General features: G+C 57.1%; 11 protein-coding genes across 21 annotated transcripts; 6 read left to right on the plus strand and 5 right to left on the minus strand.

Annotated features, from left to right (window-relative positions):
• The first annotated feature begins 47,042 nt into the window (after nucleotides 1-47,042).
• DNAJC11 (DnaJ heat shock protein family (Hsp40) member C11) lies at nucleotides 47,043-98,133 on the plus strand. The gene is made up of 16 exons (XM_054583807.1): nucleotides 47,043-47,145; nucleotides 66,253-66,382; nucleotides 68,640-68,713; nucleotides 74,111-74,212; nucleotides 85,481-85,609; nucleotides 86,251-86,373; nucleotides 87,269-87,342; nucleotides 89,919-90,108; nucleotides 90,604-90,689; nucleotides 91,060-91,176; nucleotides 93,194-93,349; nucleotides 94,684-94,753; nucleotides 95,365-95,422; nucleotides 95,559-95,701; nucleotides 96,350-96,479; nucleotides 96,789-98,133. The coding sequence occupies exons 1-16, from the start codon at nucleotides 47,074-47,076 to the stop codon at nucleotides 96,812-96,814; spliced, it is 1,680 nt and encodes a 559-aa protein (XP_054439782.1). The 5' UTR covers nucleotides 47,043-47,073; the 3' UTR covers nucleotides 96,815-98,133.
• Nucleotides 98,134-98,433: 300 nt separating this feature from the next.
• On the minus strand, nucleotides 98,434-106,083 carry THAP3 (THAP domain containing 3). Of its 2 annotated transcripts, XM_054583808.1 has the most exons (5): nucleotides 105,468-106,083; nucleotides 102,215-102,407; nucleotides 99,695-99,757; nucleotides 99,444-99,548; nucleotides 98,434-99,177 (listed from the first exon to the last, which is right to left on the minus strand). In XM_054583808.1, exons 1-5 carry the CDS (start codon nucleotides 105,539-105,541, stop codon nucleotides 98,917-98,919), a joined length of 696 nt encoding a protein of 231 aa, XP_054439783.1. In that variant the 5' UTR covers nucleotides 105,542-106,083; the 3' UTR covers nucleotides 98,434-98,916. The 2 variants fall into 2 exon arrangements, with proteins under 2 accessions (XP_054439783.1, XP_054439789.1); XM_054583814.1 differs by lacking the exon at nucleotides 99,444-99,548.
• Nucleotides 106,084-106,729: 646 nt separating this feature from the next.
• On the minus strand, nucleotides 106,730-114,103 carry PHF13 (PHD finger protein 13). The gene is made up of 4 exons (XM_054583819.1): nucleotides 113,740-114,103; nucleotides 111,342-111,443; nucleotides 109,344-109,878; nucleotides 106,730-108,917 (listed from the first exon to the last, which is right to left on the minus strand). Exons 1-4 carry the CDS (start codon nucleotides 113,776-113,778, stop codon nucleotides 108,691-108,693), a joined length of 903 nt encoding a protein of 300 aa, XP_054439794.1. The 5' UTR covers nucleotides 113,779-114,103; the 3' UTR covers nucleotides 106,730-108,690.
• A 6,946-nt stretch (nucleotides 114,104-121,049) lies between these two features.
• KLHL21 (kelch like family member 21) lies at nucleotides 121,050-131,936 on the plus strand. The gene is made up of 4 exons (XM_054583826.1): nucleotides 121,050-122,140; nucleotides 124,639-125,044; nucleotides 127,943-128,015; nucleotides 128,924-131,936. The coding sequence occupies exons 1-4, from the start codon at nucleotides 121,120-121,122 to the stop codon at nucleotides 129,215-129,217; spliced, it is 1,794 nt and encodes a 597-aa protein (XP_054439801.1). The 5' UTR covers nucleotides 121,050-121,119; the 3' UTR covers nucleotides 129,218-131,936.
• A 1,722-nt stretch (nucleotides 131,937-133,658) lies between these two features.
• On the minus strand, nucleotides 133,659-140,448 carry ZBTB48 (zinc finger and BTB domain containing 48). Of its 4 annotated transcripts, none has more exons than XM_054583234.1 (11): nucleotides 140,333-140,448; nucleotides 139,132-139,824; nucleotides 138,406-138,647; nucleotides 136,787-136,898; nucleotides 136,076-136,168; nucleotides 135,646-135,732; nucleotides 135,311-135,465; nucleotides 134,756-134,892; nucleotides 134,515-134,679; nucleotides 134,059-134,147; nucleotides 133,659-133,985 (listed from the first exon to the last, which is right to left on the minus strand). In XM_054583234.1, exons 2-11 carry the CDS (start codon nucleotides 139,819-139,821, stop codon nucleotides 133,689-133,691), a joined length of 2,067 nt encoding a protein of 688 aa, XP_054439209.1. In that variant the 5' UTR covers nucleotides 139,822-139,824; nucleotides 140,333-140,448; the 3' UTR covers nucleotides 133,659-133,688. The 4 variants fall into 4 exon arrangements, with proteins under 4 accessions (XP_054439209.1, XP_054439224.1, XP_054439221.1 ...); XM_054583249.1 differs by having other exon boundaries at nucleotides 139,132-139,828; nucleotides 140,333-140,422; XM_054583246.1 differs by having other exon boundaries at nucleotides 135,646-135,711; nucleotides 139,132-139,828; nucleotides 140,333-140,390.
• Nucleotides 140,449-141,396: 948 nt separating this feature from the next.
• TAS1R1 (taste 1 receptor member 1) lies at nucleotides 141,397-147,465 on the minus strand. Its single transcript, XM_054583222.1, is given in 11 exon segments — nucleotides 141,397-141,690; nucleotides 142,018-142,098; nucleotides 142,101-142,232; nucleotides 142,698-142,949; nucleotides 143,056-143,344; nucleotides 144,295-144,609; nucleotides 144,730-144,799; nucleotides 146,065-146,092; nucleotides 146,407-146,437; nucleotides 146,439-146,644; nucleotides 147,349-147,465. Coding segments are annotated over 11 exon segments (1,815 nt in total).
• On the plus strand, nucleotides 147,464-161,632 carry NOL9 (nucleolar protein 9). The gene is made up of 12 exons (XM_054583831.1): nucleotides 147,464-147,847; nucleotides 148,627-148,846; nucleotides 149,230-149,357; nucleotides 150,830-150,965; nucleotides 151,084-151,180; nucleotides 151,664-151,761; nucleotides 155,536-155,697; nucleotides 155,892-156,189; nucleotides 156,556-156,667; nucleotides 158,912-159,089; nucleotides 160,386-160,519; nucleotides 161,090-161,632. Exons 1-12 carry the CDS (start codon nucleotides 147,464-147,466, stop codon nucleotides 161,237-161,239), a joined length of 2,097 nt encoding a protein of 698 aa, XP_054439806.1. The 3' UTR covers nucleotides 161,240-161,632.
• Nucleotides 161,633-185,079: 23,447 nt separating this feature from the next.
• Nucleotides 185,080-212,094, plus strand: PLEKHG5 (pleckstrin homology and RhoGEF domain containing G5). Of its 2 annotated transcripts, XM_054583267.1 has the most exons (21): nucleotides 185,080-185,131; nucleotides 185,992-186,068; nucleotides 201,488-201,617; nucleotides 202,541-202,643; nucleotides 202,999-203,059; nucleotides 203,329-203,420; nucleotides 203,876-204,012; nucleotides 204,294-204,433; nucleotides 204,833-205,021; nucleotides 205,105-205,293; nucleotides 205,598-205,693; nucleotides 206,311-206,361; nucleotides 206,647-206,796; nucleotides 207,142-207,252; nucleotides 207,378-207,527; nucleotides 207,604-207,741; nucleotides 207,899-208,018; nucleotides 210,292-210,424; nucleotides 210,517-210,632; nucleotides 210,738-210,937; nucleotides 211,314-212,094. In XM_054583267.1, exons 1-21 carry the CDS (start codon nucleotides 185,128-185,130, stop codon nucleotides 212,092-212,094), a joined length of 3,168 nt encoding a protein of 1,055 aa, XP_054439242.1. In that variant the 5' UTR covers nucleotides 185,080-185,127. The 2 variants fall into 2 exon arrangements, with proteins under 2 accessions (XP_054439242.1, XP_054439235.1); XM_054583260.1 differs by lacking the exons at nucleotides 185,080-185,131; nucleotides 185,992-186,068 and adding an exon at nucleotides 195,457-195,586.
• A 1,476-nt stretch (nucleotides 212,095-213,570) lies between these two features.
• TNFRSF25 (TNF receptor superfamily member 25) lies at nucleotides 213,571-217,567 on the plus strand. 4 transcript variants are annotated; one of them, XM_054583277.1, is made up of 10 exons: nucleotides 213,571-213,606; nucleotides 214,157-214,280; nucleotides 214,464-214,598; nucleotides 214,920-215,087; nucleotides 215,177-215,249; nucleotides 215,920-216,002; nucleotides 216,092-216,199; nucleotides 216,404-216,441; nucleotides 216,875-217,055; nucleotides 217,233-217,567. In XM_054583277.1, the coding sequence occupies exons 1-10, from the start codon at nucleotides 213,571-213,573 to the stop codon at nucleotides 217,565-217,567; spliced, it is 1,281 nt and encodes a 426-aa protein (XP_054439252.1). The 4 variants fall into 4 exon arrangements, with proteins under 4 accessions (XP_054439252.1, XP_054439255.1, XP_054439259.1 ...); XM_054583280.1 differs by having other exon boundaries at nucleotides 215,940-215,995; XM_054583284.1 differs by lacking the exon at nucleotides 216,092-216,199 and having other exon boundaries at nucleotides 215,940-215,995; nucleotides 216,407-216,441.
• A 604-nt stretch (nucleotides 217,568-218,171) lies between these two features.
• Nucleotides 218,172-248,524, minus strand: ESPN (espin). 3 transcript variants are annotated; one of them, XM_054583294.1, is made up of 15 exons: nucleotides 248,231-248,524; nucleotides 245,240-245,433; nucleotides 235,817-236,003; nucleotides 235,514-235,696; nucleotides 235,235-235,366; nucleotides 232,421-232,622; nucleotides 231,190-231,461; nucleotides 228,502-228,663; nucleotides 228,204-228,411; nucleotides 226,946-226,972; nucleotides 225,640-225,785; nucleotides 225,300-225,563; nucleotides 220,700-220,779; nucleotides 220,588-220,599; nucleotides 218,172-219,033 (listed from the first exon to the last, which is right to left on the minus strand). In XM_054583294.1, exons 1-15 carry the CDS (start codon nucleotides 248,522-248,524, stop codon nucleotides 218,886-218,888), a joined length of 2,511 nt encoding a protein of 836 aa, XP_054439269.1. In that variant the 3' UTR covers nucleotides 218,172-218,885. The 3 variants fall into 3 exon arrangements, with proteins under 3 accessions (XP_054439269.1, XP_054439275.1, XP_054439268.1); XM_054583300.1 differs by lacking the exon at nucleotides 226,946-226,972; XM_054583293.1 differs by lacking the exon at nucleotides 226,946-226,972 and having other exon boundaries at nucleotides 228,204-228,663.
• A 4,175-nt stretch (nucleotides 248,525-252,699) lies between these two features.
• On the plus strand, nucleotides 252,700-253,704 carry HES2 (hes family bHLH transcription factor 2). The gene is made up of 4 exons (XM_054583303.1): nucleotides 252,700-252,811; nucleotides 252,905-253,000; nucleotides 253,264-253,363; nucleotides 253,448-253,704. The coding sequence occupies exons 1-4, from the start codon at nucleotides 252,767-252,769 to the stop codon at nucleotides 253,702-253,704; spliced, it is 498 nt and encodes a 165-aa protein (XP_054439278.1). The 5' UTR covers nucleotides 252,700-252,766.
• Nucleotides 253,705-266,674: the final 12,970 nt, after the last annotated feature.

The following is a 266,674-nucleotide window of genomic DNA, read 5'->3' on the forward strand; positions in this document are numbered from 1 at the left end:
ACAGCGGGCAGCCTCGCCCCTGGGCCAAGCATGTACCTGCCGTGGGAAGACGCCTGTGAAACCTAAGCGGTTTCATTCGGATATCGACATTTGGGCAAAGACGGCAAGGTGAGGGAGTCGGCCCTGTGGCTATTTGATTGTTTAAAATATAAAAAGAGTTCAGAATTTTTTACAGGAAGGTTAATTTTCTGTTTAATTAGTGAAGGGGGAAAAAAAGAAGGCAGTAAAAGCTGAACCACAGATTGAGTCAAAACAGTTTGCTTTCCTGCTGCGATGTATTCCTTCCAACGCTAAGCAGACGTGATGCAGGGGGCACAAGATTAATGTGATGCTGGACGAGAAGTTGTATCTGACCCCATCGTTCCCCCTCTCGGAAGGAGCGTGGGCTCTCCTTTCCTTTCTTACTGGGAGACAGCTCCGTCTGCCTGGCTCACGGGGCCACAGGGAATTAGACGGCTCGTGCGACCAACCTTAAAGGCAGAAGTAAACTTTAGCAGTCAGTAGCACTTCAAAAATAGGTTCCTTGAGGGAGAGTTTACTAGCTAATGAAAGTGCTGCTCTGGAGTAGACCTGGCGCTCGCAATCTGATTTCTGAAACTCCGCCATAGTAAACATGGGCAAGCAGGGTCCTCTCCTCTGCTCTTGATCTCTGGGGGTTGGAGGGCTGGAACGATTTTCAGTTTAATTTGAACCATGTAAGGCAGAGCCTGAAGACTCGTCCAACAATTTCTCAAAGCACAATTTTCTTCGGTGACAAAAGATTTCCTTCTTTTTCATCTTGTCGAATATAATCACTCACAGATAAGCCCGTTTGCTCTTTCTGCCATTGTGTTGTGCTACTGCGTCTGGCCAGCTGGCTAACGTTTTCTCTAGGGCAGGTTGGAATTCATCACTCGGCACCCCGGGGGTTTTCAGGCTTAGGATTAGGAAAAAAAACAAACCTCAGCTCACCCCTGCCCCTCCCCCGGACATAACCCCTCCCACCTGACGAGGAGTGGACCAGCGACTTCAAAAGAGCAGTTGGGGAAATGTACCAAATTGTCAAACCTTGATTCTCCAGATCTGGAGGACTGTGTTCATTTGTCACCCTAACGAGAAGTCACTTGTGCTAATTATTCTAGAACTAAGAGATGCAGAACTGCTTCCTGTTTCCCAAGGGGCGGGATCATCAAGTGCACACACGTGGCACATCATCGTTGTTACCCGCTGAACCCCCTTGGGCCTCCTAGAGACTTCAACTGAGCAACGTCAAGCCCCTCTTGCACTTTCTGCTCTAAGGCCCTAGTGACCCACCAGTTAACATCTTCAAGTGACCTGAAACACCATGTTCTTTCCACCAGAGTGGGGCCCTAATGGGCCCCTTCTGCATAACCGACCTCGGTCTGCCTGTGCTCCCAAAAAGAATGCACCACTTGCCCTTCTCACATCTGGAGCTTCGAGACCAAGGGGCAGAATGTGGTCCCGCACGCAGGAGCAGCAGGCTGGGAGCAGCCAAGCACTCTTAGGCCGGCCAGCCAGGGTACTAGAACAAATGTCAAGGGATATTTGCTGCAAAGAAGCTCCAGAAATAATGTAAAATTGTTCTGTCCTTTTAAAAATGGAAAATGCCTTGGCAGGATGATATATTATTTGCCTGGCTGCATTTTCTCTCTGTCTCCGTCAAGGCTTGAAAAGTACTGGCACTTCTGCCTTTTCAAGCGGAGCTCGGTGTAACTGGACCACATCTAATGCCTGTACAATGCAAATGAAGATTGAAACTGTTGTTTCCTTTGATGTGTGTGACTAAATGCTCAAAGGTGATATTTTCTTTCCGATCCTCCAGTGGAAAGAGCCTCTTTAAAAATACCTGTTGGCTCCCTCTTCCCATTGGCAATTGAAGTCGTTCCCGCACGGGAGACGAAGGTTGGTTGGGGTGCAGTTGTGATGAATGACTTTCTCTGGAAAGAATCCCCCGCCTGTGTTTGCCATGATTGTTAAACTTCTGGAGGGAATTAAGAAGCGTGAAAGGCACGTTAATGATGGGTATCTGCAATGAGCCGCTCAGGCTTGCCTGGAAGAGGCTGGAGAACACATTTCGGGAGCGAGGCTGGGGAGGCGGACCAGTCGTGGCCGGGGTTCGCCGGGGCTCCAGCTCTTCCTGGAACTGGCAGCATAAAGGGCCTGGGAAGCGGGTAGGGCTGCCGGATGGGAGGGAAGCAGGCCCACACGTTGGCCATTTGGTCTCACCCCTCGAAAGCCTTCCGTGCCAAGAGGGGAACTGATTCCAAATGGCGCTGGTAGAAACCAAGCCCTTCTCTGATCTGGGCTGCTGCTGGAGTCACAGACACATGCAAGGAAATCAATAGCTCTGAGCACTGTCAGAGCCGCCAGCCTCCAAATTGGCTGGGCCAGGCTCCCTGACCCGCCTTCATAACGAGAAGCAGAATTATAATCCACCTCAGCCACTTTTTCTCACATGTCCCTGTCCAGCAAGGCAATCTACAAAAGAAGCTTCTATTGAAAAGCAAAACAAAGAAACAAACAACAAAACACGCAAACACTTGGAACCATCTGTAAATCATGATTTGGGTCATTTTGCTTTTAATGTCTCTTCATTCCCCCTTTGTCCTCGTAAATTTCTGCCAGGTCTCACTCGGGTCCTGTTGGAAGGGGTATCAGATGGTGGTTCCAGGACAACGGGCCTTCGTCACATTTACTGCTGCGTGCCTGGCACATCGAATGGACCAGGCACAGGACCGTGTGCAATAAACACTGGTTGAATGAATGGATGGATGAATGCTCAGTGGGTAATTTACACAGAGGAGAATTAAAGGTAGCCTTTGGAAGGGTACTGCGGTACTTTGCTCCGGCTGCCATAACAAAGCACCACAGACAGGGCGGCTTACACAGCAGACATGTATTTTCTCCCAGTGCTGGCGGCTGGAAGTCCAAGATCAAGGTGTCAGCAGGCTGGTTTCTCCTGAGGCCTCTCTCCTTGGCTTGTAGACGGCCGTCCTTACATGGGCTTTCCTCTGAACACAAGTATTCATGGTGTCTCACTCTGTATCCAAATGTCCTCTTCTTATAACGACACCAGTCACATGGGATTAAGGCCCACCCTAGTGATCTCATTTTAACACAATCACCTCTTTCAAGGCCCCACCTCCAAATACAGTCACATCATAAGGTACCCAGGGTTAAGGCTTCAGCATACGAATGTGAGGGGAACACAATTCAGCTCATGACTTACATGGAATAAAGCTCAGTACTCCAATTCTTCTTAAAACAAAAGCATGGGGCCCTGGCCAGGTAGCTCAGTGGTTAGAGTGTCATCCTGATGCGCCAAGGTTGCGGGTTCAATCGTGGGTCAGGGCACATACAAGAGTCAACCAATGAATGCATGAAATAAGTGGAACAACAAATCGATGTGTCTCTCTCCATCCCTCACTCCCTTCTTCTTTCTCTTTCTCTAAAATCAATAATTTTTTTAATGTAAAAATAAAAACCATGGGTCCCATTTCCTGCCACATAACCAAAGCTATATCTCCCGGTCTTTCACCCCACCCTCAGCAAAACATGTTAGGCAAGTATCCCCAGAGCGTAAAGCCTGCTGCACTTGGCCTGTGCAGACTCTGGTTTACAATCTCTTTCCATCTGTATCGGAGAGGCAGCGCAACGTGATACAGGTGCTGGTGCCCTCCTGGGTGTGCGCCCCCCGAGGCTGGGTCACCAGGGGCAAGTCACTCGACGTTGCTGTGCACTAGTCACCTCATTCTCAAAAAGGGCTTATGACCCCTGCCCTGCCTGCCCCACACTGTCACCATGACGGCCCCCGGGGTCCAGTGTCTCTCAAACTGGGTGCTGGGCCTTCAGAGGCTCATCTGTCGCAGGGTGAGCAAAGTCTACCCTTCCACAGCATCCGCCCCCAAATCTGATCTTTCTATCCACATAAGCACAGGCACATTAGGAAGCAGGATGAAAAATTGGCATGAAATGCAAACACGACTGAAAAAGTCACTAAGGGGCGTCCCCGCTGCAGCCCACGCGCTCCTGTGTCCCAGGTAGAAAGTTGGCTCGGGAAACGCAGGCAGCTCTGCGCGCGCCCTGAAGGTGCTCTCTCTGCGCTGGTGTGGGACAAGTGCTGAGACGTAATACAAAGTTTTACACATTTGTTTTTTAACGAGGGGAGGCATTTAGAAATGCTTTTGGGGTGATACACAGGAAACCCGTAATGGGGCAGGGGGTTGCCTCTCCCTTAAAGACCCTGGGGCCTGGGAGAGAGGGGTAAGAAGGAGACCTCCGTGAACCCTTCCATCCCACCCGATGTTTTTAGCACATATTTTTAAAATGCACTGTTTTTATTGTTTTTATTTTTTCCATGACCATTTATCCCCTTTTACATTCTTTCACCTCCCTCCACGCCGCCTGCCCCCACAATCATCACACTGATGTCCGTGAGTCCTTTTTCTTTTTTGCTCTATCCATCCATCCCTAACCACCCCCCAGCCCAGAGCTGTCAACCTGCTCTCGCTCTCTCTCTCTCTGAGTCTCTATTTTGCTAGTTCAGTTTGTTCATTAGACTCCGCGCATGAGTGAAATCCTGTGGTACTTGTCTTTCTCTGACGGGCTTACTTCACTTAGCATAACATTTTCCATGTCCTTCCATGCTGCAAAATTTTCATCTTTTTTATGACCAAGTAGTCTTCCATCATGTAAATGTACCATAAAATTGTTTTTAAAAGCAACGGTCCTGATTTTAAACATTATTCATTGTCATTATTCAAACAATAGTGATCTGCTGAAGAAAGGCACAAAATACTGGAGAATAATGACTAAATATGAGTTACTTAACAGTGAAATTAAAAGTTTAAGTCCCCTCTCTTATTGACAAATAATGTGAGCAAATTATTTCTCTACCCTTTCTGCCTTGTCCAGAAAAAAAAATGCATCTGATCTAACACCCTGTGAGATTCTCTCTACAATCACATTTAATCATAAAATTTTAATTTGAAGCCAACAAAAGTAAAATGACATGAATTTCTTTAGTAGAAGCCCACGTGTGTGTGTAGCAGGAACATGGGCACCAGGTGATCACGAATAAACACGGTACGAGGCATGGGCTGCCCGCTCGCTTGTTCACATATTAAACAAGCACTAGCGGGGCAGGTACTCCGACACCTTGCACATATGTGGACCTGTGAGCACAGAACCAAATAAAAATGTAAACTAAAAAGTGTGTCCTTGTCCTCAGACATTCCAGTCTAGTGAGAGAGAGAGAGAGGGAGAGAGAGAGAGAGAGAGAGAGAGAGAGAGACAAAAACACATTATTTTAACTCAAGGTAAGAAATGTTTAATCTAAGGAGCCTGGAATAGCAGGAACTGGTCACGTAGGGCACAGTGAGGATGAAGACTTGGAAATAAAGTGATCTTGAGCAAGTTTCTTGCCTAAGCCTCAGTTTTCTCAGTGGCAATATGGGATGAATGATAAGAGTGGTAAGAGTGTCAAATGGTTAAAAACAAAGTGTTTGCAAGCCACTCCTCCTAGGGTCTGACATAAACATTAGATTTTTCAAATGTTCTTAAACTTCTATTTTTAGTAGATAGTTGAATGTACAAATCCAGAGCTCGGGAAAATGGCCTGGTTTGGGATATACACTTGAGAATCCATACCATTCAAGCAGGAGGTGAAGTCAGGATATCAATGAAGTTAGAGCAGAATATGTGAGTATGTGGAGTATACGAGTATGTGGAGAAGAGGATATTTGAGTATACAAGCATAGAGAACATAAGAGCTTATGAGGTACTTGAGTCCATATAGTACTTGAGTCCATGGAACCCATGAGTGCACGGAGTACAAGAGCACATGAAGCACATAAGTGCATAAAGTACATAAGCATGCGGAGTATATGACTATATGGAGTACATGAGTACGTGGAACATATAAGTACATGGAGTGCATGCGCATATGGAGTATTTGAGTATATACAGAGTGTACAGTATGTGGAGTGAGATCCCTTGGATGCAACCCTGTGCGTCGCTAACGTTGATGAGGTGCTGGGACACTGAGGGGGGTTAAAGGACCAGAAAAGTGAAAAAAGAGAGGGAGCGAGAATGTGGAATGTAGAGGAAAGGGGACTTTGAGAAGCAAGTGTCCACAGAGCCAAATGCCACAGAAAAGTTAAGTTAGAACCAGTTCACAGCCACTGGAATAAAAAGAGAAAAAAAAGTAGAATAGTAAGTGTCAGCAAGCGTGGAGGAGAACCGATCCCTTGCGCATCGCTGGTGGGGGTGTCACACGGTGCCGTGGTCGTGCCCCAAAATTAAACATAAATTTACCATATGATCCAGCAATTCTGCTCCCAGATACACACTCAAAAGACTTAAAGACAAGGACCCAAACAGGTGCATCCATGTTCATAGCAGCATTGTTCCCAAACATTGCAGCCAAAAGGTAAAGGTGACCCAGGAGTCCATCGATGGATGAATGGACAAAACGCGGTCTGCCCGTGCGATGGAATGCTACCCATCTGTATAAAAGAATGGAATTCTGACAGAGCTACAAGGTCTGCAACCTTGAAGACATTATGCTAAGATCCAGATACGCCAGTCACAGAAGGAAAAACGCGATACGATTCCGCTCATGAACCCAGAGGAGTCAAATTCATAGAGACAGAAAGTAGAATGGCGGGTGTCAGGGGTTTGGGGGAGGGAAACGTGGGGAGTTAGTGTTTAATGGAGACAGAGTCTCCATTAGAGAGATGGCCATCAGGGACGGTGGCACAACAACGTGAATGTACTGAATGATGGCTGTGAATCCAACCGGCGGTTACTAGGGATTCGATGAGCACAGTTCCTGTGACGGCGAAAGGGCGGAAGCCAGACTCCAGGCACTTCAGGAACGATGGGGGGGGGGGGCGGGGGGGCGGAAAGAAGGGAAGATGGACACAGGCGGCCACAGAAGATAGAAGAAAGATGGGCTGGCAGCTGACGGGTAGGGAGCCCCACGTCGGCCACCCCTTAGTCGTGCCTGGGTCCCAGGATCAGTGCCACCGCCAAGACATGAAGCGGAGGCGCCCCAGGCCACTCCCAGGGGCTCCTTCCAAGCCTCTCTGCTCCTGCCTCTCACCTCCATGGTGAACGTTCTTCGGTTTCCTATGGCTCTAGGCTTTCGAACATGAGACCCAGGAGGGCCTTGCAGCTGCCCCTACCGTCTGCCTGCCCCAGGCCTGTCGGAAACAAAGACGCACAGAGCCAGCTACCTACCTGGAGACGGGGAGAGAAAAGGAGAAGGTACGGGCATCACCCAGAGTGTGCGCGCCATGGGTGCTCCGGGCTGCGACACTTATGCTGGCGGGCCTCTTGCCACCCAAGCCCAACAAGTTCAGTGTTTTCCATCAGCTCCAATGCGCAGGCCTTACCTCCCATCCCCTCCACCCCTCCCGTGGGGCCCTCCCAACGCTCTCCTTCCTTGGCCCACCCTTGACATTGCACTTGACATTGACCCTTGCACTTGACATTGGGGTTCACTTAACGAACATTCATTAGCACCTACCAGGGGGCAAGCCCTGTTAGCAAAAGAGACAGGAATTCCTATCCTTGTGGATTTTAACATTCTCAAAGTAGTGGGAGATAGATAATACAGTTTAAGAGCTAAGCACATGTATCCGACAGCAGTGAATACTCCTAGGGAAAAAATAAGGCAGGGCTTGGGGGTGAGGGGAGCAAGGATGAGGGATGGAGTTACTCTTTCAGAAGGAACAGCCCGGGAAGGCAGCCCTCCAGGGATACTTGAGCAAAGACTGAAGCCAGGACGGGGCTTCTGGGGGCAGAGCTGGGGGGAAGCGCCAGTGCAAAGGCCCTGAGGCCGGCGCGTCCTTGCTGACCAGAGGAAAAGCAGAGGCTGAACCGCTGAGGCTGAGTGAGCCCGGAGAGCATGCGGGGAGGGGGGCGGGGCGCGTGCTGGGTCCAAGGAGGAGCCGCAGGCCTGACCCGCCTGCCACTCTCATCCTGGGCTGCAGGAAGCCAGCGGAGAGGAGAGCGGTGGCGCCCACGGGCTGGAATCACCAGTCCGACCACGGCCTGGAGAGCAGACAGCGCAGGGGGTGGCGAGGGGAAACGCAGGGAGCCCGTTGCAAAGCCATTGCCCAATCACGGCAAGAGATGGTGGCGGGTTGTGCCAGAGTGGGAGTAGTGGGCGGGGGTGGCGAGGAGCCAGGCTCTGGATCGATTCTGAAGGCGGAGCAGTCAGGACCTGCACATGGAGGGGCAGGAAAAAGGGGAGAGCGAGGAAAGATGCCAGGAAGGGACGCTGTGGCCGTGTGGCGGGGGAGGGCGAAGCTCACCCCTGGAGGCGGCACCGCCCTCTGGGCCGGGTCCCTCCCTGGCCTCGCGGACTCCTTCTCAGCCGCGGCGTCCAGCCCCACTCAGGAGGTGTGGGCTCGGAGGCGCCCTGCCATGCCACAAAGCTCAAAATTAAGAATTTACTTCCCTGGTATTCCATCCCTGGCACACAGAGAATAAACCCAGTGAATATTAATAATTTTGTAGCCAGTGCCTTTTATTACAGAACGAACCATAGCGCCAATGTTTCTTGATTATCAAAGTCAGTGCCTGTGTGGTTTAGAAGCCAGGAAAGAGTGAAGGGTTGACCACAGCTGTTCTTTGTTAAATGGGGCCAGTTCTGTAAATACCTGTCTGCGTCCAGAATATTGAGGAGTCAGCTGTGTCGGTGGGGGAATCCCTGAGCAAGTGACACACGCCCTTTTCCGGTGGAATATGCCTCTAGGTCAGTGGTTCTCAAACTGGGGTCCCCGAGTCAGCTGCATGAACGTTTCTGGGAAGCTGCTACCCGGGCAGATCCAGGGGTACCACTGCAGACCCACTGCATCGGAAACCCCTGGAGAAGAGATCAGCAATCTGTGTTTGAAGTAACCCTCCGGGTGATTCCCCCGCGCCTTCCTGGTGGTTGCTCCAGGTCCTCAGCGCCCACACCCACAGGGAGGGACAAACGCGAGGAGGTCGGAGGGCTGGGCTCAAAGGCAGCATTCAGATGCCCTTACCTTCCAGGCACCCTGTCTGGAGATTTCTTAATTTATAGACTGGCTCTGCTGTTTTTCAGTCCTCACCTAAGGATGTATTTATTCGTTTTTTAGAGAGAGAGGAAGAGGGGAGAGAGAAAGAGAGAGAAACATCAATGTGAAAGAAACATCAATAGGCTGCCTCCAAACGCACCCCGACTGGGGATCAAACCTGCAACCTAGGTGTGTGCCCTCATGGGCCATCAAACCCACAGCCCTTCGGTGCACGGGGTGACGCTCCAATCAACTGAGCCACCCGGCCAGGGCGGCTCTGCTTATTTAATATGCACACATGTAATCTGTGCGGACTGCGTTCAAGCACCCTGTCGCGGGCTCTCAACTGGTCACGGGCAGACGTGGCCAGTGGCCCTGGCAAGCATAGCGCAATTAAATGACTCACAGTTTCTAACGGTAAGAATGGCGACGTGGAAGCCCTTGTCCTCTTGTGCCAATTACAGTTTCTCAGCAAACCGCGGCAAAAACGCCGAGTGGTGTTGTTTGTCAAACACTCATCCAACCCGAGGCTCACTTTCTCAGTGTTGGTGTGATCCAGATGAAACCAACTGTTCTTCTGGCGTGGCGTCTTCTCATGGATCCCTGTCTAAACGGGGATGGGGAGCCTCTCCTGCGCTGGCCTGCCTTCCAGACCAAAAGCCTAAGAACTCCTTTTTCTTTCTTGTTGTAAGAGTTTGAGTCCTTACAGCACTCCAGCGGTGTGCCTAATGAGACAGGCTGACCTCACAGGCATGCCAAGCCACGTGGAATTATTCCTTCTTATCGTCCCACAGGCCGGTGGCCCATCCATCCAGGGCGACCATCTTGCCGTTCGTGACTATGTCCTTGGGGTTTGCAGAAAAAAGGCTATGCCAGAGATTTCACATGAGCAAGTGGGTGCTGAGTCAGTGTTGAGGGGCGTATATTTTCTTACCAAGGAGACAGGTCAGCAGGCTCTTCCCCACCTCGGGAGCTAGAAGCCCGGGACCGCAAAGGAAGCCGCATGTTCCAGGGAACACGGGGTCTGTGTCATGCGCGGGGAGAATGCCCGCTTTTACACCGCTCCTCAGGGGCCACTTTCTCTTGGGGAAAACAGTCCCGCGCTATCATGACAAGCTCTGGGAAGGGGAAGTGGATGTTTCTGTCCGCGCTGCCCCTCCCTGGGGGACAAGCTGAGTCCACCCCCGGACACAGGGCGGGAAGGGGACTTGAGCATAAGTAGAAAAGAGACGCTGCCGCATGGAGAGGCAACGTCAAGGAGCCACCAGGGTCCAACGTGATGACGCTCAGCCGCATACAACCCCCTCCCTCCCAGCACGCCCGCCCCCAAGCACAGGCTTTGTGGACACCCAGTGCCAGAGCCAGGGGGAGGGGGAGGCAAGAGAGATGCCCGGGGCACAGCATTTCCAGAGGCGCCCACGCTCAGGTGCCCACGCTCAGCTGCCCACCCTGCACATGCGCAGCCCTCGGAGCAGCACCTTTCAGCTGGGGTAGGAGAAGCTGGACCCGTGGCCTGGATCCTTGTCCTCCTCGGCTGAGGTCACACAGCAGTACTGGGCACGGCACATGGCTTCCGTGAGCTTCGATTTCCTCTTCTGAAAATGTGCACGGTACCTACCGTGGCACGTCACAAGTTGCTATGAACATCAGAGAATACCTGTAAAAGTCTTCATGAAAATGCAAGGTGCCCTGGAACGGAAGGCACAGCAGTTGCCACTGGCTCTCTATCCTGTCCCGACCCGCACTGCTCCCTGGCTAGCCCGTCATCTTCATCGGAAAGCATCCCTGCCCGGCCCTTGTTTGAGGTTGTCGGAATGAAACAGGCATGCCCTGCAGGCTTCAAGGGAGACTTCCAAAAAACATTCTGTTTGTTTACTTTTTTCTATGCTACATCCTGGTTTACAAAGCCTATTTAACCCATCATGCTAAACTAATAGAACGAGGCTGCCCTTATTCTGGCATCAGAAAGCAAGAAGGCAACGCGCGCCTCACATATATTACCTTTTGAGTAAAGGGAAGGTCAAGCTAGAGCCACCAACGATATGCTCATGATTTGTGAGGAGAAATGCTTTATACAAATTCCAAAGACTCGGCTCCATCCATTCAGCTACTTTTGTGTATTCACTGACCCCCGAGAAGCGCGCTCTCTCGCCAGAGCCTCAGGAAAGCCGGCAATGTGATTCAGCCTAAGCCCAAAGGCCTGAGAAGCAGAGCGGGGCGGCTGGGCTTAATCCCAGGCCGAGGGCTCAAGGGCTGGAGGAGATGAGATGAGATGGCCCCGCTGAAGCAGACAGGCCAGAAGCAAAAGGAGGCGAATTCTTCCTTTCCCCGCTGCCTTTTGTCCGTTCAGGTCCTTGGTGGATTGGACAACGCTTGCCCACACATCAATTTTACTGAGCCCACCGATTCCAATGCTACCTTCACTCACACACAGGTCCCAGAAATAATGTTTAATCTGGGCGCCCCGTGGCCCAGTCAGGTTGACACATACAATTAACCACTGTCAGTAACCAAATAGTTGCATGGTGAGTACTCCAAGAAAGGTCATACAAGGGCAATGGACGACACAGGAGAGAGAGACTCCCGTGGAAGGACACTGGGCAGCCTCACGGGGAGGGCTGACCCGATGGGCCTCGACGGCCTGAGGGGCAGAGCCGTCCCATAGCCTTGTGGTGGCCTGTTCATTCATCCGCTGATCCCAGGCACGGTGTGGCCCTGAGGACGTGGTGGGGCAGCACAGAGACAGGACCTGTCCTTCGTGAGCGGATGAGATGGACAACGAGGGAGAAAACACAGGAACGGTGCGCTGCCATCAACCAAGCAGGGAATGGGGTGGAGAATACCTTTCTGGGTGCATGGGCCGGCAGGTACGGGTGCTGTTTCAGCGGGCACGGGGGGTTATCTGGGGGAAATGCACATCAGGCTCTGGGAGCAGCCTCTACGATGGCCCAGAGGGCGGAATGGGCTTGGTTTAAGGAGCTGATAGGACCAGCAGACAGGGAAGGAAGGAGCCAGAACTCAATGGCACTGGTTGGCCCCAATGAGGAGCTTTATTATAAATGTAGTTGGCCCTGGCCAGGTGGCTCGGTTGGTTGGAGCATCATCTCGTGCACCAAAAGGTTGTGGTTGATTCCTAGTTAGGACACATACCTAGGTTACGCATTCCATTCCCAGTCGGGGTGCATACCGCAGGCAACTGATCAATGTTTCTCTCTCTCTCTCTCTCTCTCTCTCTCCTCCCTACTTTCCTCTCTCTCTAAAATCAATAAACATACCCTCAGGTACAGATTAAACATATATATAATATATCTATACATGAAATATACATACATATATAAATGTAGTCGAAGTCCATTTGTAGGATTTGCATCAGGGGAAATCATGTGATCTAAACTTTCTGAGAGTCAAGACTCTGTTTCTCAAGGGTGTCCACAACCGTTTATTAAATTGAATTGAATTTCATCCACTCCGCCAATGTTAGCCAGTTGACCTTGGCCCAAGCCCATCACCACGACTCCTCCGCAGGGTCTTCTCCGCATTTGGCAGGCAAGAGTCCGGTGTCTGCTGCGTGGAGACTTTCAGTTGCCTCGCTGCAGGGGAAGGCGGGGGACGGCTGCCGGGTGTGTTCCAGCACCAGCATTTGCATGAGTCTGTGACCTCAAACTGCTGAAATGGTCGTAGAGTTACCCAGGCTTCTCCTAGTGCTCGGTTCCAATTGGATTATTACAGCCAATTTCTCTCCAGAATGACCCAAACCCCTCCCTCCACTCCCAACCACAGAGGGGAAATTAACAGTCACATAAAAAGTTAAGAAGGTGAGAGAACATTATCACTCTTGTCAACAATAAAATCAGCTGCTGATCTTCAGTTGCGAAGATGGGCACATCTATTATTTATAGATACAGATTGTTAAATATTAAATACTCAGGCCTGGGACAGTCTGAGGGTAAAACCAGGAGGGTGAACTGGTCCAAATCATAAAAACAGTAACTCTTTGCAGGGGTGCAGTGCACCTGCATTTATTACTGCTTTTATTGCCCTATAAATTAAGAGGGGAAACCTGTGGTGTGTCAATTTCAAGTTCTAAGAGATATGCATTATCTTCTGGATGGCGTCTGTTTAACTCTGCTTCACAAATAGCTGCTAGCCCACTTGCTTAAAACGATTAACTATTTCGGCTGGGAAGGTGCTAAAAGACAAGGTTTTTCTCCTTATTTACTACCTGAGGGAACAGCAGGTAAGTGAAACATTTTTTATGAGCTGGCAATTTTTCTCATACTTACTTGCACGTCTGACCTCACATTGGTCCAAATGTTTGTGTTGATGAAGGCAAAAAAGACCTCTTAACAATCCTACACATCACATGTGATGCTGAACATCTTAGTTTTTATATGATTTTGGCATCCTTCAATTTACCCTAATACATGTCTGGCCTAAACTTTTTAGGCAAATTTACAAACTTGAACCACAGGTATTTGCTTCAAAATATGAAGTGAGGTGCCACGAGATCTGTCAGAATCTAAGCATCTGCCCAGCCTGGCCCTAAAGCTCGTAGCTGTAAAAGCTTGATTTCTTGATTTACTGCTTATAATAAAATGATTTTTCCCTCTTCTTGCAAAGATGATTTGCACATCCAATTTATTTTCCCCTTTTAAAAAAATATGTTGAAGTTAACCAAAAAATTTCCAATGAAGCACTTGACTCAAATACAAATTCTACCCATTCACACAGGCAGCCCTTATGCTTCATAAGTGCTCGGCATAGATTGTGCATTAAATTATCTTCCTAAACAACTTGCTGATAGACTTATCAATATTTGGATTAATTTTAATGTTAAAGAAGTAAACTCTTAACATCTCCCTTTGAAGAAGAAAGGAAGCCTATGACTTAATTCTATAACAATTTTAACCTTGATTATCCCTTTTCCTGATTGAATGCTATACAATGATATTAAATTCAAAAGTTAATCTAGCCTGCAGGATGGATAATTAGTCAAAACCAGGGGAAAGTCACAAGAAATTAACAATGAAATCAATTCCTTGATTTTGTGTCACACCTCTTCCTCCTGGGCATTGGGAGGCGGATTTTCAATAGATGCTTACTGCCTTCTTTTAAATTCTGCTGAAGTTATATTCTAGAAGGCTCTAGACATTTCATTTTAGAGACGGGGAAACTGCGGTAAAGTGAAGTTCCATGATAGCAGGAAGGAAAACCTGAAGGAGAAATGATTCAGAAGGAGACCTACGAGGGAGGGGGGAAACCAGAGCTCGGAGGAGCTGAGGTGACCTCCCCGAGGAGTGGTGGTGAGCTCAATGGTTAGTGGTGGCGCAGGGAGACGCACTTTCCAAAGCTGCTGGAATCCAGCAGGAAACCATTCGGTTTGGAGCAGGAAAGCAGAGAACTCCAGGAGGAAGCTCACTGGTGAAAACGGATAGCGAAATGGAGAGCTTGAAAAAGAACTGAGAATAGGATTAAGGCAAACCACACACATGAAAAAGGAGAAGGAGGAGGAGAAAAGAAAGCCAATCAGGCCCTTTAGGCAAAATAATGAAAATTATATAAGAAATAATGGTCCAAATACAAAGCAAACAAAATGTGTGCCATTTTAAGCAATCAGTGTAATATAATTTTTTTTTTTTTTGCATTTGGAAAAATAACAGCTTGCTCTTGGATCAGCTGTGAGACACTTCTGAGGATGTCATTATAATCTAAGGCCATTTATTGGTTTTTAACGTTTCAATTTAAACTGCAGATATAGCACCCAAGACTTGGCTGTGTTGTCAGGACAGAATACAAATGTTACCAACCATGAAGTCATGAAACTGTGAGCAATAGATATTATCACAAGAAGAGCAGGAGGGAAAGCTAGAGTGTGTATTGTCTTATCTGGGGCAAAGTGAAGAATCAAATGAAATTATGGATAATTGTTGTACAAAAAAGAAAATCAAGAGATAAGCCCATTTTTTAAAGTTAGAAAACTGGCTGATAGAAGAATTTAAAATAATGTCAATATCAAAAAGTTAAAAGAAAAAGAAAAACTCAAAAAAAGAGACTCAAAAAGAAAGAGAAAATATGAATAGACCTATAACAAGTAAAGAGATTGAATTAGTAATCAAAAACTCCCCTTCCCCAATACACATACAAAAGCCCAGGCTTAGATGGCTTTGCTGGTGAATTCTACCAAATGTTTAAAGAAGAATTAAATCAATCCTTCGCAAACTTCCAAAAAATAAAGCAGGAGGCAACACTTCCCAACTTACTCTATAAGGCCAGCATTCCCTGATACTAAAACTAATTTAAAACATGACTGAAAAAAAAAAAATCACAGACCACTATCCCTTTTGAATAGAGAAGGAAAAAATCCTAAACAAAATATTAGCAAATCAAATCCAGCAACATATCGAAAGGATCGTATGGCCTTCTGGTCAAGATGGCGGAGTAGGTAAACACTGTGCTCACCTCCTCCTACAAACACATCAAAATCACCACTCAACTATAGAACAACCCCCCTGAGAACCACCTGAAGACTAGCTGAACAGAACTCTTCTAACTAAGGATGGGAAGAAGCAGCCACGTTGAGAATGACTAACATAATCAAAAAGGAGCATATGACTAAATGGGATTTATTCCAGGAATGCAATGTTGGTTTAATATATGAAAAATGAGTGTAATAGATCATATTAATAGGATAAAAGACAAAAACTACATATCATCACAATACACACAGGAAAAGCACTTGACAAAATTCAATACTCTTTTACATTAATAGTACCTAACAAACAAGGAATACAAGCGAACTTCCTCAACCTGGTAAAGGCCGTGTATGTAAAGCCTACAGTTAACATCGTATATAATAGTGAAAGACTGAATACTCTCCACCTAAGGTCAGGAGTAAGACAAGGATATCCACTCTCACCACTTCTATTCCACATTGTACTGGAAGTTCTAGCCAAGGCGATTAGGCAAGAAAAAAAATGGTATCTAAATTGGGAAAGAAAAAGTAAAACTATTTTTTATATTCACAGATGACATCATCTTAGGAAATCCCAAAGAATACACATAGACATCATTAGAACTAATAAATGGGTTCAACAAGGCTGAAGGATATAAAATCAATATATAAAAATCAATTATATTTTATACACTAGCAATGAACAATCTAAAAATGCAATTGAGAAAACAATTCCATTTACATCAATATCAAAAACTGAAAACTACAAAATATTATTGGAAAAAGTTTAAAAAGAAACAAATGGAATCCATGTTCATTGACTGGAAGACTTAATATTATTAAGATGGCAACTCCCCAACTTCATTCGCAGATTCAATATAATCTCTATTAGAGACCTAAATGTAAGAGCAAAAAGTATACAGATCTATAAAAAAAGAAAACATAGAAATAAATCTTCATGACCTTGGATTAGGCAATGGTTTCTTAGGTATAATACCAAAAGCATAAGCAACAAGAGAAAAAAATAGACTTCGCCAAAATCCAAAACTCATGATTCAAAGGACACCATCAAGAAAGTGAAATGACAACCCACAGAAAGGGAGAAAATATTTATAAATTGTACATCTGATAAGAATCTAGTATCTAGAATATATAAAGAACTATTATATCTCAATAATTAACAAGCAATTCAATCGAAAAAGACAAAGGACTCATACAGACATTTCTCCAAAGAAGATCTATAAACGACCAATAAGCTCAGGAAAAGATGCTCAAAATCATTAGTAACTAGGGAAATGCAAGTCAAAACCACAAGCAGGAATCACTTACATTCCCTAGAATGACTATTTGAAAAAACAGGCAAATAACAAGTGCTGGTGAAAATGTAAAGAAATTAGCAGTTGCCAGAGACCAGGAGGGAGGACGGAAGAAGGAGGACCGACTGCTCACGGGTGTGGGGTTCTCCGGGGGCAGGCGCTCAGGAAACGCTCTGAATTTAGAGAGTGGTGCTCCCTGGACGTAGACATCGCTGCTACACAGCTCTGTGAGTGTGCTGAACAAGTGACCGGATGTACCATTGACAGGGTGCATTCACAGTATGTGAATTCTAGCTCAATAAAGCAGTGATAAACATGAAAAGAGAAAACGCAGTATTGACCTTTAAAAAAAAGTCAGGTGTTTTTTTTTACCAGAAAAATTGATTTATTTGGGAATAACAGAGGAATTGCGATTTGGGACAAGCTAAGCTATGGGGAACCATAAGCAAGTCTGAGGAACACAGGGAGAGGGGCCAGCTTTTACAGGCAAAAAGAAGTTGAGACTTTCTTTTTTTTTTAAGTAATGTCATTGATTCTGCTGTTACAGTGGCCCTAATGCTTTTCCCTTTGCCCTCTCCACCCTCACGTCCCCCAGCATCCGCGCCCCCGCTCCCGTCCACAGGTCGTGTGTATAACTTCTTCGGCTTCTCCCTTTCCTATACTATTCTTAACATCGCCCTGTTTTGTTCCTACCAGTTAGGCTTCCTGATCACTACACACTTCAGGAGGGGCTGTTTCAGACAGACAGTTCGGGATGGTACGGGCTCCTCTTTGGCTGAGTGGCAGTTTCTCGTTGGCTGGGCTGTCACCGGGAGCCCAAACCTGAAGGCAACAGGCTGAAGAGGTTGGGGTGGTGACTGGGGGGCGCGGGGGTGGGGGGCGCGTTGCTGAGCAAGGAGATCTTCCTTCCTGCTGCTGCTCTCTGCCCTCTGGGGTCTGCGGAGCAGTGGGTGAGAGCGCCCCCTTCAGGGCTTCCTCCCTCCATTTTAAAGGTTTCCTTTATTTGAACACGGGCACAGTGGGAGTGTTGGGTGAGCTCAATCCTTACCTTTCTTCTCAGCAGTCAACAGACAGTGCCCAAAATTGATAAACCAAACTATAGGGGTATAACCATAGCCCCTCAGAGGACATTCCAGAGGAAGTCAAGCCAGGAACAGCCCGAGTCACTTTTAGGAGAGGCCTGGAGTAGGAATGCCCCTTTGTAGCGCTCCCTCTCTTCTTCTTTCTTGTTGCTGCGTGTGTGTTACTTTGACATAAAGGGTTTTTTTTTTTTAATTATCTATTTTAAAAATGCAAGCATTTTCTTCAAAGCTCCTAGAGATCAAGGCCAGAGAAAGGAAAGCTTTAAAAGGGATCCGTGGGACCCGGGGCTGCGGCTTCTTGGACTGAGCTTCTTCCAGGAAACTGTCCTCGTGCTGCAGTCTTGCCTCAGCCCCACGCTGCCCCCCCCCCCCGCCCCGCCCGCTGCAGCCCGATGACCCCGCCTGGGCAGGAACTACGGAATGACTGATGCAGAGTTTTTGCCAACCAGCTGAGAGATCAGACAATGACACGGTCAGAGAAGGCACAGTGAAAAGAATTAACTGTAAAATTAATTAAATGTCAGACACTCAAAATCTCAGCAAGATTAGAACAAGAGTGTGGGCCGGCTTTATGGAGGCAGAAGGGGAGCGGTGGGCTACAGCGTGAACAGTCAGCGCTCGACTTTCGCGGGCCCCTCTAATGTCCCTGCGAGTGGGCCAGGGAAGCGGGGCTCCCACGGTCAGCAGCGGTCTCTGCCGCTTGAATTCCACATCTCTCTCCTTCTGGGTTGAATCTGTTGTTTAGCTGACACGCAGCTCGGAGGGCTCCCCTTTTGATCCGAGGCTCAGGAAAAACCTTTCAGAAAACAGTGGGCAAGGTAATTTTGTCCCAGATCTTTCCCTCCAAGTCGTGAACATAATAGATTTGACTTTTTACACTGGATGCCCCCCTAAGAAGCATAAAAGAAAGGTTACACTGGCAGGCAGCTAGAAAAGAGTTTAATTAATCCCAAAGTGTGCGCTTCATTTGGAAAGTGCATCACAAAAGAATCCTGTGTTTACTGAACTAGATCCTTAGGGCCATTATCCCCACCCCCCCTCCACCCCGCCAATGGCGAGGTTTTGTCAGAGGGCACCTCTGTCCCTTGTGGTCCGGAAGGTACTGCCATTAAAAATAAGATCCACACTGGGAACCAAAATGGGAGATGCTGAGGATGCAGCCACGCCACTCTCCCCTTGGAAGAGGGAATTGGCACGTTGGCATTTGTGGGAAGAGGGCTGAGCCCGAATCCCGTGGACTTCGCTTCCCTGGGCTCCCGCCTGAGGGGGCGGGGGGCGCTCTGGCCCTGGCCGCTCCTCAGTGGCCAGCTGGCCTCTCAGAGCCGCCACTGCTCTGCCGTGGCAGGTCTGTGCCGCGGCAAATCGGAAGCAACTTGCCTGAAACGAAAAATGGACTTGTGCTTGACTCTATCTTTACTTTTATTAATTAGTGGAGTGGTAAAAAAAAAAAAAAAGCTTAGGTCACTACAGCCAGGGTGAAACCTTGAACACACTAGGCTAAGTGAGAGGTGCCAGACGCAAAGGACAGCTGCCAGGTGAGTCCACGCACGAGACAGACCTAGGGGAGTCAAATTTATAAGACAGAAGCGGAGCGGTGGTGCCAGGACCTGGGGGCCGGGGGTGCGGGTTAGCATTTAATGGGATGGAGCTCCAGCTTGGGGAGGTGGACGAGTTCTGAAAAAGGACAGTGGCGACGGCCACACAACAACGTGATGCCCCTGAAGTGTGCACTTAAAAACAGTTAAAATGGGAAAGTTTATGTTATATATATTTTACTACAATTTTAAAATTTTATTTTCTAAAAAAGCCTAAGGCTCAGTCTATAAAACGAGCACACAGTGTTGCGCTGCGTCGTAGGTGTCGCCACCGTGCCGAGCTCAGAGACGGCATCGAGGGCCAGGGCAGCGGCCCCTCTGGGGGCACCCCGGGCGAACCGGGACTCTTCTGGAGCCTGGGAGGGGGAGATTTGCCCTGCTCATGAGTCATGACTGTGGTTTTCTGGCAAACATTAAGGAGGAAGGAACTAAAAATACTTATTGGCCACTCTGCCAGAACTCCACAGTGCTCAGAACGTACGAGGCCAACATGTTGAGGCACTTTCCGAGTGAGAGCGATCGGACTGAACTCCAAGGTCAAAGTCATTTCACACCTTCCCCTTGCCTCTGGCTGGTGCACAGGAGGAGGGACAGGCGCCCCTCACTGCCCCAAACAGCTGCCCAGCCGCTGGCAGGGAGGGAGGCGGCAGCAGGAGGAACTGGCGGGGCCCCCCCCAACCCGGGTATGCCGGCCACAGAGTCGCCGCCCCCACCCAGCTGCAGGGCTCAAGGAGCACAGCCAGGCGGTGCCTTTTCTGCTGCCAACTCATGGAAGCTAAGAGAGAAAAAGCAACATAGACATTTCCCTCCTGCTTCTCCCAGGCTGCTGGCGCCAAAGCCCCAGGCACCTACGGAGGAGCTGAGAGAGGCAAGTAGGTGCAGTGAGAAGACCCGCGCTTCTCAAACTTTAACGTACATGTGTATCTCCAGGGGAGCTGGCCGAAATGCAGGTGCTGATTCAGTGGGCCTGGGCGCGGGCGGGGCGCGGGGAGGGGAGGGCAGAGAGACGGTATTTCTAACAGGGTTCCAAGTATGCAGGAGTGAATGGCGGCGGCTATTCAGGTGTGGGGAGGTTTGGAGGATGGAGAATGGTTTCTGAGTCCTGACCTTGCCGTGCATGTCAGCATTGGAGTTGGCCACCCACGAGTTTGTATCTGATACGTGGAAGAATTTTACTCACTGCGGGCACCGCCCAGGACCCACTGTGGTCTTGGGGGTTCAGGCACATATTAACTACTAGGGAGAAGTGTTTCATTGCAGAAAGGGTACACATGCACTGAACCAAATGGGTAAGCCAGGAAGTCTGACACCCTGGCGTTCAAGGACCAGGTGTTCCACAGCAGCCCTGTGACCTTGGGCAAGTTCTTCAGAGCCACAGTTCCTTATTTGTAAAGTGGGACTCATAAGAGCACCTTTCTATGGCGGACGGAGTAATGGCCCTTGAAGAGGTACATCTCCAGGAGCTGAGCCTATGTGAACTTACGGGGCTTAGGGGTCTTTGCAGGTGACTAAATTAAAGACCTTGACTTAGGAAGATGAGCTGGACTATCTGGGCAACCCAATGCCATCACAAGAGTCTTTATAAGAGGAAGACAGGAGGACCAGAGTCAGACAAGGAGATGTGATGAGGAAAGCAGAAGTCAGACAGAGAGAGAGATTTGAAGATGCCGTGCCACTGGCTTGGCAGATGGAAGACAGGCCCACAAGCCAAGGGGTACGGGACCTCTAGAAGCCAATGGATCCTCCCCTGGAGCCTCCAGGAGGAATGCAAGTCTGCACATGCCTTGATTTTAACCCCATCTGACCCATTTCTGCCAGAACTACAAGATAATAAATGTATGTCATTTTAAGCCACTAAATATATGGCAACTTATTATAGCCATTATAATAAACAAGTGTCCTTTCCCACAGGATGATTCCAAAGATTGATAAAACAATGTATAGATGTGGCTGCCAGCACAGCACCCAGCACTTTGTAAGCTGCCACTGTTAGAAGCGTGCACAGTAAGGACATGCATGTTTTTTTTGCTGTCATTAGCATGGGTACAGCCCTATAAGGTAGCAACGTCATGCCCACCCTGCCCCCAGAGCTCGTCACTAAATGATGACCAGGGTCTTCCTGCTTCCAAGCACCTCTGATGACTCTGACGTTAGACAAGCACGGGGCGGTAGGGGTTCCCTGAGAATGAAAAGGGCTATGTGATAAACCTAACAGGGTCAGAGAGGCTACATGGCGGGCTTGACAAGCCTAGTGACCAAAGGTAAATGAACACATAGGATGGTCCGATCACAAATTCCAGCAGGTATGGCTGGGAGTCACGTCCCAGGCCTATAACGTTCTTAGCAAAGGTCAGTCTTTACCTGAAGGGAGCCCTGGCTATGGTCTTTGAACGTCTAGGATAACATACCTTTGAAATGTCAGAGTAATTTGCTTTTCTAGACCCTCAGAGACACAACCACCAGCACCAGAGCACAAGACCACCCGAGCGCGAGACCACTGAACAATTCATTGTTACCTTGTTACCCGCAAAGCATCTCTAAGTGCTATAATCGTTGAATGTTAACTATCCTGCGGCCACCGATGTAAAAGAAGTTACATGTTTCTCCATTTTGCTTTTTATCCAGTCCTGGAGATCTCCCCACCTTGCTTCCTCCCGCCTCCTTAATCTACCATCAGTGGATTTCACATACCCTCCTTAAGTCTTCTCCTTTGATTCTAAATGTATAAAAGGAACCTCTCCCTTCCCCTCTCTCTAAAAGTAAATAAATAAAATCTTTAAAAAGAAAAAAAGAAAGAAAGGAAGAAAGCCTTGGCTGGTGTGGGTCAGTGGATTGAGTGCCGGCCCGTGAACCGAAAAGTTGCTGGTTCAATTCCTGGTCAGGGCACAGGCCTGGGTTGTGGGCCAGGTCCCTGGTTGGGGACGTGCAAGAGACAACCAATCTGTGGATCTCTCGCATCTTGCTGTTTCTCTCTTTCTCCCTCCCTCCCCTTCTCTCCAAAAGTTAATAAATACAATCTTTACAAAAAGAAAAAGGAGCTACAAAACCACCATTCTCTGGGAATTTTCTTAATCCATTAAGATCTTGCTTCCAGGTATGTCCTCAGAATTTTGGATCAAATAAAATCTAATAAAATGTTCGTATAGGTTGGCCATTCTATCATCGATATCCCCAAAGGGAAGATTTGGAATCACTGATGCTGCACAAAGGGGACCTTGGTCCCGAGGACTCTAGCAAGCATCATGCACTTTCCTGTGTCCAATAAAGTCCACTTTTTAAAAATCCCTGTAACTTCACAAAGAAATGCCATTTTAGGGGCGGGAAGACATGTAAAAAAGAAGTGTAAAATGGACGATCTGCAGCCTGGGTGACAGGCTGACGCAAGATGGACCAGACACAGAGCTGAGCTCCTTGAAGTGACGCGTTAATGGAGACGGTGCCTGCAGGGTCCTGGCCGGCTGAGGTCTCGCTGGGCTGCGGGATAACCGCGCCTGGACCCGCGCCAGGGCGTAATGCGCTGCAACTGGAGAGTAAGTTATTCAAATTATGATCATTTCAGGAACCATTTTTTATGAGAAAATAAATTTTTAAATAATAGCATTTTAAACTTTTTATGGTTACAGGTGTCATGTGACCTGGGACAAGGTATATGTTCGCACTAAAATGGGATGCATTAATTATCTCCCAAGTAACACTCACTCAGTGACAACATCTGCAAGGTGAAATGACAGGCTGAGTCAGACAGCCGTTCTCTCCACCTGAGACACATCGACACACTCACACACACACACAGGTAGGTGAAAGGGAGGGCAATTTGGCCTGGGGGCCGAACGCAGGTCCCTGAAGGGCACAGGAAGATTGCAAACGGGCAGTGCATGTAATTCAGGCCGAGCAACCGTAGCATGCGTGTGTCTGTGAGCGCCTACGTCAGCCTGGCTCGTTTGTTTGATATTTAAACAATCCAACAGTTAAACTTCTCCTTGGGCCATATGCTTCCCCAAAGTCCTGGAAATGGAAAAGAAACTTCTATCAGCAGCGATTCCCCACCCCTCTCTCCATGTTCCCATGGGAGCCCAGGGGGTCCGGGCAGGTTATTGGGGGGCCAGGCAGCAGACAGTGGGATTGAAACCTCCTGGCAGGAAGGCTAGTGACAGTAGACATAGGAGGTCCCCACAGTATCTTTTGTCCCTGTGGGGAGGGAAAAAAGGCTTATAAATAATAACAAACAATGCTTTGTATAATGCTTTGCAGTTCACAGTTCCTTTTCCACCCATTATATCACCTGCCCGGGACCAGCTACTGCGAGGCCAGTGCAAGATAAAAATGCAGGCTGTCATTGTTAAATGCTGAGGAGTTTCAAGACGGCAGCCACTGAGCATTGAGCCAAGCACAGGGCCCAGCGTGAAGCGGGCCCTGCCCCCGCAGGTACTCAGGATTAACCAAGCGAAACACGCACACCACACATTGTCCCCCAGGCCCGAAGACTCCCCCGCCTTCCCTCCCACCCCCTACCCTACTCACTCAGCGCTTTCGGCAGCAGGTTACAAACACCCGCCACAACCTGACTTAGACAATAAGGAAATGTGTCGGATCACATGACTGGAGGTCAAGAGAAAGGGGGGCCTCCAGACCTACCTAGTGCATGGGCTCTGGCTCAGGTTCCGCCCTCTCGGGCAGTGACATCACCTTCAAGGTGGAGGGTGCAGAAAGGACTCAGCAGCTCTGAACCCAACTGCTGTGCACAACAGCGTCCACAGAAAAGAGGCTACCTTCCTCCACGGCTCTGCCCCGAGAGCAAGGGCACCTCAGCGCCCCGAACGTCTCCCGCGGTGCAGCGCGGCACTGATTTGTAAACCACCCCAGGCTAGTCCCAGCACAGAGGAGTGCTGGGGATCTCCAAGCCCAGCACGAGTGGCAGCCACCTCACACTGCTTTATAGCTCGAGCAGGGTGGCGCCAGGCAAAACACAGGTGGAGGCTGACCTTGGCCTGCATCACCCAGGAAACCCCAGGGCCAGCGCACCCGGTGGACAGCTACAGACCGTGTCAGAGCGCCACCACCCCGCCCCCGCACAGCTGGTCCTCCACGGAGGACGGAGGTTAATGGTCAGTGGTCACGGCCAATATTTGCAGCTGACTGGCCTGGGTAAATCCCTCCCATTGAGCTACCAAAAGCAACCAAGTCTCAACTACAAGAGGAGGGTATACTCAGCCCCCAAAAGGGGTGCACCTTGAGTACCCAGCTTGGGTGATAGCGGAGGCTGTGCCACTGGACCCTACAGGACATCTATTACATTAGGCCACGCTGCCAAGACAGGGAGTCAAAGCAGCTCTACCTAATACATAGAAACAAACACAGAGAGGCTGCCAAATTGAAGAGACAAAGAAACATGGCCCAAATGAGAGAACAAATCAAAACTCCAGAAAAAGAGCTAAACGAAATGGAGATAAGCAATCTATCAGATGCAGAGTTCAAAATACAGGTTATAAGGATGCTCAAGGAACTTAATAAGGGCCTTAACAGCATAAAAAAAAAAAATCCAGTCAGAAACAAAGAATACGCTAATTGAAATAAAGAACAATTTGCAGGGAAACAACAGTAGAATGGATGAAGCCAAGAAACAAATCAATGATTTGGAACATAAGGAAGTGAAAAACAACCAGTCAGAACAACAAGAAGAAAAAAGAATCCAAAAAATGAGGATAGTATAAGCAGCCTCTGGGACAACTTCAAAATCCACATCATAAGGGTGCCAGAAGGAGAAGAGAAAGAGCAAGAAACTGGAAATTTATTTGAAAAAATAATGAAAGAAAACTTCCCTAATTTGATGAAGGAAATAGACAAGCAAGTGCAGGAAGCAAAGAGAGTCCCAAACATGATGGATGCAAAGAGGCCCCCTCCAAGACACATCACAATTAAAAGGCCAAAGGGTAAAGATAAAAAGAGAATCTTAAAAGCAGCAAGAGAAAAGAAGTTAGTTACCTACAGGGGAGCTCCCATAAGACTGTCAGCTGATTTCTGAAAAGAAACTTTGCAGGCTAGAAGGGATTGGCAAGAAATATTCAAAGTCATGAAAAGCAGTGACCTAAGCCAAGATTGTTCTACCCAGCAAAGCTATCGTTTAGAATCGAAGGGCAGATAAAAAGCTTTCCCGACAAGAAAACACTAAAGGAGTTCCTCGTCACCAAATGGTTATTATATAAAATGTTAAAGGGACTTACTTAAGAAAAATAAGGAGATCAAAACTCTGAACAATAAAATGGCAAAAAATACATATCTATCAACAATTGAATCTAAAAAACAAACTAAAACAACAAGGAGAACAGAGAGAGAATCATGGATACGGAGAGAGTTTTGATGGTTGCCAGATGGGAGGAGGGTGTGGGGAAACGGGTGAAGAGGTGAGGGGATTAAGGAAGTACAAACAGGTAGTCACAGAATTGCCGAGGGGATGTAAAGTGCAGCATAGGAAATGGAGCAGCCAAAGAACTTACATGCATGACCCATGGACGTGAACAATGGTGGGGGGAATGGCCTGAGGGGGTGGGGGGCTGGGGGGAGGAGGGCAAAGGGCAGGTGTAATATATCAGGACAACTGTAATAGCATAACCAATAAAATATAATTTTTAAAAAACCATATTAAAAATTTATGCTTGGCATGAGGATGAGATGGAAATGTTTGGTGATAAACAAGCATATGGCAAATTTGTTTCAGTTCCCCTCCCCACCGTTTGCCCTGGACCTGCGGTTCTTTCACTCCCGTGAAAAAGAATTAAAAACAAACAAAGTTTATCCTGAGAGCTTCATACAGATTAGTTCTGACAGTGGGTGAAGCCCACAAAAGTACAGCTTGTAGTTAGTGAGAACTGTGATAACCAAAGCCATATCCATGGTAACTGATCAGAAACATAGGAAATCTATGACATGGGAATCTCTGATGAAATAGAGTAATCGGAGTAGGTGATACTGACTTATGAATCTGGTTATGGAATTTTATGAGAAAAAGAATTACACCTTCAGAGGTAAGGAAAGGGTTCACATCTCAACATAACATCCATCTGCGTCAGAATAAATAACCTTACCTGGCTCGAAGGGAATTGCCTTTCTCTGAAAACATCCAGGAATCTGAGACTCAAAAGCTGTGTGTATCTTGGCAGGTTGGCGGAGAGCTGGGAAAGAGGAAAAACACGCGTATTTCTGTGGGGAAGATTTGGCCACACTTTCCCGATTTGCTTCCCTCAGGGGTATTCAATAATCTGTAGGTTTGCAGATTGACATTTGATGCTGACAGGCTAGTATAAGAAAGCATTAAGTCCTTTACGTGGGAGAGCTGACCAAACCTCTGAAGCAAAAAGATCCAAGGAAATTTGCTCCAAACTTTGAAGAAAGACCTTAGCTGGATTCTCAGAGGACATGATTGCAGACCGACCCCTCCTTGCCTCACCGGGTCCTCGCTCACACAGGAGACACGCTGTTACCTTCTCAAGGAAATAACACTGCATAAATCATAAAGACTGAAATGTAATTTTATGTTACAATAGAGAAAAGCGAGCCCGAGAAGGTGGCCCTCAGGTCAGCTGAAGGGAGCCGGAATTGATTTCTTCACGAAGCCGTCCTTCGGCAAACCCCTGGCCAGATGTGACCTGGCAAACATCCACGTCGGCGTGAGAGACTCCAAACCGCCGTCCTTCCAAACTTCGAAAATAGATTACTCACGCGGCAGGCCGTGATTGCATTAGCAGCGTAGCAGCTGCTGTCTGATAGATTGGGACGGGCAGGAGTATATGGAACTTACATTTTCGGAGTCAATGAGTTTTGATAATTGAGTTTATCCCTCGCAATGAGTACAGTTCTAGGAAATCTAGATAAAAGCGTTACGGGCTTTGTTTGCTTAAGTGTTTCCTGAGCAAGGACCATTAGCTTCCTATGACTTTTTTGGACATTTTGTTGTCATTACATCCGGCGTGCTCTCCAGCACGGCTTTCACCCCCCCGCCCAACCCTTTTTAAAGTAATATGGCGAAAAACAAACAAATCCCCCAGGAAAAAAAAGTCAGGCAGCTCTGCTCGGTGGGTGGCCAGGAGGCTTGCCACCCCCGTCATACGCAGTGACTCCCAAGGGAGGGTTCTGAGAGCACAGTTTGAAAGCCACTGCACAACCCACGGTGAACCCCAGCATCTCTTTCTGAACTAGTAGAATATCATGAAGCTCAGGCAAGAGCTGACCCCCGGTCGGCCTTGGTTTGGGGGCACCGGGGTGGAGGAGAAGGTGAGAGCCGTCCAGGACGAGACTGTACCAGGGGCAGAGGGGATGGGAGGGTATCTGGGATGGGGGGAGCCGGGAGCCGGCCAGGGGCGGGGCGCGGGGCGCTCCAGTTCAGAAGGAAGAAGAGAACAGACAGATTGGGCCTGTGGAATGGGACAAGGTCATAGAGGGTCTCGAATACCAAGCTGAAAAATTTGGCCTTTGTCTTTCATCACTGGGCTCTGGGACTAGTGGCTTTATTAGTTTACTAGGGCCACCATAACAAAGCACCACAGGCTGCGTGGCTTAAACAACAGACATTTATTTCCCCACAGCTCGGGAAGCTAGAAGTCCAAGAGCAAGGTGTTGGCAGGTTGATTTCTCCTGAGGCCTCTCTTCTTGGAGGGTAGACGGCCGTCTTCTCACCGTGTCCTCACGTGGTTGCCCCCTCCGTGTGTGTGTGCCTGTGTCCTCCTCTCCTCTCCTTCTGAGGACACCAGTCATTTGGATTAGGGCCCACCCTAATGGCCTCATTTTACCTTAATCCCCTCTTTAAAGATCCTGTCTCCAAATACAATCACAGTCTTAGACTCTGGGGGTTAGTGCTTCAACATACAAATTTGGGGAGGGGGACACAGTTTGGCACTTAATGTTAAGATTTCCATTTATTGTGTACATACGTTTTTTTCAAACATCTGGCAATAGTACAAAATAAATTGGCTGGTTCCAGGCAGAGGGCAGAAGTGGCAAGAGAAAATGGAGCGGAGCGTGAAGACGCGGGTTGGCGGAGGCGCCCTGAACGAGCACATGCAACAGCAGAGAGGAGAGCAGGGCTGTGAGGCAGCGCTGGCTGGCATGGCGCGAGCCAGCCGCGGGCACGCAGGGACCACGGAGAAAGCCTTGGAGAGCGGCAGGCGGCTGGCGCAGCGGCTGCCCTGGAAGGGCGGGGCGGTTTGGGGTAGGAGCATCCAGGGAGGGTCTGCGGGAGCAAGAGGTGGAGACCGAAGCACAGCCAGAGGTTCGCAGCCCTCCTGGGCCAGGTCTGGGCAATGCCACCTTGTCGGCCACATCCTGAGCTTAGGGCGCCACTGCTCAGAGTGCGATGTTTAAAGAGGAAGGACTTCGCCCTTGGATCTTAACTGATCCTAACGAAACGCCCGGAGGTAATGCCAAGAGCCCCTCCCTTCTTTCCGTGGTTTGGTTTTCTGCACTTCCGTCCCCTTGCCCACCGGACGACCTCGGTGGCCTCAGCGCCCTGCTGGGCACTCCCACCCAGCGGAGGACGAAGGAGGCGGGCGTCCTCTGAGCAAGTCCACCACCGTGGGCGTGTTTCAGCAGCACTGATTTACAAGGAATTTTCAGACAAGCTCAAATAACAATCTAGAAAAGCCAGACTCCAGAGAACAACGGGAATGTACAGAAGCCAAACATAAAAATACTGCACATGCAAAAAAGAAAATCAATTCACTTCCACAGATTACAACGAGAAATTCCCAGAAGGACGGGCAGATTTTGGAAGAGAAAAGGAGATTATATTTTATGGGAAGAGATACAATAACCATTCTCTTCCCATAAAGCAAGTGATGGAAGATTGTCTCTCCTCCATAGATACACACTGCACATTTTCAGGATAATACTAACAGGAAATCAATAGCATCTTTTATATGTGAAAAGACATTATCTCTCTGGAATCCCTGCACAGCTAATCGGGCTACAGATCTTCACAAAAACTTGCCACTCACCGTTAATCTTGGTCCTGGGACAGTAAGTGGCCTTTAAATCCAGATCTTTGTTTATTCTTAAATTATCCTCATTATTAACTTCTTTTTTGGAATAAGCACATTGAAGACTTCGCCCTTCACTGCGGCCTGAGCGCCGTCAGATAACACTCCGTGGCAAGCGCCTCCAACCGTCGGCCGGTGCTCCCCATCCACAGTCCCCCGCATCCACGCTGGGGGAACGGCCACATCATCAGCCCCCGAGAGCTTTATCAGGATGTCGTCTGGCAGCCAGGACAGGCGCAGCGGGATTTATGGCATCTCCTGGTTTCTGCCTCCATTGATCTGAAATAGAACCAAAGTTAATATTAGCAAAAAACACTTTGTGCTGGGGTTGTTTTCCCATGAAAGGCTTGGGCGACGGGTGGCTTTGAACATCTATTATAGAAGTGGTCTTGGCGGACTCCAGGTCATGAGTTTCATAAGACCCAAAAGCCTAAATACCCTGGTCTCTCCTCCCACGTGAGCATCTAAGCACCCTCCTGGCAAAACCTCTCATTTCTCCGAGAAACTAATTTAATTGTCTCGGGGCATAGACCCCACCAGCATAAATCCGGATTGAACACGGGCCCCACCTTGTGTCAGCTTCCTAGGGCTGCCCCGCAAAGCGCCCAAAGCAGGGTCGTTTCAAACGACGGGAACTTGGCCTCTCGCGGTCCGAAGGCCAGAGCTTCCAGTCGAGGTGTCCGCAGGGCCAGACGCCTGTGGGCGCTGCGGGGGGGCCCTCCCTGCCCCGCCCAGCTCTGGTGGCTGCCGGCAGCCCTCAGCGTCCCTTGCCTGGTGGCTGCATCGCTCCCGTCACAGGGCTGTCTCTTCCCTGCATCTTCACGTGGCTTTTGTCTGTGCATTTCTGTGTCCACATTTTCCCTGTTTATAAGAACACCAGTCACATTGGATTAGGGTCCCCCCAGGGACTCCATTTTCACTTGATTACCTTGGCAAACACACTATTTCCATATAAGGTCACATGGTGAGGTAGTGAGGCTGAGGAATTCAACATACCTTTGTTTTGGAAGACACAGTTCAACCTAGAACAGCCCTCATGGGGCGCTAAGGACTAGGTCACCCCTGGTATGGTGCAGGACTATTCACATTTTGTCAGGAAAATTCTTTGCTGCGGGGAGCAACGTAGGGCATTTAGCAAGCTCTCTGGCCTCTGCCAACCACAGATGCCAGTACACACCTCCTCCCTCTTGTCACAACCGAAACTGTCTCCAGATATTGCTCAACGCCCCCTGAGGGGGAGATATTGCCCCTGATTGAGAGCCTACACTTCATGTAGGCCAGATTTGCAAAGGGGCTTAAAGTGGACTGCACACATGCAGAGGGGTTACGGTGGTTAGACATCCATCAGAGTTTTCCTAAAGGTGTGGGTCCCAAGCAGTTCGGTCCCTGAACGTCATGGGACTCCCTCATGAATTGAGCAAATATTGATTGAGTGCCAACTATACATGGGGAGCTGATCTGGGCACTGTGGGAAAAGCAGGGAACAAAAGAGATTTTAAAACCCATCCTTAGGACTTCTGGCCAAGATGGAGGCATAGGTAGATACACATTGCCTCCTCACACAACCGAAAGAAGGACAACAACCAATTTAAAAACAAAACACAACCAGAACTGCCAGAAAAATCGAACTGTATGGAAGTCTGGCAACCAAGGAGCTAAAGAAGAAACATTCACCCAGACCAGTAGGAGGGGCGGAGATGGGCAGCTGGGATGGAGAGGCCACATGGCAAGGTGGCGGCTGATGGACCCGGTGGTCCCACATCTGCATGCAGATAAACCAGGAGGAACAGCCGGGGAGCGAGACAGACCTCGCAACCCAGGGTACCAGAGCAGCAAAAGGAAGCCTCAAAACCTCTGGCTGTAAAAATCTGTGGGGTTGCAGCAGCAGGAGAAACTCCCAGACTCACAGAAGAGTCTGTTGGAGGGACCCATGGGGTCCTAGAATGTACACAAACCCACCCACTCGGTAATCAGCATCAGAAGGGCCTAACTTGCTTGTGGGTGGCAGGGGAAGTGACTGAAAGCCTACTGAGAGCCGAGCAAGCGGCCTTGTTCCCTCTCAGATCCTTCCTCCCATACAGTGTCACAACTGTATCAAAACACTGGTAATCAAGGTGCTCACAGAAATGGTTGAATATGGTCACAAAATAGAGGGAAAAATGAAAATTAGGCAAAGTGAAATAAAGAAAAATATACAGGAAACCAACAGTGAAGGGAAAGAAACTGGGGCTTAAATCAATGATTTGGATCAGAAAGAAGCAATAAACACTCAACCAGAACAGAATGAAGAAAAAAGAATTTTAAAAAATGAGGAGAGGCTTAGGAACCTCTGGGACAACTTTAAACGTTCCAACATCTGAATCATAAGGGTGCCAGGAGGAGAAGAGGAAGAGCAAGAAATTGAAAACTTATTTGAAAAAATAATGAAGGAGAACTTCTCCAAACTGGCAAAGGGAATAGACTTCCAGCAGATCCAGGAAACTCAGAGAGTCCCAAAGAAGTCGGACCCAAGGAAGCACACACGAAGGCACGTCATGATTACATTAAGCAAGATTAAAGAGAAGGAGAGAATCTTTAAAAGTAGCAAGAGAAAAGGAGACAGTTATCTACAAAGGAGTTCCCATAAGACTGTCAGCTGATTTCTCAAAAGAAACCTGGTAGGCAAGAAGGAGCTGGAAAGAAGTATTCAAAGTCATGAAAGGCAAGGACCTACACCCTAGATTGCTCCATCCAGCAAAGCTCTCATTTAGAAAGGAAGGGCAGATAAAGTGCTGCCCAGGTAAGGTCAAGTTAAAGGAGTTCATCATCACCAAGCCCTTATTATGTGAAATGTTTAAGGGACTTAGCTAAGAAAAAGAAGATCAAAACTATGAACAGTAAAATGACAACCAACTTACAACTATCAACAACTGAACCTAAAAACAAAAACAAATACAAACTAAGCAAACAACTAGAACAGGAACAGAATCACAGAAATGGAGATCACATGGAGGGTTATCAGCGGGGAGGGGGAAAGGGGAGAATGAGGAAAAAGGCACAGGGAATCAGAAGCATAATTGATAGGCACAAAATAGACAGGGGGAGGTTAAGAACAGTATAGGAAATGGAGAAGCAAAAAAACTTGTATGTACGACCCATGCACATGAACTAAGGCTGGGGGCGGGCGGGCAGGGGGGTGGGGGCGGTGTACAGGGTAGGGGGAATAAAGGGGAGGAAAAAATAAGGACAACTCTAATGGCATAATCAATAAAATATACTTAAAATAAAACCTGGCCTTAAACATCATACCTTTTAGTGGGGAAGATTAGAAACCAACAAACATGATAGTGTTATGTGTGAGTGCGGAAAATCTAAAGCAAACCAGGATAGGAAGTGCTGGGGGTGCTGAAATTTTCCACAGAGTGATCAGCAAAGGGCTCACTGAGCGGTGGGTGCACATCTGAGGGGTAGGAGGAGCCACGCAGATTTGGGGGGAAGAGCACTGCAGGCAGAGGGAACAGCAAGAACAATGGCGCGGAGGCAGGAACATCCCAGCGGCGTCTGAGCACAGAGGAGCCTTGTACGGCTGGAGCAGGTGGGCGGTGGGGGCGGGTCAGGGGGGCGATGAGGACGGCAAGGTGATGGGGGGGAGCGGGCTCGCAGGTCACAGGCAGGACAGGCTGCCACCCTGAAGGGGGAGAGAAGCCAGCGGAGGTGTGTGCGGGGCGGGGGGGGGGGTGATCCGAGGGCCCCGTGTTGGGTGGCGTGAGGCGCGGAGAGATCCTAACTGCAGGCATTTGAAGGAAGAGCTGAGATTTACTCGTGTGCCAACATGACCCAGCAGAGGAAGCAGGGGGTCTTTGGCTTCACCAAATGGAAAACTAGCATTGACATTCATTGAGTTGTTTAGTGGGCGGAAGGAGCAGATTTGGGGTAATAGCAGAAGAGTTTTTCAATTATAATTATTCTGCCAAAATACACATAACAAAATTTACCATTTTAATGTGTACAGTTCTGTGGCATTTGATATATTCACATTGCTGTGCCACCGCCACCACCATCTATTTCTAGAGCTTTCACATCTTCCCAGCTGATACTCTGTCTTCATTAAACACCCCCCAGCCCCTGGCAACTGTTACTCTGCTCTGTCTCCATGAATTGTCCTCCTCTGGGAACCTTGCAGAAGAGAGACCATACAGTGTTTGTCCTTTGTGGCCGGCTTATCGCGCTAAGCATAGTGTCCTCAAGCTCATCCACGTGGAAGATGTCAAAATCACCTTCCTTTTCAAGGCTGAATAGTATTCCATTATGCGAGTATCCACATTTTGGTTGACCATCCATCCGTTGATGGGCACTTGGGTTGCTTCCACCTTTTGGTTACTGTGAATAATGCTGCCGGGAACGTGAGTGTGCAAATGTCTGCGTCAGTCCCTGTTTCCCTTTCTTTTGAGTGTGCACCTAGGAATGGAGGAGTGGTGCTTCTGTTCGAGTGTTTGAAAAAACTGCCCCGCCATTGTCCACAGCGGCTGCACCATTTTACATTCCCCTCGGCAGTGCACAAGGGGTCCGATTTCTCCACATCCTCACCAACACTTGTTATTTTCTGTTTATTTTATAATGGCCGTGATAATGCATTCGAAGTGGAATCTTATTGTGATCAGAGGGTTAGTTTTGAATGTGTTAAGTCTGAAGTGCCTATTAGACATTTGAGTTAAGTTATCAAATGGAAAGTCAGATATATGGGCCTCGATTTCTAAGGGACAGACTGGGAAGTCTAGACAAGTTTAGGAGTGAGGGCTGATAGATGGTATTTGAAGCCAGCAGACTGGCTGGAATCATCTAGGTCTGTGCTGTCCGATGCGGCCACTGGTCACATGTGGCCATTGAAATTTGTATTAATTGACATGACACAAAACTGACATTTGACCCCCTTGGCCACACTAGCCACAGTTCAAGTACTCAGCAGCCACACTTAACACGTGGACGGCACAGACGTAGGGCTTACCCATCGTCACAGACTCTTCCATTGGACAGCGCTGGTCTGGGGGCACGTGAGACGGAACAAAGGGGGCCAGCGCTGGGTGGCAGGCGCCTCAACACGGCGATCTGGGGCAGAGCCGGGTACGAGCTGGTCTAGGGCTGCGGTTACCAGATGTCCCCCTCTCCCAGGGCTGGCCCAGGCAGTGCCTGTGTGCCTGGTATGATTAATCGTGGTTCCTTTTACTCCGAAGAGCACTCCAGTTGGGCGATAATAGGGTCACAGCCCCTGCCCTAAAAGAAGAATGGCCAGGTGGCATCTCCTGTAAACGAGGGTGCAGATTCGGTGATGCAGCATCCCCACCCGGGCTTCCGTAGGTGCGTGTCTCAGTGCCTGGGAGCCAGTCTGCTTCTCCCAACGGCCAAAGCATCTCGGAGAGGCCCCTGTGTGCAGGGGGCTGTGCCTTTGGCAGGAAGCAGGAGCAAACTCCCAGCCCCGGCCCCCAGGGCCACAAGGCCAAGCACAGGGCCTTGGGCCCGAGTTCATTCACCGGCTCTGATGCGCTACACAAAGGACAAGTACCAGGTGGCATCTCCTGTTAGAATGTTCATCTCAACCGCAGCCGCCCTGGGAGGGGCCGTCCACTTATTCACAACAAACCCCACTTCACCTGTAGACACTGACACGCACGTGCCGAAACCAAGAGGAAGCTGGGAGAGCAAGGGACTGAAGGCCTGAGGGGTCCCTGTGTCTCCCCATGTTCATTGGCAGGGGGGCTGCGGCGTGGGGGTAGGCCAGGAAGTTACAGGTGTCCATTCCGCCTCCCTCTGCCCCCTCAGAATGAATGAAACTCCCCGGCAAAACAATAGCCCTTGTTTAACTCTGAAGTTGACATGCACGTTGGCACTATTTTATTGCCACCTTTCATTGCCATGGAAACCATTTATGATACCACAAAAGAGGATTCTGACCAGAGCGAGAAAGGAGTAGTGGCAATGAAACTAGCTTTCCCATGAGCTTCTGGGAGCGGGAAGGACAGGGACACCAAGGAGCTGTGCCAGGAGCTGTGCCTAGAGCTGTTGTTAGGAAGAGTGGCGCTCTCGAGGGACCCGGGTGAGTTCCCGGGGCCGGAGCAGAGACAGCAGCGCTGCCGACACTCCAGCTGGCTGGGCGACCCAATCAAAAGCTGCTCTACTTTTTTGTTTTGTTCTCCTAAGAGAAAAAGTATGTGTTCTTCAGTCCACGGTAAGGGCTACAACTCTGCTGCTACTCAAGGATAGGAAGGCATGGGAGCAGAGGTGGCCGACGGTTTCAGTTTCCCGCTGCCACCAAACAAAGTATCAAAAGCTGCGCAGTTCATAAGACAGAAATTTATGAGGCCAGAGGTCGGAAATCTGGGTGTTGGTGGGGCCATACTGCCTCCTAAGACTCAAGGGAAACACCCTCTCTTGCCTCTGCCGGCGTCTGGGGGCGCCAGGCACTCTTGGCTTGTGGCTGCATCACTCCGGTCCCTGCCTCCGCCATCCCATGGCCTCCTTCCCTGTGTGCCTGTGTCTCAAATCTCCCTCTGCCTTTTTTTTTATAAGGATACCTGTCATTGGACACAGGGCCCACCATTCATTGAGGATGATGTTATCATGAGAGATTTTCCATCTACAAAGATCTTTTTCCTAAATAAGGTCACATTCACAGGATCCCAGAGTTGGACTTGGATTAGGACTTGGACATAAGTTTGGTGGGGAGACACTATTCTACCCGTTACAGCCACAGAACAGGAGACCTTGCTGTGGAAGCTGCAGAATTTCACACGCTGAGCACCGAATGGGCAGCCGTGTGGGTCTTGAGGCTTTGGCCAGTTTTAGAGATGGCATGTCCAGCTCCTGTCATTCTGAGACAGGGGCCTGGCAGAGCACCTGAGACGTTGCCATGGTGATTCCATACCTGACACCTTTGTCCCTTTGTATTGTTTGCAAGAAACTAATTACTTTAACATCACATGAAACACACAAATCCAATAGGAGGGCTGTTTCTGGAGCAAACTCATTGCTCAGAACTTTCCTCTTCTTTTGTGAAATGAATGGAGTCTGTGACATTCTTAAGATTTGTCCCAAAGGACCATTGTCCTAGGCTTAACAACAGCCTTAAATCAGACACATTTGGGAGGCGTACAGGAGAGTTCGAAGAGAAAAGAAACACTTCTAACGCTCACCGCTCTCTACCACCCCAACTCAGAAGAGGTTCTGAGAATGCTTGGCTTGGCAGAAATGCAGGCGGCCTCGTGGCCAGGACAGCGCCAGCCGCTGCAGGAATGGCTCCTCGGGAATAATGCCTCTCTGTCCGGCGCAGGTGCCTCAGGGCTTGGTGGGAGGGCCCGGTAGCAGGTGAGAATCTGCCCCTCTAGGAGACACACCAACTTGGAGAAGTTTTTTGTTTTTCCTTCCCGGGATTTTCATGAAGGTAAGCATGTGAAAGTGAATATTTGGGTAAATTTGTCAGCGTTTCAGCCTGGACAGAATTTTGGCTGAAAGCGCTGAGGGTAATTCTCTTCTTCGTGACATAAAGGCAGGCCTGACTGTCCTGTTTTCATACATCCACCACTTGTGGATTCGGCATCCTGCCTTCGGGAGCAGGACGAGGCCGGAGCACGCGGTCTCCGTGCTGCAGGCGGCGCGCAGAGCCCGAGACCTGCCGCAAAGGAGGGGGCAGAGGGAAACCTCTCCTTCTTAAGCGTGGTTCACCATTAAGGTTTTTTGTTCCTGCAAAACTTGCAGACCAAGATCAGCGTAAATGATGACAAGTCAGGACGAGGAGAGCAAAGCTTAGGTGGCCTTTCAACTCCCTATTACCTTTATGGGAAGAGGTTATGCACTTTGCAAGAAGAGGACAATTAAATACATCCTCCACAAAAACATAAAAACCTCCCCCCGTCTGGACAAGCAAGTGAAACAGCTGCCGTTGTCCCGAAACCGTCCCCCTCTCTGTTCCCAACCTTCAAGAGCAATTGTCATTGCCCACTTCTGTCGATTGGGACCCAGGTCTGCCCTCTGCTGGTTAAGGGACACGTGAGCATGTGGCAGCCGGGAAGGGGATGGATGCGGGGCCCCTGAACCAGCTGCCTTCCCATGGAGGCAGACACAACTTGCCTCCCAATTCAGACACTCTCACACTCCGAGCTGGTGAGTGGGCAACAGCACATTGCCCGCCTTTGCGGTCCCCGATGGCATCTTTCCACACCGCACACCCGAGAGAATTCTAAAATGAAGCTGGCGCTACCACATAGATGGCTGAAAGTTTTCTGAAACATCATTCCATAAATTAATCTGAAAGAGAACAAGCAAGTAAACGTAAACGTAAAGGCAGCCGTGGAAGGAGACGGACGTGCATCGAAATTCAGGTTTCACTGTTTACTAGCTTGTCCCAGGAGCTGAAACAGGCAAGCGTTTCACTTCTCCAAACCCAGTTTCTTATCTGCGAAGTGAGGCTCCTGGTAATTGCATCAGAGAATTGTTGGAAAGATTAAAGGAGATAGTGAGTCAGTTAGCACAGTATCTGGCACAGAGTAAACATTCCGTGAATGGTGGCTGAAATCGTTTTCTTCTTCAGTTCATTTTATTCCAGAAGCTAGAAAATTCCACTCAGAGTGCCCACAGTGCAAGCCAACGCTGAAGAAGAAAAGTGACCATCGAGGTCCTTGTGGTCTCGGAGAGGTGTCATCACCTCTAGCCCAGCAGTTCAATTTGGTCCCCCAGGGGATTTTTGGCAATGTCTGCAGGCGCTTTTGGCTGTCACAGTCTAGTGGTAGAAGCCAGATCAACAGGGCCCAGGACAGCGCTACCCAAGGATTACCCAGCACCAAATGGCAACAGCACTGAGGTTGGAAACCCTGTTCTGGCCTTTCTGGAAGCATCTTCAGCTCTAGCACTGAGGTTCTAAAGCCTCGGCCAGCCGCTGTCTACAACAGAAGCAGAAGCTGTGCTCCCCTCAAGCTGAAAACACAATCGCAAGCGCAGGCGACCAGCCCGCACCCTGTGTCCGCCGGGCGTGGCTAAACAGTGGTCACCTTGTGCCAAGTTCTGGACATTTCGACCCTTGACCGACAGGCAGCCTTTCTGCCTACTGCACGGCTTCCCGGATGACAGGAGATCAGGAACAAGGCTTCTGGGGTCAAAAGCCACCCAAGGTCGCGAGGTCCAGAATAAAAAAAAATTTTTTTAATAAAAAAATTATGCCCAACATAATCTTTTTTATTTTTTAAATTGTGGTAAAATACACGTAAAAATTACCATCTTGGCTATTTTGCGTGTGCTGTTCAGGAGTGTGAAGTACACTGTTGTGCAACCAACTGCAGAATCCCTTCCATCCTGCAAAACTGAAACTCCATACCTATCAGACGACTCCTCCATTCCCCTCCTTCCAAGGACCCCCTATACTTTTTTTCTTTTTTCTTCCCTATAAAATACTCATGTATTTTTTAATGGCCCACCACAGCCACCTAGGCACCAAAACAGGGTCCAGTCCAAGCAGATGCAACTCCCCAAAATGGAAGGAGGCAACATGGAAATGGCCTCCGCCTGGATGATGCCGGGGAGCAGCTGACCGATCCACTCCCACAACTGCCTGGCTCCGGGCCTCTTCTTACGTTAGACGATAAACATCTTACTGTTTTGGGGGCTGGGGGGGAATGATGTAAAAACAAATTAAAACAAAACAAGCGAAACAAAAAGCCCAGAGGTTTTCTTTTGAGTCGGCACTTAAGTCAAAGGGAGCCATTTCTTCCAGCCTGGCCTGACTCTGTGGCCGAGGCACGTCCGCGCTCCACCTGCCTCGGGGACAGCCGCTTTGACTTGTCTCTTCCCCAGACTCCCACTGGATGGGGAAGGCAAATGGACGGTTTACCAAACTGCAGTGCCATGTGCTGTGTAAGACCAGGGAGGCGGGGCTGACCCAACCCGATGCAGGAGACCCAGGCGTTTCCGGGCAACATGCTGCTCCTGGGCGTCCAGTGTGAACTCTGTTCCTCTGTACACCGGCGGGCAAGAGCGCCTCTCTGCTCCTCCACCGCCAGCATCTCTCTCCCCCCACCAACCACCTTGCTTTTAGCAAACATTAAATACATGCATGGCCTTAAGTACTTATGTGCCAGCACCCAATGCTGTTGGCAGTAAAAACACAAAATACTTCGGACACTTGCCTCAAGGAGCTTCCAGTCTAATAGAGGAACCAAATGTGTAAATGATGAAAATTTGTCAGTGGGTATAATAAATAGTTCGAATGACTAAGTGCCATCACATTGCGTTGCGCAAGGGGACTTACATCGAGCCTGCTGAAATACATGTAAGAGCTGGCCTTTGCCCCCTCCGAAAGCCTAGGAAAATAATACAGGAGTAAACAGGTATAAATGCATGTGGACAGAATGAATGGGAGAGGACATGGCATCAGACAAAATATGCCAAAATTTTGGAAAGTATAACATAGAGGGGCCCTGGGAAATAGACTCAGGGTATAGCTTTCTCACTCTGCTAAGTGCCTGTGGGGTGAGGGAAAGCAACGGAAAATGGGACCAGTTTGTGCTCCGGGGTCCAGAAGCGGTTCAGGAACTGGAAGTAGGACGGGGTGCTGATCGTCTACGTAAAGAATAGTTAGGAACCCCGTATCACTTCCCCCCACCAGCCGGGCAGCTGCAGCGCACCTCCCAGACAGGAGGCGTGTTGTCAGGTGAAGCTCAGCAGAAAAGGCCCTGGCGTGTAGACATCGGAGCACAGATAGGCACCAAAGGTCGTATTAAAAATGGGAATTTTGTCAATGTCTAGGTACGAAAATGTTACCCCCAGCCCCTTCCCCTGCAAGGCTTTTACCTACCGCAAGCAGGAGAAAGGAGGACTATTCTCGGGAAACGGGTCCACCCAAAAGCAAAGAACCGCAGATCTGAAATCCAGGGGGCCTTCCCTGACAACTGGCCCAGAGGCCCCCCGGGAGACTGGCCTCGGACGCGTGCGTGGGATACCCACGGGTGGACAGCCAGGACCACCAGAGCATGAGGGGACTCCCTCACAAAAGCAGGCTGAGCACACAGGAAACGAACAACGAGGAGGGGACAGAGATGGCGAGGGAGTGGAATACAACTCAAGCACGTGCGCAGAGTATGAGAGAACACAGTGCATCCATGGAACTAAAGGAAAAAATCAGAGAACAGGAAAGAGATCTGGAAAATTTTAAATATGACAGATTTTTTAAAAATCTAAAGGCATGGTGGATATACTTGAGATCTCCAACAAAAACTAAGAAGGCAAAAGAACAGAAATAGAAAAGGAAACATTAGAATCAGTCCAGGAAATCAAGCATCACAATAAATAGTTCCAGGAAGAACAAACCAAGAATATTAACTTATTAACCTTAAACAAACAAATTTCTCCAGAAGTGATGGATAGAAGTTTCTTGCTTAAAAGATGGGGGGATGGGGAGTGCAGGTAGAAGAGGTTATAAAGGGGATAAATGGTAATGGAAAAAATAAAATAAAAATACATTTTTTTAAAAAGAGCCCACTGAGTGTAAAGCACAATAAATTTTAAAAGCCATACAAGACATGTCATAAAGGAATTTCAGGACACTGGGAATGAAAACAATATTTCCAAAGAAAGAACAAAACAAGACAGTTTCATAGCCTCAGAAATTAGAATATAATCATTCGTAGGGCCAGAAAGACTGGAAACTAAAGATGATACAACAGTGCCTTCAAAATTCTGAGGAAACATGGGGTACAACCTAGACTTTTATACCCAAACAAACTACATATCAAACTAGCTATCAAATATAAAGGTAAGATCCAGGCATCCAAGTTCTCAAAAAGCCATGGGAAGGCTTGCTGCATCAAAACAATGGGATAAAACAACAACAACAGGAACACAGGGCATTCGGGGAACTGGGGCGCCCACACTGGAGACAGGGGAAGGGTCTGCCTACAGTGGTAGCACAGGGAAGATGCAAGGTGACAGCTGTGAAGCGGGCTGTATGGCCCCCTATAAAATTCTAGAAAATGCCAACTAATCTATAATGATAGATAGTGGATTGGTGGTTGCCCTGAGAGAGGAGTGAAAAGAGGGATAGATTATAAAAGGGCATGAGGAAACTTTGGGGGAAACAGGAATGTTCATTATTTTAACCAGACTAATGGATTCATGGGTGCATTCGGTGTCCAAACTCATAGATTTGTTCACTTTAAATATGTCTATTAGATCGCACATAAACTATACCTTAGTAAAGCAGTAAAAAATTAGCAAAGGAGAGAATTAGTGAAGTGGAAGATGAGTCAAGGGGAACTACCCACAAAGAAGCCATAGAGATAGAAAGAAGATAGCCCTGGCTGGTGTGGTTCAGTGGATTGAGCACCAGCCTGCAAACCAAAGGGTCACAGGTTCAATTCCCAGTCAGGGCACATGCCAGGGTGGCAGGCTGAGTCCCCAGCAGGGGCTGCCCAAAGGCAACCACACATTGAACTTTCTCTCCCTTTCTCCCGTCCCCTCCCTCTAAAAATAAATAATTTTTTTTATTTTTAAAAAGGAGAAAGATAAAAAAGAGAGAGAAGCATACAAGAGGCACTGAGAAGGTCTAAAGTGTGCAACTGGGGTCCCCAGAAGAGAAAAAAGAACCACTTCCCAGCCACAACGACAGAAGTCTGAAGGAAGGGAAATGATGTCGCCAAAGTGCTGGAAAACAAAAATAACTCACTAAGTTTTTCTACCTTGAGAAAATGTTCCTGAATATCAATGAAGACAGAGACATTTTCAGATAAACAAAATCTGAGAGTTCTTCAACAGCAGGCCCACACTCCGAGAAAGTCCGCAGCGTGTTTTTTAGGCTGACGGTCAATGGCCCTACATGGAGGCTCAGAGGGGCAGCAAAGAATGAAAAGCAAAGGAGTTCAAGGAATGTTTGGAGAAGGAGGCTTTTTCCCTCTGGCTTGACCAAAAGATCCATGCAGGAAAGTCAAAGGGTGTGAGCCTGAAAGATATGTGAACCCCGGTCACCAAAGGAAGAAGAAAGGGGAACCCGTACGGAGAAATAGGACCATGAGGGGAGAGAAAGGGAAATGGCCAAGGACAGAGAGGTGACAGCGAAAAAGGCAGGTGGCGTTGAAATAGTTCCGAGAGTCCAGGCAGACAGCAGCTAAACAAATGCCACTGGAGTCGAGGTGTAAGAAGTCACTGGAAACCTTGGGAAGGGAATTTTAAGGAAACGATGAGGACGAGCCCCGGTCGGCAAGAAATGAGAGACTGAGTGGTAAAAAGGCCGCAGAGGCCGCAGGCGCCGTGTCCACCTGGAGGTTGATGGAGGACATCACTCCGCTTCTCCAAAGCAGAATTCAGGGCTGCCCGCCTCCGGAGCCTGCCTGCCCCCGCGCCAGCATGCTCAGCTCCGCCAGGGGCCTTACCTCCTCGCGCTTCGAGCCCCCCGGGCCAGAGTAACCACCGGTCCTGCTGTCCCCGTGCCTCAGACCCGACCTACCGGCGGTTCCTGCTGACTCTGTCCTAGCCTGCGTTCTAGGTCTTACCACCCGCATTGTTTCGCCCACATCCCAGGCACCGTCCTCTCTTCCCTGCCTCATGGCAGGAACCTCTGGTGGTGTGGGGGTGAGGGGAAGCTTTCGTTTCTGCTCCCGCCACCCAGCCTCCCTAGAGTGATCCTTTGGGGGAAAAGATAGTCAAACCGTGTCCCTTCCTGCTGAGAATCCCTCAGTGTCCCCCAGGCCGGACCGCTCGCTGCCCTTCAGGCCCAGCAGGGGACCACCTGGCCGAGGTTTCCAACCTCTCTCCCTGCGCTCTCCCCTCCGGTGCCGCCCTCCCGCTCACCGCCCTTCTCCCCATTCCTGGAGCGCACCAAGCTTGCTCCTGTCTCCCAGCCCTTGCACAAGGAGCTTCCTCCTCCAGGTCTTGCAAAGCTGCATCCTTCCCATCATTCAGTTCAAAATTACCTCCTCAGCTAGATCTTCACAAGCAGCCAATTTAAGGCGCCCTCCCCCGACCTGAGGCGTCCCCCTCTCACGTCCCTGGGCTTTGCTTTACTTACAGCATGTAGCATCTGAAAGTGTGGTGTTTACTGACAAATGGGTTTATTGTGGGTCCCCTCCTTCCCCAATGGAATGTGAGTTCCATGAGACAGGAAGCCATCTCCCTTCTGTGAACAGCTGAAATGCCAATGACCGTGCTCAAACCTAAAGAGAGGCTGATGGCCCCGGGGCAGGAGGTGGATTTCACAGGGTGTTTGTAAGGGGTGACTATGATAGGACTGCCAGGTAACACTGGGCGCCAGTTGAAATCAGATAGTATCGACTTTGAATTTCCCAAGCCTTCCCCCGCCCCCCCCCCCCCAGGGTTGCAGAAAGGAAGATAAGGGAGGCCAACCAAACCAGGAAGGGAATGGATGGAGCCAGAGGTCAAAGGATTACGCTATCGCCAAGTGGCGGAGAAAGCAGACTGGAACGGGCCCCCAGCAGGGAGCTGACGGATTAGGATGGATTAACATGTACAGACCAAGGACCTAAAGTCGCAAACAGCAGGGGGAACCAGCACCTCGGGCACCACAGGTGGATGGCATTACAGGTCAAATACTGACTCCCAAAGGCGGAAGCTCTGAATAGGAGATTTGCGGGATGAACGCTTTACGGGGGTGGCAGGTTGTAAAACTGGGGAGCCCGGAGGCCACTAGCCTATCCCTGCATTACTGCCCTGTCTCCTCCTCCCCCAAGGCTGCCTCTGGGGTTGGCTCTTCAGCCCCTCCGGCAGCCAGCTCACCGGGAGCAGGTGTGGCCCCTCTAGGTGACTCAGTCCTTCTGCAATTATCATCTTGGCTAGACGACAGTGACAAGTTACTGAAATGCTAAGGGAGGAGAGAACACCAAGAAAATCTAATTCCTGAGTGTCTGCAAATTCTTTCTTCAGCTGTGAGGTTTTTTCCTAACTCCTCTTAACAGCATTTTCAGAGCTACCGAGGGTAAGGGAGATCAGGCTGCGGATGAACCCCCAGTCTGGGCTCAGCGGCAAGGAGAATACTAGAGAGAATGCAGGTGATTTCTCCTCCTGAATTACAGAGACAGGGCGTGGGTTGAGCCCGGCTGCAGAAGGACCTTGGGTCAGACGGCCCGCCTGGGCCCTCGGGAGTGTTCCTGCTGAAAAGAGGGAGGACTGAGGGGTCGCCAGGCAGAGTTAGCAGGTGCAGCAGGTAAAAACACAGGACACCCAGTTAAATTTGAATTTCGGATAAACAATGAATTTTAGTATATGTATATGCCCCATGCAATATTAGTACTCTTATACTAATGATTATTCATTATTTGAAATTCACATTGAACAGGACATCTGGCAACCCGAATTCTACCTGTCAGAGGAAGGGCCCCGGCCCTGGGTCCAGCCATTAGACAGAGGAAACTTCCGGAGGGGCTGCCCGAGAGGCCACGTGTTCTGGGGCCATTCTGAGTATAAATGATGGTAGATGTACATGTCCTCATATCTACTATTAAAGACAAGAGGGTTAATAAGTTGTATATACATATATAAAAGATATGTACATGTGTCTATGGAGTTATAGAAATGTTTTACGTAAGTATGTTAGGCTTTGTCTTATAGCTGAGTATCAAAATGCTTTCTGGCTCCGCCCAATAAGAAGAAAATGGAAGGGCAAGGCTGCGTGTGAATGCGGTGAGTTTTGTCAGTTGCTCTGGTGTGAGTAGCCTGTCAGATGCATGGGTCAACTGACTCACTTGTACCGCTCCTGATTTTCATTATTTTTCCCATCCTAGATTAAGATATTGGAGGAAAGAAACCAAATGAGCCAACCTCCAAAGCAACTCTCTTCTCAGGCCTGTAGTGAATCTAAGTTTATTTTCCATTTGTCACAACCAGTCTCTAAGTAACCACAGGACAGAATACCGTGGGCCCGAGAGAGGACAGATGCAGAGCATCCCTGAGTCACTGTTTACTCTTTCGGAGTGGTGATAAAAACCAGGTCCTTCTCCATCAGAGAACCCGGACCTGGGCGTGCTGAAACATATGTTCTGTTCCGTTTATGGAATTCCTAGAGGCAGTGTTTTCCAAAGCAGAGAAAGGATGGCAAAGAACTTCTCTACCCAACTGAGCGTTATGGCCCAATTACTGTCTACAAACCTAAGAGAAAAAGGAATGTCTCCACATCGTCGTTTTTTCCCCCAGCCTCTCTGTAAGAAATTCTTAAAGACCAGCAAATGTCACCATGCAGTTGCGCCCTAATCACTGCTCTTCAAAGGAAATAAAAAGGAAAGACTGTAAAAAAAAAAAAAAATGCTAGAATAGCTGATGGAACGTGAATATCTGTGAAAACCATTATGGGGAAGCCTCACGCAGCTAAAGAAATAGTTCTTAATTTACAGCCTGAGCTGGCAGTCTGCTCCACACTGACTCAACACTCCTGAATACTCCATTTCAGCACACCTGAGCATCTCCAGCCAGAAGAGCCAAAGAGACGGGCAACCGGGAAGGGAGGACACAGAGGCCCAGATGGCACACATCTGGCCAAAAATTAGAAGACAAAGAAATGAACTTCTCAAATCCACAGGCAGGTGTTGGGGGCTTCCCAGGAGGCCTGTTTAGGAAGGGCAACCGGGATGGTTCTAAACCGGTGACTAGTTAAGGAACAGCAAACGTTCCCGAGAAAGAATGGAGAATTGGTCCAGGTCAGCAGGAACCAAACAGGTGGCGATAGCACGGGAGCCCCGTGGTCTACCCTCTCTTGATAACTGCATCATTTCGAAGACATTTAAATTATTTAGGTGATTGTAACCGAGACATCTTTAATAATGCACCAAACAGCAGGCACCAGGTTGAAATCAATTAGGCTCCACCGCTAAATTATAAGGTAGAAATTGACAAGAGAACAGCTCTGGGATGGGGGTTGTAGGTACACGCGCCTGCCAGAGACAATTATATTAGGAACCAAATGGGCACTGCCTCTTCACTTAAGCAGCAGAAAAACGGCCTGATGTTCCTAAAATATAGGACAATAATAAAAAAGGAAACAAGGAGGCCCACACTCTCACAACGTTCTGCGTGGTCAAAACACATGGCGAAGAACAATGGCAGCAGAACAAACCCCATTCTGGAGGTGTCCTGTGCAAGTGGAGCCTGGAGGAGCCTCCAGCCGCGGTGGGCTCGTGGGTGCGGCCCAGGTGGGGCTAGCTGGGAACAGGGTACACCCCACACCGGGGGCCCGCAGGGGAGACAGGGAGGTGTTGCAGAGGCCTGTCTCTGCGATGCCCTGGGGGTGACGACCACCGACCGTGGCTGCAAAGTCTCCCTTCTCGCCCTGACACGGCCCTGGCGCGGCCCGCTGGGCTGGAGGTGCGCAGGCAGCACGCGGTGGAGGTCCCCGGCGCCGCGTCCCGCCCTCGGCCGCGCGGGGGCGCAGGGCGCAGGCGCGTAGCTACGGGGCGCGCGCGGCGGCGGCGGGACTCCGGGCCGCCAGGGGCCGCTGTGGCGCCTCCGGGCCGGCCCACGCCATGCGCGCCGCCGATCGCCAGTCCCTCTTGAGTACAGCCTTGTCGGTTTAGTGGGGTGAAAGGTTGCGAAGATGGCGACGGCCTTGAGCGAAGAGGAGCTGGACAATGAAGACTATTACTCGTTGCTGAACGTGCGCAGGGAGGTGAGGCCTGCGGCGCGATGCCGTCGGGGCTGAGACCGGGCCCGGTCGTTCGGGAGGGCCTGGCTGGCGGCGACTGCCCCGTTCCCGCCATAGGAGACCGGGGCCGGCGGGGGGGCCGCGTGACCCTGCCAGACGTGCGCGACGGCCGGCCGAGCAAGCGGCTCCGACCGCCCAGACCCTCTTGCCGGAGGTGTCCCGGCCAGCCTCTGCCCCTGCTCTCGGTGGCCAGTGCGTCACAGGCCCCGCGTCCAGGCAAGGCCGAGTCCCCGCACACACGGGAGGGCACAGGGTTCCCGTGGTGGAGACGGCAGTGGGGTTCCCAGGTCCCCAGGACCTGGTGCCACGCTAGGCTCACACACCTGCCCCTTGGCTGAGGGGCTGTGTCATCGCCCCCGGCCCGCAGGATGGGAAACTGAGAATCCGGTATCAAGGTCAAAGCCATCAGGCGACCTCGTCAGGGGTCTCTCCAGCCCCTGAAGTGAGTCCAGGCTCAGAGGCACGTGTCTTGTGCCTTTCTTTCCCCGGGCGGCTTCCCGGAAGTGAAAGGAAGAGCCTCCCGGACTCACAGCGCTTATTCGGAGGCTGCAAATTAGAACAAAGCTCTGAAGCCAGGAGCGAAGTGGCGCCCCAAGCACGGCCTCGGCGTGGGCGTCCGTGTCCACACAAGTGCTCACACCGTATTCCCTCTCCGGATAAAAGATAGTAAGAGAGTCTCACGCTGTGTCTGGCATTTAGTAGGGGCCCAGTAAGTTTCCTTGTTGACCAGCCCAGTCGTGATCATCGTGAAGGGCAGGAAGGCTTCCAAGGTCAGGGCAAAAAGTGGAATATTTAAGCTGCTGGGCCCGGGCTTCCCCGCCATGCCAGAGAGCCCCTAATTCCAGCTCAGGATTTCCAGTGATGAGAACTATCCAGGTTTGGCCGCCCGAGGCAAAGTTGGTCAAACGCGGATTCCAGTCATAGCTGGTCTGCCTGGTTGTTTAATAGCTAACGTTTTTTTTAGTGCTGAGTGCAGGGCCACCGTGCGGAATGAACAATTCATGTTACATTATCTCATTTAATTCTCAGGTCAGCCCTTAAAGTAGGTCTCGTGATTTATGGCTGAGAAAACTGAGGCAGCCACTAAGGAAGTGGAAGAGCCTGAATTCAGCCCTGGTCTGTCTGATTGGGAGCCCCAGCTCTTGACTTCTCCGCTGTCACCCCAGCTCACCAGTCCTGAGATTACAGAGCTGCTGGTTCCCGTGCTGTGTTCTCCTGCACACCACATAAAAACCCTCGGACATGTTAGCTACTATTTGCTGTGAAAATATCCAATTTTTTTAGGGAATTGGAATTCATGTTAGGCCTGCCATAGGGCACCTGGAGATTTTTGTAACTAATCAACAGTAAGGTTTTGGGTAAAATCACTTTGGCCTTCAGTTTCTTTTCTTCTCAGTGAAGCTACAGGGTCTGGCAAAAGTAAGGGCTGCTTGAGTGTGGTTGGTAGGGTAATAATATGGGTGTAATAATGTATAGTTTTAATTTGAACATTTCACCTAAAATGTCGTATGGTGTGCTTGAGTGTGATATTATGATGTTGCAGAATTACATGCTTATGACTTTGTAATAAAAAAGGTGCATTATTTGTGCCGGACCCTGTACTTGGCTAGTTATTCTTTAAACATTCTTCATTTCTTAGGAACGAACCAGTAAATGAAACCAGCTTCTCTGAAGCCAGCCTTTCTTATCACTTCTTTATAGTTAGTTTATCAGTAACTGAGCAGACACCGACCTATTTACCAGACTTACTGAATCTTAGCCACAAAGTATCAAAAGAATCTATAATAAAGAGGCTTAGCCAGGCTCGTAGGTAGACATTTGTCAAACGTGTATCTTGAAGCTGCTGGAATTTGGGGACCTGTCATTATTACTGGACTGATTGATGAGAGCCAAAGAAATATTTCTGTAAAAAAATTTTTTACTGCCAATGAGTGAAGGCACTTCCCATACTTATGGCTATAAAAGTGAAATCCCTATGAAACATATTCTCTTGCAAAATGTTGACTTTACCAAAAAACCAGTGTAAAAAGATGAAAAAAGATTTCATCTCCTGATTCCATAAGAGAAGCTCTGAAGGTGATCTCTAGACTTGATATTTTGACTAGGGGAGAAAGAGAGAGAGAGAGAAATCAGAAAGTAACCTGAAGTTAAAACAACATTTAGTTAAAGAGTAAAAGTAGAAGTAATCTTACATGTGTGGTCAAAAGAGGATAATACTGCCTGTTTGTACGTTTGCTGTCAGTTCTGCAGCTTGATGCCATTTAAAGTGTAACCGTAGGGGGTCAGATCCCCTTCCCACCAATACATCAGATTACCTTGAAAAGATTTATCTTCAAAACTCAAAAACTCAGTGTTCAGGAGGTTCCAAGACTTTTCCCTAGAAATCTCAGATGGAAGCAACCTGACACAAAACGAAGGAATTGTATATAAAAATTAGAATCAGAATACATCGTTACAATTGGAGTAATTAGGAATGTCAGAAATCAGCTTAAGAATCTCCCCAGCCCTGGCCAATGTGGCTCGGTTGGAGAGTCATCCCATGAGCCAAAGGGTCATGGGTTCGATTCCCGGCTGCAGCACGTGCCTGGGTTGCAGGTTTGGTAGGCAACCAGTGCTTCTTGCTCATATCGATGTTTCTCTCCCTCCCTTCCCCCCTCTCTGAAACCAATAGGTATGTCCTCAGGTGAGAAGTAAAAGAAAAAAATTCCCTTCCCAGGTTTTAAACTTTAATATAGCCCCTTAAATTGTGTTCCAGGTCGTGAAAGAGGCAGCTAGACAGGACCACCTAATTCTGCTATAAAGACGACTCATGCAGTCTTTAATGATTCCCTTTCCCTAGAGTTCTGGATTTCTTGTTTGCAGAGTCGAGCCCCTGGCTGCCCCATATGGACGGGGAGTTGTTTGTCATCACCTGGCTTTGTGTGGCCAGGTGCACCACACGTGCCTAAGACAGAACTGATCTGAGGTTTCCGAGACTAGTTTCTGAAATTTATTTGGAAAAAGTGAATAGTAAATCAGAGTAAAATTTTCTTGATCTTTATGGTTTTTTAGACATTTTAATCAATACTTTTTAAACCTAATTTACTTCTAAATAATCGATGATTCCTGCTTTATCAGTGTTGAATTACCTTTGAAAGAGTTGTTTTTGCAGCTGTCATTCAGCAGGGTTGATACCTAGTTTTAAGATCTCTGGTCCCAGTCAATTTAGTCTTAAAAGGAGCCAATCCCCTTCTGAAGTTGTAAACAAGCAAAAAACACAGTTAAGTAAAAATTACACTCCAGTAAAGAGTTTTTCTTCCTGTGAAGATCCATGTTCCAGGATCTTCATCCTTCCTAAAGGAACAGCCATGAAACCGTAACCATCACCTTACCGACAGGAAGTTTTCCCAGGGTCCCTGCATTTTCATTCCTTCCCAGGCATAGGGTGCGTTGTTCTTTCCGCAATTTTCAGTTGTCTGAGTTTCTCTAGCTTCAGCCCACACCAGGGAGTGGGGCCAAATGCTCTCCAATGGGCAGAGAGGGCCATTTCTCACAAAGTGCCCCCCCACCCCAGCCGGCATGGGTGGTCTTCGGCAGAGATGGCGTCAGAGGGCCAGCTGAGCCCCGTGCACCCTCAGGCCCTGTGCTGCCGTGTCTGTGTTCCTCCACTGCAAGTCTAACCTCGTGATGGGTCTTCAGGAGCAATATAAAGATGGGTCTGAGAAGGCCGTTGGATTTCCCCTCTACAATGTTAGGTTCAAAGTTTCACATTTAAACGGTGACTGGTTAAACCACATGGGGCATGTAGTGTTGAGTCTTGGTGTTCAAATACCTAACTTACCAGATGATCGATCCCATTCACATGGGTAAAGAGGCCAAGGGCTACGGTCAGTAGGAGCAGGAGTTTCAGCCCACCCTGGCACTTGGGTGGCCTTGAACATGACCTTGCAGTCTCCATAGAATGATGCGCCACAGTCCTTCGCAGAGCTGTTGTGAGCGCAAGGAAGCTGCCTAGAGCACCGCCGCCAGGCCTGTGTGTGACTCAGCTTCACCCACCTGGGAGTCCATGCCTCCGGGCGGCTGTAGTTCAACCGCTTTTCCTTCCCTTCAGTATCAAAATGTCGGCTAACGCGTAAGAAAGTTTTAGGCACCTTCTGTGGCCAGGATTTTGTACGCTGGAGTATTGCAGTGGAGAGAGGGGACGCACAAAATGCCTGGCAGAAGCAGATACTCAGATAATATTTATTGTTATTCCTTGACTTTTGATAAGGCTGAGGTTTTGCTGATTTTAAAAAGATGTACGTGCCCATAGAAAGCAGCGGTATGCTTCATCCTGGCCAAATCTGCTATCTATCTTGTGTACTAATAAAAAAATGTAGCACCAGAACTTGGGGTTAATGTTAGGTTATGACTTCCCAAAGCTTTCTTTGCCCTTTCTGTTCAAAATCCCAAGTTTGGTTTGTAGGTTTTTGGGGGGTTTTCCCCCCTATCTCTCTCTCTTCAAAAGACAGTTACCTGGCTGGCTGGTGTGGCTCTGGACTGAGCGCCAGCCTACAAATCAAAAGATTGCGGGTTTGATTCCCAGTCAGGGCACATGCCTTGGGGAGTGGGTCAGGTCTCCAGTTGTGGGTACACGAGAGGCAAACAGTTGATGTCTCTTTCCCTCTCTCCCCACCTTTCCTCTTTCTCTAAAAATAAATAAACAAAAAAAAATTTTTTTTAATATCTTTCTGAATTGTGCTTCCTTCAAGGTCAAGAGTTGGAGGGCAGGGGCGGGGGGTCCCAGAAGCTGGGGCTGACTGAGCGTGGGAGCGGGGTGTAGGCATAGTCCCTAAAGGGTCTGGGGTAAAGGCAGAGTGGGACCCAGAGGTACAGCTGTGGGCTGTCAGCTCTGATGGGGCGGGCAGACAGGGGAGGACCTTTCAGCGGCCGGCGTCCTGCTAGCCGTGACAACCAGGCTGAGCGCTGCTGGTCAGGAGCGTGCCCAGGCCCAGTCCAGAGAGGAGTCTGGGGGCCTTGGCTCGGGGTGGGAAGGGGCTGTCAGGGAACTCAGCTAGTTGCACCGACATCTCATTGTGATCAGCAAGCACCATGAGGTTAAATTTTAGAATGTGCTTTCTTTAATGAACCATAAGCTAGTTATTACCCTTCTGCTTTGGGCATTTCAATCAATTGCTTCCTGAAAATTTAATGCTCTAGTTCTGCATTAGCTACCAAAATACCTTTCTTTTCTTTTTGCTTCCTTACAGAGAAGTCAATTGAAAGCTTTTATATTTGCTGTGAGTTCAGTGATAAAATGATGGAGGAGAAAATACAGGGCATGCAAGCAGCACGTTTTGCTGTCTGTTGAATTTTAGTTTACTTTTTACTAAATGTTCTTGTTTTTGTTTTTTTTTTAATCCCCACCTGGGGACATTTTTTCATTGCTTTTATAGAGAGGGGAAGGGAGAAAGAGAGGGAGAGAAACATGGGTCACTTGCTTTTTTGTACCCGCCAAAACACACACTGACTGGGGACCAAACCCACAACCCAGGCGCATGCCCTGACTGGGAATCAAACCCAAGACTTTCCGTTTGCAGGACAGTGCCCCGCCAACTGAGCCACACTGGCCAGGGCTTCAATTTTTATTTTAATTTTACTTGTATAGTTTATTTATATCCTGCCTTGTTCAAGAAAGGATTTAAGACAACAAATGAAAAAATAAAATAGCCAATGCGTTTAAAAGGGTCACATATACACACAAAAATTAAAAGACCTTTGGGAGTCTTGCTGCTCTGTTACCAGTGTCCTGGCGTGCTCATCGGCCAGACCCTGCCCCCCTGAAGAAGCTCAGAGCTTCAAGTGGAGCCGCCTCCGGGGCGAGCGCCCTGCCGGCTGGATCCTGTTGGATCCCGGCCTGCAGGCGATGAGTGCACAGTGTTCCCTCCTTGATTTGCAGAAGCCAGAACATTTCCTCAGCAGTAAAATGCCAACAGACATCAGCCGCAAGAAGCCTGCACGAGTGGGCAGGATATAACAGATGGACACGGACAAGAGAAAGTATAAGGTCAGGCTTTTAGGGAAAAAGAAGCCGAGCTCGGGATGTGAAGATAGGATCCGAACCATTAACTTTGACCCAGAAAGGAACTTGAGCTCATTCCTCTAAGATGTTGGCCTTTTTTTAAACTGTTGTGACTCAAGAGCACCAGATAAACATATGTGTGACCAGGAAGAGAAATGAGAACAAAATCCTACTATGGTAGGAAAATATTTCCTACACCCTTGAAATGACCTCTGATCAGGAATGAGAGTTTCTGCGCGGCTCTGGCCCAACCACACCCTGTGATGAGCAGGGAAGGTGCCGGAGGGCTGGCGCCACCCTCTGCCCCATAAACCTTGAAGGTCCTGTGGGCCCAGCCTTTTTTCTTTTTAGTGTTTAGAGTTCTGTTGGTACTGGTTGCCTAATACTTCTTTGAACTTATAGTCCCTTGTGGGGGTTAATGCATTCCATAAATTTTTGTAATTTTTTTCCTTAAGGTTCAAAGATTATTCCTAGTTGTAGAAACTTGGAAATGTTTGATCTCCTGTTTTGCTTTTCTGACTCATCGATGATGCGATGGTCTCTCCCTTCAGCCCACCTCTCCAAAGCGAAGGGCCTGAAAGTGGCTGTAGGAAGCCAGCTTCCAAAATGCTGCGGAGCATAGTGTGTCCGCCCAGTGACATGGTGTTGCTCAGGAGTGTCGGAGAGGGACAGCTGGAAGCCCCTAGCCCATTGCCTTGCATGTTAGGTGCCTATGAGCATTCACTGGTGATGTTTGGAAAGGCCAAAGATGGCCCTGGAGCTTGGAAACTCGCCCTCGGCAAGGCCCTTGGAGTTGGGTGGAGTTCGACTTTCTAGCAGCCTGGCCTGGGGCGAGTTACTTAACCTCTCTGGGCCTGTTTGGCCTGTTTCTTTATCTATGAAACCTAGACAATAATTTTACTGTCATAGGGCTTTTGGGAGAATTAAGCAAAAATGCATATAAGTGCTCAACACAGAAATGGGCACATTGTTATGAAAAGTAAATGCCAGTAGATTTTTATTACTATCATGAGCATAAAAGTCAATGAGGGGCGCTCTTGTTGACTTGTTGGAGCCCCTTGTCCGATCCATACTCTGTGACTATCTGGCTCCTCTCTGCAGGGTGCCTTTCTCTCTCCTACAGCCATCTGTCTCCTGAACCGAAGTTTGATTAGAGCCAGGCGACCCACAGTATTCACTTCTAGCCAGGTTTTGGGTCAGGGGTTCGTCAACAGGTAAACTCCCCCGTCTTAGACAAGCCAGTTAACCTTTTTGATCGCCACTATTTTTATCTGTGACATGGGGGCCGTGGTACCAGCCTCAGGACGCTGCGTGGCTGTCGCAGCGCTTAAGGAGGACCTCCCTGCGGCTGAGTCTCGTCGGCACTCGTGCCCCTGCCGCCCCGTTTGGCTCCCGTGCTGCCCTGTGCTCCTCTGTCACCCCCTGGCCAGGCGCTTCTTCTCTGGCCCCCGCGGACTCCCCCAGGTTCAGGCCTCACCAGCGCGGCCGCCCTGTCCGGCCTCGGCCCAGCACCCCTCTTTGCTGCCTGGGCGTTGTGCTGAGGTGCTGGGCTCCACCTCTCCAAGCCTGACCGCCCCCACCTGCCCCTAACCCAGGCGCCTGAGCAGGGAGCTGAAGGCCCTTTGCTTTCCCTTCCCTGTGTCCTGGGGAGCCCCTTGCTGTCGACTGTCCCACGGGGCACCCAGCCAGGAGCCCTGTCGCTCCAGCCCGCTCCTCCCTTGGCCTTTTTGACCTCTAGGCTGCCACCCTGCCTGCATACCCTCCACCCTGCACCCTGAGGTAGTTTTCTTCTGGTCCCTCGGATTTTGATTTTAGGGGGGTTTTTTGGGTTTTTTTTAGAGCAGGAAAGGAGAAAGAGGGAACCATCCATGTGTGGTTGCCTCTCGTGCACCCCCTCCTGGGGGCCTGGCCTGCAACCCAGGCTGGTGCCCTGGCTGGAAATCAAAGCGGCGACCTTGTGGCTTGCAGGCTGAGCCACACCAGCTGTGGGCTGATTTTTGTCAGTTTTAGTCAAGCTGTACCAGGTAATATTAGCAAACCATCCTGGTCCTATGATTTCCCTACCCGAAACCTTTTGTGCCTCCCTGTTGTTTATTGGGTAAGAGTCAAACTCTTAGCTCCTTCTTTAAAAGCCCCTTATACATTAGATGTTTTACATAGTTTCTGCCTGCTCCGAAGTGACGTCCTCACTTCTTCCATATCAGCCCATGTGGTCAGACAGTGGCTGTCTGGTCGGCTGTTATGCCCCCAGCACAGCATAGTACTTCCTGATGTTTACTGAGTGAATGAGCAGGTGGGTTAATTTCTTGCCTACTTCCTGTCTACCTCCACTGCTTTCCTTAGGGCTTTTGCCTCCCCCTGAAATGCCCCAGCCTGTCTTGAATACCATGACAAATCAGAATCCACGTTTTGCATTCCCATTTAGACCCACCACCTCCATGATGTTTTCTTTGCATTCTGACTACCCTGAACTAACTTCCACACCAGTAGCATTTCTTTTCTATTGTTCAGTTAAACTAGTGTGTGGGTGTTTAAGGGAAACACACACACACACACACACACACACACACACACACACCCACCCACCCACCCACCCAGCTTATAAATCTCCCTGAGGGCGAGGGGCTTCCTCTTGTCCCTCCCGTCACACTTAGACTAAGTGGACATTCCCCACGCGCTTTGCCATTCTCACCTTGTCTGGGTGCATCTTACCTTGTGGCCACAGAATCCACGTACTCTTGAGGATCACATTGCAATTCTGAAGAATTCTAGAAGGCAACATCCTTCTAGAGGAGCTCATTGGAAGGAGTTAATTATCAGTTTGGAAAAGTCTGAATTTTCCCTTGTAAAAATTGTTGAAAGTCAGGTACAAGAGGAAGACAGCAAATCAGACACACGCCTTTACGCCGGAGCCCAGGTAAGCCGAGGCCCACGGGGCCTCCGTGCAAGACCGCACCGTGCCGCGGAAGGGAAGCGTGGCCTCCCTGCGGACCGTGCTGCTGTCAGCCAGGTAGCGGCTGTCCTCCCTCTAGTTCCAGCGCTAGGAATACTTGTAGGACCAAGTAAGTTTCAGATGCACCAGATTTAGTTTTGTACAGTTTTTGCTTTTGTCAGTTGAGTAGCGCTGAATTTTTACCATAGTCCTGGACTCACCTCACCTGAAATCCCCTTCTGCTGGAGAAGCTCCTTACACAGGCGGGCCAGGCAAGCTGGTTCCGCCTGCACCGTGCCCAGCGCGGAGAGTGAGTCCTCCTCCGTCCTTGGGGTCCGTCGCAGTTCATGGGTGAGGCCCACGTGTGGGAACTTAGTATTTGCAGGCCATCCGAAGGGACTCTGCATGTCAGTGAAGAGGGTGAAGGCCGCGTCGATCAAGGACAGTGGCATCGGAGGCTGGCAGGGCGGTTTTGTTGGGGAAAGTTCCGGACCGTGTGGCGGGAACCTTTACAAAGTGGAGGAGGAAATTTGTCCGAGTCCCGCTCAGTGGCTGCGTTTCGGGCCAAGTGGGCGGCCTCGTCTCTTCGTAGAATCAGGAGCTGCCCGGTGGTGCCAGATGATCTGGGACCCCCTTTCTCTTCGTGAATAGCTCTTACTCAGCACAAAGCACTGTGCTCTCTGGGTGGTGATTAGCTCTGAAATCTGGCTTTTTCCTTTAAATTCTGTGAGTGCCAAGTATCATAAAAAATTACAGGTTTTTATTAGCCAGTACAGTCTATTTCAATCAGATTTTCATGGAACATATGGATGGTAATGAATCTTCAATTGTGGTAATTAGGCAAACAGCCCAAATCCAATTGAATATAGTTTGTGGAGACTTAGTTGGTGAAACGGAGCAATACAGATACAGCCTGGAAGTTTGAGCTTTTGAAAGTGCAGGCTTCAGCCACAAAAATCCTGGGGGCTTTCCCTTCCTGAAGTGAGCGTCAGGAGGGTGTCACTTACGTGCTCTGTTAGGCCTTCAAAGTGTTGATTAAGTAGTGTCGCTGTGGTGGTGGCTGTCCGTGCTGTGCTCCAAGCGTCCTGGTTCTTCGCTGGCCCAGCACACGGTAGGACTGCACTTCCGGGTCCCGTGGTAGTCACGTGAGGCCGTGACTAGCTCTAGCCGCTGACGTGAGCGGAAGTGATGTGTGTCACGCTCAGGCTGAGGCGTGTCAGGGCCCGTGTGAGCCCAAGGGTCGCTGCTCTTCCGTCTGCCGTGGTGACGACAGCGGTCGCGACGGCGCCTGCTGTGGTGGCCAGGGCCGAGGGCCCAGCCAGGCAGGCGACCGGCTGACCCGAGACGGGCGAGCACCGCGAGGGGGCGATGAGCCTTTGGGGTACGTGGAGGGCCTGTTCCCGCCGCACCCTGTAAGGCAGCAGTCCCCAGGCTTTCTGATGTCCCGGCCCCGTCACAGTCTTAAGCTGCTCGGGGCCCCAAAGAGCTTTTGTTCATGTGGGTTGAAGTTAACAGTATTTAATTAGAAATTGAACTGGGTAATTGATAAAATATTGTAAAACAAGACAAAGTGTACTTCTTGTGTGTCAGTGTAATAAGCACAAGGACTTCAAAATAGGTCTATTGAAAAATAGTATGTACAGGTATAGATTACATACAGGTGTCACAGCAGATATAATGATAGCTGGTAAGTACACACAGTGAAATAACTGAGAGCTCATTGAATTAATCTCTGAAAACTTCATTTTTACCTTAAAACTAACACCTTAGAATTTTCTAGGAAACATTAAGAATGCACCAGTATGCATTCCATTACCCATCACAACAGTGATGTCATCACACATCACCTGGCCTCGTAAGAAAATGAGGAAAGGGCAAAACCAGCTGAGTCTTCCTACTACCGTAGTTTTGACTGTGGACCCCGTAAAAGGATCGCAGGGACTCCCGGGGGCCCGCGTGTCCACCGGCCCAGCCCTGGTGCTGTCACGTGCTCCCCCCACTGGCCGTGTGATCGGGTGGGGGCGGGGCAGAGCAGGGCCCGCCCAGGACGCCTGCCGCCCCGTTGGCTCTAGAGAGGGCCTCCCGCTCCAGAATTCAAATCCGAGGAAATGGAACGACTTCCTCAGTTGCTTCATTATTTAAGGGAAGCAAATACAGTGAGATTGGAGTCAGGAGACACTTCTAAGCATGATGCACCAGTCAGAAAAGACACAATTGATAGCTGTGATTTTGTAAAAATGAGAAACGTGAGTTTGTGACAGGGAAAAAACTAAAACCTAAAAAAAAAAAAAAAAAAAAGCAAGGGAATCTGTATTTATTTGATAAAAGATTCATGTTTCTAATATATATAAAAAACTCTTGGAAATCAGAAAGTTGAATACCCTAATAGGAAAACGATACAAAGGAAACAAATCAGTTATTTTGGAAGAAGAAATCTAATATATGGAAAAGGCTCACCCTCACTAGTAAATAAAACAAATGCAATTTAAAGCAAGGTAACCGTGTATGTGTGTGTGTGTGTGTGTGTGTGCGCGCGCGCCAAGTTGACCAAGGTTTTTCCTTTTTCTTTTTCCTTTATTATTATTTTTTTAAATCCTCACCTAAGGACATTTTTTCATTGCTTGGGCGGGGCATGGGGAGGGGGAACGGGACATCCGTCAGGTTGCCTCTCACAGGCACCCCGGCCAGGGACTGAACCCACAACCCTTAGGTTACCAGACGACACTCCAAACAGCGATCCACACCAGCCAGAGCGGGTCTTCCTTTTTCGTGACAGTTCTCTGTGCTGGCAAAGTGCGGTGCGTTAGCCGCCTGCGCAGGAATCGGGGGTTTATTCCCTAGAGAAATGAACCGGAGTCTTCAGGGCCTAGACATCGACGCAGTGTAGGGCGAGAGGGGTACCCCAACCGAAGCGGGACTTCCTCTCCTCCATGTGTTCTGTGGGCGCTTCCCTGGGAAAACTATCACAGGGAAGAGACTGCCCGGGGAAGCTTCCAGAGCCCCTCCTCGGCCTCCCCCAGAGAAGCTCATCACCCAACCTACTGCTGTGCACACAGAGCCTCCAGGCGGGGCATTGGGTCTTACCGTCGCATGTAAATCACGAGAGCATCAGGTGTTGAGGAAGGAAGGCTCCCGGGATCCTGAGATCACACGCACGCACGGGGCGGGGCCAAGGATGAGCGCAGGGAAGGACGCACAGGTCGCAGGCGGGTGGTGCGCGGAGCTAGCGCATCCTGGGAGAGGTGGTGCGTGTGAGAATGAAGCACGGTGACACTTCCAGGAGAAACGTATTTAAAAGAAGCCCTTGGAAGGTAAGATAGCAAAAAATTCTACAGAAGGGCTGGAAGATAAAGATGAGGAAATCGCAAAAATAAAAATTTTAAATTAGAAGATCAATTCTTAGACAAAGTAAAACGAAGGGAGAAGACATTTACTCAAACAACTGATACGAGAAAATTACTCAATTTAACGACAGGAGACTATGAAAAGGGCCCATCCAGAGACTAGCACAGCGAACGGGGGAGAGACCTGCGCGGAGGGAACCATAGGTTAGGAGAGTCCTCCGAATTTCCAGGCAGCTGCCAGGGGATGGGGTGCCGGCGGTGTGCGAGCCAGGGGACAGTGGAGCGGCGCAGTAAAAACCCTGAGGGAACGACGTTTCCAAGCCGGATTCTGCGCTCAGCCTGCTGTGAAGGATGGGGGGCCGTTTCGAGATGAGCAAAATCTAAATAATGTCTGATCCCAGCCAGCCTCTGCAAAGGAAGCCACGGGAGGTGGAGCTCCACCAAAGTAAAGAGGACAGCTGAGAAAGAGAGGCCTCTGATAAGGTAAGGGGGCCCCCAGGAGAGACACCCCGGAAGGAGTGGCGGGAATCCGAGGACGGAGCTCCACGGGCGGGCCTGACAGCCGAGCGGCGCAGAACCCCGGGAGGCGCGCCGCGCAGGAAGCGAACCATGGAACTGGTGACCAACGCGGCCCTTCCGTACTGGGCGTGTTAGTCTGTATTAGGAGGAATTTACTCTGAGGATTTGGAGAGGTACCAGTAATACACAGAAAACCAAAGCAAATGGGAAAAAATGAGGCAGTTAGCTGCAGGAACAAAAAAAGGTCGTTCAGGAAAATGAAATGCAGTGTATTACTTGCTTCCGCTTTGGACTGTACGTAGTCTCTCTCTCTCTCTCTTTTATTTTTTGCGGTGGGTTGAGCCTGCAAACGCAAAACCCACAAACCCCGAAGGCCGACTGTCCGAGCACGTTGTTTCAAGTGCTTGCGTCTGAGGGTTCGGGGGATGAATGTCATTTAGGGTAGTGAGTCCAGTAGTTCTATTATAATACTTTTGTGTTCCTGTGGAATCACTAGTAACATATTCACTTTCATCTCTGAGTTAAGTCATTTGAATCTTTTTTCCTTTGGTCAGTCCACGAAGGTTTTGTCAGATTTTGAAGAATCTTGCTGAAGAACCAACTTTTAGTTTCATTATTTTTTTCATTAATTTTTTCTGGTTTTTTTCCTGGTCTTGATTTCATTTATATTTCCTATTACTAGCTTTGAGGGTTTTTTCCTAGTTTTTTTTAACTTGTAAGGTTGGAGTATTGGTATGAGATCCTTCTTGATCTTTCCTGTAAACATTTGCAGCTGTCAGTTTACCCCTTAGCACGGCTGTCTCTGCATCCAGTAAGTTTTGGTCTGTTGTGTTTATTTTCATTCGTCTCTATGTATTTTCTAATTGTCCTTGTGATTTCTCTTCTGATCCATTGGTTGTTTTAAAATGTGTTTAATTTCCACAAATTCGTGGATTGTCCAGTTTTCTTTCCGTTGCTGGTTTCCGACTTCATCCCACTATAGTTAGAGAAGACATTTTGTATATCTGTATTTTTAAACCTATTGAGACTTAATTTGTGGCTTAGCATATAGCCTATCCTGGAGAGTGTTCCCTGCGCACTTGAGAAGACTGTGTTCTCTTGTTGGGTAGAATATTTTATCTACATAATACCTGTTAGATCCAGTTGATATGTTGTTCAAGTGCCTGACTGTGTCATCATCACTGACAGTGGGACACTGATGCCTTCGACTGCATGTCTCTCCCTTCGCATCTGTCAGTTTGTGCTTCCTACGTTTTGATGCTCTGTCATTGGATGTGTTATATCTTCTTGCTATATTGAACCTTGTATTGATATATCATGTCTTCTGTGTCTTGTTACCTTTTTTGATGTAATGTCTCTTGTCTGATACTAGTATAGCCACCCCTGCTTTTTTCTGGTTACTATTTGCAAGCAATGTCTTTTTTTCATCCTTTCCCTTTTAACCTGTGCGTGTTTTTGGATCTAAAGCAGACCTCTGTAGACAGCATATAGTTGGTCACTTTTTTTTTATCCATTCTTCCAGGTCTGCCTTTTGATTGAAGAATCTAATCCATTGACATTTAAAATATTTACCAGTGAGATGTTCTCATTTCTGCCCTGGCTATTGTGGCTCAGTGAATTGAGTGCCAGCCTGCAAACCAAAGGGTTATTGGTTCAATTCCCTGTCAGGGTACATGTATGGGTTGCAGGCCAGGTGCCCAGTAGGGGGTTCATGAGAGGCAACCACACATTGATCTTTCCCTCTTTTTCTCCCTCCCTTCTCCTCTCTAAAAATAAATAAAAATTTTTTTTAAAAAATGTTCTTATTTCTGCCCTTTTGCTATTTGTCTTCTGTGTACTTTATAGCTTTTTGTCCTCCTTTCCCACATCATTGTCCTTTGTGTGTAGCTGATGAAACGTTTTAATTCCCTTCTCATTTCCTTTCATATATGTTTGATAACCATTTTCTTTGTGGTTACATTTAACATCCTAAAGTTACAGCACTCCTCTTTGAGTTTATCCCAGCCTAACTTCAGTAACGTGCAAACTCTGCTCTGACCCTCTCTTTCTGTTGTTGATGCTGGGATTTGTATTGGATTGCGCTGAATCAGTTCATCACTTAACAAAAATTTGACATCTTAAAAATACTGGATCTTCTGGTGCATGAAGAAGGTTTCTCTCTCCATTCTTTCCAGTCTTTTTAAATTTCTGTCCATGGTGTAGTTTGCCGTGCGCAGGCTCTGCACGTACTTGTTAAATTTGTCCCTGAGTAGTTTGTGTGTGTTGATGATACTCTGGATGGTATTGTCTTTTTAAATTTTCATTTTTTGCATATAGAAATAAGTTGATGTTCACATATTAGCCCTGTATCCCACAACCTTGCTAAAATTACTTAGTAGCTTTTTTGTAGATTTTTTATGCTTTTCTAAATACATGATGTCTGTAAATACAATTCTACTTTCCTTTCCGGTCTGTATGCCTTTTACTTCTTTTTTGTGCCTTATTGCAGGAATTTCTTCTTTACATGGCACAGCAAATTATCCAACAGTGTTAACAGATCACTAAGCTCAGCAGTCAGCTCACTGAGAACCTTTTCATTATGAATTTGTGATCTGTGTACATTGAATTTATATTTACTTTTTATTGAAAATATAACCAGATATGATTGAGACAAAACATTCATACTTAAAATATGATACATCTCTTAATTTTATTACAGAATTTTAGAAATGTGAAACTTTAGATATAATTTTTAATGATAGCGCATTTTGAAATGATATAGGTATTTTTATGGTAATGATAGAGTTTATCATTTAGGAAATACTGAACCAGTGACCTTGGCTATTCAGTTATGATGAAAGGCCCAATCTAACCTTTTATTGAATGTGATATTTATTAAAAATGAAACTTCTCATTTCTAGCACTTAATCAATAGCACATTAAGCCATTTATTACTGTGATTAAAGAAGGCCTTGCAGACTGGATATTCTACTTCCCCATCATCTAGTTTAATTTTATTTTTCTATTTTATTGAATTTGGGGGGTGACATTGGTTAATAAAATTTAAAAGGTTTCAGGGGTACAGTTCTGTAGCACATCATCTGTATGTTGTAGTGTGTGTTTCCCGCCCCAGGTCCTCTCCTTCCCTCGCCGTTTATCTCCCCTTTATCTAGTTTAATTTTTTAACGATCTGGAACTAGCAGATTAACCCAGGTCCATCAAATCCATCTAATCCTGTGCTTGTAACTTGTATGAGGTTCTGGAAGGAACCATTAAAATTTCCAGAAAGAAAATGGTTTGTAATGGTTCTTCAGGAAAAAACAAACACCCTTTACATCTCTCATAGCTAAACCTACCTTGAGAAGGTGAATTTTATTTGTCATTAGTTAACTATTATGTATTTGCTTAAAACAGTGGGGTTTGGTACCGGTGGTATGTTGTTAAGTGTGGCAAATAACGCGTTGTATAATTGGCGTCGGCTAGGAAAGAAAACTATGGTAGGAAAAGGAAAAGGAGCCACAGGCTGGGATTCTGCAGCCGTCTCTTCTGCGGAGCTGAGTCTTTACTGAAGCGTAGAAAGCACCTAGGCACCAATGCTCATGCCTTAACAATGCAGCCCAGCACATTGTCACCGACAGGGGCTGTGACATGGATGGATGGTCCTGCTGCCCTTGCACGAGGGCGGCGCCCCCTCCAAACGGTTCCAGGTTCGGGCACGCGCTGCCAAAGGAACCTTGGAATTGGATTTGAGGAGCACGGCAGCCAGAGCGGTTAAACCCCTGCCACGTGCGAGGCATGGGGAAGCACTTGGACGCGTGTCCTCTCATTCACCCCTCACAAAAGGGCTACAGTCAGTGAGTCTCTGTGAACGCTGGGCACGGTGTGAGGCGGCCTGTGGTCATTGCCTCCTGTTCTCACACCACCCAGCCCGTTGGTCGCTACAGTAGGTCGTTACTGTCCCCTTTTGCACGTGCGAGAGCTAAGGGTCAGGAAGCTCATTTGCCTAAAGCCACACAGCTTTGAAGTGACCGATCCAGTCTCCATCCACAGGCCACTTGACTCCAAAGTCTGTGTTCCTGACCCCTAAACACAGAGCGAACCACACAGGGGACCACGTGGGCAGGTAGGCAACTGAGAATTAGTCCGTAATGTGACTCCCAGAGGCCGCACCATGGAGAGGCCTGGAGAGCGGTCAGTGCCTGAGTGGGCAGGCGTCCACCCCGCTCCTGGAGGCGGTGGCGCTCAGCCAGGTCCTCCACCCATTTCCAGTGAAGAATGGGAACCTGCAAGGAGCTGCTGGTCTAAAACACCAGTACGAGCGGACACGCCTGTCTCAAAAAGCGGCAGCAGCCTCCGTGTCTGGCTGAAAGGACAGGCTGAGTGGCTCAGGCCAGATGTTTCTTCTCTGAATAACAGAATCATGTAGAGTTAGGCTCTTAGAGGTCATCCCCCCAACCACCTACCCCACGGGCTGGGAGAAACCAGCCCGAGACGCCGGGCCTCCCCACAGCCGCTCCTTGGCGCCGTCGCGACGTGCCTCTCCGCTCCCACCCACTGCCTTCCTCCTGGGGCCCTTCACAATGCCTTGCTGAAAGCCTCTGGTACAGCTGCGCAAGTTGCCCAGTCTTCTCACATCTGAATATGTTAGTCCATTATAAAATATTTTAATGATATGCTAAAAAAATTCCTAAAAAGTACAGTAAAGGTTCGCCTATTTTAAAAAATTTTTTAAATTTGTTTATTTTTAGAGAGAGGGAAAGGGAGGGGAGAAGGGGAGGGGAGAAGGGGAGGGAGAGAAACCTCAATGTGTGGTTGCCCCTCGCACACCCCCAACTGGGGACCTGCCGGTAACCCAGGCCTGCGCCCTGACTGGGAAATGAACCAGCGACCCTTTGGCTCACAGGCCGGCGCTCAGTCTGCTGAGCCCCACCAGCCAGGGCAGTTTTGCCTTTCTTCACTGATGAAAAAACTCATTAGTCCTGGAATTGAAAGATGCTGAAAAATTGTAGAAATTATAGAAAAATATAGTTTATCATTTTCCCTTATAACCTTGATCCCTTGCTTGACTGTGCCCCTGTCACTGCCCCCTTGTGGACATGTGTCCCAGGTCATGGTCCCTGAGCATCGCCCCCCCCCCACACCCACCGTCCCCTCCCCCCTCGGTCCTGCTCTGATCCCTCTGCCCAGGGAGCAGGTCTTTCAGGTCCCTTCGGCATCTTGTCTGTGACTCAGAAAGGCGCTTCTCTTGTCGAAAGGGTGGGGTTGCCTCCCAAAATAAGATCTTTTCTACTTGACAGATCACCCGGATGGAGGCGACCTTTTGGCACCACGCCTAATACACCAAAATGGCCCCTGAGACTGATATAAATCAGACACAATCTTCCCAAAAACAGACAAGAGGGGCCAGCCGGAGGGATGGGCAGTGTTCCTGGCCTGTGGGGGGCCTTTCTGAGAAGGTCTCGGTGGCCGTGAGGCAGGCCCAGTGGAACGTGGACCTCTGCCGTCATTCTTCCCTCCCTCCCATGTGGCTGAAACAGTGTCCTCTTGGTCACCTGGGCTCTTGGTGTGACGCATCTTCCCCCTCCATGCGGACCGCTGGGAGAGCTGGAGGGCTGTGCGTGCTGGGGCGGGGGCTTTGTTTTCACTACCAGATAACGAAGCCGCTTTATCCGCTTCGCGTAATACCCCCCAGAGTTTGAGGTTGAATTAGACGTGTGTTGGCGTTAACAGTTTGTCTGACTTTTAAGGATGAATGCTCCTTGCGTTTCCTTTGACGGGAAACTGACGGAACGCGTGGCGTTTCTGTCTCCCGGTGTGTGGTTTTTCTGTGCGAACAGACTCCTGTGGAGGGCACGTTGGCAGGACTGACTGCTAATCACTTAGGTTCCGGGGGAAGCGGCCTCTGCAAGCTTTCCCGTGTCAGCCCGGCCCCCACCGGACCAGGGGAGAGAGACACAGCTTTCATTCCTTCTCATAGCAGCACGTCCCAGCAAAACACACCCGCCACTGATGTAGGTAACTGATCACTTTATTAACCATGGGAAAGGTGGCTTATTGGCGTAATAAAGCATAACTTCATTGTGTCCTGTGTAGAGAGAACAGACACGTTGGAGAGCGGCTGACAGGTCCTGTCCACACCCCCCCTCCCCCAATCTCAGGGCTGCGTGTGATGGTGATGAGGATGATGATGATGATGTTGGGGGTGGGGGTATGTCAGGAGCACTGATCGCTCTCTAACTGGGTTTCTCCCTCTGCAGGCCTCTTCGGAAGAGCTGAAAGCTGCCTACCGGAGGCTCTGCATGCTGTACCACCCCGACAAGCACAGAGACCCGGAGCTCAAGTCCCAAGCGGAGCGACTGTTTAACCTCGTTCACCAGGCTTATGAAGGTCAGTTGGCAGCCTGGGCTTTGTAGAAATACCCCGGTAGCAGGCATTCGATTTTTAAGAGACTTGATTTGTAGAGAATAGCAAAAGAGAGCCCTTAGAGGTATATAAAAGAGGTGGTTAGTTTAGTCCTTTTTACTGACAGGGTCCTTTGAAAGAGAAGTATTTTCTTTGGAAATCAATATGTGTCTGGTCAGTAGAAAGTGAGAGCTCAGGTGAGGTCACGGAGCAGGAGCTGAACTGCGGGGGATACTCAAATTTTAAATCATCGGCTGGTTTCCTTCTAAAGGGAACTCTTAGAGGTAAAAGGCCGATCGTTACAGACAAGCTTGCTTTGTTCTGTTTTTTTGTGAGAGGATAGAAGAACATTTTTTTATTTGCAAGTGATTTTATTGGCTCTGTAGTATTCAGTTAAGGAAAGGTTCTAACAAAAGAAAGAAAAAGATGTTAAGAAGGTTAACAGGAAATAGAATCAAGTAATTCAGGTTTTTATACTTGTATGTATTTCAGAAACGCTGTTTTGTTAAGATTTAGATTTTATTTATTTATTTTTAGAGAGAGGGGAAGGGAGCGAGAGGAGCATCAGTGTGTGAGACAAACATCCATCCGTTGGCTCTCGCACGCCCCCAACCAGTTACCTGGCCTGCGGCCCAGGCATGTGCCCTGACTGGGAATCGAACCGGCAACTTTTTGGTTCGTAGGCTGGCGCTCAATCCACTGAGCCACATCAGCCAGGGCTCAGAAAGATTATATTGTGATATATTTGTTTATAAAATATTAAAGTCACTAATAGCTAGAGTTTCCGATTGTGATGATGAAAAAGTTCTAGAAATGTTGGTGTTTACACAACATTGTTAATGTACTTAATGCCACTGAACTGTGTGTTTAAAAATGATTAAAAGGGTCAATTCTATTTATGTATATATTACCACAACTTTAAAGAAACAAATTTTTAAAATAGTACATCACTCTTAGGATGTGTACCCAGTAAAATAAGTTATTTATCCTGGAACCATTTGGTTATTTGCTACCTAATTAGAGAGACCAAACATTAGATGATGTGTTTACATAATAAAGACTTCTCACTGCTAATAGAAAACATATGCTGTACTTCACTATGTAGCTTCACCAAAAAGGTAGATGTTAATGACCAGCGACACACAGGCCGTGGCTTATGGTATCGGTGCAGTCAGTGTTGTGTCTTTACCAAATTTAACTCTGTTCAGGCCACTTCTGTGGTGGCCCTGGCCACAGCCTGGTTGTTCACGGGACGCTGCCGTCCGAATGGCTGCACCCACTTTCCTGTTGCCTGACGTTCCCGCGTCACTGGCGTGTGCTGTCCTGGAGACTTGGGGGCGGTGAGCAGGAAAACCCTCCCGGTGCTTGTGAAAGCGCCACAGCAGCGGTCCCGGCCCGGCGCTCAGCCTGGGGGAGACGCATCGAACCCTGAAGCGCCCCTCAGTTAGACCCAGGGATTAACTGCGGCAGTTCGGCGCCCCTGTTTCCACGTGGTCAGCATTCCTCTCTTCCTCACGAGATAGACTCGTGTACATCGTTTTTTAATTAGGCCTAAAAATGTATGGGGCAGCTCGGAGGAGCAAAGATTCAAAGGCCTCAGACCGGAATTGGCAGCGCGGATGAGGAAGTTAATGAGTCTTAGCCTCACTGGTGTTTAAATTTGGTTTGGCTCTCCTTTGAATAGCTCTCAGCCTCACTGAAAAATCTTTTTCTGATGTTCTTTGGTGATGTGCCAACATCAGAGTGACAGGTCTTTGTGTCTTTTTAAATGATTTACAAATAAAGAGGAGAGGCGTGAAGAAAAATCCAGACCGTCTCAGGAGTTAGTGAGACTCTACGGAGCGAGGAATAAAGCATGTCTTTCCAGCATCAGAACCTGTCCCTAGTGTTACATTACGCTGCTTTGGAAACTAGAGTTAACACTTTCAGACCAAGGTACTCTATAGACTGCTGTAGAAACTTACTAAATTCTTTTAAAATCATCCGTCCTTTAGCGATACAAGGCGCACTTCCCAGTTCAGGGTGGCTCAGACACGACACTCTGACATTTCTCCTCCGTGGCCACCTTTAAACAGGCCCCAGATTGGACCTGACGAGCAGCGAGGAGGAAAGACGCACAGGGAGTGAAGTGGGCTCCCTGCGAGAGGGTCGCGGTGCACCGGGTGGGGCCTGCCGGGGACCCCGCCGCCAGGGCTGGGAGGCGGGTTTGTGCTTTGTCAACATGTCTGATGTTTGTTGGCAGTGCTCAGCGACCCGCAGACCCGGGCCATCTATGACATTTATGGGAAGAGAGGACTGGAAATGGAAGGATGGGAGGTAAGAGAGTGTGTGTCCGCTGTCCCAGAAAGGTCACTCAGCACCGGCAAACGGCCACCCCAAACCCCCGCCGCAACGGCACCTGTGAGAGCATGCAAAGATAGCGGCGTCCCCCCTCACCCTGTATTTTGGTTTAAGAGGTTGAGTTCTGGGCCCGGGCAGGTCACATGCCCACCTTGTCCTCTGCATCCTAACCTGCCGAGGGAAGAGGAAGGGGGAGGGCAGACTCGGCCAGGAAGCCCTGGCACGGTCCTGGCTCCCGCCCTCCTCGCCTCTGCACCTCTGCCCCGCTGTTGTAACTGCGTCCCGCAGGTGTTGCTGCTGGTGAAGCGATGTGCTCGTGAATAAAACGGAAGCGGAGGGAAGCGGAGAACTGCTGGGTTAAATTGTCTCTAATGATCCTTCCAGCTATAATGTACTGTAGATACTAGAGCGTTCTCGAATGTGGTGAGGACAACAAAGCAGCGAGTAGCAAGTGTGCATGAAACAGGTTACCCTGGGCAGCCACGCTCAGTGAGAACAGTCCCTGAAATTCAGGAGCTTCCTTTTCTTGTATTCTGCCACTGATGGCCTTAGAGCTGTGGGCGAGTCACTGGATGCACTACCAAGGTACTATCTGGAAAATGGAGGGGAACATTAGTTGTCAAACTCCAAGTTGCTGTAATAACATATAGGTGCCATTTCTTAATTTCATTAAAGAAACTTGGTTCTGATGCCTAAGAAATTTTGCGCAACTGTTAACATTAAATTGACTACTGTTGAGTTATTTTTTCATCATTGTGTAAGACTTCCCTTGAAGTTCTTTGGGCATTTCATCTCATACCTGTGTGCCTGTCTCTTCTAATTCTAGCATGAAAACCTCCTAAAGGCCTTCAGATAAGATAAGCAAAACAGGGTTCTAGTCCCCTTTCCACTGCTGCTTAATGTTGGTGGCTTGTGGGCCACATTTGATCTGTATCCCTGTTTTGGTTACCTACTTGATGAATTGTTGTTGCTAACATTTAAAATTTGAGAGGTTTTGCATAAAAATGCAGTCTTCTGTCTTCTTAAAAATCACAAGACCTGGTAACACGGTATCTGAAGGCCCCTCACCCCGCAGCGCCTCGGCCAACTCCTGCCGTCCAGCTGGTCCCGTCCCCACCGCCCCCTGTGGTCCTGTCTCCAGCCCGTCACTCATCCACATGCCCCACCCGGCTCCAGCAGGCACTTGGGCTGTGGCCTTGGGCTTGATGGAAGTAGCGGTGCTTCGTGTCACATGAGTGCATCATAGCTCAGTGGTCATTTAATAGCTTAGCATTTTCATCCAAAATAGAAAATAAAATCCTGTTGTACATGCTGAATCGCTGCTCGCGTGCTATACCCCGCCTCACAGCGCACAGTGGTTATACTGCGTGTAGGCGGTCACAGGTGGGGCTCGGACAGGTTTCTGTAGTCAAAGTGAACTGCTACGAGGAAGTCAAGTTCTTGTCGATCCGAGTTGGCTTTTTTGCAAGGACACTAAACCTTCACTGAAGATAAAAGTGCTTTCCAGGAAGACTGTGAAGACACTTCCCTAGATGTTTTGCAAAGAGGCGTCGGGCCTGACAACCGGCAGGGAAGCGGAGCCCGTCGTGCGCACTGTGCAGGGCGAGAGGCACTGAGCGCGAGTGCAGTTTCTGGAGCTGGCAGTCCCCTCGCTCCTTCAAGGACCCCCTCCTGCTTCCTTTCACAGGACTCCACCTCACCGCGGCTCCCGCCCCAGTTAGCACAGGCTGTTGTCCCAGCGCAGGTGGCCCGGGCAGGCGGGCGGCGCTGTGAACCGCCTAGCGTTGGAGGTGCTGGAGCACCGCGTCCGCCGCCACCGCCACCCCCACCCCGTCCCGGCACTGGGCTCGCCCCTCCCTGTCAGGGGATGCTGGCGATGAAGTGGAGCTTTTTGAGACTGCGTGAAATACTGGCCCTATTTTTTGTTGGGGTTTTTTTGTTGTTGTTTTTTCTTTAACCTTCAGGAGATTGTCACTGTCTGGCAGGATTCCAAGGGAACAAGAGGCAACCATTTCCTAGCTTGTAAAACCAGCCACGTTAGTGCTGGAAGTCGGCTCACCGTGTTTGTGCAGATACCCACATTGAAAACGCAACTGCCTCTTCCTCAGAGCGGCAGGAATCCAGCTTTGGGCTGCACGTGCTCTGACGGGGCACAACCTGGTGAGGGTTGGCAGGTGGCATGGAAGCCCCGGGAGTCGCACGGCTGAGGTCGGGGCGGCAGCTGCAGGCGCAGCCTGGCCCGCTCCCCCGCAGCTGCTGTCCGCAGCCCTTTACCCAGAGTCCGTGTTCCCTGTGACTCGGCCATCGGCCTTACGGAGTCTAAGGAAGCCGGCCGGCTGGTGTGTTAAAGGTCATGGAAACAAAGACACTCGTGGGTTGGGGGAGACGATGGGGGAGACAAGATGACTGAACGCAGCCTGGATCCTAGGCTGGATTCTGGAACTTAAAAGGAAAGTTGGTGGGAAAACTAGCGAGATCCAGAAAGTCCGCATGTAGTCCCTGGTAACGCGCTAGTGGTGGTTTCTCGGATCTGAGAGCTCGTCCACAGGTACGTGAGAGGACAACGGGGAGCTGGGTGAGGGACGCACATGGTCTTTCCGCCCTCTCTCTGCAGCTATTCCGAGTTCTAAATTTTTGTAAGTTTTGTAAATTTTATAAATGTATTCAAAAGTTGACTGGCAAGAACCGGCGACACCTTGGCATTGTGGTGTAATCCCCTTCGTTGCCAGCAGGGGCGAGGGCGGTGGCGGGGCTGACCTGGGGTCGCCCGGTGTCAGGGAGCCTGTTTCCCATCCGCCCTCCAGCACGCCGCCTCGCCTTCAGAAACCTGCTCTGCTCTTCCGCGAGGCCGGCCGGTCTTCCCGGCCAGCGCAGGGGTCGCTGGTGCCTGGGCAGGCAAGCGGCACAGGCGTGTGGACTCACGGGGCTGCATTTGACACACCGCTGATGGAAAGCGTGGAACGTGCCCGGCAGTTACCACCTGAGATGCGGAGTTAGGGTGCCGTGGTAGGTGCTTAGTTCCGAGGGCGACCAGGATGGCGCACAAACAACTTGCCGCTGGCCTGGCCGCCTCCCGCGCCCCGTCAGAATGCTCTGGGTGGAGGATGAAGCAAGTTGTAAAGGGTGGTGGGCCCGCCCTGCGAGTTCTCTGGAGGGGCCAGACCAGAAATGGAATAACTTAATGCTTTTACAACACTTGCCTCCTTAGCTTATCACAGAGTGTGGCAGAGAGCAATTTGCAGCTATTAATTCACTTGGCCAAGGTCAGGCAGTTAGAGTTCCTGCAAAGAAATCTCATTCTGCTCTGGCCTCTGTGAGACCTGACACTTACCAGTCTTTTAATTCCTGAGGGTCTCACAAATCTGTTTTGTTTTGGTTTGGTTTTTTCCTTAATCGGTATGGGGCCTATTCATGGAGTCTGTGTCACTGGGGAATCAGACTTGTCTAAATCTGCACCCTCAACACTGATGCTGCTGCCCAGACTCTCCCGTGTGGCGCCTGGCACCAGGCAGGGCAGCCCGGTGACAGTGGGCCCGTGGGGGACGCGCTTCCCGTCCAGTCCCTCCTAGTCCTTAGTAATGAGTCACGAGTCACCATCGGCAGGCGTCCGAGTGCACTGTGCTTCCTCGGTCACAGCTCCCCCGAACTGGGGGAAAGAGACATGAACTAATTTTCAAGGATTTTACGTCGTTGCCTTTTTTTTTTTTTCTTGGACTTTCTTGATCTTCAAGGTAAAGTGGAACGGTTGATTACATTTCCCCGAAACTTTTATTTTTATTTTCTTTTGATGAAGGGTGAGGCTGACAGACTGAGAAGATAATGCAAAGTTTGCCAAACTGTCCCTCGCCTTCTGCCCAAGAAGGGGTAACGCGGGGAAGTGAAAGTGGCGTGGGTGGGCGCACGCGCCTCGCCCCTGCAGGACCGACAGCGGGCGTGCCGGCCCGGCCGCACAGGCTGAGTGCGGCTCCGCGGGGCCACAGAGCCATCGCCACCCGGACGCTGAGGCCGTTCGTTTGTTCCTGGGGGCTGCAACAGTGTTCTTATTTTAAAACTTCCTTTAAAAGAACCGCCTTCCCCTTTTTATTAATGGGTGATTATTTATGTAGAATTACTGGAGAAAATGTTGTTCTTGGTATTCTTTTCTGTGCACTTCCTGAAAGCAGTAGTGAACAAATTTCTCAAAAATGATTTTGGTTAAGCCAGTGTTTATTTTTCTGTATTGTGAATAGTAAAATCAAGTTGCACAAAGCCTGTAATGTGACCCCATTGTTGTTAAAATATATGTACAGTTACATACAAACATACGTATATTTCGGTGTCTGTGAGAAGAGAGAGGGTGGTATGGGGGGGACTTTTACTTTGAGTCCTTCTGTACTGTTTTGATTTTTTGCTATTAGCATGTACTTTTTAAAAGAATTCTCAAACTTGTGATTTCCAAGATCGCCTTTTCTCACGTCACTCACCTTGTTAGACGTCCTTTGGACGGCCCCTTGGGCTTCCCTGCGTGTCCCCCACTGTTTCTCCCACGGCTACAGGAACAGGCTGTGTGGTCTTCCCCCCCCACCCCCCGAACGCCCTCAGCCCTGTGTGGTCCCTCCTCCCCGTGCATCGCGCAGGCCGTGGAGGTTGGGGCCCTTAGAAAGACCACGGTGCAGTTTCCTCTCACAGATGGGGCTCCTGAGGTCCCTCCCTGCCCCTTCAAGATCTCGGCTCGATTGCCCTCCTTTCGTGGTGAACTGAGAATGGCCAGGATGAGACACTTTGCCCTTGCGTGGACTTGATGTCCTCATGCGTCCCTGGGGGTCAGTGCTAACGTGGCCTGCTCCTTGCCGCCGGAGTGATGCTCACACTCAGATGTGGCCGAGGTTGTGATCTGAAGCTCTTACCATATTGGAGCAGGAAGGGTCCATCATTGGAAAGCCACCCAGACCTGAGGGTCTAAGGCCCCTGGGTCTAAGAAGCCCGGAGGGCCTTCCCAGTGGTGGCCCCGCACTCCAGGTCGCGGCGGACGGCTTTGCCTTCATCCTCCTATTGAGCACTAGTTATCTGGAACTTGTTAGGAAATTTAAACTGTGAGGCTTCAGGTGATGTTTTCTCTGTAAGCCTCAGCCTCAGAGGCAGGTTACTAAAATGAAGGGAATAATGCTTATGGCTCTCTGGAGACCATGACCTCAGGAACGGCCAGGGCGTAGAGCTAGGTGGCTCTGCCACGGGGCCTCGCCTCGCCTGGCCAGCGCCCGGGCCCTCTGGTGAGACGCTCACCCGAGCGCTCCAGCACCTCAGGCCCTGGGCTGCGTGCACTGTGACAGCCGCCGGCTCTGGCGTGCACCCTCGCTTCCCATCCTAACTGCTCTCCCCCGGCCCTGCCCCCAGGTTGTGGAACGGAGGAGGACGCCAGCCGAGATCAGAGAAGAGTTTGAGCGGCTGCAGAGGGAGCGGGAAGAGAGGAGGCTGCAGCAGCGAACCAACCCCAAGGTGAGCAGCCGGCCTGCTCCACGGCGGCCGGGCTTCCGGGCTTCCGTGTACCGGGCGGCGGGTCAGAATCACCAGGTGTGGCCGGTGTCACCGAGCAGTCACATGCAAAGCTGAACCCATCCCCTGGTTTTCCCAGAAGCCAGGGAGACTCAGCGCAGGCTCGCCGTCAGATGATTTCTTCTGGTCATCCTGCCCGAAGCCGTGCCGTGTGCAAACCCGTTAGAGGACAGTGTCCGGAAGGGACAGCCCCCCGAGCACACACTGAGGCAACAGGATTCCTTGCACCAGTCAGGATGGGGAGAGGTGGGTAGTGCAGAGGGTTTGGGACATCTCCAGACTTCGTTAAGCAGAGGCCCAGGCTCACCATCCCAGGACAGCGGGGCCACACACACAAGCCACCAGGCTGTTTGGGCAGTGCTGAGCGGACCCTCTTTAACTCAGTCCAGTCCCTGATGGGGTTTAGGTCTGTAGTCAGGGACGCTCCTGAGTCTGGGAGTTACTTTTCAGTCCAAAGGATATCTTTTTTCCTTCAATGTGTCGGGGAAGGAAATTGTTCTAAGCGCGTGCCCAGCCCTGGAGCAGACAGGCTGCCTCGGTCGGTCTGAGGGGCCAGTGGTACTGAATGACTGAACGGGGCCCAGTGTTTAACCAGCCTCAGCAGCCCGGCTCCGTCAAGTGTGGCCAGGCTGGCCTGGCAGGCAGCCTGGAAATCTTCTAAAAGGCTTTTTTTTTTTTTTTTTAATAAATTTTCAGAGAGAGGGCAAGGGAGGGTGAAAGAGAGGGAGAGAAACAGTGGTCGGTTGCCCCCAGCGGGGGACCTGACCCGCAGTCCAGGCATGTGCCCTGACTGAGAATCGAACCTGTGACCTTTCATTTAGCAGGCTTCTGAGCCACACCAGCTAGGGCCTGAAAATCTGAAGAAAAGAGCAAGTGCTACCTAACAGCTGAGAAACACAATAATAGGAACTTCTGGTCAAAAACACCCTAGAAAGTGGAAGACCCTCACAGCATTCAGAGGACTGGGTATTTAGAAACCCCTGTCTGTTTGGATCTCACATTTCAGAGTCTGTGTGTGTGCGCCAGCCCCTCCCCTTTCCACCCACCCTCCCCTTCGACAGATGATGGATTCAGGAGTGCGCAGTTGTCTTTTGGTCAGGCCGAGGTAGAGGACTGAACCTCTGGCTGAACCAACTCAGGGAGTCGGCGATGATTAGGGTTGAAAATCCCCAAGGTGCCATGAACGCTAGCGGGTTCCCTCCTCGGCTTCCCCGCTGGTGCTGAGGCAGGTCTGGCTTGAAAGGTCAGCACTGGCAGGTGGAGGTGAGGGTGGAGGCGGTGGGCGTGAGCCTGCCCGGGGCCGGCTGGGGCTCTGGCGTCTTCGCTGTTCTGGCTGGAGCATTGCTGCATTTGGAGCAGCAAAGGGGAGGGGGGACGTCACAGTAGGCAGAGCCCGTGATGAAGCCAGCCATCTGGGTGCACAGAGCGAGTGTGCGTTGGGATTGAGGGAAATGTGCCTCCGGGCCGTGTTCTGGGGAATGAGGGGCGCAGCTGTACCCACTCTGCACATGCCCGCAAGGCACGGCCCGGTCCCACTGCTTTGTCCTCCCTAAACTGCTTCCAAACAAGTGAGGCACTCTGCAGCCAGAAATGCAGAGGGACACCCAGATGCTGGCTCGCAGCATCTTGAGGAGAGGTTTTGGACTGGACCTTTCATTCCATTTCTGAGTGTTTTGCTTTTCAAGATGAGTGGGAGCATTGAGAACGTTCTTCTCCTCTAAAGAAAGGGGTGATCTCCTCTTTTAAGAAGGCCACAGGGAGAAGGACCCTGTTGATGGCCATCAGGCTCAGCACTGGCCTGTCCCCCAGACCCCCAGAAAGCATCACAGCTCACGGGGGGTCGGCAGACGAGATGACATCTGTGACACTGCCATCTGAAACCGGGATGGACATTTCCATTTTATCAACACGAGACTGTTGGCAGGGATTTTTGGTGGGGTGTACGTGCCAGGAACAGGCGGAAAGGCCAAGTGGGGAGGTCGTGGGGTAGAAATTCTGGCTCCGGCACAGGGGTGCAGGACACAGAGCAGGCCGCTTGACTGACATACAGTTTTCTCGTTTGTAAAAGGAGCATATTGCCCTGGCTGGTGTGGCTCAGTAGACTGAGCGTTGACCTGCGAACCATAGGGTCACTGGTTCGATTCCCAGTCAGGGCACATGCCTGGGTTGCAGGCCGGGTCCCCGGTGGGGGACACACAAGAGGCATTGATGTTTCTTTCCTTCTCTTTCTCCTCCCTTCCTCTCTATCTAAAAATAAATAAATAAAATATTTTATAAATAAATATATTTATTTATAAATAAATAAATAAAATGAGGGTATCTGTCCTACCTACCACACCACATTGTTAAATGGTTAGAAAAAAATAGGAAGTAGATACTAAATTACTAGAGAAAGGCAAGCCTGCTAAATAAATGCGAAGTGGGACTAGACCCAGGTGAGGGTCAAGAACTAGGGTTTGTTTAGTGCTCCGTCCCACACGGCAGGGGACGTGCTGGGCTTGGCCAGGCAGTTCCTTGGCCTGTGGTGGCTGGGCGTAGGAAGGACCCGTCAGCCGGGGTGCCCAGTAGCCCTCTGACAGCACCATCAGCCTCCCCCGTGGCTGAGGCCCAGTGCTGTGTCGCGTGGCCTGCCACCTGCAAGCCCTGGTGGTGGGAACCGAGCTTTGGCCAGCACTGTGGGGCGCAGAAGGGAGGGGCACAGAACACACACACGTGTGCTGGAGGTAACAAGGCAGAGCTTCCCACATGGAGTCCAGGGCCCTGCCCTCCAGCTCTGTGCCCTGGGTCCGTCTCTTCTCCAGCCTTCACTCAGCTTCTCCTTTTGTGAAATGGGAGATTTGCCATGAGGCCCACACCTTGGGATCAGAAGACCCCAGGTCCCCAAAGTCCTTAGTTTGATTGCCTCTGATTTCTGCCTCTGCTGTGTGGGAATAGATTCCTGTGTATTTCCTGCTGGAAGGGGTCCTAGGGTCTCCGGGGCCGTCCACACGGAGCTGTTGGGGAGGCAGTAATCGCGGCTGGAAAGACGCACGGTTCCTCCGCACCCTTCAGGGCTGCGTGCCCAGGATCCAATCAGACCGCGCTGGCCTTCCTCCCTGTCTCCAAGATCTCTGTTTTATTGGCGTAATCCATCTACATTTCTTCCTTTAGAGACAAAGATCATACAGTAGGGTTGCTTGGTGGGGTCTTCATTCACCCTGATTATTTCAGTCCCTCCTCTGGTAATATCCATAAATACTAACTCGCGGTGGACGGCAGCCACTTTGAGAGTCTTGGAAGACCAGGTGGTTCCAGGCAGACCTGTGGGACTGCGTTGCTGCCTTTTCAGTGAATTCATCCAGAGCCTTTCGTTGGTGATTATTTGGAGGGGCTGGATCGTCTGTCCCTGGGGGTATAGGCTGCTTTCTTTTTTGAGCCTGTTATGTAATAGTTTCATGGCAATTGTCACAGTATTTCCTGGACCATCCTGTCATCCTCTGCTATGAAAGAGGCTGACATAAACTCCCTGGCGGGACTGCCCTTCTGATTTTAAAAGCCCATCTGATCAGGTTGGTTCCTGTAATAGCTTAAAAATACAATTCAGCGTTATCAAAAAAAAATTAAATAATGTATCACGGAAGCCATGCAACCATAAAAACATTTTTAAATCCCAAAATGTCTCCATAAAGATGTCTGAGCACATTACTCAGTTATTTTTAAAGGATTCGCTTTGGTTGCCATGGCCAATGATTAGGGCCATCTGAACGAGCCTGTGTTGTGACCTCGGTCTGCCCTGTGGAAATGGTGCCGATGTCAGAGCCCGACCCGATGTGGCTGATGGGGTTGTCATGCAAGGAGCAGCCTTTTGAGCCCATGTGCTCCTTGTGCTCGATGGCAGGTAGTGTCATGCACTGCATGCAGTGACGGGCTGCTATTGAAATGGAAGAAATTGGGAAGTTGTCATATGAGGACAAGGGATCCAGTCTGAGCAAGCGCTGTTACCTAAGTGGAGGGAGTCTCTGGAGGGGACACGAGGCGGCTGGAGAAGGCACGGAGAAGGGGGACTGTCCACCCCTTCCTGTCCGCACCGTTACCCGTGAACGAGGTGTTGGGAGACGCGGGGGCCATCGGAGGGCGAGTGGCTGGGGCTGAGTTGTTCTCAGAAACCCCGCTAAGTTGGAGTGGGGTCTCCAGAGCGCCGGGAGTGCGGGTTCCCCCGCTGACCTCAGGATGAGTCTGCGGGGGCGGCCTCACAGGCGCCTCCGCCACCGAGATGAAGTGAGTGAGTTCCCTCTCGCAGCTCAGTGCCGCCACCTCTCGGCAGAATTTTCAGTGCGCAAGTAGCTGCTATTGAGATCGCATTCATCAGAAATGTCTCCCATTATCCTTGTGGCCGCCCAACGAAACATAAACGTGGAGATGCTTCAGAATCGAATGTTCCTCGCTGAAGAACGACTGACTCTACTCAGGCGATGACCGCGTTACCCCCACCTGGTGCGAGCCTCTCGTCCAGGGAGGGGGCTCGAACGGGGAGTGCTCAGAATTTCTGAGGGATGTCAGCAAAGATGTGTTTGTCACACTGACGGGTGACCCGAGGTGGAAGGCAAAACCAAGATTCTAAGATCTCGGTGGACTAGGACGGAGGGGATAAACAAGCGCGCAGAGGGCAGCGGGGGAAGCGGCAGCACCACCAGCAACGGGAGGAAACTGGCCGGGAGAGGGCTCGGGCCCAAGCGCACAGGCGGGCTCTTGGGGCTTCGTGGAGACCACGCTTTTGTTTACGCCTCCCCGGCAGGCCTCCAGCAGCGACCTCATGGCACGTGAAGGACTGTGTCCAGAACCCAGATCGCCTGTTTTTGCCCAGCCCGTGACCTAAGATTGGTTCTTACTATATTTTTAGCGGTCATTAAGAAATCAAAAGAAGAATAATATTTTCTGACTCCCCAAAATGATATGAAACTCAATTTTCCACGTCCATAAATAAAGTCTTATGAGAGCCCAGCCAAGCTGGCCCATTTATATCTTGATTAGCTGTGGCATTCTGCAGAGTTGAATAGTTTCAACGGGAGTTGCCTGCCAAGCCTAAAATCCTGCTGGGCCCTTTGCAGTGAAGGTCCAACAACCCTGCTCTAGAAAAGTAAGGCGCAATGTGCTCCTGGCACGGAAACATAAAGTGCTCTAAAAGTTCCGTGATTGGGACTTGATAGCAGGGATTACTTAAAAGTATTTTCCTCTGTAAACTCTTTTTATTTGGAAAATGTGATTTAATAACAACAATAAAAGGACATGAACGTGTTTATTAGAGGTTGTTAAACAAAATCTAACCCATTAATGTATCCAGTGTTAGAGTTCAGTTTATCTTTTTTTTTTCCCCTTATTCTTTTTGCTCCTCTATGGAAATTCAAATCTGGCTTTCATTCCCCTCAAAGGTGTGACTTCTCGTCATGTAGAAGTATGTTATCTTGAAAGACAAAATGAATTGTAAGTTGCCTCCAGACCCCTCTGGTATGTAGAGAAGAACTGCTTTGTTCCTGGTTCTGTGACCAGTCCGTTTTCAAAGGGCGTTTGCTTGAAATGGAAGAAGAGCAGAAGGCAGCTGTCCAGGCCGCTCTCGGAAGCATTAGAAGACGTGTCCTCGCGCACTCAGAGCGCCTGGACCAGCCCTTCTCTGGGACAGCCAGTCCCAGAAGCCAGCGGCTCATTGCAGTGTTCAGTTATTTTGGGCGTGTTTAACAAGAAACGACAGCGTGGTGGAAAAGTGATGGCTTGAGCACTGTTTTTAGACTTCTAGAGACTACTCTACCCTGTGGTAAAAATCCGTTGCATTCAGTACAGAGTTAACATAAATATTTATCATTTTCAAATTTTTTTTCAATGAGAATAGGAAAGGAAATAAAACCCTATTTTACATTCTCTAAGTTTCGGTCAGTGCAGTTCGACAAATAACAAACGACGCAACTGTCGGAAACCGTCACTGCGTGTGGCACGACTGCCTGTCTCTGAACGACCGACTGGAAACGAACGGCGGCCGGGGCGAGGTGCATCCCCGTGGCTCCCCCGCCCCGCGCTCGGCGCCCTGCCCTTGCGGGCGCGTGGGGCCTCTCCGACTGCTCCCCGCTCCACCCCACGCGCCACAGCAGCCAGCGCGAGCCTGCAGCGCTCGGGTCGCAGCGGCCACGCCACTCAGGAAGCTCCCATGGCTTCGCCGTTGCTCATTGTGAACAGCGTCCTCAGGGCAGCCTGTGGACAAAGTGACTGTGTCATTCCTCCTCCGAACCAGGGCATTTTGAGAGCAGAAAGGGGGTGCTTGAAATCATTTAAGTTATGTTTTTTTGGAATATTTATTGGCCAACACTGGTCGTCTTGTATTGCAGAACCTATAAAAAGTTTTATTCAAAACTGTTGTCGGACCCTGGCTGGGCAGCTCAGTTGACGAGAGCGTGTCCCGACACACCAAGGCTCGGGTTCGAGCTCCCGTCGCAGCACATGCAGGAACCAACCAGCGAGTGCGTCAGGAAGGGGAACACAAGTCAGTGTTCCTCTCTCTCTGTTCCTCTCCCCCTTCCTCTCTCTCTCTCTCAAATCAATAAGTAAATCAATACTATTTTCAAAAACAAAATTTACTTGGAGCATTTCCTTAATTATCTGAGATCTTGCTTTGGGCTCGTTCTCAGTTTGTCTCAGATAAACTCTAATAATTAAACTCTTATACAATAAAAAAATATTTCTCTAAAATGTACCTATGCACACGAAAACAATTTTTTAATTATATTGATTATGCGAACATTAAAAGCAAAAAAGAAAAATCGGAAGAGTGGCAAAAGCAGCCCATTCTTTCTGACGTGCATGTCCACACGCTAAGCCGCTGGCGGGCGGTGTGCTACCGGCACGAGTGGCCTGCTGACCGGGGGCTTCGCGGCAGCCGACGCCAAGGCTGGGCGGCCCTGCTCGCACGGTCCTGTGAGTTGGCCAGACGCCGTTGCTGGGTTCTCTCCTGGAGCCTCCTCATGTGGCTGCAGCCGGTGGCAGCTGGCTCTCTTATCCACGATGATGACAGCATCTGTCCCCATGTCCCCCAACTGGGCAGCTGGTACGCTGAGGGTGGTTGGCATCGCCCCTCGGCTAGCCAGGGCTTCCTCACACCTTAACAGCCTCAGGGTCCTTGGGGTGTCACATGTGGGCAGGCTCCCCCAGGGAGCGCGTTTCCAAGGCCCCCGTGAAGCCTGCACCACCACATCCCCTGAAACCCTGGGGACAAGAGCAAGTCCCCAAGCTGGCGCAGAGTTAAAGAGACACCCTGCCAGCAGGGGCGCCAGCCCACGGGACCCATGGGAGGCCACCTGTGGATTCTGCCTTCACACTGTCGCTGCTGGTTTTCGGAAGATTTTTTTTTTAAGATTTCATTTATTTATTTTTAGAGAGGGGAAGGGAGGAAGAAAGAGAGGGAGAGAAACATCCATGTGCAAGAGAAACGATCAGTTGCCTCGTGCACACCCTCAAGAGGGGACCTAGCCTGCATCCCAGGTGTGTGTCCTACTGGGAATTAATTGGACCAGCGACCCTTAGGTTTCTGGGAGGCTGCCTGACCCACTGAGCCACACCAGCCAGGGCTGGGGACTGTATATTGAAAGCTTTTTTTCCTTTCATAACATTGCCTACCATCTTCATAAAAGTTACATTTATATTTAGTAAATTTAACATTTCTGGCATTTAATTGATTCTTCTCCATGTATCATACTATTCTTAATTGAGAAAATGTCTCAATTCTAAATTTGCCCATTTTAGAACATATAGTTTGGCCCAGGCCTTGTCTTTTTGCCTCTACTCGGAGTATTTTTCTCTGACAAGTCTCTTATAAATTGTCTTTATGATCTTTTGAATGCCTCATCAAATTCAGATGCCACAAAACTGGAGGCATTTTCAATTTCGTTCCATTCTAGGACAGAATATAAATTTAACTAATTAAAAATGACAACTCCACCAAAAGATTCTTACCAGAAATTGGAATGTTCCCTCACGCCATTGTGGAATTTCGAAATGAAATACACTGAGCACCAGTCATCTTATTTGTTTAGGTTTTCCGTCAGGAGAAGAATTTCAGGGCTTTCTCAGTCACGTGCTTTATGGTGGGTGATTGCAACTTCTTACACATTTTTAAAGCCGCGGGGTCATTGCGCTTGATTTTAAAAGGTCCTGGCAAGGGCTCAATGTCCCTACCACAGTTTGTAGCGGCCGCGGGCTGCACGTCTCTTCGTAGTCAGAGTCGGCTTCACAAAAATTATTCTGTTACTCCGAACATACAGACATATGCGTTCAGACTGAGAGCCACAGCGTTGTTTTCCATAGGTGGGCTGTCGCGGCCTGTGCCGACATAACCCTGCGTTACCGCCCTGCCGCTAATTCTGAGCATGTCCTGATCCCTGGGTTCTTGGTTTAGTGAAAGCATATTCCCCGTGACACTATATGTCACCAAAATCGGTGTTTGAGTATCACTACAGAAACAGTTTCACATTCAGTGTGGAGCTTTCTGACCGAGTTGATCGCAGCCTGTCACCCTTGGTACACCAGTCGGCGTCAAGGCCCACGGAGCGCGTGCTCCGTGGGGAGCCTTTGGCTGGTGCTGGAGCCGCCCCGGCATCGTCGCCAGCGGTCAGGAGGGTCTGCTGCTCACAGAACCCGCACCGACTGACTCTCGCCTTGTCTCTCCTTGAGCGTCACAGACCTCAGAATGGAAACGTGAGTGACGTTAACAGAGAGGAACTACCATTTGATCTAAATGAAGTTGTTTTACAGTTATGTGTGAAGACATCGCAGTGCTACTTACCTTCGATGTGTGCTCTTAAAAGAACTGACTATTGGAGAAGATGCTAGAGCTTCTTCAGCAAATCTAAGACTTGATTTTCAGGCCTGGCCAGGTAGCTCAGTTGGTTAGAGCGTCGTCGAGATGCACCAATGTTGTGGGTTCAATCCCCAGGCAGGGGATGTAAAAGAAGCAGCCAGTGCGTGTGTAAATAAGTGGAACAACACCTGGTTGTTTCTTTCTCCCTCCCTTTTTCTCTCTAAAAAGACTTGATTTTTTCATATTTGCAGTTAGCACTACAGATGGTCAGTGTTGAAAAACATTCAAGTGACTAAAGTTCATTAACTTTCTGGGAAATGAAAACTTAGTACCTTTTTTTTTTAAATCTACAGTATGTTTAATCTCATTATGGCCTAAAGAGTTCATCGAAAAAGAAAGCATTGATTGGGTCCCCTCACCCCCAAAAAAGAGGCCCTGGAGATTTCTGTCAGGAGTTGCCAGATCTGGCCCACTGTTTGTTTTTGTGTGACCTGTGAGCCAAGAATGTTTCACACATTTTAAATGCTCGCAAACAACAAAAAGAAGAGGAATGTTTTGAGAAGCGACAATTGTATGAAAATCAGGTTCCGGGATCAGTGAATGAAGCGTCAGGACCCGGCCCCAGCCGTTTACTGGGTGTGTGGCTGCTTTCCCTGCGACAGCAGCCGAGCTGCGACGGAAGCTGTATGGTTCACAACACCTAAAAACTTTTTTAATTTTTATTTATTGATTTGAGAGAGAGAGAGAGAGAGAGAGAGAGAGACATGGATGTGTTGTCGCACTCACTGACGCCCTCGTCGGGTGATTCTTGTGTGCGCCCTGAACGGAGGTTGAGCCTGCACCCTTGGCGTGTCGTGTCGGGACAACACCCTAACCCGCTGAGCCAGGGCTGAGGTGCTTATTCACAGCCCTTCGCATTCAGTGACAAAACACGGTGAGAGCGTTGGGACTGCTCTCGTGCGTCCTGCAGGCCTGGCCCGCCTCTTTCCCCTGCGTGTTCTCATACAGCTAGAGCTTCTCACGGATGCGGCTGACCGCTTCACACACATCGCAGGCCAAGGTGCTGGCCACCCGCCTGATGCGCCAAGTGGGCAGCAGCATCTGATACCTCCCCCACCACCAGCAGACTGGAAGGGGTTCGCTGTGCTGAGCCCCCAGGCCAGCGAGCACCTGCGTGCAGGTCCTAAAACGGGAGGGGCTGCAGGTTTCACCAGGAAGGAGATGGGAGAAGAATGATGGGGAGTCCCTGTCATCTCCTAAAGTCACTGTGCATCGCACACAGCCTCAGATGAGATGGTGGCAGCTGCTGCAGGTACAAGGTGAAGGCCTATCCACCAAAGCCACTCTGGCTTCTTAGTCTGAGGCACCTGTTGACGGTATCTTTGATGATAATAATACTACTTTGTTTAAAAACAGAAGTCTGGTGTTATTGCTCTACCAGCCTAAACAAGAGAGTTAAACTGGTATTATCCCCCAAGCCCACCCCGTGCGCAACACCCCCTGTAAGTGCTGCCCTGGCCGTCTCCCTCTGCTCCAGCCCTGCTGGCTGGCTCACCCGCCTTCCCCTCACACATCTGTTCACGCGCCCCTTCTCGGGGAGATCGCCCTCCCCGGCCACTCGTGGGGCGGTAGAAATGTTCTGTGTCGAGAGTTCAGAGGTGGTTTCACAAGGGTAGACAAACCTGTGAAAATTCATTGAGTTGTACACCTCAAATAGGTGCAGTTTATATTATATGTAAATTAAATCTTGTTTTTAAAAATGGGCTGCAGAGAATGTAATAAAAATATGTATGGTCACAGTTTCACATGTTAGACTAAGATATATGCCCATTTGAAAAAAGAAAATAATAAACATTGATTTTCTGAGTAAGGAGTATTTTTATCAGTCAGCAGAATTTTAACTTAGTAATTCTTAAGAACATTGGGTTCTGTTTCTCAAAACTTGATTCTCAAGTTAATTTTAGCAGGCAGAACAATCTTTCAATCTCCCAATTGTTCATAATTTATTTTGCTTGCACTTCTTTGCCATGGAAGGCATTTTGATGTTTTAAACAGTTTTAGGGTCACTTTGTGATGTAAGAGTATTTACAGGAAAACGTGTAACCTCTGCAGCTGGTTTCGAGGTGGTTTTATGTGCTCAGGAGCTAACCCTGGAGACCATGTGTGTGGAGCCATGGAATGGTCCTGCTTGGCCGGCCCTGCGCCACCAGCATGCCGGGCTTTCTCACTCGTGGTCGGTGGCGCGCTGCGGTGGCGTGGCCTGAGCCGTGACCTCCGTGCTCAGCGGGCTCGTACAGGCCCGCCCAGTGCCCACTGCCGACGTGCAGTGTGTTGTCTCATTGCACCGACACCCCCTTACCGCCCAGTGCTGATGGCTTGTTTCTCCGCCCCAGGGGACCATCAGCGTTGGAATCGATGCCACAGACCTCTTTGATCGCTATGAGGAGGAGTACGAAGACGTGTCCGGAAGTGGCTTTCCGCAGATTGAAATTAACAAGATGCACATATCGCAGTCCATCGAGGTACCTACAGCCGTGCAGGTGCCCTAAGGGCGGCGGGCAGGGGAGCAAGGCACCGCGCCCCGCGCTGCTGGGACAGGGGCGTGTGCTCAGGGTCGTCCCCAGTGCAGTGAGCCACGGAGAAAAGAGTTCCCGCCACAGCCTGTCGGTTGCTGCCTCACCAAGATGCTAGCAGCCGAGGGCCGGGGCGGGGGGATTAGCTCCCGAAATCCGCATGTGGCAGTGCCGGGCCATTCTACTGAGCGTTACAGTGGGTCTCGGCCCTCCCCGCTACTCGCTTATTCTCCGGTGCAGCCACCCCGAGCCTGAAGTCCCAGCTCAGTCAGCGTGGGCGTGGGAAGGTCCCCAGTGAGGTCGCTGTGCAGGCTGACGCTGTTGGCACATTGAGAACCTCGGCCCTGTTTCCCCTGGTTTTTTTGAAATGTTCCCATTAAGTCCCTTAGAAACACGACCTTCGTGGCCACCTGCTGTTCAAATGGCGAAGCAGGGGAGAGGGGAAGCACTGAGGTAGCCACTTCCCAGCCCCCGTAACTGTGGAGTCGCCTGCACCCTGGGCCTTGCCCTTTCCGTTTGCTCGTTAGGCTGCCGTTCTTGGCACCCCCGTTGCTTTGACTCATCCGTCACCACCAAATGTCATTTCCTAGGCACCCTTGACAGCCACAGACACGGCCATCCTGTCGGGAAGCCTCTCGACCCAGAATGGGAACGGAGGGGGTTCCATCAACTTCGCCCTCAGACGAGTCACCTCCGCGAAGGGGTGGGGAGAGGTGAGAACACGGGCTGCCGCTGTGCTTCCCGTCACTGAGCCTTACGCCGGCGGCTGGCCCTCAGAATGCGAGCCGGGGCCCCGGTGTGTCAGATGCCCAGGCCGGCCCCCCGGGAGAAAAGGCCTCACACCCGAGAACTCCCCTCAGCCTGCCCGGCAGCTCGGAGTCCGGCTGGAGCAACAGAGCGTCCCTGCAGGTGCCACCTTCCGGAATCCTAACTAACCTCGGGAAGCTCAGCCACGACCTAGAAGGCCATCCGTTTCCCTACACAGTTCAGAAGGCAGGGCCTCGGCCGCAGTGCCCTGGTCCACCTAACAGCCGGCTCCGCCGAGCACATCCAGCCGCATCAAATTAACGTTGAGGCGTTGCCCTGAGAGTCACCCGGACTAGTCAGTGCGGGGGCCCGGGCTGGCGGGGCCCCCAGGGCTGAGTGCGGAGCTGTGATGGGTTTCACACTGGGCCCCAAGAGCCATCTCCAGTCTCCTCGGGGACTGCGGATGGTGAAGCATGAGGGCCCTGCGAGGGAGGGCGGGATCGGGGGGTTGTCCCCACACCTGGCTGCAAGCAGGCGCTCCGCAGACGCAGGGAGGGGTGCCGGGAGCTGGGCTCCCCGAGGGGCCTGAGCGGGCAGGTGAGGAGTGTCTCCTCGGAGGGAGGGGCCCCCAGGAGAGAGAGGCCCCTTGGGAGCTGCCTTCTCCGGGTCAGTGCACCCAGGCCCGCCTCCGGCAGGGGTGAAGACGAGCCAGCAGCTTCTGCCAGCCCCTGCCTCAGAGCCCTGGCGAAGGCCTGGGGCCCGGAAGCCAGTGAAGGGGTCCTGACCGCTGCTGACCTCAGACCAGGCTGCCTCTGCGAGATAACCCACCTTTAATGCTTTTCCTTTTCCTTTTTTGAACAGTTAGAGTTTGGAGCTGGGGACCTGCAGGGGCCTCTCTTTGGTCTAAAGCTGTTCCGTAATCTCACACCAAGATGGTAAATATAAAGAGATAAACCCTCTCTGGCGGTCTTTGTGGATTTAGGAGCCCGGAAGCTGTGCGTTCTCTTTGTCAGGGTCGTCTGGAGCTGCCCTGCTGCCACTCGGGGCCCCGCAGTGTCCCCAGGGCCTTGCCCAGTCACCTCGGCCTATGAGAAGCCCAGGGACTGGGGGGAGGCACCTTCAAAACAGGGGCTTTGCTCAGCATTCTGACACAGGCATGAGCCCGTGCACCATTTCTTTGTCCCTGAGAATGTGTGTAAAGCTCTGAAAAGGGACTCTGTGAGTAGTGGGCAGCTCGTGAGACCGCCTGGCCTCAGGGAGCAGCCGGGCCGGAGCGCTGATCCCCGCGGCAGAGATGTCCGGCTCCTGTCCCTTCTGGAGCAGCAGGGGTGGCCGTGCTCCCATGTGGGGGTGCCTGTGTGAGCTCAGATGCCTGGGAGGGGGTGGCTCACGCCCCGTTGGAGGTGTGTGCATGCCTGCCAAGGTCTGCAGATAAGACCAGTCCCTGCCCTTTGGTCTAGTAGTAAAAGCAAGTCCACAAGTCCCTCTGACACATGGAGGGTAAAGGAAGTGTTAGAGAGAGAACGTGTTGCCTGGAACAGGAGGAGACACAACTTGTAAAGATGAGCGTGGCCTGGGCAGAGAATGCGGGGGTGGGGGGGCGGGTGCACTCGGGGCTCCCGGTGTTGGGTAGAGCCCGACCTCTCCGCCCTGCCGGGGACATGGATCGGTGGTTCTGGGAAGGGGACAAGGACTCATGCTTGTTACCAGCACATCGGATGACCAGAATTCTCTGCATGTCGGCCTTGCCCTGACCGTGGCTGCTTAGGGTCGTCACCTCTGAGGCTGGCGAAGAGCACAGGCCCCTGCCCCACGCCCGGCGCGGGCCTCTGGGGAGGGCCCTGCGACTCCCTAGTTTGAGCGAGCCGAGCAGGTCGTTCCGAAGATTGGGCACGTGAGGAAACACGTCTTTGAGGAAAATCCATTGGCCATTTCGTTCTGGTTGAGCCTCAGAGTGTCTGTCCACAGAGTGGTCACCTGGGTCTAGGGCTGGCTGGTCATCAGCTTTTGCAGGTGTGGAACTTTCATCAGTGTCTCTGGTTTATCACAGGTGAACGAAGGTTTATAAACAAGGACGCCGGTTTATTCATTAATGTGCAGTGTCTGCTCTTAGGGTGCCCTAAATCCCAGGTCAGGTTCCTCACGAGTCCAAACGAGTGATCGGAGGGTTGGTGGATGTGGAGTCGGCCTGGTGAAAGGCAGAAGGTTCTGAGGCAGGTCCTCCGTCTCCCTGCGCAGGGCCTGGCTGGCCGGTCTCGCCCCAAAGGCTGCCTGCCTCTCCAGGACACACTGGACAGAAACACGCAGGGATCTTGCTCCTTATATACTGGTTAAGTGCCCCTGTGTCGCTCTGTCTTACAGTCCTAGGGGTGGCTTCTCTCTCCGGCGTGCTCCCCTGCCCCGGGAAAGCAGGAGACGTAGCCGACGAGCCGCGCCGCAGGCAGGGTTGGGGCCGCGGAGGGTGAGAGCCAGCACGTTCACGGGGGGAGCTGTTGGAGCCTGTGAGTCAGGGGCAGATGTGATCAGTGTCCCGTCTGGTACCATTTTAATGGCAAAGGCAACACCTCCAGAGCTTAGAAGGGGAAACTAAATGTGGGCCCGTCTCGTGCCTGCTGGGCTGTTGACTGAAGGCTCACGTTGCTCAGCTTTAACACCTTGAGTCAAATGGCGGGAGTTCCTTTGTGAGGGAATTGAAATGCCCCTTTTAACCAGAAGATGGGGCTGCCTCCCTGGAAACCAACTTCAGAGGCTGTTCCCAGGAATGGTTAGCTATGTGGCAGGAGGCGGCTTGAGGTCCTGGCCTGGACCCTGGTTTCACTGCTGGGTCACTGAGGCGTCATGGGAACGTCTCTCCTGTTGACATCAGTCAGTCTGTGGGAAAGTTGGTTTTGTCATATGTCGTGTGGCTTAAAGTGACAGGACCTATCGAGGACATGGAGGACTTCCTGTACCAGCTTTTTAAGTGGCTTCAGTCCGTGGGTGTCCATCAGAGTCACATGAGCAGCCTTTTCACGCCTGGGCTGCACCTGGGAGCTCGGGCCACACGGGTCTGGGCTGGGCTCCCGGGGGCAGTTCTCAAGCTCGGCCGCGCCTCTCCTCCCCTGGCAAGCTGTGAACGCCCGGCCCGAGTGCCACCCGCAGCGTTTTCCAGGACAGCAGGTGGCTCCAGTGTGTGTCCAATTTAGGGCACCTCCACCGCAGGTGGCTGTGATTTGCAGGAGCGTTGGCCCCCTGGCTGGGGAACACGGGCGTTCAGGTGCCTCCCGTGCCCCCGCTGAAGGGGGAATGGGTGGGGAGGGGAGTGCAGGCGAGCAGGGCGGTTCTGGGAATAATTCCACCGAGTCACGCTCATCGCCCTCTGGTGATAGAGGCTTGGTCTCCTGCTGTCCTTGCCAGGAGCTGGCCCGGGGGTGGGGGAAGGGCCGTGAGCCGGGCTTCAGCAGAGAGGACCGGCCCGGAACAGCTGAGAGCCGGGCGTCATCCAGAGCCCTTTCTGTCTGTGTCCCCCCAGCTTTGTGACGACCAACTGTGCTCTGCAGTTTTCGTCCCGCGGGATCCGGCCCGGACTCACCACTGTCCTGGCTCGGAACCTGGACAAGGACACCGTGGGCTACCTGCAGTGGCGCTGGGGCATCCAGTCGGCCATGAACACGAGCATCGTCCGGGACACCAAAACCAGCCACTTCACTGTGGCCCTGCAGGTGGGGCGCGCACCCCCCTCCGCGTGCAGCCTGCGCCTGCTCGCCCGGCCTGTGGGGCAGGTGCCGCTTGCTCACTCTGGTGTGCAGATGCCGCTGTTCTCAGGCTCCCCAGGTGGCAGTGTTCAGTCACCCTAAAGCCACGTGCCTTTTTCAGTCTTCTGGTGGGGGGAGCCCACAGAGTCGGGGGGAGGGGGAGCTGTGCGCTCAGCGCCCTCCGCCCAGCTGGGCACGGGGAGCTGCTGCCACGTAAGGGTGCTGGCTCGGTGGTGCGGGCTTTTTTTTATTGTTCATGAGAAGGCTCAAGATTGGGTTTTCGTGTGCAATCTCCCAGTGTGTGAATGTTGGCCACGGATAGGTTTGCACACACTCTGCGGGCTGCCAGATTGTGACCCTGCCCTAGAGGCTGCTGCCGTGTGTGCTCCCTGCCGGTCGCAGCGGGGCAGTGAGGGGCGGGGCCTCCGCCTCCAGCCACGGTTCCTTGCCCTGTCTTCTCAGCTGGGAATCCCTCACTCCTTCGCACTGATCAGCTACCAGTACAAGTTCCAGGATGATGACCAGACCCGCTTGAAAGGGTCCCTTAAGTAAGTCCTGGCTGGGCTGACCAGGGAGAGCTGACGGGGGGCTTCTGGTGGTGGAGCCAGTTGGTGGATAATGCCCGCCCATGTCCATCTGCCGTGCGTGACGCCTCAAGCGCCTCCTACTGAAGGGCAGCGGGGGTCACTGCTGTGCGGTCCCAGGGGTTGAGGGACTGGAGGTTGAGTGGATGAAGTGGGCCATTGGGGTCCTGGCTTTGTTCTGTTCACGGGCTCACAGTGGCCGTCGCAGCTGCTCCCAGCGGGTAGTGGGGAGGGCCGGGCGGAAGGCGGTGGGGGACCCGCTCTGTCCTGAGTGCCCACGCCCACACCCTGGGTGCCGAGGGCCCCGCTTGCTCACTGGCACCCGCTCCTGCAGGGCAGGCTTCTTCGGGACAGTGGTGGAGTATGGGGCCGAGAGGCGGATCTCCAGGCACAGCGTTCTCGGGGCAGCAGTCAGCATCGGGGTTCCCCAGGGCGTTTCTCTCAAAGTCAAGTAAGTTGAACTCAGAGACCTGTGGCCACAGGTTTCCTGGCTTCTTGTGCCCCCTGGGCTTCCCTGGCATTAGGGACTAGGCGGGTCTCACTCTGATGTTCTCAGACGGGTGTTGAAACAAGTGTCAGGGAGCCACTGGCCCCTCTGCTGTCAGTGAGGTCTGCGTCCACGTCCGGAGGCCTTCCACCCGGCATGTGTCCCCTACTGCCCTCTGCCGCCCCTGGTGGTCCGGCCCCGGCCCAGGCCTGGCTCCGTGTGCCCGCTCACCGACGCGGCTCACCGCACTGCATGCACACCCAGCGGCCTCAGCAGCACAGGCCGGGCCAGGTCACCCTCTGCCCCGGGTCAGCCCGGCACTGTGGGACCAGTCCTTGCCGGTCCAGGCTACTCTCCAGGGGTCGCACCGAGCCTCAGCCACGTGGCTTTAGGTGCCTTCCTGCACTGGTAACTCATTTGTAGCCCCAGTTGGCCCTCTCCTGCCTGACCTCCAGCTCAGATGTCCGACTTCCTCCCCTCCTGTGGACACACCTTGCACAGCACACTGTGCCTCAGGCCTGCCTCTTGGTGAGGAAGGCCCTGCCTCACCAGTGCTCTGCCCGAGCCCTTGGCGTTAGCCCCTGGCCACCCCATGCCCCTGCCAGGCCAGCCTCCACGCTGCCTCTGGAGCCCACAGCGGCTCTGGAATCCGAGCCTGCTGTTCTCAGTCCCCAGGTAACCACACAGTCGGTCTCTTTGATCCTCTCTGGTCTCTGCTCAGATGCCGCCTAACCGCAGAGACCATCCCTCACCTTGCCACAGGCAGTCCCTGTCCTGGTCCCCTGTGCACTCACCTCTGCCTTGCCCCTGGGTCTAGAGCGCAGCCTGGCACTGGTGGCTGTGCCGAGGACCCGGGAGGGGAAGCAGAGCAGGCCTCCGCTCTGGAAGTGAGGGTCAGGGCAGGCGCCGGGGTCCATAAGATTGGAGAGCAGAGTGCGCTCCTACTTCCACTCTTAGCTTGTCGGGCACAGTCACTGGGACCTGCTGTCCACTCCCGTGGCCAGCGCCTGCAGACCTATAGCCACACGTGTGGTCACCTCCTTCCTTGCTGGCCAGGCTGTGTCCAGATCAGCGGTGCCTGCTGGGAGCTCCGCCACGGTGACAGGCGCCGGGCGGCAAGACTGCTGGGGGTGGAGGGCGGTGGCTCCTTCACCTCCGCCCTCAGTGAGGCAGGTGCTGGCAAGCACATGCCCAGGCAGCGTCGGCAGACCCGGACCCCAGTCACGGATGAAGGTCACGCTGGTCCCGGCCACCAGCCCTTCCACCCTGAGCAGCTGGTCACAGGCAGGGAGATGCTGCCAAGGGCTGTGTTTGCAGGCTCCCTGCCGTCGGCGCAGAGACCATTCTGGGGACAGGAATGCCATTCAGGTCGTGCCACGTGACATCCATCCAAGAGAAGTGTTTAAAACACTGAGTCGCATGGTGCGGTGCCTCATTAGTGGCCCCAGTTTTGGGGGGTGGGGGGGATTAGAACGCAGAAAGTCTGGCAGCTCTCTCTGCCTTTTATTAAACCTCAGCTGTTCTCAGATCGGAGACAGACAGGATCGCAGGGAGAGGGGAAGATGGCAGGCTACCCAGAAAGCTGTAGCGCCTGTCCGCTGTCGAACCTGCAACTCTGAGTGTGATGTCCTCACACGCTTCCTGCGACCAGGTCGGCCGAGGACTGAGGTGTGACTCTGTCTGCCGGACCCCTGGAGGGGGGTCCCCTCCTGTCTGCGAGGGCCGCACTGGCTCTGGCCGAGCACTAGTCTGTTGCTTTGCCCTTGAGGTCAGCAGGTACTGGGGCCTGTCTCCTGTCACGCACATCAAACGCAGCAGCTAAACTTGGGAACTTGAGTAGCACAGGCTATGGGCAGGCCGGTGCCAGGGCCCCTCTGGGCTGGCGTCGCATGTGCCCGAGAGGCCCTTCCTGGGCGGAGACCCGTCCCCCCTCCCTGGAAACCTGCCTCATCTTGGATGCTTTTTGTCGTGTTATTTTCAGGTTAAACAGAGCCAGTCAGACGTACTTCTTCCCTATTCACCTGACAGACCAGCTACTCCCCAGCGCCGTGTTCTATGCCACCGTGGGGCCCCTCGTGGTCTACTTCGCCATGCACCGTCTTGTCATCAAGCCATACCTCAGGGCTCAGAAGGAGAAGTGAGTTCAAGACGCGTCATGGGACGTCACTGAGCACTCCTGTGCCTCAGTGTCCTGTCTTTCGCAAGGAGAGAGCAGACCCCGCCCCGAGGGATTGCTGGGGAAGTTAGATTAACTAACGCACGTACCGTGCTAGCAAGGGGTCTGGGCCCCGATGCGCTCGCGGCGAACGTCGGCCGTTACAGTGGAGGTGCTGCGCTTGCCTCCGATTGTCATCCGCTCCCGCTGTCGGGAAGGATGAGGTCGGTTTACAGGACCGTTGAGACTTTAAACCGGGACCACAACAGATAAGAAGTTCGTTCTGTTTTGTTTTGTTATTTTCCTCATACTAACCATTTATTTTCCTGGCACTGCGTTTAGGAGAAATGGGTTCTGTGTTCCTGTGTCAGGGCATGCGTTAACTATGTCTTAGACGTCATAGAAATGTAATTCCTTCGTAGTTTTTGCAGGTGATCCATCACAGCATAATGATCGAATTTCATAAATCACGGAGTTTAGACAGCCATTTTCACCCATTGTGCCACGAGGATTTTTAAAACATGCAACACTGACTATTTAGTCAGGGGCACTGACCTCTTCTCCCTTAAATTGTCAAATAAAGCCAAACAATGATAGCAGCCAGCACAAAAATGGCCGCCCAGTGTGAATGAATCAAAATTATACCTATTTTCTTTGTTCGATTGGCAAAAAAAAATTTTTTTTTTTTTTGGTGTGCCACAGAACGTTAGTAATTATGTGTGTGCCATGAGGTGAAAAAAAGGTTGGACATCGTGAGTGTAGAGAATCTGAGAGAAGGAAGGAATCTCCTCTTTGGGGCCCCTCCGGCCTTTGAATCCGTAGAGCTCAGGGTTCCAATTGCCCAGGAGTCGTGAGGCTTGAGGCTTGAAACAAAAGATGTGCTATGTCAAGTCTTCCCCTGGCCGGCGCGTGCTGCCCAGGGTCCCCTGTGCTTTGCTGAGGGGAAAGTATATTTATGTACCTCCAGTCTCAACGGCGTGGCCTTCCCGGGAGAGTTCCGTAATAACCCAGGAGGCGGCTGGCGGCTCCGGGAGCCTCACCTCCCCCTCTGACCTCCCACCTCCCTGGGCGTCCCGTCAGCGGGGACTTCTCTCCCAAGGGACCGGCAGTGGCTTACCGTCCGCTATGCCAAGGACTCTAGGGACAAAGGGAAAGCTGCATAGGCCTGTGACAAACATATTTGCTTGAGAGTATCTGGGAAATATTTATTAAAGGTTTAGAACTAGGAATGCAGTCGGATCCACAGACTGACTGCTGGGCGCAGGTCCGAGGAGTGGGGAGGCCGTGCTAACATGCAGCTGTGTTTCCAACATAAGGGAACTGGAAAAGCAAAGGGAAAACACAGCCACCGACATCCTGCAGAAGAAGCAGGAGGCAGAAGCTGCGGTGAGTGCTGCGTCAGGCCGCCTGGCCATCCCCTTGCTCTGCGTGGCTCTCCGAGCGCCGAGCGCACGCTGCTCCCCTTCCCTCCGGGACGCGCGTCCCACTGCAAGCCCCGGTCTCGCTCAGGCGTCCTGCCCAGCAGCGGCACTGGTCACCGGGGCCTTTCCGTTGCCATTGGCTATACCGGGAACAGCAGTCCCGGTGCTGGAGCCTCCGTGAGCCTCACAAGGCTTAGCAGGGCTGCTTCGAAACTGGCGCGGCCCTGGGACACGCTGCTCAGCGGGTTGGGCATCGTCCTGCGACCCGAGCGTTGGGGTTTGGTACCCGTCAGGGCGCGCGAAGGCAGCCTCTCAGTGTTTCCCATCGATGCTTCTCTCCCTCTTTCCTCCTCCCTTTCCTCTCTCTAGAAAAAAAGCAGTGGGTATTGTCCTCTTTTCCTCTCCCTTACGTGAGTTGTTTTTACGTGACCTAAGGGAGAGACGCAGGATGAGTGGCAGGCACGGCTGGGTCCTGAGTGGAGGGAGGGCTGCGGGGACCCAGGCGCGGCGGGGGCTCCGCACAGCGAGGCAGAGCCCAGCGAGGGCCCTGATGGCCGCTGGCCTCATTCTCCGCAGGTTCGGCTGATGCAGGAATCTGTCCGCAGGATCATTGAATCAGAAGAATCCAGAATGGGTGAGAAGGCGCGGCCTCTCCTGGGGTGGGGTGGGCGTGGGGGTCTCCGCAGAGCACACCGTCCTGCAGCCCCATGGCAGGGCCGGGGGAAGAGGGTGCCGGCCGAGGCCCGCCCCGCTGACGGAGCCGTCCCCAGGCCTCATCATCGTCAACGCCTGGTACGGGAAGTTTGTCAACGACAAGAGCAAGAAGAGTGAGAAGGTGAAGGTGATCGACGTGACGGTGCCCCTGCAGTGCCTGGTGAAGGACTCGAAGCTCATCCTCACGGAGGCCTCCAAGGTACAGTGCCCTGTCCCCATGGGGTCGGACGGACGAGGCTCCTGGGCTCAGCGGGCCCCTCGGAAAGGCTGTGTCCTCGCAGCGAAGTCCCCCGCGTCGCCAGCATTTGCCGTGCAGTATGCTGCCCAGCACCCTGGCCATGTCCACACGGGAGCAATTGACTTCATGTGTCATCTGCTCAGTCACTTAACAAGTATTTATGAAGCACCTACTATGAGCCAGGCACAGCAGAAAACACACACACACCCTGCCTCCATGGAGCACACCTGCTGCTTGTTTCTCGCCTTGTGCCAGGTGTGCGTGGTGGCCTGGCGCCGCTGAGGCTCGCGCTGGAGCCTGGGGCGTGGGTGACAAAATCAGACCAAAGTGCAGATTTGCTCAGGGCCACAGCCCCTAGCTCCGCGAGAAGCCTCCCAGCATCTCCGTCCTGGCGGGGCTGCTGTGAGATGGAGGTGCATTTAGAAGGGGGAGAGGGAAGTCTAGGACTAAATAGGCCACTTGTTCGCATTCTCGTTTCTTTCTCCTCAAGTGGCGAAGTGTGGCCTCCTCAAAGGCCCTGCAGAGGGCGCCGCACCAGCGTGTGGCAGCCGACAGTGGTCGGAAAACGGCCGCCCGGAGCCCTCTTTCGAATCGGACTCTGTGTTGCAGGCTGGGCTGCCTGGGTTCTACGACCCCTGTGTGGGTGAAGAGAAGAGCCTGAAGGTGCTCTACCAGTTCCGGGGCGTCCTGCACCAGGTGATGGCGCAGGACAGCGAGGCGCTCAGGATACCAAAGCAGTGTGAGTAGCTGCCTCTGCAGTCTCCTGCCTGGTGCAGGGCCAGGGACACGGGTGTGGGGACAGCCACCTTCCGCCTGTTACCCGCTGGGAGCAGTCGTGTTTGAGACTCACGCAGAGCCCATGGCATGCTGCCCTGGGGTGTCGGCCTTTCCCCGGTGGCATCACAGTGGGCTCTCGGCTTGGAACGCAGCTCGGGTGGCCGGGCACGAAGCCAACTCCACTGCTCCGAAACACTCCAGAGCCCCCCGTTGGCCAGGCAGCTTCTGGTCCCCTAACGGCTGACCCCACCGAGCCTCTTTTCTTTTACAGCTCACAGGATTGATACAGATGGATAAACTGCTTAAGAAACCAGATTAAAAGAGGCTGCAAAAAATCTTTTCCTGGGAGTCTACAAATTTGGAAGCAGGGAAAAAACCCAGATATAAGATATGTTTATTTTATATTATTCCTATAGAAGGTGGTACCGTATCAATTATGTGAAGGGACAGAAACGGCCGGCTTCCCTGGGTGCTGTAGGCCGGACTGAGGCAGCCCCACCAGGACCACAACCGCAGCACAGCGTGTCTTTGTTCCCAAGGATCATGTCCCCGAGGGAAGGGCCCGGGCCCCGGCCGCCTCGGGGTCCCTCCTCGGGGTCTTCAGCACTTCCGACCGCAGTCACCCCGCAGCCCTCGGCCTGTCCTGAGGCCGCTGCGCAACATCCCGCCCTCACACATAGGACCGGGAACTGCTGCTCCTGAAACCTACACTGAACACAGAAATGGAAGAACAGCGGTCTCCGGCCCAGTGAGCATGTGTGGCCAACCTCCCGAAAGCCACCTTTTCCCGCTGAAACATGGAGAGGAGTGTGGGTTTATAAATCTGCTTTTTATCTGAGAACAAATGATTTTGGAAATTAGTCCTTTTTTCCCCCTCCCAGAACTTCTCAAATCATTCCACTGGCACCTGGCTTGGGACAGGAGTGTAACTGTGGTTCCCAGGGCCATCCCTGTCATGGGTCACCTGCCTCCCAGGGCGTCCCTCTCACCACAGCCCACACGGCTCGGCCTGACCTGCCGGTGCCGCCCACCACAGTGCAGGGCTGGGCTGCAGGGGGTCGGGAGGAGGGGAAGCACGGGCAGGGCCGCGCGGCGCCAGCCTCACACTGCCAAGCGCCTGTGCTAGCACTGCCGGGGTCCGGTGCCGCGCTCGCTCGCGGCCAGCAGGTGGCACTGCGGCTCCCCGCACCTGGCCGGGCCCAGCTCCTTCCTCACCGGGGACTAAGACCGCCCTTCACTGGCGTCTGGGGGACGCAGGATGCTTTGGGAGCCGGGACACTCCCGATCAGCGGCGGCTGCCGGCTGCGACGCGCAGAGACCTGGCCGGCTTCGCCCTGACGCTGGTGCCAGTGGAATCACCGATAACCCCCTTCCTCCAGTCTTTAAAAGCAGTTCCGGTCATCCAGTCCTGTCCTATTTATCTCCGGTGTAAAATGTCCTCTGAGCTGCGGCCCTGCACGCACACCGTGCAGTAGGCACGGCGTTTACTGAGTCTGACTGCGGGCAGCCCTGCCCCCTCCCCGGTCCTCCCCTCGCCTCAAATGGGCGCCGGTTCTCTATTCCGCCTGAAATGGACTGTACAGGAGGCCGTCTTTCCACAATAAACCTTTCCTGAAAGCCGGGGACGGTGTTGCAGTGCGTCTGTCCATTTTTAGGAGCAAAGTGAGGCAAGTGCCCCACCCAAGGCCAGGTCGGCCCCTTACCGTCGCTGTTAAACTACAGGAAACCTCGAGGTTTCATGGGAAGCTGTCGCTCCGGAGGGTGCCTGAGGGAGAGCCCCCAGTCAGGACAGCACTTAGGCTAGGCCTCTTTTTTACCTGAAGTCGGCTTTTCTTTGTAGTCGCAGGTGGTCATACCCTCGAATTAGTGCTCAAAATAAAGGAGGGACGGCTGCAGGGCAGGAAGACACTTTATTGCGCAGCTGCATCAAACCAGGCCAGGAAGGGGCCCTCCTAGAACACAGGCCTGTCGCGGCCAGAGCGCCTGCTGTCCAGGCAATGGAGGTGCCACTGCTGCTGCCCAGGAGTCAGCGGTCACCCCCTCTGCTGTGGGTGGCAGTGACCCACCCACCAAGCCCCTCCCAGGACCCAGCGGCCCCACCGGGGGAGTGTCCGCCGCTCTGGCTCGGCCCTCTGAGGCTCCCAGGATGCTGGCTGGTGCTGAGTGGACAGCTGGGGCTGTCTCCTCCTGGATGACCGAGTCTCACATTTGTGGCCCCAGCCCTTCACGGCCTGATGCCACGAAGCTTATCCTGAAGCCACAGAGGCCTCTGTGCCAGGGTCCCGGCCTGGTGTGCCTCTCCGCCACTGTCGGCCGCAGGATGGAAGGGCTCGTGGCCACAGCCCCAGAGCTGCCACCCCATCTCCAGGGCCACGGACGAGAAGGCCCAGCAACCTGGCTCAGCTCTGCTGCTCTGGCCGTGGTGAGGCCCGGGGGCCCGCACGCCCCGCCCGGAGGGCTCGCAGGCGGCTGCACATCCTCCGCATCACCAGCCGCTGGGCCTTCAAGCGCTTCCGCAGCTTTTCATTTTCCTTCAGCGCCACAAAGAGTTTCTTTTTCAAGGTATCTAAGTCCAAAAGGGCGTAGCTGTGGTCAGATGGCTGTGGGGGTCCGGCCTGCTGCAGGGGGGCCTCGGCCACTTCTGGCCTTGGAGGCGGGACCTGAGGAAGGGGAAGGAAGGTAGCAGTGCCGAGACCAAAGCTCTTCTGCAGGAAGGACAGGTGGCAGGGCCCTGGGGTCCCTTCTCACAGCTCACATGACCCATGTCTGCCCAAATGGTGGCTCTTGCTGTTATTGGAAAGACCTGAAATTGGGGCCACACCCTGAGGTGCTCAGCATTTGGGGACCGGTTTTCCTTATTTTGTTTGAAGCAAATCCCCACCTGCTAAGACCGTCCTGCCACATGCCAGCTGGGTGCTGGGCTTACCTGTCCCACAGGGGCTCCAGCGCTGAGGGGCGGCTGCAGTGCTTCGAGGGCAGGGTCCGTCCTCCTCTCTGGGCTGTGCTCCCTGGCCCCCGCCCCAGGGGGCGCCTGGACACGCAGGGCAGGGCTGCAGTGCGGACTGACCGCAGCGCGGACTGACCCCGAGCGCGGACTGGCCCCCAGGGACTGACCCCCAGCGTGGACTGACCCTGAGCGCGGACTGGCCCCAGCGACTGACCGCAGCGCAGACTCACCTTCTCCTTCTCAGAGTCGGCATCTCCACCCTCGCCGGCCGTGCCTGTGTCCTCCCTCGCCAGCTGCAAGAAATGCGGAGCCCCTATGGACGCCCGGCCCGAGGTGCGGCCCCGCTGGGGTGCAAGTGAGAGGCTGCGCCCCAAGCACTTTGCGCCAGGCGCCGGGCCTCCCGCTCATCCCCGTGCTCAGCCCCAGGGGCATCCGGCGAAACCGGGCCTTGAAGCCCAGCCCAGCTCAACCTCCGCCCACTGCTCTCTCTTCCCCAAAGATGTCCCCCAGTCTTTGGCCGTAATTTGTGTCGCCCCAGGTCCTGGTATCCTCCTAGACAAATAGTGGTGCCTCACGTTTTGCTCAAACAGCGGCAGCCACGTGGTGGAAAACGCCCGACTCAGCCTGCAGTCGCCAGGCGCCCACAAGCAGGCCAGGGGCCGTGGGCCGGAGCCAGCCCCCAGCACTAAGCAGCAGACCACAGGTGTCTCCCTGCCACCAGGAGTCATCTGTAATCTTACTTCCGGAACAAACACCACCACAAAGCATCAAAGTGACCAAACTGTTAATAGACATGCCCTGCAGGGGTTGGGATGAAGTCCCTACCAGTGGGCAGGCAGTTTCAAGTAAGCAAAACGGTGACCCCTGAGAGCCCCATGGTACATCACGCCTACAGCTCACAGCACCATATCATCCGTTTAAAGCTTGAAGGTAGCCGGCTGGTGTGGCTCACTGGATTGAGCGCCAGCCTGCAAACCACAGGGGTCACCAGTTCAGTTCCCAGGCAGGACCCATACCTGGGTTGCAGGCCAGGTCCCCAGTAAGGGACACACAAGAGGCAAACACACTGATGTTTCTCTTTCTCCCTCCCTTTCCCCTCTAAAAATAAAATCTTAAAAAAAAAAAAAAAAAGTTTGAAGATAGGTTTCATGTTAGTGTTTTACCCACAATAAAATTTTAAGTATATATAAAATAAAAATAAACAGCCTTCCATATTGCAAAAAGCAGCGCAGCAAACACGTGCCGTGCGGAGCCGCGTTCTGCGTGCTGGGACTGCGGCAGTGGAAGGGGCCCCTGCCTTCGCCGTCGCTGACGGGGAGGCCAAGAGCAGGAGCCACACCGTACGGCAGGTGCAGCAGGTGCTAGAAAGCCCAGCGGGCAGGAGAGGGAGGAACGGGCCCTCCTGCAGAATCATGAACGTGAACGTGGCCTTGGAAGGAAGAGCAGCCGCCTGCGTGCGGACCTCGGGGAGAGGTTGTCAGGCGGAGGAGCGATGGCAAGCAGAGGCCGCGCGGGTTTGCTCACAGCTGGCGCCTGTTCGCCCACAGCCTGCGACTCCTGGGCCTACTGGGCCCTCTTCTCTCATTCCCAATAAAATCAAACTCGCAACAGCTGCCCATCTGCCTCCTGTTTGTCCCACCATTTCTTTGCCTTCCAGGTTCAAGCGGGTGCCCCCAGGGGACCACATGCCGGGACTCTGTTCGCCTCTAGAATTTAGGGAATTCGATACAACCTCCCTCACGGCTTCAGCGCCCAGCAGTCCGTGAACTCCCCGCTGAGCCAGCCTGCACACCCCGCCCCGCCGACGCACGTCCACTCCACGCCCAGCCCATCGGAAAGTCAGGTTCAATGCGCACAGGGCCAAGCGCCTGGTAATCGGGGAGCCCTGTCCCCCAGGGGCTTGCAAGCTCCCTCCCCGGCCTCCTCTGCTGCAGCCGCCACCCCTGTAAAGTCCCGCGCGGTCCTCTCATTGCCACCCCACCTGCAGCCCAGGGCGCCACAGCTGCACTTGCCTGTGGCACGGCAGGGCCTCAGAACAGCTTCCCACCAGACGGAGGCTTCCGGAGCCACGTCCCTCCCCACTGAGCTCACCTGGAAACAGCTGCCACTCCAAGCCAGCCACTGTCTGCAACCCTCCAAGCAGCCTGAGCCCATGCTGCTCCTGGCCGCACCCAAAGCCCTTCCCCTGCCGGCTGGCCACGCTGTCCCCAACCTCCCGCCAGCGCTCCACCCGCATCGTCCCTCCGGGCCCTGGACAGCTCTTGGCCAGCGCGTGTGGCACACAGCAGGACCTTAACAGAGGCATGCTGAATCTGGCAGTGGCCCAGCCTCTGGCTTTTGATCACAGGTGTCGGAGCCCCGGCTGACCACCCAGAGGAGGACGAGGTCTGAGCGCAGTTCGGCAGCCGCCTCCCGCTGGGAAGCCATCACTGCGGGGCCTGGAGCCCGCCTGAGACCCGGCAAAAGTGAGCCGCAGGAAGGACCGGCTCCAGCCACACTCGCCAGGCGCTGCTTCAACAGCAGCCGGCTGTGAAGTGTGACTCACTTGAAATTGGCTTTATGTTGAAGAGCCCCTGAAACGAAGGTCATGGCCAGCAGGGTCGGCCGGTCTCCGACTGGGGCTGGACAGCACTGCCCTCACCTCAGCCTCGGTCTCCGCCTGTGCAGCCCCTGCCAGCGCCACCCCTGCCCCGCCTGCTGGGAGGATCCAAGCCTCAGGCTCAGCAGAGAAAAGACAGAAGTGCGTTCACCTGCGGGGCATCCTGGAAGGCGAACACCGTGGGCACAGCATTGTGCTTCAGGTTCTTGCGGTTTCCAAAGGCACTGAAGCACTCGGGGCGGAAGTGCTCTGAGCAGATGACCGTGTGCTGCTTGGGCTCAAAGTTGCCGCGACCAATGTTCAGCACCCATTCCTTCAGGAGCTCCGGCCGGCTGAACGGGAACCTGAGGGCGAAGAGGGCGAAGAGGCTGGATTTAGCACTTCGGAGCTTCCGGGCATTTCACACCGTCACACGGTATCCTGGACAGCTTGGAAAACCCAGGAACCTCTCTCTGTTAAACCACATCCAATTTCTGGAAGGCATGACATCCTTGGTAGGAAACGAGACCACGAACGTGGCCAAAGAGCTGTTTCCAAAGCCACATGTACCAGGTAAGCCTTCACCCATCCCCTCGGGAGCCAGCCAAGTGCAGGGCCTGCTCAGGGCGCTGGGGCTGGGAGTAAGACAGCCCCGCCCTTGTGAAGGCCACGTTCTAGACCAGGCAGGCCAATGGCAAGCCAGACAGATGAAGACTGCGTAGGAATGAAGAGTAGGATGTGGTCAGGGAAGGCCACCTGAGAGGTGTCATTGAGTGAGAGCGTGAGCCTGCAGGTATCAGAAGAGCAGCCCTGGCTGGGTATCTCAGTCAGTTAAAGTGTCATCCCAATACGCCAAGGTTGCAAGTTCGATCCCAGTCAGGGCACCTACAGGAATCCATCAGTGAATGCGTGGATGGATGGACAACAAATTGATGTTTGTCTCTCTCCCTCTCCCTCCCCACTTTTCTCCCTCTCTAAAAAAAAATCAATAAATTTTTTAAAAAATCGAACCGCTAAGGTTAAAAAAAGAAGGGAGATTTAGTGACAGGCATGTGCCTGACATGTTCGAGAAGCAGTCAAGGCAGGTTTGGCTGAGACAGAGCAAGAGGAGGAGTGGGGACCCAAGGACAGAGTCTCAGGCAGATGGCGGGGTCCCTGGGGGCTCTGGCCAGGGGGGTGGGAGGGAACGACTGAGCCCGCCCTGGCTGCTGCAGGGAGGTCCTGGGTGGCTGGGGTGTCGTCAGAAGGAGGTAAGGAGCAGGCAGATCTGGGATGTATTTCAGAAGCTGTGCAATAAGGTTTGCCTGTGGGCCATGAAATAGAGGAGTGTCCCGTATTAAGGTGGGACGAGGTGGGGGGAGGGGCAGGTCTGGGACCTGGGAACTTTGGTTTTACGTGTCAGATGTTAAATATGAGGCGCCGTTTAGACATCCAAGTGCTGAAGCGGATGGCAGGTGGACACACATGTCTGGAGAGAGCCATGCTGTGGGGTGGGGGGGGGCTCTCCCCCCATGAAGGGCGGTCAAGTCCTGGGTGCAGTCGGTGTCTTGGGAAGCAGGTGTGGGCAGGGGTGATGCACGCCACGGCCCCCGCCCCAACGTGCTCCAACGTCGAGTGCTGGAGACGAGGAGGAGCCACCAAAGGAGACTGAGAAGGGATACTTTGACCAAGGAAGAGACTGGGAGGTGTCCTAGAAGCCAAGCGAGTGTCTCAAAGGGTCAATGTCAGCTGTGTCAAATGCAGCAGAGAGATCACTTCAGTTGACAATGGGACCCTGCATTTGGCATCATAAGGGCCACCATGGACTTGGCAGAGATCGTTTGTGGAAGTGGTGAGGGCAAGTTTGATTGCATTGAGCTTGAGCATGAACTGAAGGCAACTCCACCCCCCAGGTATTTACTTGGCTGAAACATACAGATGGATACATGCACCAGAAGACTTAAGGCCAGCAAAAATGTTGAGCCATGTGCTTGTTATGGCCAAAACACTGAGGCACCCAAATGCCCTTCAAATCTATAGCAACAAACTAATTCTGGTTTGTGCGTTCAATAGAATACTATGCAGCAATGAAAAGGAATGAACTGCCACTGAGTGAAACAGAGACTCACAATTGTGGACAAAAACAAAGGGGGTTCTGTGGAAAGCGGCCCCCCAGGGTGATCTGATCATAAATTCCTAACTGGGCATGTCACACTGGGTAGTCACGCCCCAGGTCTCTAACTTCTTGAGTCAAAGGTCTGTCTTTGTCTTGTCCATTGTCTTACGTGTCTATGTTAACTATCCCATAACCTGATCCCTGCCTTGCTGTCTCCCAACCTCACATCATCTTTGCGTTCCCACCTTAATTTCACATGCAAAAGAGAAACCTGGAAACCTATCAAATTCTCTACAGGTTTGGAGGTTTCTTTTGACAACACAAACGATAATGGTGAGAAAAAACAAACAAAAAAGCACACCAAGTGCGTCCATTCCTGTAAAGTCCAACACAGGCCAGCGCAATCCCTGGTGAAAGGCAGGGCGGGTATGGGTTACCCCGGCGTTCATGGGGAACAAGGGACAGAACGGGGTGCCGTTGGGGGTCTCCTGGGGGCTGGTGATGGGCTACTTCTCCGCAGTCACTCAGGGTGTTCGTTCACTTTGTTAAGTGGGTTGAGCTGTGTACTTGTGATTTGTGCACTTTTCTGTATGTTATATTTCAAGAAAACCGTTTACTCTGAAATAGAAAATGTTAATAGGAGAAGTGGAAACGAGTGCGGCAGCCGTTTGGAGCCCAGCTCTAAAGGGACAGAAACGGACACCTGAGGACGGGCTCTCCAGCAGGGACCTACCCGTTCCTGGGCTAGGCCCCGCCCAGGGCTGTGCCAAACTCCCCCACCCGCTTCCGCCAAGTCAGCGTCCGACTCCCCCCAGCAACACCAACGACACCGGGACGTTCTCATTCCCGCCCTCCAGCCTTCCTTCTTCCGGATCACGGCCCGCAATGGCTCCGCATCGGCTCCGCATCGGCCCCGCGCCCCGCAAACCAAAGCGGCACCAGCCTCGTTCATTGAGCGAAGGCCCTCGGCGCACCGTGAACGCCGACTACGTTCCGGGCCGCGGCTGTGAGCGACATCAAGTCCCCGGGGCAGGGAGAGGACGACCGCCCAAATGACTGCAGAGGGGCCGCGCAGACACCACCTGGGAAGAAGCCCTGAGCTCGCATCAGGCCCGTCCCCGGCCGTCCCCGACAGGCTGGCACGAGGCGGAGCAGGTGCCCGGGCCGCATGCCCTCCGGCCTCTGCGGCGGCGGCAGCGGGGCCGCGACCCTGGCGTCCCGTGTCCACCGGCGCGCCAGGCCTCAAGCTCAGCGGGGGCCGCGGCCGGCGGGCCCGGGCGAGGCGGCCCGGCTGCCAGGCCTCCACACCCCCGGCGCCCCCGCCCCTCACCGGTGGAAGGTGAGCTGCTTCCTGCGGTTGCTGTAGCGGTTGCAGCACTGCCGGGCCGCGCATGACTTCGGCATCTCCAGACCCCAGGCCCGGCTGCCCCTAACAAAGATGGCGGCGGCGGGGCCTTCGGGCGCCTCGAGGCCAGAGGCAGGATGGGTACCAGGCTGGTGGGCGGGGGCCTAGCCGGTGGGCGGGGCCTAGCCGGTGGGCAAGGCCTGCAAGAGGGGAGGGGCCTTTGGGAGGCGCTGGAATGCCAGGGCTCCTCGGTCAGCTCCCGCGCTGCGCCCTCCACCCGTGTCGCCCCCAGTCGGCACCCGGAGTCGGAGGGGCTCTGGGGTTTTCCATCCCAGTTCGCTGAAGCCCGGCGTCCTCACTTCCTTTTGGGGCCCCCCAAACTTACACCCACAAATAGCCTTGGACAACTGGAGAGCAGAGAAAGGCCCAGTGCCCAACTTGGCCAGTATTTTAAGTCCTAGGAGGTGCGGAGACGTGGAAACCTAGGCGGCCCCAGATCAGGTGGAGGCAGACGCAGATGGCAGGACAGCCTCTGACACTGCGGACGCCAGGTGTGAGGGGCTGCATGTGCACCCCGGGAGACCCCCCACCCCCCACCCCCCGCCGGCAGAGCCTCGGAGGCTAAAGCTCTCACAGGGCAGGGTAACCACTCACTGGGGTGTAAGCTCGGCTTGATGAAGAAATTGCGAGAGCTGTTCCTGTCTATTCATTACTGTGGTTTGTTCCGGGAGAATTTACTAGAAAAGTAGATTAAGGGCTGTGGGCATTTTTCATCCTGCTAAGCCAAACTCGGACTTGGACTGCCCAAAGTCGTTTTGTAATCATGGTTTGGGGAGGTGGTGAAGGGAGAAGAAACCCAACTGTCCTTGGGTACAGAACATGAACACCAGAAGCTGGACATGAACCTCAAAGTAGCAATATCTTTATTTACAAAATATACAGTTTCACAGAAACAGCTTCGTTTTTACACATAAACTTTGTAATTACACAGAACCACGTAAACGATGTTAAGTGTCTGGCCTGGCCAAAGCCAATGAGAGGGGCTGGCTTTTGGGGTGGCATCTTTCCCTCCCCTCACTGCATCAGCCACCAACCAGGAGCCCCTAGATAGGCCATGCCTCTTTGCATAAAGCTGACTGCTGCTGCCAGCTCAATCAACACAAAACCGGGGTGTCTTGACTTCTTAGACACCACCCACAGGGATACACCTGTTAAAAGAACAAAAAGGAAATGAAGAAACAAATTGAGATGACTATCAAAGCCTTCCAGAAGTCACCAGGCATTGAGCCTTCTAAGAGCAAGTAGTAATCGCCAAGAGTTGGCCGTTCCACCATAAAATCACACATACTCTTAAATGCACTTTTAAAACCGGAGTTAAAAAAAAAAAAAAAAAACCCACAAGAAAAACACTTTGGAACTTTGGCTATTCTCATGGTGAAGACACTGGACAGGCGATGATGTCCTGGGGCAGATCTTTGGCAAATTCCTCTCCCAGCTTCTGCATGGTCGCCCTAGTCAGAGCCTCAGACAGCTGTCTGAGGACAAGCTTGTTTCTGATCCAGCTTCTTACTATTCCTTTCTACAGTACTTCTCCTTTGGGGATCTTTACAATAAACTGGGTTTCAGAAACTATGTCTATTTTTGTGTTAATAAAAGCAACAGAATTTAAAAAAAAAAAAAAAAGGGCAGACGGCTGGTCAGGCGTAAATGATACTAGGACAAAATACGGGCTCCCGTTAGCCAGCCACAGCTCAGTCCCCAGCGCTTCGATGGGAGGTGGGGGCCCACCCGCTAGCCCGCCCAGGGCGCCCCAGGAGAGGCCCGGCAGGGGCTGGGCTCCGTCTGGCTGCAAACACACACGGCCACAACTTGAGCATTCTTCCCTTTTCATGCTTTTACAAGAAACAATGTTTATGAAAACACACCCATCAACTTACAAAAAAAAAATTTTTTGAGAACACGTATTTGAACTGCTAAAACACTATGTCCGTCCGGGACAAAGCTGGAGCCCTCCCCTCGGAGCCCCAGAACTGCCAGCGTCCCAGGGCTCAGTGGCGAGCAGAGCCCCGCAGGCCCTCGGGGTCTCCTCAGTCCAGGTGTGAGCAACTCTGCAGTGGGTGGACCTGGATGCCCATGTCACCCTATCAACTCACACGCCAACTCACACCAAAAAGGCTTCAAGTCCTAACCTTGGCCTGTGGAACCAGCAGGCCAACCTGTACCAGGGGACACTAGGAATCACCCCGGGCCGGGAGGGGAGGCCCACCTCCCCTTTTCCTTCATCCTCAGACACAGGAACGCCATTCCCTAGTGAGGCCTAACCTTTATGCTGCTACTGGAGTAAGGGGAGGGGAAGCGAGGAGGAGGGACCCTAAGTGTCCTTGCTTGAAAACACCTTGCCTAGGCACCCAGAGGCTCCCATTGGCCAATGGAAAGGGTGCCCAGGAAAAATCTGCCAATACTTTTGGCTGTATCGTGCAAAAAGACAGGTTTTTTACATCGTGCAAAACAGGAAACCGAGTTATCAACACAGGCCACCTTGATCCCCCAACCAACCTTCTTTCTACAGAGCGGTGGCCACACACTACCCTTTATAACTAACAGAAGGAAACCTAGGGGTCACTAGCTCACTCACGCCCCTGCTCCTCTCAGGGGGTGACAAGGAGCCCAGCAGGCAGCCCCGGAACAGAGGCGGCACGAGGGGCCGGGAGAGCGGGCCGCTGAGGGAGGGGCAGCTCCCATGGCTGCTGTACAGACATCTATGGTAAAAGACTTACACTGGAGAAAAACTTTGCACGTATGGCTGTTCATTACCAGGCTGGGGAAACACTTGTTCCCCAGCACAGCGGAAGCAGGAATAACAGTTAGCACTTGTTCCAGTCGGCGGGAGTTTGTTAATGACAGCAAGAACTCAAAACTACCGCGGACCCTTATTTTCAGCTGAACCAAACCCACTGTGCTGGGGTGTCCAGCCCACCGCCAGCGCAGAGAACACAGCTCCAGCAGCAGCTGTGGCCTACGAGGACTTTATTCAGTCACCGGCTATGTACAGTTTATACCTTGGACAGCCTGTCCTTTTGCTTAGGCACCTGAATGGCAGGGGTCTGCCTGCACCAGAGCTGAGAGTTCTGTGCTCAACTAAGAAAGGGGCCACAAAGCCCACCGTCCCTTCCGACTCTTCACCCACAGTCTCCTCCCTCGCCAGCAGTCAGTCCAGAAACAGCTTCCGGGAGCCCATTCGGGAACGGTTGGAACGGCGGATGTCGAACTTGGAGTCCCGGCACTTTTGGCAGACAAACACTTCCGGAACATTGGATTTCCGGATTTTGGCACAGGACAGGTGAATCCAAGTATGGCACTCGTTACACTCTATCATCGGGCGGCCGGCGAATGGCTTCATGCAGAAGCAGGTGACGAGGTCCCACGAGTCATCGTCTGAAAGGAGAGAAACAAGTAAGGGGAAGGGAAAGCCACCTCACAACCCCTCTGCGACAGGAGCCCCACTCCATCAGCAAAGCGCTCTCCTGTGGGACAGAGCAGCTGATCCTCAGTAACTGAACTGGGTTTCAACTTTCCCTTAAGGGAGCTACTTCGCTCCCTGAAAACAGTACGTGCTCAGCAAAGGACACGGAAATGTGTGGCCCCAGAGCTCGCCGTGGTACGTGTACTTAGGAGCTACGTCATTTGACACCCCAAGGTCTGTCTGGGAAGCTCAGCTGTCTCTCACTGCAGTCGCCCCCTTCCCGAAACGTGGCAGTGCCCACCCTCCTGTGCCTCTCTCCCTAGAGGCGGTGGGCACACTCTGAGGAAGGGACCACCCTGAGACCCCTGCTTACCATCTCTCCCCTCCAGCCCACTCACCAGAATCCACCATTATGTCCTCGTCATTGCCGGTGCTGTCCTCGTCGCGGAACACCACCTGCTTTCCCTGCCGGACGATAGTCCGTTTGCCTTCAGTTTTTATTTCTTTGACCTGATCGGGTGACACGGCGGCACAAGACCCACTGGAAGGAGTATCGGAATCCCAGCCCGAGCAGGGATCGCTGGGGGCCTGGGGAATATCCTGCAGGGCGGGACTCGTGGGGGTCTCCACGTATGGATCGGTGGCTTCCAGCTTCAGCAAGCTGCCCATGTACCCCTCCTTCACGGGCACGTCGCTGTCCCTTCGCTTCCTCTTCTTCTTTTTCTTCAGCTTGTCGGTCTTCTTTCTGTCCAGCAAGAAGTTACTGGGCTTGGCTCGCTGCAGGAGGGTGGGCTGCAGGTGGCCAAAGCAGCGGTCTGAGACGGGCAAGGGCACCGTGGACGAGATGTCGGCGAAACCAGCATCCCAGCCATCGCTGTCAATGGTGCCTGCGGTGCTGTTGGCAGGGCTGGGGCTGCTCCTCAAAGGGAGCTCCTGAAAGGACAGAGGCAAAGGTGGCAGGTTCCAATTATCTCGAACAGCCCCCAGCAACAAGCTCTGACCTCGGGCAGAGAGAGCTTCCCCAGCCGGGTCAGGCCTGGACATGCGCGCTCACTACCCAACCTCCCGGGTCCCATCAGCATCACCCTTTAGGGACAGTGGCACGTGTACTTCAGTGCAACCTTCTAGACAGAACATGAACCCATGAGAGGGGACCTCCTGCCCTGGCTGAACCCTCTGGAACTCGCCTGACGCTCGGTCCATCTCTGCGAAAGGAGTGAAGATGCACTCTCCCACCCACTTATCTTCCGACTATAACATCTCCCTCCGTTTGTCTTCCCACGGGACGGATTTTTTAATTAAGTGAATTTAAATTAGCTTTGAGAATTTCCCAATACTTTTTTAAAAACTGGAGCTATCCCAAAACATTGCAAAAATCAAAGTAGGTAATCATCGCCCGGAAGCAGTGAGCGAGCTACACTCTGGCTCTTTCAGACCGTCAGAGCATTTTATTGACAAACAGCGACAACAGCCTGCGCGGCACAAGGCACGCATGAGCAGCCTGGCCGCAGTGCAAAGGCTGGGCCAGTGCTGGGGCGGGGCCCCCGGAAACGGCAGGTCCTCTCTTTTTAGCCTCAGTCAGTGCAGATGAGGCCTCTGAAGCTTGAGGGCCGTGGCGGAGCTGGTCTACAGTTCCGCCCATCTGTTAGCAGGGGCGAAACCCCGGCAGCGCAGTGCGATTCTGGCCACGGTCCCTGCAGACCCGGTTAGCGCGCTGCGCACAGGAGCCAGGAGGTCGCCCACCAGACAAGTGGCCGTCTGGCTGAACCCAGGCTCCACCCCTCATTAGCCTGTGACCCAGGGCAAGGAGTTCCCTATCTGTGCCCCTGTCCTCTGCAATGGGGACAAACAGTATCACCGACCTCATCTCATTAAAAGGCTAAAAACAGTGCCTGGCCAGTCAGCCCTCAATGCTCACTGGCCACTAAGAGCAGGTAGCACAGGGAATAGAATCACTAATGTCCTGGGAACTCTGCATGGCATGGCAGGGACCGTAAATACCCCGCGGCGGGCGGGGGGGGGGGGGAACGGCATGCTTTATAAATAGCATAGGATCGTCTAACCATTATGCTGCACACTAAAACTAACACAAAATAATACTGAATGTAAACTGAAATTGAAAAAGAGAAATTGTTAAAGAGCAGGTGGATAGCAGAGAGTTATTTTCAAGCAAACTTTGAAAGTTCACTAAGTCATTTCTAGACAAGCTTTCGTTTTATTTTCTACTAGAATTTGAGGAACCATTTGGTCTTTCTTGGTCTAACTTTCCAAGAAAGATTTTTGCCCGACTATAGTCTGAAGTCCTCCCGCGCAACCCCTTTCATTCTGACACCCTGCCGGACGCTCTGGTTTCCCTGACAGCAAGAAAGGGCTCAAAAGTGCTTAAGATTCATTACCTCCTTCGGATAAGGGATGTAGCCAGCATAGGCCAAAACAAAGGTGCAGAATTTGTTGAAATCCTCCACGGTCCTGCGCCTCTTGTAACCGGGGGAGTACTCCTGTCAGCAGACAAGAAAGGGGTGTGTTTGAAAGTAGACTGCAGGTGGAACCACATAAACAAAACCAAACAAGCTGGAGGTTATATTACCCGACAGCCACTCAAAAACACGCTGCGAAATTTACACACACTTAGAAACAAGATAAGGTAAGCTCAGGTCAAGAAATAACACTGTGTTCAGAAGGCTGAAAATGGGGGTGTCTGATGTTATGCCAAGAATACTGGGAAACTGGTTAGGAGATAAAGCCTGTGCAGGAGCCTACTTCTCAGCACTCACCGGCATCTGCTGGCATATCTATTTGCCTCTACAGGCCTATCAGTTCTAATAACTACTTTTTTTGCTACAGATTTTTCATTTTGAAAATAAAGTGCTACTGCAGCTGTAACTAAACCACTTAGTGATTTCAAAAGTCAAAGGCTGCTTATCCTTTCCAGCTCGCTCAGGCCTGACCCCTCCCCAGCCAGGCTGCCTGGGACTGCCCCCTGGCCCCCCTCCGGGTCTCCAGGGAGGAGGCGCTTCCTGCTGGTCCTTCTACCCCCCACGACATGCAGGGGCGCTAGGCACCCAGATGTTTCTCAACTCAGAGGATAAACCAGAAACATTCCTGCGAGCCTTATTTGCACGTTGAAGATAAAATACTAGAGACTCTGACTTGCGAGTTGCATCCCAATTCAACCTAGAAATGCCCGCAACAAAAATGGACTTTCTCCTGAAAAGAACAGCTCAAGGAGAAAGAGCCTGTATTTGTACTTTATTTTGGTTTATCCGATTAGCATATATACTGAGGTTTTACTTGAGCATCTCATCACCGACCCCAACCCCATCCTTAGGTGCTGAGCTGACACAGAGCCTAGGGGCCCACTGCCCTGCTATGGTGAAGGGGGGCGAATTGGGGCAAACGCCGGAGCCCACCCCACCCCAAGACAGGGCCGAGAAAGCGGCGCTGCCCAAGCGCGTTGCCTGCAAGCTGCCTTCCAAGGGCGCCACTTTGTATTTTTTCAACTTGGCTCCAGAGAACCACCTTCTCCCCCCCACCTCTGGGCCGCCGGACCCCGAGAGGCGCGCAGGTTAGCGGAGCACAGGCTCCGCGCGAGATCCGGAGCAGGAAGCCCGGAGATCTTGCCTCCCGCCTCCCACTCCCCCACCCCCCACCCCCGCCCCGGGAGCCACTGGCTGCCCTCCCTCCGGCCAGGGTGGGAGGGCCGCAGCCCTCGGCCTTCAAACTCTCGGGAAGAACTTCTGTTTCGGCGGGGAACGTGCCGAAGTGGGTCAGGGGCCGGGACGCCCAGTGGCAGGCGGCGGCGCCCTCCGGCGCGGGGCGGGGGACCTGCGCCGCCCCCACCCCGCCCGCCCCGCCCGCCCCTCCGACGTTAGGAAAAGCAGATGGCGGTGCGGCCCCCTCCCACCCTCCCGCGGAAGCCGCCCCCCGCCGACACTCGGCCCCGGAAGGTGCGGGGCCCATCCCGCTGGGGAGGGGGCGCGAGAACCCGGCAGGATCGGGGTCCGGGGCTGCTAGGGCCCGAGAACCCCTGAGGCGTCAGCTTGGCGGGAGATACCAGTCGCCGCCTCCCGCGGCCCGACCCGCACCCCGAGGGCCTCGGGAGGAGAGAGGGGACCGCGTCAGGGGCGCCAACCGGGAGAACCGAGGGCCGATCCCCGGAAGGAGGAATGGGAGGCGGGGCGAGCAAAGCCCGCGGGCGGGGGGCGGGGGCCCCGGAGGGGGATGCGAGCGCTCGGGGCCGCGGGGGGGGAGACTCGGCTCTTGTCCCTGCTGGGGTGAGAACCCCAAAAGACGAGGATCCCCCGAGCCGGAGGGGGCGGGGGCCGCGCGGGAGTCAGGGGGCGGGGCGCGGGCCACTGGGCCCGGGGATTAGGGAAGCAGGCGGGGGGCACCGAGCCGAGTCCACGTCCGAGGGGGGCCGCGAGCCCCTCCAGGAGGGGGCGGGGGTTCCTCCGAGAAGCGAGAGCGCGGGGCGGCGGCCCTCGGACCGAGTCCCCGGGGGCGGGGAAGGGGTGAGCGAGGCAGGCGGGGCGGAGCCGGGAGCGCGGACAGGTCCCGAGGCTACCGAGGCCCGGGAGGGGTCGGCGCTTACGCCCGTGGTAGAGACGCCGAAGCAGGGGCCGGCAGGGAGGACCGGGCGCGGGCCCCAGTGGGGGGCGGGGTTGGGCACGGGGGGGGGGGCGACGACGAAAGGCTGGGGGAGGGGAGGGCGGCGCTCGGGTAGCGGGGGTCCGGCACCACGGAACGAAGGAGCGGGGTGGGGGTGGTCGGTGGCGATCCGAGAGCAGCTCTCACCTCAGGGTGGAAGGCGGCGGCGCAGGAGTCGGAGTCCATGTTCGGGGTTGGGGGCGGCGGCTGCGGGAGTGCAGGGGCCGGAATGCGGGCACCGGACCGTGGGGTCTCTCGGGGTTGGGGGCTCCGGCGGCCGCGTAGGACCGGGGCGGACCGGGGAGGGGTCGCCCCGGCTAGAGGTGATGGGGGGCTCGGCGTGTCGCGTCCCGAACTCTGTGCTCCCGGACCAGCGACTCCGCGGCCGAGCAGAGTTAGCGATGCAGCTCCCGCGGCGGGAGAGGCGGGAGAGTCACTGCGGGGGGCGGTGGCGGCGGCGGCGGCGGCGAGCGGGAACCCGACCGGCTCCCCGACCTGACGCCCAGTTCGGCTCGTGTCTCAGGAGGGAGGGCGGGAGATCCGCGAGGCCTGTCGGGAAATGTAGTCTGAGGGGGACGGAAAGCCGAGAGGGAGGGGGCGTGGCGCGGGGGCGGGCCCTGGGCACTATGGGAGTTGTAGTTCTACGCTGCGCCGCCGAGACACACAAAGGCCGTCTCGAGGACTCCAACCCCCATAGAGCGCCGCGGCGGCTGCGGAGGCGGTGTCTCGGGACTGGAGACCGCTGGAGCGGGGGCTGTGCGGGGCTCGCGCCGGCTATGCGGTGGGGGAGGGGCGGTGCGAGCGGTAGCCCCTCGGTCCCTACGGGGGCGGGGTGGGCCTGGGTCCCGCGGGCGTGGGTGGGGGCGGGGCTGACGGCCTTGGTCGCAGAGCGCGGTGGCGGTCAGCGCTTCTTTATCCTAGCGGACTGAGGGTTCGTTTCCTTTTGTGGGGTCGGGGTCCCCTCAAAATACTGGCGCTGACGTCGGGGCCACCCCCGGGCTCGGCTTCCGGCGCGAGGAGCGAACTTGCCTTCGCGGCTGTGGGTTTTCTGGACGGGTCGTCCTTGCCCGGGGGACCCGAGACCGGGGACCGAGACCCGGTTTCTGCACTCTGAGGTTGTCGCATCTGAGTATCTCTCCCAGCGTTATCAAGGTTTTTAGAAGGTGTTTGCTTAAATTCGCTTTTCTTTCCCTCTTCGCCTAACCTTGGGACAGCCCCTGTTTTCTCACTTTAATTGAGTTATTTCCTGAGTGTGTTCCCCACAGGATTTTTTAACAGTGAGGCCAGAGAGTGATCGAGGTATTGGGAATTGCCATTGATTTTGTGTATTGATATTTAATTGAGGAGTTTGCAGTGTTTTAAGTGCTGCTCTGCAGCGTATTTTACAATTTTATGTTGAAGGTGGATTGATTGTGAACACCTAGTTGAAAATTAACCGCTTTGGTCGAACCATCAAGAGGAGGCCTGACATTCTTTAACACTTTGGAAAGAAAAACCTACATGCAAAAACTGCAGATGACAAAATAGCATATTCTCTGTACTCCGAAGACAAAAACTGTTGAAGAGGAATAACATAACATTTTGAATTTAAATGAGAAAACAAACTCTTCGGTACACCGAATCGAAGCGTGCTGAGAACCCCTGAAAGATAAGATTGCGTCTGGGCGGGGCGGTGGGGGGTGCTGCCCTGGTTAGCCACTGCTCCTCCGGCGGCTCAGCGACTGGGTTTCTCTTGCAAAGACAAGGTTGGGCAGAAGTGATGCCTCTTCGGTAGATTGGTGGTTGGCAGGCTGATACTACGGGTGTAATAACTTATCATTTTAATTTCAACATTTCACCCACAATGTCCAATGGTGTGCTTGAGCATGATACTGTTCTGTTACAGATTTACATGCTTATGATTCGGTAATAAAAGATTTTGTAATTAAAAAAGGGGCATCCTGGGAGCTGGACCCCTGCACTTTTCTGAGCCGCAGTGTCCTGAGCTGCAAAGAGCTGTCGCGCCGGATGGGCCTCAATAAATGGTAGCTTACTGCTGTTATTTTTTAATGTCACTTCAGCAATATCTTCGCGGACTGGAAGACTCCCCAGATGTGATAACAGACTGAGGTGCTTTCGGGAGCCAGGAAGGTAAAAATAGACATTGGACCCGGTCTGTGGAAACATCATTAGCAACTTCTTAGAGTTGTCGTACTCTGGTGATTTAGCCAAATTTGAATGTTCTCTGGCCCCTGCGGCCTGGGCAGGTGCCGTCAGTGCAGCCAGTGTTGCCCAGGGCCAGGGCCAGGAGGGGTGACTTGGTCTCCCTGAGTGAGAAAGGCACCAGAAGAATGTTATCCTGTTGGTAGTTTAAAAGTATAAATATCAAAGAAAATTATCAGAGGTGGAATCCGAAGGAAAATGAAATTTTTTAACTGATCATCATTATTCCCTATGGTATGATTTTTCACAATATACACACTAACACCCACCCGCCCTTAAGAAACCAAAGTACTGGCCCCAGCCTGGTAGCTCAGTTGGTTAGAGTGTTGCCCCTACACGCCCAGGTTGAGGGTTCGATCCCTGGTCAGAGCACATACAAGGATCAACCAATGAATGCATAAATAAGTGGAATGACAAACACCTCTCCCCATCCCCATCACGCTGTCTCTAAAATCAATGTTACAAAATTACAAAAAAAAAAAAAATCCTGAAATAATGAACTTGTTCGTAATAATAATAGAGCAGATGATAGGCATAACAGCCTAGAAGTCAGGATCCCAAACTCGGATTGTGTCCAAGGGACCCCTCTTGCTCCGTAGGTATCCGGTAGATTTCCCTTTATTTACTGATTTGAGAGAGCAACACTCATCCTTTGCCCCGCTTGTCGATGCACTCACTGGTTGATCCCTGTACGTGCCCGACCGGAGCTGGAACCCGCAACCCTGGCACATCCGGACAACACTCCAACCGCCTGAGCCACCCGCCAGGGCTAATAGGTATTTTTGAAGTTCTTAGTAAACTGTGGCTCGTAGTGCCCAGATGCGACCAGGACTACCTGCCTGGCACTCTAGAGCAGGGGTTCTCAGCCTTTTTCATCGACTGACTTACGCATTCATTGGTTGGTCCTTGTATGTGCTCTGACCCGGGATCGGACCCTCAACCTGGGCGTGTAGGGGCAACCTTTTTCATCTCACACAAACTAAGCACTAAAACTCTGTGGCACACCAAACCAAAATTTTTTTCCGATCTGCAAAAAGAAAAAAAGTATAACTTTGGTTCATTCACACTGGGCAGCTATGGCTGTTCTGGCTGCTGTCATTTTTTTATTCAACAATCTAAGGGAAAACAGGTCAGTGCCCCGGCTAAATAGTCAGGTGTCACATGTTTTAAAAATTCTTGCTGCGTATCACCTGGAAATCGCTGCTCTAGTGAAATAGAAAACTTCACGGAAAAGGACCTTCTTTATCTCTCCTTCCTTTGATTTCCCTTAGAAATTTCGCCCTTTGGAGGAAGTGTAGAATTAATACTTAACCATCCATTCCCTAGACTCAGAAAAGGACTATCACACCAGTGCTTGACTCAGACTCAATCGCAATGTGTAGCTGCGGGGTAACGAAGCTGGTTTCCTCGTAGGATAGGCTTAGGTGTCTTCCATACGCTGTTTCTTTCGCAGGTGTGCTGCCGTGCTCTGGGCTCCGGAGAGCACATTTAGAACTTCATGATTAATGCAAGACATTACCCACAGCAGCCAGGTTACTGGAATTTATGATTTCTTGTTTTCTGCTCTAAAAAATAAATTATACCTGCTGCTGAATGCTAATTCTCAGATGATTTATAATGATTACAGTTACTTAGGAAAGAGGAAGAAAAAAAGCCAACATTAGCACAGGTTGTGACAAGTTTAAAAATACTAAGAATACCATGGTTTCCCAGTAAGTAACTTGAGAATGTAGTTATTTTAATTGGGTTACCAAATATAGCTTCACCTTCCTCAATCTCACTGGCGTCGCTGCATTCGTGGGGGAACATTCAGGAAGGTTTTTGCCTCCCACTTTAATTCTGTGCTTGAGTGTGGGTGCGAACATAAGCAAGAGTTTATTTTTTTTCCGAAATGACTTCCTAGTGTTTCAACCTTTTGTTCAGTACATTTGTACGGGTTTTTCCTACCCTTAGTTTTCTGTCCTTCTCGCTCCCATTTTAGTCAGAAGGGGAAAAAAATGAAAACTCAAAATATAATTTCAACTTTTAGTACCTTGACTACTGTATTATATGTGTGGGTAATTTATTAATAAATAATTTCTAAATGACGTACTTCCAACATTGCCTGTAGTGAGGAAAGTAACCTGTGCCTAGAAGAATGGAATGTGTTCCCTGTGTCATGGTTCCCACAGGAAAACCGTAAGGATTCATAGCAACACCTTGCGCCAAACACTTTAAATACTGCTCCTTACTCTACCTCATTTACATACAGCATTCTCTCTCCACCAGTGCATTATAATAACATTCCTTAAAGAAAAAAGCTTATACACAATAGGTGCATTACAATTCACACCTTAGGCAGCCCAGAATTAGAAAAATCGTGTCTAACAGGAAAAAAAGGCACAATCTCTTTTTGACTAAATGCTAAAGTATGTGGTCCCAAGTGTTCTCAAAGGGAAAGAAAAAAAAAGATAGCAGCTTTTAAAATTACTTCAGTCACCTCTTGTCTTATCTGCCTAACAGCATTTAAATATCAAAATCAAGGTTTGAATTTTTTAAATAGTACCATTTCTTTGTTAAATTACACCATCATAAGGAAGTCACGCAGATACGATTTTCATCATTTTAGAAAAGATTTTAAAACTTAAATGGCTGAAATGTAACCTTTAAATACATTTTCCCACCAACTACTGTTTGTGTCCATTATTTTTCAATAAAACTGCAAAAAACAAAACTATTGCTTGTTTGGCGAGAGTTTACATCTTCCTCACCAAAAACTAGTGTTTCCTGCAGGCCAGAGTGCTGGGTGGTATCCGAGAAGTTTAAGGCCAGGTAATTAATACAGTTTTGTACCTGTGACACTGTCCTCATGCAGTGAATGGATTTCTCACATTCCCATTTTGAACTCAGGAGCCTGATAAAAAAAAAAAAAAACCCTCAATAGCATGCTGGGGCTCGGAGGTTATTCACAGTTCCAAACAGCTGACAGATCTAAATCTGTTCTTTCTTTTCTAACCACGCTCATTTTTTGACTTAAACACACATGGTTTCAAATGCTTGCCTCTTAGGTCCCAGATAGTAATAATGGGGTTTTTTTCCCCAATAACTGAATTTTTAAATTTTATTTTGAACTTGTATTATTTGCTTAAAACACAGTCCATATGTGTTAGTACATTCAGAGAAAATGCAGGCGAGCAGAAGCAAGCCTGAACACCACGAGGAAATGTTACCGCCACAATTTTCCTGTACGCACATGAACACATTCATTGGGTCATATTATGCGTGATGAGAGTTTTCACTCGATACCACAGCATGAACATCTTTCCATTTCTATAATAATCTACATTATTCTTCATGGCCTCCCAGGAAGATTCAAACATGATTTGCTGAAATAAGCCCTCGTTAGGAATACACAAAACTGGAATTAGTTCTTAACCATCGAAACAGTGTTGACTTCCGGAAGACTTCCGAATGTAAGGGGTGAGTTCTGATGCGAGGGACTAGCACTTTTCCCTGCAAACATCCCACTTCCTGGCTGCTCAGACTTTTCTTGTCACAAAGCCTGTGCAACTGAGCTATTGGCTAGGCTCCTGGGCCCAGGAATGCTGCCGCCGCTGCAAAGAGCTGTGTGAACAGTCCATCTATGGGCAACAGGCAGCCCGCCTGGTACCTGACTGGTTTCTTTCTCAGGCCTGTGCTCCCCACGCCGAAATTCAGACCAGATACACTCTCATGGCAGGCGGGCTGATGGGAGATGCAGGAGAGGAGAAAGCCTCCAGTTCTCATCTCAGATATGCAATGAAAACAAGATGTCTCCTGCAAAGGCCGCGCCGGCTCGGCTGGAGCTGGCTCCCCAGTGCGGACCTAGGCTGGGCACTCCGGGCCCCGAGGGTTCATCAGGAACGCCTGCCGAGCCCACGGGGCGTGGGGGTGGGAAGCTCTTAAACAGCAACAAAAACAAAAGAGGATTTCATCTGCAAAGCAAGAGGGCTGGAGCCTAAATAGGGGTCTTTTCTAAAACTCAACAAAGCTAAAATTAAAGGGGAAAAAATGGCTTCCAAGTGAGGGTGTTTTTTCATATGCTTATGTTGAAAATGCAGTCCTGCCTGGTATTGTGTCCTTTGGAGCCAAAATAAGACAGAGTCCTTTCTTAAACAGATTTCTCTTTCTGGCACCCCACAAGAGACTGGGACACTTCTGAACGGCCACATTCTCTGGTTTTTAAAGCAGTTCCTTGTCTGACCTTGAGCTGAATGTCCCTGGGACCCTAGCGTCCCCTCTAAGAATACGGAAAACTGCTCCCCCCTCCACCCGCCCCCGGAATTGTTTCCTGGTGCTTAGCTTTCTGTCCAGCTTAAGAGTATATTCTTAGGAATTCCTCCTACCCTCCGTTTTCTGTCTTTCCCACGTCCATCGCCAGGACAGAAGGCAGAGAGGCTCTGGTGACCAGTGTGACCGAACCCAGAGCAGGCCTGCCCGCTTTGGAGGGCAGCTCGGGAGCCTGAAAGAGTCTATGCATCGGAAACTGAAACTGCGCCTTGGATACTGACGGAAGTTAAAGACCGAGTTAGTCAAGTTTGAAACGCCTGCAGGAACACAGAGGAGCGGATTCCTGGCCCCTGGCCCCTATCGCTTATAAACGAGCCAAGAAAAAAAAAAGTCACCTAAAAACCTTGTACGTGCTCATACATTGGTCCTGAATTGTAAAGATCCTGTTGTTTGAAAATTTGCCAGTGTTACGGTTAATTAGCAACCCTTATCAAAATCTTAAAAAATCAAAATTAAAATACAAAAGCCAATGTACCGAGCAGCCCCCGAGGCTGGTGGGGGGCGGAGGGACGTACGCAGTTAGGAAATCTGGCGCGAAAGGGGTGACTACGGTTGCGGGCGCCGCGCTCGCCCCCACCGCGTTTTGTTCAGGAGCTGGGCCCGGGTGGCTGGCGGGCAGGCCCCGAAGGTCTCCGATCCAGGCGCGCGGTAGGGCCGCCCCTCCAGAGAACACTTGTCACCCGGCGTCCCAGCCCGGGAATCTGCGGGAGGCCGCAGGAAGCCCCGGAAGGACGGCGAGAAGGAGCGGGCGCGGGCGGCAGTGACTCAGCCGGGAGCACGGGGGTGGACGCACGATGGGAGACGGACTGGCGCGCTCCACCGGGAGGCGGCGCCGGGCCTGGAGGGGTTAAGTGGGCGGTACCGGCGGCGCCCCGCCCTCCCGGCCTCCGAGAGGCCGCAGCGCTTGGCCGTATTTATAGCGGCTGCTCCGGGCGCGCCGCGTCTCTCCCGCTGGCCCCGGCCGCGGCCTCACTCGGTCGTACATTTCCCTACCCCGCGCTCCGCAGCGAAGGCGCCATGGAGCGACCGGCGCCCCTGGCTGTGCTGCCCTTCTCAGACCCTGCGCACGCGCTGAGCTTGCTGCGCGGCCTGAGCCAGCTCCGCGCCGAGCGCAAGTTCCTGGACGTGACCCTGGAGGCGGCGGGCGGGCGCGACTTCCCGGCGCACCGAGCTGTGCTGGCGGCCGCCAGCCCCTACTTCCGCGCCATGTTCGCCGGGCAGCTGCGCGAGAGCCGCGCCGAGCGGGTGCGCCTGCATGGCGTGCCGCCAGACATGCTGCAGCTACTGCTGGACTTCAGCTACACTGGCCGCGTGGCCGTGAGCGGCGACAACGCCGAGCCGCTTCTGCGCGCCGCCGACCTGCTACAGTTCCCGGCGGTGAAGGAGGCGTGCGGCGCCTTTCTGCAGCAGCAGCTAGACCTGGCCAACTGCCTGGACATGCAGGACTTCGCCGAGGCCTTCAGCTGCGCGGGGCTGGCGAACGCGGCGCAGCGCTTCATTCTGCGCCACGTGGGCGAGTTGGGCGCCGAGCAGCTGGAGCGGCTGCCGCTGGCGCGCCTGCTGCGCTACCTGCGCGACGACGGGTTGTGCGTGCCCAAGGAGGAGGCCGCTTACCAGCTGGCGCTGCGCTGGGTGCGCGCCGACCCGCCGCGCCGCGCAGTACACTGGCCGCAGCTGCTCGAGGCCGTGCGTCTCCCCTTCGTGCGCCGCTTCTATCTGCTGGCGCACGTCGAGGCTGAGCCGCTGGTGGCGCGCTGCCCTCCCTGTCTGCGCCTCTTGCGCGAGGCGCGCGACTTTCAGGCGGCGCGCTACGACCGCCACGACCGCGGGCCCTGCCCCCGCATGCGCCCACGCCCTTCCACCGGCCTCGCTGAGATCCTCGTTCTCGTGGGAGGCTGCGACCAGGACTGCGACGAGTTGGTCACCGTCGACTGCTACAACCCACAGACGGGCCAGTGGCGGTACCTGGCCGAGTTCCCTGACCACCTGGGCGGAGGCTACAGCATCGTAGCGCTTGGCAACGACATCTACGTGACGGGTGAGTGGACTGGTCGGGAGGACCCTAGGCCGGCCGACCGCACCCCCACTCCCAGGGAGGGGTCTCTGGGGTTGGCTTCCTGCGCCCCTGACGGAGGGAGCATGTCTCCCTTACCAAGAAACCCACAGAACCTGGAGTCCGGGACCGCACCTGAGTACAAACGGTCACTTCCCCTCAAGCTGGTTAGTGGGTACGGTTCTATAGAGTCGATACTTTGGACCTAGAAGAAGAGCCTCTGGTGTGAGTGGGGACAAACAGCTGCCTGTGGGTTTCTTTCCCGCGCTGCGGGGCATACCTGGGTAGCCCACTCTTCAGGGAGGCGCCACTCCCCCCCGCCCTTTGGTTGGAAGATCCTGGGGCATTCACCCTGCACAATGGGTGCTTTCTTTTTATGCGTGTGGGATCCAGCGACATGCTTGGGGCTTGCGCCCTGTGATACATCCGTTCTCCCTTCCCAGGGATTTCTCCCAGCTGAGCCACTCGAGTCTCCAGATGCTCACATTTTGTCACCGGTGACCAGGTTCCCTTGGGTTTGCACTTGGGAAGTGAGCTGTGAGTCACATGGTGTTTAGGCTGCTCCTTGCCCGGCGACTGTAAACACAGTCACATGCTAAGAGGTTTTCTTCCAGTTACTTGGCTCAAACCCCAAAACACTGCCGAGTCATGCTGGGCGGGCCCCAGCCCGCCCCAGTTCTGGGCTTCTCCCACATTTTTGATTAAGGATAAGTCTGGGCGCAAACAGGAGGCTGCCTGCCTTGGTGGGGTGAGGAGGGCGGTCCCTGTGGCGGCTGTATAAGGAAAGGCGCTGGCCAAGTGTGCGCTGGCCCCCTTGGGAGGGCTGTCCCAGGCAGGGCACCTTGGGGCTGGGCCCTGCCTGGCGCATCCCGGAGACAGCCAGGTCTGAGACCTGCTCCCGGGTTCCCAAGGGACTCAGCGCTGACAGAGGGAGTCATCCTGGCGTAGGGACATGTTCCACTCTGTGGCCACAGCTTCCTGGGCCTACAGCTCCAGGTCCAGCCTCTGCTGGCATCTCCCAGACCAGCCCCTTTGCACTCTGAGGTTAACCCTGTGTTGTAGGGGAGCCATGCCCCTGCCCCCAAGTCTGGCCAGGGAATTCCCTTCCCAAACTGGTCCTACTGGCCCCAGCTTTGCACACGCTTCCATAAATGTCTCAGCGGAGCCGCTAATGGGTTTAGACAGGTGGCTGGGTTGGTCCAAACAGCTGCCTGTGGGGAATGTTGCTGGGGAGAGAGCGGCCTCAGCTGCCTCGGACACGGTGCTCCCGTAGAAGGAAGAAGGCCTGCACGGCGGACTTCACTCAGCCTGTGTCCTCCCTTTAAAAAGCTCAGGGCCGGGCGCCGGATAGAATGTCCTGTCTGCTTTGCGGGCGGCGCCACCCTCGGGGTGGGGAATGCACCCCTGGGGTCCTGGGGTCCCTTCCCATGTGGGAGTTTGGACTCCTGGGTGGATGGGTTCAATTCACATTTGCAGTCAGTGCTGTTGGGCTTTGACCTTTTTTTTTTTGAAATATAGATAGAAGAGTATACGTATACAGGGGTGGGCCAAAGTAGGTTTAGAGTTACGAATACACAAAACAGTTCTATTCTTGTATTATTATTTATTCCTTATTGTACTCCTAAGTGGACTACTACTTTCGCTCCACACTATATTTGTACAACCTGATGAGTTTTTCCCAAAAAGACATGTTGCTCACCTGCACCTAAATCAGGCAGCAGAGCCCGGAAGTCCATTCGGGGCGTCACTGTCTGTGTGGGGTCTCTTGTTGCAATGCAAAGTAGATTTCTTCCCAGCTGCTCCGGGCACAGCCTTGCGGGGGCGGGGGGGCGGTGTCATGGCCAGGAGGCCTGGGATTTGGTGAACAAGCCCCTGTGCATCCCACTCACACGCTTGGTGCGCCCAGGAAAACTGACTCTGGGGCCTGAGGTCCTGGTCTGGTTCAGGCGCCTGATGGAGATTGTGGGGTCCAGGCCAAGGTTGCTGTTTACTTAGAATTGCGGCCCCAGGGCCTTTGCCTGGCCTGCAGAGATCAGGCGATTTATTTTTATCCTTACTCTTGGTAATGCTCACTGATTTTAGAGAGAGGGGAAGGGAAGGAGAGAAACATTGACGTGAGAGAAACACAAATCCATTGCCTCTGGCACGCACGTAGACTGGGAATCAAACTCACAACCATTTGGTTAGTGGGGCGACGCTCCAACCCACCAAGCCTGGACTGATGTGCCAGTGTTTTTATGGCCTGACGCTTGGCTGTCCCCGTGGGCGGGGAGCAGTGTTTAGCGTCTGCATTGCCTTAGCCCCAGCTCGGAGCCCCAGGCCTGGGTGTCGGTGAGAGGGGACGCGTGTTTCCGTCCAAGCCCAGGGAGGTCCATCCCTCCCCTGGAGGTGTCCTCTTGGAAGTTCGGGGAAGGCGTGGGCGGGTGACTCATCCCAAGCCAGCGTGGACTGACGTGTCTGCTGGGCCGTGCGTGTCCCGGCAGGTGGGTCCGATGGCTCCAGGCTGTACGACTGCGTGTGGAGGTACAACTCGAGCGTGAACGAGTGGACAGAGGTGGCGCCCATGCTGAAGGCCCGCGAGTACCACAGCTCCTCTGTGCTGGACGGGCTGCTGTATGTGGTGGCTGCGGACAGCACGGAGCGCTACGACCACACCACCGACTCCTGGGAGGCCCTGCAACCCATGACCTACCCCATGGACAACTGCTCCACCACCGCCTGCCGCGGCCGGCTCTACGCCATCGGCTCCCTGGCCGGCAAGGAGACAATGGTGATGCAGTGCTACCACCCAGACACGGATCTGTGGTCGCTGGTGGACTGCGGCCAGCTCCCGCCCTGGTCCTTTGCCCCCAAAACAGTGACTCTGAACGGACTCATGTATTTCATCAGGTGAGTCTCTGGAGCCAAGGCCGCCGCGTGACCTTTCTGCCCAGGCCCCCCGTGCTCAGCGCACGCCCCTGGTCTCCCCTTCACACGGACGAGGGGCCTGAGGCCCGGCTGTGTGTTTCTGACCTGCGGCCTCCCTTCTGCTGGTTCTCAGAGCGGTTTCTGTGAGTGTCTAGGTTTTCTTAATGAAGGGACCCCAACGGTGGTGAAGTTGGGTCCTTTCTCAGAACCATCCTAGGTGCTAAATACAATGCGTCCCTTTGGCTGGACTCCCGCCTGGAGCGCTGTTTGCATGTGGCCTTTGTTGTTGAACAGGACCTGGTCCTCTCAGAGGGGTTCTGAACCTTGAAAAGACTGGAGGAGACCTTTTTGGGCACTTGAGTCTTCGGGGGAGATGTGGCTTTGTCAGAGGGACCCTTTGCTCACCTCGCAGAGTGTCCACCACACTCAGGCAGGGGCGGGGGGCACCTCTCTGTTTAAAGCAGCGCTTGTGTATCCATTCCCTCCCCGCCTGGCCTGGTACCCGGAGGTCCCATGGCTCTTGATGAATGGGTGCTGCTGTCCAAGAATCCCGCCCCCACTCTGGGCTGGGGCGGGGGGGCGTGGGCTGGTGGGGAGCAGACCCCGGAGCCACCTGTGGGGGTGACGGCAGTAGCCGGTGCACGTTGGGGCCCTGGATGTGGGGAGCACTGTGCTGCCTGCCTCCTGGGCGTTTGCATTGTTGATCTCCATGACCATCGTCCCTGTCTCAAGGATGGCAGAACAGGCCTCTGGGTAGGGGTAGGGGGCTTCCAGCCTTGGGCTTCAAGGGGCGGTACAGGGTTTGAGCTGAGGACATCTGCCCAGGTCCCTGGGTGGTGTCACTGCATCGTGGCCTCCCGGGCAGGCTGTGGCCCTGGCAGCGTAGAGCAGAGGTGGGCGACCGGGCATCCGCGTGTGTTGACTAGTCACAGCCAAAAGCTGCCTCCTGCTGGGCCCGGGGACATCCAGGGAGCCAGGAGCCCCCGCCTGCTGCACCCACCTGCTGCTTCCCGCCCCGGCCCGTAGCCTGCCCAAGGTACGGACCAGGGTGAAGGAGAAGGGACAGGCGGCGCTCCCCTCTGTCCCCTATCAGTGTGGGACTTTGAATTGGGAGCCTCAGAAAATGGGTGTGCTTTGCTGCTCGGTCCCCCCCACCCCCACCCCTAGCTTTCCCTCCCCACTCCTTCCCAGACTTTGGTGAGCATGTTCAGACAGGGCATCACTTGCAAGTGGGCCAAAAGGCCCGGCATTGCCATAGGCCAGGCATCACCATAGGCCAGGAACCTGGTGTCTGCTCCCAGAAAGCCCTGGCATGTCAGGCAGCCCCTGGTCCTGTAAAAAACATCACCTGACCCTTCCCCCAGTTCCGCCTCCATAGATCCCGGTAGATGTCTCCACGGGGGTGGAGACAGCTATAAATACAGCTTATCAGAGTGCCGGCCCCTCGGCTGGCTTCCAGTGCCTCCTGGTCTCAGCTACTTGTCATTACTACACCGGCCCACATGGAAGCGTCGGGGTGTCCCCCGCACCCATCCTTAGCTTAGGAAGGGTTTAATTAGGCTCGGGAGGCCAGGGGAGGCAGGCTCAAATCTGCCCCCCCCCCCACACCTGGCTGAGAGCCAGCAGTCAGGACAGACAGCCACCCCCCCCCCCCCCCCCCCCGCCCCACACACACTTGTCCTCTGGTGACCGGTGGGTCTGACGCGCTTGTGTCCAAGCCACCCTGCCCAGTTCGTGCTCTTTGGTTCCTGATGAACCACAGAACCCCCTGCCTGGACCCCCACCTACAGGGCAACTGCTGTTGGGAAGCTGTCTTCCCCGGAGGCCGCACCTTGTCACCGCTCCTGTCCTGGGCTGTGAGAAGCCACCACTTGCTCCTTCCTCCACCAGCCAGGGCCACCTCGGTCCCCATTTAGGGTGGCTCCCTGTGGGGGCGGGGATGGGGGCTGGTGTCTGCAGAGGGAGGGGCTGGCAGCTCTGTCCAGCCTGGCCCGTCTGGCTGCGGCTTGTACTGCCTCTGCTTGGGGCGGACAGCCCACTGGGGTCCGGTCTTGATTATCGTCGTATGGGCCACGAAGTAAGAATGGCTTTCACATTTTGACATATTTTGAGGAAAAAAGTCAAAGTAACAGTACTGTCTCCTAGGCTGTGTGAGTGTGTGAGGTTCAGGTTTCTGCAGCCCTTACCCCAGGTTTGTTGGCGGACGCCTGTGGCTGCACTTCCCGCTCGTGAGGGCCCGAAACATTTACTCTCTGGGCCTCTTGCTGACCCCAGGTCTGTGATCATTGCTTCTGTTTTGGGGGAGCACCTTTGCTTTTTGAGGCTGTGCCTTGGAGCCTCTTATTGCAGGGGTGGGGACACTGGCAGACAGGGTGGGCCCCGGGGGGAGAGCATAGCAGCGCCTTTCCTCTGCAGCCGCGGTCACCCTGCTGGGCGCTGAGGGCACAGCAGAGAACCGGGTGGGGCTGATGGCAGTGGTGTGGGCAGTGGCTGAGGGCCGGCCTGAGCACATAGGAGCTCGCAAAGGGGCTGGGGGGAGGGGCGGCCTGGCCCAGAGCGGGGGGCTGTGGGAGGCTGTCCCTGAAGCGGTGGCCAAGTCCAAGTCGGAAGGGTAAGGAGGAGATGGGCGGGAAGGACCCTGGTAAGTTCCAGCGCCGAAGCCAATGTGGCCACCGCGAGGGGTCTGGGTGGTGGGAAAAGGGTTAAGCACCTTGAGGGTGTGATCCTTGGGCTCAGAGAGCAAGGCCAGAGGTAGGTGTGGGGCCTAAAATCGGGGATGGGGGCCCACTGGCCACTGCGCTGTCAGGTGGCACCAATGACAGGTCCTTCACACCGGGGAGCCCTCCCTCCGCACTCAGCTCTGTCTCCCCACCCCCGCAGGGACGACTCTGCCGAGGTGGACGTGTATAACCCCACGAAGAACGAGTGGGACAAGATCCCATCTATGAATCAGGTAAGTGGGCGCTGGAAACACGGGCTGCTGGGGGGTGGGGGGCACGAGCAAAGGCCCTGGGGCGAGGTGTGCGAGCTGTGGTCCTAGAACAAGCGCTCAGCCCAGTGTGGCTGGTGCAGCGTGAACAAGCCCAACAAACGGGGGTGGGGAGGGCAAGGTCAGACAGGAGGTCTCCGGGGGCTGCCCTGGGAAATGATGCATTTATTGAGCGCCTGCTGTGTGCCCTGAACAGGGCGCCCCCGCTGCCGCAGCTGCCAGGTCAGGGCTCGCCTTCTCCCCGCTTGTCGAGGAGAGCGCGGCTGAGCCCGGGTGTCCTGGAACCAGGAAGCCAGGGCAGCGCCCGGCCGCATGGGCAATCCCTGAGCCCCGGATCCACCTACATCCACCTGCATCTCTTTCTCTTCTGTCTTCCTTTCTAAAATCTACGAACCTGCTCTCACACTGCCTCTGCATGGCTGATGTCCCCACTCACAGCATCACAGTTTGGCATCTTTACACTTAAGAAATGTGATGTCAGGTTTTTCCTCCCAAATGAGCCGCACACACTCATTATAGCAAATCTGAGATAGTCCAGCCTTCCAGCTCGGAGCCCAGGCTTTCGGTCAAGTCCCAGCTCTGTGACCGTCAGCCACACACAGCTCTGCTTTCCCGTCTGGAAGGTGGGGCAGACAGTGGTGCCAGTCCTAGGGGGCCGGTGGCTCTCACAGGGAGACTCTGCCCGTCGCCCCCTGGCCGCCATAGGGACTGGGCGTGGGGCCCGTGTTCAGCGGTGGGGCATAGGGAGGGCGTCGGCCTGCCCTGGGGAGCGTGCGGACCAGGGCTCCCGACGCCACGGCCAGAAGTGCTGAGGCGCCCCTGCCATGGAGGGGCCTGCCAGCCACCACTCACCTGTCCCTCTTGGCCCACAGGTGCACGTGGGGGGCAGCCTGGCCGTCCTCGGAGGGAAGCTGTACGTCTCAGGGGGTTATGACAATACGTTTGAACTGTCGGACGTGGTGGAGGCCTATGACCCTGAGACTCGGGCGTGGAGCGTGGTGGGCCGGCTCCCAGAGCCCACCTTCTGGCACGGCAGTGTCAGCATCTTCCGCCAGTTCATGCCGCAGACGCCCTCAGGTGGGCGTGGCTTTGAGCTAGACAGCAGCACCGGCGACATGGACGTGGGCCGGCCCCGGCCGCCCCAGAACCCCCAGGAGCTGCACTAGCCCCGGCCTGGCCCAGGGAGGGCCTCGGTGCAGGTGACCGGCACCTCAAGGGGCGACGACCCCCTCCTTTGTGCTCCAGGACAGGTTGGGTGCACCAGGTGGTACGGGCACTCTTGGGCTGCTGAGCGAGCCTCAGGGCCTGATGCCGGGGTGGTTCTGTTCACTGGGAACCCAAGTCACAGCTGCTGGAGCCGGGGCCAGTTGCGAACGCCCCTCTCTTCGACCAGGAAGGGCTGCCTCCCTGCTGGCTGCAAAAGGTCAAACTCCCCTCCTCCCCCAGAGTTGCCCCTCTCCCAGCACCGACTGACTTGCTCCCACCATGGGAGAGGAGGGCCACTTCTGGGGCATGAGTGGAGGGGGACAGGTCCCCCCACGAGCATCAGAACGACCTTCCTGCAGGCCCTGCCACCCTGGGTGTTGGGAACCAGGCCGACGATGGCTGCAGCAGGGTCCCAAGTTCTCCGCCCAGTGCCAGCCATCTCCCCAGATGAAGGGGGTCGCACACCAAAGCACCCTCGCAGGGTGGACCTCCAGCTGGGGAGCTCAGATGCAGGGGCGCAGGACGATGGGACCTGGGTAGCCACGCAGGGGGCCCAGAGGGACGTGCCCGGGGTCTGCTGTCTCCGGTGGCCTGGGCTGAGGCAGACACTGGCCGCTCCCACCTACCCCACTCCAGCCAGCCCGTCTCCATGCTCCTCTTGCCCCTGTGGGACCCCTCCGGGTCCGTTGGGGTGCGACGGGGCGAAAGCCTGCAAGTACAAGGTCGCCGCTCCTGCCTGGGCGGCCCAGGGAGCCTGCCTTCGGGGCCTGGCCAGGCAGGCGGCTGCGGGCGCCCTTGCCAGCCTGTGGCCCGGAACCCCGCCGCTCCTGAAGCAGGCCCTGGGCGGATTGGCCTTGTGGGGGAGCTGCAGGGTCTGAAACGCGGTTTGGCCTTTGCTTTAAAGAAGGAGGCAGCCGGGAGCGGGGTCTGCCGCGATTTGCGCTCCGTCGCAGGGCCTCTGCGGGCGCTTTCGGCAGGGGGCCTGGGGTGGGGCTCCGGGGGCCCCGCAGTGCAGGGGTCTTTTCCCCTGGGACCTGGAGCCGTTTCCTGGGTTGGGTGGCCATGTCCCCCCAAGGTACCGAGCATAGCTTTGCTTTAGTTCATTTTCCTTCCAGAGGCGGGGGTGTTTGCATTTTCCTCATTAGAGGAGTTGAAAGTAAGTGCTCCCTGAGCAGCCTTTCCCAGTGAACTGACGAGAAGCATCCTCACCAGGAGGAGCAGGGGCCAGGCGGCCATGGTTCTGGGGAGGAAGCCTTGTGATCTTCAGGGCCCCCGCGTGGGTCCTCCCGTGGGTGGTGTCGTCACTCCAGGTTAGACAGGGTCCAGACAGCCTGCCGGAGTGGCCTCTGCTCACCGCCATCCCTCCCCGTCCCCTCGGGCTCCTCACTCACCTGGTCACTCGTCGGCACCCTCCCGCGGGCTCCTGCCTTCAGCCCTCCAGGCCTGAGTGTTCTCCTGGGCGAGTCGGGTCCGGTCTGGCCCCTCCACAGCCCTCACTCCACTTCCTGGGGCGGCCGTGGCCTGCGGCCCAGCTGCCTGCCTGGCGGGCCCTCCCGTGCTGTGGGGTGGCTGCTCCCTGTTCCCGTGCAGGCAGGACAGCCTGTGACCTGTCAGTGGCAGGGGACAGCGGGCAGGGCCAGCCTGCTGGGGATTGATCGAGCCCTGCTCATACACCAGGCACTGAGCTCGGTGCCAGAGGCCGCCCTGCTAGGTTAGTGTTGGGACTTGCCACCCGGGTGGCGGTGGCTGGTGTGACAGGTCATCTCAGGGCCTCCAGGGGAAGGTTGTGTGGAGGCCTTGGACTCGGGCGCTGCGGGCCCCCTTCCTCAGGGCTGCCTCCACGGAGAGCCCTTGGCCAACCCGAGAGACTGACATTTTGCGGAGGGTGGACGTGCGCTGTGGCCGCTGGGGCGCTGCTCCTCTCCGTCCAGGCGGGCGTGGCTGTGGCCCAGTCATGGTCAAGTTTTCCCTGGGCAGTGAGGCATTATGTGAAGCTTTGTGGTTGAGACGGGGCTGCCAATGCTCGTTTCTTGCAAAACCAGCCTTTTCCGGGCCCTCCCTGTAGACGCTCTCATGGCGGGGGACCAGCATCCTGGGTTCTTCCTCGGTTCTTCACTGTGACTGCCCTCGCAGGGCCGACCACCCCACCGCCTCATGGTGGCCTGGGTGGCGGCTGCCGTGGAGAGAGGGCTGGGTGTGCTGCCTCCTCTGGGTCCCCACCACCCAGGTCCCGTCTTTGGTTTAAAAGACTAAGGGTGGGAAGGGGAAGCAGCAGCCTCCCACTGGAGGAGGACTAGGGGCGGCCCCCCAGAAAGGTCGGCACCCCCAGGCACAGATCCCGGCTGCGGGGCCCCGCCACTTGCCGACGTCTACACTGACCTGGGGGCAGAGGGTGGGGCCGGCTGGGGGTGCGACTGCGTCTGTGTGTTGGACGCACACACCTTGATGTGTCTACAAGACAATTAAGTTATGAGAGTTCAGTGATAGTATTTAATGCTGATCTACGACGTACTGTGTATTTATGACTCAGACACCCTCCGGTGTCCTGCACCCAGGGGTCAACCCGAGGGTGGGCAGGTTTGCGTATTTATTTGTCTGTTCTGTAGGCCTGTGTCCAGAATCCTGTCAGGTTTTAGGATGCCTTCAATGTGTACTTTTTGAAATAAAAACGTTTCCTATACACTTGGTGTCGTTGCTTTTATCCTGCTATGTCTTAGAGACTTGGTTGAGGCCAAACTTATGGGGCTGTCTGTGCCAGCAGGGATGGGGCTGCGTGGAATGCCCAGGACTCCTGCTAATGGCCCTGGGGACAGCCTGGCTGGCCCTTCCTTGAGTCATGACAGGGTACAAAATAGACGAAGCAGCCAAGGCCGAGACGCGAGGAGCACAGGTGCCTGGGTCACAGCCTCACTTGCTGCTCCAAAGCCGGTCAGCCTCCCGGACCCCACCTGTGGGCACCCCACCCCTCCCGCAGGTGTCTGTGCTCCCGATCCTGTCTCTGCACTGGGCGCCCCTGGGATTTGGCGGGGTGGGGGTGTTGACCTTCATCTGGAGGAGCCGGTAAAGCTCAAAAAGGCTGCTCACCGCTGCAGAAAAGGAGGCAGGGGAACCCAAGGAGCACGGCTCGCCTGCGCCAGGGAGGGAGCTTTTTGAGACGGGAGTTGACTCCTTTTTAACACTTTGGCCACGCAGCTCCAAAGCGGCTCCTAACCTGTCAGTCATTGCACTCTCGTTACCTCTGGGCTCAGCGGTCAAGTAGTAAAAGGAAAGGGGTCCTTCCTCGAAACCCACGAGGGACTGAGCACGGCGTGGGGCTGCCGTTTCAGGACGCCTGTGATGGGACTGGAGTCTGGCCCGACGCAGGCTCCCAGGGTCACGACCTCCACTGTCCAGTCTCGGGGCTGAGCAGCAGCACCCTCTTCTAGGGGGTGAGCTGTCAGTCTGTGCAGCGAGTGCTGGGGCCTGCGGCAGGCGCAGCACTGAGTGTTGGGGCGGGATCCCAGGCCCGCAGGTTTGGCCCGCAGGGGCTTTTGCCCTGGCACCCGGCTGCCGTCCTAGCGGGGGGCTGTCCTGAGAGCAGCCCCCAGCCCATGGGAGGGCCGGGGGGTTGCCGTCCAGCGATAGGTAACTGGACGGCGGGCTCTCATTTGATCCCGTCTATGAGGCGTCTCCTGTCACTGGTTCCATTGAGAGAGGAAACGCAGCAGTTCGGACTTGCCCCAGCCAGAGCTAAAACTGAGTTCAGGAGGGATTTGGATGCAACCTGCCTCCAGCACCCCTGACAAACGGCACCCTGAGCACCGCTCCTGCCGCAAGCGGGGGAACTGCTGGCTCTCTAGGCCTGGCCTTGCCTGGGCCCCAGGCCTCCTGGACGAGCTGCCCAAGCTCAGCCCCTCCCAAGGGAAGGGCCTCACTTGCGGGCCTGCGGCCAGCCAGGGCCTAGAGCTTGCTGACACACAAGCCCAGCCCTCCTCAGGCACCCCCCCACCCCAGCTGTGCCCACCCATACCCTGACTGGTGTGGGGGTCTTGAGCCATTGAGGCCATTGGGGGTGCAAGCTGACTCCAGGGGCTCAGCCTTGCATTCCACCCACGCACTGGCAGCACGCACCCTGGAAACAGGAGTGTCGCTGCGGGATCTGGCCCCCGCTCCCAGTCCTAAAACTCTGATGGAGGGCAGGCTGGGAGACAGGTGACAGCCTCCCGGGCCAGAGGCTTGGCCCCCAAAACTATCTGCCCAGGTGTTGCTCTGCTGAGGGCTTCCAACAAGGAGAGGGAGGTGGCTGAGCTCAGAGCAGCCGGGCACACTTTCGGTGGGGCAGGGGGGCGGGGAAGCAGCACACCTGGGAGTCACCTGGGGAAGGAGACAAGCCAGTCTGGAGCCACGCAGTTTATTGGGGGCTGGGGCGAGGTGGGCACAGTGGGCGCAGGGCTACGTGTCACAGTCCTCAGGAATAGCAGCTGTGATGAGCAGCGAGGGCTCCATGCCGCCCGGGCCTGTGAAGCTCTCCTCGGCGCACAGGCTCTGGGCCGGGAGCCGGGGGCCCAGGCTGCCCTGGGCCAGGGCCTCCACGACAACCTCGGCCGAGCCCACCTCCAGCTCCGCAGGTGGCTGCAGCGCCACCACCACCGTCTTCTCATCCTCGATGACCAGGTTCCGGAGCTTTCGCTGCCTCGGGTTGTAGTTCTCCACGCGGTCGTGGATCTCCATGTGCCTCCGCAGGTGGGCCTAGGGAGCAGGGGGACTCAGGGCTGGGCTGCAAGGGGCCCGAGCGGGCAGGAGGCGGTGGCCCCAGGCCTACCTGCCGGGTGAACTTGTAGCCGCACTCAGTGCACTCGAACTTCCTCACGCCCTTGTGCCTCCGAACGTGCACACGCAGCTGCTCCACCGCTGCAGGGGGGAAGCGCCCCACAGGAGACATTGGGAAGGGTCCTGCCCTGAGCCAAGGCTCCTCTGGGTTTCCACTGCTGCTCAGGCCCCCCTGAGACTACAGTGCCACCTCAAGGTCACTACTGCACAGGACCCTGGGGAGCCCCCACCCCCTCCACTGGACTCAAAGCAGGCAACCCAGGGGGAAGGGAGACATTGCTGGGGTGCCCCACCGAGGAGGAGCACATGGGGGCCACAGCTGCAGGCAACCTTGCCTCGTGGAGACCCTCCAACCCCGGGGGCAGGAAGTGTCGGTGGCCCAGACCTCCCCTGTGCCCAGGGCTCAGAGGGAAGACCGAGGGCTGAGGACCTGGGAAAGCCCGGGTACCTTTGAAGGTCTTCCCGCAGATCTGGCAGAAGTGGGGCCGGCCCTCCTGGTGGCGGCTGGCCACGTGCCGCAGCAGGGGCCCCTTCTCGGTGAAGCGCTGCTCGCAGAACTCACAGCTGAAGGGCCTCTCGCCGGTGTGGGTGCGGTTGTGCTTGTCCAGGCTGGCTGTGGGGACAAGGCGCGGGCTCAGTCCCCGGGCCTCACCCCTGGGCCAGGGTCGGGGGTGACGGGCCTGCCTCACCTTGGGTGCGGAAGGTCTTGCCACAGAGGTGGCACTGAAAAGGCTTCTCGCCCGTGTGCGTGCGCAGGTGCATGTTGAGGTTGGCCTTCTGGGTGAAGGCGTGGCTGCAGAACTCACAGACAAAAGGCCTCTCGTTTCTGTCCAGGTGGGGACACAAGCAGAGGCTGTTACTGAGGGAAGAGGTCCCCCTCGCTCTGCTGCAGCTGGGAGCCCTCCTGGCCTGAGCAAAGGACACAGCAAGGCTGAGGCAAGCCTGCCTGAGCCCCGGGGCGGGGCCTAGGCTTTGATGAGCTGCCAGAAAGGGACACCAACTCCAGCTCGGAGCCACCGGGACCGAGAATCTACCCTGGGAAGCAGAGAGCCTCCTCTCAGCCTGGACCCCCTCCCCCAGCCTCTGCCTGGCCAACGCCCATCGCTCCGACGCCCCTGCCGACGCCCCGCTCAGCGCACGGTAAACTCTGCTCCGGGTGAGTGCCAACGAACTACTTCTGGGCCCGCTCGCTGGCCTGGAGCCGGCCCAGGGCCAGGTCCCGGGGGGAGGCGGGCCAACCCCACCTGTGCTTGGCCTTGATGTGCATCTGCAGGCCATTTCGGCTCGAAGCCCGGTGCCCACACTCCTCGCAGACAAACAGCTTCTCCCCGCGGTGCTTGAAAGCCTCGTGCAGCTGCAGTTCCGTTCGGGACAGGAAGCACTTGGCACAGGTGGGACACTGCAGGGCAGAGGGAGCAGGGCCAGGGTGAGGGCAGGGCAGGGCTGCCTTGGAGCCCCACTCACCCCTGGACACCACGCACAGCAGACACCGCACGGCCGCCCTTCTGCAGCAGCTCCAGTCCCAGCACCAGAGCGTGTGGGCCCCGGGCCCTAGGCCTCAGCTCGGCCTAGCACTTACAGCGTGGGGCTTAGGGGCGCCGTGCAGCTTGATCATGTGGCTCTGCAAGTCCTTCTTCTGCATGAACTGCTGGGAGCAGGAGGAGCACTGGAAAACAGGCCCCCGGGCAGCTGAGGCAACCTGCCCCCAAACCCTGCCCCCCGCCACCTATGCGGGGACCAGAGGGCCAGGCCCAGCCTGAGTTGCTGGGAGGCCCGACTCGGGCGAACGGCGCACTGGGAAGGCGCACGTGCTATGCCCGCAGGGACACCAAGCCTGCCCTCCACGGAAATGAACGAAGGCCCCAAAAGGACCGAGGCCCAGCCTGAAGGTGCGGGGTGCTGGACAGGCAGGGAAGGCTGGGTTCCTTGAAGCTGGCGAGGGGAGGGGCGCCTGACACCATGCCACGTGAAGGGCCAGCGGGAGGCATCCTGGGGCTGCAGAGCCTGACCTTGTAGGGCATCTCCCCCGTGTGGGACACCATGTGCACCCGCAGCTCCATCCTCCGGCGGAAGGTCTCCTCACACACAGAGCACGTGAAGACCTGGCAGTGTGAGGGGCAAGCGGGGCCGGCATCAGGGGGGGCCTCTGCCCGCGACGGCGGCCTCTGCCCGGGCTTCCACTCGCTGCTGGGAGGAGCCTGCCCGAGGAGGGGGCCGCTAGGGTGGGAGAGGGCAACACGTAACCTGCCTGCCCTGACCTGACTGTTGCAAACCCACCACACCAGGCCCTTCGCGGGCCCGGCAGGCTGGTGGCAGGGGCTGGCGGCCCTCCCTGCAGCCCCCGCCCCAGGCACACGGCCTCCGGGACTACAAGGGCGGGGTCTGGCCGGCCCCATTCAGCAGGCCAGCCAGCGGGGTGAAGGGAGCGTCCAGGGGCCTTTCCCAGCAATCCCCACCCCCCGCATCCCGAGGGCCCCTTCTCCAAAGCCCACAGGCCCACCCGGCAGGCAAGCCCAAAATGCCTCCTGGGCTGTCCCTTCCACTCTTGGGACCTCTGTCCCCACCTGTGACACCAGGGAATCAACTTGATGGCGTCCAAGGACTCTGCAGCTCTCTTGAGATTACCGTCCCACCTAAGTCTCCTGGGGACCCTCCCGATGGCAGAAGCGCAGAGGCTAACATGCCCCCACCCGCAAGGACCTAGGCCAGCCCATAAGTACCTGTTCCGAGCGGTTCATACAATTCCGGGCTTCGTGCTCCAGGAGGTTCTCCTTCCGAAAGTAGCACTTCCCACATTTGGGGCACTCGAAGGGCTTCTCGCCAGTATGCTTCCTGCCCGGAGAAGCCACGGGGGCGGGGAGGGGGGGTGGGGCCTGAGCCACTTCCAGCCTCGCCCTCACGCGGTGCCCCCTCTGGCTCCCAGGGGCTCACCGCATGGCTGGTGAGCCGGTAGGAGACGGCAGCCCAGCTCCAGACCTGGGGGGCCACCCCGGAGCCCTGCCCAGCTCTTTGAAGGCAAAAATGATCTCTGGGTCCAGACTCACTGGGGAAACCACTCTATCTGCCTGGAACTTCTGTGGACTCCACCTTCCAACTGGCCGGAGCCAACCGCTCCGCCTCGCCTCCAGCCACCCCCCGTGCAGCCCCGCCAGCCCGAGCCGCTGCCTGAGCCTCCTGCCTGTCCACTCCCCACCTGCCTCCCGACAGCTTTAAACGTCAGCAGTCAGAGGAACCCGTGAACAGCAGGCTCCTGTCACTGCTTTGCTCAGAACCCTCCCGCGCCTCCCATGCGCACCGAGGAAAGGCCGGGGGCCCGAGAGGGCACAGCGGGCATGCCCCCCCGCCTGGCCTCACTCCCAGGTCTCCCCATCTCACCGCTCGCTCATCCCCACCCCAGCCCAGCAGCCTGCAGCCCAACACAACCTTACTCTGGGGAGTGACCGGTGTGGAGCGCCCCAGGGCACCCCCCCACGAGGACTTCCCCAAGGACTGCAGCTGCCCCAGAGCAGGGAGCGGGAACAGGTTCCGTTCCTCCCAGCTCCAACGCCCGTCGGCCGCCTGTGGCCTCCCAGTGTCGTACTGAGAAAACACACGTGGCCCAGCTTGGCAAGACATCGTGCATGGCGGGCCAGCCACGTCTGGGGCTCGGGAGTGGCAGGGCTGGAAGGCGCGTCCCCCAGCTGCTGTCCCTGGGGGCCCTGCAGGAACTCTGGAGCAGCAGCCTCCAGGGGAGCGACGGACACGCTCGGGTCCAATTTGGCAGCTGGGGACGTGTGCCTGCTGAGCACTTGCAATGTGGCCAGTATGTCCAAGGGACTGAATTTATTTCATGGTACTTTTACTTCGCTACAGTAGCTTCATGTGGCACTTGGTTTCCTTATCAGATGCTGTGGTGTTAGACAAATGAATGGTCTTCTCAGCTCCACCAACACCCCGAGGCTAACACTCCCCCGGAAACGCAGGCAGCACCTCTTGGCCCCAAGCCCACTGTGAGGCCTCAGAAATTCCCAGGCCGGGCCTCGGCTGTGCATGGGGCCTCAGGCCCCTCTCACTCCCCGGCCAGAGCCACCTGGAGCCAAGGTCCACAGTGGGCGGAGCCCATCAACAAGATGTCCACAAGTCCACTCCGACCAAAGGCCCAAAGGGAAAAAGAGGGCAAAGGAACCAGACCCACAGCTGGGTTCTCACTCCCCAATGACCAGGGGTGTGCCCACACCAGGCACTCTGCGGGCCTGAAGGGGGCCCCTGGCTTTACATGGCCCAAAATTGGGGTGAGAGGCCCCCTCCCCAACATGGGAATGGCAGACGGGTAAAGCAAATAGAAAAACAGAATGGTTACCTGTTGTGCACTTTTAGATAATACTTGCTGAGGAACTTCTTGTGACATGTGGGGCACTCAACCGGCGCCGCTGCACCTCTCCTGTGCTCAGGGGGCTCGGCTGCCGGGGCACCTGCGCCCAGGGCTGGCTCGGCTGCACAGGGCGTTCGGAGGGCGTTCGGTTTCCTCCTGGTCAGCAGAGCCTCCGTGGCAGAAGTGCAGTCGCCGTCCCTGTCATCCTCAACTTGAACGACCACCTCCCACTAGAGAAGAGGCAGCAGGAGGGGCGGAGTCAGCAAATTAATCAGCAAGGCCTGGGGGGGGGGGGCGTCTACAGGGCAGCCAGCTCCACCCAGGCCCATCCCCCGGCCCAGCCCACGCGAGTCCCTGTCCCTGCCGGGGCAGACAGCACTGGAATCCTGCATGCAGACGGCAGTGCCTTGATTTGTGGAGAACTGGAAGTGTGGCTGGATCTCAGGGCCCTGGGGAACGCTGTAAACCTGACCCCACCCACTCCACCCCACCCCACCCCCCGCCCCCCGGAGAAGCTGGCAACCACCGACGGCTGAGATGCGCAAAACAGTCAGCCTGAGGCTGCAGGACAGAGCCCGTTTCGTGTGATTAGTGAAGACCTATTTCAAACACACACAACAGAGATTCTACCTTGGGGTCTGGCTCATGCCAGAAAGATGTCAGTCTCTTCCCCCTCCGCCCACCTCCCCATTCCCAGCACCCTGGGCACAGTACCTCACTGCTCCTCCCCTGCAGCTGGGCACCTTCGGCCTCGAAGGGCCTTGGGGGTACTTTGCAATCCTCAGGTTCCTTGTCCTCTGGGGCACAAAGCTTCAGGGCCTGCTTGAGTTTCCCACGCAGGAAGGAGGGGCTCTCCATCTGAGCAGGGAGACCAAGCTGGGGCCTCTGAGGGCTGTGACTGCCCCTGAGCTCCTGCTCTCTGGGCACTTCACCCACAGTCCTTGAAGCTTCCTCCCCCTCCATGCCTGTCAGCTCCTTGAGGTGGCTGTTCACGTCCCGGGGGGCAGGCTTCCCCAGCCCACTCTGGCCACTGGGTGCCTGTCCCACCGGGGTTTTGGGCTTGAAGCTCTGGCACAGCTCCACAGCCTCTGGCACTCGGAGCTCCCTGGCTGCCAGGAGCACCTGATCCCGGTTCCCTGATGTGAGGGCGAGGTGACCAGTGTAGAAAAAGTCCAACAAGAGGCCAAAAATCTCGGCGAAGCCAGCAGGGAGGACCACGCTGCCCCCGGAGCCATCCCCATAGAGGCTCTGGAAGAAGTGGCTGCAGCAGGCAAGGACACTCCAGTGCGCCTTGAACACCAGGCCACCCACGTCCAGGGTGGCATCGCAATACTGGCCCTTCTCCCGCTGCTTGTTGAGCTCCTGCAGAACCCTCACACTGTGCTGGATGAAAGAGCCGTCCATGGTCTGTCTGGAGGGAAGGAAGGCACAAGTGATGCGCAGGCCAGCCCAGGGAAAGGGGAGGTGGCCTCTACTTAGTCACGTTGACCACAGCGAAAGCTCAGATCGAGATCAGAGTGTGCATGCTGAGACAGGAACAGGCTGAAAGCCTCCCTGGGGGCGGGGGTCACGTGAGCAGGCCACATTAGGGCTGGCCAGCGAGTGGGTGACAGGGGCTCAAGGGGACTAAGTAGGAGGAGGCGGCATGGCTTGGCGGGAGATAGGACAGGTTCATCAAGGGGAGCTGATGGAAGGAACCAAAGTTTGGGGAGAGAGGCAAAGGATCAGCATGAACTGATCGACCTGGCAGAAGAGGGAGGAAGCGTGGCAGGAAAGGGCGGCGGCTGCGGACAGGTGAGCGGAGTCCACGCCGCGCCCACGCGTCCCGAGCGGCCGGGCGAAAAGCGGCCGCGGTCAAACTCCGTCAGCGCTCACAGCGGCCGTAGCCCTTCCCTCTTTCGCCCGCCCTTCTCACCCGGGCCGGTCCTGCCCGCGCCGGACCCACTGGTTCCGGACCGAGTCCACTCCGCGGCCCCACCGACCAACTGCTCGGACTGTACGTGCCCAGGCGACCGTACGGAGACCCCGCCGTCGCCGTCGCCGGACGTAACGTCAGGGCGCGTCCTCCATGACGTCAGAGCGCGCACGCGGGGTGGAACCCCCCGAAGGCGCAGGGCTTCTAGCGACAGTTTTGGGGGCGAGGCACAAGGGAAATGGCCAATGGAACGGGAAAGGGGCGGGGCCAACCCGGACCCGCCTCCCGGAGTTGCCTAGCAACGCCAAGCTGGGAGCCTGGTCCGTATTTATCTCCCGCCCAGGTTCCGGCTGCGGTTTGTCCGCGGCCGCGCTTTCACCCTTGAAGAGGCAGCGCTCCAACCTCGCCCAGTCGGGAAGCGCAACCAAGACGTACATATCACCTCTTTATTAGTAGCCGGGAGTCTGGACTGGACCCTCCTCTGTGCTTACATTTCCCAAGCCAAGAATGATAAGCCGAGAGGTCCCTAGGGAGGCCTTACCCTGGTAGCTATGCCCACATGCCAGTGAAGCTATGATGCTATGATGCTATGATGAATGGGAGCAGCCAGCCCCAAAGAAAAGGCATAAGCATCTCTCTCCCCAGCATTTGCAATAAGCAAATCCACCTTTCCAAACTCCTGCTCGGTGTTTTCTCTGAGTTGACTTTCTTGAGGACAGAGGAGATGCATCCCCGCAGGGGTAGTAAAAGGAAAGCCCGTGGCCCCTGGAACCCAGCTCTGAGCTGAGCCCTAGCTACCTCAATTTGCTTTCTGATCTTGACTTTACATCTCTGGGTGGCTTAAGCTCTTCTGCTGCTGCTGCAGACATATTAGTATCTGCATTTGGGCCAAGCTGTTCAAGGTACTAGCTGTCTTTGGCGCGGGCAATAGAGGGATAGCATGGGACAGTACAATGAGAACATAGCTACATCCATTTGGATAAAGAGGTTAAATTTAGGATAAGATTGCATCTGTAGGAGTTGGTTAGGAACTGTCTAATAAAGGCAAGGTCGGCCTCAGACTTTCAACTGGTTTCTTTCTGCTTGATCAGAATTGTCAGGTGGCAGATATCCTCCAACTGGTACCAACCTGGCAGCAAAGTGACTGGGACCCTGGTTCTGGGGTCAGGTGTGCACATGTCTAGCCCCGGGGAGGTCCCTTCACCTGCTGTACAGTCATTCGCCCACTCGCTTGGTCTCTCGCCACTCTTGTTGAGGAAGACCCCAGCTTCACAGGGCATAAACTCGAAGCAACAGTGGTGGAAGCCCACAATCGCTCACTGGTGCCCTTCAAGACTGGAGCACAAAGGCATAGTCACCTGCAAGAAGCCGCAGGTGTTCTGTCACTGCATGGAGGGTCCCAAGTCAAGGGATGCTCACACATGGAATGGAAAACAGAACCTGCGCATCTGCTGCCCTGGCTCACTCGCAGGGCGGAGCCAGGTTCCGTTGCTGTTTGTGTGAACCAACAGCAACGGGGCGTCTGTCCTATCTTGTAGCCTGTGGAGTTGCCCTGGCTGGGCTGGGTACAGCCATGGCGGCCTGGGACCTGAGAGCCCCTCCTGCTCGGTAAGCTGCATCAGCCTCGCCCCTAAGCTCTGGGCCGCCCCTCTAGCAATCACGGGTGAGTGGCACATCCGCGTTACCTGGCTGTCCTCGCCCTGCCACTGGGTTCTGGTCTTATTTATGTCCGGCCAGACCCGAGACCACGTGGGCGAGTCAGTGACATTGTGAAGGTCCGCTTGGGGCCACTCCAGCCCCAGGTAATTATGTGGTAGCGGCTGAGGGGGTGCCCATCGTCATGAAACGTCACAGTGTCCTTGTGCAGAGGGAAATTGACCTTGCGGGTATGCTCCAGAAGCTGAAGGAGAAAGGGACGGTGGAGCAGCCACGATGACACAGACTGCTCCCCCTTGACCCTCCTTGACCCTCCCAGCTCAGGAAGCAAGTGCCTGGGGTCTTTCGGGGCTTGTCTCTGGTGGTTTCAGCCTGTCTGGAAGTTCCAATCCCTTCCTGAGAGTCCCTTCCCTTCCTAGAATGCCCAGCGACCCTTCCAACCAGCCTCCTGACTGAGAGAGGGCCTCTAACAAAAGACACTTTTACCGGGATTTTTAGCCCTGGAATCAGTGATAGTGTCGGGGGTAGGGCCAAGGTTCAGAGAAGAAATGCCTCAGAGAAGGGATCAGCCCTCTGCTCGGTGGCCTTGGCCCCCTTCCCCAGCACTAGGCTGGCCAAGGAATGGCCCTCCTGCTTCCCTCAGGAAAGCACCTGCACCCCCAGCTGCCCATAGTTACTGATATGGGGTGCCAGAGGCTGGCAGCCTTACTTGCCAGGGGGCAACTCAGTCTCTAGAACAGGCTTTGGAGGCCCAGCCCAGGAGCTGGGGGAGGCCATGGGCCACCGTGACAGCCCCGTATAAGTTGTAGGCAGAGCTCACAGAAAATACTCAGAGCTCGGGCATCTTCTGTGCCATGAAAGGCCAGCACTCTCTGCAGCACTGGTCACCGCTGCCCCTGGGGCCCCTGGAGCATGGCCTCTGGGCCCCCTTGTCTGTCCCGACATTGGCCTTTTTGAAGTCCTGCAGGCCAGGGACAGGTCCCGCAGGGCGGCCACGCCCCTGGCCCCAGGCACACTGACGTGTGTGGAGATGCGACCCACCCCTTGGCAGTCAGGGCAGCCAGCACCGCGGACTCGGAGAACAGTCCGGCCAGCTACCCACTGGAGAAGATGCCCACGACAGTGGTCCTCACTCAGGCCAGGCAGAGGGGCGTGCTCTGCATCCTCTGGTCGCCTGGCTGGGCAGAGAAGGGCACCACGTCTTGGCAGGCAAGACAGATGCCCCGCTGGGCGTCCCGGTCCTCCGGCACCTGACCCCGCGGCTGCCTGTAGTTACTGTCGCTGCCCACCAGGGAGACCCAGACCCGCCCAAACCTCTGGAGCAGCAGCACCATGACCTCCACCTGGCATGTGTGACTGAGAGCGATGTGCAGGAAAGAGGGGCACTGCCGCCTCCCGTGCTCACCACACTGCAGGTCTCATACCTGAGCTGCAGGGGCGCAGCTCAGCGAGTTCTGTGGCCCCACACTTGATTGGGCCCCCCCAATGCCCTGTGCTTGGTGTGGAGACACAGGATGGAGACGGGTCCCGGCCCTGTTTCCCAAAGACGGCACCGCTTGACGTCGGAGGCTGACGGGTTATAAATGGAGAAGGGGCAAGCCTCAGGGGAGGCTCTGGGGAGAGGAAGGGGACTCGGCCTGGTGGACACGGTGGGGTGGGGGGTGGAGCAGTGGCTCGCGCTTGCCGGGCAGCGGGAATGAAACCTGCGAAATGAGGCAGTGCCCTCGGGGCCCTGGAGGAGCTCCCGCCAGGAGGTCGCCAGGCGGGAGGTCAGGTCCTGGAGGAAGGACGGCATGAGCAGGCATGTCTCGTCGGGCCGGGGCCTCCGCTGTCCTCATGGCGAGCCTCTAGGGTTTACGCAGAGACGTCACATGTTCAGACTTGTGTCTCAAGGATGTATCTCTGATTTCAGTGAGGAACGTGTTAGAAAAGGCTCAAGACCGAGTCAGAGAGACCCCCTAGGGGGGCAATGGAAACGTTCAGCAAAGGGAGGGTGGCGGTCTAAGCTGCAGTTGTGACCCCGGGAGCATTTAGAAGGTACAAGCAGGGGCCGTGGTGACAGCTGACCACGGGGCGGAAGTTTCGAGGGAGGGTGGGTTTTCCCAGGCACGGTGAGGCAGGAAGATGGGGAAGCAGCCCTTACAGAGGAGGAACCCTGGGCCAGGGGTCCCTGGGGACAGGGACTTCGGCGATGTGACTCAGGAGCTATGACCACTCAGGAGATCAGAGGCCAGACTATGTATCTGCCCCAGCCCATGGTGGACTTCAGAAGGGGAGACAGACAAACCACCGGGGCCCCTGCTCACCAGGGACACTGGGAAGGGGCCGGGCGGGGCTGCAGCACTGGCAGCGTGGCGGGGGCGGGGGGGGGGTCAGGCCCAATCGCCACCACAGCTGTCGGGCAATGGAGGGAAGAGTTTCCTGGGATCCCTCTGTGGCGTGCCCCCCGCAGGGAGAGCTTGCTCAGAGTGGCACTCACGGTGGCTGACTCTGAGCACAAAGTCGCATTGCGTGCACCCAGAGCGACACTGGGCAGCAGAGCCGTGGAGTTGTTCATCTCCTCCACACCAAAGCTCGTGGCCTGGGAAAGGTGGCAGCCCCGGCTGCCGGAGCTGTTGGGTCTGTAAGGAAAACCAAGCCAAGGGCTGAGAAGAATCCCAGGCTTGGGAGATAGAAAGGGGTCTCTGAGGTTCTCTCTCCGGCCCCCCACGCCCATGACCACATTGGGCTTTGCAGCATACCCACAGTTCTGATAACAGGCCTTCGGAGAGGCGGAGAAGAACTCGGAGAAATGCACATACCACGCCCCACCTGGAAAAGCATGTTGGCATCGAAAGGCTCACAGGCCCGGCCGGTGGCTCCGTTGGTTGGAGCCTTGTCCCGATACACCGAGGTTTTGGGTTCCATCCCTGGTCAGGGCCCATACGAGAATCAACTAATGAATGCATAAATAAGTGGGACAACAAACCCATGTTTCTCTCTCCCTTCCTCTCACTCTCTAAAATTAATAAATGTAAAAAGGGGGGAGGGGGATATAAGAGGACTAAATGGTAATGGAAAAAATCAATTAAAAATAAGGCTCATAAAGTCTTGTATCAGAGAAATTTGCTGTATGCATCAGGCTTCTCCAGAGAAACAGAACCAACAGGATGGGGCGGGGGCTCCCTTATGGAATTGGCTCGCGCGACTGTGGAAGGCTGGCAAGTCTAACGTTTGCAGGGAAGCCTGGACATTCCCACAAAGTTGATGTTGTGACCGTGAGTCCGAAGGCTGAATACCTTCCTTTTCCAGGGATTTCAATCTTTTCTCTTAAGGTCTTTGAATTTACTCAGTCTACTGATTTAAATGTTAACCACGTCTAGAAATACCTTCCCAGCAACATCTAGGGCTGTTGGATCAAACAACTGGGCACCACACCCTCGCCCAGCTGACACATAAAAGTAACCATCGCACCTGCTTAACATTGTTTAACGTGCTTCTCACCAGGACACCTGCAGGTGCGACAAAAGCCCTGTTCCCCATTGCCTATCTGGCTGGACCCCCACAGGGGTGCGCCGGGGGCGTGACTCAGCCCTGCTTGAAGGGTGCGCTAGCCTGGTCTGCTTCGCAGTCTCTGATTTTCAGAAGGATCTTCCATCATTTCTGTCACTTCTGCCCTTACATCATTTGGCTCAGTGCCTCCTGCCCAGGACAGCACTTCAGTCGTCTGGAGCCCGTTTCTGTTCCCCTCCCTTCCTGGGGTGAGTCTTCTCACCCCAGGCTCCACCTGCAGAAATTTGGACCAGTAATCATGAGCCAGAACCTTCCAGAACCTTCCTCCTGGGCCGGCTGTCAGGCGTGCTTCAGGTTTAGGGCATTCTGCTGCCGAGCCCTGATAGCACCCTCTAGCCCCCCAAATCTGTGATTTGCACAGAGTATAAACAACTTTTTTTTTTTTAACCGGAAAAGCAACTGTTTTTCTTTGCCTGGGCTGTGGACTCCATGAAGGCATCAACCTAGCTCACGTTTGCTAAGCTCCTGAAACACCTCCTGCCATGCGTCCCATTTCCCATTTCCCTCCCCGTGGAGAACCTCACTTGTCATCTGGGCCAGCAAGGAGTCTGGCTGTGGGGAGAGGTAGGGAGGCGGTGGAAAAGCGGAAAGAGCACACTTGCTTTAGTGCTGTCTAGTTATGTCACGAAGCCGGGAAGTAACTGGAAGAGAATTATAACACAAAGCACTTTAATAGCTGGGACAAAAGTATGTATCACAAAGTGGAAACTGGGCCACGGTGCCTGGGAAGGCCCAGGTGGGCAGGACTGGAGGGAGTTTCAGAGGCCACCCTGGAGGCAGAACTGGCAAGATCCTGGCTGAGGAGGGCAGGCAGAGGACCTTGGAGGCACAAGTTCCACTAAGTGACAGTTCTGCTGAGCCTGCACCCCCCTATCACAGAGGGTCACTGTGGGTCTGTCTCCCCTGGGGACTGTCAATGTGGAGAGGGAACAGGCCTGCACCAAGGTAATCCCCAGGGAGGCTGAAGTCAGGGGCAGCTGAGTCCAGCAGCAGGAAAGGGGAAGCCCAGTGATATGCTGGCCAGCTCTGCCGCGATAGAAGGGCATGGGACCGGAACCCAGGTGTCGGCACCAGGCTGTTGGCCCCGGCTTCCCGCCGGCAGTCCTACTCAGGAACGCGGCTGGGTGAAGGCACGGATGCAGCCAGGCGGCACTCACTGGCTCCTCTGGACCCTGTGGTTTCCGTCCTTGCCCTTGTGCCTCACCTGGCTCAGGAAGGGAGCCCTCGCATTTTGGGGGGCAGGGGGTTGCAGAGCCAGGCAGGGATACAGCTTCTGGGGCGGGTGGGCGGGGGGGCTGAGGGACAGGGTGTGGAGGGTTCTTACCAAGAGCTGCCTGTTTTAGAATCTTTCACATGGGCCCCAGTTTATAGAATGAGACATTTGTAAACTTTGAGTTGACCTCCCTTCCCCATAGCCCCCTGATTTCTGACACGGAACTTCTGGTACTCAGGAGTGAACTAGAACCATAGTGGTTTTTGCCTTGTTATCCAGGGTTGCTCCTTTCAGCTCAAAGACAAATGCATGTAAACAGAGGGTATGCAAATAGCCGGGTTTTGTTTAAACCGCCGGCCCTGGAGCTTTTTTTGCAGGAAAAAAAATAATTATCCCAGGTGGATGGATATCCGGAAAGGCGGCCCGACACTCAGGCCTGTGGATCTGGCTTTCACTCAGCAGGCAGCAGGGGCGGGCTATTGCGTAAGGTACGTGGAGCTCTCGGTCGGTGGTCGCCGAAACGCAGTCCTCAGAGCCTCCGCTGGCCCACGGGAGGCTTCTAAGGGCGGCCGAAGCTCCAGTGCGCCGCCGGGACAGTCGGCAGCGGGCGCCCGAGGCTCCCAGGCCGCATCTTCCGGCCGCTCGACTGGCCGCGGGGCGGAGCGACGAGATCTCGCGACATTCCTGCACCGCCCCCGCTGGCGGCCAGCATGGCGGACTCCTCGCAGCTGCAGAAGAGGGGGCCTTTTCGCTCCACGTGGGCGCGAGCCCGCAAGACCCGGCCCCAGCTCATCCTCAGCCGCCGGCCCCGCCGCCGGCTCCGGATCCTGCGCTGGTGCGGCCGGAGGCGCCTACGGCGGCGGCTGCTGCAGGCCCAGGAGGCCGGCGCGGACTGGCGGGAGGGCACCTGCCCGGTGTCGCGCGCGGCAGCGGCCCCGAGGCCCAAGACCGCGGCCCCCAGCCCGGCCCCCAGCCCGGCCCCCAGCCCGGCCTCGGACGAGGAATCTGCCCCGAGTGCCCCCGCGCCCCTCCCCATCCCCCCGCTGCGGCCGGCCGGTCCGGGCCGCGCGTTGCTGCTGCTGCCGCGGGATCAGGTGAGTCGCGCCGAGAGGGAGCCTGGCGGGCATACAGGGAGGGCGGGGATGCTGTCCCGGGGGTCGCAGGCCGGGAGAAGACCTTGTCCCCTATGCGGGCTCTCCGGCCTCGATTCCTCCTGGCGGCGGTGCTGAGCAGAGGGGTAAGAAGAGTTCTGCCAAGACTGATCGAGACCTTTCAGACCTGAAAGGGACTTTAAAAGTAATAATTATTAATAAGAGGGTGCTTAGTAATGCCAGTCTCTGCGCGTTCTAAGTGTTGGGGTGTATGAACCCATTTAATGCTCTCAGCTCACATGGAGTCATTATCGCTGTTACTGCGAATGGTTGCAGAGGAAGGAACTGAGGTTTATTTTAGGTGACTTGCCAAAAGGAACACAGTACAGGCAGAGCCAGGATCCGAACCCACAGCCTGGTTGCAGGGTCCCCGCTCTTCCCCTTGGACTCTGGTCTGGGAGGTCCTACACGGAGACTTGGGAGGCAGTGTGCCTAGTTAAGGGCAAGGGCCATGAGGGGAGCAGAGCTGGGTTCATGGAACCCCTTTTTTTCTGTGTGTTCACATTCAGCAGCTGTATCCGTGGCTGCCATGAGATACGATCTTAGGTCAAAAAACGTTTTGTGCCTGATAGTCACCTACGACAATGTATTCTGTTACTTAGAAATTTGCCACCTTTTTACATGTGAATAACAAAGTTTCAGAAAATTTCCAACATTGGTAACAGAATCCTAACAGAACCTGTAATGTTATTTCTTCCTTTCTTTCTTCCTTTCCCTGCTAGGGTTTCACCTTCAGTGGGATCTGCCGAGTGACTTGCCTTTATGGCCAGGTGCAGGTGTTGGGTTTTACCATGGGCCAAGGCCAGCCTTCCCAAGATGTCTTCTCCACCTACACCCACTCGCGCCTCACCATCAACGCAGCTCATCACTCAGCACCGGAGAAAAGCAAGAAGGAGATGAAGAGGGAAGCCCGAACCTTGCTCAGGGCTCACCTTAACCGGGGTAATGGAAAGAACTGGGTAATTTACTGAGGATGTACTATAAACATAAGGCTAATAACTTTCAGACATGTATTATGGCCTAGACATTGCACACTTTACTGTATCTGTAAACCTCACCAGGGCCCTGAGAGGAAAACTCTTGTTTTCACCATTTTACAGATGAGAAGAGTTGCCCAAGGCCACACAGCTAGTAGATGGCAAACCTGTATTGACTTCTCAGTCCAGGCGTGTTCCTGTTAAGCAGTGTGGCCTCCTGAAAAAGACTCAAACCTAGTCCCTGCTCTCAGAGGGTTTGCAGTTTAGCCGAGGAAATGGCGGTCCGAAAGGGCACAGTGTTCAGCGGAGTTACCGTCTGTAAGGTGGCTGAATTTTCCTTATTTACAGATGACAGATGTTGGCTGATGAAGAATTTCTCTCCTTTGTGTTCCATCGTGATGCTGGAACGGCTGAAAACCTCCACCGTAAATTTCATAACCAGCCATCCAGGGTTATCTTACGTTTTCCTACAAGAGGTAAACCAGTTTTCATTCACAGTTTTACTAATTGCTTTCACCAAAACAGCCGTATTAAATGACCGTGTAGAGTGTTGGCTTTCGACGATGAGCCTGTCTTGTGCTGTAGGTCGTGCAGATTGTAATACATGTGTGCAGTAAAAATAACCAATATAGAGAGTTATGTCATGTAAAATCTCCCCTCCCTTGGTTTCATTCCCCAACAGAAGCCATCATTTCGTATTGTAGTTGAAATACCTTTTGGCATTTTTTTAAATGGTTATATTTGTATCTTGATTTAGTAACTTGAGACAGTGTACGCTTTCTCTAAACTGTGAGTAAACTCAGTGCACTTCTGCCCTCTCTTACCTCACCCGTCCGTTTTTCTGGCCACTTTACTCATTTCCTAAAGTTAAGTTGTTACTATAATTGCCTCCCATGAGCCACTAAATTGGCCCTGATCCATAGGATTATTGGACAGACTGGATGGTGAGGTATGAAGAAGAATCAAGGACTCACCAGGCTTTTTGGGCCAAACCCGTGGGTGCTCGGAGTTGCCATTAACTGAGATGGGGCAACTATGGGGGGGGTGTAGATGTGTTGACCTTGAGAGATGCCTGTTAGAAGTGGAGCCTGCAGTTAGAGAAGAGATGGGAAATGTGTGGAGCTTTAAGCAGAAGAGGGTTCCAGAGCCCTCTAGATGAGACAGTAACAGCAAGGGAGTGGATGCAGTTAGAATGGGAAGCTTCCGGGTGTGAGCCCCAGGCGCTCCCAAGTCCTGGGCTCCAGGAGTCGGAGAAAGCGCGGTCATCGACGTCAAAACCGAAGGCCTGCTCTGCTGTGCTCTAGGCTCCCGAGTTGCTGATAGGAAGACTTAACGCCAGGGAGATGGCACTGCTTTCATGACACCCTGTCCTTGGGATTGATGAGCTGTGATCCTGGAGGGATCTCTTCCTGGATCCTCTTCCATGCAGCGGCCTTATCCTGTCCAAGCCCCACCTCCCTCTGCTGGACCCGGCTCTTCCGTTCCTCAGGCCGCTTCCCCAGGTTTCCTGGCACCTGCGCTAGAACGCCGCTGGGCTTCGAGGACCTGCCTTCCACATCCTTTCGACTCTGTCTGCATCATTGCCTGTCTCTTTGCTTTGTTTTGAGGAATCGCCCCAACTTTATTCCATATAACCAGCCTGCTCTACAAGTGGCCTTCTTTTGCATTTTTCTTCTGGCACTTGTTTTTAAATTTCCACGCATTTTCTTTTTCTTGGGAGCATCCTACACAGGAAGTGAGCATTGGCCATGAAAACAGGCGTCGGGTGGCTTTAGGAAGAGCGGGGACAGGCCTTACCAAAGGCTTGGATTTGGGGGGTGAGGAAAAGAGGGGGGATCCAGTGTACCTTTTGTGGCTCACAATCGTATGAGGCATATTAATTCATAACTGAAGAAAAAAGGGTGCATTTCTTTCCATCTTTTCTAAAAGTTTGCATTGTTAATTTCAGAGTGCCACTTTCCAGATTAATGCTGAGTATTTCGCCTTGAGATCTGTTGGCATTAAAAAAGAGAAGAAAAAAAACGGCCTTCGTTTAACCGAGAGTGTCCTTTCAGCCCTGGAAGAGTTAGTTACCGTCTCCTGTGGTGAGTGACACATTGGTGAATTCGAGTATTTTCTACTAGAGCCTCACACGATTCCTGTGCGCGATGAGAGTCCTAAAGCAGGTGGCTCACTCTTGGTCAATGTCTGTTTCACCTCCAGAGGAAGTAGATGGCTGCCCTGTCATTCTGGTGTGTGGGGCGCAGGACATTGGAAAGTCAACATTTAATAGATACCTGATTAACCAGCTGTTAAATAGGTAAGAGTGTGTTTCTTGTTTTGACGTGTTGCTAGATTTGGGGCACGGAGGAGTTTTGATTGAAGAAACTGGGTGGGGATTATTCACAGCTCGGGACCAGGCCGCTCGGCTGGGGGCGGGCAGCGGCTGCTTCCCTGGGTCCTGGAGGGGGCTGACGACGTCTCGGGGCGCACTGGCCTTGCCTGTCACTGAGCGGGTCACTCGGTCTCAGAATCTGTATTTGTCCGTGTCCAGAGATGCAGAGTAGGGATACGTTCTGCTGTCATTTAAAGGTCAAGGTTTAGGAAAGATGAAGTTGAACCATGTCATGAATGGCCACTGTGACCTGTCACATGTTCTCTTTATGCTTTTTCTTTTTTTAACGTGGACCGAGCATTCCACCGAAGAGCCTGCCTGGGGTGGCTTATGGCTGTGCGGTCTTCAAGGTCTGATGTGTACCTCTGACACAGTAAAGCTAGCTGAGGTTTTTCTTTTACGTTTTAGTATTCCCTGCGTCGACTATTTGGAATGTGACCTGGGACAGACAGAATTTACTCCTCCGGGTTGCATTTCTTTACTTAATATTACGGAACCCGTTCTAGGTACGTATTAAATGTTTCTTAAATGACTTGGTATTATAAAATGCGAGAGTAATGAGACTTAACAAAAAACTCAAAAAGTGTAAGAAATAAGTATAAAAAATAATTTTCATCCTGCCAAACTCACAGTCTTCCCGTAACTGTTTCTCCAGCCTCCAAAAATTGAAAACAAACTAAGACACTTTCTAAGGTCTGCCTTAGTAACTGGACCCATTGTCCATGTTGTACATAAACGGGGAACACACCTTCCTTTAGTAGTAACATCTGACTTAGCCTTATACTGCGATCCTAACCGGGAAATTAACATTGATACAATACTATTAAGTAAGCTAGAGATTTTATTCTAAATTAACCAGTTATCCTACTAATATCCTTTTTCTGGTTCAGAATCCAAATCAGAATCCCTCGATGCTTTTTTTTCCCAATGGGAAAATACACATAACATATTTTAACCATCCATATGTGTGCAATTTAAAATTTAATAGCATTAAGTACAGTCATAACGTCGTATACCATTGTTTATTGAAATATATCCAAAACTTTTTCACCTCCCCAAACGGAAATCCCGCGCAGCATTCCTGCCGGCCGGGGCGGCGTCCCCTCTCGCAGTGGGTGCCTGAGACTGAGGGCGGTGCTGGCACCTGGCGACACGTGGTTTTTTCCTGTGCGCACTCACACATCATAAAGTTTCCAGCTTCTCTTTGGTGTCCTCAGATTGCCCGCATCATTACTCTTGTTCTTTGGGGTCATTACTGAGGAAAATAGGGTTGGATGGACACAAACACTGCGATACGGTGACAGCCAACTTGATAACTAAGTGACTGTATAGCGTGGACGTGCTGGACACAAAGGGACGATTTGTAGGATGGAACGAGATTTCATCACACGACTCAGAACAGTGCGCCTTTTAAACTTATGACTTGTTCATTTCTGGAATCTTTCATTAAATATTTGCAGACCATGGTTAACCGCAGATACTGAAACCGCAGATAAGCGGGGGGTGGGTCTGTATCAATAAGCAGTAACTCCCTGCTCCCGCTCTCCCTCCAGCCCCTAGGAACCTCTGTTCTACCTTCTGTCCCTAGGACGTTGCCTGTACCAGGTGCCTCACATAAATGAAATCACACAATACGTGTCCTAAGCCTAATGTAGCATGTATCAAAGGTTAATGGCTAAATATTATTCCATTATATGTACACATACCACGTTTTGTTTTTGTTTGTCCATTCAGCTGCTGGGTAGGCCCTTGACGTGTTTCTGCTTTGTGGCTATTTTGAGTAATATTGCTCTGAACGTTGGTGTATAGAGTCTGTTCAAGTCCCTGCTTTCAGTTCTTCTGGAGTGGATTTGCTGGGCCATTTGATTGTTCCACGTTTAACCTTTTGAGAAACTGCCAATTGCTTTTCATAATGACTACACTAGTTTACATTTGCATCAACAATACACAAGGGTTCCAGTCTTCAACAATACTCATTATTTTGATGATAGCCACTTGATCAGATGTGAAGTATTATCTCATTATGGTTTTGATTTGCTTTTTTCTAATGACTAATGAGGTTGAACAACTTCTCGCTTGCTTATTGTCCATTTGTAGGTGTGCTTTGGAGAAATGTCTTTTCAAGTCCTTTGCCCTTTTTTGAATTGGGTTGTTTTTTATTGAGTTTTGGGAGTTCTTTATATATTCTGGATATTACTCCCTTATCAGATATGATTTGCAAATATTTTCTCCCATTCCATAGGTGGTCTTTTCATTTTCTGGATGTCCTTCAATGCACAAACACTTAATTTTCATGAAGTCAGTTTATCTATTTTTTCTTTTATTGCTTATGCTATTGGTGACATATCTTCGAAGTTGTTGCCAAATCCATTATCATAAAGATTTTCTGTAATATTTTCTTCTAAGAGTTTTGTAAGTTTTAGCTCTAACATTTAGGACTTTGATCCCCAACTCCCACCCCCCAGCGGAGGAAAGGTTCATTTGTCAGGTGGCCAGACAGGACCAGAGACGAAATCAGCCTCCCTGATCCAGGCCTCTAGGCGGTTTATGGGGAACAAGTATGTGGATGCACTGGTAGGGCGAGTTTTAATCTAATTAGAAGAACTTGGCCATTTATGGTAAGAAGCTTCAGCCTCCTGGACAGGGGACCCTTTGCCTTTGAAAGAGTTCCGGTGTCAGGTTCTGGTCACGGGTTAGCCCCTTGGTTCTGTGGAAGGGTCCGGGGGGACTTCGGTTCCGGATACAGATGGAGGGCAAAGGCCGCCTCTGCGTGCTTCAGCCATGTGACTTGTGGTTTTGGTCTGTTGTCTCTGATTTGATCCATTTTTGAGTAAATTTTTAAAAAAGATTTCATTTGTTTTTAGAGAGAAAGGAAGGGAGGGAGAAAAAGAGGGAGAGAAACATCAATGTGCGAGAGCTACATTGATCCATTGCCTCTCACACGCCCCAGCTCGCTTGACAAGATGGTGTTTGTCGGGGTGTTCCACTCCACCTGTAACCAGGTGTGCTCTCTTCTTCTGGGCGCCATGGCTTCTCACTCTCCTCAGTGGGCAGACCCCTGGGGCAATCGGAGGCAGGAAATGTATGTGCGTTTAGAGCTGTGTGCACACGTACACATCTGTGTCCTTTCTGTTTATTAGGAGCTGTGAGTTTGCACCATCGTTCCAATTCCATTTTGACACCCAAGGTTCACCCTGGTCAGCTCTCCCACTTCTGCATTGTCAAGTTTCTTCTCTCATGAAAAGAGCCCAGGCTACGGTTATTCTCAGAGTATTTATGTACATAGTCGCTCAGTCTCTTTGTATTTGTTCCCCGCCCGTGGTCATGCAGGCCGCGCTTCAGCCGTGGGCTGCAACCCGAGGGGCGTCTCACTAGCTCTGTCTCAGGTGGCCTTGCACCGACCGTGTTGACCAAGACTCTGCTCGCCCTGCCAACCATGCTGTCACATGGTCCTGGTCACCTGCCTGCTGAGCGGTCTGGCCTGGCTCCAGCCAGAGGAGACGGGGCGTGGCCCGGGCTGAACCAACCTGAGGGAGTGTGAGCTCCAGCAGAGACGCCAAGCCCGCTGATACCTGCCAGCGGTGGGGCCTTGGCCAAGTTAGTCTCCCTCGGTTTTCCTCACCTGTGCAAGTGAGGGTAGTAAATGATACTATGTACCTCATAGGGTTTTTATGAAAATTAAAGGCTATGTATAACATACCTGGAACGTTAGTACTGAATTCCAACAAGTGATTGCTGCTATTACTAGTGACCCCTTTGTTAGAACGTAAGCCTTATGGCCCGGCTGGTGTGGCTCAGTGGATGGAGCACCGGCCTGCGAACCAAAGGGTGGCTGGTTCAGTTCCCAGTCAGGGCACGTGCCTGGGTTGCAGGCCAGGTCCCCAGTTGGGGGCATGTGAGAGGCACCCACACATTGATGTTTCCCTCTCCTTCTCCCTTCCCCATCTAAAAACAAACAAATAAATAAATAAAAGTACGTAAACCCTAAAAGGATGGAAACATTTGTTGTGTTCACAGATGTGTCCAGGATGTGATAGGTGCTCAGTAAATGTTTGTTGAATGAATGGCCTTATTAGGACATAACTGGAGTTAACTGTGTAGGTAAAATGGGCCCGTCTTTATATTAAGTTGGAAGCTTAAGAGTTCCGCCAACGGGACTACACCTGTTCACAGCAGTGGGGTGGTCGCAGCTCACCCAGGACTCTTTGTCCAGGGGGATGGCCGACCTCGCCACTTTGTGAGTCGTCGCGGTTTCATTACTCTTACCTCTGCCTTCTTAGGACCACCTTTCACCCACCAGAGGACACCGCAGAAGATGGTGTACTTTGGGAAATCTGCGTGTAAAAACAGCTGTGAGAATTACATTGAGACAATAAAGTACGTGTTCAGCTCCTACAAGAGGGAGTGCCCGCTCATCGTCAACACCATGGGCTGGGTGACAGGTGAGCCCGGAGGGCGCACCCGGCGGGGCGGGCGTGGGAGTCGGCCTGTGGCTCCCAGGCCTTCGGGCTGGAGCCGAGTTTTGAGGGACTCCTCGGGTCAGTCAGCTCTGTGCCTCAGTGAGCGTCCCCATCCCCCGTGGGCACATGGCGTCGCTCCGGCGCGCTGACCGCTCGTGTCGTCCACCGCCTCACAGACGAAGGGCTTCTGCTGCTCGTGGACCTGATCCGACTGCTGTCCCCCAGCCACGTCGTCCAGTTCAGCTCCGTCCGCTGCAGACCCATGCCCAGCCTCACCGCCGACTACGTGGACAGCCTGGACGGCTTGTACACGAAAAGCAAGTCCAAAGGCAGAAACAGAGGTTTCTTCCTGGCAGAGTTTGCAGAGAATTTGGAATTTGGTGACGAGGAAAAGGAGAGTCCAGTTGTATTTACTGGACATAAGCTGATGTGCGTCCAGTCGGACTTTGTGTTTAGAAAAACTCCAAGAAACAGGTAAATAAACCACCGTGACTGGAGCAGTCCATTGCCTTCTGTTTAGCGGGGCCTTCTGCCCTCCGTTCTGTAAAAGCAGCACGTCCCCTAACGCAGGGTCTCCAGCACAGGCACCTGGGCGCGAGGCAACGGCTGCTGTTTTCCCAGCAGAAATGGCCTGCCTGGTCTCCAGCTCTGGTCACCGAGAGCTTTGACTAGGAGGGTATTTGCGCTTCGTGTTTGGCCATCGGGTTTATAGGAAGGCGGGGTGTGCAGATACTAAGGTGTAAATGTCATCTATGTAATGACAAGTGTCCTCTGTTTCTGATTGGGGGGCAGATCTCGGAGGTGAAATCTCCACTTACCTCCTTCTGATTCACTTTGCAGAGACTTGCATAACCGAATTCTCCGGGACTTGGCCGTGTTAGGCTACCTTGGCCAGCTGCAGCCCCCGGTGCCGAAACCGCTTCACCCCCTCCATGGCCTGACACCCTATCAGGTATGACCTGGCCTCGGGCAGGGGTCAGCTTTATTTTAGCCAACGCCTCTGTAGCTTCCTGTGTGCCTAGTGCTCCTCTAACCACCTTATAACCCTTGGAACCAGCCTGCAATGTGGGGTCAGTGACTGTCCCCGTTTGTCAGCTGGGACGTGGGAGAACTGGAGTCAGGCCACAGTCGGCTCCAGAGTCCGTGCGCTTAGCTGGGCTGTGCTGGGTACGGTTCTGGTTCCGTGCTGGCTCCGAGTGGCCCGGCGGCTCTGGGATTAAACCCAGGCAGTCTGGTTCCAGCACCCCTGTTTCCGAGCTGTGTGTGACTCGGCTGTCATCTGTAGAACGGAGGCAGTGCTGACCCGGTAGAAAGGTCGTGTGGGTGCAGCGGGTGCTCGCAGTGGCACCTGGCCCCTGAGCACACTCATAAACCTTCGTGCTGCGTTGCTGTCAGCAGTGGATTCTAGCACCGCAGTGTCTGTGTCTTGGGGTCCAAGCTCTTAACTGTTTTGAGCCCTGGCTGGTGTGGGTCAGTGGATTGAGCGCCAGCCTGCAAACCAGAGGATCTCTAGTTCAATTCCCAGTCAGGGCACATGCCTAGGTGGCGGGCCAGATCCCCAGTAGGGAGCATATGAGAGGCAACCACACATGGATGTTTCTCTCCTTCTTTCTCCCTCCCTTTGCCTCTGTCTAAAAATAAATAAATCTAAAAATTAAAAGAAAAATTGTTTTGGGAAGAAACCACCTTAACATTAGGCTTCTGAATGATGGTAGAATAAAATAGTAACAGGTAGCATTTCTTAAGTGCTTACTCTGTGCTGTGCTCTGTTCTAAACCTGTGTTTGCTCCTTTTTTTTTTTTTTTTTAAGATTTTATTTATTTATTTTTAGAGAGGGGAAGGGAGGAAGAGGAGAGAAACATTGATGTGTGAGAGAAACATTGGTTGCCTCTCACGGCCCCCACTGGGCGTCTAGCCCACAACGCAGGCACGTGCCCTGACTGGGCGTTGAACCAGCGACCTTTCAGCTTTCAGGCCAGCGTTCAATCCGCTGAGCCACACCAGCCAGGGCCTGTGTTGACTCCTTCACTCACCTGGCCCTAGTATACTCCCCATTTTACAGATAATAGGACCAAGGCCAGGGACATCGGGTCAGCTGGCCCAGAGGGGCACAGTGAGCGTTTGGGCTGGGACTGCGGAGCCCAGAGCGCACCCCATGCCCTACAGCCTGTCCGGCATGGAGCCCTCCCGGGGGCCAGGCACTCTGCTCAGCTCCTGACAGGCGTGGCTTGGTGACTTTGTGGCGCCCCTGAGGGCGATGCTAGTGTGTCTCTGGCTTCCGGCTTGGAGCACTGGGTTCTGTCAGGTGGAGGAGACTGGCTTGAAGCCCCGCAGGCCAGAGCAGTGGGCCTGGACCTGTCCCTGTCACAGAGCCTGAGGCAGCTTGTTCGCTGGAGTTTTGCTCACTCAGAGCTGCTGTAGAACTGGATGGGGAACTCACAGGCCAGTAATTTAAACCGCCTTTTGTTATTTCAAATTCGTTTTTGAAGTCTAAATAACACATGTAACAAAATACTTCCCTTCCTTCAGAATTTGAAATTACCCAGAGAGTTATAGAAGAAAGGTGGTTGTTTACCTTGTGCTCCCTTCCCTGTGTTGCTGAGGGGATGAAGGGCAGCTTTTCTTCACGGACAGACTTGGACTTTCTCATTTTGGAGACCTGAGGGGGGGGCAGCGTCTTCTGCCCCCCTCCACCTCTACCAGCAGGACTCCTCTGGGGCCTCTACAAACTTGTGTCTTATGTGTCTCTTTCAAAAAGAAAATTCCAGGCATTCAGTTTAGATTTCTAGCAAGTAGATGGTACCCAAGAACTTGGTGTAAGTTTCTCAGGCTCTTTGCATTAAAGCAGTAAAGCTCAAAGCAGATGCTGGTTGGTGTTTCCATTCTGTTTATGTACTTTTCAGTAGGCAGTTTGGCAGACATGCCTTCGATAGCTGGCTAGTCAGCTGATGAAATTAAAAGCAGTTTCTCAATTAGAACTAATGGCGGTGGGGGGATAGTGAAGGGTAAAGGGCGTCATATATACGGTGATGGGAGAGTTGACTTCAGGTTGGGGACACACCGTGCAATATACAGATGATGTATCATAGAACTGTACACTGGAGACCTGTATAATTTTATTAACCAATGCCACCCCAATAGATTTAATTTAAAAAAATAAAGCCTTAATAGAGGGAGACGCACGCTTGTTTTCCAGGTCCCTTTCAGCGCGGTCGCGCTCCGGGTTATTCACTCCGACGTCGCGCCCACCCACGTGCTGTACGCTGTAAACGCCAGCTGGGTTGCCCTTTGCAAGATCCTGGATGATGTGAGAGGATATGCAAATGGGCCCATCCTGCTCGCTCAGACGCCGGTCTGCGACTGCGTGGGGTTCGGTGAGTGCGAGGGAAATGTGCCTACGAACCTACTGAAACTGATTCACTTCTCCGGCGGTGGCAGCCGGTCTGGGTCTCCGAGCTGTGTCGGCTCGAGGGGTCCGAGGGCTTCTGTCCTGCAGGGCAGCAGGCCTCAGGCGGGAGGGCAGGAAGGCGGGAAGGAAGCGGTTCTTTCTCCGCTGCTCCTGCCAGCTTCTCTGAATCTAGGGTTCTTGAGGGCCTGGCGACAGCCTCCTCACCCAATGTCCCTGCCCCAGGCCGCCTCCCCCACTGCGGGGGCGCAGAGTCCAGCTTCGCGCTGGCTTCCCGGAGGATTGCTCCGGCCCAGCCGCACGTCGGAGCCCAAGCCCGTGTGCCCCGTGCACCTCTCCACTTGGACAGCTCACTGGCATTTAGGACTTGGGTCCAAAACTGAGGTCCTGATGGGTCCATACACCTGATGTTCTCCCCGGCTCTTCTCCCACCCATTGCACGTCCTGCCCCATGTACTTCCTCTTCCCTTGGGGTCCTTCAAGGGGTCCTTCAGAGGTCCACGCTGGTGTTCGGGCCAGAGCACTGGGTCCTTCTGGGCAGCCCCTTCTTTGTTCTCCGCATCCGCCCCACTAGCAGGTCAGGTAGCTTCTCTGTCCAAAATGTGTCAGGCTCCTCCCTCTTGTGCCTTCACTGTGCCAGGGGAGCATCATCGGTTCTGCGCTGGCCACGGAAACGCTTCCTGACTGGACGCCACGCTCGGGGGTGGTCCAAGCGCCAATGATGACATCACGTCCTGGCGTCCCGGCGTTTCCGCAGCGCAGGTCCACACCTGGCCTGCGTCTCGCGGTGCCCGGCCCACCTCAGGGGACCGTCCCTTGGCTCATGAGGTCAATAAGTGTCAGTGAATGTGTCTGGAAGGGCAACCCAAAAGTAGCAAAGTCTTTAAGTAATTACACGTTTCTGATTTATGCAATGCTGGACTTCTCAAGGGCATGCGCACGAAGATTGTGTCCCTTTGTACAGACCACAAAGAAGGAACTGGTGATGGGAGGGACCGAGTCACCTCTGCCTCTCCCGTGCGGGCCGGAGGTGAGACAGCCTAGGGCTTGGGCACAAAGACCAGTTCGGTGCCTCGTGGCTGCACAAGGCGACGCGCACCAAGTCTCCCGATACTCACATACTCCATCTCTTACAGCTTTGTATTTTCAAAGTAAAACCCAGCTGAAATCGAAACTCTTCTCTAAGAGCCGCCCTCTGGTGGGGAGTGGGGGGAGGCTTGCTGCCTCGCGGGAAGGGTGATGTCTGTGTCCGTGCATCCTCCAGGGATTTGTAGAGGTGTTGACATGGAGAAGAGGCTGTACCACATCCTCACGCCTGTGCCCCCGGCAGAGCTCCGGAACGTGAACTGTCTGCTGGTCGGAGCCATTTCCGTGCCTCAGTGTGTCCTCAAGAGCCAGGTGGGTGTGGCCCCAGGGACGGCCCCGGGAAAGCTGGCCATGGACGGAGCAGGGACAGCACGGGCAAGAGTCTTGGACCAGGCCACTGCCGGGGAGACGCAGACTGTGTCGTAGAGGCTGAAGGGGGTGGCGGGAGGGGACCGAGGGAGCTGGTCTCCCAGGAGGAGCTGGGGAGAGGAGGGTGGCGGCGGCTCCCGGGGAGAGTCCCCCAAGACAGTATGTGCCTCGGGTGCACCCATGGGGAGGTCATGGGAAGGTCATGTTGGCCAAGGGCACCGGCATGGCCCCAAAGCCGGACTGCAGGGCCTGTGAGTGGCCTGGTCTAACTGCTTTTTTGAGAGGGAAATGCCACGCCTACCTATTCGGGCTGTTTGACATGTTTGTGGAGCTGATCTGCATGGAAAGGGGCAGTCACCTTTGCACCGGGGCCAGGCCCCTGGCCCTTCGAGGGCGGGGCACGGGTTTCGAGGGGGCGGCCCGCGCTCAGTCTCGCTTGTAACCCGTGCCCTGGGGAGGAGGGTGGGAGTGTGGGTTGGTGGTGTTCCCACACCGTCTCTGTTTCCATTTCAGCGTGGGCTCGAGGGGACCGTGCCTTACATCACGACGGATTATAATCTTAGACTTCCTGGAGCATCAGGAGAAATTGGAGCAAGAGAGACGGAGGAAACGGGTAAAGACAGACAGCACCCCAAAACTAAATTCTATCGAAAATCGAAGTGATGTTTTGAATCAGGGAAGAAAAGCTTGACTCTGTCTCCAGCCTGCCGTCGGCAGACGGACGGCTCGTGTGGCTGTGGGCAGTGCCTTTCCGTGGCAGTGTCTCCTGCAAAGCTCGTGGAAGTTTATGGTCATTAAAGCCCCTTCTTAAAGCGACGTGACCCGGCTTTGCCCTGGGCTGCTGTGCGGTTCATCAGACATGATGTTTTATCTTCCAAAGGGACGAAGCAGTGGGGGAAAGACTGTACGCCATTGAAACAAAGAATACAGTCGATTCCTCAGAAAGTTCTTCAGGGACCTGGTTGGTGGCATCTGGATAAAAATAGGGACACTGGGGCCACGGGAGTGCACCCAGGAGGAAGGCAGGCTGGCCAGCGGGGTCCAGGTGCAGCAGGATGCGGGGACCACCGGCGGGGTCCGCCCGGGCCTGGCCGCAGCCCCTGCGGTCATTCCCATCCCTGATCATGTGAAGCCGTCCGGCCCCTCCCCCACCCCTGTGTGTCAGTGTAGAACATGGCGTCTCGTCTTTAATCAAGGGCTAGCCGATGAAAGCTTGGACTCCAGAACCTTTCACCCTCTTGGTTGATCCAATGGTTTTATGCCGAAAAGATTGCTCTCAAAGCCGGGAAGCCTGTCCTTGGGTTTCTGAAACTACATTTGTCCTCACTGACTCCTCACCTGAGACAGAGGATACGGCCTGGGCAGAGCCGGGCACCAGGCTCTTTGGAAGGGGCCTGGCGGGGCAGCGCTGGGGGAAGGGCGGGCGGCGGGACCTGAACTTGCACGTGCTCACAGCTCTGCCGTTGAACGCTTTGTCCTGGGTGTGGGAGGCTGGCGACAGTGCCGCTCTCCCCGGGGGCGGCCCGTCCCCCCTCTTCCCCCACCGGGGCTCACGGCCCCTGTGCCCCGAGGCTGGAGCGCTGTGGGTGAGCGAGGAGGGGCGGCCTGGGCTGCGCCGGTTCCACGTGGGGGGTGCTGAGATACCCCTGAAGCAGCGGTTCCGCCTGGCATCTGAACCCCGCCTCTCAGCAGACCTCGTTGAGGGAGGCTATTAGGACATGCAGGTTTTTAACACCTGGATTCGTGTAAGTCATTGGTCCTCATTGTCTAAGTGCCGAGCACCCGCTAGGCCCACAGCCGTGCACATCCTCCCAGAACCCTGGGCACTCGAGGCTGAATTTCAACATTGTAGAGACCGTTTCCGGTCTAACTTCTTAGTCGCCTCTTATTTATATTTAAATTTACTTTGTACATGTGTTCTATCTTGGCCTTGCGAAGACCTTTGAGACAATCCGCCACCGTCCGCTTTCTGCCTCCTTCCCCAGTTCCTTGTGTCTGTGTCACAATCGTCACTGTGGGCCGTCAGCAGCCGTCCGAGAACGGAAGTGCTGCCCTGTCTTTTGCCGCTTCACTGAATCCAGCCTTGCCTTCAGAGTCACCCCTGGCGGGGGCTAAGGATGCGGCCTTACTTCGGCCCCATCTGGAAAGAGCACATCGCCGCTAGAGGGAGCTGTCAGCCGCAGTCGGGGCCAGGCCCTCCGGCGTGGGCGGCAGGCCTGTGCGGGCCTCGGGATTCGGAGGGCCTGGCGTCGGGCCTCCGCGCCGGCTCCCGGGGTGCTGCTCCGACCGGCCGCGACCGGCCGCGGCACCGGGGACCTTGGATGTCCCTCTGATGGTCCGTGTCGATGGTCGGGGCTTGTTCTTGCTGTAGTCTGTTGTGGTTCAGGATGAGTAGGGATGAGTCTGCCCTGGAGTTACTCTGAGTCTTGTATGTGTGTCATTTCCAACGCGGCACATGCTTATTTTAAGGAAATTAAAGAGCTATGTGACTTAGAATGTGAAAATCCTGAGTCGCTGATTGTGGATTCTTTAAAGTCATTTCTTTTAAAGAGATCCTTTTATAGAAAAGGGAGATATGAAAATAAATGACTAGATTCTCAAATTCTAGGATTCATTTTATTTTATAAACAAAAACAGCTCAGTTGCTTGTGCCTGTCCCCGTTAGCTCTGGGGGTGGGTACCCTCTGCAACCCCTACCTGGAAACAAGGGTAGCGATGAGGGGCGGGGCAGTGAGCTGGCCCTCCAGGTGCTTTGGATTATGATTTTGGGGAAATCCGAATCTGGGAGTGGCTCATGGGAGGGGAGAGTAGGGGTCGGAAGGCCCAGGGCTGAGCAGAGGGCCCCGCCTCCCCCGCTGGGGTCCTTTGGCAGGTGGTTACCCTGCTGGACACTCAGCTCTCTGCCTGGCAGACTGCGGGGACCAAGAGACGTGGGTATAGGGTACCTTTTTTACCAAATGGCAAATTTTTAAAACATTGTTTCATTAGCAGACTTCTTTAAGGATTCAGCAGTGGCGTGTGTTAGACAGCAGGCCCTGGAGTCTGAGCTCTGAGGCCCCGCCCGGCTGGGACGCTGGCTGGCAGGGCGGCTGGGAGAGAGCCCTCCCTTGGCCTGTTCCGCCGAGGCTGGGGAGCAGGCTGCCCCCTGTGGCCCCTGCCCACGCGGTGCCTGAGGCCTGGCTGTAAGTGGGGCGTGACTTGGTGGGCGGCCCGCCTCCGGTCCGGCCGCAGACTCCCAGAAGGCAGTGACCGAGATCGTACTGTCCACGGTCATGTTGGGACAAAGCAGAAACTCAGTGTTGGAATCAGAAACCATTCGACCTGTCCCGCCTCTGGGCAAGTTCACCTTAAAACCGGTCTCCTGGCTAAAGAGCTCCAGAGAAGTGGGTTCTGTGGCCCCCGGTAATGACCCATTCCTGGGAGTTTGTCCTAAACCCCCATTTAGTGCTTTTGAACTGGCATGATAAGTTCGCACATGTAGAGAATGATCGCTAAGCCCACCCGCCACGTGGATAATCACTTCATGCTCTGGTGCTGTCTCATCTGGTATTTTTCTAAATCGCGTGTGTTTTTTACATCGGTGTTCTGCTGTACATGTGGTTTTCTATCCAGCTCTTTTCACTTAACATTATTTTGTATCATTAAATATTTTTGAGAACACGAACTGGTGTGATTTCATTACACATGTAGACCATTCTGTTCCAGATTATCTTGGTGCATCGCAGCTGTGGCGGCAGAACCGCTGGGTGAAATAAGACCCCGGAAGGGCTGTGCACGCTCGGGGCACGGCGTGCGGACAGGAAGCCCCGGCAGGTGCCTGCGCCTCTTTCCACTTCAGTGTTGGACGCAGTGGCAATTCAGTTTAGTTTTTCTTTTTGGGCCCAAGAATGTGAGCTGACAGAGGATGCTCTGTCCTTGCTGGTCTGTCTGTGAGAGTGTAGTAGAAGGAAAAAAAAAAATTTGCTTCCAGAAAGGTTCAAATTAAGAAAGAAAGAAAAAGGGCCTGGGGTCTACGCCTGTAACCGCCCCGGTCCCAACTCCCCGGGTTGGACCTGGCATGGGAAGTGAGACTTGGCTGACAGGCCAGACCTGAACAGTGGCTAAAATAAATATGGGGGCCATCTGTGCTGTGAAGGGGAAAAAGCCACGTGATTTTGGGGCCTCTGCCGAAAGGCTTTGCTAAGCTAAAGATTTCCAGGGTTTTGCCAGGAAAAGAACGGGGTGGGGGTGGGGGGCAATCTGAAAGGAGCCGCCCCCCCCAGGGGCAGCAGGTCCAATCTGGAAGTGCTGGGAGCTGAGTAAGCAACAGCTGAGCCGGCACACAATGTGTTGAGCTGGGAAGCCAGGGGTTGCCATGGCAACTGGCCCTGTTGCCGCCGTGGCTCACTAGACTGTGGCTTAGGTTTTGCTAAGGCTTTGGAACTGGCGTGATCTCCAGGCTGTGAACGTCTGCCCGGCAGGGAGAAGCCACCACACGCAGGCTTTCCTCCTTGCTGGGACGGCTGACGGGGCTGCTGCTGGGACCGCGCAGCCCTGGGTCCCTGTGGCGTTGCTTTCTGGGAATAGAAGGCGCGCCAAGACAGCCAGCAGTGGGAGAAGACGGTTCCAGGGAGCGAATGGGTACTTGGGAATGGAAAATCCAAGGGGAGAAAACCACCCGCAGGGAAGCACAGTGCAAACTGTGGCCACGAAGTTCTTTTGTTAAAGTATACGGCACCCCGGGGGCCTGCGGCGGAGGGAAGCAAACGGGCCCAGCGGAGAGCTCCGCGGGTGTCTGTGCACACGGGGTCAGCCGGAGCAACTAAGATTGGGGCACGTCCGGGAGGAGCCCCTGGCGTTGGGACTGCAGCTGGGCAGAGAGGGACGCAGACCCGTGGGCCTGGCACGTGGCTCGAGGGCCACCGCCCCAGAGGTCAAGCATGAATTCAGTCCTGACAAAGTCCGGGTCCCCACCCCACAGCTGGCTGAGCCTCCGTCCTGGAACCAGTGAGTATCTTTCCTTCCCCTTTTGTCCAGAACAGAGGGCTGACGACAGTGGGCCAGGAGAGGGGACTTTGGGGGTCTCGGAGGGGCCACTGAGAGCCCGTGCTTGCTGAATCAGTCTAGATGCTTTAAGAACCTCTCCTGGCCCCAGCTGGGGTGGCTCAGCAGATTGAGTGTGGGCCTGCAAACTGAAAGGTCTCTGCTTCGAGACCCAGTCCGGGCACATGCCTGGGTTCTGGACCAGGACCCCAGTAGGGGGTGAGCTAGAGGCAACTGGTCAGCATACCTCTCACACGTCGACTTTTTCTCCTCTTTCTCCCTCCCTTCCCCTCTCTCTAAAAGTAAATAAGTAAAACCTTTAAAAAAAAAAAAAAAAAAAAAAGAGCCCCTCCTGCCACCTGAGCCCGTTTTGTCCTCACTGACCCGTGAGTTGACGAGAGTGTGGAAGGCCAGGGTCGCCCAGCCCAGCGGTTTAGCCCTCAGCCCTGACTCAGGGGTGCGGGTAGTTGCCCCGTCTCCTGAGCAGGCTGAGCAGGGAGGCCTTCTGTTGCAGCCACCTGCTCCGGAAAGGAGTGAGGGCAAGATCTAGGCTTAAGAATTGCCCTTCTGGCAGACGAAGGGGGCATGATGGGAAGGTGCCCAAGACCCTTCAAAGTGTCACACAGTTGTGTTCCCATTGCTAGGATGGTCTGGAACAGGTTCTCGGCCTTTGTAGCTACTTTAAAAAGGGACACGAACCCTGGTCAGTGTGGCTCAGTCAGTTGGAATGTTGTCCTATAAACCAAAAGGTTGCAGGTTGGATTCCCAGTCAGGGCACCTAGGAAAGGCAACCGATCGATGATGCTTCTCACATCAATGTTTCTCTCCCTCCCTCCCTCCCTTCCCTTCTCTCTAAGATCAAAAATCATGTCCTTGGGTGAGGATAAAAGAAGGGGGGGCATGAGATTCCTCCTAAACCGTCGATATTTAAGTTCACGTTGCCGTACGCCGTGACGCATTTAGGGGATGTGGACTCAGCGGGAGTGTTCATGGGCTCAGAGAGCCCTCCTGCACCCCAGAACCAGAGGCCTGCCTCAGAACACCTCATCCCGACCCCCAGAGCAATGACCCGGAGCACGCTGGCTCCAATCAGGGCCTCCACCCTCGTCTTCATCCACACCCACCCGCGGCTGGCCCAGGACAGACCTGTGAAGCAGGCAAGGAGCCGTGGAGAACCCCTCTCGCGCCCACACAGGCCCCTCATTGCAGGTTCCCCCCTCCCAGGAAGGGGCCTGCGCTGCTGACTGCCTTCCTCACCCCGCAAGCTGCCCTTACCTGGCTGCTGGGCTGTCCGCTGGGAGTGACCAGACAATAAAGGAAACGGCTGTTCCCCTTTGCCAGTCTGGCAGTAACTCACGAGCCCCCGTGGCTGACGTCCAGTTAACTCAAGGCCCAGCACGGCTCACTCGCTGAAGGGGGTGGGGTGTCAGGCATGGGGAAATGGGGGTTATGGGCCTTTTGGAGTGTCCCCAAATCATTCCTGCCACATGGATGGCGGAGAACGGCCACCTATTCCGCCTCAGCCTGATTGCATCTTTAAACCGTTTGTTTCTTCGACAAACGTGAATGTGTCAGAGTCCGTCATTTATCACTTAACAAATATTTATGGAGCACTTCTTGCCGGGCAGTACACCAGCGCTCGGCAGAGGCTGGTGAGCGAGGCACACGCCCGTCCTAGATGCTTCCAGACTGAGGAGCGGTGCTGGCTGCTAACAGACATCGGACAGCTGGTGTGTTAAGACGGTGATGGTGGGCCGATGGGTTCATACCTGAGAGCTACTCTTAGGACACCAATCTGAGGGGTTTCCTGAGGTAGACTGCCCTCGGGGGAGGCCAGGAGCGGAAGAAGCCGGGGGGAGGAGCCAGAGGCCACTGCAGGAAGAGAGGGGGCAGGCGGGAGCGGGAAAGAGCCGTGCGTGCAGCAGGACGGGCTGTCCCAGGGCCGGCTGGGGCGGCGTGGGGCGCTGCGGCCCGGGGCTGTGCCGACGGGCAGAGGTCAGCCATGGGAGGGCTGGCAGGGCCACGCAGACTTCGGGCCAGTGAGCACCGAGGCGTGTTTAGCTGGGTGGGTGGCATGACCCGGCTTGCATTTGGGGAAAATCCTTTTTGAAAGCCGTTTGGAAAGTGGATGCGGGAAGTTTGAGGAGGAGAGTCTGGCACAGGAAGAGCTGAAGAGCCAGGAGGCTAGTGCGGTAACGCGGATGGAAGGTGGTCGCATGAGCCCTTTCTTACCACACAAATAAATAAGCACCTGCACATACACAGGTACGTGCACTCTCGGCTCTGCTCTTACAAGAAATACGGTTTCATTATGAAACGTTCAAAGAGCCCAGCCGGGTAGCTCAGTTGGTTAGAGTGTTGTCCTGAGAGGCCAGGGTTGTGGGTTCAATGCCTGGTCAGGGCACCTATAAGAATGAATGCACCAATAAGCGGAACACCAAATCAATTCTTTTCTTTCTCTCTGAAATCAATAAATGAAATAAAATGTTTAAAGAGTACATATAATGAAGATGTAAGTCCTTCTTTTTTCTGTTCCAGTTGTATTTCAGATTTTTTCCCATGACTCCACCACTCACGTACTACGTATGTATGAATACGTAAAAGATTTGTAATAGGAGAAAATGCACAGTTTTGCCATTGCTTTTCTTCTCAATTAGTACTATACTTTGGACATTTAAAAATGCCAGTGCACGAAGACTGCCCTCACTTCTGAATCGGCTTTCCGGCCTGTGTGGATGCACCTTCGTGTTGCCGCCAGCTCTGTGGGGCTGGACAGGACAGGCGGCGTTTCCGGCTTCTCACCCTTGTGAACGGTGCCGCAGTGAATGTTCTTCCACCGAAACCTCTCTTGCCCTCGTGCAAGAGACCGAATCCCCGCAAGGGGAGCTGCTGGATGGGGAGGTGCGAGCGCCTCACACTGTAATAGCTGTGTCCAGGCCGTCACCCAGAAAGCCTCTTACTTCCCCCCTGTATTTTGGCCCTCCATGTGCTCTGTCTGTCTGTCCGCCATCTCCCATGAGCCTGTCCCTGACCTCCGAGGGTGGGGGGCTGGGCAGGCGGGCCCTGACAGGGTCCCCGGCTCTTCTCTTCTTTGTCCGCTCCCATTCCCGGAATGCTGTGGCTCCCGGCCAAGCCACAAGGCAGCTGCAGGCTCTGACATCCTGCCTCTGGGACTTCCGAGGGTGGTGGGTGCCCAGCGCATGCCTCGCGTAGACCGCAGAAGCCACCAGCCTGTGCTGCATCCCAGCTGTCCTACCCACTGGTGGTGGGACCTCAGGCAAAGCCCAGCTTTCTCAGCTTCAACTTCGTTATCTTTACAGTGGAGGTAACAGGAGTGTCTGCCACTCAGGATCGTTGTAGAGATTGGATGAGGTGGCATTTGCCCTAGTGAGCAACTGTCCCAGTATGTCAGGTTGTTGTGCATGTGTGTCGGTCGGCTTTCAGTCATGGGGCCTGATTTACTTGTGTGCCTAGTTATCTTCGACGGTGTGTTGGACATTGTATTTTATAAATTATTTGCAAGACAAGTTTGAGGACTGGGAGGACCGAGGATTTTCATGGGCTTCTGCCATGTGCCTGGAGACCCCGCCGGGCTGGGAAGACCTCACTCCAGATGCAAGTCTGCGGTTCCTGGGACTTACAGCCTGTGTCCCCAGATCTGCAGGGCTGGGAAGGAGAAGCTCGGTCTCCCGGCTCCTCCTACGGAACATGTAAATGCCGCCCTGACTGGTGTGGCTCAGTGGACTGAGCACCAGCCTGCAAACCAAGGGGTCGCTGGTATGATTCCTAGTCAGGGCACAGGCCTGGGTTGCAGGCCAGGTCCCCAACTGGGGGTGCGCAAGAAGCAACCGCACATTGATGTATCTCTCCCTCTCTTTCTCCCTCCCTTCCCCTCTCTAAAAAAATAAATATATAAAATCTTAAAAAAAAAAAAAGAATACATAAATACCTCAAGGGCAAAACTGTCTGTGTGTACCTCCCAACATCCTCCTCTTTTGCATTTTGGCTGGTTTGAAGGTTTTAGGATGAAAAAAATTTTTTTAATTCCGCTTTTTTGGCTCTCCTAAGTGGGAAGCTTAGTCCCATTTACCTAATCCAGCACTGCGGCGGGGGAGAGTCCGTACCGAAAGCTCCAAGTGTTCAAAGCCTTTAGTGCATTGCCTTTATGTAGCTGTTGTTGGATCCAAAACTATCATGTATGTATGTGTGTGTTTTAAAAGAATTTATTTATTTATTTTTAGAGAGAGGAAGGGAGGGAAAAAGAGAGAGAAACATCAATGTGAGAAAGAAACATCGATTAGTTAGTTGCCTCTTGTACATGCCCCAACTGGGGACGAAACCCGCAACCCAGGCGTGTGCCCTGACTGGGAATTGAACCCATGAACTTTTGGTTTATGGGACAATGCTCCAACCAGCTGAGCCACACTGGCCAGGGCTCGTCCTGGCCTGAGAGTGAAAGCCCAGAGTCCTGGGAATCCTCTCAGTCTGGGGCAAACCGGGCCAGGTGGTCGCCATGGCTGGAACACAGGCCAGGCCTCGGGGCCTTTGCACTGGCCACTCTCTGGCTGGAGACGCTGTTCTTCCCCCGATACTGCACCCTGCAGTCACTCCAGCCTCCGCTCATATTGCCTTCCTCAGAGAGGGAACGTCCAAATGCTCACGAGCACACGCGGACACACACAGAGCCACCCGCTCTGTCCTTCCCGGCTTTGTTTTTCTTGAGATACAACCGAATAGGACTCGGTCAGTCCCTTTCCATGACCTCCAGGGCCAGCATTCGCTGCAAAGCCAAGAGAGGCGAAGACCCAGCAGCTGCCCCGCCCTGCCTGGGCCTGCATCCTGGGCTCGGGGACAGGGGATCAGTCCCCTGCGGGCCAGGAGGGAGACAAGGCCTGTTCTGGGCAGCCTGAGTCTCTGCTGGGGGTGTCCAAGGGGACCATAAAGATAATTGCCAAACCTCAGGGCCAGTGTTCCAACAATGAGCTAGATGCTTTGAAATCCCAGCTGTCCTGGAAGTCTGGCCTGCCTTTTCTGTGGTCAGGAGCCCGGCCCAGAAGCCTTTGTCCCTTGGACAGACTTGGCCCTCGAGGAGGAGGCCCAGCCTCTCCGTCTGTCTGGCCAGGTTTACAAGTCTGCGGCGGCCGGCGGCCGGCGGCCGGCAGCGAGCCTGGAGCGTGGCCACTGAGCCGTGGCTGCAGGCGGCACTGGGGAACAGGCCCTCGTTTCCTCCTCTGCTCCCAACCAGGCTGGAAGACCCTGGAAGCCTGCAGACAGGGCACCTGGGTCCAGAGAGTGGGGTCTCATCTCCCCCCGGGGGTTGCCAGATCTGACCCCGAGCCAAGCATCCAGGCCTGTGGGCTGCCCCTTGGGCCGGTCCTTCCTGGCGGCCACCTTTACCTTTGAGGTGGAGGTGGGCCCAGCTGGTCCAGGCCGTGCGGTATTTGGAAGACAGCCCTGGCGAGAAGCAGTCCTCGAGAGCGGACCCAAGTTGAAGTCCACAAGCGTCCTCTGGCACCTACTCAGGCCTGGCTGGGCCTGGGCCTGCCTCCGGGGAGAACGAAGCCAGCAGCTGCCCTCAAGGGGCCCCCAGTCTAGATGGAGCCGAGACCCCACTGTTCCAGTTTGTCACAGCAGAGCGAGGGTCCAAGGGTGGGGCCCTAAACCATCGATCCCCAGGAGCTGTGGCTGCGGCTGGTCCCAGAGGGTCTGTGCGGCCGTGCAGGGAGGGCAGCAGGTGTGTAGTCAAAGCTGGACGCTTCCAGGTTTGCACTGCGTTCTCACTGTGATTGTAAGACATCGGCTCTGGTGCCCCCACCGGCGGCGACCCTGAGTGTGCCGCTGCTCTTCCGGATCAACTCATTTGATCCCCCCAGCACCCCTGGGAGGCGGCCGCTGCAGAGGTGAGGGAACTGAGACCCAGAGAGTCCAGGCAGCGTGGCCGAGGTGGCATAGCAGGCCAGAATGGAACGGGAGCTGGGTCTGCGCCAGGCTGCACCTCGGAGGCCAGCCTGGCAGGGGCAAGAGTGAGCCGAGGCGGGGGCCCGGCAGGACAGGGGCGGCCCGAGCTGAGGCCGGGCCACCCTCGAGGCAGAGCTTAGAATGGCGTGGGCAGTAGGTCTGTGGCCAGTCCTGCCCAGGCTGCACTTGTCCCCAGCTGTGGTGGCTAGATGGGTGGGTGACAATGGTCAGGCCAGATGCTGGACAGTGACCGGGCCTCCCACCCCCTCGCGTCTGGGAAGCCGCCTGGGTCTGAAGGGCCTGTTGTCTGGCGGTCCCCCCCACATTCAGAGAGGCCCAGGGAGGGACCCGCTTCCCTGAGACCCGGGGCCAGTGGGCTTAAAGGTCTGGGAGGCTTGTCCAGGCCTGATGGGCTCCCAGAGTCCCAGGGTAGGAGGGCATCTGGAGGAGGGAGGAGCTCAGGACTCAAGTCGCGTGGGACAGGCCACCTGGGCCCCGGTGTGCAGCTCGGGGGGGCCGCGCGGCGGGGGCAGGAAGGGCTGCCGGCGGGACGTGGAGGGAGCAGCGGTGACCCTGGGTGTGGTGGGGGACCTCTGGTGCAACCCCGCCCTTCCCCGGCGGGCGCGGCCCCGCCTCTGGCCCCTCAGCTGCCTGCGCTGTGCGACAGGGGTGATCTAACACGTAACAGGGTCCTTAGGCTCTGGGTCCAGGGCCTGGCCCACGTCGGAGCCCCGACCGTGCGCCCCACCAGGAGCTGGAGGACGAGCCCGGGGACGGGGCGCCTGGCCGAGCAGGAGCCTCTGCTTCTGAGGTGCGAGAAAGTCAGGCGCCCCTGGGCCTGGCTGTGGGGGCCCAGCCCCTCCGTGCCCAGCACGCTCCCCACACGCAGCCACGCTGCTGGGCCACACAACTCACACCCTGGAGCGCTGGGGCCGCCCGGCTGTGGGGGGCGCCTCGGCCCAGGAGCCTGCAGTGCCCACTCTGGGGGCAGAGCAGAAACCCCTGTACTGTCCCCACTGTGCCTGGACATCTCAGTCCCAGCTCCGAGGGCCCCCCAGGATTGATAAAAAAGGGCCACGTGGGCAGCGCAGACATGTGGGGTCACCTTCAGACCCTCCCTGCATGGCAAGCGCAGCTGCCCTGCCAGGCCGTGGGCGACCAGAGCCGGGGCTGCGAGGCCGAATTCGGGGAGATGGCCGTGGGCTGGATTGGGGCCAGGTGGTTGCGGCCCAGATTTCCACCATCACCTTCCACGCCGATGGACCAGAGGTGGCCGAGGCGCCAGGCCCGTGGCCCCCACCTTCAGAACGGTCACTCTGCAGGGGAGGATCTGTGCTGCCCGCGCCAGGCCCCACCATTCACCCCCCACTGCTGGGGCCATCCGGGGGCGTGCCCACCGCCTGCGGGCCTCCGCCCCACCCCGGGCCCCCCACCAGGCGCCACCACCAGGCTGTGGTCCTGGAGGGTCCTCGGCCAGTGTCCCTGGCAGGGGAGGGCGGATTCTTCTCGTTACCCGGAGCTGCAGGTGTGGCAGGGTGGGGGTGGGCAGCGGGGCACACGTCCTCGCAGCTTGGCCGACGGGCAGATGCGGGAGGGCTGGAGGGCTGGGTTACATAACGGGCCTCTGGCGGGCTGGCTCTGCTTTCTGCAGCCCGACCTGGGAACACTTAGCACAGCCCCGCCCATGAGGCCGCTTCTAACGCAAGCTGGGCGGCTGGCACTGGGCATGGCCTGTCAGCACCAGCTCTGTCCCCAGCTGGCGCTTCTGGCTGCCCTGGAGGTCCAGACAGGCCTCCCAAAGCCCCAGAGGGAGGAAAGGATGTGGTTGCCAGCTCCTGGGGGGCTTGGGGACCGCAGAGGCTCCTGGTGGACCTTGCCTGGGGGAGGGGCGGGGAGGCAGCAGGCTACAGGGACCCCCAAGTCTTGGCCCCCTGGGGGCAAGCACCTGCTCTTTGCCAGGCTCCCTGCTTAGCCCCCTGTGAACAGGATCTCTAGGAGACAACGCTGGGGTGGGGGCGGGGAGTCTCTCCTTAACCCATCTCCCGGATGCGGATGCGGGATGGGAGGTCTTCAAGAAGTGCAGTGCCCAAGGCCACCCAGCCAGTGAGACCGAGGGAGGACCTTGGCTGGCCTAGTCCTTCGGAGCAGCCCTCAGGGAAGGGGCCCGCCAGGGAGGGTGAGGGGAAGGGCGCCTGGGGGCTCCGCCAAGGTCTCTGAGGCTGAGGCTTGCTGGGAAGCAGCCTGCGTGGGGCTGATGGTGGGTCAGGCCACCTGCTGCTGTTCCCCTTTCAGCCCCTTACTCAGCAGCCTCTGGAGGCTCCTACCCAGCCGCACGGGCATCTCTGCCCTCAGGGAAATGGCTGAGGTTCGCAGAGGCTTGGCCCCTCCCCCCCGTCTAAGGCCCTTGCCAGGCCCCTGCAGGGCAGCCCCAGCTCGTCTGCGCCAGTCCCGCTGTCTGTCCTGGCCCGGGCCCCAGGCCAGCGAGAGGGACCCCCAGCCCCAAGGCACAGTCCGGAGGACGCACAGCCATCGGCCCCCTTGCTCCCCTTAGATTGTCCCACCAACAGGCCAAGAGACCCCAGAGGACAAGGCAGGTGGGCTTCCAGCCTGGGCTGCCCTGACTCACCCGGCCGCTGGCTGCTCATCTGTACCCTGCAGTGGCTGTGTCATCGAGGCCACGTGGCCCCCAGCTTGCCCCACTGTTGGGACTGCGTGGCCCTGGGCAGGTGACCCCCTGTCCGGCCTCCCTTCTGCTTCCTCACCCCTGCCCTGGGGATGACGGTGCCCGCCTCCCAGGGCTGCCGTAAGGGTCAGAGGAGATGACCTGGGTGCCACACTCAGTGGGGCCGCCGGCCCAGGGAGGTGCGGCTGCCGTCGCTCTACCGGCCTGGGGCTGGGGACACAGCAGCCAGCAAGACAGCCGCCCCCACCCTGCCCTGCTGTCCCGGGGGAGGCCGTGGAGAGCCCCCCACGCCTATGAGCCTTGTCACCCGGAGCCTAGTTTCTTCCTTTTTTTGCCTGCCGTCGAGTTTCCTGGTGTCCCCCAGGCGGCTGGAAGGCCGGAGGGGGTGCCCCCCAGCCTTCAACAACAGTGCCGCCCGGTTGCAGGGCTGGTATGGCACCCTGGAGCCGTGGGGGCCTTTTAGCCAGCCTGGGGGGCTTGCCCTGACCCCCAGCTTGCCGGCCTGCGCTTGTGTGTGGGGAAGAAAGAGGCAAGGTGGGGGCGGGGGGACCTCTATCGTGGACAGAAGTGCGGGTGACTCTCTGTGGGAGCCAGAGGGGGACATCCAGGCAGAAGGACTGGCGATGGCCCAGGCAGGGAAGTGGGAAGGAGGAGGCGTGTCTGGGGACAGAGAGAACCTGGGATGAGGTGCGTGCGCCCTGAGAGCCGGGGCGGGCGGGGCGCGAGGCGCAGCTGGGCCTCGGCAGGTGGGTGCACGCAGGGGCAGAGGCTCCTTGTGTTCGTACCAGCGCGGAGGGTAGGACAAGACCTTCGCCACGCCCCACCCACACCACGAGACTGCTTTGGGGCTGGCGCCTTTGAAACCGCCACCGAGAATGCTGCCCGGTCCTGCCCGGAGGGGTCTGGGCTGGGTAACTGCTCGGAGACCACCCCCAACTCTGCAGCCCTGGCCTCCAATGGGTGGACACTGAGACCGGCCGTGGCTGCTGGGGACAGATTGTCTCATTCCCCAGGCTCAGACTGACACCCCCACGCTGGCCGCTTGCCCGTGAACACGAGCCAGAGCACCCCCGACCTCCCGTGGGCTCAGGCCCAGGCCTCGTGGATGCCAGGGATCCAGGACCAAAGGGCCTGCGTTGGCCCATTGCGGGCCCCGGGCCCGGGGAGGGGGGCCGGCAGGCATGTGGTTCGAGTTACTCCACTGCCTCTTGGCATCTTAGCCCGCAGCTAGGGGCGTGCAGGCTGCCTGGACGGCCACCCTGACCACCTTCCCATCCACCACCCCCAGGAAGCAGGGCCTTCTGCTGCCAGCTTCCCTGCCCAGGCCCCGTGCTTCTCTGTTGCCAGGCATCTGGTAGGTGGGGCGTTCGCCCCTGCCCCGGCTCTGCCCCCAACTCCAGGCTAGCTCCTCGGCGGCCCTGGGAGGCTGGGGGCTGCGGGAGGGTCAGGCCAGGCGGCTCGGCAATATGGCATTTCTGGATTTCCATGAGGCCAACCCACTGCCCTCTGACTGCCCAGCCTTGCGCCCTAGGTGGCTGCCTGGGCCCCCAAGTTGACTTTGAAGCCAGACACTCCTGGGTTCAGATCCAAGTTCCGCTGCTTGTTAGCCGAGCCTGGTCCCTCATCTGAGCCAGGAGGAGAGGATCCCACCTTTGTGGGGCAACAGAGGTGTGGGCGGCCCCGGCTTTCCTGAACGCGGGCACAGGTCTCTCCCGGGAGGGCAGCCACAGGTTTTCATTTTTATTTTCTAATGAGATAAAAATATGCAGGTTTTACAAGGCTTTGGAATAAATTGACTGGTAGCTTTCATTTTCTGTGTAGCTTTTTTAAAAAAATTCTTCTTACAATATTTTTCATGAGTGGCTTGCACTCCCAAGCTCCTCTAGCCACCAGCCCCTCCGACCTCCCTGCCCCCACCCCACCCCTCTGTCCCCACCCTGTGCCCACAGTGCAGGGGACACTGAAGCTCCGTGTGGACATGCCAGTGGCTCTTTGCACGCCTTTGGCCTGCCCAGGGCTGCATGCATGGCGTTGCCTCTGGGGCAGGTGGCCCAGTCCTAGGACGGGGGCGGGGGCGGCAGGGCACAGCCTGGTGAGGAGTGGCCAGTCCTGGGCGGGGCAGGATCTCTGCGAGAGCTCAGAGGGCAGCTGCGTGGCCTCGTTGGCAGCCTGAGGGGAAGGCCTGGCCGGCAGCTACTGCCCTCTGACCCCTGGAGCCTCCTCCGGGCCTTTGCTCCGAGGAGCTGGGAGACAGGACTTGAGCTCCTGGGGAGGCTGCCGGGTCAGGCACTGCAAACAGCTCTGGGGGTCATTCCAGAGCACCCGCAGGGGCGCTTCCAGTCTTCATTGAGAAATCCTGCAGGCCCAGCCAGGGCTGGGGGCTGGGGTCAGAGGTCAGGCCCAGGGGGCTGGGATTGCTCCTGGAGCAGCACATTTTTCTCCTCTGGAAACTTATCTCAGCCGAGAGACCGCGGAACAATCGCACCCTTTTCCGGGCCTCTGCCGTCCCCAGACGGCCAGCCCATCCCCGCAGTGGGGGCTCTGAGGGGGCCGGGAAGTCGAAATTTGTAAAATGTCTGTAGGAGGGGAAGAAAGGCGCTTTGTGCGGGGCCGGGGCCCCGGCCATTGGTCCGCTCCAGGCCCCCAGCCGCTCCCAGAATGCTCCCCTCCCCGGGGAGGGCTGAGCTTGCCGGCCGAGGCCAGCCCCGGGGTCCCTGCGGCCCCTCTGCAGCGCCTGTGCCCACTGCGCCCAGGCCTCGGGGACCCGGGTCCCCGGGGCCGCCCAGGCTCGGAGGACAGAGCCTGGCGGGGAGGCCTCCCCGGGCCTCGGCATGTTTCTCTACTGGAAGAAGCGGGGCGCCTACGAGCTGGAGGCCCTGCCCAGTGCCCTGGCCGGGCTGGAGACGGGGGCCGTGGAGCGCTTCTCCTGGAGCTGCACCCTGGACATCATCGAGGACCTTGGGGGTAGGTGAGGGCCCCCGTCGGGAGGGCTGTCCAGAGGCTCCGACACCTGGTCGACCTGGCCGCCTCCCGTTGGCCAGAGCTTGCGGCCAGGTTGCCACGCACTGGCCCCTGCCAGTCACTCACGCAGCAGTGGCGTGGGGGCCCGAGCCCCTCCTAAGAGCCACTGTTGGTGGGGGAGAGGGACCCAAACACGAGGACCCTCGGGGTGTCGGGGACAGCGATGTGGGCTGCTGGGCTGGGCGGGGCGCCCCGGCAGCGGGGCTTCCGGCCAGGGCTCTGCCTCCATCCTCCGCCCCCACGACCGTGCTGTGCAATGGGATCAGCTCTCCTGGAATGTTCATGGTCAAGGCCCCAGGACACGTGTCATTCCCCGCACCACACCCCTTGCAGGTGGGGAAGCGAGGCCCTCGCAGGGCGGGGCGGGCAGTGGGGACACGGAGCCCCGCAGTCGGTGACTGCCCGCTGGCTGGCCTTTTCCCAGACCTGGGATGTTGGGAATGCTGTGTAAATGGGCGTCGAGATGCCAGCGCATCATGGGGTGGCCGAGAGGACTCCCAGGGGTGACCCAGAGCAGGGCACAGTCCAGGCCGAAGTTACTGTGGCCGCTATTTCAGAGTTGCCCAACTCGTCAGGGGCCTGGCGGGGCCCGCGGCTTCCAGCTGGCATCTCTGATGCTGTCAGGATGCTCAGGCCTGTGACGGAAGCCAGGCCTGGCCCGTGAAGCGGGCAGGGCGCGGATCCGGGGCCTCGCTCCTCTCCCCTCTGCTCACCTCGTCTCGGCCCCAGGCCAAGGGAGCGAGGGCCTCTCCTGGTGTACTTCCCTGCCCCGTGTGAGCCTCTCCTGACCCTTCCTGTGGCCGGAGGGGACCGAAAGTGACAGATAAGCCTGGGGTTCATCACGGAAGGGAACCACATGGGATGTGAGTTCCTTAAAGCTGCTCCCAGAAGGAAGGACGACAGGTGTCCCTCATGCAATGAGCCCCTTCCTGCTTCCTGTCTCGCAGGCCGCAGTAGACAGGGGAGCGTGGCTGCGTGGGGGTCGGGCGGGCACAGGCTCACCAGGGCCCCTGTGCACCAAGCATGTTCAGAGGCGTGTACAGGGTGTGTGAGGAGGAGCCCGCCAGGCTGGGCAGGGCGTGGAGAGGGGCAGGCAGGGCTGGGGGCCGGCCAGGCTGGGGGCAGTGCTGCTCCGGAGGCAGAGGGTGGGTTGGGGGCAGTGCGCCTGAGGCGCAGGCTGCGGGGGTCCTGCCTGCTTGCGCTGCGTCACCTGGCAGGTTCCTGTCTACCTGAGGCAGCTTAGGTGGCCAAGGTCTTCCCAGGGCCAGAGGTTTAACGGAGGCCACGTAGCCAGTCCCAGCCATGAGTGCGGGGGCAGCAGGATCTCTGCTCACCACCTCCCTGCCGAACGCACGGTGCGTCCCTGGCCTCCCAGGGTTCCCTTTCGCCTCTGTCCTCGAGAGGAGCGCACGCTCGCCCCTGCTGGGCCCTCTGCCAGGGGCGCCCTGACCCATGGGTGCGGCTCCAGAGCACCTTCCGTGACCCCCCCGCCCCCCGCCCTCCCCAGGCAAGGCAGGCCCTGTTGCCTCTGGGGCCCCACAGCTGACACTGAGCGGGGGCTTGTCTGGTGCTGGGACTCTTGAAAGCCTTGGCTCCTGGCATCTCCCTGCCCTTTGAGGCAGGGACATTTCTTAGTGTCCCCTTTACTCTGGAACGGAAGGCTCAGCCAGGTTGTGAGTGGCAGCACCCAGACACACAAGCCTGGCCCTCAGCCTCCGAACCCCAGGACAAGGCCCTGCTGACCTACGTGTCCCCTGCCCACTCTGCCGCGGCTGGGGACAGGCCCCGGCACACCGTGGGGGTTGGTGCACGGCACACGCGCGGACCTTGGGGGCGAGCTGAGGCGGGCCGGGGCGGTGAGCCAGGCACACAGCTGTCTGTGTGGGCTCCGTCCCCTGCAGCCAGCCAGTCCCTGGCCAGGGCCCACTGAGGGTGGGCGGTGAGCCGGGTGCCAGCCCAGCCCCGTGACGGGGGCGGGGCTCGTGCCCAGAGCGGGACTGCCCTGACACGGAATCTCAGCCTGCTTCTGCAGCCCTGCTCCTGTTCCCCCCTCGGCCACTCTCGGTTCCTCTGAGGGGCCCGGGGAGGAAGCCCATGGGGGACAAATGGGCAGGTGCCCGCAGCAGCCTCAGCCAGAGGAAGTGGTCAGCTGGCGCCAGGCCTCGGGGCAGGAACTGTGTGGACAGTTTCTCCAGCCCCAGGAAGGAACTCTGGACACGTCCACCCCCCTCTCCTCACTGAGCCTGGGCGCTGTGGGCGGGCCGGGCACTAGCTGGGGGCTCCGGGCCTCAGGGGAAGGTGCCAGAGACGGTTCTGGGCTACAGGCAGGGAGAGCCTCAGAGGCCGTGGGCCGTGCTCCTTTCTCCCCATGCGACAGTCCTCCCACAGGATGCCCGTGGGCTTTGGGCAGGGGACCGCGTTTCTTTCCCAGGCCACCTGTGACACTCTGATGGGTGTCCCAGCAGAGATGGCGGATGGCTCCTGGGGGCAGGGGCATTGGCCCAAAACATGCCCTTCTGGCTTGTGGCCAGGTGTGGGCCAAATCTTGCCCCTCCGCAGGCTGCCCTAGTGAGGGGTCCAGCCCAGCACAGCCTGCGGCAGCTGCCCGAGCAAGCAGAGGCTCCCGGGAGGGCTGGGCTCGCGGGGGAGGGGCGTTCCAGGCCACAGCTGCTTCCTGGGAGTGGCAGCCTTTGGAGGCCAGGCCTGGGGTGGGAAGACAGTGGGCAGGGCGGCTCACGGGTGGCGGGGGGGTCCTCTGAGGAATGATAACAAGGCTGGTGTCAGCCTGGGGGCAGCTGGGAAAGGGGACGCCTATGTGACAATGCAGGGACAAATTCGTGGGTGCCAAGCACCTGCCTGTGGCAGGCAACATGGGGGCACCGTGGGGCAGAGTTGCCCAAGGGCTGGGAGCACAGACGGGGAGCCTTACGGACCTGGGCCGAAGTCCCGCCTCATCACTCAGTAGCCGCATGACTGTGGGCCAGTTGCATGCCCTCTGAGACTCAGTTTCCCCGTCTGTGAAATGGCACAACAAACACGCCTCTGCTTCACCGTTGTGTGGGACACTGCTACCCAATGGAGAGGTTCATCTGTTCACCAAAATAGGTCGTGTCATGTAATACTTTCTAGTAGCCACATTAAAAAGGAACTACAACTAAAACAAGTAGGCAAAATTGATTTTAATAATCTATTTGACTTCACTCACTATATTACAAACAGGACCATTTTAACATGCTATCAGTGTCACCAATCATTGGTGAGGTCATACCTTGCTTTCTTTTTCCTTTTGGCACTCGTCCTTGAAAATCCAGTGTGTGTACAGCGCCCTCAGTTTGGACTAGCCTCAACGCCCGTGCTCAATGGCCACCGTGGCCAGTGGCTGCCACCTGGGGTCAGGCCATGCTGCGGAGGTCGGTCGGTGAGATGGGACCGCGTGCAGAAAGCAGGGGGCCCGGCCGGCGTGAGTTGAGGCAGAGCCATGGGATCAATGGGCAGTATTCCCGGGGTGACCTTGGGGGGAAGAAAGGTCAAAAGTAATAGGTCAGTTTGAAGGTCCATTCCAGGACGGTGGGGTCAAGGAGGGAGAAATTCATCTGGACTTTGGATGCGATGAGACAGACAGGCCTTCCCGAAGTTCTCCGCCTTTGACTTGGGCCCCTGAGCGTGGGCAGGAAGTCAGTGGCCCGTGCATTTGAGGATGGGGCAGGGGGCAGAGGGCAGAAGCAGGGAGGGCTGGGCCAACGCCCGAAGCCCAGTTCCGCCCGCCCGAGGAGAGGCAGTGAGTCACCTGCTGAGGGGCAGGTGTGAGGCGACAGGGAGCGGTGGGAAGTGTGGAGGGTGGAAGGGCGCGTGCCAGCCCCAGGCAGACACGGCTCAGAAACTGGAGCCGTCACGAATACAGGTCCGCAGCTGCCAGGCTCCTCTGGTTTGTCCAGAGAAGCCAGAAATCTGGATTTTTATGTGCAATCTGGCTTTTCGGAGTTGGCAACCGGTTCAGATTCTTTTGAAGCACTGTGCCCAGCCAAAGGAAACATGTCTGCGGGCCGGCTTCTGCCCAGACGCCCTGGTGGCCAGTGGTGGCAGAGATCATGCTGAGGGAGAGGCCAAGCGGCGCCCTGTGGCTGAGATGGAGGGTGGGGGCGGCGCTGGCGAGGGGCTTGTCTGCCTGGTGGGGGGCCTGGCTCTCCCCAGGGCAACGGGGGCAGGGGGAGCTGGCAGGGCGGCCGGGCTGTTCAGACCCGGAGAGACAGGCTCTGGCGCCCTGGGGGAGAAGAAAGTTCCCCGGGGGAAGGTCTGTCTGGGGTCTGGCCAAGGACGGAGGCCAGACACCTGCTCAGGTTGACTCAGGCCTGAGGGGGCGCTGCAGGAAGCGGGGAGCCAGGAAGGGAGCAAGGGCAGGCACCCTGCCGCCCTCCCCCTCGCTCTTTGCTCTAGGGCCCTCCCCACGGACCATCTGCTTCTGTGGGTCCCCTCATTTTTGCTCCCTAACGATCGCAGGGCTCTGTATCCATTTAGACTGACCTTCCATGATCTTGGGGCTTCAGGGCCCCGAAGGAGTTGCTTGTTTCAACCCAAGTTCTCAAGAGAGTGACTCTAATCAGCGGGGCTGGGCCTCGGACCCAACCAGCTCTGTGCAGGGTATGCCATCGCCGGGCACAGCACGTCCCCTCGCCTGGCGCCCGCTTTCTGCACGTGCGCAGCTTGCCTGGAGGGGAGCTGGTGGTGGCAGGCCTGCGGAGGGGAAGATGTGTCCCCGTGCCCGAGCCCTCCCCGGCCCCAGAGCTGCCAGGGCCCTTACCCATTTTCCTGTGTCTGGAGTCTCTGGGAAGCTCACCGCCGGGCCCCAGGAGGCGGACGCTTCCGCTCAGAGAGCGCAGGAAGCTGGAACTCAGGGGAGCTGGGACCGAGCCGTCTGGACAGGGAGACTGAGCCCCTCGAGGGAACTGGAACTGCGGGTTAGAGGCCAGAGAGGTCAGCCGGGTAGAACCCCAGCGCCTGACAGAACTTTGGAACCCCTGCATCCACGTCCCCGTGCTGGTGGCTGTGGTGGCCCTGCAGCGACCGTGGCCTGGACCCGGCACGGCAGGACCCTCAGGGCTGGGAAGGCAGCTCCAGACCCCTGTGCTGGAGGAGGGAGCCTGGAGCCGCAGAGTTTAGAGCCACAACCCAGAAGCCTCAGGGCACAAGGTGGAAGGACTCGACCCCAGGCCCAGAGTCACAGGGCCCTGGGGTCAACAGCACCGGACCTTGTCTGGTGGAGTTTGAGAAACCTCCCATCAGGGTGTGTGGGAAACACCCGCAGCGTGGGGGAGGGCCCCAGGTCCCTGCGGAGACCCGGATGGCAGAGAGGGCTGCTGGAGCTGTGGTGAGGCACCCCCCGCCCCCCACCCTCAACCGCTTGGCAGGCAGGGTTGGGGGGAGCCAGCAGACCACTGACCCAGGGACCCTGGGGGGTCCTCACAGGGCCGGCTCCCACTTACCTAATGCATTCATTGGTCGCCTCTCATTGCGCCCTGACGGGGCTCAACCGCAGATTGGCGTATCTGGAAAGGACGATGCTCTAACCCAGGGGTCCCCAACCCCTGGGCCTCAGACCAGCACGTTAGCATACGCAGCCATGGCACGTTAGGAACCAGGCCACAGAGCAGGGGGTGAGCGGTGGGCGAGCCTGCGCTACGGCCTGAGCTCCACCTCCTGAATCCCCCCCCCCCCGCCCCATCCCTGGGTCGGCCCCTCTCCCACTCCAGTCTTTGGGAAAATCATCTTCCACAAAACCGGTCCCTGGTGAGACAAAGGCTGGGGACCACGGCTCTAACCAACCGAGCCGCCCGGCCCGGGCCAGGCAGCTGAGGAGGACACCAGAACTGTGATTCCGGGAGCCGAGTGAGGCCGGTCGGGCCTGAGAGTCCTCAGGGGGACCTTAGGGAGCCCCCGGGTTCACGCTGCTCCGGTTGCCCAAGGGACACTGTGCCCTTGCTCCCTCTCAGCCCCGAAGCTGGCTCAAGCCACCTTAGAGCCCTCTGTGCAGATGATTCCGAGTCAGCCTTGTCCCCGAGTCCCCTCCTCACTGCACTGCAGACCCGCTGGTCTCCGAAGGGCCGCCCTGCCTGCCAGGCCCCACGGCGAGCTCCCCGGGGCTCGCGAGGGCTGCTGCCACCGGTGAGTCTCCGGCGCCCAGTCCTGGGCTTGGTAGGTAGTAGGAGGCCTTCAGGGGACCTTGGATGTGTGTTTGCTCATTGAATGCAGAAGACGTGGGGCCCACCACAGCTCCCTCTGCCAAAAATCCTTGAGGGCAGGGACCGGTTCTGGTCACCTTCGAGTCCCTAGGGCCAACTCCTGGAAGGGACACATGCAGGAAGGCATGCACCCTACTCGGCCGAGAGGCGCACGGGGAGGGGCCCTCGGAGCCTCTGGGAGAGGGGCCCAGGCGCCACTGGAAACTGGATCTTCTGGACCTGGGTCTCCTCCACCCAGAGCTCTGGCAGCAACGTGGGCGTGGAAGGGGGTCCCAGGGCTCTGCCCCTCAGGGGAGTCTGGGCCGCCTAGCTCCCTGAGGCTCTGTTTCTGTAGTGCAAGTGTTTTGTAACCATTAAAATGCTGACAAGTCTCTCGTGATGCCATTTACATAAAGTACAAGACCAGGCAGAACTAACCGTAGCAGGTAGAAGTCTGGACAGTGGCCCCTTGCGGGGAGCGGCGGGCAGCCCCTGGCACGGGACTTCCGCAGGAGGGCTGGGGGTGCCTGCTGCTTGGCCTGGGTGCTGGCTGTGTTGCGAAGAAAGGTTTTCTGAGCTCTGCACTCAGGAAGGCTGCACTTTCCTGTGCCGGTTTACCCTTCCATGAAGTTTTAAAAATGTCAACACAGAGGTGACAGTGAAACAACAGTAGCCACCAAGCCCACTCCTATTTATGGAGCCCTGCCCCAATCCTTGACGGCATTTCTGAACGGGGGAGTGGGGGGCTCGCCCTGGCTGGGGAGTGCAGTGGGTTAGAGCGGTGGCCCCATACGCCAAGGTTGCAGGTTCGATCCTCTGTCAGGGCACAGACAAGAAGCAACCAATTAATGCATAAATGAGTGGAACAACAAATCGATGTCTCTCTTTCAAATCAGTGAATAGCGCGCTGGTCTGGCTCAGTGGACTGAGCGCTGGCCTGCGGACTGAAAGGCCGCTGGTTCGATTCCCAGTCAGGGCACGTGCCTGGGTTGCGGGCCATGCCGGCGGTTGGGGGCACGTGAAAGGCAAGCACACATCGATGTTTCTCTCCTCTTTCTCCCTCCTTTCCCCTCTCTGTAAAAATAAATAAAATATTAAAAATAACATCAATACATAAAAGTTTTTTTAAAAAATAAGCTGTCCTGACCTGCATTGCCACTTAGATGGTACCGTTTGGACCAGGAGCAACAGCCAAGTCCTCTAACCTGCCTTTATTCCCACTTTCCCCGAGACGAGAAAATGTCTCCTACCCCATCAAAACAGAGGTGCTGGTCTCCCTGGGAGGTGGCTAGGGGCTGAGGGCATCGGAGGGGGGAAGGACCACGGCCTTTGCTCACACCTGCGACATTCCAAAGGAGGGTCGGGGTGGCGAGCGCCGCGGGCCCGGGGCCGACGCCCCGCAGGGGAGTGAGGGCGGGGCGTCGGGCGGGGCGCGGGCAGCGGAGGCCAGCCCCCTGCAGGCGGGGCCACCGGGCGGGCTCCGCCCGCCGCCCACCTGCCCCGCCCCGCCTCCCGCCGCTGAGGGTCCCGCGGCCGCGGCGCTCCGGCCTCTCCGCGCGCCCCCGCCCGCCCCCGCCGCCGTCGCGCTCCCTGAGGCCGGCCTGCGGCGTCCTTCGCCCCGCCCGCGCCCCCGGCCGCCCGGCGCCTCCTCCATGGGTGAGTGCGGGGCCCCTGGCCATGCCCCGCCGTGCAGGCCCACCAGCCCCGCCGCCGCCGCCGCGCCAGCTCGGGGAAGGGGCGGACGGGCAGGGGCGCCGCGGCGGGGGCTCAGTCCGCGCCCTCCTCTGGGGAAGGCCTTCCCGAGGCGGGAGGTGGACGCGGGCCTGGGAACCAGGGCGGCGGGGGTCCAAACTCTGCCCCCGTGTTGGGGCTCGCGTCAGCAGCACCCCTCCCCCGGCCCTGCAAGCTGGCCGGGGCGGGCAGCCTCTCTGCCTCTTCTCTGCCCCGTCTTTGCCCCCTCCGCAGTTGCACCCCAGCTCCTCGGAAGAGAGGCAGCTTGGAGGGGGCCGGATTCTGTGTCAGAGAGGGACGGCGGGTACGGGGGACCACCTGGGCCTTTGAAGGGCGTCCCTACAGAGAGTGCTGTGGAGGGCAGAGGCAGGAAGGGTCCGTGGGCCACTGGGCACCCCCCTCCCCACCCTCCTGCAGTCCTGCAGGGGTCCCCGCGGAAGTGAGGAGCCCCACAAGGTCACTGAGCCACCCCCCTCCCATACTTGTGGGACTGAGGGAGGGAGCAGCTTATTTCCAAAGCCGTTTCTCCCCGTGGAATCTGGACAATTTCCCTGGGGAGCAGCCACAAGAAAAGGGCTCTGCACACAGATTCCCGTGCAGATAAGATGGCATTTAAAAGAGAAAGGGACACTGACCTCCTTTGAAGGGAGGTTTGAGGAGACAGCCCCACCCATCCTCTGGTGGGGAGACTGCTGGGGCCCTGGGGGAGCCTGGGTGCCCCTGCCTGGGGCGCACCCTTCCCTGGGCCCCACCCGCCTGATAACCTTCTGCTGTCTCCCCCGCAGACGCCAGGAGCCTGGCGGAGGAGAAGGGCCTGTGCTGTCAGAACCCCGGCTGCATGGACAAGGGACGGGCGGCCAAGGTAGGGAGCCGGAGGGCCTGGGGGCTGCTGGGAGTTGGGGGACAGGGCTCTAGTCGTCCTTTCTGTTGGGGCACAGACACATGGATGTCCACGGGACCCCGGCAAGGCTGCAGCTGGCTCAGCCCCCGCGCCGTCTGGGTTCACGGGTGGGCAGGGACACTGGGTGGCTGGCTCCGGAGCAGTGGGGAGGGAGGACTGCAAAAGCAGGGCCACCCGTGACAGAGGTGTCCCAAAGGTGACAGGAGCTGGAGCCCCGTGTCACGGATGAGGAAGCTGAGACTCCGCAGGGGGAAGGGCCCCCCCAAGGTTCTGTCCCCATCCAGCTGGCCCTCTTCCTACGAGCCAGGCCACCCTTCTGGCCTGGACGTGGGTCAGGGACACTTTGGAACTTGGCGGCAGTGGCTGTGGCCCCGGGGTAGCAGGACCCGGGGGCTGAGGAGGGGCCAGAACCAGGGGGACAATGATCAATAGGACGCAGCACTTCTGCCTGCGACGTGCTGGGCACTGTGCCACACACTTTCTGTGCCTTGTGCGTCGCTCGTGGGCGCTCTGCCGGGAGGACGTCACGGCCCCATTTTGCTGGTGAAGATGCCGAGGTTCCGAGAGGCCCTGTGACGTGGCTGAGACCCTGCAGCTCCGGGGAGGCCGAGCCAGGAATTGGTCTCCTCCCAGCACCCATTTCAGTGACAATAGTAATAACAGCCACAAGCTGCCATGTCTCAGGCTCTGAGGACTCCGTGTTGCTTCATTCGGGCCCCCTGAGCTTGGTCCTGTCATTGTTCCCACTTACAGATGGGGAAATGGAGGCTCAGAGGGGCAGTGGCTCACCCGGGGACTCATTGCCAGGATGTGGTGGAGCTGAGATTTGAATCCGGAGCCCAGAGCCGGGGTCCTCGCCGCTGTGGAGCTCGGCTCTGCCAGCTGCAGGAAATTAAACATGCCACCCCCTCCCCTGGTCCCGCCGACCACCCTCCTCCACCCAGACACACACGCATACGCTCTGCACAGGAAGACCACGTTTAGAAGGAACAGTTAGAAGGAACGTGGAGGACTGTTCTGGGGGCGGGGAGCGGAGTGGGAGGCTTCCAGTTGCCGTGGTCACCAGGCAAGGGGGTGTCGGTGATTCAGACACAATCCGCTGGCACGGAGGGTGCCTGGCATTGGGGCTCTGGTGTTGGATGGTTGCCTCTCCCCCAGATGGGGGCTCCTGGCAACAAACTGGCGTCATTACCCTCACCGTACAACGCGTGGCGGGTCTGGGCGGCCTTGCGGTGGGCAGCCTTGCGGTGGGCAGCTGCTCCTGGGGCGGGGCCTCACGCTGCTGCTGCAGGCGGAAGCGGGGGTAGGAGGGTCCGGCTGTCGCAGAGATGAGGCCCGTGGATGAGAGCTGGTTTCTGAGCGAGTCCGCAGGGTCTGAGCTGGGTCCTCTGCAGTCCTCAGGGCCTAGCCAGCCCTGGTCTGCCTGGAGCTCAGCAGCGCTGAGGGTGGCATCAGCAGCTAGACAGTTGCCTGGGCTGCAGGGGGAGCACCCAAGCCCTGCCACTGGTGGGTCCCACTTTGGGACAAATGGCGCAGACTCACTTCAGGAACCTGAGTGATCAGAGGGAGGAGGGCTAGTCAGGGAGGGCATCCTGGAGGAGGCGGCCTCTAGTGGCTGTAAAACCATCAATAGGCGAGCAGGAAGGGGGAATTGCCACAGGCAGGAATATGGAGGCAGGTCTTGCCAAGGGATGAGGTGGCAGGAGGAGAGGTGAGAGGAGGTGAGCGACAGCCAGTTTGGGGATAAGAAGAAGCACCGCTGACTGGGCATGTTTATGTGTTAGGCCCTCACTGAACCCTTGTGAGAACCTCAGGAAAAAAGCATTATTATTTTTCCCACGTGACGTGCAAGGAGCTGAGGCTCACAGAGGTGAAAGCACGTGCCCACATCACGCAGCTTGACTGGCAGAGCGTGGCCTGGAGTGAGGTCAAGAGCCTGGCTCCTTGTCCCCTCTCCGGCCGTTCTAGGAACAGCCAGCAGGGTAGTGAGCTTTCAGAAGGGGATGACATCATTCAGGGACCGAATCAGGTTGAAGCATCTGCCACGGCAGGCCCAGTCCTAGACCCTGTACGCGTCCGGGAAACAGAGGTCCTGCCTCCAGGAGCTGACATCCTCACCCCGCTGGGAGGAGGGAGGCAAGGACTGGGCTTTGCCATACTGGCCCCCCGGGCTGCCCTGGGGGCAGGGCCATCTTTCAACAGGCCTGGACCCTTCTTCTGGGCCCACCCTGAGGTTTTGTTTCAATCACTCCCGGGTGCTGAGGCTCCGGGGATGAATCAGCTGCCCCACCCCTGCTTCCTTCCCCTGGAGTTCACTCCGGGGGCAGGAAGCTACCAGGATGGGCTTCCTGGAGGAGGCTGCTAGCATCCCGAGGAATGAGGAGGTACTGAGACAGAGGAGAGCAGAGTGCGCAGGGGGCGGTGTTGGGGCCTGGAGGAAGGGGAGAGGAGCTAGAGCTGGATGCGGAGCACACTGGATTCAGGTGAGGAGTCTGCACCATCTGCCTAAGACAGCGGTCCCCAGCCTTTTTGGCACCAGGGACTGGTTTCCTGGAAGACAATTTTTCCTCTGGGTGGGATGGTGGCGGGTGGCAGGGAGACTGGAGGTGGAGCTCAGAGCATAATGGAAGTGACGCTTTGCTTGTTCACCTCCTGATGTGCAGCCCGTTCCTAACAGGCCACGCTGTGTGGGTCCACGGCCCGGGTGTTCGGGACCCCTGGCCTAGGAGACCCCAGGATGAAGATGTGTAGAGTAGCCCACACCTGTGAGCTCGAGTCAAAGTCCACCTGTTTCCAGCTGCATGGCCCCAGGCAAGTCACTACACCGCTCTGAGCCTCACTCCCGGGTGTGTTGCGACGAGGATCACAAGGAGGTTGCATGTGGGGTGCGTGGCACAGAGCGCGGCACGCTGTAGGTATTCAAGAGAATGCCGGCTGTGACCACATGCTCGTCCACCAGAGGGCGAGAGAGGCCCCGGCTTTAGGGGCACCTTCCTTCCCCTCCCTGAGATCTGAGACGGCCCAGGGTCCCATCCCCGACCCCCCCACCCCCACCCAGCGGACACATGGTCACGGTGCCTCTGTCCTGTTCCCCTGGCAAGCAGAGCTCCTGCGGTCCGTGGGGAGATGGGGCAGGGGTCACTTCCTCCCTGGGGCCAGGGATGATGCGATGGTGTCCCCACTCTTCTGCAAGGGAACCACCAGCTGGACAGGGTCTGGGCCCTCTTGAGCTGGGCTCTTTGGTCAAAGTCTGTTGAAGGCACCCCAGGTCCCAAGGAGACATGGGTGAGGGCTGACACTGGCCCTGGGGACACTGGGTTACCGCACTTCAGGGGGTAGAAGGTTTGGGGGTGTTCATCCTGGAGAGGGGCGCCTCAGTGCATCATCCTCAAAGGTGATGGTCTGGCAGCCACCATGTCCTCAGCACCTATTGTATGGCCTGCCAGGCTTCCCCACGGGGACCTCCCCAGCCCTCGTGCCTCCGCTTGGCAGGAGGGACGACCTCATCCCCACTCAGGAGACAGCCACTGAGACATAGGGAGGCAAAGTGACTAGCCAGGGCAGACCACCCAGGCCGGTGTGTCCTTATGGAGGAGCTGCCAGGAGGAAAGGCCCCGAAGGGCCTGGCAGAGAGGTGAGCGTGGGTTCAGCGTAGGCGGGAGTTTGCAACAGCTGAAGCCATTCCCCGATGTGCCTAGGCAGTGAGCACCCTGTGCCTAGCAGTATTCAAGCAGCGAGAGCAGAGGCTGGATTTGCTGACTTCAGAGTTCCCTCCCAGCTTAAGGATGGGCTGTGAGGAGGCAGGGATGAGGGCGTGTGTGTGTGTGTGTGTGTGTGTGTGTGTGTCAAGGGCAGGGGTGGCCAGATGAAGTCCAGTGGACACGTGGACGCGAGGCAGAGGAAGGGGTGGGCCTGAGGTCCCTGTGGAGGAAGAGTGGGCAGGATGTGGTGAGTCATGGGCCAGGCAATCACCTACTCCCCTGGGCATAAGAGGTGGGGGGCCAGGGTGCTCTTGGGAACGGCCAGGTTCTGGGGTTCCCTGGAGATAACTGGTCCTTTCAGATGCTGGACAGCTGCGGACAAGGGGCTGCCCAGCCTGCACCTGGAGAGAGGGGCAGGACCAGAGAAGCAAAGCCCAGCAGTCCTGGGCTTTGGCGAAGGAATTTCAAGGCGGGAGGGGGGCGGGGGGGCACCTGAAGTCTGGGGCAATGACCCAAGAGGCAGAGACAGATGACCCAGTACATGTGACCTGGCCCAGATAAGTAGCTCTGGTGTGGATCCAGCCCTAAGGACGGTCGCACCTGCCAGGAGGGGGCTCCAGGCTTGTTGAGGGGCCTGAGGGATGTGGTCTTTGATTGAGAAAATGCAGGTGGGCCTGAGCTGAGGCCCCCTGGGTCTCTGGCCCAAGATCTGCCCCAGGGTGGCCGAGGTCACTGCACCCACCTCAAGGGAAGGGGGAGGTGTGCGTGGGGCCAGGGCGCCTGCCTCCTCAGCGGTGCCCCTGTGTCCCCATGCACTCCCTGCACCCCAAGTTCCCGGAGGAGAGGGGAGCTGGGAGCCACCAAAGGGCGCACGGCCCCTTTCCCAGCCAGGCCGTGCCTGAGCCAGGAAAAAAGAGGGGGACGCAGAGACAGGCAGGCGGGTTTCTCAGGCGCCACCGAGGCGCAGTTCAGAATCCAGCCATTTATAGTGGAGAGGAAGCGAGCCTGGCTTGGGGCGATTCCCAGGGCGGGCTCGGCCTGCGTGTCCCTCCGCCTGGATGCCCTGGGGCCCCTCTTGCCGGACAGGGCAGCTTCCTGCCGTGAGGATGGGCGAGCTTCTCTGACTTAAAGCCCAGGTTAAAAACCACAGACTTTAAACTTTCTGGAGCTCTGTAAAGGGCCAGCCCCTCGGGGACAGTGACAATCGCCTCCCCTCCTCCCCGCAGCCCGGACCCTAGGTTACTGCTCCCCGAGCGCCGGCTGGGTTTCCTGCCACCGCCTGGGCCGCCCCGTCGGCCGCCGGGCCCTTCCCGGGATGCCGGCGCTCCCCTAATCGGAGCCGGGCGCGCCGATGGTACGTCCCGGCCCGCCCAGGTGGTAGCGCCCGCGCCGGCCTACCGTAATTCCCCTACGCCCAGGGCCCCCCGCCGGCGCAGAGCGACCGAGCCTGCCCCGCCCTGCCCCTCCCCAAAGCTCTGGGCCCCCTAGCCCTTCGCGCCCCCCAGAGAACTGGACAATTTTGGCCCGAGTTCCAGCTACAGGGGAGGAGACCCAGGTCCCTAGGTGAGTCTCACCGGGAAGCTGCGATCAGGACGGGGGCGGGTCTTTGCGCTGAGGCTCCCTCTAAGTTAATGGACAGAACCCGGAGTGGAAAGTCCCGCGGAGTCCCAGGCCCACAGGTGGGTAGGATGGGCGCCACTGGCTCTACCTCTGCGGGTGGAATGGGTCCAAGCCCCTGCCCGCGCCCCAGTGATTCGAGGATGTCATCGGCTCCAAGATAGGCCGTGAAGAGCCTGTGGAGCCCCAGCCCTGGGGGGTGAGGTTTGTAGCTCGGAGGAGCGTCATCGCTGGGCGGTTAGGAGGCTCCGCGGACCCTGCCCCATTTGGGCGTCTCAGTGGGTCTCAGGCAGAAAGTCCTCTGGAGGCCGGCAGGGGGCGAGAGTGCGTGTCCGGCAGTGGAGTGGCTGGGGGCATATGGCAGGGGAGAGACGGGGAGAGAGGACAGCAACTCAGGAGAGCCCTGCCGGCCGGAACCAAAGGCCGGGAGATGGAGGCCGGGGTCCCTGGGCCCTAAAGACTCCTCAGGAACTTCCCCCAGGCTCGGGGACTTGAGGCAGATTTTACTGTTCCTTTGCCTCTTGGCCAGGGTCTGGGCACACATTCGGACCCAAAAGCCATCAATAGAAAGAAAATTCTAGAGAACTGGCCCGTGCCCTCTTTGCACAGATGGGTAAGGGCAGAGTGAGGTGGGCCCCAGGCGCCGTCTTCAGCAGCCCAGGCACATGCCCTCTCCCCCACCCCCTGCCCCCGTTTCCCTGCCAAGGAGCCTTCCCTCTGGCACTGGAGAACGGTGCTGGGGAAGGCGCTGGCTGCGATGCCAGCGTCCCAGGCTCCAGGGTCAGTCACACTTGTGCTGGGGCAGGGCAGGGGACCACGGCTGTTGCCTCTCCTTGGCACTGGGTCCCCGCCAGACTGGGGAGGAGGGGGCCTTGCTGGCTTGGGGGCCTGTGCGGTGGGCCTGGCCGTGGACAGGTTCTCTACGCTTCTGCCATGTGCCCAGCTCACGGCAGGGCTTTAGGGCAGGCTCTGCCTCCAGGTGGCCCTCGCGCCCAGAGGACAAGGGTGAGGCCCCGACCGAAGGGAAGGGTGGGGCTGGGCAGGCCGCTGGGAATGAGGCGAGCAGCCTGGCAGAACTGGCCCGGCCCTGGCTGGCCTGCCCACGCATGCGGCCTCCACCCCTGGATTTCCGTGGTGCCGGATGGGGCCCCGGGGCCAGCTTGCTCCCCGGGGCGCGTAGCCCGGGTGGGAGCCTTGGGCAGGGGTGTCCCTCCAGCAGGGAGCCCCAGCTGCTGACTCCACTGAGGGCAGAGTGCAGAGCGGGCCCCAGACCCTGCTCCATACCCGCGTGCTCCGGGGCAGAGAGCTCCCTGTCCCACTGCAGACCAGGCGGGGCCACAACCACTGTGGGGGTGGCAGTGCCCACAGGCCACTCTCTCTCTTTCTGGGGCTGGGGGAAATGAGAGGGGGCTCCTGCCTTGGAGACTCCATTATTCATCAGCCCCAGCATCTGGTTTCTGGGTATCAGTTTCAACAAGCCGGCCCTGACTCAGGGGCCTGGAGCAGGGGCTGGGCTGGGGCGGGGCTGGGGAGGGCCCCTCCCCAGCAAGTCAGAGGCTGGGACCTCTCTGGCCTGCTGCAGGGCATGGACTATCTCAGCTCTGTCTCCCAGAGAGGAGGGGGTGGGGACCAGGAACCTGCAGAGGGCTCCTCCCTCCCCTGGCGCAGGCAGGGCCTCCTGTCCTCCCCAGCTCTGTTGGCTCCTGAGCTCTGCACACTGGGCCCTGGGACAGCAGGGCCCTGGCCCTCTAGGGGGAACCCCCACCCTGACTGGAGGACCAAGCAGGAGCGTGATTCAGGGATGGCCAGGGCCTGCTCACTCAGGTGACTTCCAGTGACCTGCCCCAGCCCAGCCTTGGTGGTCTCTGATCTGACCTTGTTGCCCCAGGTCAGTGGGTTCCCCTAAGCTGGCTTTGGAAGACACCTTGTCCTCAAGGGGGCGGGCCCCAAGGCACTGCTGCCAGAACTGCCACTCAGCTGTGCCTGGGACAGGGAGAGGTCCAGAGCCCGGGCGCTCATTTCCTACTTACTAGCTGGTGGCTTTGGGGCGAGTCCCTTCACCTTTCCAAGCCTCTGTTTCTTGACCTGTTAAACGGGGACAGTAACAGCATCTCCTCCCCAGGATCTGGGAGAAGAGTGAGCAGGATCTGCTGCTCCAAACTCCTGGGACAGGCCTTGCTCTTGGGAGGGCTCAGCGCTGGCCTATGGGGTAGTAGCGGGGGCAGGGATCGTGTGCAGAGCCACCGGGATTTGATGTGGAAACCGACCTGCCCCAGCCAGCAGGCGAGCCTGTGGTCGGGCAGGGGGCCTTGTTGACTGTTGGCCGCAGGAAGGGACGTCCTCGCTGAGACCTTCCCTGCCCCAGTGGCCTTCTCTGGCGTGAAGGCCCTCCCTCGGCTGCTTCACGCGGTCACCATCAAGTCCGCCCTGAGCCCCTCGCATGCGCTGGGACTGGTTAAGTGTCGAGGGTGCAGGATGGGCCAGACAGCCAAGACCCTGGCCTCGGGGGCGGGTGTGCTAGCAGGGGAGGCGGTGGGCAAGCGAGCTAAGAAGTAAAGTAACTTCAGGTGGTAAACACTTAGGAGGGAAGAATTCACTTTCAGAGATCTGAGAGTAGGAGGGTGAGGGGCTATTTATTTTGTGAGGAGGGTGAAGGCCCCCTGGGGAGGTAGCATTTAAGTTGGGGCGCATTGCCAGCCGTTGGGAGATCAGAGGCCCATGGTGTTCCAGACAGCGGACCCAGACGTGCAGGCGCTGTGCTGGGGAGGCGGCTCGCAGTGGGGGGGGGGGGGGGGGGGAGGCCAGCGTGCCGGGCCACCGTATGGGACTCGCTGGCCAGGAGGGGAGGTGGCAGCCAGGCTGTGCTGTGATTTTATTCTACACTATTGGAGAAGTTCAAGGGGGGTATGGGGGAGGTTCCGTGATCGATCGGACTTCACTTTTCCAATGCTTGTGGTATGGACGGGGAAGGAGTCGGGCGCGGGAGTGGAGGCAGCGCCTGGAACCTCCCAGCCCTGGTGAAATTGCCGCCTTCCTCAGGGCCATCCCCAGAGGCGACCCCTCCTCAACCTCGCTCCCCAGGGCCACACTGAGGAGGAGCTGTCTAAGGGGTGGGCAGCCGATGACAGCATGGTCCCCTTGCCCCATGGGTGCCGGAGTGTCCCGAAGAGGCCATTCCAGAACCTCAGAGTTAGAAGCCTAGATTCTAGCCCTGCCTGTGGACTCGTATGTCCCTTTATCCCCCACGCGATGGGAATGAGAGTAAAAGAGCTTTGACACGGCTGCTACAGTGGGGACCCCAGCACCATACCCCACCCTGGTGGGCCTCCTCTGGGCCCCGACTGGCGCCCCCTGGCGGTGGGGCGCGCGGACGCACCCAGTGGGAGCAGCTGGGACCTCCAGGATCGCCAAGTTGTGCTGCGGGGTTTTCCTGACCCCTCTCACCCCACTCCTGGGGCTCCCAAAGGAATACCTTCCCCGCCCTTTCCGCCCAGAGCCTCCGCCCTCCCCCTGCGCCTCCACCTGTGGTTACCGGGCCTTCCCCGCCTCCGCCTTGGGCGCCGGCCTGGGCAGGAGGAGCAGGGTCTGCGCCCCAGGCTGCGAGGCGGGGTCTCTGGCGCCGCCGCTTGATGACCCTCGGGAGGCCCTCTGAGCGCCGGATGTGCGGCTGGGCAGTCTGAGGTCAGAGCTGAGAGGGGTGTCCCGGGTTGGACGGGGAGCGGGGTCTGAACACCGAGGGGGACTATGTCCCTGTCCCCTCTCTTCTGCCGCAAGCACTCAGGAGCTCCCCCAGGAGGAGCAAGTCCAGGGGGCCACTTGGTGCCCGGGTCGGGGCTGGGGGTCGGCGCGGAGGCCCGGGCTGGCGGAGGCGGAGCCAGACCCCGCGGGTGGGATGGGTGTTCCCGCCCCCCGCCTCCCCCCCACCGTCGCTCCCGCCGGGGTCCCAGGCTCGGCTGGGGCGGGCACGCCGCACAATGGCAGGAAGCAGGGCTCCGCGCTTTGTCCGGCGGGCGGCGCAAACCGCCGCTTCCTCCGGCCGCCATGGGGACGGGTCCCGGCGTCTCCGGGCACCGTGCGACCTCCAGGCCCAGCCCTGGGGTGCCCTCCCGGGACTCTGCGCCCTACTGGGCGGGAGGGCACGCCCGCGACCGGGAAGGCCAGGTATGGGGCACGGGGAGCCGGGGCGGGGCAGGGCACGTCTCCAGGGCGGGATGGGACACGCAGCGGCCGATCCCCCTGTCTGGGCGCACACCGTGGAGGCTGGGGCCCTGAAATGGGTGTCCCCACCCCGCCGCCGAGGGGGCCAGGCAGCAGAGGTGAGTCGACCACCCTGGTCTTTTGTGTCTGGGGCTGCCTCCGGAAACACCTGTGGGTCCCGGGGCCAACCCTCCCCTTTCCCTTCCTCCGCCCAGGCCTGTCACACCCCTTTTCGCCTGCCTCTGGCCCCCCCCCCCCCCGCCCTTGGGTGAGGGGGGAAGCCACTTCCGGTGCAGGGCATCCTTGTAGGGCAGGGCCTTGACCGTGCTTCCCCAGGGCCCCCTCTGTGTTTGTAAAGCCCTGGTCCATTCGCTGCCTTTTGAGACGCTGTGACCTGGCTGTTGGATTGTGTGGGCTCTCCATTCTCTGGATTGAATCTGGGAACGATGGTTCCTGGACTCCCGATGCCCCTCCCCCACTGCCCTCAGAAGGTGGGGGTGGTGGGCAGCAGGCCCCTGGGTCTGAGAGGAGGGGTCCGACGTAGCGCCCTTTGGCTCCGGGGAGGCCCCGCCCCTGGAGCAGGCTGTAGGAGACCCTGGGGCTTGGCCAGGGAGATGGGAGGAGGGGTTGGGGAGCAGACATGGGAGGGAGCTGTGCCCACCCAGGGGGCTCTGGTTCTCCCTGGGGGTTCCCGGAACCTCAGCCTCAACCGGACCTGTTGGATTAAGTGGGGGTCGTAGGCCTGAGCCTGGGGGCTTCAGGGCGATGGAGGCAAGGCGGCGGGCAGGCTGGGCCCTGGCCCATCGTTACCGGTAGTGCCTGTCTTAGTAGGGCTGGTCGTGGGAGGCAGAGGTGCTGTGGTGGCGGCCGCACCGAAGCCGCCACGGTGCTGGGAAAGACCTTCCTGAGTGTCCCCAGGGAACCCGGTGCCGCCACAGGGTGGGCACTAATAGGTGCTCACTAAATATTGCATGAATTCTGAATCTGCTGTAAGAAGTGAATCTTACCTGTAAGAAGTGTAAAACCTGCCATCTACATACTTGGTATAACAATGAGATTGTGGCACAGAACTGGGGACTTGGTGTGGGAGGGTCCCAGAGACGCTCCGCAGGACCCCTGCCACCTGGCGTGGTTCCCGCCCCGTCACCCCCCACCCACAGTGAGGCCAGGGCTGGGTGGCTGGGAGCCTGGCTCGGCAAACGTGGCTGCGGGGGCGGCCCCGAGCGGCCTGGTGGGGGCTGGAGGGGGCGCCTGTGCCAGGCCGGACTCCGGGGGCGAGAGGCTTGCAGAGCGGGCCGCCGGCAGGGCCGTGGGAAGGAGGGCTGACAGGCGGGGGCCTTCCCCAGATTCACTGTCAGGAGAAGGTGCTTGGAGCTGGGGTGGGGGCGGTCCAAGACGCTGCAAAGCCAGACCCTCTGTGAGCTGTCGGCGTGCCCTGGGGACCTGGGGAGGGGGGCGGGCAGGCAGCGCTGCGGCTGAGGATGGCGGTTTTCACACTTGATTCAGATGAAGAAGACAGGACGGGCTTCTTTGGCCGAAGGGAGCCCCTCAGCGCTGTCTCAGAGCCTGAGAACATGTTGAAGACCCCAGGGAGAGGGTGTGGGAGTGGGGACACCGGGCACTCGGGCCGCCGTGGGGCACCCAGGCCACAGTGTCTGCGCTTCCTGTCCCGGGCCCGGGGCCCCCAGAGCAAGTGTCCTCCTCAGCCTGCCTCTTTCCTGCCTGACGGCTGAACTACCACCGGCTCCCTGCTGTCTCCACGGCCCCAGGCTGCGAGGCCCGCCCCCCCGCCCCCGCTGGGCGCTCTGTTCTCAGGCCCCCGAGAGATGGCGAGAAGGTGGCGGAAACCTGCCGTCTAGAGCCGCACTGGCTGGGCTCAGCCCTGGCTGCACCGGCTGTGTGACCGTAGGCAAGCTGCTTCACCTCCCTGAGCTTTGTTGTCCTCTTCTGTAAAGCAGGGGCGATCGGAGCCCCTGCTTCCTGGGTGAGGAGCCCCGAGAGCAGCCCCGGGCACACAGGCGGCCACATCATAAGTGTGGATGAGGCCTGTTCGGCCACCTCCGCCCTTCTCCCTTCGGCCACGGTCTCTCTTGTCCAGGCTCTCCTCACCCTGTCTGGCATCTTGAAAATTTCAGATGGGGTTCTCCACAGCCAAAAACTCTTCAGCGACCCTCCGTTGCCCGAACAATAGAAAAGTGTTTGTTGAGAGGGCAGGGCGGCAGGAAGGGCAGCGCGTGGGGTCCTCGCAGGGCGGACAAGGTGTGGCGGTGACAGGGTAAAACACGCAGGTGTGGGGTAGAGGGGAGCGCCACGGAGCGGGAGGGGGCAGAGGGCAGGTGGTTAGGGGAGCCGAAACGCTGGAAGGGCCGCAGGGTGAGTGCAGTGAAGATCTGCAGGGCGGAGCCCGTCCTTCCGTATCTGGGGAAAAGCGTTTCAGGCCGAGGGGCTCGCAGATCCAAGGCTCAGAGCGGGGAGTGTGCCTGAGGGTCAGCGAGTCGGGGCAGGAGGTCAGGAGGGGGGCAGGGGGAGGCCCCCCAAACCCACATACTTGAGTGACAGGGAAGGCCCCTGCAGGTGTCTTTGAGTAGGTACCTGTGCCCCCTCTTTGAACGGGGTCCACTCTGGTCTCTTGGAGGACAGACTGGAGGGCGGGGCGGAATCGGGGAGCCGGGAGCCGGTCAGGAGGCCATTGCTGAAATCCAGCTGAGAGGTGGGAGGCCCGGCGGCTGGGGCCTGGGGACAGTGCCGGCTGGGGAGGCTGGAGAGCGTGGCCCGCCTGGTTGAAGCTACAGATAGTAAAGGTGGAGAGTTTTCACACTGGCTGGGTGGGGGTGGAACAGAAAGGTCGGAGGTGACCCCACGATGTTCGTCCTAATGTATGAGTCTCCCAGGGCTGCCGTCACAAGCTGACACCAGCTGGGTGACTTCAGAGCAACAGAAGTTTGTCCTCGCAGCTCCGGTGGCTGCAGGCATAGGCAGGGCGGTGCGCCTCCAGGGCTTGAGGACAAGGCCGTCCTTGCTCTTGGGGAGGTGGGGGGCCCAGGTGCTCCTTGGCCTGTAGATGCGTCACTCCCTTCGCTGCCTCCGATGTCACATGGTCTTTTCCCTGCGTCTCTGTCTCTCCATATTAGGACACTAGTCGTATGGTTACTCCGTAGTCTATACTCTGTGATTATAGACTCCAGGATGACCTCATATTAACCTAATGACAGGGCAACGACCCTATTTCCAAATAAGGTCCCATGCTGAGGTTCCAGGAGTTAGAGCTGAACCTGTCTTTGTGCTGGACACCGGCCCCTTACAACTAGAAGGCCTTGGATTGGTCGAGGTGGTTGGGTTGACGGAGATAGTTGAGCGGCCTGGAGAAGCTGGGAGTCTGCGTGCAGAAGTTGGGGTGCTCGTTAGACTCCAGGGAAGAAGGGAGGAGGGCGGTCTGGCCTGAGGTCGAGGTCCTGCCCAAAGATGTAACCCTGGGAGCCCTCGGCGTCTGGGTGGTGTTCCCAGTCCTGAGACCAACTGAGTCACGGGATGAGGGTGTGGGTGAAGGTGAGAAGGGGTCCGCGGGTGCGGGTGGGAGGTGAGCAGGGAGCCCGCTGAGCGTGGGTCCGGGGCACCGAGGTAGAAATGGTGTCAGAGAGACCACCGATGGCAGGTGCTGGGTCCCGTGAGAACAGACAAGGGGCCTTAGACGCGGGGAGGCTGGTGGGAGAAGGGCGAGTTTGGTGTGGGACGGGCGGGGGCACGGACTTGAGGGAGAGGGTCTGAGAGACGCGGGGCGAGTCGGGAGTGCCCAGGTCTGCCGTCGCGATGGCAGCTGGCTCAGGCAGGAGTCTCGGATGAATGCTGCCGCCCGGGGTGTGCGACCGGTGGGGGAGGGGTCCTTCAGAGTGTCACCCCACAGATGACGTATTCATTACACAGAGAAAAAGGGGTTTTGCAAAGGACCTGGCGCTGTGGGTGCTCGGAAGTCACACAGCTCTCTGTGTCCCTGCCCAGATGCCCAGCCTGCCACGCCCGCGGTCCCCAGACAAGTCCACCTGGAGGGGCTTCCTGCCAGACCATTGGCTCGGGCACTTGAAAACTCTCAAATGTCACGAAAAACAAACAAAAAAAGTATCGGGGTGTTCCTTTTTTTCTTTTAGTATAAAGATTTTATTTATTCTAGAGAGAAGGTGAGGGAGGAAGAGAGATTGAAACAGTGAATGGTTGCCTCTCGTGCCCCCTACTGGGGACCTGGCCCCCAACCCAGTCATGTGTCCCACCTGGGAATGGAACAGGTGACCTCGGTTTGCAGGCCAGTGCTCCATCCACTGAGCCACACCAGCCAGGGCTTGGGGCATTTATTCTTAAAGGAATAACCAGATGCAACCAAACTCGTGTGTGAACCTCGATTGATTGGCTCCTGAACGGGAAAAACATCGACTTCTGCGGCTGGGAAAATGCAGAGCTAGACTCTCCCCGGACTGGGCACCGTGTGCAGGGAGCGGCGGTGGCATCGGGTTTTGTAGCACGTTCGCGCTCCTAGGGGACCTCTGGATTTCTGCTCCGGGGGCCGGGTAACGCGAGAGCCAGTGTGGCAAAATGTGAACAAGCGGGGCAGCAGGAAGCGTGTGTGGATGTCGTTGTGCTGGTTGTTCAGCGTTCTGTAGGTCTGAAATATTTTCAGACGTGAAGCTGGGGAAGAGAGAGGAACGAGAGGAGAGGCTGGGAGGGCGTGCGGAGGCGCGGAGGCCTGGTTCAGGGAGTGCGGCTGCAGGGCAGCCGTCCCCGGCTTTCTGGCACCAGGGACCGGTTTCGTGGAAGACAGTTTTTCCACGGACGGGGGTAGGCGGGATGTTTTGGGGATGATTCAAGAGCATTCCATTCGAGCCTACCTCCCGCTCTGCGGCCCGGTTCCTGACAGGCCCGGATCGGAACCGGTCCGCGGCCCAGAGGTTGGGGACCCCTGCGGTAGAGGAAGCGGGGAGGCAGAGCGCAGCTGAGATGGAGAGGAGACGCGTTGGTATGTGGATGGGAGAGGCAGCCCGAGGACGGAGGAGAGGGCACGTGCCGCGTCCTGTCCCCCGCCTGTCCCCACACCCCGGCCAGAGGGGTGTGGGTCTCGGGGGTAGGCCGGCTTTGGATTGGGGCGGGGCCAAGCCCCCCACAGCCCCGGGCAGGTGGGCGGACGTGGTGGGGGCGGGGGCTCACGGGCCCTCGGCGTCTGATGGCTTCCGTTTCTCTAGAAAAGTAGGAAGCGGGGTCCCGGGGGTGGGCCGTGGGCGGTCGGGGGACGAAGGAGCAGATGGGAAAGTCGTGTGTGGCGGTCGGGGAGAGGTAGGCCTGGGCAATAAGGTAAATCGGGGACCACGTCCGTAAGCAACCGCAGGGGAACCCAGACATCCACACCTGCCCCCGACGCCTCTGTACCCGCTTCCCACCTGACTTTGGGAGCTGGGCAGGGTTGGCTGTTCAGGGGCAGACAGGTCCCCAAGCCGAGGGCGGAGGCTCCGAGGGGGGCGGCGGGAGGGCCGTTCAGGCCGAAACAGCATGCGGGCCAAACCGAAGTTCACTTCTGGGCGTCCTTCCTGCCCACGCTCCAGGAGGCGGCCCTGGCCGCGCCCGCCTGGTGGCCACTCCCCCCCAGAGAGCAAGCCTGCCCCTTGGCACCGCGTTCCTGGGCAGAGCTTGCTTTTCCCCTCATCCCTTGGGATGGACACACGGTCGTGCTTGTGAAACGCTTGTGGAGAGAATTACTGAGCGCGAGGCGCTGCGTCGGGGGAGGATGGGTGGAAGTGAGCAGCCCCTGAGGGCCCGGGAGCCGGGCCGGGGGCCTGCGGGGGTCTGGGCCGCAGCCCCGCGCACCTCCTGTCCCTCGCCCCGCAGGTATGCCACCACACAGATTGCCAGCAGCTGCACCACCGGGGACCCCTCAACCTCTGCGCGGCCTGTGACAGCAAGTTCCACAGCGCCATGCACTACGACGGGCATGTCCGCTTCGACCTGCCCCCCCAAGGTGAGCACGCATCGGGGCCCCCGTCCGGCCCCCGGAGTCCCCAGGGTTGTTCCGGAATCCCTGTCTGGGGGCACAGTGTCTTGGTTACTGTTGGACCCGTGACAGGAGCGTCAGAAGGACAAGAGTCCACTGTCAATGATGAAACACAAGTACGGTTCAGTCCCTTTTGTTCCACAAGTTTCTTCACGGGAGAAAAGGCTGGGGACTGTGCCCCACCTTGGGAGCAGACCCATCTCTGCTGGGGGTGGGTCTGCACCTCCCCCCGAAGGCCCTGCCCCTGGATGGGGGCCAGTGTGGGGAAGGTCCCCTTCTTCTTGTCCTCGGGCAGGGGACTTCTGGACAAACCTTCCAGCCAGGAATAGAGGCAGTGGGGGCGGGGGGCAGGTCAGAGGAACTTGTAGCAGGAAACAAGAAACCCCTCTGCTGAATAGGGACCTGGCCCAGGCCCACCGCCAACTGGCTGTGCTGGGGTGCCAACGCTTTGTCTTCTTTCTCAGCTGGTCAGAGGCACAAAAGACTGCCCCTCTGCCAGGGCCTCCTGGGACTTTGGGTGTTGTCACCGGGGTGGGGGTGGGGAGGCCCGAGAGAAAGCCGTGGACCTCGGTCCCTTCCTGCCACAATCCCAGGGCCGGCTTCCTCGTCCCTATCTCGTAGAGCGGTAAACTGAGGCTGAGGAGGACTTGTATGGGGAGCAGGGCAGCCCCTGCTGTGTCCTCTCAGGGTCCCCGTGTGTTTTTGAGTCGGGGAATAAACAGATGATAAGCGACAACTGAGCCCCTCTCCTCACAGGCCAAAGGGCCTCTGCTCGCTGCGGGGCACAGGGTCAGCAGCGGGCAGTGGCCCCTCTAGAGAGGGGCGTGCTGGGAGGCTGAGGAGGGCCAGGGAGGGAGCAGGCACATCCCCACCCCCACTCTACTCCAAAGGCTCCGTCCTGGCCCGGAACGTGTCCACCCGATCATGCCCCCCACGCACCAGCCCTGCAGTGGATTTGGAGGAGGAGGAGGAAAACTCGATGGATGGCAAAGGGTAGGTGAGGGGCGGGTGGGCAGAGAAGACCCCTGAGGGGCCCCAAGGCTGGGTCTCAGATCGGAGATCCAGGCACCAGAGGCTTCAGGTGGGCTGACTGGAGACCCCTCCCTGTGCCTGGGGCTGCCCTGGCCAGCCTCCAGGGCTTCACCTGACCAGGTGCCACTGGGTGTGAGTCCTGCGCTGGCCACCAGAGGGCGCACAGTCCCGTCGCCGGCTGGCCTGTCTGACTGCTCCAGTTACTTGGTCACCTGGGGTGATTGAGGTGTGGGAGGCCAGCCAGGGCCCACTCAGAACACACTCTGGCAAGGAGCCACTGTGCCTCCAGCCTCTGTCCTCACCGGCTTCCCTGCAGGGACCGGAAGAGCACAGGCCTGAAACTCTCCAAGAAGAAAGCCAGGAGGAGACACACAGACGTAAGGAGCCCAAGGGCCGGCAAAGGGGCCGGACAGCCTCTGCCTCCCCCAGGCCCTTTCCTTCCCTCCCGAGAGGCTGGGCCTGCCTGCCCTGAGCCCCAGGACCGGGGATGGGCCCCGCATGTCCCTCCCGAGAGGCCGGAGGGACGCCAGTGGCCTCCCTGGGACAGAGGCGGGCCGGCGGGCCCCTGCCTTCTCTCCCCTCCTGGACCATGGGGTGGGGAGGGCGGGGGACAGGGGCACGGAAGCTGAGACCCACGTCCACTCAGGACCCAAGCAAGGAGTGCTTCACCCTGAAATTTGACCTGAATGTGGACATCGAGACGGAGATCGTCCCGGCGGTGAAGAAGAAGTCACTGGGGTAGGGCTTGGTGGGCCTGAGTGTGGGCGTGGGCAGTGGGCAGGTCCAGTCCCCTGTGGAGAGGAGTGTGTGTGTCTGTGTGGTGGCCTGTGAGCCTGTCCCCACCTGCGACGGACCCTCGTGGCCCGAACGCCAGCCTGAGGGAGCGTGCGACCGGGCCTGCGCACCTGTGTATGTTTTCCTTCCCTGTCTGCATGGCCCGGTCCCGGGGTGTGGCCCGCCTGTGATTGTCTGCCCTAGTGTGCAGACAGGAGTGTGTGTAAACACGTGCAGGACACACCTCTCTGGACAGGAGTGTGTGTGCGGCATGTACCTGGGTGTCTGTGTACCTGTGTGACCCCGTGGGTGTCTCCCTTTTCCATTGGGAAGGTGGGGGAGAGGGGAGCTGGGGTTGTGGCTAGGGTGGGGGTTTGTGTGGCTGACCCCTAACAGACACAGCTCCCGTCCTGGAACAGGGAGGTGCTGCTGCCCATATTTGAAAGGAAGGGCATCGCACTGGGCAAAGCGGACATCTACCTGGACCAGTCCAACACACCTCTGTCTCTTACCTTTGAGGCCTACAGGTTCGGGGGACACTACCTGCGGGTCAAAGGTAAGTGGCTGGCTGGGCGATAGAGGGGCTGGGGCCTGGCCAGGCCTCCTGGAGGTGAGTGCAGTGCCCCAGGCTCAGGTTCCCCTTGGCCCTGGCCTTGAGCAGGCTCATTACCATACAGGTGTCTCTCTGGGGCTGTGGTGGGTGTGGCCAGTGCTGGCAGGGCGGAGTTTCAGGGAGGGCAATGAGGCCTCGGTTTGGATCCTTGGGGGAGAGAGAACAGCCCCCCACACCGGACCTCCATGTTGAGGACCTCTCCTTGTCCCCTAACGCTGCCCTAGCCAAGCCAGGGGACGAGGGGAAGGCGGAGCAGGGAGTGAAGGACCCCAAGTCCCTGAGTCTGCCAATCCTGAGGCCAGCCTGCCCCCCGGCGCTGGAGCGCATGGACCCGCAGAGCCGCCGGGAGAGCCTGGACATCCTGGTGAGGGGGAGGGCCTCAGGAAGTCGGCTGGGCCCCTCACTGCTCTCTCTTGGGGCTATAATCTCCCGTTCCGGAAAATGAGGCTGGCTCTGAGAATCGGGGGCCCGCTGGGTCTCAGGCGGTGGGTCTGTCTCCAGGAGTCTGCTTGGTGCCCGGAGAGCATATGCATGGGTCGTGCTTGTGTGTGTCCAGGCAGTTGCTGGGGGAGGCGGGACTTCACGTGTCACTGGCTGTGTGTGTGTGTGGTGGGTCCTCTCGGAGCTGTACTTTTAAGCACATGTGACTGTGAGTGTGTGTGTGTGTGTGTGTGACTCTCCACACATACTCCGGGCTTGTGACCGGGGTGGGGGGCTGTGGGGGCCAGGGTGGGGCTGGTCTTGACTACTCCTCCCTGGCCAGGCCCCTGGCCGCCGGCGAAAGAACATGTCGGAGTTCCTGGGGGAGGCAAGCATCCCTGGGCAGGAGCCCCCCACGCCTTCCAGCTGCTCTCTGCCCAGCAGCGGTGGCAACGACAGCTGGAAGAACCGGGCCGCCAGTCGCTTCAGCGGCTTCTTCAGCTCAGGCCCCAGCACCAGCACCTTCGGCCGGGTATGCGGTCCCGTGGGCCTTGGGTCAGGGCAGCGGGTTGGCCCTGACCCCTGACCCTGACCCTGACCCTGGTCTCCTCCCAGGAGGTGGACAAGATGGAGCAGCTGGAGAGCAAGCTGCACGCTTATGGCCTCTTTGGGCTGCCCAGGCTGCCCCGGAGGCTGCGCTTTGACCACGACTCCTGGGAGGAGGAAGGGGATGAGGAGGAGGACGAGGATGACGCCTGCCTGTGGCTGGAGGACAGCTGGCGGGAGCTCATTGACGGACACGAGGTGGGTGCCGCCACAGCCCCCTCCTCCCTCTTGTGGGGAAAGGGGGACATTATCCCTCCACTTGGTGGGACCCTTCTGAGGGCCCAGTGACAGGATGTTCTGCAGGACAGCCCTGTCAGGCCGCTGTCGTTAGCCCACTCTGGGGAAACCGAGGCGAAGGGAACCCTCCATGTGTCCTGTAGACGTCTTGTTGGCAGAGGAGGGCCCAGAACTTGGGGGGCCTCTGTGTCTCCACTGGGGAAGGGAACCTCCATGCAGGGGTGCTCACCCTGCCCCTCCCTGGCTGCCCCTGCTCTTCCCACAGAAGCTGACCCGGAGGCAGTGCCACCAGCAGGAGGCGGTGTGGGAGCTCCTGCACACGGAAGCCTCCTACATTAAGAAACTGCGGGTGATCACTAATGTGAGTAGGGGGCCACAGGGCCCAGGGCCACCCCACTGCCTCCCCTGGCCTCCTCTGGGCATCCCCGAGCAGTTTGGGCCTTTGCAGAAGGATCAAAGGGCAACAAAGGGGAAGGAAAACCAGAGGAAGGCTCTGCCCTGGGCTGGAGGTGGTTCCCACGCCGGAGCACAGGGGACAGGGCTTCCGGTAGGTTTGGTGGGTGGAGCTGAATTAACACAGGCTTCATTCTTTAACTCCCTCATTCAACGGCTATTCCTGAGCACCTGCTGGGTGCAGGTGCCCAGCCGCCCACACCCTAGACGTGGAGACAGAGTGGGTAGGCACTGGGGAGTAGGGACTTTGACCTGGGGGGAGCACCTGTCCTGGGCTTGGAGGTTCAAGGAGGGCACCCCCTGAGCTGAAACTCAGAGGCTGAGCCAGGTCTGAGGAGGAGGAGAGTGTCCCAGGCCAGGCTGCAAGCTTTGCTCCAGCCAAGGCCTGGGCCAGGTGATCCTCTTTGTCCCAGGGGGCCTCAGGGCCTCCTGGGAGGATTAAGGGAGAGAGGGGAGCCTAAGAATCTGGGTGGGACGTCAGGACTGGGACCACCCCCTCAAGCTCAGTGCTTCCTACCCCTATAGCTGTTCCTGTGTTGCCTCCTGAACCTGCAAGAGTCTGGGCTGCTGTGTGAGGTGCGGCGGGGCTTTAGGGGTGGGGAGGGTACAGGAGCGGGCGGGCCTGGGCTTGGCGGGGCGGGGCGTCTGGGATGGGGAGGGGCTTAAGTGGGGGGTGGCGCTGGAAGAGAGCAGGACCAGCGGGGGCAGTGGGCCTGGGGCCCAGCCTGGCATCAGGGAGTAGGGGGGCGGGGAATAGGTGTGGAGTTGAAAGGGTGGGACGTACGGGGGCTGGGTAGGGGCAGGGTAAGGACGGTAGGCTGGGGGCGGGACCCAGCGCTCCTCCCGCTCCGCATTCCTCAGGTGGATGCGGAGCGTCTGTTCAGCAACATCCCCGAGATCGCGCGTCTGCACCGAGGGCTGTGGGGCAGCGTGATGGCGCCGGTGCTGGAGAAAGCGCGGCGCACACGGGCGCTGCTGCAGCCCGGGGACTTCCTCAAAGGCTTCAAGATGGTACGGGCTGAACATGGGCGCGGGTGACGGGAACAGGGCCGGGGAGCCTATCCCATCTGTCCGACACCCCAGCCTCCCTTGGACCAGTGGCTCCGCACGACCCCTAGTGGTCAGAGCCAAAGAGTTCCGAGTCGGTCACCCGGGTTTACCCCATCTGGCCGTCCACCTTGCTATCTGGCCGAGGGTGGTCACCCTCGCCAAGACTCAGTTTCCTCATATGGGAAATAGGGATAATAAGCGTGCCACCTGCTGGGGTGGTCGCAGAAGTGCAGCCAGGAAGAGCTGCGGCAGGGCCCGGCCCTCGGCGAGCACCGGGTAACCGGTGTTTCTTCCTCGCTGCGCCAGTTCGGCTCCCTCTTCAAGCCATACATCCGGTACTGCATGGAGGAGGAAGGCTGCATGGAGTACATGCGCGGCCTGCTGCGTGACAACGACCTCTTCCGGGCCTATGTCACGGTGAGGGCGGGGAGCGAGCTGATGGGCCGAGGCGAGGCGCAGGACCTGCACCCACCGGGGCGGCGCGGGCGGGGTGGTGGGCGTGGCCTGCCCTGAGCCCCGCCCCGCCGCCCCTCCTGCCGCAGTGGGCCGAGAAGCACCAGCAGTGCCAGCGGCTGAAGCTGAGTGACATGCTGGCCAAGCCCCACCAGAGGCTCACCAAGTACCCGCTGTTGCTCAAGTCGGTGCTGAGGAAGACGGAGGAGCCCCGAGCCAAGGAGGCCGTCGTCACCATGGTAACCGGGGCAGCGGGCAGGGTCCCTCGGAGGCTCGCAGCCCCTCCTTGGTGCTGAGCCTTCGTCCGCCCCGCAGATCGGCTCCGTGGAGCGCTTCATCCACCAGGTGAACACGTGCATGCGGCAGCGACAGGAGCGGCAGCGGCTGGCGGCCGTGGTGAGCCGCATCGACACCTACGAGGTGGTGGAAGGCAGCAACGATGAGGTGGACAAGGTGGGCGGCCTGGCCCCGCGGCGGGGGAGGGAGAGTGGGCCAGGCTGGCAGGCAGGGGCCATGCCGGAGCCTCGCATGAGGACTTCTAGCAGAGACGGAAGGTCAGCCCCTGACCTCTGCCACACCTATACGCCACCCGGCCCCCTCCTCCCACCAGCTCCTGAAGGAGTTTCTGCACCTGGACCTGACAGCGCCCATCCCTGGTGCCTCCCCCGAGGAGACCCGTCAGCTGCTGTTGGAGGGGAGCCTGAGGATGAAGGAGGGGAAGGACAGCAAGGTGACTGGGGGACACCCCGTACCCAGGGCCCGTGCCCTTCGCGTCCGTGTGCTGCAGGTGTGGCCCAGCCCTTCCTGAGCACCTCCTGGATATAGTCCGAGGTGCTCAGCTGCCCTGCCAGGTGGGCGGTTTGAGAGCTAATGACCTTGGGGTCACATCAGAGAGAATGATCTGCCTGCAGTTTCCCCTTTTTTTCCCCCTATTCCGGAACATAAAGCTCTTTCGAATTAAAGTATAGTTAACATGGAGTATTATACTAAATATTATTAATATAAATTAATATATTTATATTTATAACATAAATTAGTATGTTTATATTATAAATATAAAATATTATATTAAAGATGTGTAACATAGTAAGGCTTCATATTTATATGCCTTACAAAGTGATCACCACAAAAACTCCACTGTACAAAGTTACTGTGATATTATTGACTGTTCTCCGTGTTGTACTTTGCACCCCTGTGACTGACTTGTGTTCTAAGTTTGTCCCTCTTACTCCCCTTCACCTTTTTGCCCGCATCCCCACCACCCAACGCTGTGGCCACTATCAGTTTTTTTGTATCTGTGAGTCTTTTTGTTTTGTTTATTCATTTGTTTAGCTTTTTGGATTCCACGCGTATGTGAAATGCTGCATACGATATTTGTCTCTGACTTATTTCACTTAGCATAATATTCTCCAGGTCTGTCTGTGTCACACATGGCAAGATTTCATCCTTTTTCATGGCTGAGTGATACTGCAGTGCACGTCAGTATGCACATACACGTGCCCACACGTATCCACTTTTTTAAAAAAGGCTATTTTTAGACAGAGAGGGAGGAAGACAGAAGCATCCATGTGTGGTTGCCTCTCATGCGCCCCCTAGTGGCGACCTGGCCTGCAACCAAGGCACGTGCCCTGACTGGGGATCAAACCAGCAACCCCTCGGTTCTCAGGCGGGTGCTCAGCCCACTGAGCCACACCAGCCAGGGCTATGTATGTGCGCTGCTTTTTTATTCACTCATCTATTGATGAACACCTACTTTGCTTCCGTATCTTGGCTGTTGTAAATAATGCTGCCATGAACATGGTGCATGTATCCTTTTCAATTAGTGCTTCGTTTTCTTCAGATAAGGGCCCAGAAGTGGAGTTGCTGGGCCCTTCTTTGTCTCTCGTTATAGGCTTTGTTTTAAAGTCTATTTTGTCTGATACAAGTATTGCTCTCCCAGCTTCTTTTGTTGCTGCTGCTGTTTACATTTTCATGAAACATCTTTTCCTTCCCCTGACTTTTGGTCTGTGTGTGTCTTTCACCCTGGCGCCTCCCAAAGGCAGCATCCGTACGGCTCTTGGCTGTTTATGTATTTAGTCACCCTCTGTTCTTTCAATAGGGCACTTAGTCAGATTACCTGTGAAGTAATTATGGATAGGTACATACTTATTGCCATTTTGATTGTTTTCACACTGTACAGTATTTATAAGTGGTTGGTCTACTCTCTTCACTCTATGTTTGCCTTTACTAGTGAGGTTTTTTTCCTCACGTTTTCTTATTTCTAGTTTTGGCCTTTTCTTTCCTGTTTAAAGAGCTCCCTTTAACAACTGATTGATATTTCCCTCTCACATCAATATTTCTCTCCTGTTCTTTTTCCCTCCTGTCCCCACCCTTTAAAAATAAGTAAAATCTTTCATAAAAGAGAGAATTCCCTTTAACATTTTTTGTAACGCCGCTCTAACAGAGACGAGCTCCTTCAGCTTTTGCTTGTCTGGGAGAATCTCAACCTTTCCTTCGGTTCCGAACAATAAGCCTGCTGGGTGTCCTTGGTTGTAGGCTCTTTCCTTTCCTCGTGTGGAATGTATCGTACCCCTCCCTTCTGGCCTTGCCTGCACCTCACTCCTTACAAACTCGGCGGCAGGGTCACAGGCTGTCGGGTATCTGTCCGGCCCACTTGGTGCCATGTGGGTTCCTGGTGAGCCAGGGACAGCCCACCCCCTTGCTCCTGAGCTACATTAACCCTTGAGGCACCGAATAACCCAGGGCCTGCAAGGCATGCTTTTAAGATTACTTCCCTTTTCCTTTTTAACGTAAAGTTTTAATTGAAATAAGTCACAAGTATATAGCTTGATGAAAGAAAATTATCTTGCATTGCATTTTGATTTTGCTCTCAGGTTCATGGGGGTGGGCGGGGGCAGTGTGTGACAAGGCCCGAGCGCCCCCAGGGGAGCGTGTTGCCGCAGACGGGGCCCCAGGACCCCGGCCTTGACCCCTGGCCTCTCCTGCTCCCCCTCCTGCCCTCAGATGGACGTGTACTGCTTCCTCTTCACGGACTTGCTCTTGGTGACCAAGGCAGTGAAGAAGGCTGAGAGGACCAAGGTCATCAGGCCACCGCTGCTGGTGGACAAGATCGTGTGCCGGGAGCTGCGGGACCCCGGTGAGGAGCCCCGCCCCCTGCTCCCGGGTTGGGGCTGGGACGGGCAGGGGCCCTGGCCTCAGCTGACACTGATTTGAGCCCTTCCTAACTAGGCTCCTTCCTCCTCATCTACCTGAATGAGTTCCACAGCGCCGTGGGGGCCTACACGTTCCAGGCCAGCGGCCAGACTTTGTGCCGTGGGTGGGTGGACTCCATTTACAATGCCCAGGTGAGAGTAGAACGCGGGGTGGGTGGGTGGGCGGGGCAGCCTGGTGGGGCCACTGCGCACAGCCCGTTCTGCCCCACGCACCTCCACCCCCACCTCCACCTGCAGAACCAGCTGCAGCAGCTGCGTGCGCAGGAGCACCCGGGCGGCCAACAGCACCTGCAGAGCCTGGAAGAGGAGGAAGACGACCAGGAGGAGGACGAGGAGGAAGATGAGGAGGACGAGGAAGGTGGGGAAAGCAGCACTTCGGCTGCCAGCTCCCCCACCATCCTGCGCAAAAGCAGCAACAGCCTGGACTCCCAGCACTGGTATGCGAGCCCAGGACCACCCAGTGGGGGCCCAGGCGGGTTCTGTCTTCCACCACCGTCTGTCCAGGCGGGACTGGCAGACGATTTTCAACTTGACCACCTACTCAGGGTCATTAGTAGCTGCCAGGAGCCAAGCTGAGGACTCTCAGACTGTATCCAGCAGGAAAGAGCTCTGTGGTGGGGACAGATGCCATTGCTGGTGTCTGTTGTGGGCCCAGGAGTCGGGGAATCTGGGGCACCTGCCCCACATTTGCCACCTCTGAGCCTTGCGTGCGGGGAGGACGGGGTTGTGGACCGCTGCGTTGCCTGGCACAGGCTGCAGCAGGCCGGCCGGGTGTCCTGGGCCTGGGCTCACTTTCCCCTCCCGGCCCCGCAGCGCCTCAGACGGCTCCACAGAGACCCTCGCCATGGTGGTGGTGGAGCCTGGGGAGACGCTGTCCTCTCCTGAGTTCGAGGGCGGCCCCTTCAGCTCCCAGTCGGACGAGACGTCTCTCAGTACCACTGCCTCATCTGTCACGCCAACCAGCGAGCTGCTGCCCCTGGGTCCCGGGGACAGCCGCTCTTGCTCCATCGACTCTGCCTACGGCACCCTCTCCCCCACCTCCCTGAGGGACTTTGTGACTCCGGCTCCCGTGGCGGAGCCAGTGCCCCAGCTCCCAGAGTCCCCGCAGGCCCCGTCCCCCGCGCCCTCCCCCCGCCTCCGCCGCCGCACCCCCGTCCAGCTGCTGCCCCACCTGCCCCACCTGCTCAAGTCCAAATCTGAGGCTAGCCTCCTCCAGCTGCTGTCGGCAGCCACTGCCCACGGAGCGCCCCCAGCCCCCAGCCGCAGCCTGTCGGAACTCTGCTTGGCCACTACGGCCACTGGCACCAGGACTCAGGGCCCCCCTCGGGGAGCTGGGCCTGGCTGGAATTGTGGGGGGGCGCCAAGCCCCGGCAGTGGCTCTCGGCCGTCAGAGGTGGCGGACAGAACCACCTACCTGGCCGGGGAGCCTGAAGGGCCCGCGGGGAGGAGCCGAGACTTGCCCTCAGGGGCCTCGCCCAGGGTCCAGCCTGAGCCCCCCCCGGGGATGTCTGCCCAGCACAGGAAGCTGACGCTGGCCCAGCTCTACCGAATCAGGACCACCTTGCTGCTAAACTCCACGCTCACTGCCTCGTGAGTGGCCTGGGTGGAGAGAGGGCAAGTGGCCCCAGCGTGCCGGCACGGGCGGCACCGAGCCCTGGGAGTGGGCAGGGGCGCCGCTGTGGCTGGGAGCGGGTGGCATCTGGGGATGTAGATGGAGGAGGGACCGTGAGGCCTGCCCCAGAGCAGGGGTAAGGGGTCTTCAGAGAGCAGTGGCGAAGAGGTCTAAGGGTTCTGGTGGGGAGCCGAGGGTGGCCAGGGTCCCTCTGAGGGGCATTAGCCAAGCAAGGGAACTCTCCCCTCCCCTGCAGGGAGGTCTGAGCAGAGGGAGGCCCCTGAGGGTGCCACTGACCGCGGGACAGCAGACAGCATGCCTCCTGGGGCACGCCGGCCCCTGTTCCAGCCGCTGCCTCCCGTGCGCACAAGCTGGAGTGCCGGGCAGGGCCCCTGCCGCCGCCCAGGCCAATTCGCACTTTGCCCGACGGGGTGGAGATGGAGGAGGGTCCGGCAGAGGCCCAGGCTGCAGTGCCCCTCAGGGCCACCCCCCACGATCGCCACCTTCACTAACCCGCCCCCTGCCCTGGATTCTGTGTCCACTACTCCCCGAAGCCACCAGCTCCAATCCGCGGGGCTGGTCTCCCAGGCCGCCCACCTCTGGCCCCAAATGGGGTGTTCACCTGCCCTTGCCTCCCTCCCTCCCTCCCGGTTCCGCTGGCCACCCCAGGCTTGGGCTGGGCTCTGTGTAAAGTTGCATATTTATTGAGCTTTTGGTTCTTTTATAAAGACTTGTATATACTCCACTGAGAAGAGTCTTTTGCTTTTGGACTCAGGTGCGCTGAGCTCCTGTCCCCCTCCATCGGTGGTGGGCCACCACGGGAGGACACTGTGGGAAGCAGAGTGAACTAGGGGGCAGAGGTCACCAGGCCAACACCCCAAAATCAACCCAGTCCCCTCCGCAGCCATGAGGTCTCCCGTTAGAGCCCCACGTGGTGCCTCCGAGGACCCCGCCCCGAGTGGCCCTGTGAGCTCATGCTGGGTGGGCGGCCTGTCTCCCTGGGATTCTCCCTAGAACTCCCCTCCAGGGGAGGGCCCTGTCCCACCCCCACGCAGGACCTGGGCATGGGTGGGGGTGACCTCCCGCCAGGCTCTGAGGCCCGTCTGGAGATCACTTCACCCCAGCATGGTGGCCTCCAGCCGGGGCTAGGACCCGGGCACGGGGACCCTGAGGCAGCCCTGTCCTGTGGGCACCTTGCTGCCCTCAGGCCACCTCCAGTGAGTCCCTGTGTGGGGGTGGCGGCAGGCCCCAGGCTCAGGGCTCCGCTTCAGGGTCCCCAGGCCCTGCCCTGAACACCACCCTTGAGGCAGGTTCACCCGGGTAGCGGGGGCGGGCCCTGCGGCATCAGGCTGGGCGCCCCACCGGAACCTCGGTGGGCAGGGCGGGCGTGGCGGGTGGAGCGGGGAAGCCCCCACGCCCGAGCCGAGCCGTCGGAGGGCCCAGAGTGGCGCTGGGGCCATGGAGCAGCAGCCCCGGGGCTTTGTGGCAGTGGCAGCTGCGGTGAGTGGGGACCGTCAGGGGAGGGGGGGCCCTCCAACCTCGGGGCCTGGGTGGGCCCGTGCAGGGAAGGAAGGGGTCCGCGAGGATATCTGAATCTCTCCTCAGACTCACTGGGACTGGGCAGCACCCCCCTCCAACCTAGTTAGAGGCTCAGCCGGGGCGGGCTCTTCTGCTGAGAGGAAACATCCTCTCGGGCCCGAGGGGTCTGGAGGCCGCAGGCAGGGAAAGATCCGAGTCCCTGACCGCCTTAGAAGGAGCCCGGGGAGGGGGGCATCCGGCTCTGCCCCGGTGGAGAGGATCCGCGTGAGAAGGGTCGGGGGAGCCCTCCCCTCCACGTCTCCGAAGCCTTTCCTGGGCATGGGTTGGGGGGTGGGGTGGGAGGAAGGAAGTCTCTACCCCCACCCACGGGCACCCCTTCTGCTCAAGGACCTGAGAAATGGGCTGCTCTGAGGGCGAATCCTGGGGTATTTGAAGTTGGGGAGACTGGGCAGGGAGGGCCCCACGTGGGGCAGCCACGGGGGAGCCAGCAGCACCTGTCCCCCAGGCCCTGCTGCTGCTGCTGCTGCTGGGCGCCCCGGGCCAGGGCAGCCCGCCCGGCCCCGGCTGTGACTGCGCCCACGGCGCTCAGAAGAGGAACGGTCTGCTCTGCTGCGGGGGCTGCCCGGCAGGCGAGTGGCTGAAGGGGTGGGAGGGGGGCGGTGGGGGGAGATGAGGGCAGGCCGGGTGGGGGGAGGGGGCGGGCAGGCCAGGGACCCGGCGAGGGGCTGGGAGAGGAGCAGAGAGCCATAGGAAGGGAGGGAGGGGACGGTGGGGACCCCCTTCGACGTGCTGACCCCGTCTGGGTTCCACAGGGCAATACCTAGCAGCCCGCTGCATGGAGCCTTGTGGCAACGTCACCTGCCTTCCGTGCCCCCCGGGCACCTTCCTGGCCAGGGAGAACCACCATGAGACCAGCTGCACGCGCTGCCAGACCTGTGATGAGCAATGTGAGGGGCTGCCTCGCGCTGTGAGGGGGCCTCCAGAGGACAGACCAAGGCCACGGTCTTTCTGAAGGAAGTGCCTGGCCGGGGTGCCTGGCTGGGGCCCCCTGGGGGTGGGGTGTGCCCTTTCTTCCTGGGGACCTTCCTGTCTCTCTGTGCACACCTCAGCCTCTGGTCTGCGGGGATCCTCTGCTTCTCTTTCCTTTGGGGTCGCCCTCTCTCTGGTCTATCCCCGTCTCTGTCCTTGCGGGGATCTGTCCCGCCTCTCCATGGCGGTCTCCGCCCCTAACTGCCTCTGTGCTCCCCGTCTCCCTGCACCCCCACCAGTCTCCCAGGTGGCTCTGAAGAACTGCTCGGCGGTGGCGGACACCCGCTGCGGCTGCAGGCCGGGCTGGCTCATGGAGTGCTTGTTCTCCCACTGCATCGGCAACTTGCTCTTCCAGTGCTCCAAGTGCAGAGACTGCGGGGCCCTGCACCGCCACACGAGGGTGCCCTGTGAGTGCCCCCAGTACGGGCCATCGACCCCCGCCCACCACCCTCACTTCCTCTCTCCCACCTGACCCGCACCACCTCTTGGACTGCAGGTTCCAGGACAAAATGCGGGACCTGTCTGCCTGGCTTCTACGAATATGGCAACAGCTGTGTGTCCTGCCCCACGTAACTTCCTGGCCGCGCTGGGCTGGGGGAGGGGAGCTGGGAGCAGAGGGGAGTCGGGGGGCAGGGAGGAGGGAGCTTGGCTCTACGGTGGGTGGGCCCCACATCAGGCAAACAGGTGAAGAGAAATCTGGATTCGCCTGTGTCAGATAAATAAGGATTCCTGTAGTAATCCTTACAGCTGTACGTGGCAAATGGGACTTGTCACCTACAGAGAGATTTACATTGATATAATTTCAAAACTTGGGCGGAGATTCAGCAGCTGCCACTTGTTCCCTAGAGGATCTTGTGCGCGTTACTGCACTGCCCGGATATGTGGCCTCCCCATCTGAACGGGGGTGTCGGTAGGTCCACCCCAGAGCACCTGCCGTTTCCAGGAACTGCTCTCGTGCTGGGAATGCGACAGGAAATGAAATAGGCAAATCCTGGTCCTTAGGGGACTGACGTTCTAGTGACCCTCAGTCTGGCCTAGAAGAAGCTCGAGACATCGTGGCTGTTGATACTGTCACTGGGGACGCAAGTAACATTGCAGGAGCATTTCAGGATCATTCCTGGGTAGAGCGCGGCTCCCAGGGAAGAGGCCAGGTGGGGTGGGGGAGGGCCTTCAGGATGGAGGTGTCAGGCAGTCCTGGAGAGCTGCTCCTGGGTTGTAGGCCCTCACCCCTCACCTGCGCCCCCGCCCCCGCCCCGCAGGAGCGCCCCCTGGAGCTGTCCTGAGCCCTGTGTGGCCGTCTGCGGCTGGAGGCAGAGTAGGTGGCGTGCTGGGGACACAGTGGGAGAGCTGGGATGGGCCAAGGTGAGGACGTGGGAGGCTGCCACCCACCGCCAACCTGCACCTCTTTCAGTGTCCTGGGTCCAGGTGCTCCTGGGAGGCCTGCTGGTCCCACTCCTGCTCGGTGCCACCCTGGCCTACACCTACCACCGCTGCCAGCCCTGCAAGTCGATGGTGCCCGGTAAGCGCGTGCGAGGATGCGCGCACACACTCCGAGGAGCCTGGGGTCTGTATGGGTAACCCAGAGCCCACTCAGGCCTGATGCATAGGGGGAAACCGAGGAAGGGAGTCCTGGCGGGTGTATGTACAGAGGAACTGGAGAAGTGGGACCAGCACCCAGGCCCAGGAGCCCTGCCTGGGTGCTGGTGAGACTCTTGTCTCTCAGCAGATGGAGCTGGGGTGGAGGCCCTGGACCCCCTGCAGGTAAGAATCTCAGGAATGTCCTGGAAGAGGGTGAGCAAGCACCCAGGCCTTGGGCTTCTGGAGCCGAGAGGCTGGGCCTTGTTATGACTCGTGGTCCCCGGTGTGTGGCAAGGTGACTGGCCTGGAGCTGACCTAGGAAACCCCGTGCCAAGTTATCAGGCCGGAGAGCATGATAGTGCCTGGCCTCAGGCCGCTCCCCGTCCACTGGGCCCATGGGCGAACAGGAGCTAACAGCTGAGTGAGACGGGGCCACTGTGGTGAGGGCCACCGTGGCGAGGGCAGGGGAGGGCACTCTACCAGAGGGCGTAGCTTTTCCACGGGGCAAGGCCCACCCAGGGTAGGCGGCCCTGGGTGGGGGATGCTGGCCACAGACTCCAGCAGAGGGGCCTTAGTAGGTAAGCAGGGCTGACCGAGAGGCTCTCTTGGCTTCCAGGCCACCGACCTCTCACCCCCAGACAGAGCCCACGCCCTTCTGGCGCCACTCAGCGGCAGCGAGAAGGTCTGCGCCCTCCAGTTGGAAGGCAACAGCTGGACCTCTGGCGCCCTCCAGATCCAGGAAGCGCCCTTCCCGGAGCTGCCGTGGTCCTGGGACCAGCGGCCCGGCAGAGCTTTTGGTAAGGGACTTCAGTAGCCTGAGACCTTGTCGCCAAGGTGAAGTCCGAGGTGACAAGTTGTGGTTTCCTGAGGCGCCACTTGCCCACTTCCCGGCCGCCAGCTAACTACCTTGGTGGCTCTTCCTGCCCCCTGGCCGCAGACCTCATTCCCACTGGCTCTCTCTGGTCCGTCCCCAGGCTCTCAGCCGTTGCCACCGCCGCACGCCTCGACAGCGCCCCCTGCAGGCTCGGCGGACCCCACGCTCCAGCTGGGTCCGCAGCTTTACGACGTAATGGACGCGGTGCCCGCCAGGCGCTGGAAAGAGTTCGTGCGCACGCTGGGGCTGCGCGAAGCCGAGATTGAGGCCGTGGAGGTAGAGGTTGGCCGGTTCCGTGACCAGCAGTACGAGATGCTCAAGCGCTGGCGCCAGCAGCAGCCCGCAGGCTTGGGTGCCATCTACGCTGCTCTGGAGCGCATGGGGCTGGATGGCTGCGCTGAGGACTTGCGCAGCCGCCTGCAGCGCAGCCCGTGACACGGGGCCCACCTGCCAAATGGGGGCCCTGGTGGCCCTTGGTGAAGCCCTAAGTACCGTTACTTATGTGTGTAGACATTTTATGTCACTTATTATGTATGCCTCTGGCACGGCACTGCGTAGCAGCGCCAGCCGGCCTCACCCCTGCGCGCCCCCTGGGTTCTGGTTAAGGCAAAGAAGCACCGATGCACATCGGGAGAGGCGGGGGTCAGGAGATTGCTCAGCTGTTTCTCGGCCTGATTTTGGCTGAGCCCGTCGTATTAAACCTATGGAAAAAATAAAAATAAAAAAATCTGCTGCTTGGTGTTTCCGCGGGGCTGGAGTGTTAAGTGGCCCAGGCTTGGTTTCCTGTGGAGCGTCAAAAGGGCCGGAAGTCTTGACACACAGGGTCTGAGACCCGCGGTGGGGACCAGCGTGGCCCTACGCCCAATCCTGCCCCACTCGCTTTGCTGTGGCAGTTACCCCAGAGGGAGAGGGAGACAAAGTCGGGGGCAGTTACCCCAGAGGGAGAGGGAGACAAAGTCGGGGGCTGCAGGCGCGAATGAACGTGAGGGAGCCCCAGGCATCTGAGAGAGCTTTAATGGGGGTGCGAGACGGTGGGGGCGCGGGGGCCTGGGAGGCAGCAGTCGCAGGCAGGTTCGGGGCCCCTCATCCTCCGTTAACTCCGCCACTGCAGTGAAAGGGTCCGAGGAGCTGGCCCCGGCACGGGCAGCGCGCAGACTTCACTGGGGGAAGGTGGGGCCCCGGGAGCTGCAACTCCGTCCTGACGGGCAGTTTTCACCGTTTCTGGTAAACACATGACTGAGAGGAAACCTTCGGCGGGGATGGGAAATGCGGGCCGGGCACATATCTAGGTCAGGGAGGGAGGAAAACCCCTTCCCCGAGCGCCGGGGCGGGCCTCCGCCCAGGATGCGCCAGCGGATGCGCCAACGACGCGGGTTCCGGGGTGCGGGGGAGGGGTTGCAGCCGGGTGTGCGTCCCCCGGGAGAACAGTCACCACCTACAGGGCTGGGAAGAGCTCTGCACACGTTGACATTCAGCGAACATGCAAATATATGTAAATAGGCATGCAAATAAGCAGCATCTTTTGCGTCAACGACTTGGGCACTTTTTCTGGGCGACTACAGCGGCAGTGGGCGCGCTCCAGCGTCGTCCGGGGCTGGGGATGCGAGGGCCGAAATGGGGTCAGGGAGGGGTCACAGCACCGGAGGGGAGGGCAGTGTGGCTCCCAGCCCTTCCGTCCGGTCGGGCAGGCTGGGGTGGGGGCTGCCTCTCCCCTCCCCCCCAGCTCGCAGGCATGCGGACAGGAAAGCAGCATCTAGTACTTAGCGATGTCCCCCTTCTTCAGGATGATCTGTCGCTGCCAAGGCGCCAGCTTGGTCTCGTCGTAGCCCAGCGTCCGCAGTTTCTCCGACTGCTCCTTTTCTCGCTGCATCTCCTCCTGCTTCTGTCGCTCCTCCTCTTTTCTAGACGCGGGGTGGGGACAGAACTGCCGTCAAGGGCGAGAGGGTGGGCCAGGCCTGTGGCAGCTCACAGGTGGCAGGGACTGGGTTACTGAGGGCAGGGGCTGGGCTGCTGAGCACAGAGGGACGAATGAATGGCAGGCAGGGCAGTGGATTCCAGGGGTCGAAGACCAAGGTGACTGGGGACAGGGGCTGGGTTAGGAGGCCCGCAGGAGGGACTGCTGCAGCTGGATTGCACACTGGGGCGCACAGAGGGGCTGGGTTATTGCCATCTGGGGGCATTACTGCGAACAGGTGCCGGGTCACAGTGTGGCAGGAGGTGGGGAGGAGCAGAGGACGGGGGTATTGAGGCTAGGACCTGAGTTACCGGGGCTTGAGGTTGGGCTGCTGGGGAGCAGAAGGACCACATGCTTGGGAGACAGGGGCTGGGTAATTAGGGACAAACTGTGAAAACGTGGGGGCTAGATCGGCCCTGCTGATAGGCAGCTGATGAGCACGTGAGGCTGTGAGTGTTAGAAATTTCAGGCCTGATCCCTGGCTGGTGCGGCTCAGTGGACTGAGCACCGGCCTGCACACTAAAAAGCTGTTGCCAGTCAGGGCACAGGCCTGGGTTGTGAGCCAGGCCTCCGGTTGGGGGTGAGTGGGAGAGGCAGCCAATGTTTCTCTCCCTCTCTTTCTCCCTCCCTTCCCCTCTCTCTAAAAAGTAAATAAAATATTTTTTAAAAAGAGAAATATCAGGACTGAGACGTGTTGCAGGTAAAACTTAGATTTAAAAGAGCGTGGAAGATCTCATTAATAATTTTATATGATCTGCCCTGGCTGGTGTGGCTCAATGGACTGAACGCCCGCCTGGAAACCAAAAGGTCACCGTTCAATTCCCCGGTCAGGGCACACGCCTGGGTTGCAGGCCAGGTCTCCAGCAGGGGGGCCAGCGAGAGGCAACTCATCGATGTTTCTCTCCTTCTCTCTCCCTCCCTTCCCTGCTCTCTAAAAAAATATATATATTTAAAAAAAATAATTTTATATGATTATATATTGAAATGTATAACTTCAATTAAAGTTATCATTATTAAAATATATCATTGAATTTTGATGCACTGAGTTATATAAAATACACAATGAAAATCAAGTCACCTACATCTTTTTTTTTTCTGACTGGGCTACTATAAAGGGTAACGTTATATATGCCACTCGCATTATACTTCCGTCAAGCAGCCCTAGGCTAGATTCCCGGGGGCAGCGACTAAGTGTGAGGGGAGGGTGGTCAGGGTCTGGCAGTGACGTTGGGTCAGCTGCAGAGCGGACAGTCTGGGTTAAGGAGGTGGGGGCTGGGGAACTGGGGGCACGGCCGTTCCAGCGTAAGGGGCGGGCCCTGGGGAACGGCCTGAGTCACGGGGTGGGGGGCGGGGTGGGGGAGTGATTGGGGACAGAAAGGCTGTGCCACAGGGCTGAGGGACAAGGGGACGCGCTCAAGATGGGGCTGGGTGAAGGGCCAAAAGGACAAGCCTGCGACTGGTGTGTGAAGGGGAGGCAGGTTGGGCCTGGCCCTGAACTCACCGCTTCTGCTCCCTAGAAAAAACAAACGAGACAGCATTAGGTAGTGCCACCACCTCAGGGACACGCTCAAGACACCTTGCCAGACCCCACATCTCTCGGAACCCCAACTCACCTCTCCTCTTCCAGCTTCTTCCGAAGGAGGTCCCGCCTCCAGGCAGGCATGCTGGCCAGCCGGGCCTCCTCCTCCTCCTCCTGCAACACAAGCACAGAGCTTCAGGGCCAGCGCGGGTGGGGGCGGGGGCCGGGGGTGTGCCCCCAACCCAGGGAGCCTGCAGGGGTCACGGGAAACAGGACACAGGTGGGGCTGCAGGCTGAGACCCTTCTGACACCCTTCTAGAGGGCAAGTAGAGGAAGGCGCCTGGCCACACCCTCCTTGGAGGAGGCCTCCCGGCCCCCCCGCCCCCAACCATGAGTCCTAGAGGAGGCACCAGAATGGTCAGTACTGAGTGTAGGAGGAGAGCAGAGAAAGAGATTCCCCACTGAGGCGGGTGGACAGGTGGCCCCAGACCTGTGACCCACAATCTTTGGACAGACCCATACGTGGGCCCCCACAGACCTGCCAGCTCTGAGAGGCTCAGGCTGGCCCTGGTTTCCACTGTGAAGGACCTTCTGGCCATTTCTGTCCTTTTCCCAAATGGAGTAGACATCAACGCTACAACTGTGGTAGGGGACATCCAACACAGGCAGCTTAGAGCAAAGCGTTTTATTACTCGCATGTTACAGAGAACACGTCACACGGAACACTGCACACGTGGCTCCCGTGACCTCAACCAAAGAGGTAGCTGTGAACTCCAGGAAAAATCCAGAGAGAAAGAGAGAGCTGCACAGCCCCAAGGGGGACCCACAGTCCCTCACTCAGAGGGGCTGCTCCTTCCACCTGGCTCTGCACAGAGCCAGCCAAGGCTGTGGGGCCAGAGGGAACGCCCGGTCTGCCCTGTGCCATGCGCGGCCTATCCTGGCTCCTCCCCCCATCCGGCCATGATGGGACCTCAAATGCCGAGGCAGCCTGGTTCTGGGCATTCTGGGTTTTCCAAGGCCACCTTCCAGGGTTCTTCCTGACTGCTTTTGGCCTCCAGAACTCATCAGCCAGGCATCCAGGCCCGAGTTAAGATGCTTGACTCTTGGGTAAATTCTGAATTCTGCTCAGATGTCGAAAAGCTCTGCCTCCTTCTCCTTCCAGAAGGAGAAGCTGCGGTCAATGTAGCGGCAGATGTCCTCGTTGCTGAACTCGCCCATTTCAGACAACAGCTCCAGGGGATCTTCAGCAGGGGCTTCCGAACTAGGAGGGTCCAACGGCGTAGGGGGAGGCGCGGCTGGCGGGGGTGCGGGTGGGGGCTGGGGCTGCGGGGCAGGGCCCGGGCCCTCCGGATGACCCTCTGGCCAGTCCTCTGTCTGAGCTGGTGCAGCCTCTGGGGCCGGCTCCCTCTCCTCCACCTTCTCTTTCTTCTCTTCCTGCTCCTTCTCAGCCTCTTCCTGCTCCTTCTCAGCCCCTTCCTGCTCCTTCTCGGCCTCTTCCTGCTCTTTCTCGGCCTCTTCCTGCTCCTTCTCGGCCTCTTCCTGCTCCTTCTCGGCCTCTTCCTCCCAAGTCGGCTTAGCCTCCGGGCTGTCTCCGAAGAATTGGTGCTTGAGGTCCTCAAAACCGTCGCTCCAGCAACGCCGGCCGGCCTCCACCTCCTCCAGCACCACGCGGTGGAACTGGCGAATGAGCTCCCAAGGGTGGCTTCCCAGCCTGTCGAACATCTCGTAGCACAGCAGGTGGCGGAACTTGCGCTCCTCGCGGCTCAAGCCCATCTCAAGCAGCTGGAAGTAGCCGAGCATGAAGAGGTCCAGCGTGAGGCTGTCATAGCGCGGGGGCGCACCACCGTCCAGGGGCGGCAGGAAGTGCTCGGGCCAGTACAGGCCGTGGGACAGGGCCGGGCCGCCGGGCTGGCGCGCAGGCACCTGCCGCAGCAGGCTCCGCCAGTGGCCCAGCAGCTTGCCCACCACCTGCCGCTGCTTCAGAAGGCGCAGCAGCCGCTCGTCGGGGCTGTCACCCGCCGGCGGCTGGGGGGCGTCGGCGGCTTCCAAGGCCTCAGGGGCCGGGTCGGCGCCGGCGGCCACCACGCGGGGCAGCAGTCTGCGCAGGCGCGCCTGGGCTTGGCGCCCGTGACCGTGGAAGGTCCACTTGCGCCAGTGCTCCAGGAAGAGGTAGACGATGCGCTCCTTGCGCATGTCGATGTAGTCCTGGACGCCGCGCAGCTCGGTGGGGAGCGGCGGCCCGCGGGCCAGCAGCTCTGGCTCAGGCAGCGCCGCCTGGCGGCCTGGCACCTCGGGCGGGTGCAAGTAGCCCGCGGGCTCCTGGGCGGGCGGCAGGCTGTTGGCAGAGGCTACGGCGCTCGGCTCACCGAGGCCGGCCGCCATGTAGTCCTCCTCAAGAATGGGTTCTCGGCTCGGGGCGCCGGGCGACAGCGAGAACTTGCGGCGGGGGCTGCGCGGTGGCGCGGAGCCCTGGGCCCGCAGCTCGTACATGGCGCGGAGGCGCTGCACCGAGACGCCGCACTCTAGGATCTCGCGCGCCACGGCCTCCCGGCACCAGCTGAGCGAGTGTGAACGGCCGAGACAGAGCGGCCCCGGCCGCCAGGGCGCGTCGGGCAGCGGCGCCAGAGGCAGGCCCGTGTCTGCGGCCAGCAGATCGGCCAGGTGCGCGGGCCGGCCGCCCAGGGCGGCCAGCAGCGTGGCCATGCTCTTGAGCAACGTGGAGATCTTGCTGCACCAGGCAGGCAAGTTAGCGGCGCGGCCGTGCATGCGGCGCGGGTCCACCGTGAAGCGCGGCGCCGACAGAGCGGCCGAGATGGGAAGCAGCTGCTCCAGCTCCATTTCCAGCTGTTTCAGGCGCGCCTCCAGCTTCTGCGCCTTGTGCAACACCTGCAGGTTCTCAATTTGCTGCTCGATGCGGAGGATGTCAGCCTCGGTCATGAGCTCTCCGAAGGGCCCGAGAATGCCGTTGTATTCGCGGGAATACCTCCAGCCCTCGCGGGGATAGCAGCACGAGCTGGCGGATGTCAGCTAAGCGGGGAAGACAAGAGAGGGGAGGGAGGCGGGTCTCCCTCTGGCCCGGCTCCGGCGGCGGCCGCCGGGGGGCGCCCTTTGCATGTCCCAGGTGGTGTAATGGCTCCGCGGGGCGAGTTTGCCGGGAAGAGCCGCGCCTGGCTGGCGGGCGATTACGCTGGGAGGAGGCTTCAGCCCAGGCCGCCGCTCCGGGCGCTGGGCAGTGTCCACTTTGGTCGCTGGCGGGGACAGAGTCAGTCGTTGGGCGCTGTTGCAGAGGCAGGGCGGGCAGGAGGGGCTCCGTGCCTGGCTCGGTTGCTCATTACACCACCGAAGAACATGCAAAAGGCATTGAAGCTGTGACGCACGGCGGCCCTCCCACCACATCCAAGGTCTGCGATTTTGAGGCCACATGCCTGCGAGGCCTCTCCTCGCCCCCGGCTGAAGGCCCCTTCTAAAGCTCCCCTGTGGCCCAAGCCCTCACTGTCCGCCTGAATGACAGGCTCTTAAAAGAGGCGTGGCTTCCTCTCCTAGTCCCACCCACCTCCTCTCATCCCTGGGATAACACAGTTCAGAAGGGTAGGCTTGCCAGGCCCTCCTTGCAGTCTCATTTCCCCCTCACTTTCCTTCACCTCTGGGCTGTCCCTTTAGCACCAGACCTTTCCAGCCTGGGGTGGGGGGGGGGCGCCCTCACCTCCTCACAGCCCTCCCAGCGCATCCTGACCCACCACAATCCCCTTATACAAACCCCACAATGCCACTTCCCAGCTTAACCTCCCTCCCAGGCTCCCCGCTGCTCCAGGAGAAAGTCCGCTTTCCTCAAGGCCAGGCCTTGGTGACCTGACCCCACCTCCCCAGCTCTACCCCTTGCCTTCCCGGCACAGTCGCCGGGCCACGCCCACTGGCTCACGGACCTCCCCCTCCCGCCCGCGAGCTCTTTGCCGCACTCTCCCCGTTCACCTCTTGCTCATCTTCCAAGTCTACCCTAGACCTCACTTTGCCCAGCACCATCTCCAGCCCAGCCAGGACGGTGGGCTGCCCCGGGCCTCTGCACGCCCACCACGGCGCTGCCCATATTGGAACAGTCTGTCATTGGGGGGGCACTTATCGCTCTGCTAAGGTGCCGTGTTTGCTCGTTGGCTGTCCCCTCTGCTCCCTCAGGAGCAGACCCTGATATAGCCCCTGAATTCCCAAGAGGCTACAACAGTGTGGCACCCAGATGCCACCCAGGGAACATTTGTCGAATGGACCAATGACAAACCACCCTGCCAGCCAGTGACGATCAACCCATCTGACAGATGAGAAAACTGAGGCCGGATGAGAGTCCGTATCAGCAGCTGGAAAGTGGCAATGCAGGGACAGAGCCCAGGCCTCTCTATGACCAAAAGCCTCTTGGTTACTCAGAGTGTGGCCCTGGAGTGGCACAGTCAGCCGCACCCTGCGGCTTGTGGCAGGATCTCAGCCCCACCAGAGCTCCTGACCCAGAATAGGCATTTTTACAAGATCCCAGGCTGCTGGGGGCGGGGAAGACTGGGGAGAGTCCCAGGAGAGGGAGGGCCTCCGACCCTGCTTTTCCCCACAGCTAATGGGAGGTTGAAGGGCTCTCACAGGTTGGGGTGTTGGGGCGGGGCTGTGGGCCCAGGTGCAGACCCCCAAGGCCCTCTGGGGAGCGCCACACCGCCCACCTTCCGCCTCTGCTCCTCCTCCTCCTGCATCTTCAGCTGCATCTTGCGGACCATCACCTGGCGCTTCCACTCTGGGATGGGCCGGCCCTGCTCGTCGTGCGTGGGGATGAGCGCTTCCACATCGAGCTGCACGCCCGGCGCTGGGGTGGAGGGCGGCGCCGGTGCCAGGCTGCCATTGAGCAGCGGCTGGGGCCCTGCGGCCGGCGGGGTGGGGCTCCGGGGCCGGGATGGTGCCGGCGACGCTGGCGGCAGTGGCGAGTCAGGCTACGGCGAGAAGCGGCGGGGCTGAGCACGGGCAGGGGCCGGGGCCAGGGGCCAGGGTGCCCTTCGGACCACCTACCTGGGAGGCCGGCTGTCCACTGCCGGAGAACACCGTGGTCAGACCCTTGCTCTGCGGCGTGGGCTTCAGACTCTTGCCAGCCTTGATCTCAGCCAGTAGCTCTGAGTTGTCCCCCGTCGGGGCCATCATGTTGAAAGACTTGGTGCCTGTGTGAAGGCAGGAGAGGAGGCGCTTGCAAGGGGCGGGGCGGCATCCCTCCTGGCCCCCACCCGTGCCTCTGCTGCCCCCTCCTCAGGTGGGGACGGGCTCAGAGCCTTCCCTCTGGTCCCGAGGGCAGCCATCCAGATCCCCAGCCTGGTGGGCGGCTCGGCTCTTGGGGACCCCACAGTCGGGTCCCTCGCTGGAAGTCCAAAGTTGTACAACCCCACCATTATCCCAGCCCTACTCACGGGCCATGGGGCCCCCGCCTGGAGGCCCCTGGGGATTCATGATGGCTCTCGGGCTGGTCCCGGGGACTCTAATGAATGCCTCCGCCCAGCGCACGGACTGCCCAGCTCCAATACACTACCAGGGTCCAGCCCCCGACCTTTGTCCCGGGTGCCCTGGCTCAGCCCGCCAGGGTGGAGTCTCCCTCTGGCCCTCTCTCTGGATCAGCAAAGACCAGTGACCCTTGGACTGAGTCACCTGAGCCTCTATGGCTATACAGACTAGGGGCCCTGGATACCACCACCCAGCCAGTACTCCCCCACCCCTGACAAACCCAGACAGACACCCGTGCAGACGTACTAGTTGCAAGCCAGGAGCACACTTACAGCAAAGCGCTGCTCAGCTTGGGGGGGCGGGCAGGAAAGTGGAGCCCTTACTAAGGATGTGGAGCGCGGGGGGGGGGGGGCGGGGGGGCGGGGCCGGAAGGAGGACCAGGCCGGCAGCATGCAAATGCCCCCGAGGAGTTTGCATTTATCAGCGAGGTCGGCAGAGGCGACTGAGGGTTGGGGAGGGCTGCTTTAGAGCCCGAGGACGGTCAGGGCTGGGCGAGGGGAGTGGCCGACAGCTCCCGGCTTCCCTGGGCTGGGGAGCCCAGCTCACAGTGTGGGAGGGCGAAGCGGGGAAGGCGCCGGCAAGCAACAGCAGCCGGGCCCAGAAGTCACACATGTGGGGTGGGGCGGGGTAAGAGGGGAGGTGTGGGGCAGAGGCCCGCACCGTGGCCCCAGAACCCCTCGCTGGGCATCGGCCCCGGCCCCGGCCCCAGCCCTGCCCTCTCCTCAAGTCCCTCGCCCCTTTGGCCTCGCTTTCCCTGAGCGTGCCTTGTCCCCCACCCTCGCACCTCAGCCAGGAGCCGCGCACGCACGCGCACGCAGCTACTCACTCTTCCTGTGTCTCAGGACTCTCACTTCTAGGGACCGAGAGGAGAGAAGTGACAGCGGAGTTAGGAGAGGGAGGGTGTTGGGTTGAGGCTCGGAGAGCGGGGACAGTGGGAGCAGGGCTGGGAGGACAGGAGGAGGGAAGGGACCCGTCTGACCCGGCTCAGGCGGCTCAGGGTTCCACCAGGGTGGTCTGCTCAGGGCCCAGCTCTGCCGGTGCCCCGAGGGCTGGGCAGGGCTGCCCTGGGCCCTGGGCCCCCTAGCAAGAGCCTCCATCTTGGCCCTGGGCTGGGGTAGGGCGCCCAGTCCAGATTCTGCCAAGAGCGGTGTCTGGAGAAGCCCAGAGCCTGTTTTCCTTCGGCCCCCAGCTTCGGCCGGCTGCAGGCTGCGGAGGGGAGACGCTGAGCCCGGAACTGGGCGCTCAGCTGGTGGCAGACGTGCTGTCATGGGCTCTGGTCTACAGAGGCTGGGGCTCCCTAGGAGCCCCAGGGGACACAGCTGCACCTCCCCCGGCCCCTGCTGTGCCCGTGCGCTCCTCATGAGGAAGATGAAGCTTTGGGCGGTGCCCCTGAGCATGGCCCCTGCACTGAGTGGCTGGAGAGAAAGCTGCCCTCTGCCAGGAGGGGGAGCGGACTGCTCCCTGGGCCTTTCAGAAGCCCAGCTGTGCTGGAGACCGCCCCATATTATGGAAGAGAAAGGAGCTCAGGAACCCTGGTCACCAGTCTAGCTCTTTAGAAAGGATGCCCAGGAGAGTCCCCAGGAGCGACAGGCATGATGGGTTACTGGCCTCATCCCCCAAGCCAGGCCCTGGCTGGCCTGAGGGAGCTCTGGCTGGGGAGAGGCCCTGGTGCACCTGAGGAGGGCTCAGGGGCTGTCACCGGCTTGGAAGGACCCAGGAAGGGGGTGAGGGGAGACTCGGGGCAGATGCGGGGCCAGGGGGGAGGCTGGCCAGCAGCCCTGCCTCCTGGAAGCTGGTTCTGCTTCTCGGAGCTTCCCTCGAGCCCTCGCTCATCATCAGAGACAGCTGCCACCAGACCTGGGCGGCCTGCCCCGCTGGGCGGGAGGCAGGCCTGGGAGGGCAGGGGACGTGCCCCGGGTCACACAGCCAGTCCTGCTCTGGCAGGGCCTTCCTTTAGGGCCAAGTCCTCCCTGAGGAGGGGCTGCAGGAAGAACAGCAGAAGAGGGAGCCCTGGGGTTGTCTGGGTGTCCCTCCCCCTCCGGGGCTAGAGCAGCGCTCCTCCCCCTCAGTGCACCCCTACTCACTGCCAGTGGAAGAGGAGGAGCGGCGCTGCGCGCAGCCAGGGCCGGCGCCCTCGAAGGGCAGCGGCGGGGCGGGCGGTGGCGAGCTCAGGCCCTCGGGCAGGGGCGGCGGCGGCGGCGGCGGCGGCGGAGGCGGCGGCGGCAGCTCCCTGGCCGCCTTGGGGTCCGCGGCGCAGCCGTTGTGCACGTGGTTCCCGGGGAGCAGCGCCGCCTGCGGGGGAGCGGAGGGGCCAGCGAGTGAGGCGCGGGCCGCCTGGCCGGGTCCCAGGCGGCCGGCGGAGGCGGGCGGGCGGGCACGCACCTCCTCGCTGTGCGCCATGCCCGGGCGAGCGGCCGGCGGCTCCCGGGGACAGCGGCCCAGCTGGCGGTAGTAGTCCCCCGTGCTGGGCTGCTTGCTGAAGGCGCGGGGCTTGCGGCCGGAGTCCTGCCTCCGCAGCCCGTTGTGGCTGTCACGGGAGCTCAGCTGCGGAGAGACGGCGGCGGGGGGTGGGGGGGGCTTCAGGCCCTGGTCCCTCGTGCCTCCCACGCCGCCCCACCCTCCGCTCTTCCCCTTCCCGGTGGCTCACGGCCAGCGGCTGTCGAGGGGCGCCGCCAGCCCTGTTCCTAGACACCGCCTGTGCACAGAGCGGGGACGCGGCGAGGGGCAGGGGGGCCTGGGTGGAAGGGCAGGCTCGACGGGCCCTCCGAGGAGGGGCTGTGGGCAGGGGCCCCCACTGAGGCTAGAAGGGGCGGGACCAGGGGCGGGGTGACCCAGCCCAGACGCCAGGGGGAGCCGGCGAAGGGGCCGCTCCCAGCCTGGCCGGCGCGAGAGCCTCCGCCGCACCCCAGTCGCCGCGGCCACACTGCCCGTCCACAGGTCTCCGCCGAGCCCTCTGGCGGGGATCCCGGCCCCGAGGGAGCCCCCTCGAGAGCCCGTGTCCTGTGAGGTTCCTGCTTGCCCAGGGCCCTCAGCAGCCCAGCCCGGGGCTCCTTACCTGTGCCGGTGCCGGTGGCCCCCGCTGTGCACCTGGCGGCGGGGGCGGCGTGGACCCGACACCTGAGCTACCTGATCCTTCCTCTCGGGTTACAGCCCAGCCCGTGCCCGCCCGCGCCTTTGAGCGCCTAGGGGCTCCGACGGCCTGACATCACCCGGGCCCGCCAATCCCGGGCAGCGGGGGGTGCGCCCGCGCCGCCACACCCGGCCGCGCACCGCGCCCGCCGGTGCGCCAGATGTGCCCCTGCTCCGACGCCTCTCTCCCTCCGCTGGGCGCAGCTGCGCATCTCGGTCTTCATCCGCGCGCTCCGTCCCTCCCTCCTCCGAGGCAGAAGCGCCGGCCTGACCGCGGGCACTGAACCCCCTCCCCCATTTGGTCCCCCTGGGTCCCGGGTCACGCCCCCGCCCTTCCCTGGCCGCATCTGGAAACCATCGCCGTCCGCGTAAGCGACACCGACACCCTCGCCCAAGCCTCGGGTTTCAGGGGCGGCAAGGCGGCTCGGGTGACAGCTACGCGCCTGCCCCGTCGCAGCTGCCCCCCGTTTAGCCCGGCGCGGAGAGGACCGGAGGCAGCGGGGCCAAAGGCCGAGTCCACGGGCGGGGGCTGTGCCCTGCCCCACCTCCCCGCCCGCTCGTCCCTGCCGTGGCCCCGGACCCTCCACGCCCCACCCGACCCGGCTCACGTTGCAGGAAACGGGACACCACAGGATTTGTTTTCTGGGCCAGCCCGCCCCCTCGGCGCCCCCTGCAGCCCCGAGGCACACACGCTGCGACCCTGCTGGCGCTGCGGTCAGGCTACCAGGCCAGGGGCTGGGGGCGCTGCGGGCACACAAAGGGCCCTTTGTGGAGCGGCCAGAGCCTGCGGCCTGGCACGCACGCACCCGGGAGGGGCAGCGACCCGAAGGCTGGGTGCTCCGGCTCAGGGGAGGGGAGGGGGCCTGGGTGGGCCACCTGTCTTGTGGCTTTGGGCAGGGCCCACAGCCCGGTCGGGAGCATTCTCTGCCCCTGCAGGCCTCTCTTGGGCCCCCACCTTCTGGAGATGAAGGGGGACCCTGACTGAGAGCTTGCTCTGAGGTGGGGTGAAAGGGGGCGGGTAGAGTCACTGGGCTGGCTCTGCCCCTCCCCTCCCCTCCCCAGTGGCCTTGTGACCCGGGTCACCTGTGGGAACTGATTACTTAGCTTGGCCCTGCAGCGGCTTGCCTCGGACCTGAGCGAGGACTACATGGTCAGAGCCCCCACGGGACCCTCAGGGGTCTCTATCCCACACTCCGCCACCGGAGAGGGCTGTCTCCCCACCTCTCGGAACAGCTGCGCTCTGGCCCCTTGGCCAACACCCCAGGGCGCCCTCTGGGCCTCCCTGCCCAGGACTCCCAGAGCTGTCCAGCCAGCCCTCTGTCCCCGGCCCCACGCTAGAGCCTCGGCCGGGGTCCCAGAGGCCCTGCTGTCCGGGGCCCCTTGTGCTCAGCTCACTCAGACGGGACTCCACCCCTCCCTCCCCAGGACTCCCGTCCCAGCCTCACCCCTCCACCCCCAGGGGACCTCAAGCCCCAAACCCCACTCAGCCTCCTCCTGCCCCCTCCCCCAACCCTGGCGGAGTGCCAAGCCCTGCCGCCACACCCCCTCCTGGCCCTCTCTCCCCAGCCACACTGCCTGGATCTCCCACCCCAAAGACACATTCTCTGCAGACTCCATGACTACCCTGCCGTTTTGTGCAAGGGCAGGTGGGGATCCAGCCCCTGGAAAGGCATGACCATCTGGGAAGATGTTCCTCACCCCTCCCGTGCCCTGCAGCTGCCCAGAGGATGGTGACTTTGTCTTGCCCATCGCCCTGCCCCCAGTGCGCAGCCTTGAGCCCCCAGGGGGCCAGCCAGGCCAGCCAGCAATGCAGGCTCTTGAACAGGCCATTGGCCCAGGGACCCCCACCCTGTGCCCACAAGCCAGGCAGCCCTTGGCCTCCGCCGCCCCCATCAGCCCAGGTCCGGTGCTGAGGCAGGGAGGCGGGTGAAGGCTCACTACCTCCTTTCTGAAGGCCTGGGCCTCCACGTGGCGGAGTTTGCTCTTGGTCTGCATGTAGATGTCAGCTGCTTGCAGCCCCGCGGGGGGCTTAGGAGCTGGGTAGCCCGGTGGGGGCGGGGGCAGCTGGCTGCCTGGGCGTGGGGGTGGCGGAGGGAAGCCGGGGGGTGGCGGGGGTGCTGTGGTTCTCTCCGTCTTGCCCGGAGCCAGGTTCGGCTCTGGGCTCAGCATGTCCATGTAGCTCTGTATGTCTGCTTCTCTGCCGCTGGGGGGCCCTGCGGGGGAAGGCAAGGCTGGGTGTGCACTTCGGCAGAGAGTCTGCCCCTCAGGACCAGGACCCTCTACGGCCCATAAGCAACTTGCCAAGGGGGGAGGCAGACTCAGGGCCGCAGCCCAGCATGACCCCACCCGCGTCCTGGCCCTGCCCTCCCCCAGCCCTGCACCTGCTGGGGAGAGACCACAGGCTCCAGTGTGCAGGGAAAGCTCGGGGGCACCTCGGGCTTCTGGGTGTGCCTTCAGAGCAGAGCCACCTGGAGGGCGGAGGGGCTGCTTTTCAGGGCAGATCTGGCAGGGCAGATGGCAGGAGTACGACAGCCACACCCAGTCTCTGCAGGCCACCATCTGGTGGCACAAAGCCGGCATCGCAGGCGGGTGGACACCTGTACTCAGGGCGTGGTCAGTGTGTGCGTGCACGCATGTCTGGCTGCGGCATGAGCGTTTGTGCATTTTGTGTATTTGTGAGCGAGCGCACAGGCCCCTTTGTGTTTATGAATGTGTCTGTATCAGTCTGTGGACATGGGGTGCGTGTGTGTACGCATCTAGGGTATAGAGCAGAGAGTTGTGTGCTCGTGTGTAGTGTAGTTGTGTACATATCTGCACAGCTTTTCACATGTGGTTGTGCATTTGTAACTATGTTGTGTGTACACTTGTACAAGTGTGCACTCTTGAGTGTGCAAGGTCTGGGGGACAGCTTGTGCATGTGTAAGCAAGAACATTATATCATGTGCAGGGTGCATGTCGGTTTTGTCGGGGAGGATGTGCATGTATATTGTGATGGGGACACACAAGCATCTGTGTCGCCTGCCTCTCATCAGAACCAGCGCCCTCTCTTGGTGACCTGGGCAGCCTCCAGCATCCGCTGTGGGCAGCGTGGGCCCGGGGCTGGCCCCCAGCACCCAGAGGTCTGGCTCCAGCCTGCTCTCCTCCTCCCCTCCCCCCGCACCGGCCCACTCACCGCGTGGTGGGCGCCGGCCCTTGATACTCGACTGGCTGGAGGAGCAGGAGTCGTAGTTGGAGAGCGTGCTGGTGGGCGAGCTGAGGTCAAAGTTCAGTGGCTGGACTGACATGGTGGTGTTAGGCGAGGACATGCCCGAGTCCGGCTGCTTGGTCTCCAGCTCAGCGGACGGATCCCTGGACAGCACGCGGTGCTCCACGCTCTGAGTGGAGGGCAGGAGGCCATGAGGACAACTGGCCCTGAACACCAGCCTGCTCTGGGCCAGGGTCCTGCTCAGGCATGCCCTAGCTGTGTGACCTCAGCTAAGCCACCGCCCTTTCTGGGCTCTCTTCCCCGTCACGAGTGGGTCTTTGAGGCTCTTCCTAGGCTAAGATTCAAGCGCAGCCCCCCAGCAGCAGACCATGGGTTCCTGGGAAAACCTTCCCCTGGCCCCACCCTGCTCAGGAGGGTTGAGAGACCAAAGGAAGAGGCGTCCCTGGGCTGGACCCCAAGGGAGAAGTGCATGCCAGCTGCCTTCTTCCTCCTCATCGCTGGGCAGAGGGCCTGGGCTCCTGTGTTCCTTTGGGGCGGGGGCTCAGGCTCTTCAGCTGATGAGAGCACTTTGGCAGCAGGGAGCAGGGGAGGGGCACACAGCCCCACAACTGGCAGGAAGGACTGCTTCTTCATTTCCTCATCGGCAACCCCTGCCTCTCCCGGCCTGACGATGCACAGCCCAACAGCAGCCCAGCCCCTGTCTCCCAGCGGGGCCCTCGGGTGGCCCTGCTGAGCAGGCGGGCCTTGGAGCTAAGGCTGCCAAGCCAGCCATCCCCCACCACTGTCTGCTCCCCTGCCCACAGGCCTGACCCCCCGGCACAGGACTGGGCTGGGGTAGGGGCCCTGCTTACGTTGCCCATGTTGGCCCCGCTGCTGGCAAGCCTGCCCGCTCGCTGTCTCTGCCCAGGCCTGCTTCGCCCTGCCCCGCGCCCCTGCCTGCCTGAGAAGTGTCACAGGCCCCCCGGGAGTGGGAGGCAGGCCTGCACCAGGTAACGGCTCAGCGGCCACGCTCATTGGCCTGTAATTAGGGGCTCTGCGGGACTGTTTGCTTTTTCTGGGCCAGCATCCTCTGTGGCTGGGATCTGTCACTGCCGCCACCAGGCCCACCTGGGTGAGGGGGCCAGAGCCCCCACGCCTCACACGCTTTGGGGGTGCCAGCCCTGCTGCTAGGACTCAAGGGGACCCCTAGGAGCTGAGGCAGGGGAGGGGCCTCTGACGATGCTCTTTCCTTGGCCCTTGGCAGTGGGCGCTGGGGGCTCTAGGCCTGACTGCACGGACACTGGAGGTTAGGGGCCTGAGCTCTGCAGCCTGGGACGCTGACTTCAAATCTTACCTCCCCTACTTGCTTGCTGCCCGACCTCGGGCAGCTGCCTTATCTTTTCTGTAGCTGAGTTCCTTTATCTGTACATGGGATGCCGGGACTGCCTGCCCCATTAGGTTGTAAAAATGATTTTAAAAGTTAGTAAAGTGCCAGGGCATGGTGGCCAGGAAATGCCACGCGTATCCACCATTAGTATTAATTTACTGTGAAGATGAACTGAGATTACACCCCAAAGCACTAGGCAGGGTACTTGGGGGGCCAGATTCCAAGGAATGGTGTTTGTTGCTTAATGCCAGCAGCCGCTGTCAGGAGGGGACATGGGGCTCTGTGCCACCCCGGCCCCCGCAACGGAATCGCAGACTTGCTCAGAGGGAAGAAATTCGCCTCTGGCGCAGAAAGGCCCTTCCCGGTGTTTGCCCCTGCTTGCATACCCTGGCGATGGGGAGCTCACTCACGATATGCTGACCCACTACTCTCTCTGGGAGGCCCTTTTGGAGGAAATTCCTCCTCGGGTCCGGTCCACCCTCTGACCCTGGTGCCTTGCAGTGCTCCAGAGTCCCCAGACCCAGAGTGCACAGACAGGGCAGACGCCGCTTGGGGCACGGGGCCAGCCCACCTTCACAGGCCTCGCCCTGCAGCCCCCCACCCCAGGGCCAGGTGCCCCTCGGAGTCTAGGGGGACGAGGGCTCTGAGCAGGCTTTGGAGCGGGCAGGTGCTGAGAGCTTCTCCAGGTGCTTCCCAGCACAGACAGGAGCTGGTCAGTGTCCTGCTGGCAGCACCTGTGAGGCTGACCCTCTGTCCCCCGCCTTGTCCCAAAGCGGGCACCACACCCCATAACACAGCACCGTGGGTCGAAGCCACCCACACCTTAGCTCAAGTCCCAGGGGGTCACTTCCTGGCTGCGTAACCATAATAAAACAATTTGAAAAGAACAACACCGGCCTCTGGCTACGCAGCGGTTCACCGTGAGTGAACGCACGCTGTGGTGGTCGGGAGAGGTGGCTCCCGGCCAGGCCACGGGGTTCCGCCGCTTCCCGCTGTGGGACCTTGGGTCTCCCTGAGTCTCCGTCACCCTGAAGTGGGGGCACTACCCTACCTACCTTGCAGGGCAGTGGCGAGAAGTAAATGAACTATATGCATGTGGGCTGTGGGCAGCTGAACAAGCAGGGCTGTTCCCTTGCGTATGTGCCTTGTGATTTCTCCCAGACTCCATGCTCATCAGCGCGACCCTGCTCCTCCTTCTCCTGACCTTTTTGCCTCCACCCCCACCACTCCTCAGTGGCCAGTGGTCTGGGCTTGAAGGTCCCCTGGGGTAAAAGCCTAGGGCCCTTACTCTTTGTGTGATCACGTAGCTGCACCTCAGCTTCCTTGGTAGTGGAAGGGGTAACCAAACCTACCTCTGGGCGAAGGGGAGGGTGGGGCCCGGGATGAGATAACGGGGAGCAGCGCCCAGGTCATACCAGGTTCTCCACGGTGCGCAGGTAGCGGGTGCAGTGGCTGTGGCCATTGTAATCTGAGAGGTCGGCCGCCGTGTATCCGTCGCGGTCGCGGACGTCCAGCTCCGCGCCGTTCACTACCAGGATCTGGCAGCACTGCAGGGCCACGCAGTGAGGACCCCCGCCGCTAGCCCGGACCCCGTGCCTGGGCTGCACAGTGCTGGGAGCCCGGCGCCGGAAGAGGGCGCCCGCCCCCCCGCCCAAGGCCCGCCCCTCCCGGCCCCGCCCCGGCCTCGCCGTCACCTCCAGCTCCCCGTTCTCGGCGGCGTCGTGCAGTGGGGTCCCGCCCCACAGGTCGGCCGAGATCTCGCCGCCGTGCAACAGGAGCCAGCTGAGCACTTTGGCGTGGCCGCGGCTCGCCGCAAAGTGCATGGCCGTGGCGCCGTCCTTGTCCCGCTCCGACAGGCTCACGTCTGTGCAGCTCACCTGGGCGGGAGGGGGCGGGGCGAGGGGCGGGGCTGGGCGCCAGGCCCTTCTGGCTCCGCCCCCGTCCCGTGCAGGCCCCGCCTCCTCCCGGGCTCCGCCCCTCCCTGTCTCCGAGCTTACCAGCCACACGATGACCGAGCTGTGGCCCATCTGTGCCGCAGCGTGCAGCGGGGTCATGCCGTCGTGGGCGCTCAGGTGCGGGTCCGCGCCGCACTCCTGCACCAGGTACTGCGTCACCTCCAGGTGGCCCTCCTGGCACGCCAGGTACAAGGGCGTGGCACCGTTCTTGATTTGGGCATTCACTCCCCTGCGAACGGGAAGCACCCAGAGAAGCTCTCAGCGCCTGCCCGCTCCAAAGCCTGCTCAGGGCATTCGCCCCCTTCGGTTCTGGAGGGCTGGCACTGTGGGATGGAGAGCGCATCGCCCCTGGGGCCCGCTGTCCCTGACTCCTTCTGGACTCAGGCTCGTGCCAGCCTCCCGCAGGGGGCCCCCGCTGGCTCGCCCCCGCCCCCAGCAGCCTCCTTTCTATAGTGCACACCTGACTGAGCTTGTGCCGGCGCTCAGTAACTAGTCCACCTTTTCAGCAAGGCCTACCAGGACCTGGAGGCCTGGCCTCCCGCTACCTTTCAGCCACACTGACCCGTACCTGTCGTCTGCGCTCTCTGCTTTGGATCATGTCCCCTCACCCCACCGCCAGCCGGAACGCCCTTCCCTTCTCCGTCTTTGAGACTCAGTGCAGATCCCTCCTCTGGGAAGTCTGCCCTGGGTCCCCCCCACCCTGCCACCCCCCGCCTGGACCCAGGGCAGGCCTCTCTTACCTCTGTGCCCCATACTGCCCTGGGCCCACCCCCTGGACCTCCTGTCGTGCCTGGCTGAATGTAACCGATTCTGGCCCCTGCCTCCCCCCAAAGCTTGAGTCCCCAGAGGGCGGAGAGGCCGGGTGCCAGGTAAAGCACAGAATGTCCATTTAAGTATGAATATCAGATAAACACCCAATCATTTCTAATGTAGAAACATATCTCAAATACCATATAAGGTGGACTTATACGAAAACACCTTAGTGGTTGTCGACCTGCAGCCCTGCAGGTGGCCGCCAGTCCCCGAGCACGGCCAGTGCGCCGCGTGACACCAGGAGCAGGCAGGTTCCCATGGGACGCCCTGACTTAGGTCCTGCTGAAGTTCCCTTTTGCAGAGAGGCCGTTGAGGCTCAGAGGCTGTGACATGCCTAAGGTCACACAGCTGGTAGGTGGCACGTGAGTGCACGTCTGCTTGTGTAATGCAGCACCTGGCACACAGTAGGCACACAAGGAGCCAAGAGAGGGCGCCCCATCTCTTTGCTCCTTGGGGCTTCCCTGGGGCCTAGATTGCATCTGTCACCTCCCTCATCCTTGTTCCCCAGCTCTGACAGGAGGGTCCTAATGGGGACACAGGGCACCAGTCCCTTGAGGGGAAGTGCTTCTGGGGAACAGGGAAGCTGACCCGCCACTGACTGAGCCTCAGTTTCTCTGCGTTCAGTGGGTACACACAGCTCAGGGTGCAGTTACCAGATCTGAGCACTAGGTGGAGCCACAATCTAGCCGAGGCGTTGCCCGTCAACCTCCCTAGTGATTCTAAGCTCTGCTCAGGGGCTGGGTCCTACTGTGCTGACTCAGCCTCTGTGCCCCAGGTAGTGCGATTCTTCCTCCGACTTCACCCATCTATCCCCTCACTTCCTCAGTGACATGCTCCACCCATCTGCCCACGCCCTCCCTCCTTGCCTTGTCCAGTTACCAGCCATTAACGCAGACCCCAGGCTAGCCACTGCTCTTCCATCTGCCCGCTCACTCCCCCTCTTGACACCCCCAACATGACCAGGGGGTGGTCTCAATTCCCTCCCACTACCCTTCCAGCTGACTTCTCCCTGCCCCTAAAACCCTGGCCTCTGTCCACTTCCTCGGCCCCCAGTAGCCCCCACCAAAAAGCCGGTCCCTGCTCCCTGCTTCTTCCTGACAAGGGCTGCCTCCCCGGACACAGAGCTGCCACTGGCCAGGGCCGATGCCGAGTCCAGGGCCTCACACGTTTGGGGAAGAGCAGGAACTGCACCCAGCTGTCCCCCGTTACCCCACCAGTGCCAGGACCAGTGTGGCACCCGCCAGCGGGCAGCGCCGACAGCGCACGCGGCAGACAGAGGCCCACGGACACACCTTGCCTCAGGAGCGCATTGGCGCGGGGCCACTGGCCTCCACGCCCCAGTGCCAGCCTCGCCCCCGCACACACATGCACATGCCGGTGCCTCAGTAACAGCCCCTTTAATATTTCATGACCGACACTCAGTGGCCTGAATTATTCACCCCGTAACCAAGGTACAGTGAGTGCTGGGGTCCTGGGGATTGAAGGCTGGAGGGGGCCACTGCCCAGGGCCCACCGGACTCTCTCTCTCTGGGGATGCCCGAGGCAACATAACCAGGTCGGGGCACCAGGTCTGCCGGGAGCCCTGCCCTCCCAGGCCAGCAGCCCCTGCTTGGCAGGTGTCCATGACCCAGGGGTGCCCGGCAGCCTGAGAAGGCCTGAAAGGTACGAGGAGCTGGCAGAGAGCAGGGCCCAGGCAGGAGGGGGCGGTCGTGCCCACAGCCTCCGGCCGGTCCGCTGGCTGGCCCCTCGGCCGGTCCCCATAGGGAGGAAGTGCTCCGTAGATGCTCAGGCTCCTTGACACTGCTGTTAGCATTTCCGCCTCTGTGCGCACGGGCCCTGCTCTGAAGTCGCAGCTCCAGGCTGGGAGACCCCAGGACACGGGGCAGGTCCGCTGCTGGGCCAGGGCGGGCAAAGGGGTCCTTGTCACCCTCCTCGACCTCAGCCTAGGGGCCAGGAGGGTGGGTGCCCTCTTGATATAAAATCATGGATGGACAGAAGGAAATAAACTCATGAATTTAGGGATGAATTGATAATGGTAGTAATAATACTACTACTAATAATTGATAATAGTGGCAGCAGGTACCATCTATCAAACAATTTCTCTGCTCCAAGGCCTGTGAGGAACATGATTCCCATGTGCTCACCTGGTCCTTGTCAAATGACCTTATGAGGTAGGTAATAGCATTGTTTTCTTTTTATATACGGGGAAACTGAGGTACGGAGAGATAAGATCACTCAATGAGAGAGAGGCACAGGAAGACCTGGGTCTAAGAAGGACCTGGCTGAGCCCCCCAGCCCCCGCCGAGCTGCGCCAAGGTCTTCCTCTTGTGTCTTTGGCTTCTCCAGGCCATCCAGGAGGTGGAGGCAATATTCCGTGGGAGACATACCCAGAGAGGCCTGAGCATCTGCCTGGTACCATGTTGTCTTTTAGGATCCCTCCTCCCGGTGCCTCTGGGTGGGGGCACTGCTGGCCTGGGGTGTCCCGGCCTCACCAAGCAAGCGTCACTGCCCAGAGGAGAGGACCCCGGCCCGGTCCAGCCCGTTGAGCTCCAGCCAGTGCCACCCCCCGGGGGAAAGCGGTCTGCTCACAGCGCCTGCCCCTCGGCCTGGCCTCTGCTCAGCCCCGGACTCTGCAGCGCACTGCACAGGGCCCCGTGAGTTCTCCCTCCTGAGCCTCAGTTTCCTCATGTGACAACTAGGCACGATAATGGTTTGGCCTCTCCATACCTCTTGTGACAGGGCGGAAGAGAGAGCTTTGCAAAGGTGCACGTTTCCTCTGAGGAAAGGGTGCCGCTATCACATCCCCACCTGCTGCCCCCCCGGCCACCCCCTGGGCCAACCACCAGCCCTGGCGGTTTGCCCACCCTCACCTGACCTGGCCGCTCCCTACCAGGTGCCCCCCATACCAGCTCCTCTGGCTTCCTGGGCAGGACTCGCCGGCTTCCTGTGCCGACAGACCCCCAAATGGCGGGGTGCTCTAGGGCCTCTTGTTCTCCCACGGGTGAGGTCCTCTACTTCCCGGGGACAAAGGCCACCTGGACGTGATGCCCGTATCGCCCCAGCTTGGACCTGCAGTGGGCGCCGCGCCCCACCTCCGCCCACCCGTCCATCTGTGCGTGGACTGGGCCTCTTGAACCGCCCGTGTCGCGGTCGCCCTCTCCACGTCTCCCTCAACCCCTCCCCTCCCCTCGCTGTCCCGTCGCTTCCACGTCTGAAATTCCCTAGCAACGATCACATGTATTGTGACTTTTTTCTTCCTCTTGGGGAAAAAAGATGACATGCACACGCCGTACCCATTAAGCAGCCCCCCGCTGAGGGCGCTGAAGGAGCACAGAGGGCTGGGGGGGGGGGCCTGCTGGAAGCGTCCGTCTGGGACTGGCGCCAGCTTGCCGGTCCTGCGGCCACACGGAACTAGTAGCGATCTGCCCCCGGGACGTGATCGGAGGCAGGTCCAACAGTAGGGCCCCAGCGCCCGTCAGTTCTGCCCCGGGAAGGGAGGGCGAAAGGACGAGATCCCGTGGTGGGTGAGGCTGCTCCAGACAGAAGGGCACGTGGCCTTGGGGGGGGTCTCCCTCTCTTGTCCTCCACTCACATCTCCTGGCTTATTTGAAAAGGGCCCACATCAGGGAAGACACGCAGCCTGATTGAGGAAGGTCCTAAAACGGTCATCTTTACACCCGTCATCAGCAAGCCTGGGATGTCTCACAAGGCCCACTCTTCCCTGCAGCTCTGCCAGGCTTCTTGGCGTCCTGGGGTCCCCGATGAGGCCCAGCTTGGGCCCCTCAGGCCTCGCTGCTACCAGCTCTGGCCACCATGCCGCCACGCCGTCAGGCGGGCTCTCAGCACGGCTGGCCCCTTTTCTTGTTCAGGCCTCAGCTTAGCTCTCACCGCCTCCTCAGAGGGGCGTTTGTTAACCCCTCCATCTAAAGAACGCACCCATCCCTTCCTGCCAAACACCGCCACGTCACGAGATAGCACCCGTCCCCCTCAAATCGTGTGGTGCACTTGCTTCATTCACCAGGGACACATCGCGAGGGTGCCTCGCCACCTGCCAGGATGCGCAGAGCAGCGATGGCAGCAAAGGCTGGCCCCTCAGAGGCCGGTTCCACGGGGTCTGCTGGACCGCAAAGCACCACACACGAGCGAGCGAGCGAGCCAGAACTTCTCTGAATGTGGTGCGTGCCCCTGATACGTCTCCTTGTTCATTCCCTGCAAGTCAGCACCGCGAGGCCGCAAGGGCCTGCTACGTCTCTGGCGCTGACCGGGCTGTGCGCTCGGCGTGCGCTCAGCTGCTACTTGTTGAATGAGTGAATGGATGTGGGAGGGAGGTGGGCAGCCAGGCCAGGGGCTCTGTGACGCCTCCACACACAAGGCCCGGCTGCTAAAGCAGGTTAGCTCCATCTGCTGGACGGGCCCAGGGAGGCCCGGGGCGAGTTCTGAGGTCACGTGCAGCGAGCTGCAGGCAGGGCCGGACACAACCTGGGACTCTAGGCTCCTCATTCATTCAACAAAAAGGCATAGAGTCAGGCACTGGGCGCATGGGATGGGGACGACGAGGTTTGCTGTCCTTCGTCGGGGAGACAGAGGGCGGAGATGCACAGACACGCGTGGAATGCAATGCCAGGCGGTGTAAGTAAGTGTGCTGGGGAAACAGGGCAGCAAGGCGGGGAGTCTGCGTGTTGTGGGGCGTGTTACCGTCCGAAAGAGCTCAGGGTGGGCTGTACAGAGAGGGGAGGGGAGCAGAACACAAAGGAGGGAGGAGTTGTGTGGGGAAGAGTCCAAGTGAAGGGAACAGCCAGTGCGAGGGCTGGGGTGCCGGCTGGTCTGCGCAGGCCAGGTGGAGGCGGGGGCGGGGGCCGGCCAGAGTGAGGAGGGCCTTCGGGCCATTGTAAGGAAGCGGCTTCCCTGTTAGTGACGGGGGTGGGGGGACTGCAGCCGGTCCACAGAGGCGGGCTGAGCTGGACCGGAGGAGAGCACGGGCCAGGGCAGAGCCGCTGGAGTCCCCGTGACCCGAGGAGCTTGAGCCAGGAGTTGCTAGTGGAGGTCAAGGCTGTCCCCGCCACCAGGTCCCTCCTTTCTCAGAGCCTCCAGCCAGGTCAGGGTCTCCAGTGCTGGATGTGCCGGCTTGGGCTTGGCCCCAGGCCCTGCTGCCCAGGGGGCCTCAGCAGCCCCCAGGGAGACCTGGGGGTGGTAACAGAGAGTTACTGAGCCCCCACTGCTCTGGCGGAAGCAGACGCTCAGCAGGGAAGGGGCCCGCGGGCTGCAGAGCCTCCAGCCTCCTAAGGGGGCCTCTGCCCTCAGGGGTGAGCCGCTCGGCTTCCTGCTCAAGGCAGGGGGCTGCCCGAACCCCTCCAACTGCGCTATGGATGCAGCCAGGATCCATGAAGCTTGGCGCTAAGAAGGAAAAAGACGTGCCCAGCAAACTTGAAAGGCCCTGAGGGATCGGAGCTTGCAGAGAAGGAGACAGACCCGGAGAAGGAGTGCAGCGTGACTAAGGCCACAGAGCGAAGCTGTGGGACCTCAGCGGGTCAGCTGGCCCCTCTGAGACCCCCTTTCTGTATCTGTCCGCTCCATTAGGCAGGCACATCTGTGTGGTTGACCGCTGAGTCCCTGGCACTTAGCATGTTGCCTAGCACAGTAGTTGAATGAGTGGACCTGGAAGATGGGCCGATCACAGAGCTCCCGCCTCAGGGAGCTGCAAGGCTCAGGCTTCGCTCGGGGCCAGGCTCCTGGGGACACTCGGGAGGTGGGAGCTGTTCCGCGTGTCCCCCGGATCCTGGCCAGGGCACCTCCTAACCTCTGCCCTGGGCCAGGGGAGGGTGGCCTTGGGCAAAGGAGCTTGCGGGGAGCCGGAGGCGATTCCAGTCTTTGGACAGACTGGTTCTCCCGCTGGTTGTGCCCGGCAGAGGCTGGGGTCCAGGGGAGGACGCACCCAGAGCCCCAACCCCAACCCGGGGTCCTGGCAGAGCCTGACGCTTCCCTCTAGCTTCAGAGTGAGCTGAGCATGAGCCTTCAGACCCTTCAGGCGGGTGGGCAGGAGCTCTGGGGGCTGCCGGCTCCTTGCCCATGCTGCTGGCCAGGCGGGACGGCCCTCCCCGCCTGGGGCCTGAGGCAGCCCAGCCAGCTCCTGCCGGCCGTGTGCCTCCCTCTTAGGGAGCGTCTCTCTGCAGAGCGCTCGGAGGAGAGTCCTCCACGGCCGCAGACCCCAGGGTCACTGTGGCAATTCCTGGGCCTCTGGGAGCATTGGCCCAGTGGATAGACTGCAGGGGCAGGGGGCAGGAGGGCGGCTGGCTGCAGGGTGTTGCTGGGATCTCAGGCCCTGGCTGACACCCTGTGGTGCAGCCTGGCGTTACCTGGGCCCTCCCCTGAGCCTGCCCGGCCCTCCTGCTGCTCTGCCGTTTGTTGCTGCCGAGGCCCAAGGCCACCCATAGCCTCCCTGGGCGGGATCGAGTTTCCCACTGGCAGGCCGGGAGCCCTTCCTCCCTCAGCCACCCGCCAGGGAGAGCTGAGCCCTTGTGAATAATTCACAGGCTTCACAGCGGGGCTGAAGCTCACGAGAGCAAGAGAGCGAGAACGGGTGCTGCAGCCTGCGAGCCCAGCCGCCGGGGTCCCCTGACTGTGCCTGCGGCCCAGGGCAGCCCGAGCCTCCCCCTGCCCAGGTCCCTGCCCGGGGTCCTCAGGTTTGGAGAGCAGGAGCCTCTACCCCGAGAGGAGGCAGCCAGGTGGGCACTGGCCCTCACCTCCCCTCTGGGCAATTCCCGCTCCCTCAATTCCCAGCCACCCCTCCTGCCTGAGCCTTATCTGGCAACCGCACAAAAGCACCTCCTTATCAGCCGGGACACACACGCCGCAGGTACAGGAATAGAGCCCGAGCCCTCTGTCCACCTCCCTGAGATTCACGGTGGCCTCTGGGGTCTGGCTGCTCATCAGTCCAGGCCATCTGGCCAGAGTCAGCACCGGCCCAATCACAGCCAGCACCCGGCAGGGCCTGCGAGGGATCAGGGTCCCCAAGGCCCCACGCCGGAGAGGCCACTGCGCGGCACAGCCAGAGCCGCCTTTCCGGGCTTCCTGGCGAGGAGGGGCTCCGTGGCCAGCCGGGGCTCCCTGCTCCCTGCTCTGCCCCAGCTTCTGGTCAGCACGGGCAGGGGACGCTCAGGAGCCTTCCCCAGTCACACGGTTTGGACCGAGTTGGCATCATCACTGGCCGGCTTTTGGGGCCCTTTATGTGAGAGGGTGAGCTGGCGGATGCGGGAGGGTGGCCATAGTCCATCCCTACCCTCTCCAGACCTCTGCGTCCTCTGCCTGAAGCGAGGGGATGGGACAGAAGCCTCGGAGTCGCCTCAGTGGGGGCGGGGTTGGGGGCACGTCACAGGTGCTGGTCCCCAGCCCCAGCCGGAGTCGGAGTCCGGGCCCAGGGCCCTGGGCCGCCGATGGTGCCAGGGCGCATGCCTGTCCTTGAGTGTCTTGGGGCCTCCTACCCTAAATCCTACTGCCTTTGACCCAAACCCTAGCTTGTCTGGAAGCAGAGAATTCACATGAAAGTGGTACCACGTGGCCCCTGGCAGGGTGGCTATGAGGAGGACCCCTGGTCCCGGGGGGGTTCACCTGCTGGTGTCCCAGTGACCAAACCAGGGAGCCCCTCACTCAGCGAGAGGACGGCAGCCTGGCCTGGGGGTCTCAGGGCTGCCTGACACCCCCGCCAAGGGGCCTGGGCCCAGCAGGCCGCCGGCCGCAGCCACCTGGCCACGAGGCCATGGGGCTGGGTGGCCTCCTGCCGGCTCCCTGGTGGCCAGTGGCCCCATGGGGGCCGTGGACGGAGCCTCTCGCCTGGTGGCTGCTATACTTAGGCCGGGCCCCCGGTCACCACGTGTGTCCCGGGAACCCACTGTACTGATGAGGTCAGGGTCGGAGCCCCCTCTGCCGGGTCCCAGCGGCCGTTGGGGCCCCGCTCCCCCAGGATGCCCGTCGCGCCGCAGCTGCACCCGAGACCTGGCTTCCTCCTCCCCCAGGAGCCCCCAGACCCCCTGTTGTGCGCTGGGCCCCTTCTTCCACATGCCCCATCCCACCCTGGGGCACCCCCCGCCCACTGCTCAGCTGCTTTCTCAGCCCAGCCGCGCGGGCCCCTGGGGGTTTGGCAGCCCCACCACCTTGGTAGTGGGAATGGGCTGAGGGGCCACAGGAAATGACACGCTGCTCTGTGGACGGCCTGACTAGAGAGTGAGGGGCTGAGTGGGCGACCCCGTCCCTCCACTTCCGGCCACGCCCCTCCCCCGTCGCCTTCCTGACCGGGGGTCTCGGAGAGGCTCTCGTTGCTTCACCCCCATTTAGAGCAGCCTTGCCAATGAGCTCAGGCCAGAGCTGGAGGGAGCCCCCCGTGCAGGCTGGTGAGCACCCTGGCGGGGAGCAAGTGACCTTGGCCTGGGTGTCTGGCCTCCCAGGGGCAGCCACGAGCTGGGGGCCGTTTGCTGGCAGGGCTCAGGGGCCAGTGGCAGTGGCAGCCTGCCAGGCGGGGAGGGTTCTCAGCTTGGGGGGGCAATCGCAGGCCCCAGGGGTGGTCACTCCCCGGGAATGCTGGAGGGACACGGCAGACTGCCAGCACCCCCAGAGCCCTGGCCGGCCCCGCCCAGGGGCCCCGCGGAGCAGTGTCCTTACTCGGGGTGGTGCCTGATGAGAAGCCTCAGGGAGGGGAAGTCTCCTTTGGCGGCAGCATAGTGGAGGGGCAGGGCGCCCGTGTCTGTGGCTGCGGTGGGGTCCCCACCGCCGTGACGCAGCAGCCAGTCCACCACCTCAGGGTGGCCGAAGCGGGCAGCCAAGTGCAGGACTGTGGCACCAGAATTGTCTTTGTCCTGTGGAAGGAGAGCCCGTTAGTCCTGAAGTCTTGTCCTGCCCCCCCCCCACGGGGGCAGCTCTGTCCACGGACTTCAGCTCCTGAGTGGCACCCGCGGCGGGCTTTCGGAGAATGGCGGCCCATGACTGTGACATGCCTGCACGGAGCAGGCTTCCAGGCTGTGGCGCCCTGCTCGTCCCAGCAGGGACGGCAGCATCCGGCCGCGAGCCTCGCCGGTCACCCGAGCACTTAGGGAGCACCTGGGTGGGAGGGCGGGAGGTGCTGGGCCGGAAGGGTGGGCTGCGGGGGCTGCGCCAGGCTGGCGTCAGGACTGTGGGGGTACCCTCTGTACCCCAACCTTGCCCCCTCCCTCCACCCCTCCCCAGGTGTCCCATGGGAAGGGGTCTCCAGATTGGTGCGCCTGCAACAACCCGATCTTGGTACAGAGAACTGCCCCACCCCCCACCGACGCCCCGCTCCCAGCGAGGAAAACAGGCTGCCCTCGTGCCCAGTGTCCTGGCCTGTGGGGCAGGAAGCCGGCCTCGGCAGTCAGCCTGCGGCAGCAGGGGGCTAGAAGCAGCCTCTGGGAGAGGCTTAGGCAAGACCCCCACCCAGGCACCCTGGAGGGAGTGGGGCGATGGCCTGTGAAGTACCCAGCATGTCACCGTGAATATCCAGGTGGGCGTGTCTGCTGTGGGAGGGGGTTGGTGGCTGCTGCTTACGTGACCTGGGTGAGGAGGCCATGCACCGAGAACCCAGAAGTCTGGGCTCAGAGGCCAGCTGGCCAGCTTGGGAGAGTGGGCATGGCGTTCAGAGCAGACCAAGCTCCCAGTGCCAAGCACGTGGGACGATGGAGGCGAGCAGGGAGCTGGGCCCAGGCAGGAGTGAGGGCCGGGCACGGTTTGCTGGAATCAGGGAGGGAGGTCCCAGAGTGGGCACAGTGGGGACAGGCGTGGCCGGGGCTGCTGGAGCAGAGCCACTGAGGCTCCTGGAGAAAAGTGCAGGGAAAGGAGGGGATGGGGGGACGGAGCCCAGGGGACTGGGCTGGCTAGAGGTGACCCAGACAGGACAATGGCGAAGTATGCACTGAGCACGGCTCTTGAGGAAGGCTCTCAATTCTGGCCTTGGGGACAGGGGGTCTGCAGCTCCAGGGACCCTGCTGGCTCTGGCGTCTGGGTGGGGGTGGCAGTGAGCAGAGGACCCCGGGCCTGCAGGCTCCGGCCTGTCCTCAAAGCACCAACAGCTACGCAGGCCCCAGGGGCCTCATGTGCTGTGGCCCGCACCCTAAATCTGCTTCTCTCTCCAGGCGGAGCGGGTCTGGATCGAGGTCTTCCTCCCCCGACACACTCTTCCATCCCCAACACCCAAGCCTGCGGGGGCCTGAGGGCAGGAGACTTGATAAACTGGGCACAAGGCCACCTGCCCTTCCGCCTCCTCTGCAGCAGTGAGGGAGGCTTCCGGCCAAAGCTGGACACCGGGATGAGGGAGGCGCGCTGCCTCCCAAGAGTGGGCAGGGACCACGTGCCAGGAACTCTGATACAGGGCCATCCGGGAGATAAGGGGCCAGGCCCTCTCCCAGGAAGGGTGGAGGAGGGGCCTTGCCACCCTGAGGGCAGTGGGGGCAGGGGTCTGGCCACCTTCAGGGTGCAGCCAGGCAGTTCAGTCGCGCCTGCCTCTTGCACAATCAGGGAACCCAGTGGTCTCACTAAGTGGCCCGATTCCTTCCCCCACTGTCTTTCCCCAAAGACCAGAACTTCTCCCAAGTTCCTAACTCCAGCCCCCGAGGCCCTCTGGGACAGGGCCCTGCTGGCTTTTCCCACCCTCAGCCCAAACACTCTCCTTGCGGCTCCCTCCGCAGGACCGGAACATGTGTGCCCCGGAGCTTTGCACTCCGTGTTCCTGGTGCTCAGAGAGGTCTGACCACTGGATGCCACTTCCTTCTCATCAGCCGGGACCCGCCTTGGAGGTCAGTCCCCAGAGGGGCCTTTCCTGGCCACCTCGCCCAAGCAGCTCCCTGATGTTCCCCGTTGCTTGGCCCTGCTGTACCTGATGGTGCCCGGTTTACTTTTTACCCTGTGAGTTTGCTGCCTTGTGCACCAAAGACCTGGGAGCCAGGAGGGCAGGCACGCCCCTGAGTCCCCAGGCGTGGTGCCTGTCGGGCATGCTGTTTCCAACAGGAGAGTCTCACATCAGGGCTGTGGCGGGGCCAGGCCTCCAGCGGCCTGGTGCCACTGAGACCAGGCGGGGCCCCGTGGCAGGAAGACTCAGGCCGAGCTGGGGAAGCAGCTTGGATCTGGGAGGCCAGAAGGGGTCAGCCCAGGTCCTGGGGAGACCCCCGTTGACCAGGCCCACCCCCATTTCCGCTTGCCTTACCTAGCCTCAGGGGCACCACACCCCCACCGGGGGGGGGGGGCTGTAAGACTATGCCCAGCCCCTCCAGGCCCGATTCTGGAAGACATGGGCTTCTGATCCCTGTCCAGGCCCTCAGCGCCTGGCACACTCTCTGGGTCTTGCTGGCTCGGGGCTTCGCCCCCTACTCCCAGGCTGAATACTAGTCTGGTTGAGCCCAGTCCCCTTCTGTTTCTCCAACACCGTGGCGCTTGCCTAGGCAGCAGCCAGGACTTAAGCCGGCACCTGCCCAGGTACTTACTCTAAACCCAGGAGCCCACCTCACCCAGGTCCTCTGGAAGAAGCTCCAAAGCAGGTTCAGTTGAGAGGTGCCCAACCCCACCCACTTCTGAGCCTGGGGGGCTCCAGGCCAGCACTCTGTCCCGGGGAGGAAGCCTTTGGGCGGCCAGGGAGGGACAAGGACCTACCTGCACTCCGCAGCCGCCCTGTGAGAGCAGCCACTGCAGGCAGGCCAGGTGACCGGTGGCAGCGGCGTCGTGGGCCGGGGTCGCGCCGTTCCGCGCTCGGGCGGTAGCAGGCAGGGCAGCCTTCTCCGCCAGGAAGCGCAGGCAGTGCAGCTTGCCGGCGCGAGCTGCGTGGTGCACCGGCAGCGCGTCCAGCGGGTCGCGCAGCCAGGGCCCCAGCTGGCCGGCCGCGAGCAGGGACTCCAGCACGGCCAGCTCGCCCTGCCGCGCCGCCTGCAGCGCCTGCTCCAGGGCCATCGTGCCGCCCGCGGCGTCGCGCCCCGCGCTCAGCGCGCTCCCCCAGGCGCCATGCGCCTGGCCGGACACCGGGAGGCCCGCGGCGCGGCCGTCGGGGCCCCGCGGGTTGGGAGGCGGAGCGGCTGCCGGCTCGGCCTCTGCTCCGCGCTGCCCAGCTCGCTCCGCTCCGCCTCCGCTGCGCTCTGGGCCCCGGTCCCCGTGGCACGGGACTTAAGCCTCGGCCCGCCCCCCGCGCCACCTCCGTCCCGCCCAGCCCGCCCTGCGCCCCGCCCCGCGGGCTGGAGAGCCTTGCCTGGGAGACAGGTGGCCAGGGACTTCACTCCTGAAGGTCCATCTGAGGAAGTGTCCCGGGCTGAGTTTTGAGTGGTCAAAGGGGTGTTCCAGTCACGGGGGCGCAAGGGCAGAGGCCCAAGGCATGAGCAGGCGTGAGTCCCAGGGGCTCTGGGTCTAGGCCCCCGTGGGTGCAAGGGGGGCTGGGCCCTCGGCCCCCTGGCCCCACCAGACAGCAAGGACTGCTCTCTGAGACCCCAGCAGGGAGGGAGGGAGAGAAGGATTCTGGGTCTCGAGGGACAGGCTCAGGGGACACCCGCAGCTGCTGTCTGGGCGGGGGGCGGGGGGAGTGCTAAGGGTGAGCTTGAGGGGCTGGGGTCGTCAAATGGAGAGAAGGAAAAGCAGGGATGTGCCGGCTGACAGCAGCGGGCAGGCTCGCCAGAGCAGCTCCCAGGAAAGCGGGGCCGGGGCCCCTCACAGGGGGAATGGGAAGGCTCCGGGGGGCAGGTGAGCAGGAGGAGAGCGCACGTGGACTGGACCATCCCGCCTGCTGGCCAGAGCCATCGCTGGGGACTGGAGGGCGGCGCTGCGGGCTGCGCCCGGGAAGAGCTGCGGGCGGGGCGGCGGACACTGCGTGGCTGTGGGAGCACAGCAGCACATCCTGTGACTTTGAAACAGTCTGTGCCCTGCCTTTACCTACTCCCCCACCTCTCGCTGGAGCCCCAGCAGGGCCTGGCCTTGGGCTATTGCACCCGGCACCTCGCCAGCTGGCATAGGGCAGCCGGAAACGTGTGGTGAAGCTGCTTCCAGCACAGCGGGAGACCCAGTGTGGGATTCTGCGGCGGCCACGGATGCCGTTCCCGGGGGCCTCCACCTGGTGGCGCTGTACGCGATGGCCCTTGGAGCTCCAAGGTGCGCGGCACACCAGAGCAGCTGGACTGGTGCGCTCGGGTGTGTTACGGCGGGGGTGGGGGTGGGGGTGGGGCTTCCAGTGACTTCTACCTGGCCAGACCAGCCTTACTCCCTCCGTGGGAACTGTGGCCACTCTGGTTGCTGACAAGGGGAGGGAGGAGCCTTATCCTGGTAACCTCTGTGTTTTGTGATTCTTGATGTCTCCCTGCAGCTGCCCTTCCCCAGAGGCAGGCACAGCCTGAGGTGGCAGGGGAGCTGTGGGACAAAGAGCTGCAACGGCTTGTCTGGGGGCCCCTCCCTGTGCCTCCTCCATGGCTAAAGTCACCTCCTGCAATTCGTGTCCTCTCCTCCCCAGGTGGCCCCCCTGGCCCTGGGCACCTTCATCTATCACGTGATTCTGTCATTTTAGGAGCCATGTCCAGGGGACGGGCGGCTGCTGTGGCGTTTGCCAAAGCAAGAGCCCCTGATCCCCTCCCCTGCCACGAGGGACCTCTCCATAAAAGCCACGTGTGGGCGGCCATCCCTGCTGATCACCTTCTCGGGCCCCTCAAAGGCCGCCACTCAGACCTGGGCTGAGACCCAGGCCTTCTCTGTCCTCTCTGGGCGCCTGCGGCTCCACGGGGCCCTCCCCAGCGGCCCGCACCTGCCAGGACACGCTCCCCTGCACCTGACCTTCCCCCACCCATTGCACCCCCCCCCGCCTTCCACCCTCCAGGTGTCAGCTTAGGGAGCCCCCCTGAGGCCTCCTCTCTGTCCTCTGCTGGGCTCAGGCCAACGGTTGTCCCTCGGGAGCCGGGACCGGGCGGAGTGGGTCTGCACGGCACCCTCGGTGGCTCTGGCTGCCCCAAAGCCCGGACTCGCACGCCCTGCACACTCGGTCGACTTCCCTACGCCCCCCAGGTTAGAAATGACCCTTCCCCCAGGGAACCAGCGAACCCGCGGATCCTTCGGAGGAAGGCAAAGGGGCGCTGCCTGGCCACAGTCCTTCACAGCAACAGAGGGCGGAGGGGAGACAAAAAAATCTGGGGTAACTGGCACTGAAAAGGGAGTTTACCGCCCCAACCCAGGTCTTCAAATGGTGGTCCACAGGCATGGAGGGGATGTTCTAGGAGGAACCTTCCTCCCCAGCCCCTTCTCCCAGGGCAAGTACAGGGGGCTCCCAGCAAGGATGTAGAGGCTGGTGCAGGGCAGGCTTGTGGGCACAGGACTGAGTGAGCCAGTGTGGCTGGGGCGGGGTGAGGTGACATGTGGGACATCGGCGCGTGATCCACGCAGTTCATAGTCCTTTTCTGAGCCCTCATAGGCACCCAGGCTCCATGATGCAAGGCGACAGGGGCTAGGCACCCCCAGGCTCCGTGGGGCCAAGGGTCTGGTATAATTTACTCCCAATGGCGAGGGCTGTGATGGGGGTGAATGGGAGTGAGAGCCAAAAAGCGCTTGGCCCCGCGCTTGGCACGCAGTCTGTGCTCCAAAAGTGGCCGCTCTGCGTGCCAGGCAGGGACTGGCGGCCCGCGTTCCCTCTCACCAGGCTGGTTTCCTTCCTTTCTTAAAGATTTTATTTATTTATTTTTAGAGAGAGGGGAAAGGAGAGAGAAGAGGGAGAGAAACATCCGACGTGTGAGAGGCACGTCGATCGGTTGCCTCTCGCGCGCCCCCAACTGGGGACCTGGTCCACAGCCCAGGCTCGTGTCAAGACCGGGAATCCGACCAGCGACCTTTCGGTTCGCAGGCCGGCGCTCAGTCCACTGACCGCTCCAGCCAGAGCTCGCCCAGGCTGGCTTTCTGAGGGGCGCGCTGGTCTCGAGTCCTGCTGGGGGAGCGCGCGGCAGAGGACTTGGGGCGAGCGGCGGGGGTGCAGCCCGGGACGTGGCTTGGCGGGGCGAGAGGGCGGGCACGCATGTCCAGCACCATGGACAGCGTCTGTGCTGACTCGGCTCCAGGGTGCTTCCTCCGCGCCTAGCTGGTGGGGCCACCCTCCTCCCGCTGCGGGTCGGCCAGGCGGTCCGGACCGCCAGGGTGGCCGTTGACCCACCAGCCGGTTGGGGGCAGGCGGCCCCGAACAGATGGGCGGGGGACGCCCAGCTAGTTTGCTTGCAGCAACCGCCACGCGGCGAGGAGGCGGACCCGGCGGCCGCTGGGGCCGAAGCCCGCAGCCGCGCGCCCGCACCCAGCACCGCCCCGCCCCGCCCCGCACGTCACGTGAACTCCGCTGGTCCCGCGGGTGGGAACGGAGCTGGTGCCAGTTGAAATGAAAATGAGCTCCGAGGGCCCCTAGGTTGCCTGGGCCTCAGTTTCCCCATTCCAAACCGAGGGTGGGGAACCAGAAGACCTCTAACTCGGAGAGCCACCGGAAGGTCCCCTGGAGCTCTCAGAGCCCCGCCGGGCAGGCCGGCGACAGGGGCCTCCTGCTGCTTCGGCCACTTCCCAGCGGTCAGGGCACGGGCAAGCTGAGACCTCCCTCGGGTCCCTCTGCTTCCTGCTCAGGCTCAGGCTCTCAGTCCGCAGCGCGACGGGTGGGGCGAGCCCCTCCGGGTGGTAGAAACCCAGGCCTTGGGGGTCCTGCGGCCACCGCGTCCCCAGCCCGAAGCTAGGCTCGGAGGAGGGGCCCAGACGGCGTGAAAGAAGAGGGCGGTGCCGGACGCCGAGGGAGCCGCCCGTGCCCCTCCTGCTGGCCGGCTCGGGGCAGCTCTGGTTGCGACGGCGCCCACACAGCCCTGCAGGTGCTGGGGGGCGCCCCAGGCTCGCGACCCCGCCGCCGAAGGGACGCTCAGGGCTGAGGCGAGACCCACCCCCACGCCCTCCTCCCTCCTCCTCCCTCTCCGGCAGGAACAAAAGCGGGAGGTGGGACCCGCAAGCGACCTGACTCCGCGGGGCGGGCCGGGGCGGGGCGGGAGACACCGCCTCCTTAAAGCCCGGCCGCGGCGCGGCGCTCGGCACTGGCGCCGGCCTCGCCTGCGCACCCCGAGCACCTCCCTCCGGGTCTAGGCCTCCGCTCCGCGTCGGGGCTCGCGCAGGTCTCCCACGCGCCGGGCCCGTATTGGCGCCGCCTGTCCGTCGAGCATGGGGCTGCCTCGGAGGGCGGGGAATTCGGCGGAGATGCGTAAGGTAAGAGCCGGGGACCGGGGACCGGGGACCGGGGACTGGGCCTGGGGGCGAAGACCGTGACCCGCGTAACCGCGCCTCTGCGCCCGCTCGCAGAGCCTGAAGCCTCTGTTGGAGAAACGCCGCCGCGCGCGCATCAACGAGAGTCTGAGACAGCTCAAGGGGATCATTCTGCCGCTGCTGGGCAGGGAGGTGAGCGCCGGGCCCGGGGGCGCAGCGGTGGGAGTCCTGGGCGCGGAGCGAGGAGGGAGGGAGGGCCCCCTAAAGGGGTGCGGAGGCTCCGCGCGGGGCCCAAGGCCGAGCCCGGGTGGGGCTGGCATAGGGGAGCCCACCCTCCGCAGTCCACGGTGCGCGCGGCCCCCCGCTCCTGGCGAGAGCTCGGTGCGCAGTCAGCCTGCCGGAGATCTGTCATGATTGCCCGTTTCTCTGTCATTCTCCCTGGTGGCCTGTCGCAGAGCTCCAGCGACTCGAAGCTGGAGAAGGCGGACATCCTGGAAATGACCGTGCGCTTCCTGCAGGAGCTGCCCGCGTCCTTCTGCCTGGAGGCGGCGCCCAGTGAGTGACCCCGCCCCAGCCCTGCGCCTGGCGCCAGCCTCACCCGAGCCTCGGTCCGAGCCTCACGCGCCTCTCTGCCCGCAGCGCCCTCCGACAGCTACCGCGAGGGCTACCGTGCCTGCCTGGCGCGCCTGACCCGCGTGCTGCCCGCCTGCCGCGTCCTGGAGCCGGTCCTGAGCGCTCGCCTGCTGGAGCACCTGCGGCGGAGGGCTGCCGGCGCCACCCCCGACGGCGGGAGTGCTGCGGCCGCCTGCGGCCCGCCCTCGCCCTGTTCGCCGCCGGCCCCCGGGCCCTTGCCGCCTGCGCCTCCCCGCGGCCCCAGCTTCTGGCGGCCCTGGTAGCCCCTGGCCTGTCCACGGTCCTGCTAACTGCCCCTGGGGACTGAGGAAACTCTTGGTGACAACTGCCATTCCCACGCAGGGATCAGCCCAGCACCCGCAGCCGGACCCATGGTGCAGATATTTGTGACCAGCGTGGCAGACTGAAGCCCAGGGAAACCCAGCTGGAGGAAATAAGGGGAGAGGCCCTGCCTCACCCACCCACTTGAGGGTGTCTGGGCTGGAGGGGGGCAGGTGGCTTCAGGGGTAGCACGAAGCTCCCCAACCCCACTGGTGGACATGACTCTAGGCCTGGGCCAGTTCCAGCCGCCAGGCAGCCAACACACCTGTCCCAGCACTGGCGCCGGCCCCGGGGTGGGCCGGGAGCTCACCCAAGCCAGGTGCAGGCACCTCCTGCGACTGGTCACTGCCCTACTGGCCCTTCTCGGGCCTGCCTCCTCGCCAGCTCTGCGTGGGACGCTCTGGACGGACAGCAGCAACGAGCCGGGCTCTGCAGGCCAGGGGGCCGCCGCTGCCACTCCTGGGCCCTGCTGCCCAAACCCTCCCGTCAGGACGGCCCGTGGGTGAGCCAGGGCCCCGAGCTGTCGGGCCGGAGGCTTCGCTAGGCGGCGTGGGGAGGGCTTCTCTTCCTGAGTGTTAATGGAACCTGGCTTACGTGCCAGGTGCGAGGAAGGGGCGGGAGAGGAACCAGGGCGCCCAGTACAGGGGCCGTGCCCGTGGAAGGTGAGCAGGGCCGATGCCACGGAGCAGCAGAGATTCAAGGGGTAACAGCAGGTTAAGGACCAGGAAACACCTTTCCTTGTTTTCTCCTGCAAACTGCTCCCTGCTGCTCTTCAGGATGGGTTGCTAGATGCAACTTGTAAGTTTTTTTGTGTTTTTTTTTTCTCACTTTTAAAAACTTGAATCTTTATTGTATTTTTTTTCCCATTGCCGTTTAGCTCCCTTCCCCCCCCGCCCCCCAGCAATCAGCACAGCAACTTGTTCTTGAGACTTTTCTTCCTTCCTGTGGAAGTGAGAAGAGCCTGTGAAGGCTCAGGCAGGGGCCGCGCCTCCCAGGAGTGGGTGCCCAAGACAGGGCGCAAGCCCCATTGCCGGTTGTGTGCCCGCCATTTCATGAGGACTCACTGAGCACCCTCGAGAAGGTGGCAGTCCTCCCCGCAGGGCCTCGTCCGACAGCCTGGCCCGGGCCCGGGGCCCTGGGGTCATGAGGACAGAGCATATGGCGGGGGTGGAGGTGGTCACTAGACCCCTGCTGACCTCGGCGCTGATTTGGATGGCACGACATGGGAAGCTGCGGGTGTCACTGAAGCAGGCACTGCTAAGACAACAGGGTAAGCCCCCAGCAAGTGTCCTGTCCCACCCCCCTCTCGGGGCGCAGCTGGATGGACTGCAGGCTCCCAGAGGGCAGGGCTGGGACAGAGTGCACCGCTGTCCCCAGGGCACCAGGCGCACAGTGGATGCTCAATAAACACGGTGGACTAAGGAACAGTGATGTGACCAGACCGTGATGTACCGAACCCGGCACAGCCTGGACTCCCACCCTGGCGCCCTGCCATCCCTTTGAATAGCCACTCCAGCAGGCCTGTGCCCCCAGGGGCAAAGGCGGGGGAGGGCGTGGAGGCCAGGGAGGGCAGTTCCTACTGACTCTGGCCTGTCCCTGGGACTGCCCGTGGGCTGGGGACTGCACTGCTGAGCTGCCTGAACAAGGCGGGAGGAGAGGCAGGCGACCCAGAAGCCCACGCCCCCATGTGAGCTGGAGTTCCCTCCTGGGGTCCAGCAATGCACACCCAGCATGCGCCGCCCTGGCTCTTTGTCCCTGTGGGAGCTTTCAGGAGAGGTTTAAACTCTGTAAGAACAGACCGTCGAGAGAGCCCCAGCCTCCTTCCGGCCAGCTCTGCCAATTCTTGCTGCCGAATCCTGTCTGGGCTCCTGGCTCTGCACTCTCAGTGACCTGACCTCAGCCAAGCTCCATGCAAGCACCAGGGAGGGGACGTGCAGAGGGGCCGGTGACTCACAGGGTTGGGCCTGCCTTCCGGGGCACCTGAGCTGCAGCCTGCCGGCTCTGGCAGGAAGCTGGGGGAGGCCCAGATGGGGGAGGCCCTGGGCCCCAGGCAAGAAGCCAGCTTCCCAGCAGGGATGCGCAAGAGCTGCCCAGAAGGCTGACACTGGGACTGGGCTTGTGAAATAGGGCCGGCCGACCGCCTCTCCGCAGGGCGCCGCTGACACCCTCTGCCCCCGGCAGCTCCCTGGCATTCCCAGAGCTCTCCCTGCCGCCCAAGGTGAGCACTGGGCGGCAGGCTTTCCCTGTGTGGGAGGGAGGCTGCCCCACCCGGAGCGTTTCTGACATCAATAAAGCCGATGCCAGGTCCCAGGGCCCATTCCTGGGATGTCCTTTCTGGGACGGCCCCATGACTGACTCCCTTTGTCTGGTTATCACGCTTGATTGGAGGCAAGGGCCCCATGTTCCTCACAAACCAGTGGGGAAAATGACTCAGTGACCCAGGGCGAGTGCAGCCCTGAGCTGTCTGGCAGACTCGGCTGGAGCCCCCCTGCCTGTCTGCCTGGCGGCAGCAGCTAATTCAGAGAGGTCACATCTCGTTTTTTCAGGCACGAGGACAAAGAGCAGGTTGCCAAGGAGACCGCTAATAAACATTTACAAACTGCTGGGCTCTGCTTGGCCCTGCGAAGCCTGGACTCAGCGGCTGAGTCTCCCACTGGCTCATCGGGAACAGGGAGCGGAACGAACACAGCCTGGGAAAGCCTGGGGCTCCGCAGAGCCCTCCGCATCCCGCTGCAGCATGGCCACTCTGGAGCCTGTGTCGGGACAGAGGGGCCCTTCCCCATGGTGGGCAGTAACCTCCTGGACCAAACATCAAGGCCAGGCTTCCTTTTAAAAAATGCGCCTGGTTGCTCCAGCCAGTCCGGAGAAGAACCAACCCACCCAGCCGTGTTGTTTCCTTGGCTTTACTTCTTGTCTGAGCCCCTTACAGGGGCGCTCTGCCTCTGGGGTGCCGGTGTCTCTGTGTATCCAGGTGGCTGCCCTGTAGAGAGCATCCCAAGCACACAGTGTGGGGGAGAAGGCACTAGCTATGTAGGGTTGCCAGGGAGCAACTAGTTTCGCTCTGGGTTTTGAGAAGCCTTGGCAAAGCCCCAGTCGCTTAAAACAGCTGCGACAAATCTTTGACAGGTTTCTGGAGTGTGAGAAAGGCACCGGGGGAAACACCCTGTGTGACCGTGTGGTGTCGTGTTCCCCTGGATCCGCTGGGGGGCAGCAGAGAGCGGGCCAGGTGGCTGTCCTCGGGATCACACTTGGGAAAGAAGGTGTTCCCTGGCCTGGCAGCCGAGGAGGGGAGTCCAAGCTGAGTATGTGCCCGGGGGGTACTGGTCTTGGCAGTGCTCGTTCTGTTCCAGATGGTGGGCCCTAGAGCCACCCGTGTTGGTGTTTAGTATGTTCAAAGCCTGAGGGAGCCCTGACAGACGGGCTCAGTTGGTTCTGTTGATTCTGATCAGGTTGCCTGGGTTCTGGGGTCGGGGTGTGTATGAGAGGTAACCAATCGGCAATTCTCTCTCTCTTTCTCCCTCCCCCTCCCTAAAAAAATAATAATAATACATGACAAGATAGCTGAAAGAAAATAAACCTAAGGGAGCCCAGGACAAAGTCCTTAAAGAGCAAGGAATCATTCTAGACCCCAGAGATCAGAGGCAGGTCCAGGTTTTGCGGGGACTACATTTTCAGGCCCTCTGTAAGAAAATGAATATAAAATTTTAGATAGAGATGTAGTAGGAGGATGAATACTTATTCAGAACAGAAGTGTAAGTCACATCAAACCAGGGGTGTTTGCAGCGGGCGTCCTGTCCTGGGTTCCCTTGAGGCCGTTTACCAGGCCGGCTGACGCCGAAACGCTTCCTGGTGACTACCGGCTGCCCCTCGGCTCCCAGAACACTCGGCCGCTCTCCGCCAGCGGCCTCAAGCTTAAGCCTCATCAGCCTCCTGGCAAACCCACCTGCCCAGGAGGGACCCTGAATCTGCTCGAATGGCAGATAAATGCCTCCCATTTCAAGCTACATTACAAGCTACACATGAGCAGATATATATTTACGCGTGGACTTCATTTTCGGCAACTTTCCCCCTTCACACTTACGTGGGACGCTTGTGACACGCACGTCACTAGGTCCTGCCTCCAGGGGTTCTGGCTCCCCCGGCTGCTTCAGTGCCTCGTCCCACGCACCTCAGGCCAGGTTACGCTGCTGCTGCTCTGGCAGAGCCCCCGTGTCTGAGAGCGATGGGTGCGGAAGGGCAGAGTGGAGTGGGGAGTTAGTGTTCAACGGGGCAGAGTTCCGTTTTTGCGAGATAAAAAGGTCCAGGAGATGGGCAGTGATGATGGTTGCACAACAACGTGAATGCGCTTCACGCCCCTGAACTGGCCCTTAAAAAGGGCTTGGATGGAGCCCTGGCTGGTGTGGCTCCATGGAGTGAGCGCCGGCCTGTGAACTAACGGGTCGCTGGTTCGATCCCCAGTCAGGGCACAGGCCTGGGTGGCGGGCCAGGTCCCCCGTTGGGGGTGGGAGAGAGGCAACTGATTAATGTTTCGTTCCCTCTCTATCTCCCTTCCCCTCTCTCTAAAAATAAATCAGGGTTTTTTTTTAAGAGGTAAATCTTATGTTTCTGCGTATTTACCACCCCGAATGTAAGAAAGTAGACGCCACGTCTGCAGTGGGGCTGCTGTATGCTGGTGTGCACTGCAGGCTGTCCCCTGGGGCCATCTGGCTTTCACAGGGACTGGCCTGTCAATGAGATGAGGCTGTGACGTGTCCTTTGGGTCTGTCAGCAGCCGCCTCCGTTTTCACTGCGCTGGGGGTCCAGGCTGTTTGACTTGCTGTCTTGGTGGGCGTCAGTATCAAAGTTGACACTTTAAAAAAAAGCGATTTGAAACTTCAGGCCAAGATCGAGGCATAGGTAGATACACATTGCCTCCTCACACAACCAAAAGAAGGATAACAACAAATTGAGAAACAAAAAACAACCAGAATTGCCAAAAAATTGAACTGCAGGGAAGCCCAACAACCAAGCAGTTAAAGGAGAAACATTCATCCAGACCAGTAGGAGGGGCGGAGATGCCATGTGGCGGGGGTGGAGAGGCCATGTGGCACAAGCGGCAGCTGGCAACCCGGATGGTCCCACGTCTGCGTGTGGAGAAACCGGAGGAACAGCTGGGGAGCGAGACAGACTGCACAACCCAGCGTTCCAGTGCAAGGAAAGAAAGCCTCAAAACCTCCGGGGGTAAAAACCTGCGGGGGTTGCAGTGGCAGGAGAAACTCCCAGCCTCAGGGGGGAATCCGTTGGAGAGACACATGGGGTCTTATAACAACTACGAACCCACCCACCTAGGAATCAGCACTAGAAGGGCCCGATTTGCTTGTGGATAGAGGGGCAAGTGACTGAAAGCTGGCAGAGAGCTGAGCAAACAGCATTGTTCACCCTCGGGCCCCTCCCCGACAGAGGGCACCAGAACACAGCCACATGGGTGGCCCTGCACCTGTGAACACCTAAATCTCTGCCCTTGCAACATAACAGGAGCACCAAGACAAAGAACTATGGCTCCAATGAAAGAAAAGATCAAGGCAATGAAGAGATAACCAACCTATCAGATGCACAGTTCAAAACACAGTTTATCAGAGTGCTCACAGTAATGGTTGAGTATGGTCACAAAATAGAGGCAAAAGTGAAGGCTATACAAAGTGAAATAAAGAAAAATACACAGGGAACCAGCAATGAAGGGACGGAAACCAGGACTCAAATCAATGATTTGGAGCAGAAGGAAGGGATAAACACTCAACCAGAACAACATGAAGAAACAGGAATTCAAAAAAATGAGGAGAGGCTTAGAAACTTCCTTTAAATGTTCCAACATCTGAATTATAGGGGTGCCAGAAGGAGAAGAATAAGAGCAAGAAATTGAAAACTTATTTGAAAAAATAATGAAGGAAAACTTCTTCAATCTGGCAAAGGATATAGACTTCCAGGAAGTCCAGGAAGCTCAGAGAGTCCCAAAGAAGTACCCAAGGAGGAACACACCAAGGCACATCATAATTACATTCCAAGATTAAAGATAAGGAGAGAACCTTAAAAGCAGGAAGAGAAAAGGAGACGGTTACCTACAAAGGAGTTCCCACAAGACTATGAGCTGATTTTTCAAAAATCTCTCTGCTTTATCTCCCTCTGCCCTGGACACCTCCACCAGCATCCCCCCCCCCACCCCGAGTTCATGTGCATGGGTCATATACATAAGTTTTTTGGTTCCTCCATTTCCTATACTTTTCTTAACCTCCTCCTGTCTATTTTGTACCTACCATTTATGCTTCTAATTCCCTGTTCCTTTTCCCCCATTCTCCCCTCTCCCCTCCCCGCTAATAACCCTCCATGTGATCACCATGAGAAACCTTATAGACAAGAAGGGGCTGGAAAGAAGTATTTAAAGTCATGAAAGTCAAGGACCTACACCCAAGATTACTCTCCAGCAAACCTATCATTTAGAATCGAAGGACAGATAAGTGAGTCCCAGTTAAGGTCAAGTTAAAGGAGTTCATCATCACCAAGCCCTTATATGAAATGTTAAAGGGACTTAACTAAGAAAAAGAAGAAGATCAAAGCTATGAACAGTGAAATGACAACAAACTCACTACTATCAACAGCTGAACCTAAAAACAAAAATGAAAACAAACTAAGCAAACAACTAGAATAGGAGCAGAATCATAGAAATGGAGATCACATGGAGGGTTATTAGCGGGGAGGGGGAGAGGGGAGAATGGGGGAAAAGGAACAGGGAATTAGAAGCATAAATGGTAGGTACAAAATAGACAGGAGGAGGTTAAGAAAAGTATAGGAAATGGAGAAACCAAAAAACTTATATATATGACCCATGCACATGAACTCGGGGTGGGGGGGGGTGCTGGTGGAGGTGTCCAGGGCAGAGGGGGATAAAGCAGAGAGAAAAATGGGACAACTATAATAGTATAATCAATAAAATGTACTAAAAAAAAAAAACCCCAAAAACCAATTTGTTAGTAATGTAATGATAACTTTAGCAACATATTAATTAATACACATTGGATGGATGCTAATTATCCTTTCCCTCTAAAATTACCACTTATTTTTTAAAAATTGTGATGAGCCCCGGCTGGTGTGTCTGAGTGAATTGAGCACCGGCCCGCGAAACAAAAGGTCGTTGTTTCAGTTCCCAGTCAGGGCACAGGCCTAGGTTGTGGGCCAGGTCCCCAGTAGGGGGCGTGCGAGAAGCAACTGTTAACTCTCCCTCTCATTCTCCCTCCTTCCTCCTCTCTAAAACTAAATAAATAAAATCTAAAAAAAAAAAAAAAAGATTGTGATGCTAGCCCTGGCCAGGTGGCTCCATGGGTTAGAACGTCGTCCTGTACACCAAAGAGTTGTGGGTTCAATTTCCGGTCAGGGCACATACCTACCTAGGTCACAGATTTGACCTCTGGTCCGCGTGTGTGCTGGAGGCAACCGACTGATGTTTCTCACATCAATGTCTCTTTCCTCCTCCTCTCCCTCTCTCTCTAAGACGAACTAAAAAAGAAAAAAGTATCCCTGGGTGAGGATTTTTTAAAAAATTGCAATGATAGACATGCAGGACAGCGCTTCCCTCTTGGATCGACCTGTGTTTTTTCTGGAATCCCTCTGAGTTCTTCCTTTTCCCGGCCTCACTCGTCTGGTTTTGTCCCATTTAGCCTACGTGCAGGAAGCCGCCAGCCCGTGAAGGGGATGGAGCTGTGCGAACACAGCCCTCCCTCCATCTGCCCTGACTGGCGTGGCCCGGGGGGTTGGGCATCGTGCCTCCAGGGAAAGTGGGAACCATGGTCAGCGCACGTGCTCGGGTTACGCGCCTGGTCCCTGGCTGGGGTGCGCGTGAGGGGCAACAGACGGATGTTTCTCTCCCTCTCTTTCTCCCTCCCTTCCTCTCTCTCTAAAAATAAATCAATAAGATCTTTTAAACCCACGCATATTGATCGTTTCACTAGGTATAAATGGCCTGAGTCCTCTAAGAGGCAGAGATTGTCAGACTGTGTAAAAATGCAAGGCCCTGCTCTCCGCAGGTCTCCAAGAAACATCCTTTATTTATTTCCTCCTGGGGGGCCCGCTTCCTCGCTCTGCCCGAACCCTCTTCTTGCTTTTTGCTTGTTGCAATGTTTGGATTTGGACACAGTAGCTCTGAAGAGGCTGGTGTGAGACCATGGGACTCCAACAGGAGCGGTGACGATGACGATGGAAAAGACAGCAGGAAACAAAAAGTCAATCAGAAGGACTGCAGTCAAGCCTTGGTAACCAAACCGATAAGACACGGAAGCAGAACGAGAAGAAACCAAACATGGCTAGAGGCCACCCCATAATTTGGAAAAGGAACCACCTTAATGGATTTCTTGAAACCTTCCTCTGTCCTGATTTGACATGTTTAGCAACCCCCATGGGCGCTGATGAGGAGACACACTTTAGAGACCAAAGGTTCGAGTAAAAAGACAAAAGAAGATCGTGGTGGTGAATTACATGTGTCAACTTGATTAAACAACCAGATTAAACATTCCTTCTGCGTGCACCTGGGAGGATGTGTTTCGGCATGTGGATCATTGGACTCAGCAGGCAGAAGACCTTCCCTGGTGTGGGCGTGGGTTTCGCCCTCAGCAGGCTCTGGTTCTCAGGCTTTGGGGTGTGGGTGGAGTCACAGCACCCATCTTCCTGGATTTTCCTGCTTCTGGATTGCAAGTCAGAGGCATCTCAGCCTCCACGATCAGCATGGCAGCTGATTCCTCATAATCTCATAATGCCTCTCTCTCTCTGTTTCCATGTACGGCTGGTTCTGTTTCTCTAGAGAACCCTAATTAATAAAAAAAAAACAAACAACCAATATTAACACTACTCAAAAAAAAGTTGGAGGAGCCACATTAATATTGGACAAGTGGGTTCCAAATATGACATGCTATCAACAATAAAGTGGGACATTTCACAATGATAGAAGAGCCACTTCCTCAAGAAGACAAACTGAATTGCATATGTGCTTAGCAACCAGGCTTCAAAATATACAACGCAACAACTGACAGCTAGAAGAGTCGAATCCACTGTCATAGGCTGGGATTTCAACACCCCTACCAGAGTAATTCATAAAACAAGTAGAAGGCCATCAATAAGGCTACAGGAGACTCGATCAATACTATCGAGTATTGTAGGGGAAAGCGGGACAGCACAGAGGAGTCAGGGATCTTCCCTAAGGCCACACAGCCAGCGCAGTGCCTGGAAGTGGGGGTCACTGTGCATCGCTCCAGATTCCCCCTACCCCATGAGCAGGTCTGACTCCTCTTCAGGACGTTTGTCACTGGTATCAGGTCAGCCTGCGTCGCTGGACAGATGCGGAAGGAAAGCAGCTCTGTTTGGAGCGTGGCGGTTTCACTTGAACCTGAGGCCAGGCAGGAGTTCGGTTAGGACGCGGTCCTTTCTCTGGGCACGCATTGCAACGGCAGGGCTGCGTTCACGTGGAGCTCCCCGGGAGCATCGCCGGCAAATAGGGGACCTTGGGCTCCTCACACAACAATTACTTGATGCATGAAACCAACATCATTTTTCTCCAGGGACTTGGGGAACATAATTATACTCCAGTTTTTTATTATCATATGTGGGAGGAAAGTAGAATGATTTGACTCTGCGCGGCTTTTAATCATCATCGCGGGGTTGCCAGTATAAATCTGAGCAAGGGAGAGTTCATTCTGATGTGTAGCGAACTGTCGGGGCAGGTGGGAACTCCCGGCGAAGCAGATGGCACCTGCAGGAAGTCTCCCGGCCCCTGGGGGGAGCCTCGCGGCCCGCGGAGGGGAACTGAAACCTCCCAGGCCGAGTGGTCCTGAGGATCTGACTAACACACTCGTGTTCAGGCACCTGGGCATGGCTATAATTCTAGATGTAGTAGCTTGACCTACTGAAAGTCCAAGAGATGATTTCTAAGTGCTTCTCTGGGAAAAAGAATCTACGTCTCTTCTAAACCCAAGGTGCTTTTCTTCTCCACATAATGACTCATTTTTTCTGACTTGCCCTCCTGGATTATGGGTCCTGCTTTCAAATGAGTCATTGATTAGTTTCAGGTATCCTTGGAGTGGCTGCTTCCCGGGTCAGAGCCCCGGGGCCTGACTTGAAAGGTGTTGGGAGCAGGGTATAAATGCGGACCCGGGGGCTGCCCTCGAAGCAGCCTCCTGGAGATGCCTGCGGTCCCTTTGGAAACCGAGGGTTACACTCCCACCTTTACATAAGCCTCCTGCTGGCAAGGTACTGGGCCTTGTCCCCTCACTTCCAGAAGTGTCCAGCATCTATTACGAGAAAGACACAAATCTTGAGTAAAACAGCTAAATCGTGTTAACATGAAAAGAAACAGGCTGTGTGAGCTGAGGGGCCAGGTTCCTCCCCTGGTGGCATCCCCTTCCTGGTGCCCGGGGGACAGGGAGGGCCCTGGGGGACTGGCTGTGTCCTTTAGCACGGACTCCTGCTGGGACTACTTGGAGTCTTCTTCCTGGGCCCGGCCCCAGTGCCACCAGTCAGGCATGCCTGCAGCCCTATGCCCCGGGCTGCGAGGCCTCAGGCAGAGCTCACTCCCACAGCCTTGCTTCACGCTGCCCTCTGCCATCCAGACACTTGTCCAGGTGCTTGAGGACATCCACTTACCTACCTCCTCCCAAACCCTGCAGAGCGAATGTTGCTGTGTGCCCAATTTTCCAGGTGAGAGAACCGGAGCACAGGTGAGGAAGGGCTACTCTAGCCACGCAGCTGGGGAGCGGGGCCCGCGCGGCAGGGGAGGGGCCCCGCTCACAGGCCTGCCGGCTGCTCCTCTCTGACCCGCACCCTGCGGCGTTGCAGCTCCTCTCCACGTCAGCCTCAGGAGGTCTCCTGACCCCGGCTGCCTGTGGGGCCGCCCCAACGGCTGACTTCGCTGGGACCTTTGGAACACAGGCTTGCTGGAAGTTTCCTCCCGAGGCCCTGTCCTCCCATGTGGAGGGAGCGACCAGCAGCGACATTGGACGCTCCGTCCTGAGGGGCCTGCTACCTGCCCCTGCCCTGCTCCCGGCCCAGGTGCGGGGCAGGAGATCGGTGCTCCAGGAAGTGCTAAGTGCTGGGCAGTATCTTTTTAAAAAAGATTTTATGTATTTATCTTCAGAGAGAGGGGAAGGAAGGGAAACGGAGAGAAACATTGCTATGTGAGAGAAACAGCAACTGGTTGCCTCTCGCACGCCTCCACCTGGGGACCGGCCTGCAACCCAGGCCTGTGCCCTGGCTGGAATCAAACCAGTGACCTTCCGGTGTGTAGGCCAGAGCTCAACCCACTGAGCCACACCAGCCGGGGCTCACAGATCTGAATTTTAAGTACAAACTTCCACAAGAACCAAATCTTCTGTTTTAAAAAATGACACTTACTGTGTTTAATGGCGTTGCGTGTGCCAGCGGCTGACATTTTAGAATGCTCACCGCCCCGCGCCCCCGCCCACCCCGCCTGCCCTGCGAGGACACTGCCGATGGAGCAGCGTGGGCACCAAGGGGCTGGGGGACCTGCCCGTGGCCATAAAACTGGAAGGAAGATACAATGTGAGTACAGGCATTTAACCTCATCGCCTGCGCCCAGAGCCACGAGGCTCCCGCGTCCTTAAAAAAAAAAAAATACAAAAAAAGATCCCACTTCCCAGGTCCATGAGTCTTTAAAGCTGACTTTTAACAGACATGAAATGCACGATGCACATACCTGACGTCGAAACACCATGATAAACCCGTGCGGCGTCCCCCGGGGACCCCGGGAAGCAACCCTCCCTCGCTCGCCCTGGGCACCCGCCTCTCTCTCTCCTGGAGAGCAACCCGCTGTCTTTTGTTACAATCATTTCCTTGTTTTTCTCTACAGCTTGACCACCTACTTATGTTTTCCTAACAAATAGGATTAGTTGTTCTTAGCAGATTTCATTTTGTTTTCGAATTATAAGAGCAAGATTATTCATAAAGTTACAGAGGCCATCGGAGGAAGGCGGCGGGGCCGCGTGGGCTCAGGAAACAAGGTACGGAGGCGGAGGGGCCCTCGGAGCTCAGGAGAGGACCAGACAGAGGCAACCCGCCTGGGGCGCGGCCGGGGCCGGGAACGGTGAGTGCGCTGTTTCTGGCAAATTTCAGTTACACACTAGATTGTTACCAGCTACGGTCCCTGTGTCTGATGTTAGGTCCTCAGACGGCTTCTCACAGCTGGAAGTCTGTACCTTTCACCAGCCTCCCCCTATTGTTCCCACCTGGCAACACAAACTCAAAGGGGCACATACTATTGTTTCCCCATTTTTCTCTTATAAAACAAAGGCACAAATACAGAGCTGAGCTAAGGCCACACAAGCCTGTGTCCAGCAGTACCTGCCTCTGTCTGACTTCACTTAGCATGATGTCCTCCAGGCTCACCCATGTTGTCACAGGTGCCAGGAGTTGCTTCCTTTTTAAAGCTGAATAATATTCCCTTATAGAAATGTGCACTTGTGGTTGTCCCCCTCTGTATCCGCAGGGTGTTGGTTTCAGGAGCTCCCTGTGGACGCCACACTCCGTGGGTGCTAAGTGTCTCAGTCAGTCTTCTGTGCCCACCGACGTGGGCCCCACGGGTGCCCAGGACGGACTGTGTATCTCCTTGATCCATTTATCTGATGATGGCCACTTAGGTTGCTTCCATTCCTTGGTTATTTATTTTTTTTTATTTTCCTCTTATTTTCAGAGAGAGCGCGCAAAACCTCAAGGGGTTGCTGCACTTATTCACGCGTTCGTTGGCTGATTCTTGTGTGGGCCCTGACCAGCGAGGGAACCCACAACCTTATTGCATTGAGAAAACACTCTAACCAATGGAGCTACCCAGCCAGGGCCATACCTTGGCTATTGCAGGTGTTCCTGGGAGGGGCGTGAGCGTGC

This window comes from Pteronotus mesoamericanus, unplaced genomic scaffold, assembly GCF_021234165.1.
Source record: "Pteronotus mesoamericanus isolate MK-2021 breed Mesoamerican mustached bat unplaced genomic scaffold, CSHL_Meso_final contig_1193, whole genome shotgun sequence".
Lineage (NCBI taxonomy): Eukaryota > Metazoa > Chordata > Mammalia > Chiroptera > Mormoopidae > Pteronotus > Pteronotus mesoamericanus.

Bases quoted from the DNA above. Each gene is read 5' to 3' on its own strand.
- DNAJC11 (XM_054583807.1), top strand. From the start codon at position 47,074: ATGGCGACGGCCTTGAGCGAAGAGGAGCTGGACAATGAAGACTATTAC. The intron at 90,690-91,059 runs GTAAGTCCTGGC...CCGCTCCTGCAG, and splicing joins CGCTTGAAAGGGTCCCTTAA to GGCAGGCTTCTTCGGGACAG. The intron at 93,350-94,683 runs GTGAGTTCAAGA...TTCCAACATAAG, and splicing joins CTCAGGGCTCAGAAGGAGAA to GGAACTGGAAAAGCAAAGGG.
- THAP3 (XM_054583808.1), bottom strand. From the start codon at position 105,541: ATGCCGAAGTCATGCGCGGCCCGGCAGTGCTGCAACCGCTACAGCAAC. The intron at 99,549-99,694 runs GTGAGTCTGCGC...CTGCGTGTCCAG, and splicing joins CCGACTCTGAGAAGGAGAAG to GCGCCCCCTGGGGCGGGGGC. The intron at 99,178-99,443 runs GTAAGCCCAGCA...CCCCTTCCTCAG, and splicing joins CTGGAGCCCCTGTGGGACAG to GTCCCGCCTCCAAGGCCAGA.
- PHF13 (XM_054583819.1), bottom strand. From the start codon at position 113,778: ATGGACTCCGACTCCTGCGCCGCCGCCTTCCACCCTGAG. The intron at 111,444-113,739 runs GTGAGAGCTGCT...GTCTGCTGACAG, and splicing joins CCGCCGCCTTCCACCCTGAG to GAGTACTCCCCCGGTTACAA. The intron at 109,879-111,341 runs GTAATGAATCTT...CTGTCCTTTCAG, and splicing joins ACATCCCTTATCCGAAGGAG to GAGCTCCCTTTGAGGAGCAG.
- KLHL21 (XM_054583826.1), top strand. From the start codon at position 121,120: ATGGAGCGACCGGCGCCCCTGGCTGTGCTGCCCTTCTCAGACCCTGCG. The intron at 122,141-124,638 runs GTGAGTGGACTG...GTGTCCCGGCAG, and splicing joins CAACGACATCTACGTGACGG to GTGGGTCCGATGGCTCCAGG. The intron at 128,016-128,923 runs GTAAGTGGGCGC...CTTGGCCCACAG, and splicing joins AGATCCCATCTATGAATCAG to GTGCACGTGGGGGGCAGCCT.
- ZBTB48 (XM_054583234.1), bottom strand. From the start codon at position 139,821: ATGGACGGCTCTTTCATCCAGCACAGTGTGAGGGTTCTGCAGGAGCTC. The intron at 136,899-138,405 runs GTAACCATTCTG...TTCTCCGGGCAG, and splicing joins TATCTAAAAGTGCACAACAG to GAAGCATACTGGCGAGAAGC. The intron at 134,893-135,310 runs GTGGGGTTGGCC...CCACCTGGACAG, and splicing joins CACATCAAGGCCAAGCACAG to AAACGAGAGGCCTTTTGTCT.
- NOL9 (XM_054583831.1), top strand. From the start codon at position 147,464: ATGGCGGACTCCTCGCAGCTGCAGAAGAGGGGGCCTTTTCGCTCCACG. The intron at 150,966-151,083 runs GTGAGTGACACA...TTTCACCTCCAG, and splicing joins GTTAGTTACCGTCTCCTGTG to AGGAAGTAGATGGCTGCCCT. The intron at 156,190-156,555 runs GTAAATAAACCA...TTCACTTTGCAG, and splicing joins AGAAAAACTCCAAGAAACAG to AGACTTGCATAACCGAATTC.
- PLEKHG5 (XM_054583260.1), top strand. From the start codon at position 195,467: ATGGGGACGGGTCCCGGCGTCTCCGGGCACCGTGCGACCTCCAGGCCC. The intron at 203,060-203,328 runs GTAAGGAGCCCA...ACGTCCACTCAG, and splicing joins CCAGGAGGAGACACACAGAC to GACCCAAGCAAGGAGTGCTT. The intron at 210,633-210,737 runs GTGAGAGTAGAA...CTCCACCTGCAG, and splicing joins ACTCCATTTACAATGCCCAG to AACCAGCTGCAGCAGCTGCG.
- TNFRSF25 (XM_054583277.1), top strand. From the start codon at position 213,571: ATGGAGCAGCAGCCCCGGGGCTTTGTGGCAGTGGCA. The intron at 215,088-215,176 runs GTGAGTGCCCCC...CTTGGACTGCAG, and splicing joins CCGCCACACGAGGGTGCCCT to GTTCCAGGACAAAATGCGGG. The intron at 215,250-215,919 runs GTAACTTCCTGG...CCCTCACCTGCG, and splicing joins AGCTGTGTGTCCTGCCCCAC to CCCCCGCCCCCGCCCCGCAG.
- ESPN (XM_054583293.1), bottom strand. From the start codon at position 248,524: ATGGCCCTGGAGCAGGCGCTGCAGGCGGCGCGGCAGGGCGAGCTGGCC. The intron at 235,367-235,513 runs GTGACGGCGAGG...GTGGCCCTGCAG, and splicing joins CCGAGAACGGGGAGCTGGAG to TGCTGCCAGATCCTGGTAGT. The intron at 228,664-231,189 runs GTAGTGAGCCTT...GTCTCTCCGCAG, and splicing joins CCCAGGCCTTCAGAAAGGAG to CTGAGCTCCCGTGACAGCCA.
- HES2 (XM_054583303.1), top strand. From the start codon at position 252,767: ATGGGGCTGCCTCGGAGGGCGGGGAATTCGGCGGAGATGCGTAAG. The intron at 252,812-252,904 runs GTAAGAGCCGGG...GCCCGCTCGCAG, and splicing joins ATTCGGCGGAGATGCGTAAG to AGCCTGAAGCCTCTGTTGGA. The intron at 253,001-253,263 runs GTGAGCGCCGGG...GGCCTGTCGCAG, and splicing joins TGCCGCTGCTGGGCAGGGAG to AGCTCCAGCGACTCGAAGCT.